The sequence below is a fragment of the Nipponia nippon genome, unplaced genomic scaffold, assembly GCF_047370975.1.
Source record: "Nipponia nippon isolate SJK-2023a ecotype South Korea unplaced genomic scaffold, ASM4737097v1 scaffold_3, whole genome shotgun sequence".
NCBI classification, from domain to species: domain Eukaryota; kingdom Metazoa; phylum Chordata; class Aves; order Pelecaniformes; family Threskiornithidae; genus Nipponia; species Nipponia nippon.
The window spans coordinates 78,488,526-78,722,662 of NW_028262347.1; the positions used below are offsets into that span (position 1 = coordinate 78,488,526).

The 234,137-nt window shown below is 41.0% G+C and overlaps 3 protein-coding genes and 1 long non-coding RNA gene across 14 annotated transcripts; 2 read left to right on the plus strand and 2 right to left on the minus strand.

Annotated features, from left to right (window-relative positions):
• Nucleotides 1–771: 771 nt before the first annotated feature.
• Nucleotides 772–35,166, minus strand: LOC148054715 (uncharacterized). Its single transcript, XR_015706298.1, has 5 exons — nt 34,846–35,166; nt 10,682–10,894; nt 9,922–10,021; nt 3,463–3,669; nt 772–2,613 (listed from the first exon to the last, which is right to left on the minus strand). It is a non-coding gene; the product is annotated as an uncharacterized LOC148054715 (long non-coding RNA).
• A 261-nt stretch (nt 35,167–35,427) lies between these two features.
• On the plus strand, nt 35,428–55,141 carry NUP50 (nucleoporin 50). Of its 9 annotated transcripts, none has more exons than XM_087764555.1 (10): nt 35,428–35,767; nt 38,230–38,281; nt 38,785–38,863; nt 40,006–40,089; nt 42,358–42,553; nt 43,842–44,504; nt 45,535–45,613; nt 46,696–46,814; nt 49,018–49,230; nt 49,764–55,141. In XM_087764555.1, exons 1-9 carry the CDS (start codon nt 35,608–35,610, stop codon nt 49,218–49,220), a joined length of 1,635 nt encoding a protein of 544 aa, XP_087620681.1. In that variant the 5' UTR covers nt 35,428–35,607; the 3' UTR covers nt 49,221–49,230; nt 49,764–55,141. The 9 variants fall into 9 exon arrangements, with proteins under 9 accessions (XP_087620681.1, XP_087620682.1, XP_087620683.1 ...); XM_087764556.1 differs by having other exon boundaries at nt 50,465–55,141; XM_087764557.1 differs by having other exon boundaries at nt 50,520–55,141.
• Nucleotides 55,142–58,599: 3,458 nt separating this feature from the next.
• On the minus strand, nt 58,600–135,044 carry KIAA0930 (KIAA0930 ortholog). 2 transcript variants are annotated; one of them, XM_087764564.1, is made up of 10 exons: nt 134,568–135,044; nt 97,253–97,401; nt 78,878–78,982; nt 77,490–77,567; nt 74,603–74,704; nt 74,020–74,160; nt 71,929–72,123; nt 69,726–69,888; nt 66,791–66,946; nt 58,600–63,596 (listed from the first exon to the last, which is right to left on the minus strand). In XM_087764564.1, the coding sequence occupies exons 1-10, from the start codon at nt 134,710–134,712 to the stop codon at nt 63,556–63,558; spliced, it is 1,275 nt and encodes a 424-aa protein (XP_087620690.1). In that variant the 5' UTR covers nt 134,713–135,044; the 3' UTR covers nt 58,600–63,555. The 2 variants fall into 2 exon arrangements, with proteins under 2 accessions (XP_087620690.1, XP_087620689.1); XM_087764563.1 differs by having other exon boundaries at nt 78,878–78,985.
• Nucleotides 135,045–194,467: 59,423 nt separating this feature from the next.
• UPK3A (uroplakin 3A) lies at nt 194,468–202,716 on the plus strand. Of its 2 annotated transcripts, XM_087766286.1 has the most exons (7): nt 194,468–194,524; nt 194,609–194,682; nt 195,523–195,678; nt 198,391–198,670; nt 199,903–199,985; nt 200,468–200,600; nt 201,461–202,716. In XM_087766286.1, the coding sequence occupies exons 2-7, from the start codon at nt 194,628–194,630 to the stop codon at nt 201,543–201,545; spliced, it is 792 nt and encodes a 263-aa protein (XP_087622412.1). In that variant the 5' UTR covers nt 194,468–194,524; nt 194,609–194,627; the 3' UTR covers nt 201,546–202,716. The 2 variants fall into 2 exon arrangements, with proteins under 2 accessions (XP_087622412.1, XP_087622413.1); XM_087766287.1 differs by lacking the exons at nt 194,468–194,524; nt 194,609–194,682 and adding an exon at nt 195,249–195,367.
• The last annotated feature ends 31,421 nt before the right edge of the window (nt 202,717–234,137 follow it).

A 234,137-nucleotide genomic window follows, 5' to 3' on the forward strand; every position in this document is an offset into this window, starting at 1 on the left:
ATGCCACAATTAATATGTTGATTCTAATATCTGATTCTTCAAAATGTTCCTGTGTGGAAACTGAGGATCCCATCCATAAACGTAATTATTCCTTGAAATACTGACTTTAACTTACACGTGAAGTACAGCTTATATCTTGTTTTCCACACTTGGTTCCTAGAGATAGATATCAATTCATATTCTAAGAAAAAGTATCCTTGTGGTAGGGAGAGGGCTGCCCTAGGAATTAGGTGAAAGATGTTCTTAAATGGCAGGTGGTACAAAGTAACGCAGGGATTGACTATACAGAGTCCTTTGTTGTTGACAAGTCCCAAAAGATAAACTAGGGTAAACATAGGCAGTTGAGATACTGACATTGTACTGGTGGGCCAGAATAGCGCGTTAGATGAAGCGATAGCAAGAGCAGCAGCAAGTCTCAGATGTCCTGGTAAACTGGGGGAGAAATACAGCTGTTGAAGTGTGGGTGCTCTCAGTCACTTGTGCACGCACCAGTCCAGATTTGTCCCCCTCCTACCACAGCATCACCATTCTCTACCCCAAGACCCATGCTGGCTGTGCTAAATCACAGCCACTGATAAAATATAAGCATGGACTAGAATTTGTGCAAGAACTACCTTAACTGTGACCACAAGTTTCCAATATACAGAATTTCATACAGCACACAGAATTGGATGACGCAGTAGGCACTTCTCTGTTCTCACCTTTATTCCCTAGCTGTATGTAAGCTACAGAATAGAGTTTCATTAAAGCAATGGATATATCAGAAACCACTGGCACAGTAGAACTATATTCCCACACAGCATAATTGAGGCTGCAAGAAAAGTGGCAGGTTGTCCTTCATAAATATTTTAAAATTAAACTGTAGAAAAGTCTGACTTACACTCATTTTGTGAACTTTAAAGATGACTATTTCTACCACTACACCTACATATGCTCCCACACAAAATACTGTACTAATTTACAGCAAAAGAACACAGAGGATTATATCCTGACTGAGACTTATACCTTGAAACACAATAGAAACAGTTATATTCAGAGATGCAGAAAGTGCAGAGCAGAAAGATATATTGGGGGGGGCAGGAATAAATTCACAAAACCCACAAAAACTGGGGTTGTGAGGAGAGTTTCAGCTCTGTTGTTGCAGCTAGGAAGGGCAACAGACAAAGGAGAGTCATGCCCCACGATACGGCCAAACCTTGGTTAACATAAATCAGAATTCAGACTAATATGTTTCAGACTAATTCAGGCTAATATATTTCATGTATGGACTTATATCTGATTGTCTAGATTTAAAATATTACATGAAATGGGGAAAATGTGGGTCATAAAGATTAAGCAGGATTTTTCCATTCTTCCACACTGTTTTTTGTTTACAATACACCTTCCATCGCTCTAGATTAATTTACTTTTGGGTTACTATTTGCATCCTTAGCTTTCTGGAGAGTAAATTACAGATTCAACATGATGTTTAGGCAAAAATAGGGCTTTAAAAAAAGTCTTCTCTAGGGTGTCTGCATGTTTGTGTCCTGAGCTGCACAAATAAAGCCAGTAAAGAAGTCAGCAGGAGTTTTTCCAATAACATTAGCTACATTACTCCCTCCAGCCAAACCTCCAAACCAAAATGCCCAGGACATTGCAGCTTGGTCTCCCCACTTCCCCATCTCTTTTGGGATTCATGGGATTTTTAACCTCTGTCCTTCCAGGTCCACCACAGACAGGCTGGAAGGCTTTGAGGAAGCCACCTCACTGGGGGATGCTTCCATTTCCCAATTTATAAAATGCAAATAATTATATTGCCTTCATGTGCCACAGACCAATAAGGAAAAGTACATTAAAAAAAAAAAAACAAACCAACAAGTTGTTATAATTAGGAGAAATTTCCCATGCACAGCTGTTGGCTAAAAGAAATGACAGAAATCTTACCTGCTACATCTCACTAGTCCCAGTTAAAACCATCTAATATTCATGCCCTTAGAGCTAAGTTGGTTCCAGAAAAATCCATCGAGGCAGTAGCCTTGGGCTTCTACCCCAAGATCAAAAACACCACCGCCACATAACTCAAAACGATGACCTAGTATAAGTTCACTTTCCCAATTTAAATATGTTCAGAAAGAATTGACAAGAGAGCGTAGTCCCAGCAGGATTTTACACTCGAGCCGGTACTCTCTGTCCTCCTACAGCTGGTAGAAAACTGGAATCAGGAGCTCCGACTAATCTGGGGAAAACAAAGTCAGGTGCCCACACCTGCTCTGGATCACAGTGGTGCTGCAGGTGATAAAGTTGGGCACAGTATTAATTGCCACAGCACTATGGCTAAATACCCTCCATAGCATCATCTGTGCAAGGCTATACCTTGTTTTCTATCTACCACGTAACAGGGGCCAGTGTTAAGGTCTGCTGCACACAACACTCAGGATATTCCTTCAAGCTGCTGGTGGGGACGTACAATTTGAGCGTGGCCATGGTGTGCAAAGTAGTGCTGAATGAAACCAGGATCAAACGGATCATCTTGTTTGATTTGCTGCAGGTTCCTCCAAGGCAGTAATTCCCTCCAGCCCCCACTGAACAGGAGTTTTAGGCTTGGGGCACTCAGCTGCATCGGGTAGTCAGAGACTGAATCAGAAAGGAAAAGAAAAAATTACCAAATAAAAGTTTCCCGCAGACGTTAAGGGCTGCCTGCTCCTGCTCCCTGCAAAACTGCTTTCCCTGTAGCCATCTAGTGGAAGGCAACCGAAATGCTCCCAATTCGGAAAAAAATAGAGAGGGTTATTTCAGGCATTCAAAAGACCTCGGTATAAATACCTGATAAATCAAAAGGAATAGCCACCTCGCTGAAAGTCTTCCTAAAGCATAATTTTCAGTTACACAGGAGCAGTTTTATTAGGCAACCTCCTGTCTTTAAGAAAAGATAATAGAGGATCCTCAAATGTAATGGGTTGATCTCTCCTGTCAGGTTGGTTCTACTTTGATATAACTGTTCTGCATTAGACAAGTTTGTTTCTGATTACATGAAGGTAAATGAGATGGGAATTGGGCCTATTAAGTGTATATATAGCTGCTTCCCTAAGCAGTCTATTTTTTCAAAACCAGGGCTTGCTTATTTGAGAGAGGTTAAACAAATAATAGAAAAACTAACTCACTGCCTGAAGAAACCCGGTTTTACTCTCACCGTCAGCACTGCCACAGGTGACCCCAAAGGATCAACATTTCACTGCAGCTGTGAGCAGATGTGTACTGCTCCATTTGGTAAAATATCTTGGGGGAAAATTCCAACTCCTTTATAAGCTGGAATGCAGGACGCACTATGCCAGCTTAATAAGGAAACCATGAGGGACAAATAAGACATTTCTTCAGCTACTGTAGCAACTGAGGAGGCAAAACAGAGTCAGGCTGCACTCTATACCAGACAAATCTCTCTGGTTTTCCATGTATTAATAAAAAGAGAATGCAGAACTGTACTACCTGTCCTTTCTCCCCGGTTCCTTCTTCACTCCAATACTTTCATTTTAACTGCCAGCTGGGTTCACAAGAAACAAGTTACTCTGAAAGACTGAGGGATGCTTTAGTGAAGGGCAGCAGTGGTGACTGAATTTTAATTCTGCTCCTGACTTCCACTCGCTTTCCAGACTACAGCAATTTAGAGCCATATTCCTCCCTCAGTTTCTCCACCTGTAAAACAAGAGAAATGGCAGGGTGAAAAAACACTAGAAGTTGGGATTCTTTTACTGCAAGGTTAGTCTCATCATGTAAGTTTTGATATTAACAACGGTGTCCAGCTGAAATACTTCCTCTGTAAGAGAAATGCTCATGAGTAATCATCTCTTCCTGGGTTACCCGATTTACAAGTGCTGTGAACTCTAATGGTTTCACACCTAGCTCTGGGTTATGCCGATGCATTGATTAAATGACAAGAAAATCTGGTTTAACATTCGCCAAGCATTTTAAGGGTAAAAGACACCAATAAGCTGCAAACTGAGTAGTATTGGATCTATGCAGAGCTGAACTGGAAAGGTGAAATTACCAGCATTGCCAGTATTTTCAAATCGCAACGTTGGATAAAAACACACACCTGATTCCTCATGTTGAAAAGTATCTTTCTGACTGATGTCAGCAGAGCAAGAGGGTAAGAAATGTGTATGAAGGGTTCCGACTGGGGAGCGGGAGGATCACCCTGAGCTAGGCTGCTGTATTCTGAGTTCCCTCTTACTCCATGGAAAGCTGAGATAACTGGACAGACTTCGGTTGTCTGAAGGGCAAGTTACTGTCTAGGCTAAGTTGGGACTGTAGAATTTGTCCTTGTGTGGCTGGCTTTTATTTGTGATTTGAGCTCTTTTTTGCCTCCACAATAGTCCCATAATAGAAACAAACAATTACAGACTCTGAGTTATTCTAGGCTTTTGGTCACATTTTTCCTAGAAACACAAAGGTCTCATTTTTTATTTTTCTGAATTCCCAGGGTTTACTTGCACAACTCCCATTAATATTGATGGGAGTTAGATATCTTAAAAATCCCAATGCACACAAAAAAGAATAGACTCCTAAGTGAATGTCTATTATAAAATGACAAAGAGCTGTAGTCTTTGCAAAAGCCGGCAAAGAGTATTCTTCTGTTTAATGCTCTAATAAGTGTCCTATTATCCATTTAGTTCAATTACACTGAATGAGTCTGGTTTTTCCAAAGCCTTTCACTTTGTCACAGTGAGTACTGGGAGGCTGACAAGAAAGATGAGGCACTGCTGGCTCTTGGGTAGCTACGCTGATCTCTCACTATACCTCAATGAGAACCAGGATCCACTCGCTAGCAGAAAGGAAACAGGCACGACAATGGCCCCCAGTAGAGCCCTCGAGGTACAAATCTGACAATGATCCCATTGTAAACCTCTTATCATCAAAGTGTTTTTATTCTCATCCATTACCCAATCTTTAGGGGCTCAGACTTAGAAAACAAGGAGGAAATGGCTCCCTTCTGAACTGCTCAGAAGAATATAAGACCGCGCTGAACAATTTAAGCCGAGAGCTACACGGGTTTTGATATGCTGCTTAATTCTCAGAAATTGGTTTTGTTGTTTTTCCACATCAGCGACTTTTTCTTTGAAGAGACACCCATTTTCTTTTTAGGAGAAACCCTCCATGGTGCCACAGAATGGGACACAAATACACAGTGCTTTCAAGTGGAGAAAGTATACAGAGATATCTCAACTGCCAGCGACACCATCACGAGTTAAGTTAATCTCATCCTATCAAAAGGGTCAATATTTGAAAATAATGGATGCAAAATAATGACAGACTTCAAAGAGATTTCATAGCATTTTAGCATATACTATATATTTAAAGGTGGAGTTTATATGTAGACTTCTGTTTTATCCCACCTTGTCTTTTACATTTCATCGTTTTAGCAATTCATCCAACATGCAGAAAGACTGGTAGCAGAAATCTTTATATATATATATATATATATATATATGTATATATTCCATTCAGTAAATAATGCAGTTTCTTAAGTTACTGAAACACATATGTATGCAATGGAGTGTCATTGCTCCACAGAAGCCCCTATAATATATTGGGTAATAACACATTTTAAAAATTGGCTACATTTTTTTTTATGGGTACACCATAACAGTAAGTTGTGAGGCATTACAGCATGTCTGGTAAACCATAAGCAATTGAAAAATTATATTGGTAAACACACACATACATAAAGATATATGCATACATATATGTGTGTGTATATATATATAACCTAATACGGTTATTTGAATCTATTGCAGGGATTGGATTAGAGGGTCAGACAGATTCCTTTTCTTTCCACCATTCTGGATTGGGGTCCTGTCAAATCATTGCTCATTTCCATCTACTGAAACTTTGTAAGAGGAAGGGCAGTTGGCATCTTGATCCCTCCTGTCTCTGTCTTAGTTCTGAGTTCTTCTTCCTAGACGGGTGATGCTACTCAGGTGAAAAAAAGCTCTGTCAGCCCCACGTGGAAACACTTCTCCCTCTGTCAGGCACACCTGACCCCTAGCACCCTGTCCCTAATCTAAAATAATAGATAATAATTAGACAATAATCTAAAAGCTAGAGACTCAAAAAAAAGTTAAAACTTTTTTTAAGTAAACAAGTTTATCAATGAGGGCTAAAATAACACACAGAAGTATGTCAAGATTGAAACAAAAAAGCAAAACCCCCAAAACCATCAGCAGAATTTTAAATACCATCCCAAGTTTGGATAGCTATAAAGACGTGTCAGGAGGACACTTTCGTGCGTTAAAAAAAAGTGTTTATCAGGAGACTCAACTCACTGAATATTGAAATCAATGCAAAGACTACCACTGTCATTGTATTGTATTGATCTGAAAATGAATTGCTGTCTCACTGTTGTGTATTTAAAAGTTCATCTTTCCCGATGTGTATTGGCCATGTCAAAATCCTGATTTTCAGAATAAATATATTTGTCCAGCTTCATATTCCTTTTATTTTTTTTCCAGTACCTACTAAGAGTAGGTAACGATACCTTGTTATAATATATTCTTCATAATACTTTTAGCTGATTAAAAGAAAGAAATAGGCCTTAAATACAGTATATCAATAAAATCAAAAGACCAAAGGCCCACTGGTCTTATCAGCCTGGACAAGGATTATCAAGCAATAACTGACATTGGTTAGAATTGAATTTATACTTACATATGTTTGGATTAAAACTTTGAATTTCCTTTTCTTTCTTTCATCTTCCAGGAGGGATTGTACTAGTGGTATTTATTACCAGCAAGTTGTGAAAAATATCAGAAGTATTTTAGGAACATGTGCTGAAATTAGGATTCATTTTGTTTCCTTGAAATCTCATTTTCTTCCACTTTTCCATAAAGGTCTCAATAGTCCACTAAGAGAGCAAAAATAATGCAATACTGACCTGGGCTTCTTAATACATATCATACAAGGCAATCAAGGATGCCACTGAAACAAGCAACTTTCAAGTGACCCTTGATTTGTCATGAATTTGAAAAAACGAGTCAAACAATTTTGGTTAACAAACAAGCAAAACCACCACAACATATTTTTGAACAATATTCTGACAGACTAAAGGTAAATGACCTGCCAGAAGAGTTTTTCAAAGCTCTTGTTAACATGGATTTATATGCAGGCAAAATTGCTTTGGTAAAACTGCAACTCGTTTCCCAGCTTAACTTCAGTATCGTTATTTGCTGAAAGAAATAGAGATCCAGAAATTAAATTCTGGATCTCAATTTGGACTCAAATTAAAAACAAACAAACAAGAATTGGGGAAAGTTTATAGAAATAGATGTAATGTGTTTAGAAATAGATTTAATGATTTAACACCCCTGATACTCCATGCCAATTTTTCAGAGGCTTTAGAGGACAGATAGGAATAAAGGCTTACTCATACATAGTCTTTGAACAAATGCAATGCCAGACCCAATTTGCTGTTCCCTAAAAGATGTTTTAAATAACTGCAAAAGGCAAATTTAACTACGGTTACACCAGGGATGAACTCAGCCCATTGTTTTCTTTCCTGGAGGCTATGACATTGAGTAATTATTAGAACGTTCCTTATTGTCAATGTTTGAAGGGAATAAATGATTAGGCACAAGTGTTTACCTGAGCACCATTTATTGATCGGTTGGCTTCCAAATCATCTTTGGCAGAACACCATTTCCAGTTTTTCAGTATGCAGCTGAACACTAGTTCTACATACAAGCCTCTTCTGGCTACGCCTTTGGAGCCTGCAGGTCTCACAGCATCACAAATATATTTTGAATAGGCTTTGCAAGCTTGTACTTGGTATGGTCAGAATTGTATCTAAGATTTCATATAATTTAGAGCTTTAACATTCCAACAAACAGTGGCTATTAGCCACATAATGCCCACAGTTCCAGTCTCATGAAAATGTGATGTGCCATCAGTGCACAGGCTGAGCGACTGTATAAACTTTATGCGCCACATGAGAATTTCTGGCTGAATGGAAGAACTTGGACAGCCTCTGAAAGGTGCCTCACCGCTGGGGATTCAGGCTGTCCAACAGGCTCCAGCAAACAACTGTCTCTTGGTGGTTCCCCTTAGTCTAGAACAGTGAATGCTAAAAGAAATGAGGCAATTTAAATGCTTTTTCACCTTTAGGGTACTAATAACACGTCTGCCCCTTCTCTCTTTCCTCCTCAGTGCCCCCTCCTTAATTTTATCATGAAACAAATTAATGACATTTTAAATATTGTGGGCAGGAGCTCCCCCCAGTAACACCCGCTGCCATTAGGACATCGCAGCCCACCTGCCTGCACTAGGATCTGGTGAAGCTCTTGCTGCCATTTGCACTTACTTCCAATTTTTCAGTTTGCACGTGGATGGTTCACCCTAAATCCAGAAACACCTAACTGCATGCGTTGTTGCTGTATTCCTGGAAGTTTTACCATCTGTCCTCTTGTTATGTAATCCCTTTGACATTCCCTTTAAAAATGCAGTAAAATAGGGCTAGCATAAAAGAGGCAGCTGTAACATAGGGAAAGACACTATCTCACTCCATGTCCGTCTTCCCTGTGGAGGAAAAAAGAGGGTCAAATTCTACTGCTACTCTTGTAGCGCACTCATGTACGCCTGAAGATTGTCACCTGGCCCTCTGGCAGGGAGAGAAGTAAAAATTATCATATATAATTTTTGTCTCCTAGAAAGGAAAAGTTTGGAAGAAGTCTCTCCAGTGTGAAAGGTTGATATGCCATAGCCACAGATATGCCACCATACGCAAGCAACCTTGATGATCTGCCCTAAAAAAAAACCACGTAGCACCCACTTTGCTGTGTTACGGGGGCTTTCAGCAAGTAAAGTATCTGCCGGGAGCCAGAAAAACCTTGATGTCTGGGACAGCACAGTACAATTATAACCTCATCCTGAGCTTATAACATTCCTTTCCACCATCCCACTGCAAGGATGAAAAGGGTCTCCTTCATGCATTGCTGTGTGGCTTCTTGAAAGAAGTGTTTTGTATTTTAGAGATTAGCCCACACTTGATGCTATGGTACAGGAGTTGCCATGGGAGGTACTTGTTATAGCAAATCCTTCCACCCAAGTGCTAACAGCACAAAATTGATTTGCTCTAAATATCTTACCAACTCTCCGAAAGAAGCTGAAGCTCTCTTTAATGAAGTAACATGATTATCAGTACACAGTATTACAGAAAAATGGTAAGTAATAGAAAAAATCAAATTATAGTAATGGGATACTTAAATCATTCTTTACATCTGTTCCCAGAGCAGTTGTGGGAAAAGCTGCAGAAAATGGCTGCTCTTCTTCGGCCAGTGGATTTGCTTTTGTTTGGTTAATTAATGAAGTTAAAAGTTTACTTGGGAAATTACTGTCGTGTTTGAGGGAAGATCCTATTTCATAAGGGCAGTTACAGCATGGTTATACTGAGGATACGAAGTGAGAGACCCTGGGATTTCTAAAATAAAAGTGCTTCTTTTTCAGACAGGGGAAAATAACTTTCCTCTGTTAAGAGACAACATAATGTAACCCATAAATCTATACACTTTACTCTACAGGCAAAGGACCCAGCTGTGAGCCAGGCTGCGGATACTTTCTATCCAAGGAGTACCCAGAAAATTGGCAATAGTACATAGAAGATCTTGTCTTTAAACCTTCTAGGACAGGACAAATAGAAAGAAAGCAGCATTTAACAGATTTCATGTCATCATTATATTATTGCTTAATCTTTGTATAGGTACATAGATGGCCATCTGATTACATATTTCCAGGTAGAAAAATGACCACCACAATTTCAGATGATAAAATGGCCAGGATCCCATATAATACCTTGTGTATTGGCAACATGCTCCCCGAGCTAGCCAAAAGCTAGCAGGAATAGCCACAGCATAATTACCATCTGATGAAGACACAAGCCCTAGCCTGTTCACTTACAGTTTTGGCCTCTAAGATGATGACTGAAAAGTTGTGATCACGTTGTTTGTTCTCAACTTCAGATCCAAGGCCTGGGTCCATTTTCCTTAATATGCTAGACCTGTTATTCCACAAGAAAAAAAAACAAAAAAACATTTTTTTTTTCTTCTGGTCATGCAGCTCCGTGGTGGTACAGTACAACACATAAAAAAACTAGCAACTATGGAAATTTTTCTTGTGTTTGGACTAGTGAAATTTGCATTGGTAGGAAACATATTCCCTACACAAAACTCCCTGTGGCTTTCAAACCTGCTTGTGGACTGATGAGGCACACTGCCAATGCCTTTGAAAATTTCACATTTGCTGCAAAAATATAACATTTTTCAGCAGTTTATTGTGGGATATTTCCTTAAGGGAAAAAATGTCATAAATAGCATTCTGGAAGAAACACCTTGCCTTGAGACAGGGTGTTTATCAAAACATAATGGAACCTCTGAGCAGTCCTTTCTCACTGGCACTCAGCTACACCTACCAGAGTAAGAACCAGATTAGTCAATAACCTTGAAGTTTGCATAAGCTGCAAAGGACATAAAGTCAATTTTTAAATATCAGTTATTGTGATACTGTATTATATAAGGTAATCAGAATGTTTAAGACATTTGTATGTTCATTTAATTAATGACAGACTGGCTAGAAAGCTGACTTAAACTATTCATTGGTTTCAAGTAAGCAGCCTCCTGCTACACAGAGTGGAGGATCACTGAAAGATGTTTGCGCTTACCTTAGAAGATGCTGCTTTCAAGACGTGACTAAATACATTTCTTTTCTGGAAATGGCAGATCTGATGACTACGGAATTAGCATTCACTCCTGTTCTACCTCTTGTTTATTCCTCTCAACATTGCTTCATCAGTTTTAGAGGTTATTGCCACTTCAGTAGTTTTGAGGCTGCGCTCTAGGCCAGGTCTGGAGAAAGATCTACCTGAAAATAATTCCTAGGGAGAAAATCATAACTATACTGAAATAAGATCAAGCCCTGACAGTGGAGTAATATACGTAATAATCTCCAGCCTGTGACAGACTATGAGCAATGTTAACACAGCTGGTTTTGCCAATCTGGGAGCAAAGTGATCCAAAAGAACAGCAACAGTTAAAAAATGAAGACAGACTAAAATAATCTCCCTAAAGAAATTCCACAGCGAATAAAGTGCATTGATTCCACTGTAAGACCTGAAGAAGCAAAACTGTGACTCGGTACTACAGGGCAAAGGCCTTAGGGTAAGAAAGACAGGCATATAGCTCTTTTACTGCGTTAAAATGCCTTTCTCTTGTGTTCTGTTCTCTTCCGGCTATAAAGATTAAATATGTTGGTTTAAAGAAGCTGTTGGGCACTTGAGTACAAACTCTGGAGGTTTTCTGATCTGCGGGATGCTGAACTCAGAGAGGGAGAGAATCCGCGGGCTCCATGCTTTAACACCTGAAGTCCTGGCCTCCTCGTTATAGGGATGCGTGGAGACAGCAACGTTAAACAAAATGAAAGGTTTTGCCTTCAAAATATTCAGTACATATTTCAGCTATGGTTCAATACAGACAGCCCCCCTAGCATTAATGATCCCTTTGGTTGGTATTAAATCTCCTTTAATCTTCACGAATACACAGAAAATTCAAAGCATTTGCAATCCCAAGTGCACTGTGCGTAATATTTTTAGCAAGCTTATTTAAGTTGCCATGCACTTCACACAGGGATGAGTGACCAAACTCAGGTGACCACTGTCGGAGACGTCTTCCTTCTTGGCTCACAAAAAGCAGCTGGCTGTAGAAAACGTAGCTTTCTGTGGACAGGCAAAACTGGTGGGTCAGTCAGCCATATGCAGCAGCTACTAACGTATAGATTACCCCTCTCTCTTGAGGAAAAAGCAGCATCAAGAGTCCTTTAGAAATAAGTATATTTCAGGACTGATGTAGAAATGTTAATAATGGACAATACAGCTAAGAAGAGGCTTTTTATTAAAGCCTATTATTTGGTTTAGTGAAAAGAATAGCTTAACTGCTGTTCAGTCTGTTTCCCCCCTGAAGAGCATATTATTTCAAGTATTTCTAGGTGTGAAATGAGGGCTTTATTATCTTGGATTTTGAAAAATAAAAGATGAGAACAAATCATAATGTTTCCTGACATTTTTTCTATACTTGAATCACAAGGACTTAAAAAATATCTTGTACAATAGCTCTGAGTACCATTTTCTTAGAATATTTGATTCTGATAAAAGCAAATTGCAGTTTCAAGTAATTCAGACATTAAATGTAGCCCCCTTAAATGTTGATCCTCTTAGAGTCCTCGTTTTAACATTTATTTCAAAGTTATTTTCCAAAAATGCTTTTTTTTTTTTCCCAAAGAACGCTGAAGTTTATCGTTTGTCTTATTGCTGACACTCATTAATTATACACACTGTAATGAATCTTCAACTAGCTCAGCTACCAAAAAAGCGTCTCTCCTCTCTTGGGGAGAGGCAATGGAATCACATCATATCTACTGTACAGGAAAAGTGGTCTCATTGCTATGGATGACAGATGGAGAAAAAGGTGACAGATTTTGCAGCCAACCTTATCTTAATTATCTTTAATTCAGATGAAGTCTATTCATAGTGTAGCTCACATTTATTAAGATAAGAACACAAATGTAATGGCTGCAAACCAAGCAAAGCAAAGCCATAGTATCAGGCTTTCTTCCTGGCTGGTGTTAAATGAGCTCACTGCAGTGGAAAGCTCCAGTTAGTCAATAATGTTTTTCAGAAAGATGATAGAGCACAATTTATGAGAGTACATGATATAAGCTCCCTCATATTTTGCATCTGGTTTAAACGTCTCTGATGGTAAGAAAAAGGTTACTCTTAGGAGTACAGTAATTGCCAGTAACAAGGTGTGAGTTGGTATTCTTTTACATAATGATAGCATGTCAAACTTTCTGTCATCTCTTCTCTATAATGGAAATTTGCAATGATATCTCCTTGCCAAGAGAGACAAACAAGCAGAGAAGTTAGGAAAGTAGTACTCGAATGACTTTTACTTGCGAAGATAACAATCAAAACACATATCATTCATACTAAATTTAGCATCAATGTTTTCCCATCCCATAAATACTTTAGAGATGTCAAATCTCTCCCCATTCTTCAGGAGGGCAAATAGGAGGACTTCTGAATAAACAAAAGAGCCACAAACTGACTTTTAAAGTCAGCATAATGAAATGACAATAAAAAAGAGATATAAAGTGTGCACCTCGGCCATCACCCAGCCATGCTAGTACAAAACACACTGACCACAGTGATGTGTCTGACAAGCCAATAAATGAAATTATTAACTTTTTCATCACTGTTTGTTGGCTCCTTGGGCTATCATGTCATATGCAAAATTAAGAAACTACTTTATGTTAATGAATTTAGAAAAAAAGCACTGCTCAGTAAAGGGGAAAAAGGCCCACAGTGCTAAGAAGTTGTACACAACAAACACAGAGCACAGCGGTGATGATGTGTGTGGTGGGTTGACCCTGGATGAACGCCAGGTGCCCACCAAAGCCACTCTATCACTCCCCTCCTCAGCTGGACAGGGGAGAGAAAATACAACGAAAGGCTCATGGGTCGAGACCAGGGCAGGGAGAGATCATTCAGCAATTACCGTCATGGGCAAAACAGGCTCGACTTGGGGAAAAACTTGAAACACTGCAACGGGTTGCCCAGAGAGGTGGTAGATGCCCCATCCTTGGAAACATTCAAGGCCAGGCTGGATGGGGCTCTGAGCAACCTGATCTAGTTTTAGATGTCCCTGCCAACTGCAAGGGGGTGGACTAGATGGCCTTTAAAGGTCCCTTCCGTCCCAAAGCATTCTGTGATTCATTCTATGAAATTAATTTAATTTATGGCAAATCAAATCAGAGCAGGGTAATGAGAAAGAAAAAACAAACCTTAGAACACCTTCCCCCCACCCCTCCCTTCTTCCTGAGCTCAATTTCACTCCCGATTTCTCTACCTCTTCCCGTTGAGTGGCACAGGGGGACAGGGAATGGGGGTTGCAGTCAGTTCATCACACGTTGTCTCTGTCGCTCCTTCCTCCCCAGGGGGAGGACTCCTCACACTCTTCCCCTGCTCCAGCATGGGGTCCCTCCCATGGGAGACAGTCCTCCATGAACTTCTCCAACATGAGTCCTTCCCACAGGCTGCAGTTCTTCACGAACTGCTCCAGCGTGGGTCCTTTGCACAGTGTGCAGTCCTTCAGGAACAGACTGCTCCAGCGTGGGTCCCCCGCGGGGTCACAAGCCCTGCCAGCAAACCTGCTCCAGCCTGGGCTCCTCTCTCCACAGGGCCACAGGTCCTGCCAGGAGCCTGCTCCAGCGCGGGCTTCCCACAGGGTCACAGCCTCCTTTGGGCATTCCCCTGCTTCAGCGTGGGGTCCTCCATGGGCTGCAGGTGGCGATCTGCTCCACTGTTGACCTCCACGGGCTGCAGGGGGACAGCCTGCCTTACTGTGGTCTTCACCAGGGGCTGCAGGGGAATCTCTGCTCCAGAGCCTGGAGCACCTCCTCCCCCTCTTTCTTCGCTGACCTGGGTGTCTGCAGGGCTGTTCCTCTCACATATTCTCATTCCTCTCCTCTGGTTGCTGTTGCGCAGCAGGTTTTTTCCCCTTCTTAAATATATCCCAGAGGCGCTACCACCGTTGCTGATGGGCTCAGCCTTGGCCAGTGGCAGGTCCTTCTGGGAGCCAGCTGGCATTGGCTCTATCGGACAGAGGGGAAGCTTCTAGCAGCTTCTCACAGAAGCCACCCCTGTAGCCCCGCCGCTACCAAAACCTTGCCATGCAAACCAAATACAACGTGAGAGGTACCAGGGATCCTTCTAGGCAGATGCCTTCCAGGTAAATGGCTACTTAGAGCAGCCGTGACTTGCTGCCTATGTGGAAAGCATGAGCTCACCGAAGAAGAGCAGGGGAGAGGAAGGGGAGGACAGTCTGCCTTCAGCTGCTCCTCCCGTTTCTGGCACAGGAGAGGGAGACAGCCATATGTGCTAATTCATCTTTGTCCTCCCTCCTCAGTCTTCAACCAGATTAGGGCTTTCAGCACAAGTGAGATGGAAGTGGGGGCAGACAGAGCAGAACCAAATGTCTGTGCACATTCAGATCCTACATTAGGATGTGAAGAGATAACAGGGTCTCTGAATCATGGAGATAGTTAAGGGGAATGGACTGGGAGAGAAGATCCTGTATCTGCAACTTGCTTTGCACAGTATGGCCATCTACAATCAAAGGTCATGGACCAATGAAGTATAACGATGGCCACCATGAAGACCCTTTATAAGCAGGTTGCAGCCCTCAAACTATACTGGAAAAAAGAAACCTCTCTGTCTACAGACTTTCACAGCCCTGCTAGGATCACTTTTCCCACCTCTCTTCTCCACAGCCCAAGCAACCTACTTCAGGCCTCCCCATTACTTCCACCAAGCCATGACCACAGAAATGACCTTTGCTGCTGCCAGCAATGGGATCTCACAAGCTACCTTGCCCCTTACCCTGAGGGTGGTAGAACTTCATTTTACCTATACTGCTCAGAAACACTGAACTTGTTGCTTACTTGTGTAGCAAAGTTTTTCCTCAAATGCTTGTCATTGAGAAGAAAGACATTTCAAATAGGTACTATAAGAGAGACAGCCATGAAGAACACTGTTTTCAATGATGTGGTGGTCAGTTTAAAAAAACAGTGGTCACTGTTTACATATAGACTAGGAAAGGTAACGCTGAAAATCAAAACCAGCCAGCAGTTCAGTATACACAATAACCAGCAAATTATTACTTGAATAAAATAGGAGATTTCTCAGAACCGAGAGAAGACCCACAAATCATACCCACACAACCAATACATCTGTACTCAATAGGATGCCTCCCATAAGGAGGAACTACTCGCACGAGTAGGGTATGCAAGATCACTGTTGACCTACCAAATCAATAAACATGTAGCTTACTGCAGAAAATACCATCAGCTACTAACAGTAAGGAAAAATGAGGCAGTGGAAGGTTGTGTTGCTTAAGGACTATACTGTTGGCAACAAAAAAAGGCATTATATAGGGCTGTTACAGCTACATCCAGTATACGAAAAAGGTAAATGCTCAGATGCATTTAAAACTAAAATACGTTCAGAACTCCACCAGGGCTGAGTATTGTTATCATTCATGTTTTCTACTTACAATACAATGTATGCATATTTCTTGTAGACAAGGCCTGGGGGAAGAGAGAATTCAAATGAGATATGCCATAGTTTGGCTGTCTGATTCAGCCTGATTAGACTTTCATATATTCAGGAAGATTTACAAATGGATTGTGTGCCTTTATTTTGAAAACATCCTTGTCTACATGACAATCAGCAAATCCACAACTGCTGCCCTTTCAAGGACACTTGTCCTGAGCACAGGAAGGTGCAAAAAATATTGATAATGGAGTTCAAAATCTTTCTAGTTTCCCTAAAGGAGGAAACGAAAGACAGTCTGGAGGGTTTGAAGAACCACAGCTAAATATTAAACATCTATTCTGTTGGCTTTGAAAATGGATTCTGTTATAAATACATAACCACAAGCAAACATTCACCTTTGCAATTTTTTTCTCTATCATCTCCCTTGCAACATTATCTGTATTCTCCTTATAATATAATTCCATGTCTTTCTGTAGCCTTCACGTTTCGCGTAACTTTACATCCCCTTCACATCAGCAGCCACTGACAAGCTCTAGGATCTTTAGGTCCATCCTCAAGAGCAACAGTGGGGCTGGTGTGGACCATGGTGCAAGGCAGGCAGGAAAGACCCTCGACAAACCATGTTCACTGCCACCCTGGGTGCCTCGCATCAGCGTGTGCCGTAAGCCTGTGAGCTGCTGCCTAGTTTTCTTTTCCTCACTAGGCAATAGTTATCGCTCTGTCCTCTTACTGATAGCTGAGCTGCAGCCACGAAGGTTTGTTCTGTGTTCCTCTTTCTCACTGAACCATTTATTCTTTGCCCCATTATAATCTGTCTAAATCCTGCCAGAAAATGTGCTGCCTCACTCTCACTTCTCTTAATAACTTCACTTTTATTTGCCCCTTCTTCTTAACTCGGTCACCTGTCTCAGCACTTGAGATGTGTGCTTCACACTTGGCACCTGGGCCCCGAAAGGTGCCAAGTGGCAGGGCACCATGCCGGCCGGTGGCTCCCTGGGAGCTGGGGGCAGCAGGGGCTCCCCATGGGGGAGCAGGGCAGGCTGGTGGGGGAGCCAGGGACAGTCCCAGCCCCGGACATGGGGGGGACATGGACATGGGGACAGGACAGGAGGCTGGCAGAGCCGCAGGTCGGCACTGCTGCAGGGTCGCTGGGGCAGGGACCGACAGCTCTGGGCTGGGCTGAAATGGGGCCTGGGGCTGCAGGCAGGGGTGGGAGGGGGTCCCAGGTGGGGCTGGGCAGGGACAGTAAGGTCTATCAGTGCCACCAGGGCCCCGACATTGCCCCTCAGGCAGTTCATTTGTACTGTCCAAGTCACTGGGACACAGAAAATCCCATACCGTGTTGGGATGGGCTAAGACTGGCTAATATTTCAGCTGCTTTTACATGCTAATATGCCTTACATCCTTGCTCTTAAGCAAGATACATCCACAGAATCCTGCATACTCTAGTAACATCCTCAATAGATATTTCTTTCAAAACTCTCATGTTATAATATACATGCTTCATAGAAAAACTTTAAGGAGAAAAAAAAATTTAAAAAAAGAAGCTAATTGATGAGAAAACTGCTGCCCCACTGGTTATGAAGCTATTATTTTATCTCTCCTGGTTTGACCATTGTCCATGTGATCTGAGATAGTTCTCATAAATGTCTTCAAGAATTTGTTCTACCACTACCTTAGTAAAGATTTCAGTTATGTCCAGCTTATGTTCTAGCTAATATGGGACTTAGTGCAAGAAGCAAGATTCATATCGAGGTTGTGCTCCATTTGTTTTACCTTCATTAGTCTGGACCACTGTGACCCTGGAAAAATCCTAAGTGCAATTGACTTCTGTCCTATGTTGTTCCTTTACTTATTTTCTGGAGTTGAGAGAAAAGTTCTGTAGGCCAAAAATTATAATAAACGAGGTAGCATAAGCTAGGTCTGCTTGCAGTCATGTCATGCTGAAATCTATACTATCTCCTGACTTTTTGTAGCCTCTTCCATAAAAGTAATTTTTGTATACTGTGTGGATTATTCTAAGTGATGTGCTAGTCTAGTTTATTCCTCCTGTAATACAAATAAAACTGGAATAAAAGTATTTCAGTCAGGCTGAGGGAATTCTAGAATTCTCCATCCTGGGTTTTTCCTCACTTTATTGCTCTCTGCAAATTCAGAAGAAAAAAAAAATCTCCTGAAATAATGCACACAAACGTTGCATGTATTGTGGATAAGTTTCCAGCTTCCTAATTAATCTTCCCACAGTTTTACTCTCCGTGTCTGATGTACATGCCACTCTACGCTGCGGATCACCTCAGTTTATCCCGTAGGGTCGTGAGAGCCCTAAGCCTGCGGTCCTCGGCAGATTCACGGGCAGCAGTACGCAACGCGGCTGTGCAATTAGTGCCAAGGGGCGGCGAGGCGGCAGCTGCGGTTGCGGTCCTTGCTCTCGAGTGTGATGATGTGGTCGTTGAGGACAGTGACAGAGGCAGACAGGTTCATGCTGGAGAAGCCTGTATGGATGATGCACAGGCATCTCTGAGATGCCTTCGGTGCTGTAGAGCACTGGGATCAGTGTGCAGAAGAGGCATGACCTATCCAACCCAAACCAGGGTGTGCTGCTCGCCCCAACAGCCATGTGAAGATCTTCACCGCACCTACCAAGGCAATTTACGCACAGCCTCTGTTACTCGTCCAGATGTAATTTTTGGATTCATGAAGCCTATAGCAACTAATGCAGGGTTGTCGCTAAACAAAAATAGCTTCGATTTAGAGCTTTATTCTGGTCTTTGTGCTGCTATTCCCTTGAGCTGGCAGAATTGCTTCTGTAGCCAGGTGGTGAACCTGATCAGGAAACTCATCTAAGTGGAAACCATCCTGGTAAAGAAATGTTAACAGTTAGTACTAATCCAAACCAGTTCTCTAACCTCAGCTGCAGAAAACATCTGCCAACACAGAGGAAAACCAGCTTGGACTGGGAATGGGTAGAAGGACTACTTTTTCTGGCAGCAGTACCAGCTTAAGTGTTTGTAAAACCATAGCCTACCTTATTCAACAAGACTTGTAAAGTTACCTCCATACAGACAAGTCGTTAAATGTCTTCATGCAATAAGCTCCCAGAAGAGAATTACATCAGAGAAAGATCAGGATGAGTGATCTTTCCTCATTATTTTATGGTCAACATTTTGTACTTTGTTGTGTTGTTTTTTTTTTTAAACAGAAGGACATTTCAGTCTGCTGCCTAATGATCTAAATGAAGCAACACTGGGCTAGATCATTACTTGGTTGAAGGGAAAACTGGTGTTACAGAGAGTAACACCGATAATAGGTAACCTCTGCCTCAGCTACGAACTTCCCTTCTGAAGTCCTGTTTTCACCTCCTTGCCTCCTCAGCACAAACAGAAAATTACCATAGTTGTTGGGAAGAGAGAGGACAGTGCTTTTGCAAACTATGAAACCCCACCATTGAGTCATTAACCGATTAGCACAAAGAAATACTAAAACCTTTTTTTTCTTTCCCATCAATTTAGAAACACCTTGTTAATGCTCCTTTGAACTTTCCCCCCACCCCATCTCAGCTAAATCTCCTTAAAATCTCACCCGTCAGCTATAGTTGAAGACAACACATAACACTTAAACAAAACTATTAAGGATTTTTTTTTCAGACAATCGGAGACCCAGTTCAACTCACAATGATATCATGAAGATTCTTTTCACCATCTTTTCATCAGTGACTTCATTTAAAGGAGTATTGTGCGCTACTGGCAAGATCCTCAAGTGTAAATGAGGCGCATTTAAAACAATAAATACTGGATGGATGTGGGAACATAGTCTCTCATCAGTTTAAGATAAGATTTGTCCCTAAATGTGTGTAAAGTTGCTCTCTGTTAAGTGCAACAATTTAAAGACAAATTTTTTTCTTTATGTTATGATTAAAAAGACAGATTTTCCCTTGCTCTCTTAGCAAAAAAACAACCAGGATTTTTCAAAAAACTGGACTTCCAGTCCCACAGGTGATAGTTTTTCCATTATTTAACATGTAAGGGAACTATTACAGAGATCATGTGGGTATCCCAAGCACACACAGAGATTTAACAAAAACCCCAATATGTAATATGGTAAATCCAAAAATGGTTTGGTTAGTTTTTTAAAATATTGCTGAGATAGGTAACATTAGGGATAGGCAGAGAACTTAAAATGCATTTGAACTGGAAAGTTATTAAGTCCTACTGTGAAGTGGCGCTGGATGTTCAGGATTAGATCGATATCTACCATATTCATAAAAGTCACCACATTAATGTATCTTATTTTAGGTTACATCATGAGATTGCTATCTTTGCTGACCAGAGTCATCAAAATAAGCCAATTTCTCTTCTTCAAGGGAAAAAAAAAAAAAAAAAGAAAAAAGCAGAGGTCTCATAAAACACCCTCTTTGTTTATAGAAATTGTTTTTAATATTGTTTTAATATTCAGTCTTAAGAAGAGCTAAACATTCTATCTGGTTTTATTACCCACAGAATTGGACAGATTAAAATCTTTTGCTAAGCATTTTATTAACATAAAGTTTTTGTTAAATCTTGTTTACTTTAAAATTTGTTTACTTTTTTTTTTTTAAAAAAAAGGGACATATCAAGATCTGATAAAAGAAATTTTATTTCCCCCCTTTGGTAACTGAGGGACTTGTTAAAAAAGGGCAAAGCCAAAAAGGCATTATGCATTAAAAACAAACTCAGGGAACTTATATATAGTGTGATGCATTTACATTTGCGGAAATTTCTGCATTTATGCAGGCATATCACAAAGCAAGTTAATAGCACAAACGTACATTTTTCAAATGCATGGAGAGCTTTGCAGTCAGGTGAAATGCAGATAAAAGAACTATACTGAAGTGCAAAGCACTGGTCCAGATCCCTCCCCTTATATCTGTGTGAACAACAGAGTTATCTATCACCTCATTTAGAAAAGCCAAGTACTTAAAAGCAAGAAAATGAGTATTTAAGGACCCTATAAATCTTAGGCTGCCTACATCATAGATGCACTATTATTTCTAGGTATAAAAAAAAGTCTATTTCATCATAACAAAACAGCCCTAGCTACAGAATTCAGAATAAACATTATTCTCTATGTAAACACAGCATAAAAAGCCTTGCAAAAAAGAAGCATGAAAGTATACAATATGAAACATTGTTTGGCCTCAAAAATAAGATGAATGTAAATAATTTTACGACAAAACAGAATTGAAGACTGTTCCTCTTGGACGGCAGGTACGGTATTATTGTCAAGAAACAGCACACATAACTATTTTACCACATATTTCTTGACAGTTAGAGTGTTTTTTATCAGCTGAAAGGACATGTCCATACTAGTCTGTCTACGTGGTGTACTGCATATCTATAAAACAGCAGATACTATCCCCAAAAGCATGTGCCTCCCAGTGTCCTCCATACCACCTTCAAGTTCACTGCCTCGCAGAAAACAGCTGTCATGCATCATAGGACAGTTACTGTGTACTATGGATACCCTACGTTTCTGTTAAGCAACATTTTGTAGTTTCCCTTATATTTGACAGCACTTTTAGATTGATTTACAACAGGAAACCACTTCATTCAGCACAGAAGGTGGATGACAGTCTCGTAACACTGCTTTTTCCTCATTCAGTGGGAGACTCAAGCCTTTCTTACTGCATGCTCTTCAAGTCCTGCTCTAAAAAATAAAATAATTAATTTTCTCCTTGCCTTTATTTACTTTTTTTACCCCCTTAAGATTTCTTAGCAAAAGTGTGCCTGGTTGTCTCTTGAGTAGCGAGTTTACTCTTACAAGTACCTAGCAGGTACAAAGAGTGTTGCTGGTGGCAGCTGAAGACCTGTGATCAGAAGGATCCACCGATTTTAAATGCTAAGGTGAGGCATTGCTTCCAAAAGAGAGGACAACACCAGCACAGAGTAGCACCTGTGGCGTGTGTTTCCTACTGGCTAGTGTTGAACGGGGCAGCCTGCCTTCTGCATCTTTCTACTAGTTTCGGATTTTTAGGGACCAGCTGCAGTTTCCGTCAATCCGAAGTCTCACTAAAGTACTTATCAGTGAATTTTATGTATGAAGAATGCTGTGGCTTTAAATCCATTTGAAAATTGGAAAATCTTACTCAAAGTACAGATTTTTAACAAGTGACCACTAATAGTGTGTTTCTCATTTTTGCATCTCCAGATCATGAATCACGATTTACGGGTGTCTCAAGCACTCATGGCTGTAAATTAAATCAATTGTTGCTGTGCCTAAGTATATGAAGTACTGAATAATATTAAATGCTGCAAAAAAACAAACACGCACACCCCCCCATGTTAAGAGATGTCTCTCTTAGCAAACCACTTCTCTTTCTCTCCCTTCCAGCTCCATGTTTCTCAACTCATCAGCAAAACTGGTCGTTAGACAGCACACCCTTGCACAGGGTAGAGCAAAACACAGATGACATGACACCGATGTACACTACGTGATAGGTGCAGACAGTGCAATGAAAATATGAAAATATATTGCTTTCAGATGCAACGTGCCTCATAAGCATGAGTGTTGCACGTCTGCAGCACAAATTATCCAGAAACGTGGATAATCCACCCACGGACAAATCAAGAGCAGACTGCACACCAATGCAAAGACCACATATGATACCCATGGTTACTTCAGGTGCTACAGAAGAAACGTTATCTCTAGCCTCCTCAATCTCCCAAATCTTTCACTGATTCTTTCGGTGACTTTTTTCCCCTATTTTTTTCCCTATTTTTACTTATAACCCCTGTAATAAGTGAGTCTTAAGAGTATTTGATTTGATTCTGGCTCTGGGGGCTGACGCTATTGATAGGATAAGCAGATTCCTGTGGGGAAAATGTGTTCTTGGACAACAGACAAAATATTGACTATCATGAAGAAGTTTAGTTTTAAGGCACAGAGATATCCATAAACACCATACTAAATATATATCACTGCTTCTGCAGAGCAAAGTTAAATTAGGACCAAAAAAAAAAACATTTGTAAAAAGCTTAATAGCTTAATTTTTTAAAGCTTGTTAACTTCTTTTAAGCTATTTATTCTTGCTGTCTCAGCTTTTTAAGAGGTTTTCCTTAATAGTGACTGAAAATCCCAAATTCATTTCTTAGATACACCTTAAGCTCAGTAATTCACTTTCTCTATATATTACTTTGTTCAACAGCTCCTTTTATAATCTATTAAAAGTAAAAATACAATTCCTTAGGGAAAAATACCATTATGTCTATCCTTGATTTCTGTGAAAAAAAAAAGAAAAAAAAAATCAAAGTTAAGAGATACATCAGAAACCATTATTTATATAACTGACTTGGTGTTTCAGCTTGCCTTACTCTTGTCTTTACTCAGTTCCCCTCGACTAAATGGTATTTTGAATTACTACAATGATAAGATAAAATAACCTTGAAGTTTTATTATATTTTGAAAGCTGCACAGCTTTTTGCAATTGTGGTCAATAGCACACTAACACTCTAAGTTGAAGGCAGACTGTAACCAGTTTGTCAGAAGTCCCCAGAAGCAGGCAAGACTACAAATTTTCTAGAAGACCCAAAACATGTAACTACCACTGCAGATGGTAGGTACCACTTTCTGGCTTTTATTTCCCCTTACTGTGTACTGTTCCATTACCTTCGGAGAGAGAGATCCAAGTCAAGCGAGACAAAACGCAAAAATTTGTGGATGCTGAAAGTGTTTGCAGGCGTATAAACTCTATAGTGGAACAAAGGGAGACAGAACAAGTGCCTGCTTTTTAAACAGACCGAGCAAGCCTGGTCTCTCAAGGCAGAGATTCTATAGCAAGCAGCAGAAGGACCATAAATTGCTTTCTGCTGGCTTTAGGTGAAGAACGATGGTTTCCATTGTGTCAAATTCCAGAATCTTGAAACCTGTTATGAAAGGCTGTAACAGAGAGACTAGAGGCTCTGTTCAGTTTTGAGATGAAGACACATAAATCTAGGTGTCTGCGTGCAGGTGATTATACATGCATCTTGTCTATAAGGTTGCATTACAATCGAATGGAGATATTACCTAGTGGTATCCAGAAAGCTGTCGAGCTGACCAGTCATAAGGTGTCTACTTTAAAGTAATCAAAGTCAGTCTCTGGCCTCCACTGACTAAATTACACTGTCAATGAGAACTTACAGTTGACAAGAGCTTATGCACCTAGAGCACAGGGAGAAGCCCAGACCGTTAGTTCTTGAAAGCACTAATCATATTTACAGCAATAAAAGAGAAATTCTAACCACGAGGAAAACGGTTTCCTCTGGCTCAGGTGACCTCAGTGAGAGGCACCACAGATCTGTTCATCACCACAGATCTGTTCATCACCACATGAATTAGGTTTATAACCAAGTGGAACCCCTACGGTGTGGGATGGAGCAAAGTGACCCTCATCTTGCTGAGCAAAGCAGAAGACAGAATACCTTTGTACTACCAGAGGGGCCTCCATTCATCCTGTGTAGACTAGGCATGAAGAACAGGGACATGTAACGTATTATGCCTGGACCTCTCTGATCGGTCAATATTCGTATATGCCCCACAGTCTGAACTGCTTTTGAGGAAGCCTACTGGGGTGAAATATGCTTGTTGAGGAAGTTCAAGACCGTACATCTTCCTCCGACCTTTCATTAACACCAGCCTATGCAGGGAACACAGAAGTAATATAGCTGGCCCTCTGTGAGCTTGGATTTACCAGGAATCTTGCTAGGGAAAGAAGAGTCAGTAGCAAGGAACAGTGATGCAGAAGATGAAAGAGTGGAAGAAGAAAAGAGGCTGTCAGACTGTTTGGTGACTATGTTAAAGGTTTAGAGTTCTGGGAAATACAGGAGGAGGAGGGTACAAGCTCTGCCACATGTGCTTACTAGGGGTGTGAGACTGATAACTGAGTCCCTTCAGGTGCCCAAGTGCTAAAAGATCCCTAAGCCCTCCACAAAGGGCCTCAATGATTTAGAGTAGTACCTAAAATACAAATACACAATTTAACAGTGGTATCATTAAGCGGTTGAAGATCAGGAAGATTTATAAAATGTATGGAATGCTCAAGAAGCCATGGACCAGCAACAGTTTTGACACAGAGTTTCAGGAGGTCAGCCTTACAGACTGTTGTAGCCAAAGGAAGTTAGGAAAGGAATGGCCGAGGAAAAGCAGGGCTAGGAACAGGACTAGCTATGTTACATAAAATAAAAATGTCATCGTGAAGATATTCACGGGGAAATGGACTGACAAAAGGAATCATTGCCATTCTCCCTCCCCGGAGTTTAGTGAGTCTACCCAAATAAGCACCCAGCATCCTGGAAGCAAGGCAATATTTAATGAAAAATACCAACAATTCAACAACTTCTACTGAACTAATTGCAAAGTATTTGAGGCTTCTGGAAGTTTGCCCCATGACAGCTAAGATATTTATATATATTGAGAAGCCTACTCTTGATTTAGCATGTCTTTACCTAAATGAATATACAAAGTCTGTTTAATGGTAAGCTTGCTGTCACTTTACAAAAACCTTTAGAAGTGTTGTGGTTAGGAACCAGGACACAACAAAAATCATACAAACAGGTGAAGATTCATAATAAAATGTGCATCTGCCTTGCTGTCCACCAAGTAAAATCACCAGTTACGCAGAGTTCTTCATGCATAGTGGCTTGAGTTTTTTGGCTCAGAACTGGCAACAAATGCTGCCTAGCAAACGGGGTTTTCTGTTGATTTTCCCCCAGCTTCCATCAGTCAATAGCAGATGGAATTTCATTTTTCTAACAATGACTATAGGCTTAGAATAACAACTCTTACATTTCCAACAGAGATGATGGAAAGCAACAACAACAATAAAAAAATCCCACACAAACATTCTGGCCATCTGGACACTGAAATACAGCACTAATGCTTCTCTACAGCTAGGCTCTTATAACGTGCCCACAGTCTCACCGTGGGTAGAATTAGGCACTGTATTTCTACAAACTATCATATGTAGATAAGAACGTAACTGGATATTCATAAATAAATAGTTTTCTATAAATATAGAAAATGTTAATAAACCTGATGGTTTCCTAAAAGTTTATGGAGATACAGCCAAAACTATGACATCTGTTTGTAAAATGAGAAAAAGCTTACATGTGAAAAATAGCTCAAGTAATTAGTATTTTTTAAATTAAGACAGTTACTGCTCCAAAGATCTGCAAACTTGGTACAAACTAATCTTTTGTTTGAAGTCTGGTAGAGCAGAATTTACATTACAGCCAGAGAATGACAAAAATTGACAGTCTTGACCTATTTTGCAGCTAGGACTGAGCAGAAGAGTGCTGTAAGCACTTTTGGATTGCTGAGAGATGTTACTATGACAAAATATTCCACTCTTTCAGAACATGATTCACCTTAATACCAGTGTGTTTGTAAACATTAATTAGGGCTAATGACCCCACTTTGAAGTAAGTAATTACTATTACAATGACAATAAAGTAGAGTTCTAACAAGGTACAGAAGAATCTTGAAAATGGCATCAAAGAAATCTCTTTTTATAGACATTTTTCTAACCGAGGTAGCAGAAACCAAACTGAACAGATACACCCCTGACTTCGAATTTTGACTTTGAACTGGTCAACTATGTCTTCTTTGGACAAATCCATGACATAGAATTAAGTGATTGTATATTAGTTAAGGAATATTTTATTGAAATTTGCCCCCCTCCCTGCCATATAGGGAAGAGTACAGAGAAATCCTACCCTCTCCTCTCCTCTCCTCTCCTCTCCTCTCCTCTCCTCTCCTCTCCTCTCCTCTCCTCTCCTCCCCTCCTTTCCCCTTTCCTTTAATTTTTTTAAAAGAACTGTTAAAGCACTCAAAAAAACCGAATGGAAATATTTAATTTCGTTTTGGACAAAGCATGTCAACTGGTCCTCAATTCTTTGCATTTTTTGCCTTTCTTTGCCAAAAAAAACCCAATAAAAATGTTTCCAGTTAATATGAAATTTCAATTTTTAGAATATTTTAGGGAAGGAACTATTAATAATTCACATAGCTCCTCTACTGTAGTGACCCTCTTTAAGATGTTGTAGAGCTCTACCTCCTTGGGGAAATGGGTGTTATGTCTTCCAGAGCTCTTTGATGCACAGTGATGAACATGCCTTATGCATCATCCCTTAGAAACCTATATAAATGTGCTAACTAGCCCAGACAGCCATCTTTGGTACTTGGTAGCACTGGATGAGCACAACACGTAAGAAATAGTTTACAGCAGGGACAATCCTATTAGGAGACCACAGGAATGACCGTTGTGCTCATTCCCTCCAAGAGTCTTATAAAAAAGGTGAGTTCTCATACATTCTCAAGCATCTTCCTCACTGGGGAGTAAGGCCATGTTTAAGACACCTTGGTTTTAGCAGAACTGCAAAAAAAACTAATTTGAAAACACAGGAAAGAGGTTTCAGGCCTAAATTTACATAGATTAATAGGGAATCAAGATTAACAACTGGAGTCAACACATCTTACAGACCACTAGAAGAAATGTTCCCATTTCTTAGCCATATTAAGGGAAAAGGTTTGGATATTCTTGTGTAAGTACAGTTTGTTTTTAAATGTAAACATTAATCCTTTTCTAAGAATTATATTTAATTCTCATTCTTTTCATCAACTTTCAAATTTCTAAGTCAGTCAGTATTTTGAAATGCAGCTTTTGTAAAAGATCTCTCACATATCCCCTGACCTTGCAATTGTGATTTTTGTTATTTAGGAGTAGTATAAACTCCATTTCATTTCCACTCATATTCTTTCTCACTGAGGACCAAGAGACAGCATGGTATTCTGAGGGGCTAATTAAGAGATTGGTGGTGACATTTTAGCAAATCCAATTCCCTGCTGGGAGATATTCCTTTAATTCCCTCTTTCATAATTTTTGGACTAGAAAGAAACAGCCATGAAAACAAAGCCTTTTTATAAATAGTTATTTTGAGGAACTCAGTTTTTTAACAGTTGATCAGATAAACACTGCAAAACAGAGACAATGACAAGAAGAAAACCTGTAACAACATTCTGACCCTGGATCAACACTGAGTTTGTTACCTGCCAACAGAAATGCATGTGCTAATGCCCGTATTATCACACAGTGCTAAATATTTTCTAATCAGCAAGTCTTTTGCATGGTGTAGCTCAGGAGTTCTTATACAAGATAACAGACACATTTCCAATTAAAATACTTGCTAGGAATTCCTCAGAAACCTTCCAGGCAACAATGTCCAACCATACAAGCATAAAAAACAGAATGAGGAAATGCCTAGAATCCGACTAAGTGACCCCGGAACACTCCTTATTGAAAGAACATTTTATAAATGGACCTTTTGTTAAGCACTATGAGTGCTTTAGTTACAATGAATAAGAGTTGACAGGTAAAGCAACTTAAAAAGCTATGCTTCTGGAATAATAAAATGTGTAAACGGTGGAGAAAATGTTTATCTACTTTAATAAAAATATATTTAAAAAAAAAGATATTTTTTCTTCTCCCATTTATTACATTTCAGCAAGATATCTGTATTAAACTTCTTGGCTTTTTTTCTGCAAACTACACCTGAAATGCCTCACCCTTGGTAAAAACAGACGACCTGTCAAAGCCTCATACCTTCAATGACCTGGAATGGTGGGTGATGCAATCATGTGGGCAGTGACCTTTTCAACTTAAATCGAACGTGTCTTGCGAGGGCAACGCTGGATTCGGCTTCCAGTTCCTCTCTACGTGTTCTCTGCCCCCTACTGAGACAACATTACAATCTTCATTTTCAGCATTCAGGCTGGAGACAGAGTTGGACACAAACCCCTGTCTCCGGGTGACTTTCTTCTTGTCTCATACAGTTATTTCTGATTATTATTTTTGCTGCTGGAACAAGACACTATTTAGCATTTTCTAGAACGGGACTTGAATCACAAACCTTTCTACTGAAACCTGGCTCACACTTTCATACAGCTCTAGAGTAACTGCAAACCAGAGGCTTGGTTTAACCTGGCTGAACAAAGAGCTCAACTGTGAGCCTTGGAGTGAATCCCTATTTCTCCAGTGCATGTTTGGAGTTGGTGATTTAACTGGAGCCAGTCTGAATGTTTCCCAACCAAACTCTCCGGGGAAGTTTTCCTGCATCACTAAGACTGCATCTGCCTACTCATGCTTTTTGATTACTTAGTTCAAACACTTCATGGGCCAGAATTTCTCCTGTGCCAAAATCTGCTAAGGGCAGGTTATGGTTCCCCGAACCTGTGGTGCACATGCAAGTCATGAGGTTGCTCTCGCTTGTGCCAGCTGGCAGCGGGACCCGGTGGGCCAGCTGGCAGCCAAGGCTGGCTGGCGTGCAGGCACCCCCAACGCCCCTTCTCTCGCTTTCTGCTCACCAGGAGGCTGCTGCCAGCTCCGACCTGCCAGAGAGCGATCAGATGCAATCTCTATCTGGCAGTGCTGCGTTGCCCCAGAGGGGCTATGCTGGAGGTAGAGTCTGATCTTAGACTGTTGCAATAACGAAAGGGAAGGATTCTGTAGCTGTTCTAATGGGATATTCTGATTACAAGAGACCTGTGTGGACTGACGGATTGCAGACATCGGTGTTGCTGGATGCTGATGTGAAAATTCAGCTCCCTCGGCCAGCAGAATGTATTTTTGTGTACTGTACTTTCATTTCTCACGCTGGAGAATAATCAGTCATTACAAAAGCACAGGAGTCATTTCTGGCTTACATCCAACCAGGATGATACTGATATCTTTCACTGTACCGGAGGGAGTCTTGGGCCAGTTTTACGAATTCATACACAGGTCTGCTTTCCCAGGAAAATCAAGTGGCTTAATCTGCTACATAAAGGATTGCAAGGTCTCTGACACGCTTATCTCTTTTCTCAAAAGTATATTATTTCTTGAATCCGGTCTACTTATACTAAGTTTTAACAATATTATAGTAGAGAGTTGTAAGACTAAACAAGCTGTGATCAAACCCAATAAGCTTATTTAGTTTTATTCTTTACCTCCCAGAAGCAGCATATAAAAAATGTGGTGCTGGGGCCTAAAATGATACTGCCAGTATCTGTGGTTAAAAAAAAAAAAAAAAGAAAAGAAAGAAAAAAGAGGATTAAATACTTAAGCTTTTCATTTTTACTTTTACTTAAAAGAGTAAGTAAACTCTATACACATGTATAGATAGTTTACAGTGAGCTCTGGCTACAGCAATAATTTTAGCAGACACTCATCTGGACATAGTGGACTATGCGTATTACAAATACAGTGCTTGCTGCAGTTCAGGGTCTCTCAAAGCAAGACCCTGAGCCTAACACCCACGCCTTTGAACAGGCCTACTGGGTTTAAGACACATGTTAGCACTGCAGATTCAACACCTAAATTTAGTGCTATTGCATCCTATGAAAAATGCATTACACATCAGGTGGTAATACTTCAAGACCTGGTACAAGAAAGCACTCTGGGAAGAAAATGGTATATAACTTTCATGAACTGTACCAACAGTGAAGTTACATAAAGCAGAGATGACTCAATTACACTAAAAGTTATGTAGAAATAGATAGCTTTGTATTTTTATGTAATTGCCTATCATACTGTACGACACGGTGAGTATATAAACCAGGCAAAATGTATTCATAAACGAATGTTTAAAAGCTGACTAGAGACATCAAGTGTCTTGTTTTGGGCGAGGCCACTACCTCTGCCAGTTGTTAAGTGCGCAGGGTATCAGACTTTGGGACCCAGCAAGAGACCATTCCTGAAAATGTAGTGAAAATGGCTGACTTACAGGAACAGAAAAACACGTATTTAAACAACTCTGCCAAAATATCAGCTCTTCTTTTCCCAGTTTACTTCAGCTCCAATTTATGCTCTACTCTTTAAAGCACACAAGTTCAGTAAGGCTAACTTCAACCTGAAGCATAACTCGTTGTAAGAAAACAGCATCCTATATAGTGCTGTATTAACTGTGTTAAAAAGTGACCCTAAAGAATATGCATGGCGGACAATACCCCTCTTGTGAATACTCTTATGTGTACTTATTACGCACACGAATACTTCCTCTGTCTGGATTCCAATGTGCTGGGTGCTGTGCAAAGCTAAGAAAAATAGCGTCTATCCTAAAAACTTTATAACCTAAACCGGTAATTTATATATCTATTTAAGAAGCAGCATGAACGTCACTGTGAAACTGCACATGTAAATAAGCTGTACAGGTCCCTGACTCAGAGAACACAGACTACAGTATTTTGACAGTGTGTTGGAAGAAAATTAACAGAAAACCAGAAGTAAGTAGGAAGACAATACAGCAATAAAGCTACTGTTTGCATAAATCACATGGGGGTTGTCCTTAGAAAGTTGTTATTTTGTATGAAAATGCTTTATGTTCCCATCCATTTCTTCACCAGTATGTCCTTTCCAAAACAGAAGTTGATACATTTTGGTGTAAGTTTGTTCATTTTAAGATTTGCATAGGCATTTTGCTTTTGACAGTTCTGTTGTCACACCCATTATTTTGCTTTGCAACCAGACTGGCCTGGAGGTGTACCTGTGTATCCTCACAGTACCTTGAAATTGCTCAAAGTACACCTTAACTAAATACAATCGAAGGGTAATGCTGGACAAGACCTCCAGAAATTATACAAAATGTAACTGAAAGATATTTGTCCTTAACCTGTAATTAAAAGTTCCAATGATGAATATCTAGCGATTTTTCCTTGGTAGCCTGTAACAATACTTAATTGTGTTTACAGAACTTCTTATGTCAACTTCTACTTTCCCTGGCTATAAATAAAGTCTATTACTCCTTATGTATCCCTTCAATTGACATAAAGGAGGTTTTGTTATTTTTCTAACAACCTGCTACATATTGGAGGACAAATCACCCTTTACTCCCCAAATCTTCAGTTTTCTTCATCAGACAATTATTTTGACTTTGCTTCATCGGTCATCTGTTCTTCACTGTTGTAATCTTTTATGATCGCATGTGGATATTTTGCACCCATCTGAAAGCTTAGTGCCCAAATGTGGACAAAATATTTTACCTGAGGGCTTGTAATTATTTGACTCTACTCATTAGTAGACTTCCAAGCCTTAATTCCTCTTAGATCATTGTAAAACAGTGCTTGTGGTCTGCTATAAACCCCCAGGCCTCCCCAGCCTGCTTCTGTTGTACCAGTTATTCCACACTTTGCATTTGTGGAGGGTCTGTTCCTTTTATTTCTGAGGTGATACACTTTTCATTTTCTTTCTGGAATTTATGAAGTTATGTGCTCATTCTTACAACTTTTTTCAGTTGCGTCAGCTAAGTCACTGCCGCCCACCAGGAGGGATTTTCACTGGCCAACTGCACTTCATCTGAACAACTTATTTCTAAGTTTTCAACGCTGACTGACTGTAGTATTTCACTAAGTTGAATCTCCATTTTCATATTATAGGATGACATAAAAGTAAGATCATCCTATTCTACTGTGACCATCATAAAGACCTCAAGAAAATGACTTCTAAAACTTTCTTTTTAACTAAATCCCTTTAAACTGTGTTTTGCAGTATTCTCTTTTTAGTGACTTTTATGTTTGTCTTTGAAACCCAACCAAGAATGGGGCTCCTCTGTGTGGCAGGCACTGCTCAAACACAGAATACTAACCCTACAGAGTTTTGCAAGCAGCGTGCTTCTTAAGAGCACAGGCTAGAGTTACGGGGTATAAAACAAAGGAACAGCAAAAAAGCATAATGGCTGTATGCGGAGGGAGAGAACGAGACAATCGGGGAAAAAAAAAGTCAATAGTGACTATATGGGGGACATGGCACAGGTAAAGGGAAACTGAGCTGAAGAGAATATTAAAGAAGAAACGGGGAAAAAATGTGACCTGGCAAAGACAGGCCAGATGAAGTCCAGTTAAAACTGCAGAATCCTCTGAATGCCTGAGGCTCTTTGCTTTCCTATTTCTGCAGCCATGCTGCCTGCTGCCGTCTGCAGACATACAACTTTGCTTCACTGACCACTTTATTGCCTCTTTCTGCGTGGTTTCATTCTCATCTCAGCATTTTTGAGCATAGATAACCCAAAATATCTGGTAAATAGTACAGACCTCACCCACAGACACCCTTGTTTTGTATTAACGCTGAGCCTCGACACAGCTACTAGGAAGGACAATTAAAAAGTGTATATTGTTTGGGAGGGATGAGAATTGGCCATCTGAGCCAGAACTCATCGGGAGAACATCGACGTTTCTGCATTTTTATGCAAACCCTGCTTGATTATGGTTATCTACTCATTGTTGTACTGCTATCTGCCTGGCCTTACAGAACTAACTTCTATGCAGAGGAAAAGGATCCTGGGAGGGGTACAAACAGAGCAGCCATTAACAGCTCCCTGCAACCGCAGAGGTCAGAGAATGGCCGAATACAACAATAGTTACAGCCAGAATGGAAAGAGTTCTGACCACATTTCAAAGGGACCGAGTGGAAAGCAAGTGGGAAATACTAGCACCAAGGCAATCTTTAAAACTTGCAGAGGAAAAGCAGCTCGCTAAATAGGAACTCAAGAGAGCTTGCCTGCAGAAAGAAGCGACTGTGACATTTTGGGGCTAAACATGCCAAACAATGCGAAAATGCAGGGAGAAACCTCCATGGCTTAGAGAGAAAAGTCTAGGAACACGGATCTGAAACGATAAATCTTCTGGTGCGATCAGACAATAGGGTCACAGATTTTGTTAGTAACAGAGCCTTGCACATTGTTTGTGCTAACAGAAGCAAAGAGCAATTATTTTAGAAATTGAAGACTGTGTCTCTGTTACTGCAACTATGAAGGGGCAAACTGAAATGCACCCAAACTCTGGGAAAGGATAACCTTAAAACTATTAGGAGCCTGCAGGAGAGCAAGTACAGGTGGAATATTTAGCACAGGTAATAGGGATAGTTCAGGGATTTTATTTTTTTTAAGCAAAAGAGTAGAACTTTTCAAAAGGGCTACCAGATAGACAATGCAACAAAAGGCTAAAAGAGAATCCTTTTTGCATTCCTGTATTAAAGGGAATATTAAAACCACATGGAGTCACTGATGGGATCTGAACATCAATGGGATCTGAACCAGCTGAGTGCCAGTTAAAAAAAATATTTAATGGCAGTCTTACTTTTGACAGTGATACTTAGGAAACATTTAATTTTGAATTCAAGACATTAACACTGGTTTATGCCATCATTATGCAGTGAGACATTTTAAAATAGCGTATCTGAAATCCCAGGAGGGCAGGTAAAATGAGTTTTCCAAATTATTACCTGAAAACCGTTCAAAATATTTGTCTATTTTATAAGGAAGAAAAACATGTGGTAAAAATACATTGTTTGAAGGTTAAAACTAGGTAACACAACTGGGGAGTAGGTCTATGCCTCAGAAGTCTTAGGATCCCAGATATGAGAAATAATAATGCCTCTTATCTACTGCCAAAAGGTTTTGTGTGTTTTTCCCTGCCATTAAATGAACTTATATGCTTTAGAAGACCAAGTTATCTATAAAAAGTATTTTTTTTTTAATTTAGGTCAAGGTGCTTGAGCCTGCAAGCATAGCACCCTGTCTTAGCTGTAAGCTAGCACCTAAAGACAGGGCATAAGAACTGCAGCTTTTAGGTTTACTCTGATTGCCTTTTTACTAAGATAGTACAGGGTTGCTGTACAGGATGCAAAAACGCTTGGGAGTCACTGTTTCCAACCTGAAACTAACAGCAGAGGACGTTACCTTCTCTCCAGTCCCTTCACACTAGCAGTAATCCCACGTACTATTACACTGCGGGGAGAAAAGGCCAGGAGCGCGGCAGCAAGCGAGCTGAGGCTTTATAGGTCAGTCAGGCACAGAGCCTGGCAAACAACCGCTTCTCCCGCCTTCAGCCAGGCCGGAGCCGGCCCTGCCCCGTGAGTCAGCGGCAGCTGCGGCCGGCCGGGCGAGCGAGCGAGCGAAGGCGGCGGGTACGGCTAGCGCAGGAAGCGGCCTGCCACCCAGCCACACCTGGCTTGGACGCCCCTCCACCACAGTACGCGGCCTAATTTTGGGCCGCCAAGCACCGCGGCCGCCCCCACGGCACCGGCTGCCCCCGCCGGACGCCGGGAAGGGGGGGTGGGGGGTAGGGGGAAGGAGGTGCCGGCCACGTGACGAAAATTCGAACGGCCGGCGCGAGACCCATCCCTTCCGCAGGGAGCATGCGCCACCCCTCCGGCCGTTGGCAAGACGAGCCCGCCCATTGGGCTGCGGCAGCCACGTGATCAGCGGCCGGCTGCCGGGCCGCCGGCTCCGCCCCTCCCTTCGCACCCCCCCCGCAGCGCCGGCCGCGGGCGGAGGGGGCGCATGCGCGGTGGCGCCGGCCGGGGGACGGCGGCGGCCGGTTCCTCTCTCTTTTTTGAAACAATTTCTTCCTCGTCTTTCAGGAGGGACAAAATGGCGGCGGCCTGACCGGCGGGTGAGGCGACGCCCGTTGGCCGCGGAGGCAGAGGGCCCGGCCGGGGCATGGTGAGCGGGCTGCGGGCCCCGGCAGCCTGGGACCAGACTCCGCCTCCTGCCCGCCGCAGCCGCAGCCTCGGCCCCGCAGCCCGCCAGCACTGCGGGGGAGAGCAGCCCGCCCGCCCGGCTCCGCTGCCCCGCGCCCGCGAGGGGACGCCCCGTGGGGGTAAGTGCCCGCTCTCTCCTCCCGTCTTCGCTTCCACCCGCCGCCGTCCCCGCGATCGCTCGCTCTGGTGCCTTTTACGTGCGCGGGGGGGACGGGACACGCCGCGGGGGAGGGCCGAGGCCGGCAGTCGGCCCGGGTGGGGTGCTTAGGGCGGGCGGGTGGAGGTGCCGGCGTCCCCGGAGGGAGATCGTCCCCGTTCCTGGCGAGTCGGTGACTGCCCCGGGCCGTGTGGTGTGCGTCCCACCGCGGGCGGGTGGCTCCCCGCGGGCCTCGCCGCCCGGGCGCGGGCCGGCCGCTGGCATCGCCTTCCCTCAGGAAAAGCGCCTGGAGACCAAACGGGAGCGAGGAGCAGGGATGGTCTGGCGGGAAACGGCACCCGCGGGCCTCAGGCGGGAGGGCTGCAGGCCAGAGGGGTGCCGAGTAGGTGGGGAGCTCAGCCTTGGAGCTACCGGCTCCGCAGGGCCTGGTCCGCGGTGCTGGGGGGCGATGGCGTTTTGGCGAGCCGCGCCGGGGCGGGGGGGCAGAAACACTGGTTTTAAAAGCGCGGAGCTGCCCTGTAGCGTGTGTGGGGTGGGAGGGAGGGAGGGAGGGAGGAAGGAAGGAAGGAAGGAAGGAAGGAAGGAAGGAAGGAAGGAAGGAAGGAAGGAACTTACTTCAGATGTTACGGGGGGCTGCGGCGAGGCCTTTGGAAAGGAAGCGAGCGGGACTTTGTATCTTAAACCGAAAGAGCCTGCGCCGAAACCGAAGATCTTCGCAGGAAAGGAGAAAGGCGGGTGAGCTACCGGGCGGCAGCCTGGCTGCCGCCGCCTCCGCGCACCCCGAAACACCGCCGGCGTTCTCGGGCTCCATCAGACAGCTCGGGACTGAACAGGGTCTGCCGCCCCACCGCGCGGCTGAAGGCTTGCAAGTATGATCAGAGACCCGCGACTTCTTTGGCCGCCTGGTTTTAGGCTGGGCGCTCCAATAGCGCAAGTTTTGTAGTCTTGCGGTAGGTAGGTGATATTGTGGAGTGCAAATGTTAAAAGTCAGTCTTGTTCTCAAATTGCTGCGTTAAATAGGGCAGCTGTAGTTACTGGGTGGATTTTAGTAGTTCAACAAAACATCTGCATTGTGGTTTTTTTAAATAAAAAGTTTCTGAAAATACTCCCATCTCAACCTGCTCAGACCATTTGCTACAAAAACTTCTTGAAGGTTGTGAATATCAGATAGAGGTGGTTTTGTGTTTCTTCTTATTTCACAGGCTAGAAAACGTGTCTAGAATTCTCTTGCTCGTGTGTTCGTGTATCTTAGGTTCTGTTGTCTGTTCCTGTTTGCAGCGTCCTAGAGAAATCGTGTAAACGCAGGCAGGTGCAAAGAACCTGGAGCCAAGGCCACCAGGTTTACCCCTCTTCTGTTAGTGGACAGCAGGCTTTCTAGTTAACGTCGTGCTTGTCATGCTTCAGTGGTTGGGTTAAGAGTGGTAATTTGATCTTCTGTGGAATCCGATGGTGTAATTCTAGGTCTTGCTAGCCTTTGAGTTCTGGCTGCTGCCAAACAGATGCAATCTTGTCTTCCTCTGATTGCCAGTGTTTGCATACCCTTGTGGTTCTGGGAAACTGGACTGGGGAGCCAATATGACTTTATAAAAAGTAATTTTTTTTTTCCAAGGGGTTAGATTTAAATAGTTGCCCAGTCTGCAGAGAATCGAGGAGGGCATGGTAGGACCTCTACTTTCAGGATGGTGTGGATTAGGGAGTTTTAAAGTGTTTACACAAAACGATCTTTTGTCACTGTACTGCCAAAAGATCCTAATAACTTGACCTTATTTGTGAAGTGTGTCAGACCAAAATTCATGGCCTTGACGTGTGATCTCTGTAAGACTGCTGTGCAGCTGGATTTACTGTTCTGTTTAAAAATATTTCATCGGCTAAACAACAAGATGTTCTGTAACCGTCTATTGTTATCATTTTCAGCTCTGAAATTCAACTATTTGTGGAAATTTTTTTTTTATCTGGCCAGGTCTTAATTACAAACCTAAGAGGGTTTTTTGATGAGTTTTAATTTTTGTGCTCGCTTGAGACTTAAATTGCTACAAAACTACATCTTTTCTTTGAAAAGTTTTCATATTTAGTGTCATATGATATAGTTAGTAAAAAAACTTTTTTTCATATAAAATTTGAGTAATGTGACTTGCCAAGTCTTTCAGATACAAAATATCATAGCTGGATTCATTCTTTGTTTTTGTACACAGCTGATAAGTTGTACTTGTAATAAGAACTATTACAGACATTCCTTCTCCAAAGTTGATTTTCCTTTACATTGCAGAGATAACTAGCAAAATGATGAGTGGCTACTTACAGTAATTGCTCTAAAATCCATGATACGCTTTATGTTTCCTTTGGAGGAAAAATAATCCGATTTACTGGTAATAGAATCTTTCAGATTTCTAATTAGTAATATTCTACCTTTCCCGTTTTTTGTAGGAGAGCGAGCATTGTCTTCATCCTTACCCAAGCTTTCTGTCCAGTTGCTTCAGTGGGTCCTCATTGGTATTTATTTTAGATGCTGTAAAGCAACTTACTTTTCTCTTGCTGCTTGCATGGGTATCCTGAGGCAAGATGGAGTGGAATATGGAATGTTTTAAACAGATCTTTTTTTCCATATTTTTGGGGGTTTTTTTTGCAGCCCTTCAGAGTAAGTGGTAACCAGCTATATGGGACTGAAAGGAATTTCTGTAGCCAGCATTGCTGCTAAAGAAAACTTATCCCATAATTGAACTGCATGTTTGTATTGTTGCTTAAATTTAAGATCAAATATGGCTTATCACCACAACTTTAATCTCAAGTGCTGTTGATTGTTGTTGCCACAACAGTTGTTAGAAACACTTGGTTTTCAACTGTCGTTCCAATTTTGACCTACTTCTATATGAACTCTAATTCCCATTATTTGTTCTAAATAATACAAACGGAAGATCACTGTTGCTTAGAATTTAATTTCTGTGCAATTGATTCCATGCCTTTTTTTTTTTTCCTGCACAGGTGTGGAAAAATGGCAAAGAGAATTGCAGAGAAGGAACTGACTGACAGAAACTGGGATCAGGAGGATGAAGCTGAGGAGGTAAGATACACATTAGATCCTCCACCCCTGCAGGTAGTAGGGTAGTTATTCACATGTGCTATTTATCTTCTGGGTGAAATCTACAGTAAAATTGGTTAAAGGCGTAGCAATTAAAGATAATTTTATATAAGTGTTTGGTTTTTTTTTCTTAATAAAGCTTCCAATATATGCAGACCATATGCCATATGGCAAAGCAGCTTTTAACAGTTAAAATGACATCAGCAGCTCAGGGGAAAAGAACTTTACATTTCTAAAGGGAACCCTAGGCTTGTTAAAATGCATAATGCTTTTGAACTCTTCAAATGTGTGATGGGTATTTATTGAGTTCACAAGAAATGTGATTTTGATTTCTTGAGATAAATTTTCTTCATGTCTCATGTCTTTTTTTTTTTTTTTTTAAAGGTCAGTAATAGTTTCAGAAATATGTTAATTTGGAGTGCTTAGTTGGATGTCCCTACACAGCCAGAAGAATTAAGCAAACAGTCAAATGATATGTTTCATCTTATTGTAAAAAGATTTTCAAGTTTAGTGTCTCATACTTACTTACAGCTCACGTGTTACCTCTAAACAAACTGTGCTAGCTTCTGTGCTACTAAAAGTATTAAGTGTTTAGGCCTACAAAATGTTAGAAAGAAAACTGAAAGTACTCTTACAGAAATTTGAATATAAGAAAACTTAATTTCCTCATTTATTACAGGGTAGTCATTAGCTGCCTTTGCTAATACTTGAACTATAGCAGACTGCAGGAGATTGACTTACAGCATACATCTCAATATACCTTCTCCAAACTGAAGATTGTTTGTAACAGTGCAATAAAGAAAAAAAATTAATTATTTGTCATAACAAAATTGAGATTGCATGAAGGGAAATATAATGCAGAACAAGACAGACAGAGTTTTGAAAGTATCAACTAATTGTCCAAGTAGCTGGCAAACTAATCACAGTACTATATTTTCTGGGTGTGGGGTTTTTTTTTGGTGGGTTTTTTTGGTTGGTGTGGTTTTTTTTTTATTTTCCCTTATTTTTTTAGGGAGAAGTGTTACAGTTGTGTTCAAACGCTGATCTCGGCCATCTCTTCAGAATATGATGACTTTATGCATTGGGAGAATTTCACTAATGATTCCGTAACTTTTTTCTTAAAGGTGGGAACATTCTCTGTAGCTAGCGAAGAAGTCTTGAGGAACAGAGCTATTAAAAAAGCAAAGCGCCGAAATGTTGGATCAGAGGTAACGTAATCGCTGAGCATTAGTGTTGTAGTTTGACTCTTGCAAAATATGACATCAGTGCTCAGGTTTTTACTTCCTTGGGCTTGTAATATACTGTATAAAGCTATTATTTAGAAGGTATATGCAACTAGTCAGCTCATACGTGCAAATTAATTTTTGCTTGCTGTTCCATAGCAAGAATAAGGCTAGAATGAAAAATGGCTAATACTAGTATTGATTAGGTAAAGAGAGATGTGTATTTTTGAAGTATAAATGCAGAGTGTTTCAGGCAGAGTGTTTCAGGCACAGCAACTTCTACAGATGGGTAAAATAGCATTTGAACTCCTCCAGTTTCATTCTTTGCAGAGATGGAAGCCTGGAAATGGAAAGTTACTAGTTACCCATACTGGAGGGCTGGGGGATGTCTCAGGCAGATGCTAAATAAGTAAAAGCCAAAATACTAAGCTGATCTGAGAATGAAAAAGATGTCTTTTGTTAAGAATGCTGCTACTTGTTTTTTCCCCCTGTGAAGAGCTTTAGTGCCACCTACTCTTTGCAGTAACAAACTGAAAATTGAAAGGAAGTTGGCCTTTGTTGCAGGTTTAGTCCCTGTGAAAGCATTAACCCAGTCCAACCAAACTGTAGTCCTTTCAAAAATCCCTGACAGACGCTTTGCCATATATATCTTGCTGTGAAACATTCTTTCAACAGGGCATGCACCGTGTTAGAAACAGGACAGAAACTTTACCTGTCACTCAAATTGCTTTTGGATTGAATGGGACTAGGCACAATTAGGGGCTAGATAGTTTTCTCCTGTGCTTCTGATTTTCCTTCTGCTGTCCGAGCAATGTAAATGAGGAAGCTGTCCTATCCCACTTTGGCCTATAGTAGTTTTAACCACAAATGTGGTAGAGAATGCAGTTAATTAAAGGATTGTACTGGCAAGAGGTAAAAATAAACCACAATTTGAACAGGAGGAGGGGTTCAGGGGCAAATGGAATGGGAAAAACAGAACTGGCTGAGAAAGAGGACCAGATGATTGTAGAAGAAACAGTCAGGAGGCTGGGAGTCAGCTGTTAGAGATCAAAGCTGGAAGAAGAGCTAGGATAGGCTGGGCAAAGTCTAAAAAGCACAAGAGATGGCAGGACAGCTGAGGCTGCATAAGAAACCTGTGAAATATTTACAAAAAGGTAGTCTTGAAATATATTGATGTTCCTAAATGGAGCAAGCAGAATGCTGCAAAGAAAAAGACTTGCAGTTTAACTTGAATGCCCAGAGAGAGAGGTAGGTAGGACTGATGAAAGAGAGACAGAATAAAAACAGCTACCTAGAAATGAGAAACAGAGGACTGAACTGGAAACGGTAAAGCACAAAGGGAAACAAAAAGAGCCCATACCCACTAGGCCAGATACTGGAATAGAAGCTAAAATGGATAAGTTCTGCTATTTCTTCAGTGGCAAAAGCAGATAAAACTTGGAAGCAATTCTCCTTTTCCTCTGATGGCTTTCCAGAGACATTGAAAGTCCACTTCCAGTAATAAGTGCTCATTACCTCAAAAGACGTTATATGTAGTACCTAAAAGTGGCAGTGCCTATTTACATGTTAATCACTGTATCTTTTAAAAACATGTAAGAAACTATACCATAAAGTAATATGGTGCTGAACATCATCTAGTGTTCAGAACTAGGTAATTAAAAGGCTGCAGAAAGCATACATGTTATGTTATCAAGTACAGTCTATCTTTGCTTCTCCCATCAGTCACATTGGAATATTTTGGGTTTATTTTTTTATTTTTATTTTTTTTTATTTTGGGCACTTAAACATTACATAGGTGACTACAAAGTATGCTGTTTCGATGAGTGGCTTGAAGTGCCAGCAAGCACTCTAACTGTGGTTGTAAATGCTAAAAGTTGCTGAAAATAAGCTTGCCATTATATATTGCTATGTAATTATTTAAAGAAAACAAGATGCTATGAATGTCTAAATAGGTAGTCAAACACATCCGCTGCTCTGAACAACTTCCATGTATCCACTTCCTAGATCTAGTTTATTTTCATACCAAACATCTGAGTCCTTTAGAAATAGTAGCAGTATGTGTCATAAGGAAGCTCTTGACTTTGTTTACATAGCTGACTTAGAATAATACATGAAATGATACACTGTACCGGGGTAAAATAAATGGAATATTAAGTGGGGATAGAATTTTTGTAGAGGAGATGTGTGTAACTGGTTGTCGTCGTCGTGTCCACCCCCCCCCCCCCCCCCCCCCCCCTTTTTTTTTCTTCTCAGTCTGAAAGCGGAGGAGCTTTTAAAGGGTTTAAAGGCTTCATACTGCCTTCTGGAAAAGGAGGAGGTGCCTTCAGCGGATTTGGTAATGGTGCAGGAATAAAGCCTTTAGAAGGGCTGTCTAATGGAAGCAGTAGTGTCTCTAGCACTCCTTCTTTCAGCAGTTTAAAGACCACCCCTGAAACACAGTCACCATTTGGTAAGTTTTAAATAAGCATACATATTCATCAAGAAATTCAGCCATAAAATGTGTAGGGTTACTTTAATAGTGAAAAAACAAATTCAAACAACCCGGTAGTTCTCTTTTAAGGTTTTGAGGCTTTATTCCTCGTGGTAAGATTTCCGAAAAACATTTTAGACTGCAGGAGGGACACGTTATCAAATGCATGCAGTTTGAAGAGGTGGAATCTAAATCCATATTTGATCTAATACTGCACGTAAAAGCTTTATAGGCACAAATGGGAATGGAAGACATTGGCATGAGACACTCTCTGAATAGTATAAAACAGCTGGTAACATGTTCCAGTTAAATAATCGTCCCAGTTATCTGAATTTAATTAAAAAAATGCTAATGGCAAATGTCCATTTAGTGGGACTGCAGTTTCTTTGTGTGTTTGTTTTTTTTTTTTAAGGTCTTGGTTCTGTATTTTTTGCAGTTCTTGGTAAATACATGCTGCATAGCTGAAGTCCTAACCTTTTTTCCCTGTACAACTTATATTGCAAACAGCCTTACTAGAATTTTATCTCTTACATTTATACCTACATTTTAAGACACTTGAGATATTTTGGCAAATCTAACTCTAGTCTCCTGCTTTGGTAGTCCCTGAAGAATATTAGTTCTATCCCTTTGTGTTGGAGATGCAGAAATGTTAACCATGCCACAGTGTTTTAGAGTCAGCATGCCACAGAACAGAAATGGTGGAGTTTGGAGTTTAGAGTAATTTAGACTTCAGTGAGCTTAACGAAATTAGGAGAAACTTAAATATTTAATGAGGGCTTGTTATGGTTTTTATATGGAAGCCACTCAGAAATGTGCAAAATCGTGGGCTAGTGTGTTCAGACTTTTTAAAAGTACAAGTAGCAAGAGATAACTGAATATTTTGTTTTAATAACTGTTACAGCGTGGTAAAGCTTGAATTAACATTTTGGGGGTTTTGGTGAACTACAAAACTTCTATTTTTTAAAATGCTACTCTTTCAGATTTCTTTGGATTTTTTTAATACAACTGTGTGCTCCATCTACTTTGTCTATCCCTGAACTAACTTACTTGTCTAAACCTAGTGGGGTTAGATCTGTTTCACAGCATTGTCTGTTGACTTCACTGCAGTGTGTGGTACACGGTGTTGTGATAAAAGACAAGGTACCTAACTGAGCAAGAATGAGTGATTTGATAAAGAAATATTGAAAACATTTAGTTTAGGTTTTTATGAGAATTGTGCTCTCTGGGGGAAAAAAAAAAGTTCTAAACCATGTTTTTCTTCTAATAGGATCCACAGTGTCAAATGGTCCTACTACTACTGCATTTACCGAGAAGAAGGCTGCAAGCCCAAAAGCTAACGGTGGCAGTCAACCGTCCTCATCTGGCTATGCTCAGAGTAAAGTTTGTAGCTCTAGTGTTTACCACAAACAGTTAGCAGCTTTAAACTGTTCTGTGCGTGACTGGATAGTTAAGCATGTAAACACAAACCCACTGTGTGACCTGACGCCCATCTTTAGAGACTATGAGAAGTATTTAGCAAATATTGAACAGCAACACGGAAGCAGTAGCGATAGTGGCTCTGAAAACGAAAGCAACAAGACACCTGGCGCTCAGTCTGTTTCTGCATTTGGGAATTCAAAGCTACAGCAAGGAGCCACTTTTTTGTTTAACAACAACAAAACTGAGGATACCTCGGACAAAAAACCTGAAGCTGCATCTGAAAAAAAAGACCCATCGTTAGGAGCTACATCAACCGTCTCATTTAATTTTGGCAAGAGTGTCGACAGTTCTGTTTTGGGTTCCCTTGGTTCAGGAACGCTTAGTAGTTTCTCATTTTCTCCTGGGAATTCAGGTTTGTTTGGAAAAGACGCAAACCAGGCTAAGGCTGTCACTGCAGTATCCACCAATGTATTGGAAGCTCAGACAGAAAGCGGCAGTAGCGATGATAAAGGTAAATTCTATTTAAAACTGATTTTAATGGTAAGCTGTGAATGTATGTGACTTAAGAATACTGCAAAGATGCAATAATACTAAGTTGAAGTAGATCATAATTGTTCTTGAGTTCGAAAGGGCAAAACTGTACCACTAATGTGGAAATACCAGTCTTGTATACTGTTTAAGTATAACTAAAAGTATATGGTTATCAAAACCTATGTATTTGCCAGATTTGTACTTTCTATCAGATTTATACTTTCTGTAATAGAATGTAATTCTTTAGCTGAATACAAAACTTGAAACGATGAAATTTAAAGCAACTGGTATGTTCATCTTTGAGCCTGCAGGACATTTCAATCCTGCTGCTTTTCCCAGTAGATGTATCAAGAGATCCCTCAGTAAAATGCATCAGATCTGAAACAATTTCATACGTCTTTGTTACAAGACTGTAAGGCCAATAAAGTTGCATACTACCTGAAAGTTTTACTCTGCTATTTAGCTAAGCTGGGTACACTAAGCTGATAGAAATCCTAGCAGTTGAGGGACTGGAAAGGCATAATCCTGCTGCTGTCTCTTGGCTGTCATTCCTGCAACTGATTACCCTTCCCCCAAAGCAAATTTGGCTGTTGGAAGCATTTATTATGCTTTACTTGGACTCATTTGTGGAGACACTCTTTGAAACGTTATAACTGTTTTCCCCCTGACAGACAGTTTTGACTTAAACTTAACTTGTTTGACTTCTTAAGCTTTGCATTTTTTGCTTTTGATTGATTGGTGGGGGTTGGGTATTTTCATCCCATTTAAATTGAAGAAGAGCATGAAGTTGCTTGAGGGGTGTGGCTGAATGACAAGAAACATAGACTACTTTTCTGTAGCTGCAGCTGCTTCAGAGCTCACACCGATTGCTAAAATACATTTAAATCATTGACGGGCTATGCACGTATATGTCAAATATAGCATGCATAAACTAGTTCTAATACAATGCCAAAAATACCTTCCAGATGATATGCTCACAACATTAACGTATTAAAACTTTTTATTTAAAGGAGGAGAAGAGGAGGAAGAGGAGCCACCAAAAGTCATTGTTAACGAAATAAAAGAGGATGATGCTTTCTACTCGAAGAAGTAAGTGACTTTAACTTGGAATAGTGAATAGAATCATAACTTTGAGAATAAAATTCATACCTACATACTGCTGTTCTTCACCACTGTAGTGCATAATCAATGACGTATACGTTCTTGACTTCCTAGTTAATAAAGCTTGTTAGGAAGCCTTGTAGAATATGAAGTTCCACTTGTAAAAAAAGTTAATTACAGACAAAAATGTGCAAGATCTTACTAAAATTCTTGTGCAACTTGGACACGGCACTGATAGCTAGTTTGTGTTCTACTTGTGATCAGTTATTTTACAAATGAAGATGTTTCTGCCTTCATCAGGTTTTGTAAGTTTAAATTGTAGGGCTTGTCCCACAAAAATAACATACTGTACTTCTGAAAAATCAGTCAGGTGCTCAGCTATTTGCATAGCCTAAAATAAAACTCTTCGGTTGGAAAATGCTGATTGTTGTATGAAGGAGTGAACAAGTTGTACTTCTGAGTTCAAAGTGAGACTACCTCTACTAGAAGCAGTTTTTCAAAGCATGTTCAGTAGTCCAAGTAATTGCACATCTGCTTAACACCTAGCACAGAATTTGTCCCTCTACAAAAAGTAATTTGCGTTATCTTAGAGAAGGTATGTGTTAATTTATGAAGAATGGCATTAGGTTTCTTAGAGCTTCACTTAAAAAAATGTTTTTAAATTTTACATAAAAGTCCTAGTACAACTTCAGAATGATTCAGCAAGTTCTTATGGTTTTGTAATTATTATTTTTGAACAGTAGCTTACAGTTATTACTCCTTATAGATCCTGAGTACAGGTTGCTGTGCATTTTATTTTTCCCTGAAAGTAATACGTTTGTCATTTCAATACTGACAGAAATAATTAAGAGATAGTACTTCCAGTTCAGAAAGTTAGCACATGAAACAAGGTCAAGAAGAATAAAGATTTATGCTACTCACAGCATGTTAACTCCTGATTATTGTTAAACTATTGATTTACTCTGAGTCAGATATATACACATATATATATGTGTGTGTGTGTATTTGGGAGATATCTTCATATTTAATCTCTACATACCTGCACAAACATTTTTTTCTTTTTTGCACAGGTGCAAACTGTTCTACAAAAAGGACAATGAATTTAAAGAAAAAGGTGTAGGAACATTACACTTAAAACCAGCAGGAAATGAAAAAACTCAACTCCTAGTCCGAGCAGATACCAATTTAGGTAAGTAACTTTCTTCTAGTAGCAAGTCTTGCTGTGAAATTCCCTGCTAAGCATTAGGGTTTTTTTTTTAGGTAGCATAACAGACACAATTAGTGAAAACCTTTCTACTTTTTTTGACTAATTTCAAGTATTGAACAGGCAATTGGATGCCTCTAATGAGTATTACAAAGTAGCGCACGTGAAGCAGTGCAACGAAATAAAAGGTGATGGTGTATGTTTGGGTATTCCTCCCCCTGTCCCCCCCTTAATAGCTTTTCTCCACCCCTGACTTGCTGAGCGGCTTTGAAGCGTGCCTTAAGATCCACAATGAAGTATACATCTATCGGGTGTGATGAATGAAGAGCAACGAGTTTTGTGCTAAGATGCAGGCCAGCTCCCGTTTGCCTGCAGTTCCTCCTTAATGTGTAAATAGTTGGCCATGTAGGCAGACATCCGTCGTACTTGGGGGTAAAGGGAGCATGATGTAGAACAGGCATGCAGGATTTTGCTATATGCATTGCTCTTAAAAACACGTGCTGAAGTCCAACTGTTGAACTGCATTTTAGCTAACTGCAGTTGGATCAGAAATGGTAGGTTGACTCTAGGAAATTAGAATAAATTGTAGTGTGATAGCTCCTCAGAATATCTTCCGAGATGAATGTTAACACATACAGCTAATTAAAGAGAAAAAAAGCCAACTGTTTCTTTGCTTTTAGAAGTTAGGGGGACTTGATGTGTTAAAGTTTTTAAGATGCAGTGTTCTCGCTGAAGAGTGTTTACATACTCAAACTCTGCAAATCCATGTTTTGATATCCATTGTTGACAAACTTTGCTACAACAGACTTTCAACAAACTCGCACGTGGGGTTCACATGCACTTGACAACTTCCATAAAACAGAATAAATATTATGCTTACAGAAGACCTGAGGACTAAAGCCGTGCTGCCCTGTAGGCTATTGGTAAATCTCACCTCACTTTCAGTTTATAGCAAGTCCATATGAAGCCTCTGCAGGCCTGTTGGGGGCAGTTTTCAAATACCTGGTGAGATTGGGACTCCTGTGTTAGTCACTTCCAGATCATTAACTTCTTTCCGTGGAGACAAGGCTTGCCAGATAAAGGGCAGTTCTTAGCAATAAAACTGAAGGCAGATGTATGGCGGAGCTGTCAGTGCTTTCAGCATTTCCTTGGGGATTTGAATCTGTTGAATAGAGCAGATGAAAACTTGGTCTCTCCAAATTACCTGCTCTTTAACCCAAGTCTTGATTTTCACTCAGCTGATGCTAAGTTTTGATGATGTTGATTTACGTTCCCTCTACCTTCGTCTGAGGTGATGTATTAGGAAATCTTTCCTTTTTCTTCAGCTCATACACTAAGACATTTCAGCTTGGTCTTTCCAAGCATTGGTTTCTAGAAGCTGCTGCAGTCATAGTGATGCACACTTTCCTTTTGCTATCTTCACACAGTGCTATAATCCTTTCCTAAAATCTCACTGTGTTGAAAAACTGACCTGGAAAGGAAGGCGAAGACTGACTTTCCCCTAAATACTACTACCGTGTTCTGAACTATTTACCAGGTTTACAAAATGCGTGCATCTTCTGTGGAAGCAGATTTGAGTTTGTTTGCAACTGTTTAATAGACCACTAATACTGAAGCTGTCAAACTCACTACATAATTTAACAAGTTGACCTAGAGCTGTTAATAGTAGTAACCCGGTGGTAGCCCACATCAGATGTGCTGTGTGATTTGAGGATACAAAGCGCTTATTCTACCATAGTTTGTCCAATTTTAGATTAACATGTCTGTATGTACGGTAAAGCTAACTTTTATGCTTCTGCTTATGAACTGTGCTTGGTGGTCAGAACGAGTAACTTGCATAAGCATAAATTAAGCCCTGTGACCTGAGTCCTCGTTTGCCGCTTCTCCCTTGTCCCCTTCCCTTTTTCCTGTGTGTCCCTACTATAATTTGCTATTCTTCAGACTCCTCCCTTTAAAAAAGGAGGACGCAGTACAGAGATTTCCTCATTCCTAATGAGGAAAGAAATCTGTGAGAACAGTGGCCATGAGCAGATGCTTAGGGAAGAATAAGACCAGCATATGTGACACTTGTGAATTGCCTTCCTTCCAAACACAAACTTAAATCCCTATTTAGTAAGTATACTAACATCTGTATTGCAGTAAAAGTTGAAACATGGCTAATTGTAATTTCTTTCCTTCTCATATGCAGGAAACATACTGTTGAATGTTCTAATTCCACCCAAGATGCCATGTACAAGAACCGGAAAAAACAATGTTCTTATAGTTTGTGTTCCTAATCCACCGATTGATGAGAAGAATCCAGCTGTTCCTGTCACCATGTTAATAAGGGTGAAAACAAGTGAGGATGCAGATGAGTTGCACAAAATCTTACTGGAGAAAAAGGAGGCTTAAATAAGTTGCAGTGAGTGATTTGAGGAATTATTGCCAAACTGCTGCTGCTCTTTTTTTTTTCTTCCATAACTTCACTTGAACACTTAACTCTTTACTCTGATATTAAGAACTGTTATAGGAATTACGGAAAAATTCTGTGAGGAAAAGCTAAACTAGCTAATAAAAGCTTTAATAGAACACAAGTGTTGGACTGTGCTCCCTCATTTTTCAATATCTAAATGCAGGACCTCTTCTGGATAAAGCACATTGATTTAGATTAAAGCATATGTTTTTAACACAGGTCGATTTGACCGAATGGACTGAAAGCAAGAGTACAAAAATATGGTACCAGAGCTTCCTCACAGACTGCGGTGCAATGCAACAGCCTCCTGTTTTGAGAAGGGAGGATGTTTAACTGTTGAAACTGTTTCTAGGCTCCAGATTTTTAATTTTAATTGGTCTGTCATATTCTGGTGAGACTAACTTTTCAAACTGTCCGTGACAACAATGTACCCCAACGACAACAACGATACTATATATTGTACTGTGTTTTAACTCTTACAGACTCGTGTGCTTTTGGGACTCGGAGACTGCATCTCCAGCTACTTAAAAGAAAAATTGCTTGCGTAGTCTTGTTGACAGTAGTGTTTTTTAGAGAAGAACTGTCAGTTCTGTTCTCACTGTAGCAACAAGCTAATGATGTGCAATAGTACAAGCAGACAACTGGAAGACTGTTTATCTTGGATCAGAACCACAGCTGGCATTCGCCGACTTCTGACAAGTCAGAGGCAAAGGGTTGCGCTTCCACGATGGTCCCTCCGAGGGATTCCTTCCCTAGGCCCTCGGGCTAAAACTGAAACCCAGCAGAGGCAGAGTTGTAAATGTTGTACTTGTCCTGCTACTAGTACTTTTCTGAAGATATCTCTTTTCACAAGGAAATTTCAGGATTTTTATAGATCTTTGTATTGCCTCTGGCCATTACCAAGAATACATGCATAAATGTGTGTGTGTCAGTAATTCTTCCCGTGTACTGAAGCTACCGTGCTTTACTGCATTACATTAAGTAAAGCAGTAGTTTGCAGCTTTAGGACAAGCTTTCTGTTGCAAAAGTAGGGAGCACCAGGTTAATTTATAACTTAGTTTTCAGCTGTGTGAATTAATTAACCATGTGGCAATAACTTGTGGATTAGAACATTGTTCTGTTCTTGGTTTCCATCTCAACTTTATCAGACCTTGTTTGGTTACTTAATCCTTTTCTTTTTCAGATCTTGTCTGCTGGAAACTCCTTCCCTAATAATTGTTTTTCTGCTTTGCTTCCAGCTCTGGAAACTATCCAAGAGCTAAGATGTTAATATTAAACTTGAACTGCTCTGATCTGTCACGCTGACCAGCTCTGGGGAGATGGACAAAACACGCCACGGGTCTCTGGCTAATGCAGCGCAGAGGAAAAAAATCCCGTTCTTTAAGAAAGCGGCATGATGCAGTTCTGACAGGGGACCTGGAAATCCACAGCAGTGGCATCCTGTGGGTGGGGAAGAAGTAGTAGCACCCTTTGATGAGATGCAGCACATCTCACCGGCTCCCCACTGCTCTCTGGGGGGGACCAACGGCTGCCTGTGGTCCTCATTCACCGCACAATTCAGGTTATGGCCTTTTTTCCCCCCTCTTAACTAAAAGGAGAAAAAACTTCATAGGACCTGTAGCCCTCTTGACCAAAGCTAAAAAACAAAGGCCTTTGCTCACATTTCAGCGACACTGAGGTCACAGGAATTGCATTTTTAACACTTGAGTATAAAGGAAACTTTAGATACAATTTCAAATATTATTTGAAATAGAAACTGGTGCCTTTTTTTTTTTTTTTTTTTTTGCATCTGGCTCAGTACTTAACCATTAAAAGTAAGTGACATTACTTTCCTCAAAATACTGTGCTTTTTTTTTTTTTTCAAATGAAAAGTCTTGCTGATACCTAAATTGGAGGCCAAAAGCTGAAGGCTTGCATGTTGATTGCGTACGAGTGAAAAGCAGAACGTTGCCTGAAAGTTGATTACAGGCTCAGGTTTAACGTCCAAGGGCTCAGTTAATTTTGCATTTGTCGTTTGACTGTAGCGTCTTAAACACGGCTCCACACAGAAGGGTTTATACGCTAGAGCAGCGGATGCGGTAAGCGGATTTGTTACGCATCCCGCTTTAAGAGCAACTCCGTACAGATTTTGTACCAGTGGTCCCGGGTTTGTGTTTGCTTACTCCTGAAAGCTCACGGATATAGAACTGTTTCTTCATCCATGGAAATGTGGACCAATTAACTTCAACAAGTGAGAGAGAAACCCAACTTCCTATGTATCCTTAGGATTTGCCTGCGAAGGGAGGCAGGCCTGGGGTTTTGCACACACGCACGGATTTGGCCCAGTTCTAAAGCTGGCGGACTGAATAACGGCTGTGCGTCTCCGGCGTGTTTTCAAGGGCGGACGTTCTGAGGGCGAGCACAGAGTGTAAGGGGGAAAAAAAAGCAGAATCATAATAAATTGTGTTGGAAAAACTAAACTTTACAATATCAGTGGTAGCAAATAATATCTTCTATTAGCTGTGGGAAAGACTAATTGAGACGAGAGACCTTAATTCTTTAGCATTGTACGTATTTATCAGTAAAGCTAGGGGAAGGTATAGAATAGGAATCTCATGTTGATTAGAATGTCAAATATATGCATAAACATGATTTTAAACATTTTACATGGGGAAAGTTGCCACTAAAAGAACAGGGAAGAATTTTACTGCAAATTAGAGATTTTAATCCGCATAATTCATAGCGACCCTGCAATTATCTGGACTACGAAGCAGGAGAAGTCGGTCATACACCTCTCGCTTGGCGGTCAGTTATAAAGCACAGCCCTTCTCCAGTACTGTTACAAAAACAAGTTGCTGATGATGCTTCAGTTTCTAGTTATGAAATATTAGAATACATAAATACTGTAAAAGGCCAGAGATTATTACGTAGAAATAAAGACCTAAAATGAGTTAAAAGCAAAAGTTAGTGGAGAGCATGTGCCTTCATAACAAAGCGGCACGTGCTATACAGGGAAGGAATTTTGATCAGAATGCCAACCTAATGAGGCATTCCTGTACCTTGGTAGGCACTTAATATATTTAACAGCTGGATATCAGAGACCTGATGTTAGAGGTGCAAGTTTCCTCCCTCATTTGAGTTAATGCCTTCACTGTTTCAGCTGTACATAGGTGTTGGAGCATCTTACGGATCACGCATTCTTCCTTCTGCTGCAATTTTGAAGTTTCAGCTGCTTAGAAATCTTTCCTTTCTCTCTCGCCTCCCCAAAATAGAAAATTAAGATCTCTGCTTCTTTTAATTATCAGACTCATCTGTAAGGGAGATGATGACAGTTGGTTTGAATTTTATTTTAAAACATTGAATTGCTATATGCAGGTTGTTTTGGGTTTTTTTGTAATGTACTTAAATTATCTATTTGGGAGCACAACAGCGTGTCCCTATAATCCCTTTTGGTTGATGGATGTGAAAGTTTAAATTAAATTTACAGTTCAAATGAACATGTTGTAGAACGTAAACCAATTAGGAGGTACGCTTCATTGTTACCAGCTTCAGTTCTGCTCCCTTTGCAGCACTGTAATGTTCAGAATGTCCTTAAAGACTTTCTTTCTGATGCCTTAACTTATTTGCATTTGCTAAAATTTTGTAGCTGGTGCCTGTGTGCAGAAATTAACTGACGTTAAACAATTTCAAGCGGCATGAGCTAGTATAAATCCGATGAAAACGCTGAATGTGACAATTTGTTAATGGTTAATAGATTTCAAACTGCTCTGAATTTTTCAGTGGATACTTAAGTTTTGCATAACTTGTCATGTATGATGTCTTCATTAGTTCTAATACATTGAGGAAGTGTACAAAAATCCATGGAAAATGTGAATAAATGAACGGGAGAGAAGCGTCTCGTGTGTATCACCTTCCCTTTGAGTGTATAACACTGCATTAATAAAATGAATTTTACAGTCAGTTGCTTGCAGGTGAGCTCCTGCCTAGCAAATCCCGCGCACGGGCTTCCTGCTGCGAAAAGGAGCAGTGTCCGACTCTGCCCCTTCCTCGAGCCGGCTTTGAAACCCGTCACGTTGCTTAGAGCCACTTCAGGAAAAATGCTCTCTTCTTGCAAGGTCAGTGAGCCGAATCAGCTCAGAGGGAGGAGCGAGGGCTGCCTTGTACTGGAAAGGGTAAAGCTACTTCTTACGTGCTAAGAGAATGACTGTGGAGATCGACCTCTCAAAATCCCTCCACCGGAATACCGAAAGATTTAAGAGCAAAAGTAATCTGTGTTTGCCTGAGGACATACGTAGAAGTTATTTTAGATCTAACCTAAAACCACTATCCTAAAGCCAGGCCACAAAGTGATTCTTTTCTTCAATGGTTTGTGACAGTTTGGCAAATAAAAAAATAAATAAAAAAGGCAAATAAAATCAAGACAGACTTGTCATGACAAGTGTAGATCATCTGTCCAATGCACCATGAACCGCTGAGACCGTGAGAGCGCCTGTCATCCAACTGTACTTTCTGCTGTTGGCCACTACCTTAATTCTGTTTATGGTTCTGGAGCTATCCGCTGTATGCCCACAGACGGGAGCCGCTTCTTGCATGAGGATACAGTTAGTGGTCAGCAAAAATTATCTCAACGTCATCACCCCCCACCCCCCCCACCCCCAATTACAACGACTGAGAAAACCAAGAGCCTATGTTCCATTTTCAAGGATGCAGTTGTTGCTATCGACAGAGCGCCACATTTCTACCAGAACTTTTTTTTTTTTTTTTTTCTTCTTAAAACCCCACAACTTCATGCACTGCAGATGTTGGCATTATTCCACACTTTGGACATCTCTTACTTCCTTCTACTTAAAAAGACAGCCAGCGCTGCTTGCAGAGTCTCCCCAGCTTTTGGCAGCCGTAAAGAAAAGAAAGCAAAGTAACGGTTCTCAAGAGCAGAAACGAGCTTATTGCTCATTTCAGGCTGGGGCAATCTAGAACATCTAATGCTTAATGCTTTGTGAATCCCCAAAGACTTTAGCACTTGCACAACAGGAGGGGGCAAGAGTAACACTGCGGGAGACAGCAAGTGCTGAACATCCAGACTAAGAAAATGCAACACTCCAAGAACAGTCGGCATTAATCAGAATCAGTCCCTTTCCCAATCCAGCAGGAAAACGCCCCTCACAGCAGACTGGTTACAGCAACCAAGTCATACAGAAGTCAGAACTGATTGATCTGAAAAGCACATCAAGTATAAGCTAAAGGCTATGTATGTGTCATCGGCTAGGAAAATGGTGAAGATGACAAGTAAACTTTAACCGTGATCCAAACGATGCATCGACAGACAGGTTACCCGCTGTAATCAGTCTCCTACTAAAGGCAAAACTGAAAGCCAGATGAAGAGCAACAGCCAGCCAAGTAATTTTGAGCAGCATAGCCTTAACACATGACACGATATTTGAAGCTGTGAATGAGTTCAGACTCAAAGTTCGGTAAACAGCTTGCTTTGGTAAAATACTTGCTTCATAGAAAGGTCGTAAGACAGACAACTAAAGTTTAGGCGGAGAAGTGCAACAAACTTCTTTGGATATTCAGTAGATGACAACTTGATTACAAACCTCTGCACGACTGCACAAGTTACAGTATGTGACGGCGTGAGCACCCGTAGCTGACTGACCTGCACAAAATCCAGGAGGAGCGGCACACAAGAATCAAAGGCTACACAAGATGAGCAAAGAGGTGGAAGAAGAACGTACATTGTTTGAAGTAGTCATCGATACACTTATCCAAGGTTCTGTTAGGGTAGTATACTGCTTGTTTTTTTTAAGGCATCACGCTCATTTAGAAATTCTTATTTGCATCTGAATAAGTATATTATAATAAAAATAAGCATTCATAATCATCAGTTTAGTGGGTATTACTATTAGGGACATCATAACCTTTGCTGAGAGGTAGTGCAGAAATGGATCATCTCCGGGAGTCGGCAGAGGCTTCGAAGATACACATGGCATTTGCCTGCTCAGGCAGTACCGCTGAGTAAAAAGTCTCTGACTTTAGTTTACTACCTTATATCATAGATGACATAATACAGTGCAAAATTTTCTGTCTAAATTATGGTCAGTGCTAGTTTTGGAGCCCTACCTGAACTGGTGGGCACTCACGGCATCCTTCTTACCTGCAAACGGTAATTCTGTTGACTGCAGTTCCAGGGACAACTTGCAGATGGTTTCTCCATTGTAAAAAGCAAATTCCTAACACTGAAGAGAAAACGGTAGATCATATACCAAATTTAATTACTTTGGTGGTTTATGAAGTAAGTGTTTCCTTACCTTTACAATGAAGTCAGAAATTACTTCTGTGAACAATCGCCTATGCTGATCTCCTTATGTGCTGGGCAGCTTAACCACGGAGCTACTTACCAGGAAACACGCAATTCAGAATTCTTGCCGAGAAGGAAACTGGAGTAACAACTCTTCTTGCTCCTGGATGCTACATCTGTCACTCTCATTTTCAAAGCAAAACCAGGTCTGACACTTGCAGTGACCAGCAGGGCTGGACAAGTGGGTTCTGCCAATCTTCTTGTCCTTCAGGAGCAAAGGAATGCCTCTAGACTTGGTGGTGCAGGCTTAACGCATTCTCTAAGTGACATAGGGTTTTGATGAACACAGTGGTTGCATCTGAATTAAAGATTGAATAGTGAACTGCTTTTGCTGGATCTCGCCAGCAATATTGCTCCAGCAGGAAAAGCAGAACCATAAACATGAACACCCTTTTATGCTGGGGGGAAATGTGAGGCAGAAGAGCACGGGTTGAGTAATCACATATTGTGAAATACTCAGTTCTGAATAACCAGAATCAACTGAATGTTGGCATAAGCAGGTAACAGGGAAAACATTAAAGCAGCTGGAACTAACACTTTGAGACAAAGCTTTTTTTAAATGTAGGTGGCCTCCACTGATCTGTGCAGGGTGACTTGGTCTTTTTGAAAATTAGCAGCCAGCTCCATCCATTTCAACAGGGTTTTAAAAGTGTTTATTCCCATCTTCAGTTAACCAATTTCTTTGAAGTGAATTCAGAACCATGCGAGTTAACTACTTGCATACTTATTATTCACAAATTTATGTTATTGCCTGAAGTTCAGCATCTGCAGCAGCGCGTTCACACCTCCACAGGCAGCGGCCGCCCCAGTCCGCTTTGTTTAATAGGATGCTTCCCACCCTTCATCCATCCTATGCTCCGACACGGATGTTCTGCCGAAAGATCATTCTTTTTGTGTAGGCGCCATAGGGTGCACGTTGCACGCAGCTACAATGACAGCTATGTGGTTGGCCAATTTTATCTTCTGCAGTGGTAGTGCAGTAGAGGGAAGAAGTCCATGCTCCTTACACAGAACTAAATCCAATTTGTGCACACAAACACTTCTGTCTTGTCTGAACAAGAAAATGGATCATCTGCCTTGGTTTTCACACTGCCATCTCAATCAACATTAACCCTACTACGAAAAGCCAACTAGCTTGACTTGGGGAAGAGTTTTCTGGCTTAACCAATCATAAATTACTCATTTCCCATGATGAGATCACTAGATCCCATCCCTACCCCGGTGAGGGACCAAGCTGGGGACAGAACTTGAATTAACTCATATTTTCCTTGATGTATCTTAATGTTTTCTTTACTGAGTAGCATCTCTTACTCCCAGATTCTCATCCACACTGTTAATGGAAAAATCAGACCCACAGCCTTACTGCATTTTACTCCTTTGCTTTCTGCTTTAAACTTTAATTAAAAGTTTCAGGAACAACATTTCTGACAGGACTACACACGTAGTGTACTTTGCGCTAGCAAAGACACATATTTTTTCTTCAATCTCCAAAGTGTGATTTTACTTTGTCAAATCAGACCTTGATGATAAACTTGCGTGCAAAGCAATATTATACAGCATTTCTTGGGAACACCTCTCCAGATGAGAACAGGGACGACACAAACCACTCCAGGACATGAGTTAACTTGGCTCCCCAAAGCAGGGCCTCTATTGAACAAGATATACTGCCACACTGTTAAAAAAAGTATTTTTCTTTTAGCACATCCATTAAATTAATTCGTTGAAGTTGTAAAAGCTTCTCAAAGATGTACGTGGCAGTCTTCTGTCCCGCCAGCGTTTGGATTAAAAAACAAAACCAAAACAAGCGCACCTTCTCCTGTCACTAACTCATGTTGAAAGACTAACTAAACAGCTGAGGTTTATGACCATGATTTGTAAGCTGCCGCTGCTCTTTGCCTTTTGTACTGTTTTAAATAATGCTTTCTCCACTATGGCTGCTTTCAAAAGCTCTCAATTTAAAGCATTCAAGAAAAATCACACTGTGTTTCTAAGCCGTATTTTAGTATTTCCCAACCAGTTAAGATTCCTGTCCAGTTGCATGCGCATGCACAGAACAACGCTGCCAACAATCTGCTCAAATATCCATATAAAGAACTAAAACACCCTGTTCTCCTTCCTAAGCTCTGTTTTTTGATTTTGCATAACATACCACACCTCTCCACGCTATCATGCATGGCTTAGCAGAGATGTTGTTGCACCACACACGGGTTTGTAAAACAGTCCTGGTCTGGGATTCTTTGAAATGCAGTCATCAGCAAGTCACCTCCTATCTACAGTTGGTAACATTTGTTTGATGGGTGTTTCATTTTAATTAATTTAGATAGAAAAATCCCCCGAAGAAGCCTACTATGAAATCTTAGTCACAAAAATCAGGTGGAGAGGGAGGACGCAGTGCCTTGCAGGTCTTTAAACCAAAACCAATGCAATGTTGGCATGCACAATTTAAGGCAGTATGAGCAGTTAAGAGCTAAAGGGCAATCTCATTTTTACAACATTGCACAAGCCCGTATTGAAGTTTTTCCTGCATTTATCAGGAAGAAATAACAGCCATCAGTCTCTCAATATTATACACTGCACAAACCTAAATGTTAATGACTACATAATTAAGTTTAAACAAAACACCCATCAGTTTAGAAGGGCTGTTTTGGGTTGGGTTTTCTTTTTTAATGCTAGCATCTAAAGGAAAAACCAAAAAGCCTTTTTAAACAAATTCAGGAGTACACGGACTTTTACCTTCTTCCCCCTTATACAACGTCAAGTTGTCAGAGGCTGATCATTGAAAGATTCAGAGTCAGCAGTTGGGCTTCCCTCAGAGCGGAATAAGAATGAAGGGGCTACGTTGCCTCATGAGCGTCTATTTGGCAATGCTTACTGTGAGTGCCACAGAGTGTTATTCCACCGTTCATGCTTGCCACCAGTAAGGAATACATTCAAACTGAAACGCCACTAGGCACAGTAGAGAGAAAACACTATTAACAAAATTCATGGTCATTTAAGAGGTCTGTTTATTGGCTGCAGGGTCCAACACTTTCTGCACTGCTGCCATACGCAAAGTCAACTCCATTTTTGGTGCACAAAGGTTCTCCTTGCGCTTTGTTCAAAGGGCTCAGTACAGCACCAGCATGATTTTCAACCCATCATCTTTTAATCAACACTGATGATCAATGAGGCAAAAAAAAAACCCAAACCATGCAACACGTGTTAGTCTGATAAAATTAGGCTGAGAATATTTATATATTTACACAGAGAACGTTCAACACTGTAACCTGCTTGCAGCCTTGTATTATCTTGACCAAGCATCCAAACAGCTACATTCTGGTGTAAAATACTCTTTCGTTTAAGGTTTGGTGTAAAAGCTATTTATTTCACAATGCCTGCAACTGGATTCTACCGCACCTGTTTTTGACACAGAATTTCTACACACCAGCGCCACACACTTTCAGTCATACCTCACAAAACAAGATAAGGCATTCGCAGATATCTGACTGCTGTGATCACAAGAACTCCATTTTCCAGAGCTTTCAGCCACGACCTTAGGAGACCATGAGAGTCTTTCAAACATGAAGGGTGAGTCCATAGGAGACGGCCAGTTCTTCCGATAACTATAAACTTGTCATTTCTTGACGCTGCTACACACAACACAGAATTTAAGACTACTTTATTCATTTCCTAAATAAAAATTTGTTCTTAAACCCCGCTGGATAACAACAGGGCTTAGGCACTTCTGAAGATTTTATCTTATATCTGTCTTTAATAAGGGGAAGCTTTAGACTACAAAATACAGAACAAGCAATCATCTGGAAAAGGAAAAATTAATGATTGGCAAGAAGCAGGTCAATAGTCTAAAAGTGTAGACTATTTATGTGGACTTCGCATCCATACAGCACCTCAGTGACCAGATGGGATTCTGTACATGAGGGTCTGCCGGAAGAAACCTGTCTGCAGAGCCAAGGACTTCACTGTTTAAATTAAAACTCGATGTAAGAATATACTTTGGGAAAACCGTTTTACTATGAAAAGTCACCTGTGCAAACAACTCTCTTTTCAGGAAAGCACACTGTGCCCAGAAATGGAAAACTGAGTAACAGCGATCCAGAGCCCCACATGCTTAAGCCTTGTAAACAACAAAGACCGGGAGAATAAAAAGAGAAGGAACATAAACCCACAACAAACTGGATTAGCCAAGACAGCTGAAAGATTTGTGGCATTTCTAAAAATGGCTTTTCTTTTACAAGGAGACTTGGAACCCACCCTGTGCTGGCTGGCAATAAGAGAACGTGATTTCACATACACGGTGGTCTCTAAGGCAGGGCAATGATCTGCTAATACAGAAGAACTGATTTAAGAGCTTCCTTAAAAAACAAAGGCTTTTTTCTTGTTAAATTGATAGCAGTGAAAAATCCGTTAAGGGTGAAAAGATTTACATCCTTGCATTTGACATCTATCAATATACATCATCTATGGACAGTTCAAGTAGTAAGCCTCAATCTCCAGCGGGAGTGAATGGGCAGAACGATGGAAGAAGTTAACGGAGTAATGAGGTGTGGTGGGGTTCTGTAAATAAATAAAGCTGTTCTGCAAAGCTTCACAAATTTCTTAACCGTGCTGCTTTCTCAAGCATCAACATAAGTAAAGAAAACCACTGTGCTCCAACAGTTAAAACACTGACAGCCATACAGCCATTATAGGATGCAGAACACTCCAGTTCATCCTCAGCAATTATTGAAATGGCCAACAGAGGCTCAAAATGGTTTACTGCTTAGGAGCTACAGAATTAAAAACCCCTCCAAATTAAAAGGGTGAGAGTTCCTATTAACATTCCCTTTTCTTTTTCGGTATAGTGCAATAGCATGTTAAGGGCTCAGCTGCGTCATCTTGACCCAAGGAAAACTTTTATCATCTTCCCTATCAATCTGTCTATACGAGGACAATAAATTATCATTTTCGGGGTTTGTTTAAAAGCAGAACAAAACACAGAATTTGTTTCCCCCCACTTGATAACAGAAAGCGGGAACCAGGGGCTATACATAAGAAGTCTCAGTCAGTCGTTTAGAGAAGGAATAACTGAGAATGTGGCACATCTACTTGTTTCTGAAAAGCACTATTGACATTCGGTAGACTTTTTGACCTCTGTTTTCTACGGATGTCCGTCTGGGCATACCTGTAGCCCTTTTCTACTAAAAAAGGCGAGTCTTCAGCGTACCTATAGCATACCCACTAGCAAGATACAAGAAATAAATTGACTATTTTTAGGACATTTACATTGCAGCCCTTCAAAAACTAGACATCAAAATCCACCCACGTACATGTAACAAAGCAGATGATACCTCCTGCATAACAGATGTGGGATCTGAACTGTACTTTCTGTAATGTTGCCTTTACACTAATGTACTAGTTTAGAATCATTCTTCATTTGCTCTGAAATCTTACGCAGCAAAATTTGCTCAGTCTTTCAGATCACATGAAATTAAGCTACCTAAACATAATTTATACACGATACCAAGAAAGCATTACAAATTGCTGTCGACTGAGAAGTATTCAGGCACCTACGACCCAGGTTCCAATCTGGATACGTTTCCTTTTCACGTGTGTTATTCCTCTGGCTGCTTGACTGAAGGGTATCAATTGTCACTAGTAGCACAAATATTAATCCTCTCTCTCCCTTCCCTCTCCAATGAATACTTAAAGGAAAACTGAGCACCGATTTGCCCACCCCAGCAGTACGAAAGTTCAGAAAAAGGAGCATCTTGAGAGGCTTCAGCACAGGACCAGTCTTCTAGCTGAAGAGTGGTTTAATTCTCAGCACGGGTATAGGGAGAATATTTGTACTGACTGACATTAGGCACACTACCTAGGGATCTCAGGCAAGCACCTAGGCTGCCTAGCAAGTTTCTTGAGAGGGCACTGATTTAGCTGCTGATTTAGGACTCTACCTCTTCCCCTGGCTCGGGAAGAAAGCCTAGGCACCCAAGTTACATGCCTCAGGTTAGACTGCGCGAACACCCTCACATACGCACACGCACAACTGCACGCCCCAATGGAGCAAAGTTCAAAGGCTGCAACGTGAAAAGTGGCTGCGCTGGTAATGACAAAATGAACGTTTTTCTAACGCTGTTGCAACACATTTGAAGCAAACTAAAAACTGGTCAGCCGTCCCTGTCATGCACTCATGCTGCCGGTGTTAGAAATGCCATCACTCTGCGCTATGGTGACTGCTTCCAGGCCCAGCCTCAAACAAAAAAAAGACCTCCTTACCATGCTGGATTCACCATGTTGGGCTGAATGATAAAGTTAGTCTACCTTTATGCTGAAGTGGAGCTATTCCCATGGAACCTGGCCTGAGGAAAAAAAAGCAGAAAGTCCTATTTGAGAGGTTAAGTCATCAGATGCTCTTGAGAGAACAACAACAAAGCACTTTGGGAAAGGCTGGGTATGAGGGAGACAAAGGTCCAGGCCCAGAGCACACGCCATTTGGTAACTGTGGCAACAGCATTAAGTTTAGGTGCTCAGAGGCTGAAAAGTGACAAAAACAGCATCTTTGCTCTCCCTCTGTGTATATATTGGAGTCTCACATGCTCTAAGTGACACGCTACCCCACCCATGGCTGTGCCAGTCATAAATAAACTGAAGTATTGACTGGCTGCCATATCAAAACAGTGAACCAGACTGCAGTAGTCTCCGTATTCAATCATTTAGCTTTCAAATGTCAAGGACAGCAGAGTTCTGCTATTTAGAGAAAGCTGCATTTTACCTGTAAACATAAGGCTTTTTTCCTGAGAGCTCCTGACACACAATTTTCAGACCTCCCACTATGCAACTTTTAGTCACTTTTCAGAGCAGAATTACATTTCAATCTTTTGTCTTTCAAGAAAACTCTCCGTACTTCGGCATGTAACAGTACAGCGAACACCACCGGCAAATGAAGAATCCGGGCAAGCTGCCCGACCATTAATCAGCTCTCATGCCCTCCTTGGCTACAAATGCTACCGCAAGGACAACTCTTATGTACTCTGAAGTCCAGTGCATGCAGGAGGATGTTGGTTATTGGTAAGGTTTTCAGGTTTTGGAGTCTGATTACGGCCTCCTATTTTTCCACTTCAGACTCAAACTCGTATCGACTCAGCTAACAGAGAGAGAGAGAGATAAGCAGCATTAGTACTGGCTATGAACCTCGGCTTTACTATAGCAGCACATTTTAGCCTTCTTTTCACTGGCTCATTTTCTTAGCCAGTTCTTGAGGATGAAAATGTTGCTGTTCTTTGGTAGATACAGAAATCTGTCAGCAGAGTTCACCTGTCCTAACACTGACACACGAACAAATGGGAACATTTTCAGCCTCTTAAGCTCTTAAGCTCTGACCTGACCCGCTGCATATACCAAAATGGCAATGTATCTTTGTAGCATCTTTTTCCTTTTCCTCCCTCAGTAGGAAATTCCTTCTCTCATCCTTTCAATCCCCACACGCACGCACACGCACTCACACACACATTAAGCCAAACCGACAAGGAGAGTGTATGGGCGAGAGTCTATGGAACGATGTTCATTAGTACATCATTATGAAATTCCCAGGTTGTTTCTCTCAAAGAATATAAAGTTTAACACATTTTGTACATATTGTTGGTTTCTTAGTTATAAAGTAAACACAGTAACAAACTGTCCATAAAGCGTTGACTCGTTTTAAACACAGCCCCTTCTCGTTTTATCTTGCTGAAAGTCCTCTTCCAGTCAGAAACACTCAAGCGATGTACTGCAAGTGTGCATACGGTGTACGACAGCAGAGGAAGGAAGAAAGAGGCACTTTTGATCGGCTGGTATTCTTGGGCTTCCCTTTTTCCTGCGGAGGTTTATGTTCCTGACACTAGATGGTAGTGTTAGCACAGAAAACCGCTGTGGTTAGGCACTTGGCAACAAGGCTCCAAGGCAGTGCCCGCTCTCTGCTATGTCATCAGAATTGGTTTCTGCCGCACTTCCAGGATATCTGGGCAAGGGAGAGAAACAAAGAGATACAGCAAACTTAGGACGCTCCTGAAAGTAGACACAGTGCCTGAAAGCACAAAGAACCAGAGATGCGGTTGTGGACTGCAGCACAAAACCCCCTGCTACGCCCCTAAGGGAATTTAAAGCACAACGAGCATGCGACTTTGCTTATTAACGAAGTCCTATTTCATTCCTTCCCAGCTGCATCCTAGTTGAGAGATGGTAAATTGCAGATATATCCCATCACATATAGATGACAGCTGATCTACTAAGTACCGTTTATAGCTGGATGAAGAAACACGTGTCAGACAGAGTGGCGTAATCTTCCAGAGAAACAAGCGGAAGTGCCATTACAGGCGATGCCAAGGGTTTTCCCTTTCTTGAAGGCAGAAAAGACCCTTAGAGAGACTTTTGGCTCTGAAGATACAGACACAGAAATAATTCAACTGTTTCATCCATTCTATAGTCTGAAGCCTACATTTCTGCACTCAAAAAGCTGCCAGAAAACCCACTCCTTTTCTTGGCTCCTCAGTTCCATAGTGTCCAAATGTGACAGAATATGAACCCGTAAAGTATCGGTCATAATCATGGGCATCTTTCCAAATGTGGACAGTAAGCCCCGCGTGCGGGCACGGCAGTACATAGAAATATCTGGAAACTGAGCTACTGTGTCCTTTTCAAGGCTGCACAGAGAATAAAGAACATGGGAAAAGGGAGCACACGCTTAATTAAGAGGCTGATCACACACAGCTGCACAAAGACGATGACGTGAGTAAAAATTGATCTACAGCTCCAGAGGGCTCTAGCCACCCTTGGAAAGAATGAAACACAGTGCAGTGAGTCCAGTGAAGGGCCTCGAAGATGATTAAGGAATTGGAGCATCTGACATACGAGGAGAGGCTGAGAGAACTGGGATTATCTAGCATGGAGAGAAGGCTCAGAGCAAAGGAAGCCTTATCAATATATATGAACTCCAGACATTTTAAAAAGGACTTTGATGACTATCACTAGGATTTTAATTTCTTAGTACAGGCTTCCTACGCCACGCAAGGGAGATGAACATCTTTCCCACTTCACCCTGCCCCACGTGCAATGCTCCCGCTTGCTGGAAAGCTGCCGCTGGCGCAAATGCATTAATTACAAAAAGGCACTGGAAAGTCTCCACCTGATGCGCCAAGCTAAAGCAAACGCGGGTAGTGAAAAACTGCAGATTAAAATTCTGCCTTACAGCTCAGACATTTCATGTCCTATTTCTGTGCATCTCAGTACACACACCGATTCCTGCAACTGTATGTTAAACAAATTAAGTCTCAGAAAGGATGTTCAAGCTCAAAGCAAATATTTGAGCGTGGAGGAATTTATGCCACCCACTTGAGCGAGTATTAAATGCCAGCAGGAACAATACATCTTCTGTGAACTCCAAAATGCCTGTGGTGAGACAGTGAGTGAACTTGATAACTCCAGCTAACCAGCTGTAAGATTATCAACACAATTATCATAAGGAATAATTACGTATTTTGCTGAAACCTTGCTCAAAATCCACCCTTAATTACAGAAGATCAATTTTTACTGCATCTGTAATTTCTCCTAAATTGAAATCAATCCTTACATACAGTGAAAGGGCGAATGTAGAAACACCTCTTTGCTAAGTATAATTTCCACCTCTACCTTATCAGCTACACTTTCCTTCTTTGTAGAGTAAGAGCCAGTGCACTTTTGCAACAGGCTCTGAGATCTCAGCCTGCAAATGAGAAGCCTGCAGCTATTACTATTACATCAGCATCGTACAACTGATGACATTAATACCCATACTATCTTCTCATCTCTTTTAGCAGCAGATTAACCTGTTTAACAACAGATTTCCCAACGCCTTTCCTCTTCGCTACCTTTCAGGAACAGTCTGGAAATAACCACTGTGTAATTGATTGGTTTTGTTTTCAGGTGTGTTCTCTTTTTAGACCCAGACAAGAAAAAGCAGGCACAGATCAAAAGCCCACAATCCAGACAAACCTATTCAGAAGTCATCCCATCTGCTGGATGGGAAGAGAAGGAAAAAGATTAAGTTCTTAGAGGAAGTAGCAGTTATAAGGATCTTCCAAGGTTAAGAAACAGGACTTTACATTGCTCTGGGATCATAACTTTATTCTGGTCTAGATTTTGGAGTTGAGCAACAGTTTTGTCTAAGATACTGCTGTGCAGCTGGATCAAACTTTCTTTCTGCCCCCAATGGTCAATAAGAAGACATTTCAGGGCTTCCAGAAGAACGAAGAGAAAGGATAGTAACACTAGTAACGTCTACATGAAAGAAACTGCCACTGCATTTAGACAGAGGAGAAAGTCCTTAACCACTGCTGCTTTCTCAGTTTTCAGACGTTATCTCAAGAGTCCCATGGACACCCTCATACTGCAAGCTGTATCCCTGAAAGGCTAGCAGGCATGCTGATGGATAGAATTCAAACAGACCACTTGTTTTCTCTAGTCCACCTGTATTTGTAGGCAGACAAGAGCTATCTGGATGAAAATCAAAACTTCAGTACTGCCTACAGATTGTAAAACCCAACTTACTGTGCTATCCTAGCCCAGCTGAACAAATGTAGAGTTGGCCATCATGAATGTAGTAATTGGCAGAGCTAGACCAACAACATGGGGGACTCTGATTATTCATGGTAGAACCCACAAACATCATTATGTCTAGTTAAAGACACTGGACACTTGACAGATTTATGGGCATCAGTGTAGGCACTCTGATCAGTCCAAGCAACTTAAACGGAAATTAAATCTAAGAGTCAGAACTGGCAAAGGAGGCCACTCCAAATTCCAGAGCTGCCTTTTTGTAACCCTCTCAGTCACAGGTCCCTGCTACAACTATTGCTGTCAGTGGATGGGCTCACAATGAGTTGCCTTGCACTCATGAGATGGACGAAGTCTGAATTCCAGTAGTAAATCAACTAGTGTTCCTCTGGAAGTTTGTTAGAACAATCTACCAACTTGTTTGAATCGTCACCAAGCAAAACCGGCCCAAAGCCAGAAAACAGGTTGACACCATTCCACTTGTTCACACTGATTTGATGCTACAGTATTTCCCTTACAGAGAAATACTTGTTCTTCTACCTTAACAGCAAAATCCCACAACATGGAAGGCTGTCTTGGCATCAAAGGACTCTCTGTTTATGCATAATACACGTTAAAATTCACCTGTTAAAATTCGATGCAATGGCAAAGTGATGTAAGTTAAGTGTGCATAGAGTAGAAAGTTTTCATCTGTTCTGTTCAGCTTCAGCCACGAGCCCACCAGAGACCGTCCTGTTCCAGATAAGGACCGCGACCTCAGATTTGTCGCATTGTGCAGGTCTGTAAAGGTAGAAGATAGCAAGCTTAAAGTGATTGCACTTTCTGCATTTTATTGGAAGACCCAATGAAAGCTTCTGAAACTATTCACTGTCTAGAGAGAAATCACATGTAGGTCACGATTATTACTTTTTTTTTTTTTTTTTAAAATTACTCAGATCTTGCCCGGCACAAAATTCACCATTTACATTGAAGGTAATGAATTATATCAGCAGCTGGCAGTAGTAGTAAACCATTATCCACTAACAGACCAGCCAGGAGAGGGAATGAAGCCTTTTCTACCACACTGCACAAGCATAATCCTAACCCAGCCTTCCCTCATATACAAAATGATAGAATATCCCTATTAAGTAGTTGCTCGTGCAGAAATTCACAAGTGTAACAGAAGGAAAATTGTATCTTATGAAGAAAATTGTCATCTACAAGATGGGGGAAAGTCAGTGTTAATAAGCCAGTTTACTGCAAATTTCCATGCGTCCCCCAAGCCAAACCTGGGACCCTTCAGCAGTGCCACTCTTCCCATAACTAGTTTAGCGGTCCACAAATAACTTTTAAAACAAAAGGATGCTGAATCCACTGTAGGCTAGAGGTGGTTTTTATAGCTGCACGTCTCTCCCACAGCCAGGAATGCACGTGCCACATATTTTGAGTGTTTCTAAACTTTCCCTCCACTCCCCTGTAAAACTCAGCCCTGTCCCACAGTGCTAAAAGCAGATGTTGAAGTGAACACAACAATTCTGATCCAGAGCAGTCCAAGCTCTGGGACTCATTTGTTTAAAAGCGGGTCCTGATCCACGCAAAGAGGCCCTAGCAAAGGAAAAATACATAGTGGCGGGTACTCTAGCAAGATGCAGGACAATGTGGGGGGGGGGAAGAAATCTGTATCTTGTTTTCCCTCCTTCCCTGTAAATGTGTATACCCAAGCAGTCTCTTCCCTCTCCCCACGTATTACCACTATGCCAAGAGCACTGTGGTGATCAGGACAGAAAGACCTGACTCCAGTAGCTGAAATAAGCGCAGTTCTTCTGCTGTACCATGCTTGCAGACAGCAAAAGCAAGTAAAGTGGGCCCTCATGGGCTGTTCCTGTCCACAACACGTTTGTCTGCACTGCTGGCAGGTCTGCGGCAGCACTGGCCAGACCAAGGACACTGCTGATCTTTAGACAAGCAAGTTGTCCTCCACCCACGAGGCCAAGGTGCCCCAGAATATCTCTGCTTCTACAAAACTCCATCACTAGGTGAACTGAAGTTTTCCCACCCTGAAATGAGAATTTCACCACTGCAGCTCCTGAGCAAACACTGGTAGGACACTCAGGTTTCTGAAATTTGTAAAGAAATCTCATTTTAGTTCCTTCTCCTTGTAGAAATCTCATCTGTGAATAAATTAAACTTCCTAGCATAAGCTGTTAAAATATTCCACTTTAGGACCAGGAACAATAAGGTCAAAACATTTATAACTAAATGAAACCACACTTCTCAGTATTTTATGTGTGTGCTATAAAATGTCTGGAAAACCTGGAATTCGTTCACTTCCATAAATATATTAGAAAGAAAAGAAAATGAAAATAAGAAGAATGTTCATCATTATGATTATGTATGCTAGGATCAGACCCTGCAAAACAATACTGAGCAGACACTACCACCACCTATGAAGGCTGCTGGATAAATGCTTTGAAATCCTTTCTATCCTGTGCACCCTCCAGGAGAAAGATATCAAAAGCAGGACTCCATCTGCAAAAGCTGCCCTTCTCCCCGCACTACGTAGTAATTCATGCAAGCCCCACCCTTTGCCTAGTAAAACGTGCTAAAACATATCTCATTTGAAATAACAGATGTTTTGACTAGGCAAATTAAGGAAAAAGAGATGAGAAAAGGTTTCTGTTGATGGAACTCTGAATTAGTTACAACAGTTTAAGTTGCACAGAATTTGAATTAAATCTTTTCACTTAAGCTTATTTTATAAGGTGCAATTTCTCATTAGCTAAGCTGATACAGTATCGCTGATGGCTAATACCTTCACTACTACAAACAGAACTCGTAATCTGGAAATTGCCTTTGTGTTTACCTATTAGCGTGCCAACAGATAGTTAGATTTTCTGGCTTTTCTACTGAATTGTTTTTAAACATATGAAAAGCAGTTTGGACTTCGACATCTGTGAGTTTCCCGCCTAACAAAACTTCGATATAATTGGATTTATACACTATATTTCTGAATTAGACTCAAGACTCAATTTTTTATCTTGTTGGTGGTTTCATACTGAGTAACTAGAATTCAAAGGAATGGTTCCACAAGGCGTTAAACCATTATATAAACAAATTAATTAGGTTTTCTTTTTAGAGAGTTCAGAACTGATCCAAAGCCAGTCGAAGTAAATGCCGTTTCACCAACTTTAACCAGCTCTGGATCTAATCAGGGAATTCAGAGAACTTGCCCATGAGAGCATGCTCTACCCCACTACATTGTGATACCTGGAAGAGTGCCACCTGAGATCGTGGTACCTGTGAGAGGGGCAGGTTCTTTCCAGCTCAAGTTTCTCTCAAATGGGTCTACATAAAAGGGGGAGATAAGTTTTAAACATATGTAGGAATTGTTGGTCTCCAGCCTTCAAAAAGATGCTAAGCCTGTGAATAACCCCATTTTCAGAGTGGCACTGGCGCTAGACTTTCTGTGGAGCTAGGTTTTCACACTGCAAACCTTTTGGGAAATCCAGCATTGGGATCCCTTTCCATAGGTCTGCGCTCTCTCCAGACAAGTCTGTTTAGCTGATATTACTTCTCTCACCTCCACCATCATCATCTCTGAAGAACTCCTCGCTGTCATTTGCTGAGTGGGATTTTTTCATCTCAGCAATTCGATTTCGGGGCACTTTTCTCTTGAGGGATGGGGAGAAAAAGGATGGGCGATTGTTGCGTTCTGGGGTTGGCGGTGTGCTGAAAGAAGTGACCTGAAAGGGAAATAGAAGAAATGCTAGAGAAAGTTTTGTTTCAAAAGTTCTATGCTTCTAGTAAGAAATAATCAGTCTCAAAGATGTGCCACAAGGCAGTCACATGTGTAAAAATCAGAATCATGACTGGTGTCTAGCTGTAAGCTTTATCAGAGTGGCCAGAGAACGTCAATTGAACAGTTATCTCAGCTTCAAGATGCTCATCAAGATGAAAACATTTTGATACATCATCACCCTCAACTGTTACGTGAATAATGAAAAACCTCTCTTCTCAGCTGATCACTGTGAACAACGATTGACAGTCATGAAGGAGCAAAATACAGATTAATAATTTAGGCACCAAGAATGTCAATCTTATTTTTTTGCACGTTGAAATTCAGAAGACTTAACAGGCTAAAAATGTGTTGTTCTGGACATACTAAAATAGTGCATCTTCTTTTCTTTGGCAAACATGAGGTATAGTTTCACCATTCAGAGCAGTAGTTACTCTTGCATAAACCATAGTTATAGTCAACCATATCTATTTCAAAAAGAATTGAAATGCAGTGCTTATGTACTGGTTTTGCTATTAATATTTTAATACTTTCATTTCAAATTAAAAAAAAAATAGGGACAACTACTTTGCTAATGGAGGTGAGCAACTTCTATCTCATCCTTCCTTCTTCAAATAATTAATTTAATAATCCCATAAATCTTCCTGAGATGAGATCTGATATTGCCTACATCTGTCCACACCAATAAGGAGGAAGGTGACATGTGAGTGAGGATGACAGACAAGCCAGGTTGGCATTGCACTGCAGAAACACTCTATATGTCACCCCTCTATCGTTAATGTAAAAAAACCAAAACAAACAAACCCCCCAAAAACCCACAAAAACCAAAACAAAACCACAAAAAAAAGCACAAAAAACCCCCCCAAACCACGGAAGCATTCTACCACCCAACCGATCCTCTCTTTAGTGCACTTGTGCACTTTAATTTGTGCTTGTCTCTATTTTTAATTCTGAAGCCATTTCATATCACACCTGGAGGGAAAACCAGAAATGGACAAATCACCACTAAAACCATTAGCAAAAAGCAATGATAAATACATTATCACATGTATTTTGACATTTTCCAGTTGACACGAAGTCTTGGAGCCAAAAGATCAGGAAGTCCCTCTAGGCCTGGTTTCTCCAGGCTGTATCTCTATTGCAGAGAGCATGCACATCCAGTTAACAAGCTCTGTGCTGGCAGCTCATTTTGCCTTTTAGGAAGCCAGAAACAAAAATCACACAGCTTGTATGGAGACCTTTAGAAGCAGTCCTGCAGACCATTAAACTATGCAGATTAGCTACGTTACACGGGAAACCAGACTAGAATCCATCAGGAACTTCTCAGCCCAGGTCAGGATACATCTGTGCAGGTATTTTGAAGACATGTTGCCTAATCCCCATTAACTAGGTAAAATGCCTTAATGGAAAACAAGGCTCAGGACTGAATAAGGGCCAAATCAGCATCTATGGACTGATTCTATTGGTATTTTACTGCACTTGCATTAAAATTAAGCATATACATAAATATGGTACTGCATCTAGATCCATACTCTTCGCTTTAATATTATACAGGTTTTGCACTGGCATCATTCATCAGTGCCAAAATGTCCTAACAGTACCATTTCCTGTGAGGTTTAGCAAGCAACCTACATAACATACAAATTCCATGTTTCTAGGTAAATCCCATCTTGTCCAGAAACGGAATCTATTAATTTTCATAGAAAACAGGCAGATCCATCCTTTTCCCTGGCATCAACATTGCTGTTGTTTCAACAAAACACTCCTCCAGAAGTATGAATCATCCAGTCATCTCTGTATTCAGTATTTGCTCCAGAGAAACCATGCTAAAAATCCATCTGCATATACTCAATATGTTCAAAATATACACAACCAAACCTAAGTTCAGAAACTTAATGAGTTAATCCCAGCTTCAGTCCATCTATTGGCTTTGGAACAAAACATGTTCATGCTTAACCTTACGTCAGTATTTCTGTCTGCTACTTACTCTCTCATGCACTGGAGATTCTGGATTTGAATCTTCTTCTGTCCCATATGGCGAAGTGTCACCAGTAGAAACTCTACTCACTGCCATCTCCGCATGTCCTTTCCCTTGTGGCCCTTTCATTCGGACAAACTCCATGTTGTTATATTTATAAAAGCCAAAAGACATTCTTTGAGCCATCTTCGCTGCAACACTCACCTACAATGCATCAAGACAGGAGAGAAAAACATGCAATATCATCTCCATGTTTCAAAAAAAGTAACGTTCTCTGAAAGCAGTTATCTAAGAATAAGTGAAAGACACAGTGGATAATGATCATTATCTTGACCCTTAAGAAGCATTTTAACCCACAATCTGAAGTGATCTCCAAAAGGGAAGCAGTTTTACAGATACAAAAACAGAAGCTCAGAGGAGAATCAACTCCTACACCTATCCAAAAGGCAGAATTACCCAATGGCACGCTGAGATAAAACAAAAGGTTTTTATCCAGGCCCACACAGTGTGGCACACCAGAGCACAAGCAGGCACGTGCAAAACTCAACACAGCCTGTGCAGGGACACTTGTTTGAGTCCAAAAAGCAATAGACGCACACAAGATGCTTCAAACTAGCAAAGTGCACTGCACAATTCTGGCACTACTTTGTGGCCAGTCAATTCAGACATTTTTGTGTCCACACTGTCAAGGCCAAAGCATAAAGAACCAGTCCCCATGCACAACTAACCTGCGTTGCATTGCTCACTGCAAAACCCTGACAGCTTTTGAACCCTCTCAACAGACAGAAGGGCTCAATTTCCAGTTAACACAACTGAACTGAAAACTGAACTGAGAATTGAAAAAAGGAACAGACCAATATGAAAACAGTCAAGGTTTTGCCCAGTGAAATACATAGGACTTGTCCATAAGCTTAAGTGGTTTATCACAACTTTCAGCAGTTTATAGCCTGAAAGGGCCAAGATGCTCATCATGTAACACAACTCATACTGTACTAAGAATTAATACAGACACAACTGAAATCAAGTAACCTTCAAACGCATAGAGAGATTGCTTCTGTTCTGTGAAAAGAATGGTCAAATTTCAAGTTTTGCCTTTGGCCATAATTGAGTATTTGAAGAGCTAACAATTTTATTTCGTCTAACAGAACAACGAAAAGTAACTGCATGGTCAAACAGGACATTCCTAGGCTATGAGGTGACTTTACCACATCAAATCTTGTCTTTCCTCTGCAGGGCTTTTTTCTTATGTTGTCTTTAGTGACTCGGCATTCCCATGTATTTTAATAACCCACCTGCTGATTGCGTGAGGCCATAAGATGATGGTGGGACAGAGAACAATTTCAGTTTCATGTTCTCTCAAGAAACTGCTAGAAGAGTATAACTACTCACATTTACAACAGGGAGAAGGGAAATTATTCAGGACCTCTCCTGACAAGGGTAGGAACAAAGGGAAATGAAGTTTACAGTCACAGTAGGTATTGAGGGGATTTTTGTTTGTTTTTTAAATCTCTCAGGACTGTCTTCATAACACTTTGAGAAGCTTATTGGCTCTTGCACTCTCAACTTCAAATGCAGTACTTAATGCTGAAGTCAAGAAAGTGCTGGCATTTCATGTTTCTGTAGGAAAGCAAAGAAAGCCTCTTTCTGTGACAGTGAAACTACAGTGGTCTTTTGAAAATAGCCCTGAGTACAAAACACACTAAAGAAAACCACATTTTACATATAGCAAGGCAGTTATCAGAGTTTAAGATCTCCCTGCAAAACATGCCTTCTCTGAAGGAACTATAAACGTCTATGACCTTTCAAGAAAATGAAGGGGCTCCCAGAACTCTGTTATTCAGATCCATTCCTATGTCACACTCTTGACTACTTATCAACTTCACTCCTTTTGGCAAACACCAGAGTAATATATTCTGATCTGAATACTCTCAGCTGTCTGAGCCAAAAGCATTAGCTTTCAGGTAACTTTCAGAGCCAAAAAAGACAGACTACAATGCAGATGATCTAACAGGACAAAAAGCTAACAGCCTCAGCAGCAAAGAAAAACTATCATCAGAGTATTATTGTTGCAAAGGACATTGTCTTTCAGAAGCACCTTACCCTGTTGTCGTAGACCTTCTTGAGTGCTTCATAGCGGATGGACCCCTGAAAAATCACCCCTTGGAAGGTGTTGCTTTTGTCACTGGCCACCAGCTCCACACAGACCATTTCTCCTTCTCCCACAGTCATGTCACTGAAAACCTGCCAAAGATGCAAGATGAAACACTTCAAGGCAAACTGCAGCTGTTAAAAGTTCAAATATATTCAGATTCCCATGATTCTCCTTGGGCCCAAGGCAGTTTCAATGCAAATGGCAGAAAGCAAGGGAGCTGTATGCTCCACCCCAACCTTTCACAAAAACAGACTTCAGGCAGTGCACGCTGCAAATCATGTGTTGAGATAAGCAGCTCTCACATCAGCCTGTCTTGCTTTAGCCCGTCATAAAGACAGATGCCAAAATCCAGCTTTAAGCTCAGATTTCAAACATTAAAGAAAGAGGAAGGTCAAATAAAACAAAATAAGAACTACTGGAAGATAACCCTCAATTAGCCAAGAACATTTGTTCAAAAGGTACAAGAAAACAGCTAATCAGGACATAAGACCAGAATAGGACAAAAATCTGCTGCTGCAACAAGGAACTCACCTCTTCAAAACTGTCAATCATGAAGAATATGTTGGGGTAGCTGATCTTTGACTCCTCTCCTTTACTGTCCATTGGGTGTTTACTAGGAGATGCGAACACTTGCTGAGAAAGATATGGAAAAAAAAAAAAAAAAACAAACATCTTCTCAGTTAAATGTGCTCAGGAATGGATGCACTGAATACAAGGCAAGCAATACTAAAACACCACAGTCCAACACTGCTCAGTCAGCCAACACTTTCACTTACGCTAGAGATGCTGGACACCCTGCAGGCAAAGCTGAGCTGGTTTCTGACTACAGCCTGTTTTGCAATAATGACAACACTTGTGAAATCCTTGAGTTTTCACATGCAAGTTATCAAATACTAGCTGCTCCACAGTAAATGTCCCTGTGTATACCTGACCTCTCACCATCCTATGGTACAGCTAAGGTATCCTCCCTTTTCATTAACAGAGAAAACCACCTTGAGCTGCCTTTAAGTTACTGCAATGCGCTGCAAAATAAAAGCACACACAGCAAGGAAGTTACCATGGAGTAGCTGACCTAACACTATTTGCTTCTACAGTTAGTTTCACTGTTATTGTTTGCTTAATACCATGATAAGATCAACATCACTCAGTAATGGGAAGCATGGCCCTCAGGAGGACAAGCACTTGATTTCTCATCCTCATCTTCTGCTTCTGTTTCTTTATCCACTGTGCTTCCTCTTGCGCGTTCCTCCCTCTGAAGCAGCTCCTGAACTCCTTTGGTCATTTCACTCCTCAAAACAACCTACATTTAAATAGCTAAAGGCTTTAGATTTTATCATTCCAGCAAGATTAACAAGCAGGTAAAGAGGGAGAAGAATTCATACCAAGTAGCTTTCTTTGCTTCCACCTCTGTTTACAAAGCTTTGAATTAAAGAAACCTGTCAAATCTTAGCCCACTGTGAATGTGTTGAAAGCTCTGAATTTGCCCAGATTGTCAGGCTTGTGATACTCTTGCTACAAACCATTCAACACAAAACATGACTAAGGGTAGGATATTAGATATTCATGAGAGGGTTGTTTTTCCTTATTTGTACTTATGAAGCCTACAAGCACATTTAAATACAGATTATTAAAAAGAAGGATTGCTTCGTGACAAGAAACAGCATTGGAAAGTAACAAGACTCCTCAAAGATGACACTTGCACCAATGCCTGAAACAACGACATTTTCCAGGCATCCTTGTTATCATGCCATCCAATATAAAGCAAAAGCGCCCCCCAAACTCATCTCCAGTCAGACACACCTGAGGAAAATAGAGTTTGTAGATATCTTATTGTCAAGCCAGCAGAGAATCAATGCAGTCTGCAAAATAATTTAGGGGAAAGTCAGCCTTTTTTACACTGGTTTTGCGCATTAGATACTCTACTGCTATGAACATGGTAGCTCTGTCACAGGTAACTGGAGTAGCACAGCAAGTCCTGTGCTTGAATATGGCTTCTACCTGTTCAACATCTGGCTGCACACTGCCAGGATAATATACACTTTCTAAAGCAAGAACCATCAGAGCAGTAATAGATCAAAAAAAGCTGGCTTATGTTCATTGAAAACTGAGACCCCCAATGGTGCATGTTGCAATGAAATGCCCTACTGCAAATATGCTTTCCACAGTATATAGAATTGCCTTTTCTCTCTCCATAGATCAACTTCATGATGTTGAAATGTTACTAGTATGTACTGGTAAGTTTTAATGTGTGCTGAGTTTCTCCTAGAAAAGGGGAGACAACGAAAAATTTATAAGCAGTCCCACAGTAAGAGCCTCTAGGAATGAGGAAGAGAAAACTTCCTCCGTTCCTTATTCTGAACACCGCTTACACGCAGTGAGGGCAGGTCCCTCATCCTCATCTTCCTAGTTTTCAAATCTGCAAGTAGTATTTACAGATTTTTCTCAAAACAATTTTGCAGAAGTTAACTCGGGGTGAAATTTGGACTAGTAAACAGTGGAAAAAGCAATGAGAAATAAAAGGCTTACATCAGTGTAATGTGGTGTCTCAACAGCACCAAAAGAAGGGAATTATGTGCCTAACTAAGGCAAATTGCAAATACAATAATCAGCATTGCTAGTTTTGTTCATAGGCAAAGCAACAGTTGGTTTAAAATGGTAGAACAAAATTAAAGGATTAAAGACCATTGATTTATTTTAGGTAAAGCCATGCAAACAGCCGAGTGAGCTAAAGAAATATAAATGCCTGGGAGAAAGAGTCTTTTAAAGTCACCAGGAACCTTTAAAGAAGAATTTCTGCCAACTAGGAGAAGTTGTTGCAAGATCTGCTGGAAACTGAGTGAAGAAGTCTGGGCTTTCTTGTTCCTGTCCCCTCCACGCTTATTATTCAGTCTCCTCCACTATGCTAAACCCTGGATTAACTGTATGCTGCACACAAGCAAGCGATAAAAGCCTTTGGTGTGGAGATACAAGGAATGAGCAGTTTAAGAGAGAAAACAAGAATTCCATAAAACAATAAAAAGATAAACTGGTAATCAGTAAATTGTCTACTATTTAATAGCCCTATGTTACAGATTTACCCTGAAGGCTTCTCATAACTCAGGTCTCATACAATTTCGGGTTTACCCTCAGATTGGTTAACAGTTGGGCATACTCCCCCCCAATCCAGTAGGCAAAGATATAAATCTTGAAAGCACGCAGAGGTCTTTACAATTTTTTGAGAGGGGCTATAAAGGACATTTAGATCTCACATTTAGATGACTGGCAGGAAATGTCACTAGACAAAGACTTGAGATGCTACACAAGGATGCATCTGTCAGACCACAGCCTGAGAACCACTGCCCTGGTTTTGATACCGTTTTAGGATTAGGTAATACTGTATGCCAATCTCTTATCCACATTAATAACAGGGTAATCTCACCTGAGATTTCTTTTTGTGAATATGAATATCTCCTCCATCGGAGCGTGTGCACACAGCACATGTCACCACATAATCCAGCTAAAACAAGGCACCAGATAGAGAAATGAAGGTTTATAGTTAGAAAAACAAAACATTCATGTGCATGAGGCAGAACACATTCTGTCTTAATTTTTTTAGCTGTCTGGCTAAAAAGTAACATGATTTGGTATTGCCATTTTCTTTATTCTCTTTACTATACCGAAACTCCTACAACTTTCAAGCCTGTGTTTATTAACTCAGCAATACTGAAATCTTTTGGACAGATGCTTGCTGAGGTGCACGACCTATGGGTAAAGAAACTCCTGTCAATATTGTTTAACGCTAGCTTACTGGTCAGCTGGGGGAATAAGCATGACACACACACATAAGCACATAAGGTAGAAACGGAAAAGATATCCTCCCTTCAAAAAGGGAAAAATAGAAACACTAATGAACGTAAGCAACACATTAGAGAGGTCAGAAACCATTAACATAGCCTGCCAAACAATCTGAAAAAACTTGTAAGAAGCAAGCGTGACAGCTCTGGACAGCAATGCCCAGCTGTAACAGCATCTCTGAATTCTGACTGTAGCAAACAGATTCTGGTTTTATTCAGCATCTAATAAAGGCAGAATCTGCCCTCTGCAGAGAAGTTCTGCAACGAGACTTTTGGGAGGAAAGGGAGAGAATGAAAACAATTTATTTTCCAGGATGTGTGCAATGAGCCAGCAGTCTCTCATTCCGAGATCATAATCGACAAAACTTTTAAGGGCTCTCGAATTACTATAGTAACGTTCAGCTTCCCTAAGCACCAATGTAACATATGCAATAACTAAACAACATATGAGTTAATTAAAGAAATAATTTGTGCTAGCTTCATGTTTCTACCAACAAAAAAAAAAGTTTTATTAAAGTTCTGATGTCAAGAGCAGCAAACTCCCAGTGTAATACATAGCACCTTTACTGCATTTCCACTTAGCAGTTCTCTCTCTTAGCTGCGCCAGTATTGTGAACTCTAATGGAAATGTTGCTTGTCTAACAGTCTCGTTCACTCTCAAAAACTATTAAACCTGACAAAGCCTTCCATTTTGCAAAAAACTTTGTTACAGTGCATAAAATTCAGCCCAGCTTCACTGGGCTTCATTTGAAGTTTTTTGAGGAAAGCTATTAGGACTCTACTGAAAAATAATAAACATCTCAGTTTATGTTCATTTAGACTCTGAAAGGCAAAACTAAAACCGTGTTTTCTTTCTGTCATCCAGAAGTGTTCAAATCCCTCAAGCTAGGGAGGAAAGGGGACAGATCAAAGCCTGCCCTGAAACCTCTCTAGCATAAATAGCCCATGAAAATTAGATGAGCATCACTGTTACCTTCTGTAGGATGAGGTTCAAGTAGACGCTCTCTTCCCAGTCAATGTCGGGGTCTCCCAGGCCAGGAAGCTTCTTAGAATCTCTCCGGTAAACTTCAACTTCAACCTGCTAAGAAAACATCACATCTCCTTGAAAAATATTACCTAAAGGTACCTATTAGCATACATAAAAATGACACCAGAAGCTGCATGTTGTATAGCTTCCTCCTGCATTTTTCTGTCGGGATTGGATTTTGTTGACCGTGGAAGGCCAGCCCTCGTGGAAGGCTCTGCGTGGAAGTGAAGCTGGGGGGGACAGGGGATGTGAAGGAGAACAGGTGAGAATGGCAGATCTGTGCAGGGGAGTCTCAGTTTTGGACAGCAGCTTCATTTATTTCTTATGATGGGTGTGTTTTAGCAAAAATGAAATAAATAAAATTTGCCATCCACACATGCATAAACTTCTCTTAACACAATCCCTTGGAACCAAACATCACCAGACTAATGCTCAACATCACCTAGCTGGTAGCTGTTGCTTCTTCCCAGGTGTGGTGGGAGACTCTGGGAAGATGAAGTTCACTAATTAATGCCTCACAGGGGACATCTGGGTAACCCCTCTTCTAAATGTTTCACGCTGACAGTACTGACTGGACCTAACTACATGTGAGATTTTCAGCGCACTAAAAACAAGCAAATGAAAAATCCCAAATAATCCCAGAAAGCAGAAACAACGCTACCAATGCTAACATACTGAAGCAACTGAGATAAATAGAAAACTTGACTTGATGTAGTACAGAGAGTTAAACAGTAGTTTGACACTTTACAAAGAAGTCTGCAGCACGGCTTAATCTCTGAACTGGTGTGTAATACAAAATAGGGCGACAAGTCACCCACTTAACAGATGTCAAAGCTATGCGCTACCTTAACAGAATACCTGGAAAAGCATTTGTTTTCTCTTTGTCAAGTATCTTTTTTTGTTAACACAGTAACATACTTTAAGAGACGTTTAAGAAATATCTAGAATATTGTGACCAGTTGACATCACTGCAAACAAGGCAATTCATGAACCTTTTTTTGCTTCATGAACCAGAAAAAGAAGAGTTGTTAGAAAACAGTTTGTCATGAAAGTCAGAATATGTAAATGAAATTAAACAGAGTAAGATTAAGCCCTGTAGTAACCGTGTATTTATTTCAACTCTTCTGGGAAGCATAAAGCTACAAGACCGAAATATAGTGAAGAACAGTGAAACAGTACGATATTTCGGGGTTGAGACCATCATCAGATAACATGAAAGCTGAATGCACTGTTTTCCATCATTAATTTTTTTTATTTACAAATATCTTTTAAAAATGCCTATAGACTCATCATTCCCTTGTTTTGTTTTTATTTTTTCTAAAGCTCCTAACCATGAATTTTTCTATTGGCAATATAATGGCACAAACTAATGAGAGCTACTGTAAAAAACTAAGACGTGAGCAGCTGAGGGAAATAATTTAATTTAAATTCATCTCCAAATAGACAAAGGTGATATTTGCACTTTCGTGCCTAAAAGCACAGAAACATCACATTCGCAAGATTCCAGAAATACCCTGTGAAACAAAAGCCATCCTGTCTCCGAAGGAAAGACGCAGCGAGGGGACCGGGTGAAGGCAGGAGTGAGTAATTGCAGGGTAAAACTCCAGCTCTAACGCACGCCAGGGTAAGCGAGACCAAGTGCTCAGCAGACACAACCTCAGTCTCTTCTGCCTCCATATCCGTGGAGCCTTTATTTTACTCCAGGCAGAGTTTAATTGTCTCTTAACGATAAAGTTTAAACCTCCCTTTGCAGAAGTCAGCCACTGATTTTTTCTGCTGGTGAAATTAATTTATACGCTGAACTACTTCTCCCCAGCAATTACAAAGCCATCGCACAACAATTCTTTCACAGAACGTCCCCCCAACCCTGTCACAGATAACGACAGAAAAAAGGCCTTTCTTTAATCACTTTTTCCCTAAGCGCTAATTTAGGGTAGGATTCCCGGGCAGTACAACCTGTGGGTTACGGCACGGTGGATCACCATGAATCACCACCACGGCTGTTCCCCGAGCCAAGTGCTTAAGCCACACTGTATTCAAAAGGAAATTAATGTAGGGAATTTAAGGAATTTAATTTTTTTGCCAGGCAATAAACTGCACAGGGTATAGAGCTCTGTTCAACAGGTCAAACTGGGCAGGACAGGGGCAACCTCTTCCCAGAAAGGAGCTGTCAGCAGCCAGAAGCAACAGAGGTAGCACTCATCTGACCTCAGAAAGACAGAAAATGGACTTCCAAATACTCTCCATGGCGCTGGCATCTGCTGGCCGTGTTTTGCAGCTCCTGCTTGTGCCCAGGTAAGCCTCCTCGGTGAGTGTCAGGGGAACAAACCAGCCCCACCCAGCACTAGGGCAGTAGTTACACCAAGAAGCCAGCATTTGCTACTGCAGGCAGCAGTTTCGGATGCCTTACTTGCCACACATCCAAAGGATCTGTTTTATAAAAACACAATGAGCCCTTGGCAGGATGCTATAACAAGCAGCACCACCGCTCCCTGCCTGACTGGTAATATGCTTCACAGTGCAGGCACCCAAATTACAAGTCACTTTTGAACAAAAATCTCATGCCTTATCTCATAAACACTTCTATCTGCAGCATCTCTGTTACTCATTTCTAAACAATTCTTCCAGAAATAGCAAAAAGGTGTCCATAAGGCATCTCGGCATAAAGCACAGTGCTAAATCTGGGTTGGCCAAAACAAACAGCACTTTCCAGAGGCTCCATTTCCCATGCAAGTGCTGTAGCTCACAGATTAATCTCAGCTACCCTCTACTGCCACGGTGCTGGACATGTGAAGGTGGCCATGCAATATGATGTGAAATAAATCAACAGGATCAGTTCAACTCATGGCAAATGATCCTGCTGTCGCTGGCACACTGTGGAGTCTCAGGCGGGGCCAAGGACGTAGGAAAGACTGGGGCTGACTCCATTCAGACCTTGCAGCCACTTGTTCAGCATTAGCCAATAAAGGAGGCATCCAAATCAATCATTAAAAAAAATATAAAACTTAAAACACCTCATACAAAGAACTTTAAACACAAATTTTCACCTTTCCATACATCTTAATCACTATTGTTTAAAATCAGCAATCTAAATTTCTTAGCAGGCTGACCTAATTTGTTCATGTCCCAAGGAAGCTTGCTCAGCATCTGTATGCTTATCTTCCTGGTACTATGTACAAATGGCATATATGCCAAGAATGTAAGATCAAAACCTGAAGCCTGAGAAAGTCCCATTACTCAGGCTCCTTATGTGCAAAAGAATTGCAGTTGTAAGATCACATAAATACTGCAGAAGTAGCTACCTCAGCTGTCACCAAGGGACGTTCTTCATTTAAGTCCCAATCCAAAAATCAAGGGGAAAGTACTAACCTTTTATATTTAAGTGAATAATTTCAAGTGAATGTAGGCATTTGGGATTGACAGCATGGGAAACAGAAGACCGACATGTTCGCTGTTCTGACCTCTAAGTGCTCAGACAGCAATAAATAGGAGTGCTGTCAAAATGTCAATGATTTCCCAGTAATAGAAACCATTACGTGAATTTAGGTAAGCCAGTGTTGCCAGCGCTTCCTAAATGAAGACAAACACTTGCCTTACAGAAATATTTCCTTATATTTACATAGAAATCACATGGTAAATGTGAGCCTAATTTTTAAAATATATATATATATATAAAATAATATATATATATAAAGAAAGAAATTAAAATATAATTTCTTAGTATGCCTCATGCTTTTCATCAGAACACTGTTTTGTGATATTCTAGGCTTAATTCATGTTGTCATGTTTGGCCATCCGAAGTTAAGAAATTATATGGACTGGAGAACATGCTGGATCTCAGATAGCTGAGTCCTCCCAAGAAAACAAGTCTGACTCAGCCAGGGATCCAGGAGACATGAGTCTTTTTCCAGGTCTGCTGCTGATTCACTTGGCCACGCCTCACCTCTATGCTTGTTTATCTGGCTTTAGATTAGATGTGCCTTCCTGCAAGCGTGAAAATTTATTAATAGAAAGAACTACGTAAATACCAATTATTTATTCCCAGTGAAATCCAAAAGCCAAGCTGGGTATTTCCTCACTCAAGTCAAGATGATGACCCTTCTACAGTTTCAGCAAGCTGAAATCCATTATGACACCTTTATAAGTTTTCACAGGATTACCGAGCTAAGGCTGTAAAGGAGAATTACATCAGCTATGCTGACCTCCTACCTGTCACAGGCATTTTACCCCGTTACTTCTTCACAAAAGCCAGTTAATCACATTTGACTAGACAGTGTCTGGGAAAATACCTTATTTTGAGAACTCGTTCTAGCGATTAATCATCCTCTTAGCTGAAAGTGAGCAACTTCATTTAATTCAGCTCCTTTCCTTTTGCCAGCCCCTGGTTCTTGTCATGCCTATTTCCACTAAATTAAGAAGCTCTTTAATACTCAGTTTTGGTTTGGTGTTTTTTGGTGGTTTTTTTTGTTTGTTTGGTTGTTGTTTTTTTTTATCATTTGTTAATCTTTCAGACAAACCAGACAAAATTCCTTTAGGAGGTCTCCATGCCTCTCAGTGGGGCACCTCTGCAGAGCTTGTGCTTCTTTTCCACCCTCTCGGTATTTCACCAGTACTGGACTTTTCTGGTACTGGCACAGCGCTGGTGTACACACTCTTACTGCTCCCTCAGGATTGCACTTTTTCTGCACAGCAACACGACTGCGTGCTAACTTGCACTCTATGCCTTGCCTGTCCTTTCCAGAGCCTGTGTGCACTCCAGGCACTGAAGTATTGAACTATAGTAATAAATAGATCCACATTTCCTAGGGATCAGGCTGCGCGGTCCAATGGTCATGCCCTTGTAATTTATGCAGCACCAATGTGTGTCATCCGCAAATCTGAATCCACTGCAATTTTATAGTCCCAGTCACTGATCCCTGGAGAGCCCCCTTACAAACACATCCACCTGAGGTCGTTTCCCCCCTTCGCCCGCTGCGTTTTACCGCTCCTGCTAGCCGGGACCCCCACCATCATCCTGCTTTTCCTCAGCCCCTTTCTTTTCCCTGGCTACCTTCTTGCACAGCCCTCGCGTACGAGTCTGGTCTGTCTCTGGGACTTCACGGGCTTCTGTGCTGCAATGCTTGTGCCTACTCTGGCGTGACACCAGAGGTCCTGGAGAGCCTCACAGCTGCTTCCAGCTGCAGCTACTCCCACCCACGACACATGTTATTACCGAAACTGTTGTCAGGAGCTATCATCTGCACAAAAAAACCATCCTAAGTGCAAAGGAGCAAAGCGTCTATTAACACTGGTGTATTCTATTCACAGAAATGCGCCTTTCGGAAATGTATATATTATGGACTGGTTATCTTTACAAAAGAACTCAAGCCTTACAAGATCTTGTACTGGCAGCCAATACAATGCATGTGTTAAGTTATACCCTTATAGACAGCTGGAACATTTTTGTCACAAAACCCAGAAAAACCCACCTAAGACCCCAATCTAGGCTTAAAATCTTTGTCATAAACCGGATACTTTTCCCACCATGCCTATTTGCTCCCCCAAACTTCCAGAATACAAACAATCTTTTAAACTGATATTAATAATATGAACACTGGGATATTTAGGCCCTTCCCCCCAAAAAAAACTCACTCAGGAGAGCATTAATTCTATATAGTTCCCAAGGCATTAGAGTTGGTTTGATGAAACCTCTGTGAATTGAAAATCACCTTGTTTGCACAGCTTAGTGCATAAGCCTTTGAAAAACTCCTGAAAAGAAATCTACAATCAAATCAATACAGGCTGTCAGCTGGCCAGGACGGAAAGCATGGGGTAATAAGAACAGGGTTTACAAGAAGCCCTATTTTGTTGGCATTCAGAAGCCATCCAAAAAAACAGATTCTGGTTTTCTGTTAAAAAGAAGTCTGAGGGGATTACAGGTCTATCTAGTAGTAGCACCACTTTTCAGGTTTTTTTCAGACCACATCCACTAAAAAACAGTGAAGGGGAGGGGGTTGAACATGAAAAGGGAGAGGAAGACGATACAGTGAACAAAATTCAAGACTTTTTCCACAATACAAGTTCAGTGAGGAAATACTCCTACTGTTTCCAAAGCCAGCTGCAATAGAGAGACTGAAATTTGATTTTTAGGATTTTACATTGACAAGTTTGGTTCAAAAGATGAGGAAAAATGAGCAAAAGAGAAGTTTCTTTCACAAACTGGTCCATCTTCTACAAAAGCAGAATTATCCCCCAGCGTATGCTCACCAGCACACAGTTTTAAAAGCCCCCATCAAACAGTGCATCCAACTATTGTGAAGCCTAGTTGCTTTCAACATTAGAAGCACCTTTCTCACATTTACCCACGTATTTCCTTTTACTAGTCTTCCCTGTAGCAAAAAGGTATAATTCCAAAACAGTATCTTAAATATTAACCAAATTAAATGGTCTTTCTAAATTCACTGACCAAAGGAACTAACGTCCTCCTCTCCCATGCTGCAGATCCACCCCCAAACACAGCCCTAGCTTGTTCTGCTCTTTTCTTGTGCATTATCCGCCAGCCGCTTGTTTTACTTCCTCCCACTTCAACAATCTCTTTTCAGCACTGAGGTACTTTTAAGGTGTAACCCAGATGGACATTAACAGAGAAAACTCGTATTACCAGCAGCATTGCATGTCTCCATTTTCTAGACAGCACTTTACTCTTGGACAGCTAGTATTTTGTACCTCCACAGGCACTTATTTAAGCACCTAATCACATAGCTGGGATTTCTGTGTGGCGTCCTGCTCCCTCACCCCAGCAACTAAACCTACAGGAGTAGGAAACCATTTAGCTTTGGTACCGGTACCTATGTAGCAGCAACAGGCCGAGCCTGCCACAAGTCAGCAACTCGAGCTGTTAGGCTTTCTTGTTCCATTTAAGGAGCTTCACATGCAGCAGCACCACTACCACAGCATGAAGTTGGAAGGGAGGAGTGGTTTCACAGTCTGCAGGCAGTCACAGACCCTGTCCAGACCCTCTCCGAGCAGAAGTGTTGGTTCTCCAGGATTCAGGGCATCAGAAGAGTCCCTCCGTGCAGATGCAATACTCAGCTGCTTTCATATCAGACTTGTATATAATTGATGTATACCATGCTTCACACAGCACAAGGCATTTAGTTATAAATTTGGACTGTGAAAGAAGATTACATCTTTACCAGTATAAACAATAAATTTTTTCTCTTAGGGGAATGAAAGATGTCTTAAAAAAAATTCAAAGAAAATATTTAACGTACAACAAAGAAGTGGTGCTAAATGCTAAACACCAGCCATCGAGCAATGTCAGGACAAAAAAAAAAGGACTATATTTAACTGTAACTGCAATGCTAATGTAAGTTCTAGTTATATTCCCAAGCTGGGCAGAACTTTAAAACCCCTTTTCTTTCTGGATTCCTTTGAACACACACACTACAAGTAACTTGAAACATAGCATAGCACCAGTATAGCTACTATATATAGTAGTGCTACTATAGCAAGACAGTTTATGGATGTGAAGGACAGAGAATTTGTGACTGCAGCGGCTTTTTATTAGAACCAATTGGTTAGACAGCAAGACCAAACTTTGGGGCACAAGCAGTCATCTTTGGCTCCTTCTGCCACAAAAACTGATCTATTTTTATCCCCAACCTACACAAAGACATCAATTCTCACTCCCATACCTCAACTCTCCAGTAACCTGGAAATATAGTACCTGCAATGGATTCTCAAAACCCAATATACTTGTGGACTTCTGCATCATCTCCATGACTAATGTCACCAAGGCTATCATTGATACAAATGCATTTTGGAGGCAGCAATCAAGCTGCAATAAGCTATTGGAATGCTTAGAAGAGTCCTAAAAAAGGCATTAAGAGAAAAATCCAGGTCCTCTGATAGAAGTGGACCTCCATTAGAATGCAAATGATAAAGGGCATTCGCTTTCTATATTTTACTTTCACTGTAGCTCTGAAACACTTCAAATCCCAGCAGGCTTGCTCCTAACAATGTTAACTAAAAGGAAAAAAATACATGCACACGCCCTTATAACTTTCAGAATATTATTTAATTTAAAGATGTAGCAACCCAAAGTTTTGAATCAGCCTCACAAATGTTTCACGCTAATTTAATACATTGGTGATGGGAAAAGGAAGGGTTATATTGATTTCTGCATCTAATTTTTTTTTTTTTTTTAAATAAATCGATAAGCTCCATGAGCCTGATTTAATGCAGAGCACTCTACCCTGGTCTGAACATTTTATGCCATTTTTACCAGCAGGTGTCAGGTCTGAGATTAGCAGATATTGGAAGGTAGATTTAGTCCAAGCCAAAGCTACCCAGTACCAGAAGAGAGGGTTTGTGTGCAGTGATCCCTGTTCATCTTGCTCTTGGAGAGGGGATGGAGGTAATTCATACAAAAAAGGAAACTTGGAAAATAAGAGCGCTGCCTGAAACTCAGCAGCAACACAGATCTGTGTGACAAATGCTGAAATCTTTGCCATGGCTCTAGCACCTCCTCCAGCTCATTGGAGCAAGGCTGGCTGCACAGAGACTGACCTGAAAAAAAATCTGCCAAAACATGTCCAAACTTTCCCTACAGAATGGAGCTGCAGTTACAACAGCATTCACTTCTTTGGGCAAAAACTCCCGACCTCCAGACCACCGAGATGCAGGTCACTCCTCGCTTCCTTGCCTATGTACTAGAACAGATCAACAACATGATGCAATTGAAGGAAAAGACAGTATCCCAGGAGCTGCCAGGATTCTTTGGCACAGAAATAAGGCATTTTCTCACAACCAGAAATCACCATGAGTGGCATGGAGGTCACTACTCTAATCTCCAAAAACTTGGGCCTCACGTATCTTTAACAAGCTAGGAGAAGTCGCAATAACACAGACCTGTATTCAAAGCAGTGTTTTTGTGTTTCATAAGAGGCTGCCAAGCATCATTGTAGAATATACACCCGATAAGACAACATGAACTGATCCGACCAAGTCACCCATGAAAATCCATCTGCTCACTCATCCGCTCGGCATTGACGGACCTGTCTCTATTAAATCGGAAGAAAATCAAAGAAGTCTGGTATTTTCTGGAGCATGCAGAGAAGCCCTGTGGGAAGGGTGCATCCCCAGTCCTGTCACATAGAGAAGCTGCACAAGGGACAATAACACTGACAACAGATTACATTATAACGGCACATATAATGGGGAAAAAATACAACATCTGGTTTAAGAAAATGGGACTTTCACACAACTGAGTTCCTTCCCACTCCCACCCATCTGTCAAATGCATTGGCCACCTTCAGACAAACTTGACAGAGGTCTCACAGATTGTATCATTGTGACAATCGGCAATCAGACACCTCCACGTTACTACTACTGCTAAAGAAGGGCCAGGGAAGCTCCACCTTTTTATCAGACGCCATTTGCCATCAACCACCCACAGCACAGGCCACCTTTTGCCTTGGTAGCAACCGAAAAAAACAGAAAAGGACTACACAGGTTAGGAGGCACGGGACATTGCTGGAGGGACACTGGGGACAGAGCGGGGAGATGAGCTGCACTTTGGAAGGGCCCAGGGATACTGCAGGAATGGGGGCACAGCAGACGAGAAGAGAAGCAAGATTAGTCAAAGGGCATTTTTACAAGAGATCAGACATATCCATAGGCCTGGCTGTATTATTCTGCAACTCAGTTTATTTTACCCTCTGTATTTACTGGGAATGAAATTCTTGCCCACTGAAGTGAATGGCAAAATTCTCAGCCACTTCAGAGGAGCTGGGATTTCACCTCAAGATTTTCCAAGTATTTGTAACTTACACCACACATACCTCAAGGTAAATTTGACATTGGTGTATCTACAATAATCTAGATTGAAATGTTTAAAAACCAGGGAAACCCCTGTGACTATGATCAGATTCCAAAGAGGAATAATTACATATAACATTCATTAATATGAAGATTCACCACACAGGACCTTTTCTTTTGGACCAAAGTAATTTGCTGGATTTATAGACCTATTTGCAGTCCTACCACTAAAAGCCACAGACCTTGTAAGGTTTATTAGTCTTCATGTAAGAAATACATAAAGCAACAGTAATGATTATAAATAAGGTAATAAGTGCTGGGGAAGCTAAAAAGAAAACGTGATTGTATAAAACATTTCTATTTGGTACAAAAATACAAAGGCCAGTAAAATATTGCATTATAAAAATTTAATTTATATTTTGTTGTCACTTAAAGACTCCACTTGCAATTATGAAACTGGACAGATACGTTTGGGAAAGACAGCCATTACAAGGAGAATCATTAGCATGATTTGCATGACATGTACTATTTTTTTTTTTATTCCTGAGGATTGATACTAGTTAAGGAGGTTAAAACAGGTAGTGATTTCACCATATTTGATAAAGTTCGGCATGGTTCCCAATCACTTAAGTTTAGCTTTTATTAGGCAAAGAGCTAGAAGTATGTTTTCTTTTCATAATTAATTTGGGATTTTAAAGAGAGTAAGATGACTAGGCTGACTACTCTCCCTTCTAACAATCAAATAGGACTCAAATCCTTAAGGGAATAAGGTGATCATGAACTAGATGGCTTGGGAACTTTTTCTTGTGCTAACCAAGGACTTTTAGGGAGAAAGTCTCACACACCTGTGAAAGAGAGCAAAGCAGGGCTTTATTCCTTGAACAAAGCTCTGAGCAAGACACGCTAAAATTCTAATCTTGCACCACTTCATCACACAACCCTCTTGTACCTTCCACGGACCAATGCGCAGTAACACTGAAAGGCTCAGGCTGGGGACAACACAGGTAACTGCACCCGCAGACTGGCTGACTTCTCGCCTGTTCACTGAACAGGCACAGTTGCAGTCTAAGCTTGAAAACAGCAAAGCCAACTCACACGTAGCCTTTATTCCCTCCCATTTCTTTTCCTCTTGATATTCAGTTCTGCAAAGCTATTCCCACTACTCACATGGGTTTCAGTGCTGCTGTAATTCCTTACAACCTAATCTTTCTCCTGTCATTTATTGATCTGGTTGCAGATGACAGCTTAATGACGTAAGACTGCCCTGAAGTCAACATTTTAGTTTACCTTAAAGTGAAAAGTGCTCTGATTTGTGAAGTTCAGCCCCTCAAATTCAAGGTTAGTTACACTACACATCATCCCAGCCCCTTACAGAAAAGATGAGGCATCACCGCAAACATCACCCAACTGCGATCCGTTGGCATCCTCTCCTTCCACCCAACTGCGCTTCTGGGGGAAGAACAGACTTCGGTCTATGACTAGGTCTGAACTGAATGGTAAACATAAGAAAGTCAGAGCCCATTTATCTCTAATGGCACAAGAGTAAAAGGCACACAGGGCAATCTATAGCATGAGCTGGCAACTAGAAATAGCAGCTTCCTCCCTCTTCAAAGACAGAAAACCCCATCCTGTAACCTTTGCACTTCATCAATCTGTAGCAAAAAAATACTGTTTGCCCCCCTCATTTGAAGGCACACACACCAAATGCTAGTTTTTTAGATCCTGCCCTGCCTTGCGATTGTGTTTTCTCACTGAATTCTCATTTTCTTTCTTCATTATTACAGAAGTTTATATCTCAGTATTAAAGAAATCACTTTAAAATTAATTATAGCTCTTGGAAAAGTAATTCTTAAATCACAAGGAATTCCTACCAAACACATTCTGTTTTCTTCTTTCCAGTGAGCACAAGACATTCCTTCTGGATTGGCAAGTCACAGACACACAAAACAAAAATTTAACAAGCCTACGCACCTAACCGTTTCCAGTATCTGCATACTGTACATGAAGAAGCAGAATCTAAAGCAATACGAAGAACGAGTAGATTACGAGACTGAGAAAAGCTAATGGGACCCACAGAGTTAAAAGTTGACTTAAACCAACCATAACTGAAATTAGTTATGTGAAAAGAAACCAAAAAGTCTATTTCTGTCTTTGCAATTCTAGCAATAGCAGAAGAGGTATAGAAGATTAAAAATAAGAAAAGTGCAAGTTGTTCAAATTACTGGAACAGTCTGAATGCTTGATGATGCTCATCAAACAAATGAGGGGAAAGCAACAACATGCAAATGATAAGACACAAACGGTGTGCAAAGTGTTTTCCCCCAGCATAGCTATGGCACCAAGAAAGCCACTGTAACTGTGGCTAAGCAAGACAAGGCTGGGATTTAAAACATGCTGATCAGTATCAGCAAGGCAAGAAATCACTGTATTTGAGATACTGACAAAGTAATCCTAGCTGTTACCTGACACTTATACTCTGAATCACATCAACTTTCATCCCCCAGTTCAAACGCTCCATAAGTCTGCTAAATCAGCTTTCACAAACTGAAAGGATAGATACGCGTGTGACTATTTAAGCACTATCAAACATAGCCCCAGACCACAGAGTAACTAATATTTTCAAGATGTAACAGATCGCTCACTGTTACCTTATTCCTGTAATATTATTTCCCAGGCTTTCTGAAGTCCTCCCCAGAAAAGCACGAGTACCTGAAGCAGCACGTAGTGTGCCTCCTGCCGAATACGGTCGGCAAAATGAGGGAAGGCATGCTACATCAGTAACGAAGGCAGCAAAGACATCTGAGAAATAAGATTACAGAATGTTAATAAGTCATCATATTTCAAGTCATCTCTGTTAGACGTGGAAATGCATAAACTGTGTTACTGACCAGAAAACATGGGGGCAAAAAAACACAACCCTGGTGGATAGACTAGACATTTAAGTTCTAACTTGATTACGATATTCCAGAGCTTCAGTTCAATTGCATATTAATATTAACACTGAAAACAGACATTTTCATACCTCTAATGAGCAAGCTGACACTGTGTAGCCCATAGATCAAACACACTAAGCGCTCTGCTGAACTTAGTAGCCTGATGAGGCTTTCAGGGAGCTCCAAGCAGACACTTTTACCTTTTCCAGGGTGTGAAGCCCAGCCTAGCAGTGCTTTTATGTCCCTCAACACCCTGGTGACTCAGATATGCTGTATGTGCAATACTGAATTATTCATTACAATTCTATCAGATGGAGGAACCAGGTCTGGGCTTTTCTTCCCAATGAAGTTTCTCTCCGCTGCAGAGAATAGAGCATCTTCTCAGCCACATGACTCAGGGCTGCCATGTTTCAGTGCAATTCATATTAAATTCACTTCTGATCCTGGCTTTCTTGTCACCCTATCTGACTGCTTAAGAAGAGTTCTTCAGAGACTGGAAGCAATAAAAAGCAGTTCATTAAAAACGTCCCTGCAGCCCACACGCCCTTCCTGACTCAGGAGTTTACCGCCTGTGACACCACGAGGATACTTCAGCTGCATGCTCGCTTTGCCTCAGACACAAATTTACTCTGGAAATAGAACAGAATATGAAAGCTTCTCCACCCCAAATGCTCATTAGCCTGCCAGGTATGTCACAAGCATATTCCAGGTCACAGATGGCCAGATCCAGTTCTGTGTGGGAAAAAGATGTTCTTGTCACACCTGTGGCAGTATTCTTCTCTTCTCTTTTGCCAAGCAGTCTGTCACAGCACACATAGGGGATGGTCTTGCAAAAGACGCACCAGGAGCAGAGGCTATCAAGTAGCAGCTCCTTCACGTTCATGTATTTAGACAACCAAACATCAGCAAAATAGCACGGGAAAGCACAGGAATTTCTGAGAAGGATAATTGTAAAAGAAAAGCCAAATCTTTGCATTTAAGATGTTGAGTTCCTTACAGAAAATCATATCAGTCTGATAATGCCAGTGTTCCTTTTTCATGTTTCAAAATGAGAGCCATGTGTTGATGCTGTCCTCTTCTGCAGAAGCCACTGTTCCTGCTCACTGCAGCACCTCCACGAACTTAAGCACAACAGAAGAGTTGAGGCAGAACAGCTGTCTCTCTGCTCTGACCTGCACGTTGCAATCGTCATTTGTTCCCACATAGTATCCAAGTACAAAGAGAGAATTTGTTTGGCAAAAAAAGATGCATTTTTTGGCCATTTGTTTCTCTGTTGCACTCAGATGGTGATGTGAAACTGCCATGAAGTATACCAAACAGCTCTTCCAGAGACCTCCTGTTTGCTTACAATGTTCAAAAAAAAAAAAAAAAAAAGCACTGCTGTGAAAGATACAACAGAGACAGCAACGTAAGATTTTTAAAACTTGCATTTCTCCTAGATGCTGAGTTCAGGTTGTCAAATCTTCCAGCCAGACAGATGGTGACAGTGAATTAGAGATTCGGCTATGAAAATCCTGTGATTTTCAGTGGGAGTCATGTGCCTGAAGTAATTTAGCTGTGGAAACTAACTGGTATCCCACCACAGCCAATATTTTTTGTGTCACAGGTCCAGATGCACATAAATGTGTAAACCATGGCTCCTGTTCAGTTCTGTTTCTGAAGCTGCAGCCACAACATCAGTAGCTGAAGCTTTTTGAAGACCTAACAGCCTGAACGACTACCCCGTGCATTTGGAAGCAACTCTACTCCTCCACATTTACAGGATGCTGAAGAAAACAAGACCTACTCCAAAATCCAGGCAAGCTCAGAACATATACCAACAATGTCTTAAAGTTATCTTTTTATATTGCTTTGCCCTATAAATACAGCACCCTTTTCAGGTGACAAAGCACAATGCAAGGCTGAAAGGGTTAATACAACCTAGTTCTGCTAGTCTACCACTGAGATTTTACCTTTGTTTCCCTACTCGGCAGTTGTCTCTGTTAACACCATACTAGCATCTTCCATAGTCCCATGAGAAAGTAAAGCTTCTCACTACAGAAAGATCGGAAGCTTGCAGCTGTAACAAAGCATAATCCTTTATAAACGCCTTTTGCACCGGAAAGAGCCAGAGATATTAAATCTTGATCTAATACCATTTTAAAATCAGAATCCCAAGTCCAACCACTTTAACCTTTTAAAGCTGTAGGTTTTGGCAGCATACAGGACCCTTTGTAAGGATCAGGGCTTACATTTTCCAGTAGGTCACATCAGCTGGTGTGTGAGGCAGCAGCTAAGCCATTTTTTGAATCTTGACTTAATGGTGCACAAAGAGCAACAAGTCAAAGGGATTCCACCTTAAAAAAGCCTACCAAACCCCTCAACCTTGAGAAGAGCTATGCTCCACAGTGCCCTGCCTGCACAGTTCCTGACAGATGGGGTTTGTGGTTTTGCTTAAAGACACTGAGAGAAGAAGTACCTTCAAAACTTGGCAAGAAAAATGTCAGGAGTGTTATTGTGACATGCCAAGGCAACACAGAGCTGAATGGACTTCTCTGGGATCCAAAAGTCTGTATAATGGATGTAGCCCAGAATTCGATACGGCAGTTCTGCCCTGGCATAGACCACATTAAGAGCTTAATTGCCATTTCACCCATACACGCGCAGTTTAGAAATTGGTGGGGTGGAAGAGAGAAGCAAATGGAAAGTCACTTAGACCATGGGGTCTATGAAGTAGATCATTTAAAAGGCCTTTTAAAATAAAATTTATGATGGTAGAGAAGTTTACCATCATCACCTACCAATACACGAAATTGTGAGATTTATTACTTCAAGCTGTTCTAACTAAGCTGCATCCAAAGCCCTTCTCATTCAGCCTTAAAATTCAACAGAACCTCTAATCTTCATCCTATCAATTTTTTTCTGCTTATCCTCTATTACACTTCAACTTAAAATCAAATGTTGTTGCTGACACTCTTCAGCTCCAGTAAGCACAGAAAAAACTTGGAAGGTTTTTTTCCAAGCAGGAACGACTTTTAATCACACAGGACAGGCATCAAAACCTGAAAAACGTTTGATAAATCGACACTTGTTTCTCGCTGACATGAATCATCACACCATGGCACGCAAATGACGCGAACGTGCCGTGTGAGCTCATCATCTCAGAAAACAAACATCACCATTGTCAGCATTCAGACAAACAGCCCCTCCCTGCTCAATCCATTTTTGTTGTCGTTGTCATCAGTCCTACAGAAGATTACTGTGCTCAAAGCTGTGCAGATCTTATTTTCATTAATATAAACTAATGTTCTGAGATGTCATAGGACAACGATTCACCTCACACGTCTCTGCCAGCATTCTTCAGTCAAGACCTACAATTGCCAGGCAAATGCAGAGCACATATATAGTGTCTATGGAAGAACAACAGTGAACTTGCTTCGCGATATACCCAAGCTACAAAAGAGACCCACTTCTATGGTTACCTCATCATCAGCTTCCACGTGGCCCATGGAGAAATCATCACCAGACTTCGGCACAGCCTGGGCCCAAGGCAGGAGCCAACAGTGCAGCTCCAGTTCTAGCCCCTCATGGTCCCAAACAACTCTGAACCTCTCCCCTTCATCCGCTTTTTCAGTCTACCTCTGGGGATGTAAATGAGAGCACACAGTTTGGTGGGTGGCAGGGATGCCTGAAGTTTGGCTTCTATAAATATCAGTCTCTAGCTTCTTCCCCTTTTAATGACACGACTTTGGTATATTGACACCATCTTGCAAGAAAGAATGACCAAAACTATAAAGTAAAATAAAAACCTGTCTAGTCGTAATTCAAAGAGTAGGGGTAGTTGTTTGGTGTCACTGCACCAGACAGGCTCAAAAATTAGATACAAGAGGAGCTGGAACTGCAAAGTGGTCAGCTAAAATCAAACAGGAGGAGAGCTGCACAGATACCAAAGAATCACCAAACGATGAAGTTCCACAAAGCATCTGGAGTACTTCAAAGTCACAGGAAAGATTCATTTCTCAGAGGCTGAGTAAAATGCAGTCAAGGGGGAGTTATAAAATACCGCGTGTGCTATAAGGCACACTCCCCATCTTAGTTGTTATGGCAAGCGATTCACTAATGGTGATTTTGTAATAACTACCACTTATGAAATCCCCTCACAAATAAAAATTATTTATGATGCTTTTAGGAGGCTTAAATAAAGCTCTGAGAGCAAATGCAAGGGTTTATTTCACTGTCTCCTCTCCATGAGAGGTTCAAACACTTTAAACTGATTAATAAGCTAAACAGAGATTGATCAGGGGTCTATGAATGAATCTAAGCAACCAGGCTTCCTCTGAGGTTCACCTTCCTTGTTGGGAAGGACAAGGGGTTAAACAACCCATGCTTTTATTAGGCTGAACAAAGCCACAAGATTGTTTGGTGTGAAACAGGAATGCATTCACAGTCATTTAAACAACGATTAGGATGAAAGTTTCCTCCAAAAGTCTTAAAGCTCCAGGTACACTGGCTGAAGACTACCAAACCACTAATGTAACAGAAAAGGAACAGTATTTTGCCATCTTCTCCTTAGTGGTTGTCACAATGGAACTTGGAGGGGTGGAGGGAAGTGAGAAGATAATTCTGCCTGTTTCCTGTATCTCCAACAAAAGTGTGGGAAAAAAATCTTCTGGGATCCTTTTCTCAAGGGAGTTGACAACTGTGGTTCTTTATGCCACCACATTTAAACCCAGAGAACTCTGATATACCTGGTTAAAAACAATACCACATACACCATGCACATATATCTGTGATTCAACAACCGTGTAAATTATTTACATATGTCAGGAAGTTAATCCCAATCTTTTCTTCCTCCATTTATCTTCCTGCTTTTGATCTTCTGCAGCCATCTCCTTAATTCCCAATAAAACCATCATTTCTCTTGCTTCTGTTTCCCCCACCTGCCATGAAATGATGAGTAGTTTCTCAAATGTCTAATGGGAAAATACCTGTGCAGCAGCACTAGGCTACCAGATTATGCGTTTTCAAGAAACAGTACTTCTGTAGGAGGGCATAATGTCTTAAATGATTATGAGAATACAGTCGTTTCTTCACTGTTTGTCACTACTGTATCCCAGCTCCAGGAGGCTGCGTGTATTCTGCTACTGAGTACCCAATAGGTGTTCGTTCCTGATACTCTGGTATCTCAGGAAGGGTTCTTCTGGAAATACTGGAATGACCATCATCTTCCTCCTTTTTCCTCCCTTTCTACAGATTTAAACTTCCAATTTATGAAGTATCATCATTGAAAAGCAAAACAAAAATCAGCATGGATTTCCTCTCTTTCCCCCTAAATGCAGGCTGACCAACATAAAAGCTTCACAAAAAAGCATGCAAACTCTCTGATCTCCTCAAGTCTGTGATAGTGAAGCTCACTTACACTGCTGCTGATGTTCACAGCATTAACCATGGTATTTCTCTATAGGCCAATGTTGCATTACTTCTTCTGGTGGGCGGAGCTGGAGATTCCTTATCCTTGGTTTGTAGTTCTTCAGATGTTTCAGGTACTCCAGAACACCAAATCCCACGTTACCTTAAATTTCCCAGGTTAAAATATATCATTACTCACCTTTTTCCCCTCTGTACTATCACCACTGACATAGGACAGTTTTCGACGGACATAGAAGAGCATATCATCTTGCCGAGGGGCCCACTTCTCCATAAAATACGTTGAAAACATCCAAGTCCAGAACACAATACGGTCATCTTTGAAACACCCTAAGAGGCGTAAAAGAAAGGAGAAATAAGAGTTGTGGAATTAGCACGTCACATTTGATTGTGCTTAACATGACACCCGAAGTCTTTGCTACACGTGGTGCAGTCGAGCCCAACTGTAGCAGAAATACTCTTGCATGGCTCAGAGTAAGTTTTTCTACAGTGTACAGCATAGCCACCATTCGGCACGAACCCACATCCCGTCTTTGGCCATCGTCAACCAAAACCACCTTCTGGCAACCAATCTGCCACCGTACACAACAAACACAGATCAGGGCCCATGACTATACCCTAGATATGCCTGTGCCACGGAGAAGGACAGGACCAGTGCACTGAGTGAGAATACATCAAAGAAGCACTCAAGGAATAATTTCAAAGGCACATAGTGCCAGTATATGTTCCAGTTCATGATGTGAAGCCATCACCTGCCAACAGGTTTATTATATGCTCTCAGGGAGTATAGCCAGTCCTTCAGAAATGAGCACCTGGTACCCTCCTTAAATTGACACACAGGAACAAGAATGTACCCATGCAGGGGCGACTGTAATTCACCCCTTCTCTGACAAGGAACAAAACCCAGCTCTTCCTCAAGGAAATAAGTTTTGAAGTCCTGAACCCCAATTAAACAAGAAAAAGTAGGGGGAGAAGGGGTAAAATGGGAAGAGGAAGATGCAACAAAGTCTTGCTCAAGGAGACAGACAAATTACATCAGCATCAGCAACAGCGTGGCAGCTGGCCTCTCACCAGGAAAAGGAGGCACAGTAGAGGTGACATCACGTTTTGCACTTAATTGTAATAAACCAGCAAAAGGTGCTGCATCTCTTCTATGCTCTAATGCTTGCACACTGTTAAAGATAAAATTGATACAGACAAGGAGAGAAGTCACTACTGTGCCTGGTGACAAGGGAGCTGAATTTTTCCACTGCTGCTCAGTCCTACTGGAGGCTCCTTGATGAAGTAACTGCATCCCCTCCCTGAAGCCCTACTGAGAGATAACTGCGGCTGTTAGCCACAGTCTAGCTGTTTTAAAACCTGTGAAGAGAGAAACACTAAAAAAAAAATTATACTGCCGAGAAACAGAAAAAACCTGAAATGGATGATGGATGGTAGTGTTATGTACAAGACAGCGAGACAGGTGGAGGTGTGCGTATGTACACGTGCAGCTGACAACCCGTCCTCCAGAACACCTATCCTTTACAGTGGCTTATTTCCCTAAAAGCTATACATTTGCTGCCAGATTGGTACATGCGTCGCTCCCCAGCCCTCAGCTACCATTCAGGTTGGTGTGTTTCCCTCCCAGCAGTACACTGCACATATGAAAAAGTTCTGCAGAGAGAAGAATCTTGCATGAGACAGAAATGACATTTATTTACAGCAGTACTTGGATTAAGCTTTAGAAGATTTTTCCAGTCGATCGCCAAGAAAGCTGACACATACCGTAACAATGAACACTATTTTTCTTAGACACTGGTGGCTAACTTCAGGGCTTCATAAAGCAATCAATCAATCTTTTAATCCACAAGTGTAACTCAGCACATTTTCCTACTTCATTGTGTGTGCAATATTTGCAAGACAAATCTTTCTTCCAATCTTTAATTACTGTGGTGGGCAGGAGATTAGACTTTCAAATTTTTTAGCAGACAAATGGGTGATTGAAATCGAAGTCTTGGGTCTCTCCGACTAAATCCAAAAGTAATATTGAAAACAAAATTAAATTCCACTGATGGATCGTGCACGGAATACGTTAATCAACATCAAGTAGGATGGTATTTGAAAATATGTATATAGTTGATTATATTAAAAAAAAAAAAAAAAAGTAATGAGAAGGCTGAGAGAGAACAGAAAAAGGCCAAGATAGTTCCCAGTGCAGGTTAATTCCAGACCACGCTGCAACTGCTTTATTTGCATGGCTGCAGTGAAGTCATTTCAATTACTTAAGATGGCATAGAACATAACATTCAATCGTGAATCAAGTCTGCAATGCACTTAAGTACTATCCAGTTTTTCCAGCAGAGAAATGGAATCAAACACTGGAGAGATCAGATATGGGATGCTGGGCATCCACGCCATCTGAACCCCTATCTTGGGCACAGGTGAACAGGACTGTATGGCAAACAGCGGTAACTGAGTACCTACCACAAACGTGTTCAGACTCCCGAAACGAAGCTGAAAAAGGACAGGATTACCATTGGTCACTATATTCACAGATAAACACCAAGAAGAGAAAAAGAACTATTCAGGTTTAAGGATATACTGCTGACACAAGGACAAATGGCTCTAAACTACCCACCAACACATAAGTAGGCTAGAAATTCGAAGCCAATTCCCAAGCATTGAAGCCATGAAGTTCAGGAGCAGCCCCCTCAGTTGGAATAGTGAAGACAAAAATGCCTACAGCTGTAAAGACAGAGCTCAACTTGGTTAAGAAGGTTCATGTGGTACCAGTGACAGCCGAGGACACCGTGACCCAGTCCCGCCTCTATATTTAGCAAAGAGTAGAAAACAGGGCATGCATTCATCGTGACTCATTAATGGTCTTAAAGAAACTTATTAAATCCCATGGTTTTGAGTACCTGGATTCCCAGCCTTAATTAAATGGGGAGGGGGGAAGAGGATTGCCCCGAGTTCATCTGGAGTTCTAGGAAAATCAAAGGAAAAAGACGACAAGAATCTACATTCTGTAAGAATCATCTCTGAAAAAGTTCTAGTGTTCAGAAGTATACCACTTTGGTTTTGCTTCATAAACGAGTAAACAAAATAACCCTAGAACCCTAGCCAAGCCATTTTTATATAAGAATGTTTTTCTGTCGGGGGGGGGGGGGGAGAGGCGCAGGGGATGGGATATTTTTCCCTTATAAAGCAAAAATCATCAGGTTATCTAAACCCAGTATTATAAAGAAGGGTTAAACCATGTTTAGATTCTGGCAGTACCTGCAAAAATCTGAGAAGCTGTCATATGAGCTGCTTACGCCATCAGATACGTTTTACGCAATAAAGCACAGGAGTTAATATGCTCTTCTGAACTATTTCTGGGTGGTATAACAGAGCATTAATACATGCAGGAGAACAGCAGAACAGGGTAAGGTACCAGGACTTTGTGCGCGCTTTTACCCTTGCTGGGGAATGCAGGACAAATTGATTCAACGTTAGCCTAAACAGAAAACCAGGGGACAGAAGTGCTGCGGCAGCGAAGCTACTTCAGCACTGCAGCATAATGCAGGGGAGAAAAAACCTGAAAACCCTTACAGCAATGTTGGATGGATGTCAATTCAAAACCCCACCTGCGATTAGATGTAAAATTGTCCTCCAAGCTTCAGGGATACTTGCAGACATTGCTGTAATTAAAACCAGCCTGAGGATGTTCTAACTGTTCTGACTGCAGTGGCTAAAGGACTTTTCTTGAAGCCAAAAAGAGCCAAATCACTGCAAAACAGCTGCTTTTATTAAATTTCAGTAGAAGCAGGAAGGATGGGGAACAGCACACAAGAAGAATTAGCCTTTAAAATCTACTATTAAATAGCATTAACTTGGAAAGGAAACATGAGAATCTGTAACTGTAACCCAGACTTCTTAAAACTTGAGAGGGGGAAAAAAAAAAAATCTATTCCAATTTCAAGCCAGAAACTGTCAGATCCAATATGTCCACTCAAGCTTGCCTTCAACTATTAGATCCCCAAAAGCACGGTGTACCTTTACAGTTATTTTGGTGGTTTACAGCATCTCACTGGAAGCCTTCCAGCTTTACTGAGAAGAAACTTGGAAACTGCTCTTCAAATTGTTTTGGGTAATGGTTTTGAAAATGTCAGGCTAACAGCCCAGCAAAGTTATTCTTTCAATAGACAGAACAAAGCACAAAGCCTTAATTTCTCAGACTTTGCCACAGCACCTTGTTGAGGGGCCCCAGCTGCACTCAAGATGGTAGGGCTCAGAGAGCAGTTCTGTCCCCGTTACATGCCACCCACCAAAGAAGTGGGCAGACTCGGCCCACAGTTGGATTGCTGATGACCTTAACCCTCTGCTATTACACTCAGTACTGCTTCTATCCACCTGGCAAGGACTGAGATCAAAAACAGAAGCCAATTTTTCATAGCCCGGACAATCATGAGTTGGCAGCAGCTTTCCCTCATGTTGGTCCATCGCCATTTGCACAACACTCAGAAGATGTGCGTGCACACATATACACTACCATTAAGTTGGAAGGCCCTTAATAAAACACCTGGCACTTAAAAGCCCTTGAAGCTTTGACTTCAGTATTTGGGGAGACCTTTTAAAATGCTAACAGTTTTACTTCTGCCAGAGGAGAATTTGAGCCTTCTGCAACACCAGAATTAGATATTTGCAAAGGAATCAAATTCCATCTATAGTTGAGAGCATGTAGCAAGACAGCTTCCTGAAAACACTCCTCCCCTAGCAAATTTTGCTTCTAAATGAATAAAATGGAATTAAGAGTTCAGACTATAAGTCTTAATACACTAAAAGTTGATTATATAATTATGAGACCTTTGTCATGAATAAATCCTAATTACAACAATTTACTGTAATGATTCATTTACATGGATTTTATCCTCATTAGAAGGAAGATTTATGCCAGCTGCTATGTAATAAATGTCTGTCTTTTTACCTATTAGATTTTTATATTGAACATTCATTTCGGGGAACCGACTCCAGATCCACATAAGAAGTTGTGATTTTTTTTTTAATTAATGCTTTCCAAAAAATCAGTGGATAAAGAGAAGTGTCAGCATATTATTTTGCTTCACAGGAGTAGAAGAAAAGGTTTCCCATTTGGTAGATAGTAATTTTTTCAGCACGTACCACTCAGAGCTTAGAGGAAAAATAATTTCAGCTAGACAGCGTGTCTTCCTATGCTTTTATTCCTCTAGCCTGCCCTGAGCTACGCTTAACTGTGAAACATCGTAAAACATTTCATCCAATTCTGTCACAGTGCTATCATCTGTAAAATAAGCATCCTTAGATGTTTGGGGGTTAATTAAATGCTTATGAAGATCTTTACAGCCCCAGTATAGAAAGCAAACTAGAGTTCTGAGCGATTCACACTATATTTAATTTTTTGTTTTGACTTTAGCCAAGTATTCTGCAAGGACAATAGGAGAAGTGGTTCACATAGATTAAAGCTACCTTTGATATTAAAAAGTTATAATTATGACTGCATAAAATCAGAATGTACATTCCCTGTCCAGTGATAGTTGCCAGCTAGCCAGATCATTAGGAATCTGAAGTTCAGTCTTCTTCCCACGCCTACATAAAAGGACACTATTTAATCCCTTCAGTTTGACCTTATACAAACACAGGACTTCAAACTTTCCGAAGTTCACTGGCAACCAACAATTCAAGAGCAGGCAATGCAGAGGGAATGCATTGCCAAATGAGAGGCCCTCAGAGCACATCCTTGCAGCACGTTCCTCTCTCATCAATACTGGGGCTGGGAAAGGAGCACCTTCACTGATGCCAGCTGTAACGACATAGCACAGCGAGAAGTGCGCTTTTGCAAGAACACAAGTCCTAAATCTGTCAGAAAAGACAACAGATACTTTCAACATAAGTTTTCCTGGCAGAACTCTAAGTAGAAAAGAAAGGCATCATGGTAACAGCAGTGACAGGGAAGGGACAGATGCCACAGACTAAACGCCCTACTCTGCCACAGACACAACCCTCCTCTTTTCCTCGCCCTAAAATGGAGGTAACTGTTCCCCTACCCCATCATGTGTTGCATGCACACCTCCATTAACATAATATGAAGAGGGTAAGCAGAATAGAATTAAAGATGAGAAAATAATTTTATAAGAAATACAGCTTCTTTACTAACAGACAGTAATTTGCAAGGAGGATGGATGGAATCTCATTTGAAGTTGAATGAAGAACAGCCTAAACCAAATAGCAATGTTGCTGCTCTTCCCTTTCTTTCCGTGGGCATTTTAAGAATATATCCTCTGTCATGCTTTCAAACTTGCACACATGTATTAGACTATTTTACAGCAATATAACTGATTTAAACCTTGGCTTCATAGCATATCTAGAAAGGAGTTGACAAAATTTGAGCTTCAAGCATTGAGTCATCAATGTTAAAAGGCTGAGAAAAACATTAGGCCAATTACTCTTACAGCTGCTGTGCCATATTTACTCATTTGCCAATAGATGATATCACCCCTCTCATATTTATCACCTTCTCTAAGCACAACTAAATGGTAGGCCTCATTACGAACCCCAGAATCAATATGCAGTTTCAGTACATGCCTCAAATTTAAAGCCTGTTCACACCAGATAATTGACTCAAAGGCCCAAAATAACATGATCCAGAAGCTGCTGCTTGGATCAAAGACAAATGTGGTCCTCCATGCGGAGAGTGGAAGATAAACAAATTTCTATGTTCAGGAATAGACTATAAAATCTTCCATGAAGGCCTGTGAACAATTCCATGAAATAATAGGTCCAAAACACCTGAGATTCAGAGAAACTGAGCTCATTTTCAACTGATAATTTCCATTTCCTAAAACACAGAAATGACTCAGAGCGGACTAAACAGAAGTTGTGCTTAAGCCTTATGCTGAACTAAACAACAGTGGATAAAATGTAATTCTGTTCCAAAGATCACAGTTTACTCTATCCAGTAACGGTTTCCCTCCCATACCACAGAGCTTTAACTTTGAAACTCTCCATGAAAATCAAGCCACAGTTCCAGCGATGCAACTTCATAGTCCATACTTGTAAAGCCCCTATCAATCACATCACATACCTATCCTCTACTTGCAAAGGGATGGAATTATACCACTCCGGAAAAAGGGAAGGAAAATGCCACAATGTAAAAACTTTTGATTCTGAAAACCAAAGTATAACCTTCAAGTATATTTGACATTCGCTAGTGATGGTTCTCCACTGCCCCATGCTCCTCCTGACCCCTCAGAATCTCCCGTAACCCTAATACAATGCATTTTTTATTCAAATAATTACAGACTTTGCCTAGATTCTGAAGTTTTGTCTTTTATGCGCAGATTCTGACGTTCCCTCTTTTATCCGCAGAGGCTATACAATCAGGGTCAAGGCTGATGCATCAAGGTCCCTTGCATCTGTCGCAGAGATGGCTCTTAGGAGGTATAGATTCCCTGCACCATAACCATACCCCTACCTAGCCACTTGCTCTTTCGTTGGATGGGATAGATTTGTGCCATAAATGTCAAGACAGAAGGCTTTGGTTTCAATATAGCACAATTTCCAAACATCTAAACAGCAGGCACTTCACAGACAGTTTATCTTTGTTACCACGATTTACTACCTTCTTCAACAGAGCATGCATGTCAACTAAAACCAGTTTCCTGTCTCCCTGGAAAATATAAAATAGTTCATTTATATTGCAGCATCACTTTGGGTATCATAAACAAGCTCTTCCTTTCTGCCTAGCAGAGAAAATAATTCATGCAAATTAAACTTTCCCCATATCTCTCAAGGTTGTTAGGAGTGCATATTCTTCCCAACTAAGAATCATCCATGAGTAATTTTGATGCCACAAAATGTAGCTTATCAGAATATCCAATAGAATGGAAATAGATGAGAATCAGACAATGAAATCTACACCCATCTATCATTTAGTTAAAATTTCCTTCTTTTGTGAAGGGTCTGAAGAAAACTGTACATGGTCTATTACACACAGAATACGTTTCTAATATTGACTGTGTTTGCTTGCATTCCAACAGCAAGAAAAGACAAGAATAACAATTTCCAGAGAAATAATCTGTCCCAAGTTTGACACAGATTCCAGCCTAAAATTTACAGCACCATGCCCTGTAAGACATTAAAAAAAAAAAAGTTTTGTTCCTTTTCCTAACTCTCTCTTTTTTTTTTTTTTTTTTTTTTTTTTTTTTTTAGGAAAACACCAATGTCATGTTTCTAGAAAGGGCCTAGAGAAATCTGCTTTTTAACAGCTACAAATTGAAGACCAAATCCTGAATTCACTGAACTTGACCATTAAGCTTGTAAGGGTGCAGACTTAGTAATGTTGGTCATCCATTGCCTTGGCTCTTAGCTGTATCAGTAAGACAAAGAGGAACATTCTGCATGTTGAAGGATCAGTTCTCAGTGCTCTAATGCTACCCATTACTGTCAACTGTAAAAAAAGAACAATTAACATTATATGCATCAACAATCAGCAGATGTTCTACACTTTTTGGCAAGAAAAGCTTATTGAAACTAGGCTTCAAAGTGGTACTTTCTGAGATTTTCAGGTCAAATATTGCAATTGTGAACTTAGCAGCATAGACAGGATATAAATACTGAAGTTACATGACAAAGAGTGATAATTTCACGGATAACGACCTACAGGTCCAATTAAATTCCTTGAAGATGACAGTGACCAATTTATCTTACGTTACAAAAAGTTCTAAAGAAATTCAAACATTTCAAGATCAGTATCGTGGAATAATGCACTGCTCTCAGTGAAATCAAAGATATTACTTTTTTCACACTAGTGTTAAAAAGTGTTTGCCAACAGGTAAGTATGGGATAACCCATTGCACACCCAAGTCTCACCCTAGTACTTAGCAGCTGGAGCTTATAGAGCATCTTGAAACATGAAGATTTTTGTCCTTTCTAGAAGCTTGGAATTACCCTAAATCACCTCAATAACTTGGGGAAAAAAAATCTTATGAATATTGGAATTCCTCTCTGAACTCAGCAGGTTCCCAGACTCGATTAATTAATTTTGATACAAAAAAGATGCGTAGGTTTTTGTTTTGTTTTGTTTTTTGGGGGGACGACTATGGACGGGACATATTTTGTTGTGGTTTTGTTTGTTTGTTTGTTTGTTTGTTTTTTAAATAGGTCATAACATGTAGAGCTAATTTTGATGAGGGGACTAATAGTAAAAGTGGCACCACTCATCTCAAAACTTTAACTTTGCCACTTCTGGAAAAAACACATTGTGTAACAGCCAGCTAGAGCATTCCTAGAGGAAGATAAAATTCCTCTTGCAGCTTACAAGAAACCAGTGTATTGTCATAGGAATGGATTAGCAATACTAGCTCCTGGTTACTAATAACAGGTGGTAAATGTATAATTTCCAGGGCAATGACCGTGAACAAACACAACAAATTTTAGAGTACAGCCAAAATATTCTCCAGGTGGTTTTGCTACAGATAGCCATTTGCATATTGACACAAGCAAGTACAATCCGAGTACATACTAGGCTTCTCAAAGACAACAAAATGCACTTATCTTAGGAAACGGTAATATTTTAAAAACACATCTAACTTCGAAATCCAGGTCCCATTTCCAAGAAACTGCAAGCACTTGAAGTGTAAGTTTCATGGAAAGTCACAGGACTTGGGTTCCTAACTGCCATTGTATTATGTGACATTATTAGTGTTATTAATATTATACACATTTCCCTCTGCTCTATCCCTTGGCTGTATTTCAAAATTCCCATTGTAGGACTCCTTTTCCCTGAGAAAACACACAACAAATAGAATAAAATCAGGATATCAAAACTGCTAACTAGGAGACAGCAGACAAATGAATCTTTTAAAATCTGAATACATTCATGCATAGAATCTGGAAATTAGTACCTTTTCCCCTTCCAAAGCCCTGAATTTCTCCATTAAATATGATTTATTTTAAGCTTTTTTCCATAAAAAGAAATGAACAGATTTTTTGCCTTTTTAAATGCAAACAAAAGCATCTGGGATGAAAATGAAGGACTAAATCAAGAGAAGGGAAGGTTACTGGAAATGCTAACAGATCTACTGAGCCAAGACAAAGCCTACCACAAATGATGCCAGATTTTGCAAGCTGCCATCATTACCAGAACTGGTGTAAATTCTAGCCCTATTCTAGTAGCTGCGTACTTTAAATATATGTCACTTAAGAACAGAAGATAACAGATAACACATAACTATTAACAATATAGCAAAAAATAACCTTGTGTATGTATTACATTTACTATGCTTCCTCTGGCTACAAAACAGGAATTTCAAATGGACTGCGATTTGTTGCAAGTGCACACGGAGACTGGGAGTGACGACTGAACAGTAAATATCTACATCGCAAGATCAAACTAGAGTTGAGAAGTCTTGAATATTTTATAAAATGTAATGCAAAAGACATGCAGGAAACAGCTCTTTCAGTAAGCAGGAGTATTTCTTTAAAAAAAGCACTCGCAGATAGCAAGCAGAAAAAAAAAAAAAGATACAAACATCCTGGTAGAATAGGATTATGTCTTACAAATCCTTACATCCATACGTTTCAGGAGAAAAAAAGGCTAGTTTTAAAGCAAACAGCTAACTGAAGGTAGCAGTTATAATGCTGCTCTCCAATGCTAACAAAAGACCACACCAATCTACTCTCAGATGCCAACCTTCAAATCTTACTTTCTCATTAAAACCAACCATGCAGAAGGAAAGAAGCAAGAGGACTTCAAAGCGATAGGTGGCACAAAGGAGCGCTGCCATCACGGCCAGGATGGCATCGCTCACTGATGCTTTGCTTTTGCTTTGGCTTCTGCTGCAGGCTATTTTGGCTATCCTGGGAAGCTGCCCAGTTCCCTCTCAGAAAAACAGCGTAAGGGATGCTTTCTGTTGTGGTCAGCTTTGCTTCTTTAAGTTGAAAGAGCGCATACAGCTATTTTTTTAATGTTGTTTTTCCTTTTCAAGTCTTTGTACATCTCAAGCAGTCTCTGAATTCTCCACTAATATAATAACACATGCAATGAAAGCTACGCTGACTAAACAAAACAAGACGAAACTGAAATGTGCCCCATCCCTACTTTAGTCCCATTCTGTAAGCTTTAAGATACTATTTTAAGCCCTTATCCAGCTCTTTCTACTCAACACTTGCCTAGATGTCAGTAACTGCACAACATGCCAAGTTAAGGCGCACGTACATGGGGATGCTTGCATGCTCTGCCACTGGCTGCTAGGATGTGCTCATGCTGTTTGCTATTCGTAGCATAACAGTGATACCCGAATAACATGCCAGCTCTTCATAGTCTGAATATCTTAAAATTCCTTACACTCAGGCTGCAAAAGATACAAAAGGATATCCTTCCTGACTGACTTTCTTTTTTTTCCTTTTTCTTCTTAGCCTTCTAGTTGTGAGACTGGGCCAGAGCCAAATTTCCTTTCCAAACTTAGTATGGGTAACTGCTCTGATATGTAAACCCTGCTGAGATTTTATTGAACACTGCTTGTATGTTACCTGGGCCCACTGCAAGAAAAGATGAAGCAGAGTATGAACAGAACAAAAACTGTGGTGATGTTAACAAGCAGGGAACTGACAGGGGAGAGCCCTCAACACAAGCCTGTTTGCCGAGCAACCGAAGGAGACTACACCGTGCACAGCAACACCTATTTTGGTGATAAGTTGCCCTAGAACCAGCGTAACTTACCCTCAGCGAAAGAAGCAAGATAGGGTACAACAGAAACAATGAAAAGGAAGGGGAATACGATTCATCTTATATCTTCTAACCTCATTTTGCTGTTTTTCTTCCCGAAAAGCCCAGATGTATGGCACCATCACAAACTGAAAACTGCATTCATTTACCCTCCACGCATACCAACACCCAGCTTCCTCTGGTATTTGTAACACCTGAGACCATGGACCAAACCACAGATGTTCCTGCATGTTCTGGAGAAAATATGGAATCTACCACCAGGCTCTGAATGCCATTTTGACACAAATACTTCTGGCTATGTGGAAGGAATACATTTCTTTAGTCAATTGTACTTAGCCAAACACCGCTAACATTCAGAATATCTGAAAGATCAAAGCAAGAAACAAAAGGGGGAATTTAGTATTAAAAACCATAAATACATAACAATTATTCTACAGACTTTCAACATAGCTTAGAAATGCCAGGCATTTCCCTGAAAGGCATGTGCTGAGCAGACAAGAAAAGCGAAATATTTCTGGTTTTACTAACAAGGACCCCAACCTTTCTTGCTTCTGGTGAAACAAGAACTTCATTCCATTAAAGAATACACCTAAGCAAATGCACCTCAGTGAGTGGCTGGTGTTTTGGGCACATAAGGCAATTGGAAGAAAGAAAGAGAGTATGACAGAGTAGGGATAAAGAGCTTAAAATTTGCTACAGGGAGAAGAGGGGGGGAAAAAAAGAGTTACCACTGAGACCCAGCACTTGTGCTTCATAAATTAAAAACCTCATTTCATATTTACTCTCTGTCTTGGTTTCAGCTGGGATGGAGTTAAATTTTCTTCTTGGTAGCCGGTATGGGGCTGTGTTTTGGGTTTAGGATGAGAACAAAGTCAATGATACACTGATGTTTTGGTTCTTTCCAAGTAGTGCCAAGCTGTTGCTAAATAGTCGCTAAGTAGTGCTTACACTGGTCAAGGACTTTTCAGCTTCCCATGCTCTGCACAAGAAGCCAGGAGGGAGCACAGCCAGGGGGGCTGACCCAGACTGGCCAAAGGGTTATTCCATACCATAAGACATCATACTCAGTATATAAGCTGGGGGAAGAAGAAGGAAGGGGGAGGCACTCGGCGTGATGGTGTTTGTCTTCCCAAGTACGTGTTATGCGTCATGGAGCCCTGCTGTCCTGGGGATGGCCAAACACCCCCCTGCCCATGGGAAGTAGCAAATTAATTCCTTGTTTTGCTTTGTTTGCGTGTGCAGCTTTTGCTTTACCTATTTAACTGTTCTATTTTTATTTCACTTCAATTATTAAACTGTTCTTATCTCAACCCACGAGTTTTCTCCCTTTTACCCTTCCGATTCTCTCCCCCATCCCACCAAGGCGGGAGTGAGCGTGGCACTTAGTTGCTGGCTGGGGTTAAACACTCTCCCATCCAGCTTTCTTTTGTGTAGGAAATCTGACATCTTGATACCTTTGACATATGCATTTCTTTCTGCAGGAAAAATTGAGCTTTCTTCACAGTGTATCAGTTGTCAAGCTGTCAAGATGACTAACGTTCACATCACTGCCACATCACTATTGTCCTGTTTAAGCACTAAAAGCATGTCAGAAATTTTCTGTCAAATTAAAATAAGGAAAAGAAAATAGCAGAAATCATTGTGTGAAGAGGATTCCCAGCTGGAGAAAGAAAAATAAAAATAAATCACAAGTTAATTATGAAATTCTCTCTCCTCCAAATATTAACATGGCTAATTGTAATACCTGGAATAAAGAAAAAGTTATTCCTAAACCTGATGTGTCAGGACAATAAGTTGCCAGGAGGAAGACACTTCTATATATTAGAATTTTGTACAGTTAGATGAATCTCTTGACTAAAATGTCTAATGAAGAAAGGTGGAAGAAAAACCACAGCCTTCCTCTAGCACATCACTTACTGAAAATAACCTAAATGCACTATTTGGATGACAGATTTTCTCCTGGGATGAACTAAAGTTCAAATCCTGGACACTAGCACAAGTAGCCTGGGGACAGGAGGGAACACATGAAATTATCACCTTTCCACCATGGATGCGCACAAGGCAACTTATACAATTTCTGTTGGAAAAAATTCAGAGGTGGTCATCTGTGGCTGACGGTTCCTTCTTCCACCATAAATTACTGCCCTTGGAGCGGGGACAGCAGAACAGGTGTTGAATTTGCACCTCAATAGCTGTAGTTCAGAGTATTAACATGAACTAACATTGCTTTTTTGTTCCCCCTCCCCCCCCCCCCCCCCCCCCCCCAGTCTGCCAGGCGGTGAGCACCTGAGGAACAGACCCAGTGACCATTCTGCAACCTCTGCTATGGAGGCAATCATCTCTAGCAGACAGCAGGGTGGACACAGCTGGGGCTGGCAGCCTCTCAAATCCTCTCAGCATGAATCTGCTGATCATCTACTACATGTCTTTTCACATTAATTCCAGGTATTTGTTCTCTAGAAGCCCAAGCCAGTAATCTTACAGATAAGTAGCACGTACAAGAAAGAACTGCCTTCTAGAGCTCATGGAAAAGACAGCAAATTAAAGGCACCAAGCTAGTTACTCAATATTATCCCAGCAAGAAAAACTGAGATCTCTAGCTTAATGTTTATCCAGAAAACAGCTGTAGATGAGCCAAGAAATCCATGAAACGGTGTGTAACCCGGCTGCAGTCAAGCAAGTATTGATTTCAAGGAAGTCTATACCTACACACTATGGTATAAAGCTGCGTAGTTACAAATCCAGGAAGTCATCCCACAGCATCAGTGACCTTTTACCAAGTTTGTGGCTTACCAATCAAATTATCTGGAGAGAATCAGAATGAGAAGAAGTTGTCCCCTCTCTCCTAAAAAAAGTGAGAAAGCAATCAGCCCCCCCTTCCTCCACTTGAGAGTCTGGGAAGATGAGCTTCTTTCCTCCCTTTCATCAGCTTTAGAGACTAAAGAACCTCATGGAGGTAAACAGAAAGGAGGTCAGCAGAAAGTACCACTACAGAGAAGCAGATACAGAAGAACTCAAAGTATTTTCTTAGGTTGCTCCACTCAGCAGCATAAAGACTAAGTGTCTGAAAAAGTAGAAATTTCCTAAGCAGAAAAGTGTATCAATTGTCTTTTCTTCAGCCTTCAGGTGATTTTCAACGTTCCCCCCATCTCCTCCTCTTTGAGATCAGATTCTTTTACTCATCCCCTAGACATCGCATCAGAAGCCCTGCCAGGTCCCTCCAGCCTCCCAAAACTCCACAAGGAATGGCCATGAACTGGCATACTTGAGCACACACATTCCTCTCAGATCTATGCATCCACCCATCACGAAAGATTTTCCCGTGCTCTGCCCCACTAGACAGGAATGATACAGTGTCATATGATGCCACCTACATCTTGTCCTGCTCAGGCTGACAATCCTCTCTGTCCCTGTGGTTCAAAGCATCATAGGCACTGTCGTGGTTTAACCCCAGCTGGCAACTAAGTACCACACAGCCGCTCGCTCACTCCCCCCGGTGGGATGGGGGAGAGAATGGGAAGAGCAAAAGTGAGAAAACGCATGGGTTGAGATAAATACAGTTTAATAGGTAAAGCAAAAGCCACACACACAAGCAAAGCAAAGCAAAGAATTCATTCACTACTTCCATTGGTAGGCAGGTGTTCAGCCATCCCCAGGAAAGCAGGGCTCCATCACGTGTAATGGTTACTTGGGAAGACAAACGCCATCACTCCAAAAATCCCCCCCTTCCTTCTTCTCCCAGATTATATACCGAGCATGACATGATATGGTATGGAATAGCCCTGTGGCCAGTCTGGGTCAGCCCCCCCCGGCTGTGCCCCCTCCCAGCTTCTTGTGCACTCGGCAGAGCACGGGAAGCTGCAAAGTCCTTGACTAGTGTAAGCACTACTCAGTAACAACCAAAACATCAGCGTGTTATCAACATTATTCTCATACTACATCCAAAACACAGCACTACGCCAGCTACTAGGAAGAAAATTAACTCTATCCCAGCTGAAACCAGAACAGGCACTTAGGTTCTCAACAATAACGGCAAAACCGTTTCAAAACCTGAGATAAGTTGTACTGAAAGCTTCATAAACAATTGCATGAAATCACTGTAGAAAACACAGATGACGTAGCAACGAGAAGAGTTCTATAAAACAGTTTAAAGCAAAAAGTTACCATCATCATCTGCACTTGAACAAAACAGTTCAGAAAATGTACCATCTCCCCTTTGCCACCCCATTCTCACTAAACAATTTATCCTCAGGTAAGAGAGGAGGTAGGAAAGCCAAGCGCTAAAAAAAAAAAAAAAAAAAAGAAGAAAAAATAAATCTGCTTGAAACCTGGCCCGGTGCCGCCGGAGCCTCGCCCGCGGGGCGGCCCCTGCGCGCCAGCACCAGGGACAGCGCCCGGCGGCCCCGCCCCGCCCCGCCCCAACCCCGGGCCGGGGGGAGGCGGCTCCGGCTCCGGCTCCGGCTCCGGCTCCGGCTCCTCCCGCCGCCGGGGGTAACCCCGGGGCAGGGAAACCGCCAGCCGCACGGGAGCCCTGACCCCCACTGCCTGACACCCCCGCCCGACCCCCCAGCACAGGCCGTGCCCGAGAGCAGGAACCCGAGCTGGCCCGGTATCCCTCTCTTCTGCCCACCACCAACTCATCGCTCCTTGGTTTTACCGGTTCATCATTAAATAGCCATGTCTCCGCTACTGCGGCAGGACGCATCAGCTCAGAACCACCGCTTAAAATCATCAGTTGCTCAAAGTGTTGCCCAAAGGTAGACCTGCAAATTAGTTAAAAACAACAGAGTGCCATTCTAAAATTCTTGTTTTGAATATCGCGGTGACCAAAATACCGCAAATAACATCAGTCTTTCCTGAAGACTGATTTTCACAAAAAAACTCCCTTCAAAACCAAACTCGGGTTATTCCCACCGCTTTGTTCTCACAGCTCCTCCCTAACAGTGCATCTGAAAAAGGACTGCTCTGCTGCCACCTTCCCCCCACCATGCCGATTTTAAAAACTTATTTGGTCAGGCTTTTGACTGAGAAATTTCTTTTATTGGTTATTCAACACACAGATGAATACAACAGGTACCACAAGAACAGTTTCACAGTAGGCAAAGAAGGGTTTCTCTATTCATGTCACATAAATAAAATGCACTCTTGGCTTTTCTTCTTTTTAAAAGGTGAAATTAGATACATTCAAAAACTAGACACAAAGAAAACAAATCGAAGCTAGAATAAACAGGCTCCGCAAAAGGCGTTTCCTTCGCCCAAGGGTCTGTCTTCGCCAGGGGGGGTGTCTTCACTCTGCAGGGCTTGTTCCATCCACGCAGATGAGCGAGAAGTCTCCTCCACCAGCTCTGCCTGAGGGGTGGCCGGCCATCCTTGTCACTCTGCCCATGCTCCACCAAGACACACAGGGAACCGGTCAATGGACCCGCTGGGGCTGAGGGCTGGGCGGCAGCAGCCTCTCTCCTCTCCCACTCGCGCTCCTCCCGCCAGTCCCTGGTGGGGAGCTGGAACCGGACTTGCTTGGGGCGGCTGCTCCTCTGCCCTTCCTTACGCAGCATGGCTACCAAGGCCACTCGGACACACAGACGCCGCGCCGGCGATGCCACAGGACACGTGAAAAGCGTGGAAGTGCTCCTCCAGCTCCTAGGGTGCAGGAACCGGAGAGCCGCCTCTCTCGCCTCCTCCTGCCTCTGTGTTTGCTCCAGGATCACGGCAACGGCCAGCCCAGGCCCCGGTGACACGCCAGCGCCACGGCGATGCGCCAGGGAGCAAAGGCTTCTGAGCCATGCCACAAGCAGCCAATAGGCTTCCACATGCAAATGAGCATGGTGACACCAGGCAACCGGCATGGCCTCAGGCCTTGGGCACAGGACCCCAAGGTCGCCAGCCGGCCCCTTTTCCACGGCCTCTCCTTGCAGACCCCTCTGCCTCCATGGCCCCTGGACAGGCTCCCACGAGCACACATCTCCCACCGTAACCCCCCCCAACGCCTTCTGAACCCCTGGGCCAGTTCCAACCACATCTGGCCAGGGAAGGGAAGTCCCGCGGACAACGTCTACCCAGAAGCGCCACAGAAACAGAGGCGCAACAAAGAAACTCTCTATTCAAGGCCTCTTCAAGATGAGGGTGAAGCTTGAACTCACCTTTACAGACCACAGAATCCACCTGGAAAAACAAACACAAAGTACCCACAGGCCCAAATCGCTCAAAAGCTGGTCCTTCCTCACCAGCCAAGAGACAAGGGCAGGACCCGGCAGGTAGCATCCCTTCTCCTCTGCATCATGCACAAGTGATCCCTGCCTCGGCCTTAGTGCCAATGACGATGGGAGCCTAACGCACGGGTGCACAGGACAACCCTGATGAGAGATTTGGTAAAGCAGCATTACCTTCCCCTCCCATAAGACGTCACACCGAGTTTTATCACACAAATTTCCCTACGCTGCCATCCTCCATCAAATCCCTTCGTCTGTTTTAGAGGCATTTCTGGCTCTTGCTCTAAGCCTTTGGACAAGCCCCTGCAAGCGACTGGGGGATTACAACCACCAGCCTGGCTACCCATGCGTGACAAGTCCCTACCCAAGGGACTCCTCTGCAGGGGAACTGCCAAAGCATTGCTCCCTGACAGCTCAACAACCACACAACCTGCTCCTCCCCGTCCCCTTCCTGAAACAGCTACAGGCGAGCAGGCGGCAACACCAAAGCCCTTACCCCCGGTTGCCTTCCCATACTCAAGCATTACACCAGGGTTTTGTGTAAATCTGCTTTGATGAACGAGAAGCTTGGCTGCAGAACTGAATTACCAAAATCAAATAATTAAAGACAAGGATAGCCGGTGTAATCTAACACATGTACACAGACTTCCTAATAAATGTAATTATAGTATTTCTGTAACGCATTTTGGGTCTTTCTTTCTACCTCCTAATTAGCCACTGGCAAGCAGGAAGAGGAGTGCAGACACAATCAATGCCGAGAGATCGGAGCACGGTTCCTCCGTGAAGCTGCCTTCATCTGACTCAGTATTGCATTAGCAGAAAGGAGACATTTAGGTTGTTGATCCATCAGTTATTTCTGATTTATTAACAGTGTCGGTAATGATCTACCAAATACAGAGAAAGCGCTGACCGCCTCCTCTTTGCAGACTTTTGCAAAAGAAATACTTTGTACAAAGAATAGAGAAAGTGGCAGTACATTTATTCCACCACTGTCTGCTGATTTTGTATGAAAGTGCTTAAATATAGTCGAGGCACCTAATTATACATGGCTATTACCAGGTATAACTAGCTATTATCCTGACCTCCAGAGCAAATCTTTTTAGAGGTTGTCATAATTATTCCATTTAAATGTTTATCACTAGAAGAGTAATTCCTACATTCATCTTATACGTCAGGTGCTGTCTTTTGAGTTACTTTGCCTTTTATGTTTAAATAATGTTTTTACTGAAGTTAAAGAAGTTGGTCTTGCTATCCTACAACCATCTCTAAAACCTGCAATCTGTTTACCTACCTTTTCCTGCATCTCCTACTGTTTTAACCTCTTCTCCTCACAGAAACTGCCTCCTTTCTGTGCACCTAGACAGAAATGATACCAGACCACAGCTTCTAGATTCATTACTATAATACCATGCAGTCTTTCTAGTTACTGTACATTAATCCTGTGCGTAAGAACACAGTGATAGCACTTCTAGTCAAAGATACAAACAGTTAATGCATGTCTAATGCATTTAAGGACTTAATTCAGCCCCAACGTTACTACTAGCAGAGAGCAGGGCTTAACAACTCAGCAACTGACGGGTCTTTTTTGACATTTATTTTAGGGCCCAAAAGTTTAAGTACTTCCTTGGTAGCCAAGGGGGGGCGGGGAGGGGGAAGGCACAACACATCTGCACACCTAAATCATAAGAGAAAAGAGCCTCATCAGATGGAGATAAAACAGTGGGGAGCAGAGTCACATAGCTATAACCATGGCACCTGACCATTTTGGAGGAGCTCTTTCACATATTTAGACACTAAGTTAAAAAAGCATTCCCGAATGATCCTGTTTTGCACAGGAGGCATAAAAACTTAGATGTCCTCACTTTCAGGATTGCCTGCATAACACTACTGAAGATTCAACTTTTGCAAAGTTGACCAAAAAAAGAAAAAAAATCCATGGACTTCAAACAAACCTCATAAACACATTAACAGAGGGATTGAATGCAGTATGCTGCCCTTTATATGAATCCAAGATTTTACTGAAAAAGTTAGCATTCCAGAAAAAAGAAAAAAAAGCTCAAGTCAAAAAAACACCAGAAGAGGGTCGTCCGTCCCCCCCCCCGACTCTCTTCATTTGAGTAAGTTACTTAACAGCCCTGCTTGACTCTATTCCATTTGTCAGGATGAGGCAATATTTTCATTCTGTCAGAGACAGATCAGCTCACTAAAAAAAAAAAAAAAAAATCCTCCAAATATTTCATTTGTATTTAAAGAAAGATGTGCTTTAAGCTATTCTTTGTCAAAAACGCTCTTGGTTTCGTAGATTATGACTCCAAAGTAGCATAAGGATAGATGAGCCTAAGAGCATCAATGGAAACATTGGAAAGATACTGAAGATCTACTTAGACACCAGTTATCAACATAATTGTCATCAACTGTCTAGAACTACCACTTTGGGTGTACCGACAAGACACCACAGAACTGCAGTTTAACCTCTTCCTAAGCCAGCTCCATGCCAGTACCTTGATCTGCCTTGGTTAATTAAACAGTGGCACAAAAGAGCTTATTTTTCTTATCTCTTATTAGCTGCTTGGGATTAACACTGGGGTATAATTCTGCAGCACATTTCTTACATTGGGTTTAACGATCAAAGCCATATATCCAGTAACTCTACAGAGTTACTACAAGAACAGCATAGAAATAGCACAAAAAAGCTAAATTCAGATAACTGAGAACTGTAAAGTATGAAATTAAAGAAGAAATATTTCAAATTCTTTCCATATTAAGCCATTACCTAGTGAAATGCTATTACAGGGTATTCCTGATGAGGAAATCCCTTGGAGAACATTCTCCTTTCAATTCCAAGGAATACAAAACCAGCACGTAAGAACCGTGCGTCAAGATCAAAGGCTGTTTATCCCAATACCATGCTTTAAACAGCAGGCAATGTAGATGGACAGGGAGGAGTAGATGACGAAGACAGGAGTACATTACCTTTCTCCTCAGGACCCTCACAGCCCCCAATGATTCACAGGTCAGTGACCTTCTGTGCCAGAGACCTGTGTATGTGGCAGCTCCCACTCGATCCCTGTTCTACTCAACTGTGCATGCTCTCCTTGGACCCACATAAGCTTTTACAACCTACAGCTCTCTGTGACCATGAACCCCAAAGCTTTTACCATACATTGTGTGTTTTGGGTTTTTTGTTTGTTTGTTTGTTTTTTACCTGCCAATTTCCAATTTTATGCAATGGCTTTCTTCACAGGAAAACACAGTGAGCAATTACTGCCTATACACTGTATTCACACCACCCACTTTACAAGTCTCCATCACACACAAGACCTGAAGCATCCTTTCTCCAGATTGAGAAGTCCTAGCCTACGAGTTAAACATCCTCTGTCCAGAAGTCATGCCCATAGCACCTCTGCTGACCTTCTCTGAAACTTTTCAAGTCTATGGTATTAAAGATGAGCATGTGCCATGGAATCATTCTGTCTCTACCCCTTCCCTCTCCTAACACCTGACTTCCTCTTTTGCATTGAACAGAGGAACTAGTATGCAACTATTACAGCTCCAAAACCAGGTAATACCAACTTGTTCTGTGCACACAATGTTTGTAAATCCGCTAAACCCAGTGGCAGAGTTTCTAACGCAACCCGGTTTTGGCACATACATGCCTTTCCACAAAAGTATCTCCTCTTCTTCCCTGCTCTTCAAATCTTCTCATTGCAGAGCTCTAGCACAACTAGAAGAAAGAATCTATCCTCAGTGCACAGCCAGGAACAACGATCAAGATTTCAAGTGTGCTCTTGTACAAGAGGACACATTAACAGGCCTAGAAGAGGGTATAATAGAGCCCTCACAGGCAACACTTAAAATACAACCGTAGTATGAAACTGCACAGCTTCGTATTAAGAAAGTTCAGCCCAGAGCTCTTTGGTTTGAATGTCTCTTTATCAACAATGTGTAACACAGGAAAAGAGCCCTAACAAAAAGGAAAGCTCAATATTTAATGTTTTCATATTCCAAGATTAAATTCATAAAAGCCCATTGCAATGGAAACAATTCCACCCACCTGAGGAACACCCTTGGAACTGAAGAGCAATCAACCAACACAACATGTTTCTCAATTGCCTCCTTACTCTTAAGATCTTGTACAGTTGTTTCTGAATTCAAACCATTCTTTTCCGCTACTTTCTGTTTTATTGAATTTCACCCAAGAGAGAAGTGATTCACAGAAGTTATCCTGAGTGTGGCTTTAAGCACACATCTGTAATGTACAATGAAAGGAGAACAATACACAACACACAGAGAAGTTCTTTCACAGATTGAATTGCCTTTGCTAGGTCAAATTGAGCACCTCCTTATCCAGAAAACAGCTAAAAACCAGTAGAACAACTCCCATGAAGAGCTGTTACCTTGTGAGAGAAAGCAGACATGGTTCAAATACTAGTTTTAGTAAGCATCTTGTTGTAGTTTGGGGTTTGGTTTTGGGTTTTTTTCTTCCTATTTTCTTACCAAACTAAGATTTTCTGCCCAGTACTCACCTCCCCATTCTAGATACCAATAACGCATCTTCTCTACATAGTCAACTGCTTTCTAACACACTTCTGGTCACCTCAGAAAACTTCATTTTCTGGAATACTTTGATTTCTGCTTTCTAAACTTTACATACCACCTGTCACTTTGATCACCTTTATCATATTTGTTTTCACTTTGTCTTCTCCCACTGAGAGGGATGCAGAATGACCTTTGTAGAGGTCTAGCACGAGTTCAAGTGCAACTCCTCAAAACATTTTTGTGGAGGTCATGTGAAGAGAACAACTCAGCTGATTCTGCAACTCATGCTGAAGTATGTTCTAGGCATATGAATACCTGTACTTAGCAACACAAACATTAAGGTGAATGCCTGTTTTTACATGACAGCCACATAATATCATATTACACTGCTGTAATACATTTGATACTGGCTGCCAAAATTCAATGGACATATGAATCTTTGTGCAGTATTTTGAAAGACCACTAAAAGTGACAGAGAAAGGTGTAACTGAACATGCCTGAGTTTGAACACTAGCCACAAAGTTTGGCTGGGGTTTTAGAGCTTCCCCAAATTTGGACCTTCTTTTGATTCCTCCCACCCTGGAAAAAAAAAAAAAATCTTGCTTATTTGTTACTTCATTTCATGCACGTAAAGAGAATACCAAAGGAAAACAACTGTTCGCTTGCACGAAAGTATCAAGAAGCCTCAGTGCTTAGACCCTGGGCACTGTGGTTTTCTCCTTTATTTTGCTTGGGATGGTTTCTGTATTACTCAGAAGGGGAAGGTGCGGGAGACCTTGCTTTCTCACATCCACATTTGTTTCAATTCTCCAGTTCCATTTGCACTTGTTCTTCTCCCGCTGCAGAAGATTGCTGCATATCATCATGTCTGAGAACACAAACACAACCTTCTCTAGAAAAAAACCTGTAAAATGTATTCTTAAAGTTCACACCTCCTCCTGTTAGTCTTCTCTCTTATATATATGTATATATATGTATATATGAGTACTGCGTCCAGCTCTGGTGCCCCCAACATAAGAAGGACACGGACTTGTTGGAGCGAGTCCAGAGGAGGGCCGCGAAGATGATCAGAGGGCTGGAGCACTTCTCCTATGAAGACGGGCTGAGAGAGTTGGGGTTGTTCAGCCTGGAGAAGAGAAGGCTCTGGGGAGACCTTATAGCAGCCTTCCAATACCTGAAAGGAGCCTACAAAAAAGCTGGAGAGGGACTTTTTACAAGGAAGCGTAGTGATAGGACAAGGGGTGATGACTTGGAACTGAAAGAGAGTAGATTTAGATTAGATATAAGGAAGAAGTTTTTCACTATCGGGGTGGTGAGGCAACTGGAGCAGGTTGCCCAGAGAAGCTGTGGCTGCCCCATCCCTGGAAGTGTTCAAGGCCAGGTTGGACGGGGCTTTGAGCAACCTGATCTAGTGGAAGGTGTCTCTGCCCATGGCAGGGGGGTTGGAACCAGATGATCTTTAAGGTCCCTTCCAACCCAAACCATTCTATGATATCTACATACGCTGTGGAAACCATCATTTTAGTTAACACTTAACACTGAATCAAAGCCCACAGGATTTAAAAGCATAAGCTACTGTGCACCATCTACAGATACTCACTTTGAAAAAGTGGAATTCAAACTCAACCATAAATAATCTGAGAAATACTTTCCGAGACAGAGCAATCCTCGATGTTACATTTAGAGGGAAGTAATTAAATATCATATGTCAGTATGAAACACCAAATCGAGACCGCATCTTACAGGCATCTGCCAGTTTACTTTAAATATCTAATCATACCAAGGATCAAGACAATTGACAGGCTACAGTTATTTGCTACTGAACTTTAGCGCACAGAAATAATAAACTCATTTTCATACAACAGTCATCAGCTACTTTGTTGTACTTCAGCCTCTCATAACACATGGTAGTTCAGGTCCCCAGAAGCTGCATCCAAACCTCACTCAAACCCAAACTTGACACGCATACGTAATAATACTAATCTACAGAAGAAGGTACTTCTTAAAAAAACAAGCCCTTTAAAAATCTCACTTTGGGTTACTTTCTCAAGTCTTCAGGCTAAAGCGAAGTGGTAGTTAATGTTACGTCCAACAAACTGAATGTCTTTGCCATTGCCTAGATGTTTCAACTAATTAGGCAGCACTCCCTTTAGCATTTCCATTATTATTAACACAGGCTTCTAAGATAACAAACATAGTTGTTTAGCTAAAAATAATAATGAAGACTGTCTGCCCACTCACATACATCCCAGTGAGACCTCCTCTTACTGCAAAAGCAGGCCCCTCTCTTTAAACAAACAATGTTCATACAAGGAAGAAAAATCTTTCCTCTAACGGCTTATCACTTCACTGTGAAACCATTAAAGGGGCAAGAAACCAGTCCAAGGCCGGCCTGTAGGCACTGCATGTAACTTGCAGAACTGCAGATCTGGAGACCATCAATCCCCTTGACAGCACTCCAGCCTTTTGTGCTGCAGGCATCTTATACATGCGAGGAAAGGTATCATTCCTTGACAGACCCAAGCAGAGCACAAGATTTTAATTTAGTCCACAACAGAAAAACTGAAAACAAGAAAAACTGGCTCTCTGGGAAAATGGTCGTTATTGGTTAAAAGAGAGAAAGAAGAAAAAAAAAAGGAGGAATTTTAGGAACATCCGTGACATACTAACTTCAGTCAGAAAGAACCCAGATCAACTGCCCTAAAGCCAGTAGCACCCTACTCCTTAAGACAGAGAGCAACTACTGCAAAGCTACTATTCAGTTTAATAAATGGAGGTTTAGCCTACTGTTAACACGTTAGCTGCTGAAAACATGCCATCCCTTTCCATTTGTAACCAGCATCGCTACTCCAGTTTCTCCTCCAAAGAAGAGACTTGCACAGCTACGAATCCCTACAGATCTGGAAGGCTTGCACACAAGTGTACTCCAGTGAAGTGGCCCAGGGAATAGGACATTGGACTAAATATTTAAGAGACTTCCTAGCTTTTTGCCTCCAACCCACAACATGACTACGGTTTGACACTTCAGTTCTGTTTCTTCTGCCCTCCCTCCCTCCCTGGGTGTCTCTCCCACCCACCACATCACCCTCAACCAGCCACGCTCTCCAGACTAAAAAAATCATTACAAAATATGGTTTATAAAACCAGAAACAGTCACAACCTTTATCTGTTGAGAAGTCACTACCTCTATCTCATGACAGTGACAAGGTCTCAAGTAGGAACACATGAGTTGAGAAAGAAAGGTCTTATTTAGAAAATTCCTCAGCAAAAGCACAAGAAGGCAATGTCTTTCTGCTTTTCCCCACCACTGGGCTTACGAACACCCTCCCCTGTGATTTTGATTACACAGTTTACCACCTTTTGATGTTGCCACTAGAGTTTTGTAGTAAAGAATATAAATCTTAATATTCTTCCATTCAATCATCAAAGCACTGAGGCATAGATCTTACATTTGAAGAGGCACATAAAGGCTTCAGATACAGTCACAGAAACTCTGATTTCCCCTCTGTCCTTTTGTTTCCTGTGAATTTTAGAAAATGCCCTCAACCTCAGGCTTTAAGAGACAGTGACAAACAAGTACAAGGTAAGGATTACATTTTTAATTGCCGCATTTTTCACAGCATTTTGCTGAAGAAGAAACATTTGTGATTCCTTTTAAAGGAATCTGCCAGGAAAGCAGAAAGAGGAAGGACATGCCTATGCTTCATTTCCCCCTTTTGCCTCATTCAGAACAATGCAGGATGAAAAATTTGAACCTGGAGTTTTCTTCATCTCTGGCAGGTACATAGGTACATAGAATAATTCAGGTTGGAAAGGACCTCAGAATTCAAGTTTTGACCCAAAAACCCCACAGACAACTCTGTGCTTATGGTTTTTGTCAATAAAGCAAAATTTATGTTATTTACAGGCATTGTTTTTGTTCAGATGGGGAACAAAGCCATTAAATCACTTAACACTGCAATATATGAACTGTCAGTCTTCTGTTTTCCTTGCTGTTCTCATTTGCTCAATCTTTCTGCCAAACCAACGAGCTCAGGACTGCAGAGGACATTCGACACTGGACAGACCCACGCTTTCCGCGGTACGTTCCACTGTGACTATACTATTCCACTCCTCTGGGATGCTGCTTACAGAGGGAGCTCTCAGCTCCCACTCACCCATAGTCCCTAAGACATTAGTAGAGTTGTCAACCACAGGAGTTTTCCCTCCAAGGTAACGGCTTACTATTTCCCAATACCAGATGGGGAACACAGGTGCAAAGAGTGCCAGCAACTTGCCCAAAATCACAACAAAAATCCACAGAAGAGCAGACACTAAATCCAGATCTCTGAAGTTCAGCATTCATGGTTGGTATATCCCTCCTCAGTGCGTGAATACGGAGTTACAGACTTCAACTGTGTTCCAGTTTAGAGTGTGACTCATTCCTCCCCCTCCTTCTGTAGTGCCAGAAACATCCAGTAAAAAGAGCTACGAACGACAAAACCTCAGGCTGACTAAGGACTCAAAGTCTCAAGCAAGCATCAGATGGATGACAGTCTTCTATACCCTGGCAACACCTGAAAATTTTCATGACAGTCAAATATCACCAGCTGAAGGTGGTGCTCCCGGCCGTGCCACAGTGAGGATGTAAGGCAGACTGCCTCTCGTACAGAGGATTGCACAGCTTCCAGGAGCGGGACACCAGCCTTCTCAGAGGGCAACACCTGCATTCTTAGTACCATCTACAAAAGCCAAATCATCAAGCCTTAGAGCAAAACCCTAGGATTCCAAGCAAGTACAAACTTTTTAATCTCTTTATATTGGAGATACCTAGAAATGTTGTTTTAGAAATAAATGCAAACCAGCAAAATTTTAAGAGTAGCAAACAGCATACTTTGGCTCTTTTATTTTGCCTGTTTTTTTACTTTTTCATGTTAGGCTTACCATCACTTTTTCCCCATTGGCTTCTAGGAGGAACTAGGCACACTCAAACATGGACCAAGTACTGAAGGCATCATTCTTCCATTAAAAAAATAGTTTTCTCTTATCATAGGATCAATGCACTGAATTAAATATATATACACATGCGTATATGTGTGTGTGTGTGTAAACAAATGAGTTGGCCTGACATCGTTGAACAGAAGAAAGTGAAAAATGTCATGATAATTATCTGATCCTGGAACATTTCTAAAGCACCTGCATCCCCAAAGCACCTCATGTACACCTTTACATCTTTGTTTCTTTTTTAACTGAAAGGAAAAAGTGTTGCTTATGAAACACAATCCAATATGAATCTGATGAGTCAACTAAAGAACACAGCATAATGTAATCTGTGCTTGTAATATCAAAGATCAGAGAGGATGAAATTAGTTCCCCTTTATTCACGTAAAACATGGCCTACTAACAACTCACATGATGCTTTGACTAGAGTTTAGTCACCCTTGTTATGAAAAACATGGGTCATCCATTCAGATCTTCATTATTTAGGCAGCATTAAACTTCTCATTAACACCAAGAAAAAAAGTATTTAAGCATTCCTATGAAGTATAGAAAAAGCTAGATCATGACTATTTAGGAAGCCACTAGGCTTACACAGAACTTTATCTCCAAACGATGAGCTTGCTGCTTTCCTTCTGAAAAGATAAGCTCAGGCAATAACCAAGTAGAAGTGACCCTTATGAGGCAATAAACTCATCTCCTCAGGACTGATTACTTAAATCACACTAAACATGCTGTGCATTATTATGGAGCACTGAGTTCTATGGAAATTTAAAATCCAGCTCTCAAGGTCCTTTAAAGCAGGTAAGTAAATGCACTCCTTATTGAAAATATAACATGGCTAGACATTCACAAACTCCTGTATTTATTCTCTGAAAAAGCAGAGGAATAAATTTCTGGTGAAATCTTTCGCGGCTCTTAGCAGAATAATATAAATCCATTTCAAAACATTTCCCTCACCTTGATGATGTTTCAGCATCTCAAGGCAATTAAATCAAACTCTTCATAGTGGAAAAACAGCTCAAGCTTCACTGGCATTTTAATCCATCTCTCAAGTTCCTGCTGATCACATGGAGCCCTGTGAGACAGGACCAAGAACTCCCAACTCACTTCTTTTTATCCAAGCTTCATAGTTAGACATGCAAACAGAGATTGGAGCTAAGACTATCTATATTACTTCCACATATAGATAATCAGAAGCAATACATCCCCACATCCATTTGATCAAGGGAAACACCACCCAAGTGTTCAAAGGCTAAGTGCTGCCAATCTTCCTACGGAAGACCCTACCTGCTGCAACCCCAATGGATTGATAAAGTGGTAGCAACACCTAACGCAAATTTCGTGAAGCTGAGAATCCAGACATGGAGACAGCCTCTGGCAATTTCTAAATATAGGGCCTCTCTCCTCTGCGTGATAGCTTACAAAAAGCTAGGTTGCTATTGAGCCATAAAGATTTTCATCACCCCAACGCTAACATCAAAACAAAGGGCAGCCTCAGCCCAACTCACTGAGCACATCCTGGTTAAAGGGGAGAGACAGAGTCCAACGATGCAATTTCCCACAAGGGAAACCGGACACAGTACAACAGATTGGGTGGCCTCAAACGCACTTCTGAACATCCAGCACACCATTGTACCTGGAAACACCCTGGAATGCTTCAAAATTGGTCCTAGCGTGAAGGACTACTGATTGCCTGCGATTTGCTACGCTTTCTGACAAATCCGGTTGTAAGAAAGAAAATTATGCAAAGAATATTTTGAAACACCAGATACAGCCTAAATACGAGCACCAGTAGCCATTTCCTCATTCCGCAGTGGCAGGAAGGACACGGCCCCAAAAGGAATCGCTCTTCATGCCACAACACCTTATTTGCCTGCAAAACAATACATTCACCTCACAGGGATTTAACTTCGAGACCCCTAATGAAATAGGTTTAAGGAACCCCCAGAGAAGAAAGATCAAGAATATTATTGTTTTCAGGGTTCAGCTTCTGCGTAGTACTAGCACACAGTCGGTACTACGGTACTAGAGAGCAGGCAAACCAAAATGACAAGAACTTCAGTTTTAAAGCCTTGTTTCTAAAATGGGATTGCAGAAAACCCAATAAATCCTTACATGTAGTATTCATGCCTTAAACAGTAAGAACTCAGGGAAAAACATCACTCAGGGCTGTTGCTGCATCTGATTAACTTCAGCTAACAGAACTGCTGTTGAAGTGTGCCCAGGTTACCACAGCTCCGCTACAGGAACAGTATGATGCTGTATCTGGTGTTTCTGTATCCTGACTGTATTTTATTTCCTGCATTGAGAAAAGTAATCAATACATTCCTTGGGATCACACACACAAAGAGCAACCTTGATTCTCTGACATTCACTCTGTTTAGCCCAAGAGGCTGCAAACAGACCAAAAGCAGCTTGTTTTACATTCTTTTGAATACCAACTGGAAGAAAGTAGCTTCTCTATTCAGTGGGCTCCTGAGACCATGAATTGATTTTGTACAGACTTTCTCCTTACACCTTATCATTCATTTCATGGTAATACTTTCAATGTCAGTGAGCTGCTACCCTGATCCTACTTAGCCCATTTACAAGGATAAGTAGATGCAACAATCATTACTAACTAATTGCAGGGTTTTGTTTTTTCCAAAACGTAGCTGGAACAGAAGACACAGTGTATTTCAACTGTTGAAAAGTTTGCATCCTCTGAGCTTTTTCTATTGATTGGCATCCTGAACACAGATGATGAGAGGGGAGACTAACATGCTTCATCCATCAGGAAATTCAATTTTTCATTTCTTTGGAAAGAATCCAACCAGATATGCTGTTAAATCCTTAGAAGATCCATCCTGAACTGTAAAGGTAAGCTGTATTTTAATCCCTAAGACAGACTTCCCCTCCATCTTAGAAGTTCAAAACAGAACCCAGACTTAATGGATTTGCGACTAGTACCCTATTAAAGATTTAGAGAGTATACTGCTAGAACAACAAAACCAAACAGGTATCAACTAGAACTACAGTACTACATACATAAGAGATGGGTGCTATTTTAAAACACCCTGATATTCCTGTTGTCAGGCTTACAGATTCATAATTCAGACCTGAGGGACTCCCATTTTCAAAACATTGGGTATCCAGCAACTTCTGCTAGCATCCAAAAATGACAGCAGCATGCCTCATTTTAAAAACTAAACTGCTGATTTAGTTGGGGTAACAATGTTCTGAAGGGTATTTTGGGGTTTTTTGTTGGGGTGGGATTTGGGGGTTTTTTGTTGTTTTGTAAAAAGTCTTGCCTCCTTACTTCAGCATCTCCAGTCTGACTTTTATAATTTGAATATGTATACTCTTGAGCAGCACATGAAAATCCCATAAAGCTTCATCCCCATTAAAAAGAAAGAATAAACTAATAACCCAGCTGCTCAGAAAATATGTAAAAGCTCTAATAAAAGAAAGACCACATTACATTATTGATCTGGGATGATGTCTGTCAAGCTCCTGACAGAAGCTAACCTTTATAGCCAAATTACAAATCCCCTGAAAACACTGGTGTGTAATGGAAAGCCTGACAGGCCATTAGTGACAACAGCATGAACAAGGTTCTAATAAACAGCGAAAATGGAATTTTAAATGAACCACCATAAAAAAAAAAAAGGTATTAACCCTGCAGGGCTGCAGCCCTGGAGTTTACCCCAGACTGCCATTCTCCGTGACTTCATCCTGTAGGGATATTCCTAAATATCCTATGCTTGACGGCAGAAGTGGCAGGATGGGATCCTAGGGCATTAGATCTCAATACCCTTCTGACACCCGTTACCTTCTCTTCAGCCTTAATATTAAAGATCATTATTTGCCTCCATCCGTAATCCTACACAATCCTATCCCAACATCACAAGGTCTCCCAGTCCCAGTGCAAGATTCTCATTTGTCCCCCTCTCAGTCCCCACAACAAAATCACACCCTCTCTTCTGCTCTGTGATACCAACAGAAAGAAATCTCATCAACAAAAAGCACGCCACCTAGCACAGCCCTGCTGCCAAAAAGGAAATTTCCTAGCAGTCGCCTTCAACTACTTTGTTCTCACTGATGCATTACAGCAAGAGACATTACCTTAAAAATTGGTGCTGCACCCTGGTTTTAAAATTACCCACTCCAGCCCTGACACAAGCATCCAAAATTACCCTCCATCGGACCTGCCCGAGTCTAATGTCCTTGGAGTACAAACAGCACTCCTCGCATGAGCACAATTTGCTGAGGCCCGTCCCAGACCAGCACCACAAGCTCCTCTCTCCCACCCTCTGTTCTGTAGCACGGCCAGCCCCACTCCTTGCCCCTGGGCCTTGCGGGGAGAGAAAGCAAGACAGATCCCTGGCAGGACCTAGCAAGCACATCCCTCACCCTGTTGGTCCTGCAGACGGGGCTGCTGGACAAGCAGAAACACATTCCCAGCCCATGACCAAACCCACTGGGTCTCAGAACTGGCTCCAGCTGTGGTTCCTCCTACACCTGTGGTTTCTCCTACACCACCCTATCCAAGCACTCAACTACACATCAAATGTCTACACGCACGCTTGATTTCAGAAATTTCTCCCAGACAGTTTTCTATGCCAGGCAAAAAAAAAAAAAAAAAAAAAAAAAAGAAAAAAAAAGTGCTTTAAAATCATCTTCCCGTTCTACCCCTAAAAAAAAAAATAAATCACATTATCACATTATACCCATTTTCACACTGGAATTTCTTTGCTATTTGCTCATCTTCCTCCAACACAAATCTGAGGTTCGATACCCAGGGTGAGCTGGTTAAATCATTTTCACTTCAAAGTACCTACTTTAACTCTGATTTAAATAATCTCTTCTGATCTTGCTTTGCATTTGTACTTTCTAGAACTTTTCCTGGAAAGAAATACAGAATCTTCCTGGCTAGAACACTGATTTTTTTTTTTTTTTTATTTTTTTTTTTTACTGATTAGGAAGCTACTCTATAAACATTTTTTTTATTTTACTATTTATAAGTTACTTACATTAGTATCTTTTTTTTTTCCTCTTCAGTATTTGACTGTTCATTTTTTACGGAACATTTCATATTCATTAGCTGCAACACGTTTTATAAATAGGACAAAATGTACAAATATTAAGGTACAAGTAATAAAAACTGTATTCTATTTTAAACTCAAATTAAATCCTTCTAATTGTGTTGAACAAAAAGAAAGTAAATTTATCAACATATTTGTATATTAAAACTAACTCATTACAGGGGACATTACCCATAGTTAGTGAATTTGGTTGTATATGTCCCTCAAGTTTTTGTTAGGACAGATGTGATTTTCACACCTTCTTGTTATTCATAGATCAAAAGAAAACAAAGCTTCCCAGCTTTTGTAGTTTCTCACCTTTGGCTGGACAACTCACTGCACTAACTCCAGGAAGAACCATGAATGAAGAATATGTTTTGTTTCTGCGTGAAAGCTACTCCTGTCAAACCAGTTCTGTGCTGCAACAAATTCTCAGCAGACACTTCCACCTACTCAGTGGCTACACTTTCTTCAAAGTTTCAGAAGCAAATATATCCTTCTTGAGTATTATAATTTAATTAAGTTATTACACTATGATAGAGTTAAGGCCTGAATCTAGTACTTTCAAATCCAAATTATTCATTCTTTTTAATTCTTCATTTTAACCTCTTTTGCTTTCCAAAACCTTCTTCCACCATTCTTCGTGCTTCTTCTACCCACATTTTCCCAGTTGGGTCTTTATGTTTCCATCATATTTTTACAACACTCACGTGCATGAGCACTTACTGTATGCCACCTCACCTCTCCTTCTCTCAGGAAGGCTACAGACCTATTTATTTCCAGGATTTATTCATCAAGATAATTGGGCACATGAATCATCCCACTGCCTTTACTCACATGACAAGCCCTGACGTGCACTGCTGTGCAAACACGTCCAAGCAATCCTCCGACTTTGAGGATGAACGTTCCTCCTTCTGCTGTTCCTATGCCAAGTACACCCTCCTCTGCCCTCCTCTCATCAACAGTCCGTCAAATACGAGAACACCTCCTCTACCACCAGGAAGCCAAACAGAAGAAACACTTCATTACTGGTAAGATTATCGGGCCTTCTGCAGGGTCCGGCCTCTCTGCTGGCACCTGCGACCACCACCATTACAGACCTTTAGTGCCTAAAGAACCTAAACTGCTTGTTTACTCTGGATTTCCTGCAGCCCACGGGGCAGCCACCTGCTTCTCAGGATCCTTATGACTTCTCTACCTTTCGCCTGGCTACACATCTCCACTACCGATCAGTCACAGTTCAAGACATTATTCAGATCTACCTATTTATTTTTTCTTACTCATTAAAAGTTCCAGTATGCACCAAGTCACACCTCCACGCAAGCAGACGGTGCTACACTAAAGGCAGGGCAATTTGTCACTGGAGGACAGAAGGACACAGAGAAATTAAGCATCTGACAACATTACACAGTAGTTTCAGGCACAACCAAAAAAATAAACCCCTCCCAGTTCAGGGCTTTGGCCAAAAAGGTAACTTCACAGCCTTACACACAGCCTGGCTAAGGAGATGTACAGCAAGTCTGTCATTCCCCTAGAAGGGGAATTATTTTGCCAGAGAATCGTTCTAACAAACGGCATTTCAGAGCAAGCTTTGCACACAAACACTAGTGTAATACTCTGCACAACTGGATGACACTAACATCCAACCGAGACTTCTTCTCGGAGAGGCATCATCCTTCCCCCTAAGCAGCTTGGTGAGGAGTCACGCATGAGTCATTATTTTGAAGCACAATGTCAGATTTGCTGTATTTTCTACATTGCACAAACAGGACAAAACAGAAAATCCCATGCAAGGGGATTTACATTTTTGGACAATACTTGTCCAAATGCTCATGTGATATTCCTGAAATAAAGCAATTCGTCTCACCAAAATCCTGTGTCAGCAAAAAAAGCAATTTCCTCCTTAGGCTGGGGAGTAGGGGCTCACTTAATGGAAATACACAAAAGGAGAGAGGTCACCCAAATTATGACCCAGGGAGTCTCATTTTATTGTTGAGGGGCTAAGAGCACTCCAGGAAAACCCAGAATTTAACAGGGTCAGAGTCTTTGCCAGCTGATTTCAAGAGAACTCAGAAAAACTCACAGCAGGTTTAACCTACTGACACAGCTGAAAAGGATCTGGCCATTACAAAAAGAAACACCGCTGATACAAAACGAGCAGCGGGTATGCTCCTCCCGCAGCCCAACAGGTGATGTGCCACAGGTTGGATCATTGGGACTGTTCTGAATAACAGCACCTAGGCACAAAGAGCAGACAAAACCTCCGTGTCAGCCACCTGAACCCATACGGGACCGTGACTACTTTCATGACTACTGAACTCTGGGAAAAGCCTTTACATCTGCTGTGCTGCTAGCGCCCAGCACAGCTGGATTACGGCTGTTCCAACTACGTTGCACGTCCTGAAACAACATTTGCTAGTGCGGTCCAGATGTGCATAAATTTAAGGTATAGGATTACATCTGATAACCTTCTGTTCATCTACAACTTCTACTGAGCCCCACTCCAAAAGCCCAGTGTTTTTCCTAAGAGAAGCATTTAAACTATTTACTTAGTAATAAATCACAGAATAGGGAAAAAGAGCACTCATTCACTGGGAGTGACAGTGTTATATATCAGGTAACGTGCAACACACAATGAAATGAAGATCTTGGAAAATCCTTCAATATACAAAAGTGGAGATTTATAACACAGAGAGATTCTCTGTCTCCTAGGCCTTAAGGAAGCTTCCCAATATGTTCCTCCCAAACTTTGCGTAATAATATGTATAGATTTTAAAAAACTGGTCAGATGCTGTGACAACTGAAACGTCCCTATGGCAACCTGAGTTTGCAATCTCTAATCCTGAGAGGGGTCCCACTGCGTGACTCTGCAGTGCTTGGGGATTAGCAAGGGGAGCGCCAGCAGGAACTGATATTCAGCAACTGTGCTCAGAAATAGCCACCGTAAAACAGATGCTCCTTGCATTAAAACTGCCATGCTGTCCCACAATCACCACGGCTGAAGGTCCATTACACCCACAGCTGCCCTGGGCAGAGAGATCTACGGCACTTCTCCACCTGCAGGACACTGCACTCATGGGGAAGGCATAACAGCTTGGCAAACTGCAGTGTTTTCAGCTAAAAGTTCAGCTCCGTTCCTTGGATATAAAAACTGAACATTCGAGGCTCTCCTGTGGTGACATATAATCTATTTCCACACAGGTGTAGACATATACAGGCAAATCTCCACGGGCAGGATCAGCCCCTCAGTGCAACAAGCTAAGCAGTTCCGAGATTTTCCTTTCGAGCCTTCATCTGGTAGAAGAGGGGTGCAATACTGTCCTATTACTTGTGTGATAATCCCAAAGTTACACAGCAGGACTTCTCGCGATGAGCTACTGTGGATATGCGTTCAAACACAAGTGGAGAGGAAGCATTTCTATGCTCTGACCAGCCAACACAGTTTTTCCCTTTTCCAATTTCAGTAAAAGAACGCGATGGTGATATTTCTATTCCTGTGAGTCCTTATTTTCATTCAAACATGATATGGCCAAACACGAGCTGACAACAGCTTTTCAATGAATGCAATCTCACAGGCATTTAGATTTTGTGGTTTTTTTCTTGTTTGTTTACAGTTTCTTTGCCACAACACTTTATTTGGCCCTGTAACATTTTTACACTACAGTAAAGCCCAGAGATCCAATTCCATTACAAAAAAGCATAAAGAAACAAGAAAAACTCATCATTTCTCTTTGTTTGCACAAGCTTTCATTACATGCAAAGCAAAAATAAAGAAGGGAGAGCCCATTCCTCCCTGTGGAGACCACAGTAAGCACTGGCAGACAAACCGATGCACAAAGGTCAGACGGAGAACTGGAGAGGCTTCCCCTGCCAATTCACATCACAAAGTCAGTAAAACTCAACCAAAAACTCATTCTGAGCTCATAAGGAAGACTCAGAAATGAAGACTTTTAGGACCTTATAGATGAGCTGAGGAAGGATGAGCCATTAACAAAGGCCACATGGAAGCAACAAGAGAAGTATTGCACACCTCTGTTCATAATTTAAAGCCCTGACCCTCCAAAGACTTCTGGGCATTCATCCCCTTAGAGCATGGGTCCAGTCCAGGATACACAAAAGTTCTGAATTAGGTAGAAACCTAATTCCTCACATCAAAAACTTCTGTCTGTGACCTTTATTGTTGCACAGAAAAATGAATGATTTCTATTCATGAGCCTAGCCAGAAGAGTTTCCTGATGGGAAGGATTTTGGTTAAGGGAGCTGCCGTACCAACTAAAGTCAACTGAATTTCAACTTCAAACTTATTTTGCAATGCATAGGCTTTGCCAAAAGCTAAATAAAGATGTGTCATGTAAAATTTGCATCGATCGAGATGTAAATAAACAAGATAGCCAGAAAGCTGAAGAAAACCTCCATGGTTTAAAAAATTAACTGACCGCCAAGATCCACAACCTTATGTGCTTACTAGACCATGGCGAGCAGCGTGAAGCCATTTACTCAGGGAAGGGAGGTGTCTGACTCAGAAGAGGAAAAAAAAAAAATCTACAGCGATCATTTGAGAGCCATACGACCGCATGCATTGGCAAGAGTTACAAAAAATGTGTTCTGTTTGTATTCCAAAACACATGACACATAGCTTATACTTTAAAAAAATACCGGCTTATGTGCGCGGTGCCTTCTGACCATTTCTCTCCAAGGGCATTTCAGACAATGGAGCAGAAGCCGCTCTCTCCGGTTCTCGGGGACTTCGGGAGGAAAAAGGGCCCACCCCGGTAGCGGCGGCACAGCCCGGCAGCACACAACAGGTTTCCAGGACACCGCCACCGGCTGCACACGGCGAACCGGGAGCCGGACCCAGCCCGCAGCCGCGGAGGGCTCCCGCTCCCGCCGAGGGCCGCCCGGCCCCGGGGCGCCGCGCCCGCCCCGCCGCTCCCCCCCCCCCCGCCCAGCCCGGCGGGGAGGCCCCGGCCGCCGACTCACCGAGGCCGCTGATCTCCTGGCGGAGGCCGGCGCGGCTCCGCTCCTCCGCTATCGCCCGCAGCATCTGCTGCAGGGAGCGGTCCAGGTCGCCGTTGGCCTCCTCGTCCCTCGGCCCGGCGCGGCCGCCGCTCCTGGCAGAGGCCATGCTGCCGCTGCCGCCGCTGCCGCCGGCGATGATCTCATGTCAGGCCGCCCCGCGGAGGCGGCCGCGGCACCCGGCGCTGCCGCCCCCGCCGCCCGCACGGCTCTCTCCCGGCAGCAGCGGGCGGAGACGGGGCGGAGGGGGGGGGGAAGCCGCCCGGTGGCAACGGCGAGAAACCCTCCCTCCCGCCTCGCTTCCTCCGGCTCGGCGAGGGGCGCGACCCTCCCCGGCTCCCCCTCAGAAAGTTTCCCGGGCGTCGCCGGCAGCCCCCCGGGACGCCACGATCGTTTCCACCGCCGCTACGCGGCTGCGCTCCGCCGCTTCCTGCTACAGCGGCCGCGGGAAGGGGGGCGTGGCCGCCGGGTCAAGGCCCCGCCTCCGACACGCCCCTGGGCGTGTCGGAGGCGGGGCCTTGACCCGGCGGCCACGCCCCCCTTCCCGCGGCGGGCGCCTCGTTGTCCCTTAGCGGGGTTTTCCTGGCGGTAACTGGGCATAAACCCAAAATATAAACCTAAAATATTTACGCGGGCCTGTTGCGACGCAAACCTGCTGGAGAGCTGACTCCTTGCTGCACAAACACACCTTCAGCTGTGGGGGTTAGGATGGAAAGACCTCCTCGGGAAGCTGAGGGAGAAAAACCAGAGGGGTGCCATGGGCAGGTTGGTCTTCTGAGGACATCAGCAAGAGCTCTCTCACCCAGGATAAACCCCCTGCGTATTCCCCCGGGCTCCCACCCACAAGTATTGCTTTTCACAGGCTACGTTGGTGAAAAATACCTTTTCCTGTAGGAAGAACCAAGCATGTCCAAGCAGAAAATGCAAAACAGTATTTCAGGTGGTCTGTAACCCCACAAGGCCAAGCAGAAAGATAAGAAAATCCACCTGCAGGCAGGTGCTTTTCTCTGCGAGGAAAGCAGAGCCACACGCTTGACCATCATCCACCTTCTTCCCCCTCCTTCCTTCTCACCGTGTCCCACAGATTTGGCCCCAGACTCTTGCCGCTGCAGGCAGAGCTCTCCTGCCTGCCCCACTGACATCAAATCTCCTGAGCTGCTGCTTCCTTCTTGCTCACCTGTAACCATACATGTACAGCCCTGTGGGGACAAAACCCAGCCTAAGGCATCCCCTGAAGTGTCTACCCAGAGCCGGGTCACCTCTCCCTTAGCATTAGCACGTTTTGCTCCTAGGTGTAATGTAAATGAGGACTGGGTGGTCTCTGGGAACAAGCCAGCTTGTGCTGCAGAGATTGGACCCCAAGCCCCACTGCTGCTGCTGCTGGTTGTTCCCAGCAGATACCAATAACAGCCAAACCTTCCCCAGCTCATAAATTAAGGATTTGCTAAGCCACAGATGGAGAGATATACAACTGCCTGCCCAGTCCTTCTGCAAACAATTTGCTCAACATTTTTTCGTTTATAATATTACTTTACGCTCTCCTCAGTTCCTAAAAATATTGTAAGGCTTATGCAGCCTTTTCTTCTCTCTGAAGTCCTGTTTGAAACTTAGCGGGCCTTGAAGGCAGTGGTGGGAAGGAGAGAAGAGGACAGAGGACTTAAGACTTGAGTTGACATCATTTGAGAGCTGGGATTTTTGCTACAGTTTAATAAGAAAGAAAAGTGTTCAAACGCTATACGATTGTTCTCCAAAATAGCATACGTTTACACCGTGTTTCCAATTTCAGTTTCATGTCAACTTCTGACACCAATAAACTAACAATCAGACACCTGCTGAACGCTATTTACAACCATATACTGATCTTCCGTTACAGGGGTATAGACAAAAGTATTTTCTGTGGAAGGCCCCTATGCTGAATTGGACACATGAGAGAAATTTGAAGCCGATGTAGCATTTTGCTAGTAAAATATCTGTTTTTTTACAAAGCAATGGAAGGCGTGGACATACAAGCACAGGACTTAAGCACCTCTTCCATTGTTAAATCTGATAGTTCTGTTTCTCGGAGAGAATGAAGACTTGCAGTCACACGCTGGCCCTGTAAATGCATGCTTTAGAGTTATTTATCCCACGGGCTTACAAAGGGGAAGAGCAGCCGAAGACTGTCCTATACTGTTAGCCTCCAAGTTGTTCCTGACATTGCCAAGATATGACACTTGAGACAGGAGGAAGGAAGCTCTCTGCTGCCAGAGGAGCTCGCGATCTCATTTACCTCACGTCACACTGTACTAGCTAAGGCATTTTAGTATTGGGCATTTTTCCCCAGTAGATTACCGGTTGATCCCAACCCCACTATCATGTTAGGGGTACATGGAAATATGACACTTGTCGTGTCACCAGCCAGTAGACAACCCAGCAGCAGTTTCTCCAGACCCTCCAGCAGTTCAGTCCCTCTGCTGAGCCCTGAACGCTCACCCTAAAGTTCCAGCAACCCTGCTTAAAAAAGCGATTAGGCGAACCTTCTGCTGCCCCATCCAGGCCTTTTGTATAAAGAAATGGTATTCCTGCCCCTACTCAGTTCCTAGCCCTACCTTCAACTTTCTCTGACTTCTACCAAAACAGGCCCACGGACAAAATCCTCAGTTGTTTTTCTTCTCATAGGCCTCCCTAGCCAAGCGCACATCCTAGTAGATCACAGCTCCTGATCAGAAGATGGGGGATAAAGTCTGTTTTCTTAAAGGGGCTATTGATTAAGTACCCTTAAGATCAGTTAGAAATCGGAAATGCTAATTGATTTTGGTTTTTAAAGATCCCATGGTACATTTTAAAACAACAAACCCCTCTGTCTAGCCAAACTCTTGATGGTGAGGGGGGATTGTATTCTGTCTTTAGGTATTGCTCCTAAAGGTCTTCTTCACCGACACTTAGCGCTATGTTTTCACTATAATGGGTATTAAGAGCCCTATCCTATCATGCATGCTCTCACTGAACTCAATTACACACAAAATAATAAACTCTCTATCTTGCAAAAGGAGTAATGGGTGTTAGGGCCCTGGGGGCACTAATAGGCCTTAATGACCCTGACCAGCCTCACCTGGGGCCTCCACACACACTCACAGGCTGGGGACTCTATTTAATCTCAGCCCTGAGGCTCTGCCTGAGCTATGGTGAAGGAAGGTTGGTCTTTGGTTCTGCTACAGCTGTGTCTATGTTTGGCTATGAGTGCTGTTGATCTGGCCCCTGACCCGAAGGCTGACTTCTCAGCTTGGCCATGGACCTGCCTCATGACCATGGAGGTACCTTTTGACTGGGGCTCTGGTTTACCCTATTCCCTTGCTTAGGTTCTGTAGTGCTGAGCTGTGGCCCCCAAGGGCCCTGCCAACCCGGGAATCTTTCCCCCCCAGTTCCCTGGCCCCCAGGGAGCTTCCAGCTTGCACAGTGCCCTGGCAATAGATCCCTTTGCTTTCTCAGATAATAATGCGCTTTGTGTCCTGATGTAAAATATGTATATTGATCAACAAGATGGATGGGCTGTAGGTCAGTGAATAGGCTGGGTGCATCTCTTTAACTTAGGATATGTGTTCTATACAGCAGAAACCTAAAACAATACAAAAACTCAAGTTCATTGTAAATAACTAGCTGACTTAATGTTGTGAAGTATGTCTTTTGAATTAGTCCATAATAGCCAAGCTTTGCTATGCTTACACAAAAGTCAAGCAAGTTATTTATATAAGGTTATATTTTCCTTACTGTATTTATTTTAGTAGCAGCTAATAGTGATAGTCTGCAGTGCATGCTCCTAAGACTACATGGTGTGTGAATATCTAACAATTAAAATAAGTTTGTGAGTTAGCAGGTATGGGCTTATTTAATGCATTTGAATGTCTTTCTAATGGATGAGTCCTATACTATATGTGCCTTACAGCAGTGACCCTACCAAAACTTGTGTAGCTACTTATAGCCTCTGAAAGATCAGCGTTACTTACGTGCTTCGGGCTCCGTATGTGCAAAAACTGTTGCAGGAATAGACTTTGTAATTCTGAAGTTTTGAAAGTCCTAGTCAACCCATTACAAGCTTGCAAAGTACCCTCATTTTTTTAGTGTCTTTCTTTACTGATAATAATGAATTCAGATTTATAACAGCTACATGTGGCAAAAGAATGTTATAGCCACTTTAAAGATACAGGGCATGAAATGCAGTTTTGTGCTGAAGAGATTAAGCAATTTGCTTAAAAATTCTAATCATACTTTAGTCATGAATTGGGGTATCTCTGTCTTCATCAGTCTGCTGCTTTCTGCTGAAGGCATGCTCATGGGTCAGTGGGCCATCCAGTGAGTTTATATGCGAAAATTAATTCTGCAATTTTTACTTAATTGCCTCCCTAACTGCATCAAGGCATTTTGACTTAGGACACAGCAATTTTTGGCCTCCCATTATAAATTATATTAAACTGGTCAGCTTGAAAGATAATTCAAAGTTACTTCTGGAACTTTGCAGTGTTCAGCACAAGACTAATTCTCCTCCCAAGATTAAACCTACAATTAAAGCTTCTGAAAATTCTATCTATAGAATGTTATGAGATTTTTTCGGCTAAAATTGTCCTTTGTAGTTACTCCTCTGAAGGCACAACAGAGCACTTGAGGTCATGTATTTCTGAAGTTAGAGGTGTTCTACCTGTTTAGCTTGCTTTTGTCCTTCCTTCTTTGTACTGCTCTTGTCATCCCTGTCATTACTTTCATCAGTCAATTGCCATGGGATATGCTGAATGGAAGCCAGAGATGCTCAGGCTTGCATTGTAGGAGTAGAAACATTTGTCTGAACTTGTATGAAGAGCTTGCAGTCCAGCCTGATCCCTCTCTTCTGCACCTGAGCCTTTTATCCTAGGTTGTTCCTGAGAGTGCAATTATCTTAATAGGATTGAGATGTGAACTGTAGCCTTTGTGGTAACAGGCTCCTGGGTTTTATAAGCCACTTGCACAGAATCCACGTTTCATTGTTTTCCTTGAACTGTACTTGTATTATATTCAGAAACACCTCACCACTTATGAATCCACCTCAAGCCCTCCATCAGCTCAGCAAATTTGAACTCCCAGTAGGAATTCATTATTTTTCTTATTACATAGCTTGTATCTGAAAAGCTTACAATTTTTGTAATAGAACAGTATTTTTATTTTACTGTTTTTAATGTTATGTTGATTATACTATATTATATAGTTATGTTAGTATTTCCATATTAATTTTGATGAACATTAGTTAATATTTTAAATAACAGGCAAAAAAAAAACCTGTGAGTGGCGAGCAAAAGAAATTGTACTCCAGAAGATCTGCTTTTATAGGCTGGGTTGCTCTAATAAATGGCACAAGCAGCAGCTCTAGATAGAGTATGGTACAGTGAGTTTTCTTTGGATTCATATCTACTTACGCAAGCATTCAGAGTGAGTCAACTACATTCAAGACAATTCAGGTAATTTTCAACACTTTAACTCTAGGAGAAAGGCTTTCTCTACAGATCACTTACCTGAACTCTGCTCAGACCCTCTTCTTTCACTGACACCTCATCAGAATATTCCTTCACCTTTGCAAGATATTCTGGTACTCAAATATATATAATATTATATAATACATGAATTAGGGAAATCAAGTTTCAAATTGGAGAAATTCTTCTTGGTTATAAAAACAATTTTATTGTCAAGAAGATCTTGGGTGAAACTTGGCCTTACTGACTCAAGTTTGTAAAAGGAAGATGCCAGTGGGTGTCAGTGAGGTTGTGACTTCATCTTGTGAGTTCTAAACTTACTCAATCCTTTTTTTTTCTATACCTCTGTAGAATATAGATAGATGTCTCTTAAAAAGGCATCAAGTCATTTATATGTGCAAGGAGCTTGGCCTCTAATTTTGTGAGGGAGAACTTGTGTTCAAGTTGTAAAGCAAAACAAAGAAGCTGAAGGCTCAAGGTACTGTTAATGCTTAAAGGAAAGTATATGAAATGTTGCCTTTTTGTCTCGAGTCAAAACATAAAGATCTTTATTTTGGTCAGAGGTGAGGGGAAGGAAACCTGTGAAAACAGGAATTTTATTTTGAAGATGAATCTCCAGTTGTTACAATATGTTTGTGATTTTGAGTATCTTATTCATGATGACATTATGCATTTTTCTCCACACCAGCTCAAGGTTAGATGCTAAGGTATTAAGCTCAGTTTTCTCCATGAGATCTTCCTTTCCCACCAGGGCTAATGATTCACCAGCGGTGAACTTAGAAAATGCAGTTAGCTAGGGTAGCTATAGCCTTAAGCTGTGAAAATGATCTCAATTGTTTAGTGGCTTGTAAAGCATTTATTAGTGCCCAGAGTGATTATTACTTTTGAGAACCCTTAGCCATACTCCTTGCAATAAATGCTTTCATAAATCATGGGATCTGCTTTTCTTGCAGAAAATTACAGAAATTATACCTGTGTGTATTTCTCAAACTGATACACACCTAGAGAGCTCACAACAACAATTTATGATCACTTCAAATCATTCTAACTTTTGTTCATCCAGTTTAATTACAAACAATTACCTCCTAAGTTTCAGACTATATATCTTGGCAGTCACACATTGTATTTTTAGTGTATTGTACAGTAAGTTTTATGTACAGCAATGCCTGGAAAGTTATGCCTTGTATTTGAATCAACTGTAACTCTGAAAATGAACATATATTTAATAAAATTAAGCAAGTTCATCCTCACAAGGTGAAACATAAGAAAACAGATAAATAAGATTTAAATCCTGGTAAGGCCTGGATATTTCAAGAAGCCTTGGACCTTACTAATCCAAGCAGAGTACACACCTGCAAAAAGCTGGTCCTTACTAAACACAAAACTTACCAGAGTGAGAAAGGAAACTGCAGCAGAGGGAAGGCCAGTGACTCTGGAGGTCAGGGAAAGTCCAGAACCAGGAGCTTGCTTTGCCAGAAGGCCAGCACCTAGCTTCCCAGACCAGTACATTTGACAAATGTGTCTCTAATGATACCATGCACTAGTTCTTAAATTCTTGCTTAGCTGAGCCTCTAGCTAGTATAATTCTGTTTTTTGTCACATGGACAGAGGGATTGGTATGTCACTTATAGACTAATTTTGCCTCAGTGGTTCAAACTAAATCCATAAGGTGTGCAAGTGCAAGAAGTTTTATGCTGGCCTCAGTGGTACAAATTGCCTGTCAGTTTGATTGGCTCATTCTGAGGCAGAAAGATAACTTATTTTGATGTAAAAAAAAAAATCTGAAATTTTAGTAATGGCTATAAAAGAAACCTAGACTAAAAGTTAAGTCAGCCTTTATGAAGACCACCTGTGTATAGTAAAAGGAATCTGAAGAGTGGTAGGTGTATTTCAGCACAGACCTTAGTCGTTTACACGGGTGTAACTAGTGACAATGAAGGACATAATCTTTATGAAAGAGCTAGAACAGTGGACTGGGAGGCAAAAAGTATAAGGACTCTTGCATTTTGTCACTGACATAGCACCTGTCTGCACACATCATAATGACAGGAGTGTTTAGTGCTACTCACCTTTTTTGGAGCTCTGGGATCCCCATCCATATAAGAGTGTGGTGTTACCAGTTGAATACTTCATTAACAGTTGCTGGCATTTTGAATTTTGAAATTCTCAGCAGAAGCAGGCTATTGAGAGAAGAAATATTTTTTTTTAAAAAAAAAAAATAATTCTGAACTTAGCAGAAGCAAACAGTCAGTGTCAATTGAACTAGATTTGCATGACCTGTTCTCACATGTTAACTTTTCCTAGCCTATTGATATGAACAGATCTAAGCTAAGTTCCTAGTGTTTCCTATCAGCCTGGTATTGACAGCTGGGGACAACACTAAGCTCAGATTTTCTGAAACAGCTTATCTTTAAGCGTATGCTGCATATGCAGCCAAACTTCTCAGTGGAGTTGGAGTGGAACCAATGCTTTCACAATCTATTAAAATGTCTGGTTTTCAACATTTTCACATTTAATAAATGTCCGGACTGCTAAAAAAATGCTATCCTAAATCATGAAAGTTAGAATAATAAAATTAATGGCTGGCTTATATCTTTGTCACCTTTCCTTGTCTACTGATGTTCCAGAGGAACCTATAGGAAAGTGTTTTTAAATATCAAGATAACATCTTTGGTTTCATTTCTTCCTCTCACTCCCTGTGCTTCTCTCAAGGCATTACTGAAATCCATCTTCCTTACAGTCTCTGTTTTACCTCTTTTACCCTGGCCTTTTACTCTTTGGTAATATTGCTCCCTCTTTTGAAAGCCACATGCTTCCAACTCCTTTCTTTCTTTCCAAGACACTTTTTTTTTTCTTCACTCCTTCTTGAACATGACTGTCTTGGGTTCCAGATGCCCTAGGGCCCCTATTCTGCATGCACTTTCCTAGGTGCTTAACTGTAATCATCAAGTACTAAACAATGACCAGGCTAAAGTGACAAATTTTGAGTAATATTGGCTTATTTAATCTACTTATGGTGCACATGAGCATGATCATTTGATTGGTAAACATGTTCACCACAAGGATGCTTTGATGGGAAGGATAAGGGCTAAAACTGGAGATATAAATAACTGGTATCTGCTGAACAAGCAGAAAACTCGCTGCTCTTATTTGTTCACCTTGGTGTTCTATAGTCATAGGTTTAGCAACATACAGAGGTTTAAGCGCAAAACGGTCCAATAGTTCATCTCATTTAATTGTCTATATATCATAAGCCATTACATGTCATGAAATAAACCCTGCACTAAGTTCAATAAAACCAAAGGAGGATGTTAATAATTTCAATAGACTTTCTAAAAGCATGTTGATAAAAGCATAAGTCTGGAATACATAATGTCTTATCCAAGGGTCCACCAATCCAAACTGTAGTGAAAGTAGTTTAGTTTTGCATTCTTCTGTAGGCATGTTGGTAGTTTACATAAACCAGAAGTTATTTGAAATACAGCAGAGCTTTCTGTGGCTGGACATTATGGTTTTACTTCTGATGGGTGTATGTGTGTCTTCCTACATTGTTCAGACATTGTCTCCTGTTAAAGGCAATTTATACGTATGTATAAATCTTAACTGGGCTGTAGCCTCCTTTCACAATGCATAAAGAATTCCTCAAATGGTATTTTGGAGGGATTGTGTGTCTTGGAAGTAAAAGTTTCTTTACTCTTTGTAGACAAGCTTCCTCTCTGCTGTAAGGCATCTGGGTGACACCAGGAATAAAGAGTTGAAACATTTGAAGACTTTAGGTGTCCAGTGATCTTTCTGTTAGTGGCAGGTTGTTCACTGGCCAGCTGTACACTCCCACACTTTCCTGGGGAATGCTGGGCTTGAATGAGTTAACCTACTCTAGGAATTATGTGTTAAGATTATTTTGCCAGGGTTAATAGCAAAACCAAATAACTACAAGTTAACTGTTATCAGACACCAGATGCCCTGCTTTCCCACAGCTGTGACTTGTGAAACTTTTAATGGTTTGTGTCCATCTCTGCTTGCTACTAGTGCGGAGGAGCAAGACTGATGTCAGACTGAAGCAGTGAGAACAGGGAGAGGTGGTTTATGTCGTCAGCAGAGTCTAAGGCCATTCATGGTTTCTGGGTTTCCCCCAGCACAGCATTCCTTTGTGTACTGGTGTTCTTCCTTAGCCAAATATTTTAGATTAAAAAAGTGTTCCCCAGATCAGCTTAAAAGGTAGAGACATCTGTTAGATTTAGGGAGCTCATTATGTGCTTATCTCAGGCAGAAGGCTATGGGGTTTCTTTCCCTGATGCAGTGTAATGGAAAAACAGGCAGTTAAGGAGCTTCAGGAGGCGAGATGCCTCTTTCCACTGAAAAAAGGCTTCCCTTAGCATATTAACATAAATAAGCTGAGGAACACTAATTTGAATTTCAGAGTTTTAATTACTCGTAAAGCATTGAGTGATTACTTGATGTCATGAATTCAGGCAGAAACTTTCCACTCTTGAAACATGAATTTGATTCCTAAGGCCAAAAGCAGCAGCAGCAGCGTATTGCGAATGTCTCTTCCTCTTTCACAGACGTCTTTTTTTCAGTTCACCCAAAGTGTGGCTGTCAGCTTCTCTCCTGGAAAATCCTTTATCTAATGAGTGTTGCATGTCAGGAGTGCCAAGGGGTGCTGCTATGGCTGCTTTGAGTCGAAGGCTTTACTGTGCATGCCAACTCTTACGTCTAGTCCTAGCTGCTTACAGGGACTGTTGAAGTTTTATGAATGTCACATGTTAAATGCACAGAATTATTTCCTGCGTCTTACTAGCTCTTTGTGGAAACATTACGGGAGAAAAGCAATTTCCTGTCAGGAAGAGCTAATGTCTCTTAAGTGCAAGCATTAAGTCCTTGCAGAATGGTGGTTCACATGCTGTATCTACTTGCCAAACTCAATCAAGTAAATGGAAAGACTTGGTAGGTAATTAGCTAGTGCTTCATTGTCTGTTCATGGATGCCTGGCTGTATATTAGCTCTGACAAATGCTTTCATTCAGCAGTGTAACTGATAACTGCAAGAGTTTCTCTTAATGAGCTAGTTTGATGTCATGCTTTATTATAGTGGTTTGCTTGCACCTTTGCAGATAAATTTGGGTCAGGATTCCCATTGTAAGGCCCACATGTTCAGAGGTGTAAACACAGCTGTAAGTCTTTGCAGTAGGTAGAAAGGAACAATTCCACTTGGGAAGATCATATTCATTTGTTGGGCAGTATGAAAAGAATAAGGGTAATATTTTCAAATTAAACTAAAGGAAAAATGCCATGCATATAGCTTTGAACGCTCCAGTATCCCACACAACATCTGGAGGCTTTAAATTATGCTGGGTCTAATTATTATGCATGCATGAAGGAAGAGAGAGTCCCTGTCCTGAAGAGATTAAACAGACTAGTTATTTCTTATGCATAAAGCTTTAGAAATCAGATGTTAGAAGACTTTCAAAAATGAGACATGACAGCAATCAAGAGAGAAATTGTCATAACAAAAGCATCCCAAAGTGTCAGGTGTTTGCTATAACTTGGATGTCACCTGACATTTCATCCATAAAAATCTGCTTTCCATATAGTTGGCTGCAAGCCTCACTCGTATTTATTTTGTGGTTTTTTCCATTCTCCAACTTTTTTGTTAAACCTAGATGAATCCTGCAACCCATGAGAGAAAGGAAATCTGTTTACAGCTCAGTCTGCTCACTCTTGAAATGTTTTACCACATCTTTACTGGCAAACGAAGCAGATATGACTGGCCCTGAACCATGGCACACAACTCTTCCATACTGGTAAGAGTCACTAGTGCAGCCTTGGTCTGGGGAAATGATTCCCAGCTGCAGTTTGGGGGCTTGCACAGGCCAGTGACTTGTGGTGGTGACACCTTGTCCTGCAGGATAAGGGAGTTTAGCTGTCTGGATGTCAGTTGTGCCAGTTTGTCCTGGGGACAGAGAAGGACCTCTGTCCTGTTTTATATGCTAGCCTCTGAAGCTGCAGAAGAGTTCAGAAAGATAAATTCAGTAAGGAAAAAAAATAAGTTCAGTAGGGAACATTCAAACTAGTGAGCAATAAGACCTACTGAACATGTCTCCTAAGGCTCTTCACTGAAATGTACTCAATCAGGAAAATATCAGGGGATCACATCTTCAGGCTGGGGAACTTGCTGTCGTTGAATTCAAGCACCATGTACCACATCCTCAAATGTTAGAGGTATAATAAAAATGTTAACGTTTTTAACAGCACACAAAGGAACAAAATATGACTAAGCAGAGCCTTGAAAAGAGGCAGAGCTGACATGGCATAAAAATGTTGAAAAGCTGCTTGAGAGAGCTGTCAGAGCCCTGGGGCTTTGCGTGCCTGGGCTCAAGGCCAGCCCAGAGTTGATATAGCTGGTAGCCTTGACAGAAAGAAAAGGAGCCTCAGCAGAGGCTGCCCCTGAACATCTCTGCTGAGAACCCTCAGTGGGGGCTCCTCATGCTGCTTTCAAGCTGAGGCTTGCACCTGTAATAGCTTGAGCTTTGCTGCAGCTGTGCCTGTGCTTGGTAATGTACCCTGCTGACCCGGACACTGGCCCATACCTGTGGTCTTGGCTTTCCAGCCTGTTGTCATGAACTTGCCTGATGCTCTGGGTTAGGGACTGCCCCTGGGCACCCCCCAGATCTGCTCCGCTCCCTGGCTGGGGGTGGTGGGACAGGCTCTAGCTGGTAAGGACCCTGCACTGCCAGCCCCATGGGATCCCCTGCAGCTCATGGCTCTCCTCTTGCAGAGCAGCCAGCCATCTTGGCACTCTGACAAGAGCTACTTTTGGTAGTCATTCACCAGCGTGTGACCCTGGAGATGTTTTCAATCATGAGGAACATGTGTCAACGTAAAGAATTCTTGATGCAATGTTCCTTTAGCCCTCAGGAGCACAAGGCTGATGTCATTGCAACAAATGTCATCATCTTGCATTATAATAGCTATTATTGCATGTGGTAGGTATATGTAACAATCTAATATTGCTGGTTGGACAATGACAGCAGGTTACCACAGTAAATGTTGACTTATAATTTTTTGACACTAAAATACATCAGCATGAAAGAAGGACGCTTTGTTTTGGAACTAACACTGGTGTAGAGGAGTGTAGGTCTGCTGCTCAAATGGTCCAGCACCAAGGGGATGCCATGACAGTGTAGGCTAATTGAAATATGTTACTAATTCCATAGAAGGTTTTGTTTCCAAATTAAATATATTCCCTTTAGTTATCAAGAAATTTTGGGTAAAAAATGTGTATATAGCTGTATTGGACTGTTTGGGACAGCTGATATTTCACAGAAACTCCCTTATTTCTTTCCTCCCCTTCCTTCTCAGGAGGAGGGAGAATCAACAAAACAACTTTCTATTGGAGAAGATTTTTCTGTCATGGTGATAGCTCCATCACATGGCTTTTGACACGTGCTGAATGTGTACCAGGGATTAAGGAGCACTCTGAAAATGTGTCTTCATCTCACAGATTGTCCTCCTCTCACAGACTGAGAACTCCTGGAAAAATTAGGTGAGAGAACCTGAGCTCTTTTATAACCAACTAGAATGGGTGGCTATGTAAGGAAAATGAGAGGAAAGGAAAAAGAACAAAAAGATGGTTCTGTGAGCAACACCAGGCAATTTCCTGGCTATAGTGGAAAAATGCTGTTATTTTTACCGTAATAATGGTAATTATTATTCTCAGATCCTTTTTTGTGCTAAGTATTGTACAAACAGAATAGAAATACAAACTCTTCCTCAAAGAATGTATGGTCCAGCCATAAAACAAGATAAAATGAACAGATACAGATTAAAAGAGCACAGCGAAATACAAAACAGTAGCATGGACACTACAGAAACATTTCCAATGCATTCAAAAGTGTCCACACTAGAATTTGCAGTTGCTATCAGGTAGCCTCTGGTCATTAGCATAGGCTGAAAAACAAATGTTCAGGGCAGGTGAATCCAGATTGTTCCTCATTAAATCTGCAGAAACTCCACCTTCCATACAACTGTACCTGATGCTGGCACTTGTTACAGCAATAGAGAATTTTCTAGTCTTCAAAGGTATTACGGGCTACCCTGCAGCATGTGCTGTTCTGCTGGGTGTTTTGCAATTGCTACTTTGCATTATGGCAAGCTAATGAGGTTCTGCAATCCATAAATGGCGAAGACCAGAAATACCTTTACAAGCTAGGAATGTGGGAAATCTGGATTCTGTTCCTGGCTGTGCCACTGATGTGCTGGTCAGCCCTGAATGAGTCAGTTCAGATCAGTGTGCCTCTGTTCCCTGTCCAACCTATTCTCTGTCAAACTTGTATAGACAGTAAGTAGTGATTTATTTTTTTCACCCCTTCAGGAGACTCACGTGTATGGGGCCTCACATAGTGGATCATTTAGCATGATGGATCCTTTAGGCAGTGCTGTAATAGTAACACTAAAAATGAGGAAGCTCCCTATTTAAGCAGTGAATTTTATATATATATGTATACATGGGGGAAATTCAATACAAGCTTTCCTATACTTGTCCTACTAATATACCTGTATCTTGGTCTGGAAGGACAAATATAGTGACAGAAAATATCTAGCTTTTTGGCCCAGCAGCAGAGTAGGACTTGGCTCCTTCCATTGCCAATAAGAATGTGATTTGGAACTGCACTGTCAAAAGTGTATAAAAAATAGCTTTGCCTTATATTAGGTCTTTATGATCTGGTCAAAATGACAAGTGATGTTAATGATATTAGGCAACTGCATCCAGATGTCTCATCCCATTTCTAGAGTCAAGAATGGATCACATTAATGATATTTCCACTTGTTTCCAAAACAGTTGACGGGAGAAGTGCTGTTCTGAGGTAGAAGAGCTTGGAGTTATTCATCATCATTAGTATCCGCTCCTGTAATGAGGAAGGCTTTAGAAACAGAAGAAATGAACACAGCACTTGTGATGTTAATATTATTGAAATGTCTTAGGTACTCAGGAGCAATCCATGATGCGTGACTATTCAGATTTCACATGTTGGCCCACTACCTAGCACATAATATTTGAGAGCAAAGAAAGTACTGATAATTCTAGTGTGGTTATGTTCAGGAAACAGTGTGGTAGTGGAATTAATTTGTCCTAACAGGCCTATGAAGATACAGCATCTTTAAGCCATAGTATCTACTATATCTAAGCCAGTCATAGGACTACTTTAAATGTGAGATTAAACAACAGAATTTCATGTGGTTCCTGAGCACATGAAGTTCTGTAGATAGCAGAAATGGTCCTCAGCCCTTACCTTGTCAAATGTACATTGCTATAATCAACTGGGCCTAAGTAGAATGATGCTAGACATAGACGTTTTAATAGACTTTGCAATCTTTTCAATCACATGCTTCAGTGTTTTGAATGAGGGATTGAACCTGTTGCAAATCCTAAAATTTCAAGGGATAGAAAGAGGCTAAGAACAGGAGAGCTTGTTGACTGTGCAAATATGAAATCAGAAAAGCTGAGTGACTTGAATCTGTCAATAGGCTGACAGTAATTAGAAGAAAGTGGCAGAAAAACCCACAGAATAGCAGTCATTTATTTTTCCCTCATAGAGGAAAAAGCAGCAACCACTAGAGTTCACCTGGCTCTGACCAAAGAAAAGTGAAACAGCTCCTTTTGTGTCCTTCAAAGATCCAACCCAAAGTCCCTTGTTAGTGATGGTGATAGTCTGAATAGAGTCTCTAATGTCAAACCACACAAAATTATCATTCAAACACCTGTGAATTTAGTGGTGTTTAAGGACATTGGTTTCATAGTTTCCTCATGAAAAGGGCCAGAGAATATATGTAATGCAACAATGTGACTCCTGAAATTGAGCAAAAATCCTCCTGTGCTTCAAACTAAATGCTTGGTTTGTACCAAGAAAAAGAAACATGTAATGAAATATTTGTCTTGCCATTCAAATGTGTGCACTTCCAAATTTTCCTACTAGAATAGTCTCTGAGCTGTGTTAACTTGCTCATGATGCCTGAGAGATTGCTGTTGGTCTGGGCTGAAAGCATGAAAATGACTGTACTCACAATTTAATTGTATGGATAATTGTGTGCCAGTGCTCGGGGCTATATCCTCACCCTATATACTTATTGTCTGTACAAATGTTACTGGTGTTCCTAGCCAGTCCGGGCTATGGATTTCTGTGCCTGTTCAGTATGTCTCTGTGGAAATATGAGGTGTAGAAGGAGAAGTAAGAATTAGGTAGGACAATCAACATCCTAAACTTGGGAGGAAATCCAGTGTCTGACTGGTTGTGATTTGTATGTGAAGTTCACAGCAGTACAGACAGCCACTGCACAGAACACTGCTTAAACCACCGTTTGGCCAGGATGTTCAAAGTAGCTCAATGCCCACAGCTAAGTGGGGTTTTCAAAAGTATTCCATACATCTGGCAGTGATTTGTTTGAAAAAAATGATGACAAATATCACGAGTGTTAGTTGTGGTTGCTGAACTCTGAAAAATGTAGAGTTGCTGATGTTGGTCAGACAAAACTCTGATCTTTCAGCATTTTTTAAAATCTGCTTAGATTTTGAAGGACTTACTGAGACTTCTACTGATTCATAGACATAAGAACCTTTTTGCAGAGAAGTAAATACCCTGTGAACAAAAATACAGCGTAATTGGTTTTCTGCTCTTCAGTGAAATGGTACAGTACATATGTTTTTCCTTAGTCTCTATGCTGTAATATACTCATGTATTTCATTAAGGTAATGAAATCAATTAGAAAGATGCTAATAGCTGCCATTAGGTGAATCTGATACAAAGATTATAGCAAACCTAATCAAAGTAAGTGGATATACTAAGAGGCAAAAAGAAAGAAAAAATATTTCCTTCCCCATGGTAGACAGTTGCACACAGTGGAAGGTCTGCTGAAGACAGTGCTGTGTATTGGAGAAAATGTTAAATACTTTATAGCAGAGTGTATATAAAATAGACTATGAAAGACAGCAGAAAGCTTGGGAAAGTATTGGTAAGAGCATGAGAAAACACGGGGAAGTACATTTAATGTTCTTCCTGATCAAAGAAATGTTAACTAATGTTTCCTTTCACAGACTTAGATGAATTTTTGTGAATAAACAAAATTCCTCAAAAAATATACATTCCTTATGACATCAGTATTTGATTCAAATGGAAATAAACCTGCAACTCTGGATTTTGGCTAACTGTTTGGGAAACAGTAATTTCCTGTATGTTGAGAGACAAATGTATGATGGTTTGTGGTTTCCAAAGAACTGAAAGAAACCAAGACCTAACTTATCATCTCTGTGCACGTTTTTTCATTATATAAGGTTGACAGAAAATAGCGACATATCAAAATAGCTTCATTATTTATTCTGTACTGGTTAAGCAACTGTACAAGAACAGTGCTGAATCTAGCTTATAGTTCTAGCTCCAAGAATTCAATGCGTCTACAATGTATAATGTGTAGAAATACCACAAGTAGCTTGAAATAAGCTAGTTGAGACTTGACGGCGTTAGCAGGAAACTTTGCCTAGGCAAGTTCACCCAAACTTTGTGCTAGGTTGGGAGCTGCTCTGCCATGTGTTTCACTGAAAAATGTAGCCAGACCTGTAAACCTGAGAACTGTTCAGACTCCGACAGTGTTTATTTTGCTAAAGGGGACAACGGCTCGGCGTGTTTTCTCACGTTAGCTGCTTATAAAACCAGAATTTACAATGTGGCAAGATTACCAAGAATCGAGATCAGGACTTGACCAAACTTATTCTCTGGATAAGTACATTTTAAAGGGATAATATTTATCTTTTCCTACTCTGTATCAGTCAAAGAAAACTGAAGTTAGTGTGCTCTCTTGGCACTGAAGTTGAAGCCAGAACACTAACTCTTCTACTGTCATCTGTATCCAGCTTCAATCTGTGGCTGCCTTCCAGTGATGGTTCAGCATTTGTCTCACATCTTACCAGGATGTTATAAGCTTAGCCTGTGGGCAGCGCAGGAAGTGCTGCTTCCTGCCCTGGTATCACGGGTATGATAAGCAGCCCAGAGCAGTATATAATTGCCTAACGACATGCATACTGCACTCTAAGCGTGGCTTTAAAGGAATTATGGCACACAGCTCTGCAACAGTTCAGCTACTACTAGCCTGACACAAAGCAGAAAACTAGTCATGCTGGGCTTTTTTGTGGTGGTTTTTTTTTTACTTCTGTCTGTGCAACACAACAAACCTTAAGAAAGCCAGAGCTTTTAATTTTAGAGGTATTAAAATTGTTCAGTGGCAAGATGCCATATGTATTCCTGTACCTTCTTTTTATTGACATTGGTTTTAATTTTAGAACATGCAATATCTTAGCTGGACGGCAATAAAAGGTAAATTATTTAATTCAATGTCTCTGAAATTATTGCTTTAAAGTTACATTATAACTTGTAGAATGACTGATTTTTAGGAAAAGTCAATGAAAAGATAATATTTTAAACATACACTCACACATGTACATGCACACATGCATATCCATTCCTCGTCGTTGTTATCCAACTTAAGGTTTCTCTCCTACTTCTGCTTGGTTTCCTGGTTATATATGCATTTTTCTTAGCAGTAAATGACTCTCAAACTTTAACTGTTCGGTCTGGGTGATAACCCTAAAGGCAGGATGATGCTTTTCTTTAAAGGCTACATCAGTTTTCCTAAGCCTCAGAAAGTGGGCTCCAGTTTGAGTAGTGACAGACCTTAGGCTGACCAGGGTTCCACCTAAGTACAAAAATGGACTGGAAGGTACAGAAATCACACAAATGTAGCAATTGTCATTATCTTTGCCTGTTAGCAAATTATAAGGAATATCTTTCTGCTAGTGTTGGGCAATTGGAGGAACAAAATGAGAAATACCGGAATTGCTGAGTGAACGTGAGCAGAAGGGCTGTCTGTGATTGCAAGGGTGTGCTGTCTTCCATGTGAGTCCCACTCCTTTCAGCCCTTTTGTTCCACTGTCTGTCAACAGATATTGTTGAACCAGCTGTCAAAGAGCAGTATTGTCCTGCCAACTGCAGGTCTGTGTGAGGAGTGGCCACTGACTACAGTGGTGATCCTCCTTCCAGGTGAAGTGGCAGAGCGCTTTGCAGCATATCAGGATGTTCTAAACCTGATGATGACTTTTGAGTATAAAAACTACATAGTTATATTGATGGGTTCTGGTCATCATTTTAAATCATTTTGATCAACATTTTTAAAATGTTGGGGTTGTCATAAAAAAAGCATGAGGAAAAAACAAAGTAGCACAACTCAACTGCTCAGAAGTTCTGCAATGCCTGTGTTAACACAATTTGTGCAACCTGAAAGCAGCGTTTGTCACTTTATGCATCTTTTTCTAACACTTGACCCCCAACCTGGAGCTGCTCTTGGGTTGATTTAGGAGTGTGTAAAGAACTAGTTTGTCTACAATATTTCTGCTTCAGATGTTGCAGAAACTAAGAATGCATCTAGTAAATATGGTCTCCTGAAGATCAACTTGGTTGAAACAGAAGTCGATGCTTTTTGTGCCTGGAACAGATGACACAAAGTACAATAGAGGTGAAAAATATATAGTTCTTGCTTTCTCATATGGGGTACTCCAAATAAGTGTAATTTTTTTCACTTGATTCTTTCTGTGCCTCGACCTTCCAATGTTAAATGTGTATTTATCACTCTCACATAAATTGTGTGAAAATGCAGTTATTGGTTTTGAAATAATCAGATACAGTTGTGATGAAAACTGTAGAGTATGTCTGTAAGATTATTGATTATTCCATAGTAGAATGAGTTAGAATTCATCATAGTAAGACAGAGGGTCAGGCAATGATTACTGAAGATACAACAAGGTATCAGTAATCATTCCATTTACTGGTCATAATCCATCTTCTATGAATTAACTTAGGGCCCAAGTTAAATGAAAATAAGATACAATGAAAGACTGACTTTGCAATCTGAACATTTCTGTATATTTTGCAATTAAAATACATTCTTCTGCTATAAATAAACTTTAAGAATGCAACTATAATAAACTAATCAAATGCAAAATCATCACATACATCTATTGCATACGTTTTGTTTCATACAAAAACACATAAAAGAAGGGCTTTCCCTTTGATAAAAAAAATAGACAAAAATGACAGGAAGAAGAACTAAACCTTCTGTAAATTGATAGTGACTGTTCTGTGACTGTCCTTGGGATAAGATTTTGAAGGCTGGCTTCTCAGCTGGGATTATTGCCTATATACCAGTGGAGCTGTGCCAGTCTACAAGTGCTAAGGATATGGCCATGTGTTAGTAATATCAAAGGTTTATGATATTTACCATCTTGGATAGACTATCTGCTTTTCATAGCTTGCAATGTACTTGGGTTTTGGTTGTTAATAAAGGTGAAGTGAAATTTCACAGCTGATTTTCTAAGAGGCTGATGAAAGTCAAAACAGAAAAGATAGATATAAAATAATACACTATTTCAGAAATGAAGCTCACATTCTACTGTAATTGCCTTTTTCTTTTTATGGTTTTCTGATCTATGTCATTCCTAATAGGACCCCCTACACTGTAATACTATACTGCAGTGGTCTGCCTGTACCACAGTAAAACTTGGCAAATATACTCATAAAGCAAAGTAATGTCTACTGAGGAGTGCATATGTATACACACACAAATGCACTGGTTTTGAAAACTGGGTGAGGTCATTTTTCTCAGCCAGTCCCTTGCTTTACACTTCCCTGAAAAGATCATGCAGGACTTGGCTTTTGAAGTGCTTTCCAATTAGCAAAGTGGTTTGTATAATTCTGCCTTCCCAAAGGCCGATGCACGCAGTGTGGGAAGCCCCCCCCTCCCTGTTGGCTCAGAGCTGGTGGTGCTGCAGGATGGCTAAGGACAGCCAGCTCTCCTGCTGCAGCTTGTCCCACTGCTTTCTCATTCATAGGTCACAGTGGAACTGGGCTTCTACGCTGTGAAGCAGCTTGAGGTTGCCTGAAATGGATGTGGCTAGGGAGCTGCACAGACTCCTCCTGGTCTCTATGACGATGCAGCAGCCCAGGATGTATCCTTGTAGTGTGTTTTTGTTGTCGCAGTCTAGGCTTATTAATGACAGAGAGAAACACTTCCTTATAGTTGTTGCCCTACATGGCCATCTTATTTCCTTTGTGCCTCGGGGAATTTGTGACTGAGAGAAAGGTGGAATCCAGACATAAGCCACTGAATACCAGAGCAGGGCTTCATCTCCTTGCCCCTTTACTGCAAGCAAAGACCTTCACAGACCTTTGACACATCTCACTTCCCCACCCACTCCAATCGCACTTACACCAAGTATTAAAATCCTGTTTGAACCCTACCCTCTGAACTGGCATGGGGAAGCACCAGGGTCTGGTGAACAAGATACTAGGGTGCCAGTCTGGGGAGCTAGACCTGACCGCTGGCCACCATTGATGCAATATGTGTCGTTGGTCAAATCACTTCTTTGTGAGCTTTCACTGAGCCTTAAGGACTGTTTCTTCTCTGCCAGGCAAAGCTACAGCGTATGAAACCAGTCAAAGACAAGCCTCACAACGTATTCAGTTCTTGCATGAAACTACTAAACCTTCGCTAAAATTAGGAACCACAAGAAAAGCTGATTCTAGCATGGCTTACACTAAGCAACGCAAGGTACAGAACAGTAGGAAAAAAGTGACGTCCCTCAGCTGTCACAAAGTGTGGTTAAATGTAGGTATTACTTTGATCTATGGATACAGCTGTGGTACTCTAATTTTAGAATACATTCTTGGAGTTTTTATAGGGGGCAAGCTATGACTGCAAACATGCCCTGTGACGTTATTGTCGCTATTGCAGGAATCCCAGTTTTGGCCTCTGCCTAGCCATGCTTGACCTACTACTGAGTCAGACTATATGAGCATGTCTGTGTTTCTGTCTATACAAGGGTTCATGTGTGTGCCTGCATGGGGGGGCAAGGTCTTGTTTACGAACAATATTCACTCTTTTTCTTATGTGCCTATCTGATAATGAACAGTATTAGGGTGGGATACTTTCCTATGTGGGCTTTATCTCGATGACCAGTAATAGCTCCGTAACTGCAACAGATTTTTCCTTTCTGAGATGAGATTCAAAGTGCTATAATGATTTCTCAGTCATACCCAGCGGAAAAAGAAAGACCTGGTTTTCATTTTCATGACTGTAAGGATGGAATTAAATGACTGGAGAAGTAATAAGATAAAACCAGTCAAACCCTCAGTTCTCTCCAAGAAATAAAAGCAGTGTCTAGGAGTCATGTTTCAAGATAAGATCTGGCTGGGTATGTGCTCCCTTTTCATTTGGAAAGAAATTCCCAGATAGTGCTCTTTCCATGCAGCTTGAGAAATACACTCAGCCTGCTGCTGTGCAGCTTTTGGATGATTTCAGTGTCTATAAAAAGAAGATGATCTCATCTTTAGTACTTAAAGATGTATCACCCTATCTTTTCCCCTTGCCCAGCATGAAAGGGAATTTGAATTTATGAAGCCTAGTGTGACTATAAAAGGATTGACCTGAATGACAGAAAGGCATTAGCTTTAAGCCCTTCCCCACTTCCAGCCTGTAGATGCTTGAGTCCTGGCAGGAAGAACGGTCACTTAAAGCAGCCAGGAATTGAGGTTCCTGCAAGGTTTGTACGGTGGGCTGCAGAGACGCTGCATTGCTTCATTGTAGACAGCAGTGCTCCCTCTGAGCTACAGTATCACCAACCTGTGGCAATTCCTGGGTACAGGCAGCATGTAGTGTGCTCAGCTTTAGAAAGAGAGATCAGGATAGACCACCACTGGATGGACTGTGAGAGTACTGGTAGCCTCCCAGAAGAGAGATATTCTATATTACAGGTATTTTTCAACATTTTCAAAACCAGAAAAGTACAGTTCGAACCCTGAAGACATACTTTGGCATGCCCACTATGATGTGATTTTCAGAACACCTATGGCACATATTTAAGTCAGTGAGACATGCTTAAGGTGCTTAGGCTTTCAAGGACCAAGCTATTCACTTAGAGGCCAGATATTAAAAGGTCTTTAGGCTCCAGAAACCTCTCGATGCTAAATTTAAACTGAATATTTATGAAGCTAACTCAAAACATTTAGGCCTGAGGGGTTTTCTTTGGCCCATGTGTATGCAACAAGGCTGATTGCAGAGTAACCATTTCACCTTAGCTACCTGTTTGCGTTTTCATAACACAAGGGTGCTTTTTTGCAGGGTAATTTAGTAAACTGGGGGTCCTCCAGGGATCGATACTGGGCCCAACGCTATTCAGTATCTTCATAAGTGGTCTGGATAATGGGATCAAGGGTAGCCTGATGAAGTTTGCAGATGACACCAAATTGAGTGGGGAAGTAGACACTCTGGAAGGGAGAGACACCTTGCAGGAAGATTTGGATAGGCTGGAAGAGTGGGCTAACGTGAACCTTATGAAGTTTAGCAAGGACAAGTGTAGGGTCTTGCAGCTGGGAAAACATAATCCAGGAGTGCAGCACAGACTGGGATCCACCTGGCTGGAGAGCAGCTCCGTGGAAAGGGACCTGGGAGTCCTGGTAGACAGGAAGCTCAGCATGAGTGAACAGTGTGCTGCTGCGGCCAAGAAGGCCAATAGGATGCTGGGTTGCATCAAAAAGGACATCACCAGCCCAGATAAAGAAGTCATTATCCCACCCTACTCAGCGCTTGTCAGGCCACACCTGGAATACTGTGTACAGTTCTGGTCCCCGTTATACAAAAAAGATGTGGACAGGCTGGAGGGGGTCCAGAGAAGGGCCACCAAGATGATCAAGGGTCTGGGAAGCCTGCTGTATGAGGATAGGCTGAGAGAGCTGGGTTTGTTCAGCATTGAGAAAAGAAGGCTTAGAGGTGATCTCATCACCATGTACCAGTACTTAAAGGGGAGCTGTAAAGTAGATGGAGACTCCCGTTTTACAAGGAGCCACATGGTGAGGACAAGGGGTAATGGGTACAAGTTACTCCCAGGGAGATTCCGATTGGATGTGAGAGGTAAATTTTTCCCAATGAGAACAGTCAGTCATTGGAATAATCTCCCCAGGGAAGTGGTTGACTCTGCTACGCTGAACACGTTTAAGACTCAGCTGGACGTGGTGCTGGGCCATCTCATCTAGATTGTGCTAGAAAGGTTGGACCAGATGATCCTTGAGGTCCCTTCCAACCTGGTAGTCTATGATTCTATGAAACTTAGTCTAATTAAAAAAAAAATAAAAAAAAACAAACCACAGAATGGACATATAATTGTGTTGAGAAAAAGTCTTGCGCAGAATACCTGTTGCATCCAACATTCAGACCTTTGTGTATTCCTCAGTAGTTTCCCATGAAGACAAAGGCCCAAGAGGAGGTGGACTGTAATGCAGAAATGGTAAACAGTACTGTACTTGTTGCATTTCCTAGCTAAACATTCAACTCTTCATATCATATCATTACTTTCTTCCTGGCTATCATTGACAGCACATACCTCAGACTCCAATCCAGCCCTATGTTTATATTTCAATTCCTTCTCTTGCATTGCTTCTTCAAGAAAATCCTCAATAACTTCATCCAGTAGTTTTAAAATGGGTCAAAACAGATGCTGAATTGTACTGAACACAATAGGTGTACTAACAAGAAAAAATGTTTCCAATATCCCAAAGTGTCTTTTTTAATTTGTTTTTCCCCTGAAAAACATGAATCTTTCAGACTGGTTCTAATCAATACAGTTTAGTCATCTCAATTTACCTCAGCCAGTACCATGCTCAGAGAGGCTGCTCTATCTCAAAATTCATCTTCCAGTGCCTTCAAGCCAAGGCTCAGATCTTGCTGCCATGTGCAGCACTTCTCATTAGGGGTATCACTGTTAATTTATTACAACAAAGACAGCTCACATGGAAGCACTGTAGAAAAGGGTGATTTTAAAAGAAATTGTTTTTTACTGTGAGCAGTAGATGTGCTGATGTTATGATTTTGTTTCAAGGGGAAAGGGAAGCTGTGGATTGCTCTTGCACAAAGCCCATTTTCCCTTAGGTTTCTCATTACCCATTCCTCAGTCCTGTCACAAACACAGTTCAGAAGCTTTCCAAGCACTCTATAAATGATTGAATTTCACCTACTAGAGAAATATATAAAGCAAGAAAAAGGGATTCAAATAATAACAATTATGAATAAAAATATTTTGCATTTGTATTATGTCTTTCAACAAGACCTTTCAAAAAAAACCCCTTTTTTAGCATTAATGAAGTCTTGAATATCTGTTAGAGGTAGATGAAAACTATATGTGGTTTACTGGTAAAGTACAGCTGCTGTCAGGGTGCAAAAAACCAGCTATGTAATAAGTTGCTCTAACATTACAGTTCAGAAAGGGAGGTGTAATGATTCTGCAACTGAAAACACAGGCTGAATTACTAGGAGTAAAATACCGAATGATCTTGGCTGAAAGTTGGCCAGAGATCCAGAAATTACAGTTCTGTGTGGTCTTCAGTGACTGACAACAGTGAGCAGGCAGGAATCTTGCTCTGTGTTACAGCCTAACTGGGACATGGCTGACACTACCACAAAACAATAGATCCCTTCAGAGTCTGAGTAAGGGGATCCTACTAAACCCTTTCTAACAGCAATACCATTGCCAGAAGGGAACAGATACTTTATTAAAATACAGTTAAACATTTCCTTTTATGACAAAAAAGTATGTTTGCAGAGAATAAATAAATAAATAAAGTTGAATTTGCATTAAACTGCCCAAATTAAAATGCTGTATTACTTAAATATCACTTATTGAATGTTGTTTTCTCAAGGCATGCTTGGACCTCTAAAGAACTGGGACTTCATTTGCAAATGGATCTTCTCCTTTTATGCTAAAGCCAAAAAACCTCTGTTCAGAGCACTTCCCATTTATGGATTGCTAAAATTCTAGATGCAGGTACCTTGAGACAGGATGCCCCTTAAAACTGGCATCTCATTTTACTGTGTAAATGTGGTCCCCCTGAAATGTCAGTAAACCAGAAGGCGACTAAAACTGCGACACTATAAAAAAACCCCACATTTATCATGTGATTTGTAAAATATATTAGTTAAGTCTATTACTCAAAAGACTTCCTAAAAGAAAAGATAAACACGAGGAGAGGAATGAGCTTCCTGAATTATCCCTCTGCCCTTCAAAGGCAGTCATTCTCAGGTAAACTTAAGGGCATTCTGGCAGCGCTCTCTCAGATGAGTAAGGCAGCCCCTCAGGCGAGGTCCTCTGAAAACAGGAGATTTTTGTGGTGGACTTTGAAGCATCATTGACATTCAAGAGCAATCAGGAAACCTGGGATATAAATGGAGATGGGAAGGTAGCCTGGGGCAGCACCCTCGAGGCTGAGTTCTGATGAGTCAAGCCCTGGTGACTGCAGCTAAGAGGTGTCTCGGACAACCCCAGACCAAAGCCTAAGGCTAGCCATACTCAAAGTCTGCGTTTCTTGCATTATGCTTTTATTTCCAGTTTTAAATGAAAATTTAACTCTGTCTTGTTTGAATAAACCTCATTGTTTTAATTTTGAGTTTCTTTACCACTTAAAATGAATTCTACTGAACCTGAAAAATTAGGGATGTTTTTGATTTCTCTAGAGGTACATACTCAAATGAACCCAAAGCAGTGCTGCAGGTAAACCAGGTGGGCATTTGAGGAACTGGGGTATATTCTTCACCAAAGCTGAAATGCCAATGTGAGGCAGGTAGTGTCAAGGGCTAGAGGAGAGAATTCCTCCCCATGAACTAGGAGAAAGACAATCAACAGCTTCAGAAAATCTCAGATTATTTAATGCAGTTTGCAGTTGACCCTGAATCAGCAGTATTTGTTTGCCATGAACAAAAGAAAAAAATAGGTTCTTTTTCCCTTTCTTCCCAGCTTTCTCTCCTTTATCACAAAGAAAGAATGACATTAATGATGCATTTTTGAATCTCATTATTATCTTGTGAGCTAGAATCCCCAGAGGAGACTGCTGGACGTAAGCAGTCTAAGGATCAATGAACTAAAGTGAAAGACACTAATACAGAGTTATTCAAATGACATTTTAGTAGTAGCAGTTTTCTCTGATTGCAGAATCTCTAGAATACATTATGTTACATATGAATAATGATTTTTTTTTAATAATTGAGAGTCATACCATAAAAATATGAGTATATTATAAGTCTGTTCTATTGCCAATTGAATAGAGAGAATGAAATGGCATGAAATACATTTGTGTTTCAAAGAAAAAAGAACTGTTTAGGTCCATGAGAAGTACAGTTTTAAGTATTCATGAGCTCTCACTTATATTAACTGAAAATACAGCTACCCCACACTTCTAAGAATTAGTTCTTAGTCATTTAGTTCTGATCAAAAGTAATCCATTATAAAAACAATATTTGCAAATATTTACTGAGTTTTGATTTCATGAAAGAAGACTATCGTCAGAAATTTGATGGGTAAAAGAATACATTTAGTATAGTAATAAGCCTAGCATCTGTGTTTAATGTCTCCATTAACGATCTGTATAACCAGGCAGAGTGAACCCTTGGCAAATTTGCAGATGACACCAAACTGGGAGGAATAGCTGATACACTACAGGGTCATGCTACCATCCAGAGGGACCTCGACAGGCTGGAGAAATGGGCCAACAGAAACCTGGTGAATTTCAACAAGAAGTGCAAAGTCCTGCATCTGGGGAGGAACAACCCCAGGCACCAGTGTACACTGAGGGCCACCCAGGTGGAAAGCAGCTGGGCAGAAAAGGACATCCTATGTGTCCTGGTGGACACCAGGTTGAACATGAGCCAGCAGTGTGCTCTTGCTGCAAAGGCGGCGAATGGCATCCTGGGTTGCATTAGACAAAGTATTGCCAGCAGATAGAGGGAGGTGATCCTTCCCCTTTATTCAGTGCTGGTGAGGCCACACCTGGAGTGCCGTGTCCTGTTCTGGGCTCCTCAGTACAAGAGAGACATGGACATACTGGAGAGAGTCCAATGAGGGGTCACAGGGATGATGAAGGGACTGGAGCACCTCACATGTGTGGAAAGGCTGAGAGAGATGGGACTCTTTAGCCTAGAGACGAGATGGCTCGGAGGGATCTTATGAATGTATATAAATATCTGAAGGGAGAGTGCAAAGAGGAGGGAGCCAGGGTCTTTTCAGTGGTGCCCAGTGCCTGGACCAGAGGCAATGGGAACAAACTGAAACACAGGAGGTTCCCTCTGAACATCAGGAAATATTTTTTACTGTGAGGGTATGAGCACTGGCACAGGTTGCCCAGAGAGGTTGTGGAGTCTCCATCCTTGGAGATATTAGAAAATATCTGGGCATGGTCCTGGGTAACCAGCTCTAGGTGTCCCTGCTTGAGCAGGGGGATTGGACAAGATGGTCTCCAGAGGTCCCTGCCAACCTCAACTGTTCTGTTATTCTGTGTTAATGTAGGGCAGAAAGTTTTAAAAAAACCACTTTCATGTTTCAAGCGCACTGACTGGTAGTGATTAATCGCATGAATCCCACAGAACTGATTCCCTGTTTATGAGCTGCTGAGTTCATCTTGGATAGTCAGCAGAATTAGAAGAAGCCATTCTGAGTTTGTCTTCTAGGGAGAGACTATGGGGCAACCCTTTCTTGAAAGGTGAAATCAAGTCTTTTGCTTATTTTCTACCACTGCAAAATTGAAGTCTACCCTCATGACGTAGTGATAGAAAAAATACTAGTCCATTTCCATTTCACATTCAAGGCTTGATTTCTCTTCTGTTAAAATCAGAAGCAGTAAGGAGTACCATGAGTACCCTAGTCTGACACTCAAGCATGAGGTCCAAGGCTGTTCTTAGTCCAGCTCTCCAATTGCCCATGCTGTTTGCATGGAGGAATCCAAGTACATTTAGCACCTACCGGAGGCCTAACCTCTCCTTCGTGTAGTCTCAATAGTTGTGTTCATATGTTCACGTAAATGCCAAGGGAACAGCTGACGTTTTGGTTTTAACGTATATTATAGACCTAGCTATGGGAATGTGTGTATAACGCATTATTAAACAAATAATTATTTGCTCACCAAATTAAGGGACATTCCTAAGATAACCAGATGCAAAAGTGTCTTGCCTCCCAGGTCCTCCTCTCTAGCCCTTTCTCAATTTCATTTAGCTCAGATTACTTAGGAAGTCAATGTGTGACTCTTTGGGTGGAATGTATTTCTCAAGCCTGTAAATATGTTCTTTCACTGTAATGAATATGAAATGCAAGTTCGTCATTCAGTATGCAATGTACATAAGCATTACCCAGGGATGAATAGGTTTTATTGAGGAGGTAGAGCTCTGAATGGAAAATGCTTTTGATATGCCTGCAAAAGTCCAAGCAGTGTTAAGCTGTAAGCATTTAAGCTGGGGAAAGCTGTTGTTGTCTTGCCTAATTAAACCTCTTCTGGTAACACGTTTATCACTGTTGATGACATCTTTCAGAAAATTTGAACTGAAAGTTGCCGAGTTCTCCCTAGATTTTTGTCATTTCTAATTATTAAGGCTATCTTTTTGCTTAATGTTGGACCAGCTCTTTTATAACCATGTTGGTTGGGTGGTCACAGTATCATCAGCAAAATCTAAATCAAGGTTACTGTTGTTAAGCTATCTGGTGCTATGTAAGACAAATGTTAAATACTTTCTCATATAATTACCCACTCTCATAATAAAGCAAGCAATTCCATAAAGGTAAAACAAGAGAAGACATTTTCATTTGACACTGAGTTCTATGTTAAACTGTTCACTGAAGCTATGTTTACTTAAAATATAAAGCTAAACCTTGCTATAAAAGTTTTGATGTCTATTATTTTCATTGGATATCATAACATTGCAAGATGTTCCAGAATGACATTGATGCTGAAGCCTGTCAAAAGCTTTCTTAAAATATGTGAAGTTTGTGAGTGGCTTTTGCTATTCAATTATCTTTGATGACTATTTTTAGGGTAAAAATCTGGTGGGCACATGGTTTTCCGGAAAGAAGTATGTCTTGCTCTTTCTTTACTTTTGCCTTAGTTCTTCAATTCTGTTTGAGTCAGTACTGTCTTTGCCTGCAGAAGACTGAAGGGACCCTGGAGCCTGCATAGTTGTTGCATACACTTAGGGCACCTTTGGCATTTTGAATGGAATGAAACACTGTTTTCACATTGATGTAAAAGCTTCTCCCGATCTCATAGTTTTTTTAACAGTTTAGTGATCTTACTGATAATCTTACCAATTCCAGCTTTTTGTGACTGGTTTCTTTGAAAGCTTTTCATCTTTACCTGAAACTGCACTGGTTTTACATTTTATATAGCTTTTCACAGCTTTGCTTGTGATGTGCAATGATTCAGGTTTTGGCTCTGACTGTTTAATCTCTTTGTCAACATCATTGGTTTTCTGTGCTGCTTGCCAACGTTCCATCTCTTAAGTATGATTTGTCCATAGGCTTGTTTTTTTTTCTGTTTCTAAAATTTTCCTCTGTTTATTTGTAGCAGGTCTTCCAGTTGATATAAACTTGCCAGTCAGAACTCTGCTTTCCTCAGTTAAGTGATTTACATTGTTGCCTTTCAGAAGTTTTTTTGGCTTTTGTGATAATGTTAATTCATATATTTGCTCGTTTCTCCTAGCGCTGCTTTTTCCCAATGTATGTTATATAGGTTTTTTTGCCACTTCTTTTTCCAGAGGTGTTTTTGAGACATGGATGCTAGCTTCAGCTTGCAGCTCTTCTTTCACACAGCTTTATGTGTCTTCACTCATCAAACTTCAGATTTGCTTGTCTAGAAAACAACTGGAATTGTTACGACTTCCTCAGACTCGGCAGAGCAAAGATGCCATGCTGATTTCTTGTAGTGGTCTAACCGTCTCAAAACTTACCTCATTCTTTGGATCAATTTTATATTCCTTTTGTTATGCTTCTGTGTTAACACTTTGCCCTCTGTAAAATGCTAGAGCTTTGAGGATTTATATATTTTTTTAATTTCATCTCACATTTTACCATACATGAACTACTTTTGCTTTCCACATCAGCACCTGTATATGCTCAGACATTCCTGGAGGGTTTCTGCAATGAACCTTTTCAGGGAAGTTCTCTGGATTAATTACAGCCTTTTGTTTTCAGGGGGTTGATTTTAACAAGAACCAGTTCACTGTTCACCTTCACAAATGTTTGTACAGTCACAAGGGATGACAGGCGTGCAGTGACAGGAACAGATAGCATGTAGGGTGGGAACACCTCTTTAAGCTACAACACTGGTTTATGCCAGCTTGAACTGTTAGTGGAGCTGCAGCGTGAGGAGGTGATCCTCTCAGCAGCGCTGTCAGTCAGGATCAGCTCTACCACTGACCATTTACCTCAGCTGCACCCTCTCTGAGTGCTCACTACGGCACAATTTGTCTTGCATGTGTCATGGCCACTGTTTCATGTGGGTCTAATCAGCTGTTAGCTGCTTTCTGGATCAAAAACACTTCTCTTCTGAAAGTCATAATTGATGCTAGTCCTACTGAGTTTTGCTTCTCTTAAAATTTACAACTTTATTGTCACCTGCCAATGACTTTTCTCAGCTCCTGAACACTGGTGCTAGCTTCCTCCAACAGTCTTCAAATGACATTGTTACATTTTTTGCCACCTCATAACTTTCACTGTTGCACCCAGTTTTCTAAATGTCTCAAATCTACTTTGCTTTGTCTTTAAAATGAAGGATTCTTAACACTGCAGTTACCTAGTAGCTTTTGCAGGCTTATCAAGCCTGCCAAGAGAAAATCCATTATTTCAGCAGGCTGCTTGCCAGAATGGCTATCTTATTGGGTTCCTGCATCTTAATTTGTTTCTGCTGGGATAGTCTGTGAGCTTATGATTGAGCTTATGACCTTGACAACCACTGCATTCGTGGTCCCTAGTCTCAAATTATCCAGTTTGTATGACTCTGTCCAAGCTAAATGTCCTGCTATCACAGAAACCGGTAAGCATTGTCACCGTGATAGCACATACTCCAGAGAAGGAATAGTATGTCTTGAGCAGCATGACTCCTCTCCTAGAAGGAAATGGGAAGGTTACATCCCTTTCCTAGCACTCTGTCCCATCTGTTTGGAGTAAAGGAACAAAATTTAAATTCTTATAATTTCTTTTTTGTAATTAGCAGAGACAGTTTGGGCAAACTTAAAAAACACTTATTAGGCTTGAAAAGTCAGACCCAGATCTGCTGAGAGGTACTGGAAGTATTAAACATATTTGCGTAGGTTAGCCCACCTCCAGTTATGTCCCACTTTCTCTTCCAAGATTCAGTGATATACTCTACAGTTTCTAACTTCCAACACGATACAAACTTTTCCATATTTTCTTTCTAGAAAATGTATATATTTAATTCATACAGTAAGCTCAGTCAAATTCTTATCAAATATGAAAACTAGAGCTGCTCATAAAAATAGCTTGGGAAGCCTTTTGGAGAAAAATCACTTTCCATCAGCCCTGAACACAGACAATCGAAGAACCTCTGTAACGTGTCAACAAAAAAAGTGCCTTATCTTAAATAAAAAATACACCAAACAAATACTTTTGCATGAAAAACAATTTTGACAGGAAATGTTCAGCAGCCTTTGTGTAGGCAAGTGACTCCCTTGTTACAACTCCCACCTCCTGCCCACTGCCTCATCTGCTGCCTGCTCTCATCAGAGCCTGCTACTGCCCTGTTCAGAGCAGAGAATGCAAGGAGAAGGCAGTAGAGGACAAGGGAGTAGCGCAGGACTCTTCCTCCTTAGGAGAGGTCTTACTTTACCTTGACGATTGTATTGCTTCAGAAAGTAGAAAGGAGGCAGTGAGGCTTAGTTTAGAGGACTGTATAATGCCCTCCTGTCCCTCCTTCTTCTGGCATTAAAGAGGCTGATCTTGTACATAAAATGCAGAAACACAGGAGAAGCAGTTAGTCTGGAGTTACAGCACACTGAAAAACTTCAAGAAAGGGCTGTTTATGTGAGCTGTTGAAACTGAGGTACTCTGATTTCCACAGGGAACCTTCATATGCTGCATAAAACAATAAGCTACTTTATAGCTTTATAACTGCTTGAGATGAGAATATCCCCAAAGAGTAACCTGCTCATGGGCCTCTTCCCTCAGGCCTTTTCAGAGGAGTTTGTTGGCAAATAGCTATGGACAAAGCCATAAGCAAGAGTCTGCTCAGGAGAACACTCACCAGGAAAAGGTATGTAGTGCTAGTACGAGTGGCTGAAACCTTACAAACCAAACTCAGTCATTACTCTTGACATTGCGCTATATCAAGTAAGTGAAGAGGGCAGCCTCTGTGGCAGATACACCTCCCTGCAATGACAACACATTTCATCAGTCACTTCAGGGATTAGAGGACAAGAAGAGTTTGGCAAGGCACGTACACAGAATAATTACCAAATGCTGACTCAGGCATGAAAACAAGGCAAAAAAACCCTCCCTGAATTCTTTGGGAGAAGCTGACAGAAATATCATAACGGCTGTTTTGAGCAAGAGTTCAGTCATCCAGCTGTGCCAGAAATACGTGTCTCCATAACAAGATGTGAAAGGGCTGGGATGTTCCATTACTGAGATTCCAATTAGATAAAATGGGGATAAAATTGGTTAATACTTAAGCTGATTCAATCATCCATCTTTAAATTTAAAAGCCAGAATAGTAATCATTTCAAGCATGTTCTCAGCCACGCAATCATGACAGCCTGAGGATGAGCCAATTCAGAAGATGCATACAGCGAAGCTTATCAAGAGCTGGTTGACACACATAATTTGATTTCTATTTTGGCTTCTCTCTGAGTCAATCATTTTCGTGTTGAGAATTTACAGTGATATACCCATCAAAGCACTGACTCTAACTACCATTAACACACATAAAGGTACATAAATCTCTTACATATCAATAGCAAAACCGTTTTATTTTCATTTTGGTAGGGCACTAGATATCTAGGCATGTGGCCTCTCTTCTAGTTTTTGTAGCTAGCTAACTGTGGTTATGAACATATATAGCTGTGTGATTTTTAACCTCTTCTCCAAGTCACCGAGAAGATGAGCCAGCTCCTGTCTGGCAACCAGTTCGCAGTATTAACATGACACAGTGCCTGAGCTCATCTGCCTGCTTCTCTGCAAAACCTCTCCTTAAACTCAGCATTGCATTAACAGAAACTTCTTCGTATATTAGTCATTTGTTGAACATAGGCAATATCCTTGTTCTGAACACAAGCTAGAAATATTTCCCACTCTTTACATTTGTGTGTGAGGCACTCGGAGCACCTCAGCACACACGCTAGGAATTGTCCACTCAGTTCAAACCACTAATCTCCTTAGTCATTTAGTCTGGCTTTAAAGGACCAGTCTGAAGAAAATGGGAAAAAGCCCATTGAGAAAAATTACAAATAACCTGTCCATCAGAAGACTTTCTCTCTAAAACAACTGGTTAGTGATTGTTTCCTGTCTTTCACCTCCCAATTCGGTTGCTGCTGTTTCACTGTGCAGTCTATAGCCACGAGAGGGGAAAAAAGAATAAAACTTGGAAGCTGACAAAACAGTCTCTTCATACCTAAAATAATAGAAATCCTTCTCTTCAAAATATCCCTTAGCTGCCTACTGCTGATGGTTTGTACCTTAAGAGAACGTGTGTTGTGTTCTCAGTAATATCTTCGACATCTTCCTGTGGTTAGCATCTGTGTTTACTTTTTGAACCAATTGATGTTTTATAGAAATGCACTGAATCTTTTGAATGTGCCATTACCATTGAGAAATATTTCATGTTTATTGGTATACAGCCTGATTAAGCTTTGAGAAATGATTAAAGGTGCCATGTGTTAGTTTATTGTTCAATTCCCCAACAACTGTTCTTCACTCATCTGAAATCATGGCATGCTGTGCACATGTCTACCTGCTCTAGAAGCTGTTAGAGCTATTTTAAGAAGTATATATGTCATTTTTTGGAAATATGCAAAGCACTAGCTATTATGTTTCCACTGATATTTTCATTTATGTATTCATTTGTGTATTCATTCTGAGGTTTCAAATCCACCAGTAATATCCCTGTGGTATTGCACAATACTATCAAACATAGGTCAAGTACCTTTCATTCTACATTATCTGATTGTTCTCCAATGTATCTTCCTAAATTCTCTTTAAAGTAGAAAGCATCAGGTACGACATGGAAGATGAAGCTTCTCTCTGTCTGCCAGAGTACAATTCCCTAGAGCAAATCACTTATCAAAAGCCATTTCCTGTTTTTCCATTTAATTACATTTGCTTTCTCTATGAAGGATAAAATGTCCCATTTTAAAGAGATATCCAGTGCAGTGCAGTGCAGAGAATACTTTGCTGGAGGGCCTGCAGTCCTGAATCCAGTGTCTGATTCTTCTACTGACTTCCTTTGTCCGTTGGGATTTTTTTCTTTTTTAGGTCTTACTGAGTCACTCTCTTCTCCCACCTTCTCTCTGTGATCTCAGCTCAGACTGTACATTAAAACAGTAATCTGTGCATACATAATTAAAAATAGTTTCTCAGGAAGTGATGAGCAAAAAAGACCTTTGCATGCTTTACATGCACTGAAAGGCAGGAGAATGCAACCTGTACTACACAACATCACCATATAAAATCTGACTATTCTGTTCCTTCTTCACTCCCTCACATGATCCTGTGGCACATAGATGGTTTAATATTTCGGAAACCAACCAAGTTTGACTCACATTAATAAATTTTGCTTGACCTTTGGAAAATCTGGACGCTGTATTCACTTCTGTTTATTCCTTCCGTGTTTTGCTATTAAAAGATTTCTCCATGGCAGAAATCAGACTGCTACTCTTCAGACTTCTGTTACAAAGTCCTTTTGCATTTCCCTGAAACGCTCCTGATTATTTTAATAGGCCAAATTACAGTAAAATTTATGATTTGTCCTAACTCAGATGCTTCACATTATCATGTGACTTCTGGGAGCAACAGCTTGGGAAGTGTCAGAGCTGAGTAAGAACATGTGAAAACAAAGGGATAAAAATAAAGCAGGACAGGAAGAAAACCAGAAAAAAAGAGAATACTTGGGTTTTTTTAATCACAAATAAATAAAGGGCAAAGTAATACAGCAACGACTGCAAACTCCCTCTTTTCAATATGGTTTCCCTTATAACCACAACTTATCCATCTTACACACAATTTTAAAGTGTAAAAGTTGGCAATATAGAAATATCAGCTAAAGTATCAGTCAAAAACTACAACTGGTTACGCTGCATAAGATGAATATATGTGAAGTTGTTATGATGTGCAAAGCACCTGTATCCATAAGTAAACATCCAGGAGCAACTGAGCTGCACCCAGCTATTTGCAAAAACAAGATAGCCATTACGAATTTCTTCTTGTATTGCCAGTTGTGGAAATGGTTTGAGATACTGCTGGAGGCAGGATGGACTAGTACAGAAAGCTCTGGAGAAAGCATTCAAAATTACTTTGAATCTGAATCTGAATGATCGAGTAATTTTTCTCAAACAATGTCACCTCTAATCATTGCTGTCGGAAATAATTTCCCCAGATAGCGCCTTCTTAATTTAAAATCAAAATCAAAGCTATTGAAGATCTCTACTTGTTGAAATGTGGTCAGAAAAACTAGGACACTATTGGTTCACTTCTTTCCGTCCTGATGAACATTGCTGAGGTCATGAACAAGGTTCTTCTATCCCTGTTAACCCTGGGCCACGCTTTACATATTTTCTAGATTAAAATCAATACACTTTCCCTTCCTGAGTATTGTTCAGCAGAGGGATTCTTTTGATTGACCTCTTTCCTTCTATTCTTGGACTGCCCAGATGCATGCTTGTCACAGTAGATCTTCACTTCCTTTGTGTCTCACATAGTTATCCATGTTCTCTGGATAAAGCTGATGGCTTATGTGACAATCTCAACACTTAGTAAGAACTCATTATATACATTAACAAATGTTTTCCTGAGGTACTTGCCTTCAGAAGGCATTCTGAGATTTTTCAGAACATTGGTGGATTTCCAGGTTTCATAGCTGAAGATAAAGGGTGAAATAATGTTTGAGTTGAAGATTTTAAATTCAGTTCTTCCTTTGCAGACGCTGTAGTCTTTTTGAAGTCCATGACAGCACCCCTTGATTTGCCTGCTCGTAAAATGATTTGTTTCCTTCCTCACTAGCTTTAATGCAAGCTAGTTTACTACCTAAGTCAAGGGAAAAGACGTTACTGTGCACATGCACTAAGAATATGACCAAGCTTATGGTGGATTTAATTCACTCCTAGTTTAGCTTTAACTATGTAATCGAGACCAACACCATCTGGAATCTCAGCTCTCGGATTCCCTTCCACCACTCCCAGATGTCTTCCCCACCCCACAGTGGATAAGGCAGCCCAGGAAACTTTAATTTTCAGCCTGCTTAATTCTATCCAATGCCACACAGGAAGGATATATGAATCTTGCTATATGCCCATAGTCACACTCGCACTCCAAATTGTGCAACACTTATGAAAGATGGCCATAAAATCAATTGTTGAACAGTGCTTGTCGGCAGTAAAGACATTTATATCTCTCTCTCGGAGGAAGCTCAGAATCACGTTGTTAATCTAAGACATCACAGGAATTAAGTTGGAGGAATATTATTTCCAGTTCATCTACTGTCTCATTCTGTTCCACAGTCAGGGGAAACTCAGTTTCCATGACTGCTTTACATGGAACATGTCATTCAGAACCTTGCAGGCTGCAATCTTGATTAATTAATATCAATTCAGAAGGGAAAAGCAATAAAATAACTAGGTGACAGGAAAACATTTCTGTATTTATAGCTGCACTAAAAGCTTTTGCAAGGGGTTTATGCAGCACAAATAGTAATAACCATGAAGATGCTGTTCATACCTCAATGTTTAGAATAACTGGTGATTCCTTTCAGGAAGGAAAGGACAAACAGAAACACCAGTTCTCTTTTGTTACTGTTGTACCTGTCATTTGCAGAAATGGAGTGAAAGGAGAGGTGAGACTCAGGGCTTGGAAAGAGAGGGGGAAAAAAAAATGCAATGTTAGCTGGCATGAGAGAAGAGAACAGGTTGTGCACTTGAAATGAACAATCTGAAAGGCAGAGGAGCATTTAAGATGCTGATGGTTAGGCATGACAGTTTGACAGCCTCTGCTAAAAATCTTTTCCTCCATACTTCTTAGAACTCCAGTTTCTGCTTCTCCTTGCCAGAGAAAGGGAAACTGAGGTCCCTTGGGCCTGACCCTCTGTGGTTTGTGAGGAAGGGCAAAATAGGAGCTTAACTGGAGCACACACAGACTCCTTCTCAAGCCCATTCTTATCAGTGTAAGTCCAAGGAGCCCAACGGTTTCTCATCTTGGCTGTAGGAGAGCGGTTTGGTTGACTGGCCTGGTACAGAATATGGACTACAGCTTCATATAGTTAAACACAGATGCATTGTAAGCTTTCCTAAAGTCCCAGGGATTTAGATCTGAGTGTTTTGTTTTGCAGTTAGTAAGTGATAGTACTGAATCTGAAAAATTTGGGGATGTTCTGGCAGAAAAAATGGGAGTCCCAATGGTTGCATACCTGCGTGTCTGTTGGAGTGCAATTCACTAGAGGGAGCCATTGCCATTTCATTTCAGTTAGCCGCTCCTTCACCAAAACCAACCCCAGGAGACAGAAGGTTTCTGGTACAGAATAGTAACTGTCTTCTGGTGTCCTCTCAGTCACGAATTTTCTTCTATAGGACACAGAGTTCCCCTGCTTTCAAAAGAAAGACAGGATAAAAGGCAGAAAGAGAGGCTGGCAGTCAGCTGAATACTGGATACAAGAGTAACAGCCAGGCTTTTCTGTACTTACACCTCACTCCCATTTGAGACCTCAACTCTTTTATTCTCTGTCCATCTAATTTAAGTCCATTTTTACATGTAATGCATTCAAGATGCAGTGTATTGCCTTTCTTCCTATAAAAATACATTACAACCTTATCTAGAAGAACTGTCCTACAATCAAAGGTGGTATCTCTTGAAAACTGAGATTAATAGTAATTTATTTTGTTAGGCAATATCTAAATCTCCAAAAATTCTTAATTAGTGGAAAATAAAAATGACTGTAATTAAAGGCCAACTATTGCCTACCTCAGAAGTAACTCAGTTCTGGTAATGGATGTGAAATAAAGTTAAATAAATCCCCTAAGTAAAAACAGAATCAGATCCTATATTATAAGGGAATAAATTCTGAATATTAAAGCCTGAAGAATAATATTGATACTAGTATAAATTCTACTTTTGTAACTCTTCCAACACAGGGAAATGGCTGGAAAAGAGATGACACTGGTTTAGACACTACTGTTCTCAGGAAATCTGAAAATGATTCTCATTCAGAATGTGCAATTTAAACCTAGAAGGAAGCACTAAATGATTCAGTCTCACGCCTGCATGTCACAGAACATGGCTTTTGAACCACTGCTGCATTATCCATGTAGCTTCTGCTTTCTACCTTACAGTTACCCAATAATAATTTGAATTCACCAATGATTTATTAGTGCATCATTTGTCATGGCTTGTTCAAGTAGTTCATGTTTATGTTTAAAAAGTTACTCTCAGCTTTTCATGGACAAGGCTTTGCCAGGCTTTGTGTTTGCCAGGCTTCATTTTCCTTCCTGCCTTTCTCTTAGGCGAATGTAAGAGGTTAGAGTACCCGGTCTTTTCCTCCTGCAGAGGCTCTCACATGCTGTAACCAAGTTCTCTCTTCATGCATTATTTTTGGACAAATGGAAATCTTTGTCATAAGGAATCTATGGAATTTTATTCAGACATCATTGCTTCCAGTGATCTTCATCATGTTCTCTTAATGTTTTAGTAATATTATCTCCCAGTTTCCACTCACAAAGAATGACATGAGTCATTTTTATCTCAGCATCCCAATAGCAGTTTTCTCTCTGGCGTCAGTTCATTCATCCCTGTGATTTTTCAGTCCTTCTCAGAGTGACTGATTTTACTCATTTTACTAGGCTCTCAAGGTCAGTTTGTGTGTTGCTTTACCTCTGTCATTATACACCTTTTTGCCAATTTTAGTGTCACCTGCAATTTTATCAGCAGTGTCCATTCCCTATCATAAATGACAGTTTTCTGCTACTTCCCTTTACGCTACTGTCAGCAGTACTTAGGTGGCATTGGGAAAGAAATTCTTATGTGCAAATGAAATTATAGAACTATTATATACTTCTTGATAATAACTACCTACACATAACTGGAACACTTCTATATATAGGATGTCCTTGGTGCACATCGAAGATATGTAAGTTCTTACCTTACAGACCTTTTTTTGAAGCTGAACGTGTTCCCGGATGTTTTTATATGTAACAGTGAGAGGACCATGTGTAAGTATTGAGTTTGGAAATCTTTAGCTGTAAAATGCCTTGGAACTGCAAAGTTCGAAAACGCCTATTAATTTTATGACCTCAGCTAATAAATTATCTTCATCTTAGATACTATTCCAGAAAGGCTATTCTCCTCAAATAAATGTGTGGTTTCTTTGAGGAAAATGATCTTTTAATTCTACTGGCTTTTCTAATCAGCAGGTCTTTTGCAATTTATAAATGAAGCACCTCTGCAGCCAAACATTTCTCCTCCAAAGATACAGTTAAATCAATGTCTGACGTTTCCAAGGGGTGATTATTTTTGCTTCTGAGATTTTCAAGTGTTTTGCTCCCATAATTTATTGCTTCATTTAATATTAAATTGAACAAGGGATGTTTGTTTGAGGCATTACCTTGTTGAGATCTTTCTTCTGCTGATCAAATTACTAACGTGTAAAATGCAACATCTCTCAAACAATCTCTTAGGTGCTGATGTAAATCAATAAGGTTGCTATTTGCAACAGCAATGTTGTCAAACTATGATGAGTCTATTAACTCTTATTTTACTAAGGAGCAGAAATGCAGGGTTTTTTTACTTACTCTGTACTCCATATTGCCCTTGAGAACTTCAAAGCATAAGGAAAATAGCGGATTAAATGAGGGAAGGCCAGTCAGATGGCAACAAAGGCACAGAGAAATCAACCAAGCTTTGTTTTACTGCAGAGGGGTGAATGTTATATATCACATACTGTGATACTCTCTCTCTGTTGACAAGTTCTGTGATGTCTGTTTCATGTTGCCACATTTTTAAATAACAAAAGGAGACTCAAAATGCAAAGCATAAAGACCAGGAGCATTCTCAGCATAGAGCAGTTGAGGCACATGACAATTAAGCAACTTGCCAAAGTCACACAAAAAGCTAGAAGAGATTCAGGTTCCCAAGGCCCAATTTAGTGTCTTAGCCAGAAGTTCTCCTTGTATCACAGCCCTTTCCTGATGTTTCAGGGGCCATGACAGGGGGCAGAATTAGGAGCAATCAGAAGGGAGTTTCATTACTCCTGCCAAAACAGATGACAGCGATTGAAGGAGATATTTACTTCCCAAACACAACATGGAGAAGGTGTCTTGCTCATAGTAAGGGAGACCGCATGAAGACCAAGATTTGCAAGGACAGCGGGAACAGAAGCAGAGAGGGAGAAGAAAGAAGCCAAAATGAGCAAGTGGCAGGAGCTGATGAGGAGGAAGCTTGTTGCTGCAGTGGGAGAATAAGAATACAATATCCTACTGTAATGGTGAGGTACCAGGCAACTAGCATGCACTTAGAGGATCATGAGTAAAATTTTATGAGCCTGGGAGTTTATGAGAGCTTTCCTGAGTTAGTGTGTGTCTGGCCAGACAGCAGAATATCAGACCTGAAAATGTGCCAGAAAAGGCTCTCTCCACTCCTTCCCAGCAATGGCTACATTTTTGGGGCTTCCCTTTTATTTTGTCTCAGAAACAAATTTTATTTTTGCCTCAGAAAACAAAATAAACAAAAATCTCAAATGGGGAAAACAAACAAAGAAAACAACAAAAAAAAACCCAAACCCCACAATGCAGAGCAGGCATGAAATTACCTTTGAATTCACTAGGTGGCAACAGGGAGTAAGAAATCAGCACTAGAGTCCTCAACCAGAACATCTGGTTGGACCTTCACAGCCCCCCACTCCTTCATCCCCACCAAACAAACTCAAGTTCTGGTTGATCAAATGACCACCTTCTAAACACTAAATAAAATACACTCCCTGCAGATGTATAAATATTGTCTCAGTTGCCCAGTGCTCATGCTGACTGACTAGCACTGCATTTATCTGGTTTCACTCACAGCCACCTTTGTGTGGCTTTGATGTGGCATTGAGGCTACCAGCTTTGACGTAAGCCTTGGATCTGAAACTCTCTTTGCCTCCTGAAAGCAGAGCAATTACTTTCCAATCAAGCAGCTTAGGAGTGGGGAGGAAAAAATCATTCATTTTCTTGAAGTATAAATTAATTACATGTGTTGAAATGTTCCCACTTTACTGAATATGGGTTTCCAAGGGAGACATGGGCTTTCTTTTCCCTTATTCTCCTAGAGTAATGGCAGCTTAGTCAGTAAACAAAGTGGCACACAATTAAAATGTATATTTTTCTTTCAGTGAAAATATAGAGTTTTTGTCTTCTGCTATGTAAACCTCTAAAGTGAGCCATTTATAAAAAGAAGTAATAGCAGCATGACATCTTTCAAACTTAATGCTCTTTCCTTTCCTTGTAAATGGAGGCAACTCTACTGAAGTGTCAAAGCCCTGAGGGCACCAAATAGGCCTAAATGTTCCTGACCAGCCTCACCTGGGGCCTCCACCACCCCCTGCCCATGGGCCCAGGTGTGTGTTTAAGCCCAGCCTTGTGCTATGGCCCCTGCCTGAGTTCTGTGGTAGGAGTGCTGGTCTTTAGCCCAGCTGTAGCTGTGCCCTTGCCTGACAATGGACCCTGTTGATCTGGACCTGTGGGCTGACTTTCTGGCTTGACCTCATGCGTGTCTTGTCACTATGGATCTGCCTGCTGGTCACTGGGATCTGTCTGACCCTGGTTATCATCACTGGATCTGACCCTCACTTGTGGATTGATTTCCTGTTTTGATGCTGGACCTGCTTCATCACCACAACCCTGCCTGATGGCCTGGACCCTGGCTGCTTCCCCTGCATCCGCAGGCCTGCCCTGCTCACCTGGGGCTATGGGGTAGGCCCTGCTCGGTGAGGACCCTGCCCTGCTGGCTGTGTACCCCCTTGGCTCCTGGCCCAAGGGAGAAGACGGCCTGTGCTGTGCCCCCTGGTGTCAAGTCTGGAGTTAGAGACAGTGCAAAGTCTGCTGCTGTGAAAGCCAGTGAGAATAGAAAAGGTAGCTCGGTGTGGGAGTACTGACAGCCTCTATGCATGCTGCAACTCATCCTGCCCCTATTGAGCAGGCAGAGATGAGGGGCAGAAGCCCCTTTGAAATCTGCCGCTGATGGCAGTCTGCTTCAAACATCAGGTCTCTCGTGGACCTTGCAGCCTTTTCTCCAGCTGTCCCAGTTATGCAGATTCAAACCAGAAAAGGGTGCCACTTCTCCAGTGAAGGGCTTGGGATCTTCTGGCCTCAGTGCCAAACTTGGCACACAGCTGACTTTTGGATGTCACAATATGGCCACTGCAGGCCTAGGACCAGGTACCTGCAATATCTTGAAAGACGTACCAGTGCAAGTTAGTGGCTGTGAGGTCCTGTTTCCCCTTGAGTTTCCAACTCTGCTGAAGTTACTGCCTCCTACGGAGGCAAGCTGTCACCTCTCATCTGAACAGCTTGGGAGCATCTCGGAGCCCCTCTGGGCTTCTAGCAGCATGCCAGCCACTCATCTGAGGCAGAAAGATATACTCTGGCACGTCACCTTCTCTCCAAGCTGTCAGCCTGCTCAACGCACAATTGATGAAGGATGGAAGAGAGACATGTTCAGTTCCTGTGCCATCTTCCTTCTTCCTGTTCAGTCCTCCCATATACCTGTCAACTTACTCTGCTCCAGCTCTACAGCTGTAAAAGGGGAACAGCAATTCTCAGCCTCAGACAGCTGGGATACAAACCCACCCCTGGCTCTGGGACTTCCAGGCAGTACCATCTGTGGACTGTGTAGCTGGGTACATCAGCAGCTGGGTTCTTATGGTGAGTGATACTGGAAACTGTGTACCAAAATGTCTTTTTCAGAGGTAAATCTGTACACAATGTTTATTTAACCAACCATTTCTAACCCCACTGTAAAACGTCAGCTTCCTTTATCATGGACTCAGCAATGGCATTGCAATTTAAAAGTGCAAATACATTACAGGCAGGCGTCTCATGCTAGATTAAATCTAGCCAGAGAAAGACGGGTTCATTCTTGGATAGTAACAGTGTTCTTTATCTGTATTTCTTCTTTATCTTCACTAGATAAATTTTTAGTCCTCCCTTTCTAGAATTGCTAGTGCTGTTAATGTCACGGACATCCTACTCACAAAGTGCTTATAATGCCAGTAAACATTTTATTGGTTTCACTCCCAGCTCTCTGACCTGGTGAGTGAGCATGTGCCGCATTTCTCACTTCCCTTCAATCATGAGGAAGGACAATGACTTATTTTTTTTCCTGTAGGATATCTTGAAAGATATTCACATAGGCCCAATCAATCAGCCATGGAAAGACCACACATTGACTTCAGTGGGCATAAATCATATCATACAAAATGTTGCACAAATACAATAGTAGTTACAGCAGAATATTAATTAGTAATATAGTATCATATCAGGCTTTACACTCAGTTAGAGACAGAACTATAAGACACTTAAGTGCAGTGATCAGGTAATGCTGAACAGCCCTGGTTGTTAGGATCTTCTGATTTATGCTTTTTTAATGCTCCACTTCCTAGTTCTTAACCAGATATTCATTATCTGAAGACAATCCCCCTTCCAAGTTTTTGCTCCACATCTCTTAAATGTGCTGTGTCTGAAACTCTGTAAGGAACACTAAGAAGCTTGAAGTGCTTTGTTTCCAGAAGTGCAACTTTAACAAGCAGACCATTCATTAGCTGTGACCACATAGTCACTGTGTATGGCTTTAAGTATGCACCTGTGGACTGAAAGGACACCACTGATGGAAAAATGGCAATTTAGAAACACCTGTTCTCAGAATCCCAGCACCACAATTAATCTCCTTCTCTGTTGTTTGTTTTTTATCTTGGCAGTAACAGCAATTGCAAGTACTACCTTCTAAGCTAGATCACTCCAGGGTTTATCCAGAAGGACAGGAGAGATGGGTCCTCAGGAAGAGAGAGGTTAATAAGGTCAGGCCTGAAATCAGGGGTTGGATCAATAAAATATCTCTCTTGCGCACAAAACGGAGACTATGAACCCTGTCTGTTTCTCTCCATGCATGGCGTAAAGCCGTTCTGTGCTAATCTGAGAAACTCATAAGCTTGAGCTGGAGTGAAAGCATTTCTGGGGAAAAGGAGAAAATACCTTATCTTCCTGTGGGGCATAATGGAGTTGGACTGTGTGAAAGGAGAGGCATGCTGCCTGCACAGTTCCTCCACAGACACAGACCATACTACCATGTGGAAGGAAGAGTGTGGGTCAAACTATTCAGAAATCACTATATAAAGCAAACTATAAGTCTGAGGGGTCATTTGGAAAACAAATCTCACTTTGTGACATCCAAGGCTTTTCAGGTAATGGCAGTAATGGGACAACAGTATCTCAAAGAATGATGTTCTTGTTGGTAGCAACTATGCTCTATGCATGTCTCTTTTCTTCCTTACTTACCTATTTATACTGCAAGCTTTTCAAGGTGGAGGCTATTCTTCTGTGTTTGAATAGAGACTTGCACAGTAAAGACAGCACCTCTCATGGAATTTCTATGTCCAGCTGAAATATAATAGAAAGATAACTATTAATTGCAGCAACTTAAGATATACATAATGGAGAAGGGCATGCAGTTTATTTTATTCAATGTGTTTTTTTCCCCTCCATGGTACTCGGAAGATATTTGTATTCTGTGCTGTATGTCTATCTCATAAACACTGTTTCATTCTAGCAAGACTTTCATCCTAAAATTCAAGGCTTGTCTAACTCTCATTCAATGTCTAAAATAGAATTCTAGTAAAGACAGATTAAAAATTCTCTGGCTTAGATAACTAAGCCTTATATGAGAAGTTATTTTTTTTACCCATTTAACTCATGCTACAAATACAATAATTGTATTTCATTAAAATAGTGTAAATATAGATACAGAAGCCCAGGTTTCAGTGACTTTAGATCTCAGTCAAAGAGCTGGAAGATTGAAAGGAGCTAGACAGCCAGCCAGTAGAATTCTGTTCTTGCAGGTCAGGTTCAAGTATAAGACCAAATAAGCATGTATACACCTGATCACACACAAATGCGCTGTTAAATTAGGACTGACAGAAACCATTCTCTTTAAGTCACTGTAACCTTGACCACTTTCAAGAGCTCTGAACTAGCTTTTAAAGCAAGCTGGCTTTAATGCCCAGTTTCATCTGGATGAGAAAGTGCTATATAAAGGTGAGAGATTGCTATCACTAAGCCCTGTGTCTTCAGCCCTCAAGCTATCACTTCATCCATCATCTGGTATTTTGTGCAAGGGGGGAAAGAATATTAAATGTTAATGGGGATGTTAATTTTGCTCATAAATATTTCAGTGGATGAAAAAATGCTTAAAAAAAGGGTCAGTGCAGCTAATATGCTCTATAAAAACAAGAACCTATACTTCCTCAGACTCTTTACTTAGATGAGGCTTTTCAGAATGCTGGTAAGATGAATTGCAGTTCACCTTTTATTGTACATTTCTTTCAAATCATTATAGACTCTAATCTTTTTAAAGATGCATGACTTCATTTTAGCAGGCTTTGGATCAGATGTCACTACTTCAGTCAAAGAAAAGATTTTTTGGAAGAAAATATGCGATTTTTTCTGGGAGATACTAGCCTATTCTGCAGTTGCAGTGTAGAGTAAATTCCAACATGAAACGCTTCATTAGTTTTATATCCCTGGAAGCCTATAAGATAGAAGAGTATCAAACAAGGGCCATTTCTCAGCAGACTGAGATGCAGAAGCAAAAGGTCAAATTCTGAAATATAGCTCCACAAAAGGTATGTTTACATTCCTGACAATGTTGAATTCACCCTTACACTGATGAAACTGTAAGTACAAACCGCCTTGAAATGATATTCTTTGGTTATCAGCTAACCAACATCACAGAGATTCTCCCCAAATCCTGACTTTCAGACTGCTGCTCAGATCACTGGACCAGAGCACAGTACATTCATGTACAAACGTCAGTGAACAACATCCATACAGTCACAAACATATACAATGCAAGACTCTCTGGGGAACTGTTAGGGAAACTAGGCAAACTAAGCTACACACAAAAACTAGTTTCAGAAGAGATTTGGATGACCTGTGGATTTCTGCAGGTTCCTTTCAAAAGGCGATGAATTTAAGAGCTACAAACCAATACCCTATTTCAGAGAAATCATATTTCTTCTTAAACACAGGCATCTAACCCAGCATTCCCAAACAGTTATAAAAGGGAGGGGGGTGGGGATGGCAGTGGCTGGAGAGGAAATAATTTTATAAAGAGACTCAAAACCAGTTCATTTCTGTTTACAGATAATGTAATGCAACTCATTAGAGTAATATTGCCAGACACTTTGTCTCAACATTTAATAGTGATCTCTAATGTAATTAAATAATTAGCATAGCACTCATTATTCCATGAAATTATTTAGATGTTGGAGTAACAATTTAAATTATAGCACACTGCCTTAGGATTTAATATTACTTTGAACATGTTTCTATGCACATTGTGTGGAATAAGGGAAGCTTTGCTTAAAGGATGGACAACACAACAGAGCCCTCCATTCTTCCTTAGCTTTTGCTCAAACAAATGTCTGCCTGAAGCTGGTTGTAGTTTAGCTTGTGGTAAGATTAAGTGGGGGGAAAAAGGTCTGGATCTATAATAATAACGATAAATAGCACCCACAGAGCATTTACTCATCATCATAGTGAAATGTTCTATTAAAAATTGTGTAGTATCATTTCTCAACTATTAACAACATAGTTTGAATTCCCTATTGTTACAAATTCATTGGAACATCATTTGCAGCCAGCAGAAAAGACTGTTCTTTACTCTGCTTACCAGTGTTATACTTTGTAATCCATTCCCTCCTGTCACCATCACAGGGTGCTGCCACCATTTGTACTTAAGGCTGAAATCAGTCTCTTGTGACTCATTTTAACCCTAGATTTTTCTCCAAAAACCTTTTTTTGATTACTCGTTTTACAAATTACTCCACTTAAAATGAACTAAAGCCGATCTCAAAGCTGAGGACTTGGAAAGAAGCATTGGCATTGTCCTTGCCCTACCTCCAGGGCACTCCTGCCACAACCCTTTGGACATATCTGAGCCTCAGATTTGCAGTGCCAGCTGGTGGGTAAATACTGAGACACGGTGGGAGTACAGGCAGACAGCAGAGAGGATGGCCATGAGGCACCTAGAAGTCGTCTCTGAACTATGTGGCAGATAGAGGGGCCTGGCAATGTCTCTGGATGATGTACAACATTTGGGAACACTGCACAGAGATTAAAATCTCCAATAACTTTTAAGGTTCTTGTTTCTATTCTATTACTGATTGTGGTTTCAAGCTAAAAGTTTATGTAACTCCAAACTCTCGTCCTTGGCTATGAATGCACTTGCAACTTGTTTTGCTGTGAGCTGGAATATTTTCTATAACTCAGTACTTCTGTGTGGTTTACCGTTCCGACTTTCTCCTTTTTTGTTTCAAAAAAGCCCCTTCTCCTTTTCCATCTTGCCAGCTTGTAAGTTTGAAACACTTCCTACAGCAGCACTGGTTTTATTCAACACCACCTGAGATGTGTCATGTTCCCACGACCTGGCTGAAGGCTCGGCACTGCTTTAGCGTTACTCTCTGCTCCATGGCAGTGGAAAGGGACACGGGGGAACCACAGTGCCAGCCACAGGCATGCTGCTTAGGAGGTCTTTGCTGCTCCTCTGCTTTCGACTTGGTGCTTCAGGAGCAAGTCCCTGTGTTTGGGATGTGTAAGGTAATTTGTTGACAAATAGGTAGAGAAAAACTGTTTTGACTTGGTATGTGCTGGCTTTCTTTTCATGCTGGTCATGGAGACCTTTGTCTCTTTTCTGTTCCTTATTTCATGGAGCTTTTCGCTTTGGGTCTCATCTTTGTGTTTTCAAAATCTTTGTCCCAATACCTTTTCTCCCCCAGTTCTCTTCAGCAAGTTCTGCTCTGTTCTCTCCTCTCCTATTCAACAGTCCTTTTCAAAGAATTACTGGCAGCATCAAGGAACACAAGGAACATCTGGCATGTGTGGTTCATTCACTTTTTCACCCCTTCTCCAAGGAATGGTTTGTGCATGCAGGGTAACGCTTTATTTCAGAAAGGCTTTCCTTGCATTTCTTATATATATGGTGCTATATATGCTGTATTCTTGGATGGAAGGAGGTTCGTTTTCTGACGGTCATTAGTTTTCATGGAAGTCTATTAGGCAGGCTGAGAAATCTGTCTCCCTCACATATGTGCTGTATCATATCTTTCATCAAACCTTTCTCTTTGGAGGAAATACAGCTCTGCCTTCCCCTTCCCTGTGTCTTTCCCTCTCATTGTTTGCAGAACACATAAGAGAGACTATGGTCAATTAAGAGGGATTACTGCTTGGAGGAGATTACAGATGTAATGCTTGGTATAAATCTACGTAGTTCCATTGGGTTCAGCTCCTTTTGGCTTTGTAAGTGGTATTCACATTTATGATGTTGGATTTATGATGCTATCCTCCTGGATGATTGATGTGTATTGCTATGTGGTAATACAGCTGGGGTGGTGACAATGACTTGTTATAAAACTAGATGGATTATATACTTCAAAATGTATTTTTGCTGCCCTGATTAGTGAGGTGCTTTAGTATTTAATGTAGAAAGCTGCACATGATTACATTAGGCCTGTGTTAGAAACATTCTCCATATTCTGGCATGTCAGTGCCAGTATCACTAGTCAGCTTTTAGTATAAAAATTGCTTTGACCAAGCAGGACTGCGGCTGTGTAATACAGCTGCAAATGCCTGAGCTGCTGGACGGTTCTTATAACATACCTACATTGTGTCCCATACATCCATTGCATTTAGGAGAGCTGACTCTAAAGAGGAGACTTTAGGCCTATGTGAGCTACAAATGCACTTAAAGAAAGCTTGATGGAATGAAGATCTATAATAAGCGATCTTCCTTGGGATGTGCAATTCTTTGTTAATAGAAGAATTGAGATTAATGGAAAGTAGAGTAAAAAATGTGTAAATAACAGGAGCCGAAATGTAGCCCTCTAGTAGGTGAACAACTAAAAGGATTGCTGTGTAAGATAAGCATCAGGACATAAATTAAGCTTTGTCTGGTTGAGATCTGAGTACAAGCTTGGAGTTTTTCTTTGGGTTTTTTGTAGGTGCCTAAGTCTTGCCACTACTAGACAGGGCACTGAAATAGCAGAGCTATAGATAGCAAGTTGTCAGGTTGGATGAGTGCTCAGCTAAATGTAATCCTTTTTTAAGCTAGAAGAACTAGGAAAAGAATTAAGCTTGCTCAAACTTTTCACTTCAGGCTACCAGTGGGATTGATGTGTGATCCATATGTATAGATAGTTGCAAATGATCAAATTTCCCCATTTTAATGATCTACTATTCATCAAATAACACACGATAATTGGCAGTGTAATGCGCTCTTACACTGCTGCAGCTGTGCAATGAAACATGACAGGTTAAGTGGTTTAAGTTAACTCATTTTACTCCACAATTGCAAATGCCTGGGAGATCACATACACCCAGCTCTTGTGGCTCAGCTGACAAGCTGGAAGCTGGTAAATCACAGCAACTTACTGATTACCTGTGATTACCTCTGTGCACTCACCAGGTAATACATTTGTCATACCAGTTGCTGTGAAAGAAGAAATTGGGTCCATTTCATTCCCAGTTTTAAAAGTATTTAAGGCTGGAATAGCATGTTGTTCTTTAATGTTTATAATGACCTGGGATGCTGGACTTCTAGAATTGCCTTGGCTGAAATTTAATAATTCTACCAAACAGAAATGGCCTCTTGGAGCTATGCTTTTCTCTTCAATGTTTAACAACAAAGATGGGGGAAAATATTTTAAAAATGTAAAATGCAGAAGACAGCAGTGAACCATTCTGGCCTGTCTGGTAGAACAAGAATTACAGCCAGACTGAAAGGGGGTGAAAAGTTCTTAAACATTTGACAAAGTCTATTTAGTACCTTTTCATTCTCATTTTCAGGACTTTTGTACTAGGGATATGCTTTAGCAGGCACTGGGTATGAATGTTTGCTATTAATCCTGAAATCAGCATAGCAAATGAGGTGCAGAAGTCATCTGCTTGTGTTTTATCACCGAAAGCAGCACAAAGGATCTGACTTCATTCTTGTCTTTGCATGAGGGACAGGGATGAGAAAAGATGTGTTCTCAAATAAAATTGTACATGCTCTATTCCTGATTTTGTGAATCAGGTAGCCTGCTCAGTCTCTGGTCTAGATTACAGCAGTTTTGGTCCGCGTAGCTTCATGTGGGCATTTTCTAATCTGACTTGTTTGATTATCCTGACTGCAGTGTACTTAAAAATAAATTCACATCATGCTGCATTGTAGCCTTCCTGACAAAGCATTTCTAAATCATTTGAATGAGTTTTAGAGAAAACCTTTTCTTCTTAGTTAGTTGATTGTTTATACTGCTGATGGGCCCTCCTTTGTACAGAGTCCAGTAATTCCATTTGATCCTGTCTTTCCATGTGCTTCTTCCTTTGGCTACCTTCTTGTTACAGGCTTCCTCCCATCAGGTATTTATATGCATTGATCAGGTCCCCCCTGAGCTTTCGCTTTTCAAGGCTAAAAATCTGCAGCACTCTCGGCCTCTTGTCTTATGCCAGATGCTCCAATCCTTTAACCATTTTAGTTGCCCTTTCCTGAACTCGTGCCAATAGCTCCATCTCTCTCTTGTACTGGAGAGCCCAGAACTGGACACAGCACTCTGGGTGTGGTCTCCCCAGGGCTGTGCAAAGGGGAAGGATCACCTCACTCAACCTGCTGGCGATGATCTTCATGCAGCTCTGTGTGCTGTTGGCCGCCTTTGCCGCAAGGGCACATTACTGGCTTGTGGTTAACTTTTGGTCCACGAGGAGCCCAGCTCCTCTTCTGCAAAGTTGCTTTCCAGCCAGCTGTCCCCATTGTGTACTGGTGTATAAGGTTATTCCTTCCCAGGTGCAGGACTTTGCACTTTCTGTTGTTCAACTTCGTGAGATTCCTGTCGGTCCATTCTCCACCATGTCCAGGTGCCTCTGGATGGCAGCACAACTCTCTGCTGTACCAGCCACTCCTGTCAGTTTTTTATCACCTGCAAACTTGCTGAGGGTGCGCTCTGGTCCACCACCTAGGTCATTAATGAAGATGTTAGACAGTATCGATCCCAGTATTGACTCCTGGGGTACACCATTAGTGACTGGCCTCCAGCTGGACTTCATGCTGCTGATCACAACTCTGAGTCTAGCCATTCAGTCCATCTTGCTGTCCGCTTATCTGGTCTGCTCTTCATCAGCTTGTCTATGAGGATGTGTATATCCATAAATACATGTCTTAAACCTTGAGTTTCAGAGTTTGAGCTCTTGGTATGTGCCGATACTGAAACAAAATTGCTCAAGAATTGAGCCCTGTCATGCAACAAAATGCCGTGTGTATGAAAAAAAAACAGCTGCGTCTCAGCTCCTGAGCAGGAATATCTGTTTAGACTGTGTTCATATGAAATTCACTCTTGGAAGCCAAATGTATTTAAATTATTTCAACAGCTTGTACATATGGCAAGCTGTATAGTGAGGACTTTCTTTCCAGAGGTTCTGTGCGCAAATGCTTGGAAACTGAAAGTGAGTTTGAGGATTGTATTCTATGTCTGCCCAAAATTGACCAGTGAATTGTATTACACAATACTTCTTTTAAAGGCTAAAATAACCAATACATGGACATAGTTAATAAAGAACAATCTTTCCCCAAACACATGTAGTCTGAATAGACAATACCAAAAGCTGAGAGCAGAATAATTTTTATTCCTATTTTGCAAGTGGGCAGCTGAAAAACAGAGATTAAATAGGTTGGGTTCAGAGGGAGCCACTAACTATGCATAATCTTTTGGATCCTCATCCAAGGTCCTAATCAGAAAACAACTCTTCCTTAAGGGAGTAATTAAAAACTGAGAGCTGAGACAAGTGCGCTGCAGTGGTAGCCAGGCTGGAGGCAAGGATAAGATTGGAACTGAAGCTGCTTAGAAAGCAGATTTCAACAAAATGTCTCTCACTGACTCCCACTAAAAGTGCATTGAGAGGAGAAGAAGTTTTAAATAGCTTTGTATAAGAGAAAACAAGTTTCTGCCTGCCAGGTTAAGTATAAATATCTAATCATAAAGTTCCCTGAAATAAGCTTACAATGGAGTCAGCTCAGTCCATTAGATGCTGGACTAGGAGCAATGAGAGTTGAGACCCAGGCTTTCTTTACTACTGTAACGCTCCAGTCAAGTCATGGCACTTCACCATGCATCAATTTCCTCATTTAGACATTGGTCACAGCAATGCTTACTTTTTTCATGTCAACTTTTTATGATAAATATAATTGGATTTACTCATTCAGTTTTATCTCCCTTTACAGGGCTCTAGGTTTAAATTTGTTGACTGCAAAGAAACTTACACAAGCACAGCTGAAATTCTAATATTATCTATTGCATCCCTCTCCCAGCAGCTATTTACACTGAATCTTGCCTGTTTATTAGCTTATATTTGCCACTAATATCAGCTGAAAGCTTAGAACATGAGAAGCATATGAGTCAGGAGAAACATTGTCTTCCTTTTCTTATATTGTTTCTTGACAGGTTGTTTCACTTTTCAATGTAAAAAAAAAAAAAATCTGGTACACATTTTTGCAAATGCCTTCTACAGCATCAGATTGACTTTTTTTTCTGCCTTGGATCACTGACCAAACCTATTTTCTGCCAAGTATATCCACCATGCACATGATCTCAAAGAAGCTGTAGAAAAATACTGAAGCATCTCAGCCTATGTTAAACTGAAACTCTATAAATGTCATGTTAAACTACAAACCATACAAACACAGCGTTTCTCTCCCTTTCCTAGAGCAACTGTGAATCACAGCAGTTTACTACCTCAGGATAATTTTTCCCCCAAATCTCTTGTTCTCGTCATATTCCAACTGTATTTGTGGATGTTGCTGTATATCATGTTATCATATATATCATATCATATATCATATATATGTGGATGTTGCTGTATATCATGTTATCAAACCATGAGAATGAACTCCTTAAAAAAGCAATCTTTTGATGCTTCTCATTGACTTACAGAGATAACTCAATACAGGGCTGGCAGCATTCCTGCTGGGTATGTTCTCATGGCTTGCATTCAATTAAGAGTTGAACAAGAAGTCACTACTCAGAAGCATATTTTGTATAATATAGTCTTTTGAATACTGACGAGGAACAGAGTGAAATGCAGCCATTTAAACTTTATCAGTAGGAACCTATGTGCAAATTCTATAGAGGACTACATTGCCAAACAACAAACAAAATGAGTGGAAGTAGCCAGAAATATGGATGTTGTTTAGAACATAAATTTTGACTAGCAGCAGATGGGTATTCATTACCTACCCTTACAGATTACTCCATCTTCCTGCATAGTCTGCACTGGAACCATGGATATGAACACCACGGGCCTGTGTATTGAATTGTTTCACGAAGCCCTTTTATACCTCTTGGAAGGCAAAGGAAAGGGGCATTTCTGTTACATTGTCTGAAGAATGAGGATCCAGACTAAGCAACATCTGATTCATATCCCTCTTTTTAGGGGGTAGTTCTGGTTTAGGGTTTTTTATCTGGTTGTTAACTTCAAACAGCATCTATCAGAATCTAGCGTAAAGCATTCAGGCTACAAAATAAAGACTGTAGTCAAAAACAGCATATACTTTTTGTCCTGGGAACGACGAATTAGCTAGTGGGTTACAATTTGGTGAGTGAAGTGAGTCTTAACAGAAAGCTTTTTCCATTTTTAATTACAACATCATGGACCTAATTCATCATTTTGTTAGAAAGCTTTTACCCTGGTCTGACTGCAGTGGAATTTGGCACACTGATCAGCACCGGAGCCTGGTTGTGTTGTACTTCACATTCATATAAAACCACAGCTATAGCACCAAAGTTCAGCTGAGTCTCAAGGGTATTAAACTGGCTCCATGAAGTGATATTTCAGGACTCTAGATTTAGAGAGGTATTCCAAGCCCTAATAAAAACTTTGTGAGGAAAGAGCCTACTCTTCAGCCATTACAGAGCAATCCTTCCCAAACCTCAAATATCAATCAAGTTGCATGTCATTAAAATTCACTCTTGCTTGCAAACCCAGAAAGCTAAATTTTATTTACCTGGTAAAACTAAATTAAAAGGGCTCCATTATACAAATAATCAAGAGGAACCTGAGGACAAAGGTGAGGGATTACACCGACTGCTTAGGGAGGTCCGCCTCCTCACATCACCCAGGGAAAGGGTCATTGCATTGACACACGTCATGCCAACACAGTCAAGTTACTTTTGCATGAAGTCAGGTAACAGAAACTGCAGCCTAGGGAATGTAGCCGGTTCACAGGCCAGGAAGATTAGCTCCATCCCCTGTCATCTTTCCTTAGTCCTTCAACAAAAACCATGTAACTTTGGTCATAGATATAACACACAATTATCCAACCACTCTGAATTACCAAAGATATTTCCTCTTCTTCCTCTTCTACACCAGTGTGACTCCTCATTATAACTGATGTTTAGAACAAGCCCCTCAACCAACAGCGGACTCGCTGAAGTAGGAAATTATTATCATTTTGTAAGTGAAGAAATGTGGGACCAACCTACATTGGCCTGCCTGGCACAAATGATCTGTCACAAGGGGCCGTTCTGAGAAGGCTGCAGTAAATGGTGCTTGCTTTTACTAGGGACATCTACGCTATCATGTAAGCCCAGGACTTTCATAAAAAGAAGTACTTAGTGGTTCTTAACAGTATGAGATGAAAGTTCAAGCAGACAACTGTAGATAGTAAGACATTTCCTCAGCAAAGAAAACAATAACTTCTGTGTAACAAAGGGGCCTTTCATTTTAACCCCTGGCTCCTCCAAGCTGCAGATGTTTCAGTGTTCTGCGATTGTTCAGAGTTTACTGCAGTGATAAGATCTCATACGTGACTTCTGAGGGGAATGCAAGAAGGACCGGTTCTTCTGGTCATAAGAAATTTACCTCAATGGAGCCGTGCCAATTTATATTAGATCATGGTGTGGCCCTGATTTCTTATGTAGGAAGTTATTTTTCCCTTCCTGATGTTTCCACTGCTTGACCTTTCAGGTTTGCAAAAAACTAATTGTCACCAGGTGATAAAATAAGTTTGAAGTTCTCATCTTTCTAACTGAGCCTTCATATTTCCTTATGGACACATGAAAGATTTCTAATTCAAGGAGATCAATGGCTCAGTGAGTCACGCTGCTCCGATCTGTGCACAGATGGGACCCCCACTCAGCACATAAGTCTGTTTCTGTGCTGAGTGAATGCAGGATGGGGCTTACCTCCACCACACCAGTCCCTTTTTAACAAAGCGGTTTGCAGAGCTCTTGTGGAGATTCATAATCTACATGCAAAGGGACTTTATTAGGAAAGGGGGAAGAGAGGCCCTGAAAATGAATCCTGAGGCCATGTTAATAGGTGTGTAGATTTTAAGATCAGAAGTGAATGCCCCTTGTGGCAGCAAAAAAGGACATAAATACTTCTCCAGGAAGCCAAAGACATATCAAAGAGATTTCAGAACTGCACAACTGTACCAGGCATCCACGTGGCCTTTGTGCAGCACATCTTGTGAGAAGTGAATCTCCTTCTGTCTTGAAGTATTCTGGGAAGACTTTGAGAGAGAGAAATGTCATAAGAGGTATTTCACTTCCTGCTTCAGTGAGGAGTTTTCTCCCTGGATAAATGGGAAATTTCTCCCTTTTTTCTACAGCTTTATGATAGAAATGCAGTGCAGTAGTGACTGGAAGTTATTTACCATTAGATGAAAGTTTCCATTGCTAGGATAGCTTGGATTTCCAGACACTGCCCATGACAACCTGTTACTAATACCAGCCCCCAGAACAACCACTTCTGAAGTCTGTAGTAGCTGACCAGTAACCTCTTTGAATAGATTTTTTGGTTTCAGTGCCACTCTCAAATGGACAAATGTCCTTATCATAACAACAGTACTGCAGCTGCTTCCCCTGCGGTTAACCTCTGCAGACCAGATGATGCATATGACTGAGCAGTAGAGGTGGTTAAAGATCCTGCCAGATCATGTCTGTAGTACAGTGACTGGACAGAAGGAAAAACTTCTCCGTTGTTTCTCGTTCCAGATTGTCCTCACTTTCATGATATTTTACAATGCTGTATCTCTGTATTTTCCTGGGTTTTCACTGTGTCAGCTCTCCACCACTCTCCCAAACCTTGATCACCTGTTTTATCAATTTTTTTTTAATCATCTCTGCATTCTCTTCCAGATCTCCCATATTTGTGGAATGCTTTTTTAAAAATTAATTCCCAAAGGCATTACTCCCCTGCTCTTTCAGCTCCTACCTCAAGGGCTACACCCACCAGGATATCTGCAGGAAATTACAAGCTAATAATAGCTATGCAGATAACTAGTGAGGATCATCAAAGTACTTTAAAATGGATTCTATGTTTTATTTGTCTTTTTCACCCTCTGGATTACCATCTGGACGGGTAGATGTCACCACCATGTTTTTTAATCTCTTTATTAAACACTGTAATGTTCTCTGCTTGGAGCTGGGCTTGCAAGTTGCTCATAAATTTTAGCCTGTGCAGTGGACTGGAGAGATGGAGCACAGCAGATTATGGAGGGTTATCTCCACTACGCCCACAGCCAAGCACATAAAAAAGGTTTGGACTTCAGATCCTGGAGGGTTCCATACATTTCACAGCCTTTCGGGACCTGAGGCCCCATCCTCCCCAAACATGAGTTTCACACAGCCCTGGAAAGTCAGGGCTACAGGCAAGGTTTGTTCTCACAAAGCCATCAATCCAAACTGACTCTGGAGGCTTCTATGGATTACTCCAGAATTGCCCACAAGGTAACACAGAGAAGAAAATTGGCATTGTTGCTTAAACAAAGACATAGGAATTTGCACTGATGTCTTCTCTTGCACTACCTTTAGGGAACTCTGTAATTATACTGAGGTTAAGTTTCTTCATAGTAACAACCTTTAAATTCAGACCAGCTCCCCTGACTTCAGTGGAGTTAATATGGATTTACACAAGCGTAAGCAAGGATGAGATCTGGTCCTAATTTAGGACACATCTGCCAGCACAGATGGAGCTGAGAGAGTTTATTGTCATGTTAATTTTCTACCTTTGTCTGAGATTCTTCTGAGCATGGAACAAACCCAACAATTTTAAAATCTTGCAACACAGGCAATGTTATCGCCTCTTATTGTGGTTGGTGAATTCCACCAGAGCACAAGATGGGCTTGTACTCAACTAAATCATGATGGCTTAAAAAAATAGCCTTATGAAAAATAATGGCTAAAATTGTCATCCTGAAACCACTTTGAAAGGTGATGAACTTTCTGTGATGAGTAGCTCTATTGACATACTCCTGGCTGTTGTAAAATTAATCGCCTGAGTAACAGTTTGCGTGACTGTAGCCCAGGGGGCAGTCTGCCACACCCAGGCAAGACTCCAAGAAGGTCATGCAGAGTTTTGCCTGAGTAATAAGTGCTAAGTTTATTGCTTGGTGGCTGTGAATCCAAAACAAACAAACAAAAAAATTGCTACCTTTAAATCAAAAATTTTGTTGTGATTCTGGTCCTTAATCTGTTGATTTTTAAAATTGACATTCTTTTCTGTTGTCTGTTTTGATGCTTTACAAAGTGAAAGAGGGAGCAGTGCTTTCTTATAAAACTTGGAAGAGTATTCTGTAGCACATGCAAGTGGCTTGCATGCCATGAAATAAAATATTTCTTTTTCTCTGCCATCCCATATGTCCTGGTGTCTATTTTTTTTTTTCAATTAGGCAAATAATGTGTCTATCGTCTGTCTTAAGGAAAAATAACCCACTGCTGATTGCTCTGGAGGGGTTACCTGTCTAAAGAATTCAGGATCTGATTTTACAGGAATTACTGTAAAGTGTAATCAAAGTATTGATTTTATGATGGAGAAAGAGATCTTGTTGTTCTTAAGCTCTGCTCTTACTGTGGAGTCAGAAACCTTACAGTTTTTGTGCATTATTATATTGCTTTAAGGGATAAAAACACTCCTGAGCAGATGAGTACCAAGTTTGTACAACTAACCCCCCTAGTGTAAATGTTAAAAATCAGATTCCTAGGAATAAAAGACAGAAGGGTAAAATCTTTTTTGGCTTAATCTGATTTACCTGACTATTTATGCCAGCACAGGCTTAGAGTGCATTGTAGAGTGAGAAGGAATAATACAACTCATTCTTATTCTATAGCAGTGCAAATATAGGGTAACTCCTGTATTCAATATTCTCCCTCAAAAGTAGTGTGAGAAAAAAGTCAAACCAAACACACTGAAGATGACATGCAGAATTTCAAACAAAATGAGACACATATGGGGAGGAAATTGCATTATAATCATTTGATTACATATTTCAAGCAGATTTCTGAGGCCCATGGCATATCCATAAAGGAGATGGTTTTGGTAATGTAACTGTAGTGATATTAGTGTAAATCTGGAGTTGCTGCAGTGACATTATGTTAGCCCCATTAATTCTGTAAAATCTTGCTGATACTTTTTTTTCCCCCTCAGCCTATTTTAAGTGGGTGATTAATAATTTTGTAATCTGAGCTCTTATGTAATAAACTATTCGTAATAGCAATTACTCATCCAGAATATTCTCAGCTGAACAATTCAGTACAACAGGTCAGATTCAGATTTCCCAGTGGTTTGCTCTTCATGCAGTTGCCCTGAATCACATTAGGGTTAACCAGAAGTAGAAGGCTTATGTTTTTCAGCAGGTAACCCAGGAAACACAATTCAGAAGGCAATTGTAACCTCTCTTAAGGCTGCCCAAATTTAGAGCTCTGAATCAGAACCATCCACGATGCAGACTGGATGCAGGGTTCAGATATTCAGTGCCAAATTTTCCCTACATGAGAGTTTCAAAAGTTTTGAGACAGAAGATGGTAAAGAACAAAGCTACCTATCAATAACACAGGTCACACAAAAAAACCTCTCTTTACACTCATAGTACTGCTGAGAGCTACACTGGTGCCCAATATCACCTGGAAATCAAAGCTGTAACACCCTTCCTCAACAGGGAGCAGATAATAAGGGGGGTGGGTGGGGGGGTGGCAACACCTGAGCAGGAGGGGCAATAAGGCTATAGGGAGGTGCCGAGGGGGTGGGCAATTCCTAACCGCAGGGACCTTGTGGAAAGGAGCAGGTGTGGTTGACTTCAGGGAGGGAGTGGATGTGGGAGCTCTTCAGTGAGGGCTGCCTCGCAGCATTGTTCTTCCTTTTGTGGCAGGTTTCTGGAGGGCTCGAGCATGTGCAGCTATTGGGTTGTATTAACCTTTTGCTGCTTGGGACAGCTGTGTGCAGGTAAGAGGCATCTATCAGCAGGCTCTTCTCCTTTTTTGTTGCTCCTCTCTCTGTATCTCTTCCCCTTCTGTTTCTCTTTTTTTTTTTTTTTTTTTTTTTTTGTCTTGGGTGTCAACTTTCTGCTCTAGGATCTGTATTGGGAAGGGAGTTTAGGGCTTCAAACATGTATTCTGCTGGAAGGTTGTTAAAGCGTCTCTACTGCAGCTAGGCTGGGAAGGAGGAGGAGCCACTGAATATCTCTCTTAGTTCTTAATTAATCTTCCCCAGGAGACTGGAGATGGGATGAGCTTGTGTGGGGAGGGAGGAAGTGCCTGATACAAACTTCATTCTAATACCACTTGGTTTCTCCAGGGTCTCTCACAGACAGCTTTCCTCTCTGCTAAATCTTTCACTCTGTATGTTAACAAGCCTGGTTTTAAAAACCTTATTAAGACTCCTTGCTGCTGAAGGATTCAAGAACTGACTGTGCTGCTTCTGGTGCCCCCACTGGAGGGGGGAGGCTGTACGTGGGACCCTAAAGACAGAGGTTCAAGTCTCTTCTATAATGAGGCTTTGCCTTTGTCCTTCTGACCTGATGTCTCCAGTATGTTTGAGGAGCAACATCTCCTACCTCCCTCCCCAAATCCTTGTGTTCCCCATTTTGCATCAAAGCAAACCCCCTAACTCTCAGACTTTCACAGGGCAGGTAGGCTGTTTCCTGCTCAGCTGCAGTTCACATCCCCCTTTTATGTTTTAATGTTGTTTGATAGCACCGCCACATCCTCCCTTTTGAGTCAGAGCTTGCAGGGGGAGAAGAGAAAGATTTTTTTAATATGCTTTTTTGGTAACTTTCTCTTCTAGATCAAAGCCTGAAGCCTCAGCTTGCAGCCTCTCAGCTTGCTACCAACAATCCCACTCTCACTACAGTTGCCCTAGAGAAACCTTTCTGTATGTTTGACAGCTCACTGTCTCCAAATAAATCTTACATCATCTACTTATATGCAATGAAGGAATCAGGTGAGTATCCAGCATTGTGCCTCTCTGGAACATAACTACATGATGTGGCCGTTTCACGCAACTCTTCACGATTTGACGGGAGTGGGTCTGAATGGGGAAAAAGAGAAAAAATCTGTAGCTGTAAGCTATGTACAAGCTGAGCCTCTGGTCGCAGTTTTTTCCAGGGTATTATTATAAAATATAATATGAATAACTGTAGCATTTCAATGGGGCTGATTAACAATAGCAAGTGTTAGTACTGTGCTAGCTGACTCCACTATCAGCACTATCAGCTATAAATGTTTGCCCAGAGCTTGCTAATGAAACCAAGTGGTCCATGGTCGAATACCTTATCTTTGTCTAAACATGAATGCCTTGTATAAAAGCCTGCATTCCCCTAAGTAAACCTGCTGAGAGAAAACTGGGTAACTGCTGCTGTTTGCTTCATAGTTAGGGTAGCCAGCCCTTGCAAGGACTACCTTTGGTTTTTTTGTTGTAGACAAAGGCAAGTCATGCTAGACTTGTGGTCAAAGATGTCTGGCCCACGGGTTCATTCATAAAATGAATTTCATAACTGCTTGGCAAGGAAACATTGCTGGCAGTGACCACGAACTGCCGCCTTTGTTCCCTGCTGCTCTGGCAGACTGTTTTGAATGCCAGCTAGAGCCACTCCGAGAGCTCACAGAAATAAATGACTTCTTATATCACGCCTTCTCCCCTGCAGGCTTTATGCAGCCTCCTTTTCTAAGAGGCACAGAGAAGAGATCTTGAGTGAGGCAGTAGAGAAATTGGCCAACAGACAAAACAGTCTGAAACTTCCACTGCTGATTGTTGCCACTTTGGACAAGGTGGAAGGAGGAGGACTTGGAGGGGTAGAAGCCGTAACCAGAGACACCATCCCATACAGCTAACACAGACAATTGTGAATGCACGGCCTTCTGAGACACATCCATTGACGGAAGTGCACATCTCTATATGTCTGAAACAGACTATAAGTGCATTACAATTATATAAAAGGGTACTGATTTCTGTGTTAGAAATTACATCAACCACCCCATCTTCTGCAGATTCTGTGGCAGAAGCTTACTCCACAGATAGGTGAATCTCTACAAAAGGGGTTATATACGGCGAAATCTCTTCGGCTGCTTTTAAGGCAAGCAGATGCAAACTTGTTACTTGGCAGACTGGGAGGAATTTTTTTTGGATTTGTCTCTGGTCTGCAGAGAAGCACATTGGCTCACCCTTGGATGCCTCCTGGAGCAGGGAGAAGGAAAATTTAAGAGAACTTAATTTTCTTAGCACCTTATGTTCAGCTCTGCTGGTAAGGAAATGTGTCAGCATACTGCAAAGCTGAGGATCTAGCAAATTTCTGAAGAAGTAATGTAACTTTTAGCTCAATTCTTATTAATGTTGCTATCAGACTTGATCTACCTAGTAAAGTTTTAAAAAAAATAAACAAACAAAACCTAACAAAACAAACAAAAACCCAAAAAAACAAAACAAACAAAAAACCCAAAAAAACCAAACAAACAAAAAAAACCACAAAATGAACTTGCTTAGGCATCAGCTCTTACTTGCTCACCAGGGCCAGGCTGGAGTGGAGACTGGGAGAGGAGGAAGACCTAGCTGTGAGAAGTATTGTAATCTGGGGAAGCAAGCCTAAGAACAGAGCATGTCTTAGCTAGTATTTGCTTTCATGCTATTGGCTCCCATTGAAGAGAGGGGTGTCAGAGCTTAACTAACTTGAGCACTGACCCTTAAGTTGTATTTCTAACCTGTGTTAGAAACTTTTCCCATTTAAAACAAGTTTAATTTTGCATTGGATCACAGCTAAAAACTTCTCATTACCACGCAGTTGCAAGAACTCTGCTCCAGGAGCACAGCAGAATGCTTCCAAACTGAAGTAGATCACAATGCACCACAGTTTTGGAAGAACTGGCATTCCTTCACTGCTGACAGCACTGAACAGTTGGAGGGGGGTCCCAAAAAAAAATTTAACCCGCAGTTGCAGAACTTGGAAGCATCTCTTGGGACTTGTGCCTTGGCTTTGCAGCAGGAAAGGTCTGAGAGCTGCAACTGAGCTTCCAAACTATGCTGTAGGGCTGGGCGCAGAGTCACACTTTGCTTGAAGCTGTGAGGACTTTTAGACTTTGAGGCATGCTGTCTGGAAGCAGTGATGTGCCTGGCTGGCCAGAAATGTAGATACTGCATCTGTTCATGCAGCCCCTACGCACTGGTCTGCAGACTGTGCGGTTCTGGGAGGTCCAGCTGCGGCATGACCAGAGGTCTAAGGGTTTCTGCTCCAGGAGATGGGAGAGTTGTGACTCTACAGGAGCTCTGCCTTAGTTATGGTATCAAACCTGAAATAGCAGGATTTACTGGATGTTTATTGGAGCCATGTGTGGTATTAGGGAAGAGCTGCCTTTGCCACCCTCCTCCCTACTTCACCAGATTCTCCTTAGAAAAGAGGAATTTTGGGAGGGTGGTTACTAAAAAGTATTGCTCTGAGATATGCTGTGGATCCTTCACAGTTTCTGAGGGACAAGGGTAAAGAGCTTCATCAACAAATAAGGAGGAAGGAGCAGGATCGCTACACAGCCAAACTGGTGGCAGATTTTTAGTTTCCCTTTCGAGTGCTTTGCGGTAGAAGAGCAAGCTGCCAAGTAAATACAGGGTGAATGGAAGGGGCTGAACTAGTTCTAACAGCCTTGTTAAAAAACATCTCTCCTGCAGCAAGTGCAATAAGCTCCCTGGTGACCAACAACAGCAGCAAACCACTCGACAGCACCTTCCAACAAACAAGCGGGGGGCAGCTTGGACCTTACAAGGCTGCCTTGTTCAAGGTACCCAATTGTGCATCACCTCCCAAACTTGCTGATGTAGGAGATGTCAACAAAGTGTCTGATGTCCTGAAACGATACCTCTTCAGAGTCGGGGATGACGGGACTTGTTTGTACGACCCAAACTTCCTAGGTGTCTGTAACCCACCTCTTGCACCAGACACAACATACAGGTATAATTCTTATTTCTTACAAGGTGATTGCTGCTCTTAAAACACAATAGGAAGCAACATTGAGTCTGTGATGTTCCTTTGTAATGGCATGATGTGAATTATCAGTCCCTAACTGAAATGCTGTCTTGCAAGGGTAGTTAGGAAGATGGCTCGGCTTTGGTCTAGCACCCTGCAGATGGTGCTCTACAGTGCCCTAGCAGTGGTGAGCTCTATCAGGCTAATTTCACGGATCAGTAGGAAAATTCATGTGCAAACTGCTGGATCTATACTTATGTTGGAGTAGGTAATACAGTGACAGCATCTGATTAGAAACTGCTGGTAGAAAAGGATTTTGACTGGAAAATTATGTTGAGATTATTCACCATGTATTTTGTGTTAGATGATTTGCCAAATTGCAGACGCGGATCTGGCTCTGCTTGCTTTGTTTTGATGGGATTCTGGGGAGCCAAAGTTCTCCTTGTTCTCCTTGGTCTCCAGCTCCAGGAAGCCCCTAATGTTACTGGAGACTTCATAGTGAGGGCCAGGTGGCTTGCAGACTTGTTTGACCCCTGTTGTCTGGGGAAGCTGGCCATCTGGGAAACTCAGGCACCCTGACAGCTGTTACCCGAAACACTTGTTTTGCTATTGCCAGCCATTTAAAAGCCGTAGCAAAAATTGCAGTCACATGGAGCCTTATCTGCTGTGGAGACCTAACATGCTTCTGAAAGAAAATACTATGGGCTCTTAGTTTTGCAAAAACTATCTTGCCTCTTCTGTCTCTCCAGGACATTTCTGAATACTCAAACTATTGTGGAATGGAAACTTAATTTCTTTGCTAAATCTGATGTTGGCCTATCTCTTCAATACTCCAGCAGGGGAAGTGCCAAAGATCTCTATTGTTGGACAAAATCTTCAACTTCCAGATGGAAATCAAAACCACTTGCTGTCCTAAATTAATGAGGCTCTTCACAACAGGGAATAGCAAGCTGGGAAGAACTGTTGTTGGAAACCCATCATCTGCCAAGGCTCACAGGAATGAAGCGCAAACTGTGCATGACATAGCACAGAATGCTTTTCCATGATCAGTTCTATTTGTTCTTTATAAGGTCTCTGGAAATAGTCAGTTACCTTTGACTGCCTCCATCTAATGCTTTGACAAAACCTGAAGTCTGACCAGCTAATCCAGAAGCTTAAAAATGCTAGTAAGGAAGCTCAAATCTTAAATATCTAATTTAACACTTTTTCCCCCACAGGTTTAAATATGTGTTGCTAGATACCACTGAAAGTATCATGAAAGGCCAAACTCTCTGGTCTGATCCAATCAAAACCAGAAGAGGTAAGTCTGTGGCTTTGCTCAGCATTTCTGAGTAGCTGTGCTTGCCTTAGGACACTTTTGCTCTATGAGCAACACCTAGTCCTTTCCTACAGTTTTAACAATTTTGTCAGCCTTTCAATATTGGAGTAGCAGACTTCAATATGGAATAATTCTCTACGTCTTTTGTGTACTTCAAAACAATTCTTTTAGTAAAGATAAAGTTTTTACATGCGGTTTCAGATTTGATGCATGTCGTGGTATCTGGTGCTGTTGACATTTCTTAGTAATACAGATACTTGTCATACCCGGCTAACCTGCTGAGGAAAGCTTATATACTCTAAACGTTGACATTGAGTCTTAAACCTGTTTCCCATAAATCATCTAAGACTTCAGGTATGGACAAAATCAGTTTGCCTCTCCTAAATCACCAGCTTTCTCCTATTTGGTGTGGGTGTTCGTGGTCAAAAATAGATCATAGGAACATTCTTTCCATGCTTTTCTAGTTAAACTTCCCTTGAAAATTGATACCTGGCCTGGTCGAAGGAGTGGAGACATGATTGTCATTACATCGATCCTAAGTGTTCTCCTGTTCCTTCTGCTTGCTGGCTTTCTTGCTTCTGTGTCCTCTGCTGTCATGTAAGTACTGCTACACCTTACAACTTCCAGTAAGAGTACCTAAACCCTCAGTCATCAGCCTTCTTCCCCATGGCTCCATGCCACTGTTGCTGGTCTTGTTTGAGATGACAGACCAGACAGTGTCCTCCAAATTTTGAAGCTGGTAACGGGAAAAGACTACTTTATCATAATCTTCCCTAAGATCAGCTGCTTTTGTAATTATTACACAGCCTTAAGCTTACTAGCTGCCAGACTTCAGTAAGGACTACTGGAAAAAAATCAGTAGAGTTGCACATACTTAAAGCCTGTGTATTCTTTCTTATGTATTGCAGCTTTCCACCTACTCAGGAGTTTGGAAACAGTCTTAAGAAGTGCAGGCATTTGTAAAGATTACACAATGTCCTAATTAATGCCTTGATTTTAATTTATTTGCCTCCTCCTCAGGAGAAATAAGTTACCCCTTTCAATTAATAAGTGAGGCTTTGCTGGAGCTGTATAACTCAACTGGTCTGTGCATGTTTCCTAGTCTTCCATGCCCCCTGCCCCTGGGAAATCAGTGAGGCTTGATTGATTCCTAAACTGAACTTTTGGAGGGAATGAAGTACATTTTAGAAATCGTGGGTATCAGGGCTGCTGCCACCCACTTCTTTCATTCACTTGAAAATGATTCAAGTGCTCTGTATTCAGTCAGCTCTGCCAGGCTCTCCTGAATTAAAGATGTGGAAAGCAAAAACTGCACTGCAAATGATTACTTTAAAAAAATCTATGGGCTTCTCTGATACTAAATGGTTTAAGTAGCAATCTGTCTTTGCAAAATATTGTGACAGTAGGGTCCACTCAGTCTCTACTGGAACTTAATAACCCTTTCACTTGCCCACCAGGGGATCAGACAGTTCTGCAAAGACAAGGTGCATGTCTCAAACTATTCAACAAAGTGAACCGAGACCACAGTTAAGCTCTGAGTGAACAACCTGATTCAAGCCAAGGGTGGAAATGCAACTGAATTGCTACATGTGCTAGACCTATGGGACTCTCTCTTTTACTCAACACCAGTCCAAAACAAGCAACCAGGCAACTGAAGATGAACAGCATAGCTGAAATAAGGACAGTGTTTTTGAAGTCTTGCAGTACATGATATCTTGTCTTGTCCTAATGAGATTTGATTTAGTTAATTGCCTTGTATAGCGCATATCAAATTCCTGGACCGAAGAAAGAATCTTGACAAGATCCTTCAACTTCAGTGGAGTGATCAGAGGTTGTCTAGCACATACATCGCATCTGGAGTAAGCATTGCTGCGGACTTCTCATCTGCTTCTTGCGATCAGATGAACATGATGTGTCAACCTTTCCCTATAGTAACTGATGAGGAATAAAGAAAAACAGGCTGCTTTAGAAAAAGATGTTCTTAGAGAAAACTAGGGATGAAAAGGTAGACAACAGGGAGCTACTGCTGCTTCCTCAGGATTTTAGTGACTATTTGTGTCATAAGACTTCCCTTTTTTCCTCTCCTTCCCTAAAAGAAAGCAAGCAAGTTTCAATTGCCCTGTATGTAGCAGAGTAATTCTGATCTCAAATACTTAAATGCCCTCAAACTGCTTTGCAGGGATGAAAGCTAACAAAATTTCTTCAAAGAAGGTGTGTTCTTTCAGAGCTCCATGTAATTTGTCGGTGGGCTAGTGAAGGGGAGATACTGCTTTAGTGAGTCACATGAGTATATTCACTGTTGTCAGGCTTAGCCTCATTCCTGACCTTTACCTTAGGCAGCTGCAAGCCAGCACTCTTCACATCTTAGTATCTAGACTGGTGGGGTTTTTTGAGCTAATTCTCTTGCTTCATTTCACGATCTCTCTTAGTGACTAGAAATAAATCTCTGCCTCAGGTTTGAGTTATGTACTGCTTTTTTCCATTGATGCCAACTTCCATATACAGTTTTGTCTCTATGAAAGACTTGAGGAAGATCCAGCTTCAAAGCCCTACCTCATACCTCTTGAGTATGTAGAAGCAACTGTCCTGTTGTAGCAAGCACTTACTTGCTATAAGCACAGAGCTGTAACTGGTGATTATTGATGTTTTCCTAGTTTATCAGTAAATTTGTTAAACTGTCTCAGATTATAAATAAATAAGGATTCTGTTTTGACATAGGTAGTTCACTGTCACTGTCATGACTGGATGATCTTGCACTGATACTTATTTCAGGGAGTGGGACTTATTCTCTTCAGATTATGAAAATTAAAAAGTTTTGTGTAAAGTCAAACACTGTCAGGATGGAGTGCTAAGATTGTAGCTTGGTGATTGCAAAATTTGCCATTTTAAAATTCAGGACTTAGGCCCAACACATTTGTACACGAGCTCCCAGTGTTTGGGTATTCTAACTACAGCATGTTAAAGCTTGCCTGTTCTGCCTTGGTTTCAGCTACTCAAGGGCTGGCAGGGAGAAGGGAGAAAGCACTTTAAGGGAGAGATGGGTGCTGCGCCTTCTGACTAGAAATGGATGCTGAATTACCTGGAATGATAGTTTTCTGGTTTTTGGCTATTGGTGCCTTCCCTGTAATTTTCTGCCATACAGACTGCTCCAAACACTGTTCTGAGGTGCCTTCTCATTCATGTATTGGGTACTAACTTGGAAGCAATGGATATTTGAAGAAAAAGGGAATACTAATTGTAGGTGTGCAATGCTGAACGTTAGAGTATGTGAGAGATCCTTGGAGTGTTTGCCTCCTTTATAAAGCCAAAGTTGTACTTCATTGCTATAGAGGGCTCTAACTCCTTGCTCTGGGCCCAGTGGAAAAACAGGCTATCTAACAGTAGGACCAGTAAAATTAATAAAGCCAAATAAGTATCCTTTCAACTGCAGACAGCCAATACATTATATTGAATGTCATATCAGTTAATTCTATTACTGGAATAAGTTCTCCTTCATTTTGTTTAAAGGAATTGCTTGAGACCGTATGTCAGAATGTACAGCTATCATTTAAAATACAGCACTAGAATAATCCAGTCTGTTTTCTGCCAGTATCTATTAAGACATTCACATCAAGCGGTTTGTCTCTCACTCAACAGATGACTGATTTTAGTCCGTTTAATCCTGCTAATGGGCCTAGTTGAATAGCTTGTATTTCTTCTTGTGCTTCTCTTCCGTCTTTCATTTAAAAGATCTTCACTTTATTTCTTTATGGAAAAATTCAGAATTTATTATTTTTAGTTTTGTTTTTTTTTTTTTTCCCTCCACACAAATGAAGCAGAAGTAACTGTCTCAGTTGTTCCTATATTGCCCTGCATACAAGCTTTGGGTTTTTTCACTTTAGCTTTTCAAAACTTCCACAGTGTTCATAAAGTTTGTGTGAAAAAGAATTCTGCCTTTCACCAGGTTCAGATCTTAGGACATTTCTTTCTCAAAGAACATGGGAAGGAAGAGAAACTAACATATTATGATTTTTATAAAAATTTCCTGTTGAAATGTTTTGTGGAAAATGACAACTCAAACTACTTTTTCTATGCAACCCTGCTTTTAGACAGGGAGAACTACGCTTGGAGCAGCTTTAGCTTTTCACAAGATCTTGCATGTCAGTACCCATTCGTTATGCTGTGAACTGTATTTCAGGACTGTGCAGAGTCAAAACAACAGTCACGATAAATACCATAACAGGGACACAATTACTTTTGCCTCTCCATAGGGTGTTTCCATTGATCTAAATACTGACTTTCTCCTGTGCTTTTGACTCCTTGCTGAAGAAACGGTAGGGAAATTCCTGTTTGGAGCCTATCAGAGCAATGTCCTGATTCTTATCCTGGTCATGCAGAAGAAATATAAGGTATCAATGATTAACGGCATTTCTTTAGTACACAGGCTTAAGAAACAGAAAGGTTGGGGGGGTAATGCTTAATTTTTGAAGGAATAGGGGTGCAAAAACACTACATTAGGCTCTTTCAGGAGTTGTTGCCAATCTTGTCTGTATTTTGTTCAGATATGCCTTTCACAGTCAGCCTGCCACACTGAAGGAAGGAATATGCATGGATAAAACAAAAAAGTTCCAGAGCCTTATGTATTTACATTAAAAGCATCAATAGAAATGAGACAAAACTGAACAGTGATATTTGCTAGGTGTTTGCTAGGTATTGTTCATCTATTCCTAGCTGTCACTTTGGGCACTGAATGATAGTTATCATTCCTTCAATGACCTTGCAAAATGTATTGAAAACGCTGATTCTAAGTGCAGCTATGTGGTAGAAAATAAAGATTACAGTCGCATCTATGGAGGGAGTCCAGGAACCACTACTGAAGTCCTGCTTACATTTAAGACTTCAAGGTTGTGCTTAGGTTTTATCAATGTTACATGTGATGTGATGGTTGTGAACAAGTTGAGCTTGAGAACTCTTTTCAAGAGAAGCTCTAAGAAGACTTTGACCCATGCCTGCTGGTCTGCACTGAGATGAATGTAACCCTAACAGCATTAAGTTGCCAAGAGTATAGTTGTATACTCCATTTCTGATATCTTTTACTTGGGTCCTGGTATTTCTCTGTGCAGAAAGTAATAAATAATACAAACTATGCTGTGGAAAAACCAGCGCTAGGATGAGGTTATTGTACATATTTTCACCTGTACTCTAGGTTAAGATTCAAATGCCTGGTCTCCAGAACTGAAAACCAAATTGCATTCAATTCTCTTTGCATCACTCATTCCAGCATGGTCTCAGCTGAGGCCTCCAGAAATGCTGCTTTAGGCCTGTTTGGTAGATAGACTGACTGCACTAAGATTCAGTACAGCTGAACGCTGAAGTTGTCCACTAGCAGCTATGTGACCCAACTTGTCTGTGGATCTGCCTGAGCTTGGATGTGGAAGGAAAGTGGGGAAAAAAAGTGAGAGCTAGACAGGATTTGTGTGGTTTCAAGCACTTAATTGCTTGTGTGGTTTCTTTGGTCCTGGGGATGTCTGCTGCTAAAACATGGCTATGCAAGTCTTGAGTTGACTAAAAGACTCCTTTCTGTGCCAACTGTGGTAACTTTTGTGAGGCATTTATAAGCATATTGTTAAACTGTAGTGTAACAAATAAAAGTAACTTTTAAATGGGGGATAAATGAGCACAAAGATGGCAAACACATGAATGTGGAGAGATGTTATGTTGCATTTCTTGAACATGGTGTGTTCATGAAGATAATGCCCTCTGCATCTTCAAACAAGTCTTTTCTGCTCTACTTTGACCAGGACAAATGCATAATTAATCAGAATTAATATACTGCCAAAGAGGTAATTTCCTTCAGAACTACTTGTCTTTTATTCAGTAAGTGATTCTGCAGATTATTTAATTGACTGGTCATTAGTAACATTAGAGACTTTAAAAAAAAAATAAATCCCTTCTTAGATAAAGGAAGAAGCAGCTCATTTGATTGTAACAGGTCATGTTTTGGGGCAGACTACAGAAAACTAGCATTCTTAGAAGCTTCTGGTAAGAAACTCTGTATTATGCTCTCAGTTGTATGAGAACTGGCAGATGCAATATTTAATACTCTTTTTCAGTTAAGTTGTGGCATATAGCATTAGGTTGTTTGGATGCTGAAAGAACCATGGCCAGTTTAATGAATTAGCTTTGCTTTGTTTAGCTTGGACATAAATGCAGATTACTTGCTAGACATATTTGGAACCAGGGAATGAACCCGATGAAAAGGATGCTAGTGAGAGCCATACTGTAAAGCAGCCACAGTACTTTTTATCGATATTTGTGATAGATCTGGTCAGCTGTGATCAGGAAACCTACCTCAAGATCAGGACCAAATTGCAAAAGGCATTTATCAATGCCTAATGGTACTGAGCATCTGTACAGTGCTGGATGCTTTTACTAATGAGCAAAGAACCTGACATTTCCTACTAGAAAGAGTTTACAGGCTTGTTCAGGAAAGAAGAACAATCAGACAACAGAGTACAAGTTTGCCTGTGGGAGGAAAACTTGCTCTAGAAATTAGGTATTCAAAAATCAGTAGCATGATTTTTGAAGCAGTCTGAGCACTCAGAAGGTCTTATTTCCTTATGGTTTTACCAATGAAATGTAAAAACTACTCTGGGTTTTGGGGGGGGGGGGGGTTGGTTTTGGGTTTTTTTTGTTGGGTTTTGGGTTTGGGTTGGTTTTTTTTGTGTATGGTACTTTCTCAAAAAAGTACAGATTTCCAAGTGTAGCTCTGGCACTCTGGTCACTGCACAGAGCCACCTTCATGGCTCCAACTGCTCTTTCCATTTATTTTCCTGCTTCTACTGCTTAGTCCATGCCTAGGTCACTACAGCCAATGTAGTAATGCATGCACAATGTTAAGGTCCATCACTTACTGGTGAATTCCCATTTTGACCTGACCTACCCTCTGATGACTGGAAACAGGACTAAGATGGAAGACACCGGTCTCAGCAATATATAAAACCTTATTACTAAATTTATGTTCTTTTAATCTACTTAAAGTGTTCTTTTTTTTTTTTCCTCCCAAATTTTGGAAATTATTTGGGAATTCTGGCTGTACCTCCATATGTAGCCTGTTGTTTCAGAGAGACCCTTGTGTATTTTTATTCCGCTTAGATGCATGGGCCTATCTCTGTGGAAAAAAATCTGAGTGCAGTTGAGATATAAACTATAACAGTGTGCTACTTAACTACTGGCACTAGTTTTTCTACTTGGTTACAGTTTAGTTCTGTCTTTGTGAGGTCACAGTCTGATGAGAGATCCAGATACCCAGCAACTACAGAGAAAGTGTAACGGTATGGCAACAACACCCTCCAAATCTAAATCCTAATCAACAGTAGAAACAAGGTCTTGGCCCTAAGTAAGCAGCTGTCTTCTCACTCCCCTCCCTTCCTGCACCTTGTGCTTTCTTACATCTGCCTGGGTAAGCTTGATGTTTAGCTGTGCTGAAGAGAAAAGCATGCTGGATATTATCTGGCTGTGAAAAATAGTAACAAGCTGGCAATTCTCTTACGTACAGCTCCTGTATAGTTGAAGCTGATTGTGCCCAAAAATTATTATAATCACCTGGCTGCTTTTCTGGGAGACCAGTTTGAGTTTTAAGCCATTCTCATTTGAACAAGTGTGCATATGCTACACCTCCTCTCCTGTAATAAGTACCATCTTTCACTTTCACTGGCAAAAGTTGCAGCAGAATGACCAACTTTCAAATGGTTTTTAAATGGCATTCAAAGCTTCTTTGGCTATGCTTGGTAAAAAGTACTGGCCTCCATATATGATTTATTACCAGTTCTGACCCTGACAAACTCAAGTATGATAACTTTCAATCCTAATATTGACAGTGCTCCTTGAAGAGACACTCTGACCTTTTACATATTTGCCTGCAGGGGCTACGTGCCCATCTAAGCACAATAACTGAACTGAAGAGCGATCATGTCTCACGCATATGGCTGTCTCTCACAGAGTCATTCACCTTTCACAGTAGGTGAGTCAATGTATAAAGAGCTTTTGAAATTGTTTGGATTAAAAAATAATAGTTTGGTGTATGCTGAATGGAGTTTGGTGGAGTTTCCCCCAAATCATATATTATATAAAGTCATAGATAGGCCTCTGAATGGTTAAATTGAACCTGTTCTGATTCCTTGTCCTTAAGGGAAGTTTGCAGCAAGCACCTCTACACTAAGCCCATTAAGATTTAATGACAGAAAAAGGATGGCAGTATTGACACACTGAGATCACAATTACTGTAAATGTGCTTTGGTCTGACACCATAAGGGTGATTTTAAGCCATGGTCTCATGCCTTGAAGTTAAAATGTATGAACAAACTTTGCCAATGGTATTCCAGATGTTATGCCTACCTAAACTTTTTTTGCTTTCCTGAGAGATATGACACGAACCATGCAATTAAAAGTTGCTCTGAATCCGGGAGGATGAGAGCCTACCTGGAAAAGGGGAACAATCAGAATAAACTGTGCCCACCTGGATCTGTCAAACAGACCAGTTGCTGGCTAACTGTGTTTATCCACTCAGTGACACTGAGAGGAAGGCTTTGCCTTAGAAAACAGAAAGCCCCACAAACCAACTTTTCTTCCAGAGGTACTTCAAAGGGTATTGTAGACTGGAGTGCAGCCAGCACTGGGGTGCAATGTGGTAGACATTCCTTGTTGGCACCATTATAACGCATTGGGCAGCAGCTTCTCAGGCATGAAAGACCTACAGAGTGAAACAATATACTGCCGTTTCCCAACTGGGCATACTGTGATGTATAACCGTGACAGTTGTTAACACTGTCAACAGGTGTTAATACTCCCGGATGAATTTGCCTTAGCAGAACATAAGTATCTAGGAGTTACTTGGTGAGGGCACTTGTTTTATGCTCCCATCCTGTGACATTATGTTCTATTGGACTGCAAACAATAGCATGTCATTTACCATCATTCACTTCCTCAACCTCCAGCACCAACATTTTCATCTAATGCTTTGTCTGCACAGCTCTAGACCTAGCCAAGTTTTAGTAATGTTGATAAATCTGGAATGTCGGATCTTTATTTTCTGTTTTCCTTCCATATAGCTCTATGGTAGAAATCTATACTATTGCTTCCCATGCCTCAGTCAGTATTTGAAGGCTGAGGTTATTTACTATCTCTTCTTCCTCAAGCCTTCTAACAAACAACCACATTCAAAGATGCCAGGAAATACGACTTATTTTCTTTAACAAAGTTGGCTACGTTACCTGCATTACTACTATAACCTGAAGCTGGATGTAAAGAATAACATAGAAAGTCTCCCTAGAAACTTTAATGTATCATAGATAAAACTTCCTGAATATCAGATGGATTTTGCCACATCTTTGACCGATCCACTGCTTGCTAACTATCTCCCACATGTGATAAAGAAAACTGAAAGAATACAACTCTGATCAGAGGGTGATATGGTGTTTTTTCATATCTAATTGATAAGGACCTCATTATGTTAGTCATCTTGCAATAACCCTGGTTCTTTCCAGGATAAGATTCCCAGTCCCTTCTTTATATAAATAGTGCACAATATTTGGAAAGAAAAAATGGATGTCACACTTTTGGCAGAATATTCTAGTTGTTCCCTACAAACTTAGCTCAAGTTTCCTCCAGTCAAAAAGTAGTAACCAGGGAACTGCAGAATCTTTTACCCGTATTTGTCTTGTCTTGTCCTTTCTTGTCCTTTCTTTTCATGCGTTTAATATCAAAACTACGTTTTTTGTTAAAGGCCTACGTTTGATGAAAAGTATTGTCTTAAAGAGTACATGTATCATCATTTTCTCTTTCTCTTTTTTGTATCTCCTGTGATGCCAAATCAACAGCCCCAGAACTACCTCTCAATTGACGGACGAGCTGGACTACTTCCCCCAGTGTGCCTTGGAATAGGAAGGGCTGTTCAGTTTAGACCATGTCTGACATGACCTTCTGTCATGTCAGCAGTAACAAATTACATTTGTGTTTTATACCATAATATACACCAAATTACTATTCGGGCGTTTGTTAAAGAATATGTTGTAACTGAGTCATTGAAATCTAGAGGACGAGGAAACAGCAATCCTTAGTTTTATATTCTGTAGCAATTCTTACATACCTAGTTCTGTGTGTGTCTATAGCTGTATAGACAGCTGTATTAGAAACTATCATTTATTTCCATTGAAAATAATTATTTGTAAGAGACGTTTGTATGCGTTATAGACTTCACATACAGCCAAATTCTAAGAAAATAGATCTGAAGTATTTCTACTGATGTCAAATCAACTAGCAAGCTGAAGAAGAAATTCTAGCATATATTTTAAGTGACTTGTACAATCATTTTCATGGTTGCTTCTGATGGTATTAAAGTATTAATAATATTCAATTAATTGAATTATTCTGGATACATCCAGCTATAAGGCATATTGATCTTTTAAACTACATAATAACAGCATACACTGAAGAACACGAAAGGACAGAGATGACATCATATGTGACTAAAAAGAAATCATAAAAAAAATCTTGTACTTTCCCAATAACTATGTTAATTTGGCCTGAATATGGGAACTTCTTTTTTTCTGAGGTAGCTTGCAAAGGTAAGCTTGGGAAAAGCATCTGCTGCTGTATACCCATTTTCCCCAGTCCAAGCAGAATTCAGCAGTAGAGAGCTGAAGGTTTAAAAGCACTAGGATTAGTTTTCCCACAATGAAAGGAGGCAAAAAGGAAAGTTGTTCACAATCCCTAGTTCTACATCAACAGGTTCAAGACTAGAAGTGAGTACAGAGGTATATGGGTGTAGCATGCAGGTTTGCTATTTCTATCCACCTGAATAGTTTTATTTGTGATTCTAATATGAGAAAGACAGAGATGGTATTATATTCTAGAAGTATGATATTTTTGAGGGTAATGCTTTGTTTCCCCATTTATCCATGAGCTAGTATTCATAAGCAGGATCCGTGACATTTCCTTATTGCACTTAGTCACATGGTGCTTTATGGCTAAAATGAAGCACCAGCTGAATTCAGTTAGTCTTTCCATTGATTTGGTTTTGTTTTGTTTTTTTTTTTTTTAATAGCTCTTGTATCATGACTTTGGAGAATACATCTTTTCTTCAAAACGTTGTAAATTCTTTCTGGATGAAAGGAGTTATTTAAATACAATGGATTGTTATTATTTCCTTAATGGCATGAGTAACTTTGGAATAGATTCTGTTCCACATTTGCCAGTGTAATCCAAGCCAAATCCATTGAAACCTGTCCATTCTCTTTGCGCTTACACAAGCATAGCTTAGCAGCAGCATGCATTTCAGGACTGCAGCCCTTTCTCAGGAAACATCCCCACTGAGATTTGCCTAAGGTTTGAAAGATTATGCACAGTTGGAATCAGTTTATTAATATATAATTCCTCCCACGTCTCCTCCCACCCCATGGCATCAGCACAACTGGCCAGAGCCCAGCTAGAGCACACAAGGATTGGTCCCATAGAAGAACATCACTCTGCAGTCTCGCTGAAATGGTGGATCTGCGGATCTGCTCTTGGCAGCCACAGAGAACCCCAGGGTTTATCTCAAATTTGGTTCAGGGGAAGGAATTCTCAGCTTAAATGTCAGTAAAGATTCATGCATTACTGATTGCATATGAGGTAATTATAAGAGAATATGATGGGGCTAATTCTTACATGTTCTTGTATCCCTTTTAAACTCCAATTTAATGAAGAGTTTGAGCCTGAACCTAGTTTTAAGCATGTGAGTATTGGAAAAAGATTTTCAATTCACAGAATTCTAGCAAAAGATATAGTGTTAATCAGAAATGTGTTTTCACAAGGGAAAAAAAGAACTTGAAAAGTGTCAATGAACATCAAAACACTTTGTCTATGTTGTTTGGAAGAGGTTTTTTTTTGTTGGTTTTGGTGGTTTTTGGAGGGGAGGCAGAAATAATTTCCTAACCAGCCGAAATAGAGATGTTATACTCATGTTTTATTAGATTTCCTGTCCATCACACATTTGTGTGGAAAAGAATTTGCTCTAATGTTGTCTTTTATTTTCAACATTGCCTTTCTGTCCACTAATGAACAAAATTATAGCACCAAGAATGGTTATTTCTTATGTCGGTCATATTCCCAGAAGCATTTTCCCCCCTCCCTTTTCAGTTTATATCCAACACCATCATCAGCAGTAACTATTTTTGGAGATTCAATTGCTGCATCAAGTACCTCATGTTTGCCCTGTTTATTTTTGGATTTGCAGGTGGTTTTGAACTTATTGGAGCATTACTGATCAGCAACATGGGAAAATATTGCCACCCTCATAAACACGTTTCTGACCTTCACTGAAAGTCAAGGCAATTAAAGTGTCTTCCTCATCTATGACTTCTAGCAGATCACCTCTGCATGGAAAAGGTTAGTTCAATGTCTGTGTCCATCACACCTTGCTGCTTCAAAGGATTTAAGAACTAATTATAATTTGACAACTTTCTTGCATACAACTTGCAGTCTACCAGGAACTCAATGAAAACTATTTAGATAATTTCAGACATTAATATCTTCCCCTTGTTCCCAGCAGTATTCCCAGGCAAGCATTAACTAAGAACATATTCATGAGACTCTACAGTCCCCTTCAGTGTACTATTCTGAGGTATCTACTGCTAAAATCATCATTCTGTATAGGAAGACTGTGGGATCATGCCAAAGGCAATGCTAATCACTTACTGGTGCAACACCAGTTGTCCTCATGTTTAATCCAGTCCTTTTTAATGCATTGTTCACCAGTCACCTCACCCCGCATCCTGAGATCGGAATAGGTCTGTTTGTGTATGTCTGGTTTTTATTTTTATCATTAAAATTCACAGTTAAAATAACACCCTGCAATCTTAAAAAAAAACAAAAACAACAAAAAACAGAAGATGGGTGCTACCAGAGGAACAGTGACTGTATGTGTTAGCCTGTTGGAGCTGCAGCAGATGACTAGATCACTGATTAGGCCCTGGCCTGAGGTTAAGCTCACTCAACAGGATTTGAGAAACTACTGAACATGACATGAGAAATTGCTGGATGTGACAGATAATGATGTGAGAAGCTGACAAAAGTTACAGATAGTGCTGTGAGGAGCAGCTGGACTTCACATGTGGTTAAAGGGGGAGTTATATGAGAAATGGACAAACTTCACGGGCAATTGGAGAGCAGTGCCGGGGACCTTTAGGGGAGCAGAACCTTGCGAGGTCATCTCAGTAATATCACAAGGCCAAGATAACCTAGGAAACCATATCAGAAATTACACGCTTGGGTATGTGTGTAGCAAAACTGGGACCGGTAGGCAAAAGTGAGACTACTTATTTAGGAGGGGGCTGAGCTGGAGAAAGGTATGACTAAGAAACACAGAAAGGTCACTAAGGCACACAGATGCTGTAACTGGGGCTGTCCATAGCTCACAGGCAGCGCTGTGTTTGATCACTGCAGCTTGCAGCAGGACAATAAACCAAACCTGTTCTGATGTTGCCACACGTGTCAAGCCTGCTTCCACAGTTAGGGGAGGTGCAGTGCCTACCCTGGCTAGCAAGGAAACACCCAGGACAGACAGATACTAGTTATCGCTGTGCAGGAGCCCTTTCCAGGCCTGACAGCACCATCCTGATAGAGTCACTGTTCAGATTATGCTTTTCCCTATGTCAGGAGAGATATAACACGTGACAGCTATCTTCAGCTGGCTTCCCTCCTTGTGCCAATGCTTACCCAGCCTCTGTTTGTGACTTGGAGGAAAAAATGTATCCCAAGGGACGCTGCTTCCCTCTGGTGCTTTGACACCTTCAGTGTCTATACAAAAGATGTCTTCCTACAGCCGCCTTTTCTGCCATACTTTACTACGACTTATGTTACTTCCCGAGCATACACTTTCACAGTACAGTATAAATATTTTGTTGTGCTCCTCCAATTGCACAGTTAACACTTTTGTTTCCTGCTATTCTTTGCAAGCTGTGATGGACATGAATGAGATCACATCTGTGCATAATTTCTCTACTATATAAATATACTTTTGGGGAGAATCCCAGTGTCTTGTGTTATAGCAGCGAGGGATCTTTTTTTTAAACAGACATTGATGGGAACTATAAAGTCATGACTGTTATGAACTGTTAGGTGGGGCTCTTCCACAATCACATCCCAAAGTCATCATTTTAAATGTATTGCATCAGCCAAATGAAACAATAATATTGTTGTTTCATTTAACTTGTTTAGAAGCTTTTACCTCTTAGAAAAAATAGCTCTTATGCTAGTACTGATGATAGGAAGGTACAAGGTTTTGTGGTAGACTGGTGTTATCTATTTGCCTACAACTAAAACCTCTTTTCCTGATTGCATTCAATCCTTACGTAGAACTAGGAGATGTACTAGAGAATTATAGGAACAACTAGTCCGCAGGCAGTAACTTCAAAAAAACTACAGCAGAACTGATAGTAACAGAGACAGTTCATTCTTAAAATCAGAGAGATGTTTTCTTGCTCTACAGTCACAAATTTATATCTGAACACTCAATGCTCATGTATTACTATGTGACTAGGATATGCATTGTTTTTTATGTTGCACCATTTCACGTAAGTCTAAATTCTACCTGGAATGTAATGCATTAGCTTCACAAACCTCTCATTTTTGCCAAATATTACGAATAAGTTTCCAACTTAAAGCATGTGAGATTTACAGCCTAATTCCCAACACACTAAAGTCTATAGGAGTCTTTCTTATGATGGATGGCTTTAGACCAGATTCTTAAAGTGTCTTGCTGGTAGAGTGATGAAACGGCTCCATTTAAACAGACGACCTAAAAATGGATTGAGTTGATATATTCAGGATAAACTCAGAAGCACAGGTACCAATTTAGGGTAAGTTTGAAAGTAAAAACAAACATTTCTTAACAGGATAAGAAACATTGACAAATCTAACCCAAATTCTGTTTCCCAAACTCCTTCCTCTGAACAATGGTAAATTGAATCCTGCGGAGGGCTTTGATCTAGGTTTTTCAAATGACTGATACCACATGGTCCTGCCCTTTTCCGTCTTTCTCTATTAAAGCAATATTTATTACTCTTTGGACTGGAGTGACATAATATATACAAAAAACATAATGCAGAGCTAATGAATAAAACAAATACGGTATGCCAATTTCATAGGACTCTACTGAAGTGTACTCTCTTTGGTCTTTCCCAGGGTTAAGTTCTTTAGTTTGGATGAAGGAGCTACAATAAGTGCTCCCACAGATTGGCCAGTCTTAGGATGATAATGGAATCTTTCAACTGTGCTCATCAATTCTCTTCATTTGCTCTCACCTTGCACTAAACCCACACATGCGGTACTGAAACCTTTCTCTAAACATTAACCTTGCAAAATTTCTACCACCCTGTTACACTTCACTTTGCGTAACTGTTTACATGTATACTATATCCAAATGGCAACACTTATTTTACAAGTGGAGTCAGATCCCTGGCTACATCCATACTGGTAAAATAAAACAGATCACAACCTCTTCTCTGGCCTTGAAGGCAAGTGACGCAGCACGGCTCACTTCCACATGGCTAAATGCTTTCCTCTTGAAACAGAGGGGCCTTGTCCATACTGCTGTTGGGAATGACACCTGGCTAGTGCTGTCCCCCACATTCTGTCTGGACATTGATTTTTTTGAGAGTGCTAGTTGTCATAAGCCAAAAGTCTTTGCCGGGAACTAGCCTGGCAGTAGAACAGTATGGACAATCACGGGGCAGAGGTCGGGTCTGTAACTTGATCCTGCTTACTAGTAAGGTCGTAGCTGGTGGTTATGACTGCACTGATATCCAGCATTGATTCCTGCCCATCCAAGCCAGTATGAGCTAAATCAACATCTTACAGCCCACACCACAGTTCCTACTGCATCTTAGATCAAATGCAGAGGCCTTTTAGGAGTCACTTTCTCTTTTCTGGCTGCCTTTGTTCACAGGCAATAGCCTCTATATCCAAATTGTAAGGCCCAACTACATCCTGCTCTATGTTGAGGTGAGACCAATACCCATCCACTCTTCCCATCTTTCATTTCTACAGGAAAAAAAAACCAAAAAAACCCCAAAAAAACTTATCAAAGGGCTGCAGTGTGCCTTGCCAGTCCTCCAGTCTGTGGAGTAAAAAACCGCAAGTGTGTTCTGGAGAACACGTATTTCATGGCGTAAATGTAGCTAGAGAGAGAAAAGCTGTTCAACAACATAGAAGGAAGGCAAGAGCTGGAGGACTTCACAGGCTCAAGACGTGTCCCGTGCCCAGGGAAGCTGCTGACCCAAGACAGTGAAGAGCAGGACTGGAGGGTAAGCACTGGCAAAAATATATAGAAATTCTGAACAGCTTCTGCGTCTGGGCAAGATTGCTCCAAAGGGTTGATATGAAGAGACTGAACTTGCAAGACACACACATATATGTACATATATATGTGGCAAACTTTTCTGTCACCATAGACTTCCCTTGGAAGTCTGTACTGTAATTGGTTTAGAAAGAATAAAACTCTGGTTTGGTTCAATACTTTAGATGTCTGGGGAAAAAATGTTAGATCACTAAAAGCTTACCTGCAGGCAATATATTACATTGGCTTAATTATACAGACTTTAAAAGTGACTTAGTCAGTCCACTGCAATATCTTAATGAAAGTAGTCTTAGATCAATTTACATCTAATTTTACTAAAATAACCCTGAGTCCCTGATGCATTGACTGAATCCAGTCTTACTAAACTTGATTTCTGTAGCTGATGTAGCTCATCTAAAGACATACCTTCAGCTAAACTGTAATGAGTCTGAATTCATGAATATTTAAATGCATATAAAATCTTATCTTTAGATTTTTAAATACTGTTTATATTCTTACGCTGAGATATAAACCCAAAAAAGGCAGCTTTGAACATCTGCTGCACCTTCTTTAATGTCTTGTAGTTTTAGGGTTTGGCATTTTTTTGCTTTTAGTGGTAAGTTTCACACAGGATGGGTCATTTGAAGGGCAAGTGGCAAGAAAATCAGTGAGTGCTGTTCTGCTTTTTGTTGTTAGAGGCTTCCTGTTTTTTGGCTTAATTGTAGCACCATCTCATGAAAATAAAAAAAAAAAAAAAAGCATAAAGCAGTCAAATTATGATTTACTTCCAGATAGTAGGAACTGCAAATATAAAAGAACTGGTTTTGAAAATAATACAATGTGAAAAGTAGTGTATCATGCAGGTAGCATAAAGAATTAGAAACCATGCAGACTGGGTAGTGAAGATGTGCAGTTTATGAAGCGTGTGCAATTGACAGTGTTTACCTCAATTCCTCATGGAAGAGAGAAGCCAAATCAAATGTCTAGGGCCAAGATGAACAGTGATGATTACTTTGAACCTTTAATTAATGTCCTCTGGAGCATAATATAAAACTCACTGTTAATTGAGATATTCATATGGGAGAAGGCACAACTTCTAATTTTTTGAGAAGTAGTATTTCTGACAGAGACAGACTGGACTTTGCATCTCAACATATACATGTATGATGTATATTATCATAGAATCATAGAATCATAGACTACCAGGTTGGAAGGGACCTCAAGGATCATCTGGTCCAACCTTTCTAGCACAATCTAGATGAGATGGCCCAGCACCACGTCCAGCTGAGTCTTAAACGTGTTCAGCGTAGCAGAGTCAACCACTTCCCTGGGGAGATTATTCCAATGATTGACTGTTCTCATTGGGAAAAATTTACCTCTCACGTCCAATCGGAATCTCCCTGGGAGTAACTTGTACCCGTTACCCCTTGTCCTCACCATGTGGCTCCTTGTAAAACGGGAGTCTCCATCTACTTTACAGCTCCCCTTTAAGTACTGGTACATGGTGATGAGATCACCTCTAAGCCTTCTTTTCTCAATGCTGAACAAACCCAGCTCTCTCAGCCTATCCTCATACGGCAGGCTTCCCAGACCCTTGATCAGCTATTAGCCAGCTATAAGCATACAATCCTGGGTATGTATCCTTCGACATTCTATTTAGAGCCTTGAGTAAGAGGCCATCTGCCTCATAGATTCAAGTCTGGTATTTCGTATCAGTAGGACAACTTACAATACACTGTAGTGGTGTCCAATCTTCAGAGTGGCTGAACATCAGTTATTCTGCTGACTCAGCTCTGCAGGCTCCTTACTAATACTTGAGACCTGCAGGCCGCAGCCCATCTTCAAATGCAGACTTATAGCTATGCTGTAGATGACCTGAGGAGTTGCCTGCTTCTTGTGCCAAATTACAGTATCATTTAATTTCCTAAACGTTCTGTGCCCATTACCACTTGACATATTTTGGCTGAGGCTACTTACACTTCTCACGTAACTGATTAGTTTTCACCTGGAATAGTTTTTACTGCTTGTAGATCTGATCTCAGTGATTAGGATTTATTTTGATCTTATAACAATTGCACTTGCATCTAAAAAGCTGCTGCTGTGATCTCAAGGAGGAAAGTTCTAAATAATTTTTGCAAAACAAAGCAATGTTGAAAAATGTTACAGTGATTCCCGAGTGAATAGAACAGCAATATAGCAAGCCTCTGCAAAATTCTGGAATAACTTTCATATAATGTGTTGTCTATAATTAAGTAGAAAGTTATAGAAATCACCCTCAACTTCAGCTGACCATTGTCAATCCAACCCATGAAAGGCCCAGTGAATTCAATGGGACCTCACATGTTTAAGCACAGACTGTTACTTTGGAGTTGATCCAAAGCCTATTGAATTCATACAGAAAACATTATGTATACATACAGTGGACTTAAAATTAATGTCTTTCTGGCTTTTATCTTTCAGGAAATGAACTTTTCCAAGACCTAAGAATTAGCTAAAGACAGTGACTAGTGATTACTTTCATAAAATGACAATGGTATATGGAATGTGCTGACCGATTTAAAAACAATAAATAATAAATACAGTGCAAATTCAGCTTACAACCGAAATCTATTAACAATTAACAATTAGCAAAGTTGTCTTGTGTCTACTGATACCATTATTTACAATTTACTATTTCGCTACTCTTAGATTCTCACTAGGCATTCTCATTTTTAGCTGAAAAATGCATAATAATCTACTTTTTATGGTCTTGATAAATTATGATGTTTGGGCTTTCAACAAGCATGAATTCTTTTCCTCCCTCTCTCAAGTTTTCTTTTTTTTGTTTTTCCCCCTATTCTGGCCATTGTTTTGAGTGTCAAATAAAAATGAGTGACGTTCATAAGCTAAAGATAACCACAAATATGTCCTGATTCAAATTGCAATAACACTGAATCTTGGTTGAAAGGAAGACTATTCTTTAATTAAAAAAAAATAAATCAAATTATTTCCTTGTAAAAATGGATTACTAAAGAAGCCAAAGCCACATCATAAAACATTTAATAAAAAAATTTTAGTACTTTCTATATGCTTTCCAAATTCAGCTAGACCTGCTCAATACTTGAGAGTTACACTTACATTAAAATGAGCTATGATTTTTTTTTTTTAAGTCCTATGAAAGTATATTTACAAGCAAAAGCCCTTGTGTGGACATAACTGCATATTCACACTGTGGGTGACTGCAGTCAGCACCCTAGGAAGCATACCTGTTATGTGTGAGAGAGTCTGAGAGTATTTAGGAAAACAGGGATTGAAAAGCAGCTTTGACAAGCACCGTATCCCAGCTGGTAGCATCTGCCGTAGCATAAAGCTTGGCAAAGGCATGGGTGAAGCGGAAGTTGGTTGTTATTACAAATCTTAGATATAGATACATTTTTAAAACATACTATACAGATCACCTGAACTCTCCTCCAGTGCAGTCAAACCACAGGTGATGGGTCAGTTTTAGCCACCTATGACAAGTCTTGGTACTGCCTTCTGTTTGATAAAGAAAACCTGAAGATTAGCCCTGGAGTACCCAGATAATTTATTTCCTTGGTGGGGAGGGGAGGGAGGCCCATCCAAAGCCAAAGGTACAACTGACACTCATAGCACTGATCTGGAATCAGACGAGCAGTGGTACCTACGGATGGGAAAGTTTCTATGCTACCTACAGGATAACAAAGGCCAACATATTTTATTTCAAGCAGATGAACTGTTTTAGACCCAGGAAAGATGAGTGAAAGAAGGCACTGTAGCATTTCTTAGGCTTCAAGAAACTCTGATAGTTCCAAATATTGCCTTGGAAGTTTATACCTGCAGTCTTGTTAGCTTGTTTCTCTACTGGTTTTAGGTGCTAACTACTTAGACCATTTTGAAATAAATCATACACAAAGTCTACCCGTGTGCTGTTAATTAGTACCTGATCTTGGATAGTAAAGAATTTCTCCCGAGAAGTCTAAAAGGTTCTCAATTAATAAGGAAATCTGTAGATATATACATCTACTCAAGGTTAAGTTAAACAGGACTAAATTGTGTAGAAGAATCTGTGCAGTGCATAAAAAAGCCACACTAGAAGACAGTTAATTATTTGAATTTCATACAGGTGTTTTTAATAAGAGCTAGCTGGGATTTTTAAAGGTATAAAATACTATGCCTATAATTAGTGGCAAAATGTCCATTAGCTTCCATTAATTTAAGATTTCACTCTTTATTTACCTCCAGATTTTCTTTCCTCTTTGTGAAAATTCATGGTGAATTCTATCTTTGTTGACGCTTGGAAGGTTTCTCTACTATACAAGGGGAGAGAAGAGCACCTATCCTTCTTATCACTGAGAATCTCAATACAGGGCATATTTCAACACCTTTAGCAGAGTAAGCTGCCAATAAATTACATGAGAGCATCAAACCCTAAATATTTATTAATAACCTAGATGATAGGATGCAGTATGCTCTCAGAAGGTTTATGGACAACACCAAATTAGAGTGAGCAATCAGCATACCGAGGGGCAGGGCTACTATTCGGAGGGACCTCGTCAGGCTGGAAAAAGTGGCTGACAGGAACCTCACGAAGTTCAGCAGAGGCAAATGCCAGGTCTTGTGCCTGACATGGAATAACCCCACATAACAGTCCAGCCTAGATAATCTCCAGAGGTCCCTTGCAACCTAAATTTTATGCTATTATACTGTTTACATGCTCATACATATACACCAGCAACCAAGTGTGTATGGGTTTTGTAATACAGAAATAAACTACTCACAAATGCACAATTATACAGTTAAAAATAAATGTTATGAACAGAGTACATAAGCTGTACAACAGAGTTGCCACACACATAAACTATAATACAAAGTGCATCCTCCAAACAATTATTATCACAACACATGATAGGTTTTACTTTTCTCTGAAGACCATTTGACAGATGCCTCAGCTGCAGGGCATTATGCCAAGCAATGCTTAAAATGTCCTAGAAGTCATAAAGCACGTTGCACAGAGTTCATCTCTAAAGGGAGTTATTTCTGCTTGAGTACACACTTATGGTTCCTAGGAACTATTAAGATACACAAGGCATCAAGCATTGAACTACTTGTGTATATACTGTTGCCCTTATTTGCATTGTGCAACATTTAAGATATCCTCTCTTGCAAAAACAAGAGCTCATTGTGCTATCTGTTCTGCAAACAGAGAGTAAACCTGGCTCAGACTGTAGGATGGCCCGGTGCTGCTTTGTTTGGTACCACAGAATCTGTTCCACACAACAGAGAAAAGTTCCAGATCCCATACCTGAAAAAGACTGATTTTTGCAAACCTCTGTACTTTTATACACCAGGTTATTAGTATGGAATTAAATAACATAAATGGAACACAGGATTCCCCTTATATTATTCAAGATACTTCACCCCAGGATGAAAAAGATAATTGCTTGAAGGTAAAAATTTATATCATACATTTTATTACTTCAAGCCCGTATATTCCTTTTTTTATTTCTCCATTGTGTTTGAAACCTGGGGTATTGCATATGCCTGGCATGTTCCCAATGTTATGCATCGTTTTCTAAGAAATGGAATATTTATGTCATTATTTCCAAAGGCTTATCTACACTCAGAACTGAATCATCTGTAGCTGAACCAGTGTATATTGTTTCTGTTACAATGTCCCCTGGGCACTCACCCCACAGGTCCTGGATTTGCACCTAGAGAAGCAGTGGGTTCTGGGAGAATTTTAAAACCACTTTTGAGCTGTTGGACAACAGACAACCAAGTAAAATTTTAAAATGCATTCAGTTAACAAGATAAAACTCCAGGAGACGTTTACATTTTTTTTTTACTGGTAGTGTTCTAGTTCAATTTGGTAAGTTATATCCTTCATCAGCTTCATGCATTACCTGTACCAAGCTTGACCATGTACAGCAAAAGCACACATATTTTCAGTTCACACTGCGTATTATTACTGATCATCTGAAAATAGGTGTCAGGTAAAATATCTCACTGTTTCTTTCTGGCAGAAGTTTCTTCACAAGTAATCTGGAATTTTTACCATGTCTCTACTCTTTTTTATAATAGCACTGATAAAAACATATACGGTTAAGTTTTCCCACCACTTTCCATTAAAGGACCCAGTCTTCAGCTACTTTATGATCTTCCCAACATCTAACCATTCTGGCTGATATTTTGCAATAGGCTAAAAAATACTCCAGAAAATACTTAAACAATTCAGCACTTTCTAAGAGCAAGGCTAAGGAAAATTGTTTGGTTTGTCCCTGTTTTTATCCCTTGAGTGCCTGTAGCACTCCAGTGTTTTCTGCCAGGAGCTTGAAACTTCATACGAGAGAGAAAGGGAGGGGAAAAGGCATAACATATGTACAGAGTAGGAATTGCCTCACTTTCTTCTCCTCATAAAAGTAAACCATAACAAGCTAAAATGGATTTAAATAAACTTCTATGTGGAGAAGGCTAAGCAAGAACCCAGTAAGACCTAGCAATCTCCCATCTTGTCATCCGCCTCTGCTCTCACCTTTCAACTGCCTCCTCTCCAAAATGAGGAAAGAAGTGCCAGCTGGAGACACCAGAGGGGCAGCAATGGGTGTTGGGGGCAGTATGGCTGTCACCTATAGCACTGGGCCCAACAAATCAGCAGCCCAGGGGCCGAAGACGTGGTGGCCCAGGCCCAGCCCTCCTCTATGAGCCCCTTGCCAGGCTGCTGCATAACCAGCTTCCGCTTGATAGTATGGGGGGTGTGTGTGTGTGTGTTGCGCTCTTTTTCTGGTGTTTGGGATAAAATAGGGCTGAATATACAGATGTCTCTTGGAGAACTGGGGGTGAAGCAGAGCTCGGGGGCCACAGGGTGGGCTGGCGGGCTGGTAGGGACCCTGGTTTCCAGGCAGGAAGGGACGGCTGAGGCAAGATGGCGCTGCTGTGGCTGTGCGGGGGGAAGATGGCTCCTCGGGACTGCCGCCGCCCTAGCGGCAGGCTGGGGTGTGGGTGCAGGTTCTCAGGCAGACTGGTACAGAAACGGTGAGGGGACTAATCTCATAAAATGCAGTTTTCACCATTAAGAAAAAATCATTCCCAGCTACTTACCGCTGTTTAGCTTGCTGAGGCGGCTGAGCCCATCCTGATAGGAGAAGGGTTGAGTTTTCCTGAGCGCAGGCAGGAGAGCCGTGCAGGCAGGAGAGCCATGCAGGCTGACCCGGGCCCTGAGAGGCAGTCACCAGCTGTGGCGGGCAGCCACCAGGCAGGGCCCGCAAGCTCCGGACCCGCAAACCTCCCAGGGCCCAGCTCAGCCACCAAGCCCTGGCAGCGCCCCTGAGGAGCCGGCTGCCACGGGGGGCAGCTCAGGGCCACGGTGCCCACACCTGCCTGTGGCCTCCAGCTGGGAGCCAGTGGCCACCGTGGCTGAAAACACACCACAAAACAGCTGAGCCTTGCTGGGGTGAATGGTCTCTGCCAGTATCTGGGCCAGGAGCCTAAGTGCACCTTTATTTTTCAGCTTGACTGCCCAAGGAAACAGGCCAGCTCCTCCAACAGCTCTTGAACCTGCTGGACACCTCCAGCCAAATTTGAGAGAAGTGTGGTGATCTCAAAGGTAATTATAATTGCAGTTAATTAGCAACCATGGCAGCAGCTGGGCAGAGGTAAGTGCTCTGCTACAGGGAAGACAGGCAGAAACTGTTGCCTCTCCCTTGGCAGCAGAAGCAGCATGAATCTGGCTTTAAACCAGCAGCTGCACGGGTATAACTAGCCATTGGAAAGACACTAAGGTATAGGAGAGCAGGTTTATTAGTTCTGCTAATGAAGAAGTAACTTATTACAATTTATTTTCATTTGGCGAATTGAAAAGGCTCTCCCCAGTGTTTCATTGCGCCGCGAGGTGCAGTGGTAGCTGCTTTCATTTGCTGTCCCTCCCCATGCTACGGACCAGGGTTTTCTGGTAGGTGGTTGCATGGAAGCGTTTGGATGGATCATGAGATGTTTCCCACAGGGCCTGCCCGATCCCTCGGCTGAGGCCATGGCAGGGGTGGTGGTGGCCTCGGTGGCCCAGATGCAGTGCGTGCTGCCCCTTTAGACTCAGAGATAGTCCATGGCTAGTCCAGGGTGCCTCACCTCGGGAATACAGCTGGCAGGCTGCCCTTCCCTGCAATGGTTGCTCAAGGGCTGAGGTTACACTTGCAAGATTTCCTAGGGGTGATCTTGTCTCAGTAGCTACGTGATTGCAGAGGAGGGAAGAAACCATTTGGTTTAAATGTCTCAAGGGGAAAAGTGCATAATGGGAGAGGAAAGAAGAGAGAAGGGCAATACAGCCTGCTAAAACTGGGATTGATTGGTAAAACTATGCTGAACGGAAGGACGGAGAGTGATTGTGAATGGGATTTACAGAGCAAACAGACCAGAATTGGGCAATGGGAAGAAAGGGAGGCTGAAATGTGTTGTGCAGGGTAACTAAGATGGGAAGAAAACATGAACTGCGGTGATAGCAGAGGAAAAGAAGAAGAGGGGATAGCCAGATCTAGTTGTCTGTATGTAAAACAGAAGGAGGGACTCTGTGACTGTGAGGGAAGCAGATGCCCATGATAGGCAATGAGCCTGGGAAAGAAACAAGTCTGAGAGGGAGCCAAGATGCTCAAGGAAAACGAGGTTGTTCAGCACAAAGAGCCAGAAAAGAGACAATGTAGGACTGCACCTCATTGTGCACAGGAAGGACAAGGGTAGGGTAAGTGCTGAGGGGTAAGGAAAGAGGAAACTAAATGTGAGCTGGTGAAGAGACTATACTGAATGTACTGAGAATCAGTGACTCTCTCAAAATGGTAGTACGGCTGGCTGGGTAAAGAAATCAAGATTGGAATAGGAAGAATGAGAAACATAGAAGGAACTAGGGACAAAGGATCAACTTGGAATAGAGGCAGGACTCTCTAACAGACTGGCAGAAACAGAACGGAGGTGGTGCTGTGTGCATAAAATTGGAAATACAGAATATCAAATGCTTCCTTGCAAACCTGAACAGGAGCTCAGGGTTCCTGAATTTCACCATTCCTCTGCTGTTACTGGTATCCATGAAACCCACAGGGAAAGAGCTCCACCCATCACAAGTATCTGTGTATTTAGAGCATGTTAACTTTTCTACTATTATCAGTTCCTTTCTTCACTTAGGTGACAAAGGTCCTTGAATTGCTTCTAAAGGCTCTGGTCCTAAAAACACATAATGGAATTTCGTTTGTCTTTCACTAACCTTACACTCATAACAGTGTTAAAAGAATGCTATGGCTGCAAAGTCAAGTCAGTTAAGAGTGGAAATCTGTATTATGGATATTTCTGCAATATTAATTTAGCATCTTACGTATAGGTGTTACGGTACTGTCTCGAATTACACAGTCACAGATTATTTCTTCCGCATGCTTCTGTTTGTGCAGATGAATCTGGTCTGTATGCCAGATAACACCGCTGCTTTGCATCAAACAAGGAATGAAAAGAAAATTACAATCTCAAAGTTCAGGCAGTCCATCCCTGCTCAAGAGGTAGATTTAGTCTCTTCAACTATCATAGAGTTCTTGTGCTAATCTGGACAAAAACACCTCAACAAAATTTTTTAGTGTGATCAGTAGTACTTTGTTCTTTGCTATCTGGGTGCAAAGTTTGAGGATCCAGATCTGATTTGGACAAATACTTAACACTCCCAGCTACTGCTGTAGCCAGTGGAAACCGTGCTTTGAATATTCAAGGTACTATAAAATGCAAAGTAGTAGAACAAAACAGATGCCAGTAATCTAAAAATAGGCAACTAAATTAATAAATATTATTCTACTTTGATTTCTACATGCATCATTTTTTCTTCCATCAAATAGAGATATTTCCTCTTATCTCGCAGGAAGTTTAAAAATAAATTACAAGACATTATATAAAGAGAGTATTTAATTGCAAATAAATAAGTAGCTTTATCTTCAGCAACGGTTTAGAGAATGTGCTCTATATTAAGCACAAAGGTTGTACATTTGACAATAATGAGGAAAATTTTTGAAGCAAGCACCATCCATCCTATGTACTAAAAGACAGAGAGGTAGGATGAGGGAAAGAAGTATGCATTCCCATAAAGTAACATCATAATGCAAATCCACGGAGAAGCAAATCAGGGATGCACAGGCAATGTTTACTTCTATATTTCCTGGCTTCTTAGCATTTGAGGTTGAACTTTCATGTCATGTTCTTTAACCCTTTTGCAAAGGATTTATTTAAATTTGCTTATATTAACATACAAACCTTGCAGTAGGTTTCTCCAAGTTAGTCTGTAATGCTCTTCAGCCTCTCGTTAAATCATTTATTCTGCTCACTTTCAGTCACTTAAAATAAATTACCCTTTTGGTATTAATCATGAGTATATTTAGATAATGCTTTCATTCCGAAGCATTTAAGACAGATAGTGACTGCTATGCCCACCAGTGTAACTCAGCTTCCTACTGTTTAATAATATAGCTAAAATATAGAAATGGACTTGTAAACCTAAGGGATTCTTTCTAAACCCACTCACTATGTTCCTGTATAAAATCATGGAACAGTTTAAGCACATGGACAGGAGGTATCCAATTAAAACTACTAGAGGAAGTTAAACAGAACTGAACTATTCAAACAGGGATTTGACTAAGTCACATGTATTAATACTTACGTCATTTAAGTTTCTGTGTCATCAGAATAGCACAGTTTTTTCTTGTTGCCTTCCTGAAATTTCATTTTAGTACAGGCAAAAGAAAGATCTTGCTGACTTACCTATGGGCACCAAATTTATGTATACTAACGCTTGGTTTGGATCCCCTTGCACAAATACCAATTTCCGTAGCTTCTGCTATGTAACAGGAACACAGCCCACAACAGGATGGCTGCAGACTGAATTTCATCTTTCTGTGATTAACAGCCTTGCATTACTACAACATACTCTGATGCCTTTCCAGGAAATATTTCTGGGATGCTTGTCTTTGCAAATATTTTTTATAAATGTTAACCAGACAGATACTTGTGGTGTGTATACCCTTATGCTGTCTAGTTTAGTGATAGTACATCTTTTCTTTTTTGTTTCTACAGATCTTTTGCCGTAGAAAAAAATCAAGAGGCTGGCTTTTTAGTTTGCTGAGAAGTTGAAGAGTGAAATAGAAAAGGCAATGGCTTTTTGTACTAAAACTCTTTGAAAAGCTTTAATTACAGTGCTGGTTTACTTCAAGACACCAAATCAAATCTTAGCCTTTTATGTAGGAGTAATAAAATGCCATTGCACAGGATTTCTTCTGGCTCTGGCATCTCATGGCACTCATCAGTGCCAGTATTTGCTCTAGCTAGCAGGTGAGGAGATATCGAGTGAAAAAGAACAATGAGCCTGAATGAGATTGAAATCTTGGGAAATTCCTGTTACTCAAACCTTTTAACTCTCTTAACTTTCCACAAAAAAAAAAACCAAACCAGGACTAACACCTAGGTGAAACTACCTGGAGGTATCTGGATTTTATCATAAGAAAGTTTTTCAGCCTGGAAGACACCGCATTGGTAAATTGGTTTTGATATTCTTTTATTTTATTTTTGTTTCACCTCTACTGCTAAGAGTCACTTTAAGGGACGTAGCAGAAGGCAACCATTTATTAGAAAGGTGACTTTTTAAAAGTTACCCACAGACTAACTAGCATTTGCTATAATCATGATTGCATTAGTAGAATAAACCTAATTCTACATTTATTGTTTCTTATTAAGAATGAAGAATTCTGGAGAGACCCATATTGCAATATGAGTCAGCATTGGAGTTGATAACTTGCACAATAAATCCAGTAAAACTGGAGAGTATGCCTCATCTAGTTAAGGAGACTTGGAGCCTGTTAACGAAATATCAGACTGAAAATTTCTTACAGAAATTTCTTATTGTAGTATAGTCTAGTAAAATATTAAAACTCAAAAGTAACCTAATAGCTTTTTTTCTTCTGCAGAATGCAGGACCTTTGTATTATAACTTTTCAGGCATTTATGGGTTACATAGTATTCAAGTAGTTAAAGCTGAGGCCTAAAGACATTGCTGTGATAATCCTGCCTGAATGTCTTCTTTCTGTGATATAGTATCATCTATGAGTTTCTACACCAAGGCCCAGATTCTCAAATGAAAAAATGGAAGGTATGTGCCCAAATATCCCTGGGCTGGGATCTGCAATCTTTATTGGAATGATGGCATGGATTGTAGCAAAACACTTTGTTACAACTTGCGTTAAATGGGATTTGTAACTGAGATCTCACACCAAAAATCATATACGATACATAATATGGTTCTCATCTGTTATGTTAATCCAAGCAAGCGTAACGTAAACGTGGTATAATGCTTCATTTCTCTTTAGGCGTACTACAGCACATAAGGCATGGCAGCTGGCTGGACACAAAGAACTTGCTTTTTAAGTAAGATTTCATTTGGCTTGCATCCCTGGACTTAAGTGCTATGTTGCTGCTTCCCCTGTAGACTCGGTCCTGATTTCACAGGAATTACAGTTATAGATAACCTCAGCTATACCCCAAATTAGGAGTTAGGCACAACTATTTAAGCTACAGGGGAGATCATATTACCAACCACCTCAAAGCAAAGGTTTGTAACTAGAAAATCCATGAGATCTGCGCAGTCAATAGCGTTATTATGCAAACAATTCCCCAGCTGATCAGTACATCAGACAGCCCGTCTGACTGGCCACCCCAGGGTCATGGGGTTCCTGTCCTCAGGGCTCCCTTTTGCTGCAGCTCAAGAGAAGTCCAAGGTCTTAACCAATGCTTCTCTACTGCACTTCTGCACTGCATACTGGGCCCATGTGCTGGTTGCCTTTATAGCTCTCTGCTTGCTGATCTCTTGATTATGTTTTTAAGCTTGTTAAATATATGCCTAGGTAGAAGAAGTAGCCATTGGACCACAAACGCCCAGCCAGGCAGAAAAAAAACCCTCATTACTCAGCATGGCATCTAATATGTTCTAACAGAGCAGAGTAACACCTCTACTTTCGTCCCGATTTCATGTATATTTTATTTCTGCAAATATTTTGGCAAACATTTTCAACATCTGGTATTTGACAACCAAGAAAGACCTTTATGCCGGTTCACCAACAGGTTCTTAAAATAATATTCCCAAGGTTAATTTCTCTGACCTAGCTATGTTTTTTTACCAAGCAGCAACTTATTTAAGCAAAATTTGAGTATTTGCAACTTCCTGTCTGGCTTTCTCTCTGCCCTAAATCCATTCCTTCCAGTCTCTATAATGTTTTAGTTCCTTTTACCTTTTTTCTGTTTGTTTTTTTTTTTTTTTGTTTTTGTTTTTTTTTTTTTTTTCCTTGTACTCTCTTCCCTTTGGACTTGTTTTTGCTCCTTTTTTCCATTACAGTTCTGCCTCTCCTTCGAAATAGCTTTTCTCCCTTTCACGCTGCTTCACGCATTGTTGCTGTTCAGAACAGGTAAGGGTCTTGTGACAGAGCTCCTTTGGGGTTTTTTTATCAGAAAGGTGCAAAAGACAACCTATTTAATCAAAGGACATTCCAGTCAGTTACACTCCTTAGTTTCTCAAAGCAAACTCATATATGGAGACTTCATTATAAACAGTTCAGACTAAATTCAAGGTCAGAAAGACTGCAGCTAGCAGAGCTAATTTCCCCCATCATTTACCCTTTTTAATATATATTTTTTCCACATATGACTATATTGAAATTATTACACTCTCACTGATGCTAATGTTACTGGACTCTAGAAAATGGATTTTAATTATAGGAATTGATTTGTTAGTAATTATTAATCCAATAATTATTAATTTAATAATTGTTAATGATTTGATTAATTTATTATGGGGACCCCCCGTGGTAAATGGATTGAACAGGTTGTGTTTAATCCTAAAAGGGAGCATACTGTGAAATTATATTCTGGCATTTTGTCCTGCATTCAGTGTAGAGCCAAATCTACTATTAAAGCTTATACTGCTATTCAAAAGAGACCTCAAAAAAATTTCCCAAGAAGCTGTAGCTTATCGTCCCTTCCCTGTCTCATTGAAAGCATAGGACAGCAGCAGCAAATTGTACACACTGAAGAATCCTGACTGCGATTCAGACAGTGTGAGAGAGGTAGGTGCAAGGAAAGGCAGAACAGTTATGCTCTGTTAAGTTAGAGTTCACTGTAGGGTGACCTTGTTGGTATCTGTCACTGAAGATGTGCTTATCGCTTGGCAATTTTAAAAATAAGCTCTAGTGTACACCTGCAGTTACATACAGAATTGTTTTACAGATCATGTCACTCTGCAGGGCTTATACAGCGCTGGAAGTAAAAATTAAAAGGTTGTCTTTGAAAATTAATCTCTATATTCAATCATAGGTAAACTCTAAGTGAACTGATGCTGACTTTCGAAAACATACTTTGAATTTCTGATAGTATCTTTCTTCTTCAAAGCATTTTATAAACTCTTCTGTTTACAAAGATGACAAACTAGTAAGATCCAGTCAGCTCTGAGGTAGAAAAAAGTAATCACCTACCAGGGAGTAACTAGCAGTTCCACCGTGCGTGTAGAAGGAATTTTATCTCAATCAACAGGGGCAGATTGGCTTCCTGCTATGAAAAAAATTAAGACACGAGTTAGTTGGTGTCTTAAAGATGCTTTTCAGCAAGCTCAATAAACTTCCGTTATGAGTTTTACTTGTTTTCTTTGCAACTAGCAGGTTCTGGTGTAACGTAAACTAAGATTTACTTTATCATAACTTATTAAACAGCAAGATGTCAAAAGTAAATCAACTTTATATGTCAGTGCATAAAACCACAGCTGAATAATCAGACTCGTTGCTTCTTCCAGCCAAAACCAACCAGCTGCATTTCTTATCCTGATTACATCACTTCGAATAATATTTCCAGAGTCTGCAAGAAAGCCCAAAATAAGCAACTGAATTAATGTATTGTTTAGTACACTTGGATAAACATATGAATTTACTATAATATGAGGGATAAATCTTAGGCTGAATCAAGCGGTAAGCTTCTGTTGTTATTTCATTTAAAATATGTGTTCTACCTCTCCGAGTTTCTAAATTGCAGCCACAGTATTTGCTTTTCTTTGTTGCTTCTTGAAAGAAACTCCTTCCTCTTTCAAAGCTTTTCCACACGCTTCGTCATCCTTTTCTCACGGTGACTTTTGCTACTGAACTTTACGCCAATTTTCTTGTAACAGCGTTTGCTTGTCTCTCTTATATACAGTTTGAATAATAACAAGGAAATACAATGAAAAATAATACACTGTTGACTCTTCTTGTAGATTTGGAAAACTATACTAAACCTCCTTTTGATTATATTTTATGTGGCTGCTTTTGGACCATATTGGATTGAAAAGTATTGATATTCTTTGTCCTTAGTGACTTTCCTAACCCCTTGCAAGGGAATCCAGAGCTTACGTAATTTATTTTTGTTGTGAGTACTATTGGGGTTTTTAAGTAATAGTTATTGTAGTCTAAGGATATAAAAGGAGCAAGACTTACAGGAAAAGGTCATAACATTTATCAGATTAATTGATTCAGACTGAAAAATGGAAAAGCTTTCAAGGGCCTTTCTTCACACATATTTCCTTTCATATTACTTTTTAAATTAATGCGACACAAAGAAAAATAGTAGGTATTGCGAACCTACAGGGTGGGTCTGACCTTGAGTCTCAAGCTCAGGAAAATACTTAGCAAGTCTTTGTGACTCCTATCTACAGCTGACAAAATATTCTAAGATAGTAAGCAAATTATTTAGTAATACATTCCAATGTTATTACAACGCAGTGTCAAATGCCATTCCAAGCTGGATTTCCCACATAGTTCCTGAGGTTCAGGGAGCAGAATATCACCTGGTTCTTTTAAAACACAAGACCTTTGACGTTCAGGGTTACCGAACCCTAAATATCAGCATGTTAAAATACCTTGCTGACTGACTGGCAGTAGCAAAGGGTGAAAGGCAAAGATCTAGAAGCATTGCAGAGCTTCTCTAACTCGACCAAACCTCAGTTTTCAGGTGAGACTGTAGTTACATTCTTTCTTCTCCCTTCCTGTTCTCTCTGATCCTATCCTCCATCTTCCTTCCCATTTTGAATATGATTCTCCAAATGTCTGTTAAGTCTTTCTAGGGACACTGCAATACAGCAATATAAAAAAAGGACAAAGTGAGCAGTGATGTCTGGGGAATATTACATGGACAGTTCACAAGGACACAATGTTCTTATGCAAATTGAAAGCTAGTGAAGTCAGTGCGGTCAACGCCACTGTTCTTGCCAAAAGTAACACCAGATACGGAGTAAAAACAGTGGGTTTATGTTTCATCTGTAAAACTGGCCATCTTTACCAAAATTCTTTCCAAAACTACACTAGAATATCAATACAACACTGACATTTAACAAACAAAGTTCAAATCTATCATATAGGTACGCAAAACCTGTGAATCCTGATTGTACCCCAAAACAATAGAAGTGACTGACTAGAGAAACAAAGAAACTCTTTTAAGACCTATGTTTGGGAAGCTTATGCCAATAAGTACTTCAAGTTGTCAGAAGTCTGTAAAATGGTATCACGAGTAGTTTTGAAAACTCCAGTTGAGAAATTAAAATGGGAGAACGACACGTTTTTCAACATGGTTTTGCAGCTGGAATTTGGGGGTACCGCTCTGCGATGGTATGCCTGGGCACAATGAGCAGCCTTCACATACCTGACTGCCCGGTTTTCATGCATAGCTGACTCCTCTCGTGAGGTGGTCTCGTTAAACCCACAGCGTTGCAAGGAAAGCTGGGCACTGCTGCTGGAAAAGAGGGTGGAACTGAGCTAAATAGCATTAATCAAATGCCTTGATAAGCCACGGTGAAGGAATGTTGAGCTTTTAAGCTTTGGCTTCAAGAGATTAAAAACAATACTAAAAAAAACACAAGCAATTTGAAGAGGAGGAGAGCTTTGGCTATTGGCTTTCAAACGTGACTAGCCGAAGCAGGCTAGCTGGGCGTGGGTAAGAGGCTGCTTTGCCATCGCTGCAGATAGCACAGGCCGCCCGCCCGCTGCTAAGGGGTCCGAGTGTTGGGCCTCCTTATGCCCCAGGCAACACAGACAGCCAAGCCCAGCCTCCGGCAGAGCCACGGGAGGTGACTCCCCAGCCTCTTTTTGCTGTTCTTTTGTTGCCGTTTTGCTTTCTTATCACCCTAACACTTTTCATCTTTAATACTTCTACCATCTGTAAGTTTTTGTAGCGCTAAGCCCATTCACCTTCAAGTTCACCAGTTCCTCTTCTCCTGTAGCTGGTAACTGATGAAATTGAAAATTGAAAATGGGCTTTAATATATTGAAGCAAGCAGGTTAAGCGTGTAAGAGCTTGAAAAGAATCTTCAAGTACTCTTCTTCTGTGTAGTAAGTGCATTGACCTGCTTTCACCAGCTCTTGAGTTCTTTTATGCACCCTAGATCCTGGCTTTGTCATGGAAAGGACGCAAGTACAGCGTGTATGTGTAGGAAAAAGTAGTTACAAATGTGTATGGGGGAAGGGAAGACTAATATATTGTATTCTTCTCAGAGTAGGACCTACGTTTCCATTCTTAAAATGTACAGTATTTGAGCTTATGACTGGGGATCTCAGACACTGCCACAGTGAAAGTAACAGTGATAAATGACAGCGTGGTATGAAAGTGATACTTAAGGGTTTGCTGTGGCTCCACCCATGAAAAACGAGCTTTTATCCTAGTGCATAGGTTGTTAATATATACGAAGTCATATTTGGAAGTGTTTTAAACAT

Excerpts from the sequence above, each read along its gene's own strand:
- NUP50 (XM_087764554.1), top strand. The coding sequence starts at position 35,608 with ATGGTGAGCGGGCTGCGGGCCCCGGCAGCCTGGGACCAGACTCCGCCT. Across the intron at positions 42,554-43,841 it reads TGAAACACAGTCACCATTTG|GATCCACAGTGTCAAATGGT; the intron begins GTAAGTTTTAAA and ends TTCTTCTAATAG. Across the intron at positions 44,505-45,534 it reads CGGCAGTAGCGATGATAAAG|GAGGAGAAGAGGAGGAAGAG; the intron begins GTAAATTCTATT and ends TTTTATTTAAAG.
- KIAA0930 (XM_087764563.1), bottom strand. The coding sequence starts at position 134,712 with ATGGCCTCTGCCAGGAGCGGCGGCCGCGCCGGGCCGAGGGACGAGGAG. Across the intron at positions 74,161-74,602 it reads TGATTGACAGTTTTGAAGAG|GTTTTCAGTGACATGACTGT; the intron begins GTGAGTTCCTTG and ends CATCTTTGGCAG. Across the intron at positions 69,889-71,928 it reads AATCTCCAGTGCATGAGAGA|GTCACTTCTTTCAGCACACC; the intron begins GTAAGTAGCAGA and ends TTTCCCTTTCAG.
- UPK3A (XM_087766286.1), top strand. The coding sequence starts at position 194,628 with ATGTGCAGCTATTGGGTTGTATTAACCTTTTGCTGCTTGGGACAGCTG. Across the intron at positions 198,671-199,902 it reads GCACCAGACACAACATACAG|GTTTAAATATGTGTTGCTAG; the intron begins GTATAATTCTTA and ends TTTCCCCCACAG. Across the intron at positions 200,601-201,460 it reads TCTGTGTCCTCTGCTGTCAT|GGGATCAGACAGTTCTGCAA; the intron begins GTAAGTACTGCT and ends CTTGCCCACCAG.